The following is a 278,930-nucleotide window of genomic DNA, read 5'->3' on the forward strand; positions in this document are numbered from 1 at the left end:
ATTTTTTCCCACTCATTCCTTTTGGTTTGGGGAACATGTCAAAATCCCATGCCCAGAAAACTTCAGGTAGAGTTCGCGGAAATGCTCCGTGGACAACCCAGGTAGGGTAAGGATCAGCATTTCCACACTACTCAGAGAATTTTTATTTTCAGGGATGGATTTTTAGCCCAATTCAAGTTGAAGAAAAGTGGTTTCGTGAAAATCGCAGAAAATTTTTTTTCAGAAACTCAGGAGTGCCTGGATATCGCGGTGCACCACGCGACAGTTGTATTCCAAAACTGAGTCACTCAGATCACACGAGTACCCAAGCATGCTTGAAACTCATTCAAATGCAAGTACTTCTATCTGCTGTCTTGATTGTTTCCCACTCATTCCTTTTGGTTTGGGTGATATATCAAAATCCCATGCCCAGAGAACTTCAACTAGAGTTCTCGGAAATGCTCCGTGGACAACCCAGGCAGGGTAAGGATCAGCATTTCCACACTTCTCAGAGAATTTTTATTTTCAGGGATGGATTTTTAGCCCAATTTAAGTTGAAGAAAAGTGGTTTCGGGAAAATCGCAGAAAATTTTTTTTCAGAAACTCCGGGGTGCCTGGATGTCGCGGTGAACCACGCGACAGTTGTATTCCAAAACTGAGTCACTCAGATCACACGAGTACCAAAGCAAGCTTGAAACTCATTCAAATGCAAGTGCTTCTATCTGTTGTCTTGATTTTTTCCAACTCATTCCTTTTGGTTTGGGGAACATGTCAAAATCCCATGCCCAGAAAACTTCAGGTAGAGTTCGCGGAAATGCTCCGTGGACAACCCAGCAGGGTAAGGATCAGCATTTCCACACTACTCAGAGATTTTTTATTTTCAGGGATGGATTTTCAGCCCAATTCAAGTTGAAGAAAAGTGGTTTCGTGAAAATCGCAGAAAATTTTTTTTCAGAAACTCCGGGGTCCCTGGAGATCGCGGTGCACCACGCGACAGTTGTATTCCAAAACTGAGTCACTCAGATCACACGAGTACCCAAGCATGCTTGAAACTCATTCAAATGCAAGTGCTTCTATCTATTGTCTTGATTTTTTCCCACTCATTCCTTTTGGTTTGGTGGACATGTCAAAATCCCATGCCCAGAGAACTTCAACTAGAGTTCGCGGAAATGCTCAGTGGACACCCCAGGTAGGGTAAGAATCAGCATTTCCACACTACTCAGAGAATTTTTATTTTCAGGGATGGATTTTTAGCCCAATTCAAGTTCAAGAAAAGTGGTTTAGTGAAAATCGCAGAAAATTTTTTTTCAGAAACTCCGGGGTGCCTGGAGGTCGCGGTGCACCACGCGACAGTTGTATTCCAAAACTGAGTCACTCAGATCACACGAGTACCAAAGCAAGCTTGAAACTCATTCAAATGCAAGTGCTTCTATCTGTTGTCTTGATTTTTTCCCACTCATTCCTTTTGGTTTGGGGAACATGTCAAAATCCCATGCCCAGAAAACTTCAGGTAGAGTTCGCGGAAATGCTCCGTGGACAACCCAGGCAGGGTAAGGATCAGCATTTCCACACTACTCACAGAATTTTTATTTTCAGGGATGGATTTTCAGCCCAGTTCAAGTTGAACAAAAGTGGTTTCGTGAAAATCGCAGAAAATTTTTTTTCAGAAACTCCGGGGTCCCTGGAGGTCGCGGTGCACCACGCGACAGTTGTATTCCAAAACTGAGTCACTCAGATCACACGAGTACCCAAGCATGCTTGAAACTCATTCAAATGCAAGTGCTTCTACCTATTGTCTTGATTTTTTCCCACTCATTCCTTTTGGTTTGGGGGACATGTCAAAATCCCATGCCCAGAGAACTTCAACTAGAGTTCGCGGAAATGCTCAGTGGACACCCCAGGTAGGGTAAGGATCAGCATTTCCACACTACTCAGAGAATTTTTATTTTCAGGGATGGATTTTTAGCCCAATTCAAGTTGAAGAAAAGTGGTTTAGTGAAAATCGTAGAAAATTTTTTTTCAGAAACTCCGGGGTGCCTGGAGGTCGCGGTGCACCACGCGACAGTTGTATTCCAAAACTGAGTCACTCAGATCACACGAGTACCCAAGCATGCTTGAAACTCATTCAAATGCAAGTACTTCTATCTGTTGTCTTGATTGTTTCCCACTCATTCCTTTTGGTTTGGGGAACATGTCAAAATCCCATGCCCAGAGAACTTCAGGTAGAGTTCGCGGAAATGCTCCGTGGACAACCCAGGCAGGGTAGGGATTAGCATTTCCACACTACTCAGAGAATTTTTATTTTCAGGGATGGATTTTTAGCCGAATTCAAGTTGAAGAAAAGTGGTTTCGGGAAAATCGCAGAAAATTTTTTTTCAGAAACTCCGGGGTGCCTAGATGTCGCGGTGCACCACGCGACAGTTGTATTCCAAAACTGAGTCACTCAGATCACACGAGTACCCAAGCATGCTTGAAACTCATTCAAATGCAAGTGCTTCTACCTATTGTCTTGATTTTTTCCCACTCATTCCTTTTGGTTTGGGGGACATGTCAAAATCCCATGCCCAGAGAACTTCAACTAGAGTTCGCGGAAATGCTCAGTGGACACCCCAGGTAGGGTAAGGATCAGCATTTCCACACTACTCAGAGAATTTTTATTTTCAGGGATGGATTTTTAGCCCAATTCAAGTTGAAGAAAAGTGGTTTAGTGAAAATCGTAGAAAATTTTTTTTCAGAAACTCCGGGGTGCCTGGAGGTCGCGGTGCACCAAGCGACAGTTGTATTCCAAAACTGAGTCACTCAGATCACACGAGTACCCAAGCATGCTTGAAACTCATTCAAATGCAAGTACTTCTATCTGTTGTCTTGATTGTTTCCCACTCATTCCTTTTGGTTTGGGGAACATGTCAAAATCCCATACCCAGAGAACTTCAGGTAGAGTTCGCGGAAATGCTCCGTGGACAACCCAGGCAGGGTAAGGATTAGCATTTCCACACTACTCAGAGAATTTTTATTTTCAGGGATGGATTTTTAGCCCAATTCAAGTTGAAGAAAAGTGGTTTCGGGAAAATCGCAGAAAATTTTTTTTCAGAAACTCCGGGGTGCCTAGATGTCGCGGTGCACCACGCGACAGTTGTATTCCAAAACTGAGTCACTCAGATCACACGAGTACCCAAGAATGCTTGAAACTCATTCAAATGCAAGTGCTTCTATCTGTTGTCTTGATTGGTTCCCACTCATTCCTTTTGGTTTAGGGAACATGTCAAAATCCCATGCCCAGAGAACGTCAAGTAGAGTTTGCGGAAATGCTCCGTGGACAACCCAGGTAGGTTCAGGATCAGCATTTCCACACTACTCAGAGAATTTTTATTTTCAGGGATGGATTTTAAGCCCAATTCAAGTTGAAGAAAAGTGGTTTCGTGAAAATCGCAGAAAATTTTTTTTCAGAAACTCCGGGGTGCCTGGAGGTCGCGGTGCACCACGCGACAGTTGTATTCCAAAATTGAGTCACTCAGATCACACGAGTACCCAAGCATGCTTGAAACTCATTCAAATGCAACTGCTTCTATCTGTTGTCTTGATTGTTTCCCACTCATTCCTTTTGGTTTGGGTGATATATCAAAATCCCATGCCCAGAGAACTTCAACTAGAGTTCGCGGAAATGCTCCGTGGACAACCCAGGCAGGGTAAGGATCAGCATTTCCACACTACTCAGAGAATTTTTATTTTCAGGGATGGATTTTTAGCCGAATAAAAGTTGAAGAAAAGTGGTTTCGGGAAAATCGCAGAAAATTTTTTTTCAGAAACTCCGGGGTGCCTGGATGTCGCGGTGAACCATGCGACAGTTGTATTCCAAAACTGAGTCACTCAGATCACACGAGTACCCAAGCATGCTTGAAACTCATTCAAATGCAAGTGCTTTTATCTGTTGTCTTGATCGGTTCCCACTCATTCCTTTTGGTTTAGGGAACATGTCAAAATCCCATGCCCAGAGAACGTCAAGTAGAGTTTGCGGAAATGCTCCGTGGACAACCCAGGTAGGTTCAGGATCAGCATTTCCACACTACTCAGAGAATTTTTATTTTCAGGGATGGATTTTTAGCCGAATTCAAGTTGAAGAAAAGTGGTTTCGTGAAAATCGCAGAAAATTTTTTTTCAGAAACTCCAGGGTGCCTGGAGGTCGCGGTGCACCACGCGACAGTTTTATTCCAAAACTGAGTCACTCAGATCACACGAGTACCCAAGCATGCTTGAAACTCATTCAAATGCAAGTGCTTCTATCTGTTGTCTTGATTGTTTCCCACTCATTCCTTTTGGTTTGGGGGACATGTCAAAATCCCATGCCCAGAAAACTTCAGGTAGAGTTCGCGGAAATGCTCCGTGGACACCCCAGGTAGGATAAGGATCAGCATTTCCACACTACTCTGAGAATTTTTATTTTCAGGGATGGATTTTTAGCCCAATTTAAGTTGAAGAAAAGTGGTTTCGGGAAAATCGCAGAAAATTTTTTTTCAGACACTCCGGGGTGCCTGGATGTCGCGGTGAACCACGCGACAGTTGTATTCCAAAACTGAGTCACTCAGATCACAAGAGTACCAAAGCAAGCTTGAAAATCATTCAAATGCAAGTGCTTCTATCTGTTGTATTGATTTTTTCCCACTCATTCCTTTTGGTTTGGGGAACATGTCAAAATCCCATGCCCAGAAAACTTCAGGTAGAGTTCGCGGAAATGCTCCGTGGACAACCCAGGCAGGGTAAGGATCAGCATTTCCACACTTCTCAGAGAATTTTTATTTTCAGGGATGGATTTTTAGCCCAATTTAAGTTGAAGAAAAGTGGTTTCGGGAAAATCGCAGAAAATTTTTTTTCAGAAACTCCGGGGTGCCTGGATGTCGCGGTGAACCACGCGACAGTTGTATTCCAAAACTGAGTCACTCAGATCACACGAGTACCAAAGCAAGCTTGAAACTCATTCAAATGCAAGTGCTTCTATCTGTTGTCTTGATTTTTTCCCACTCATTCCTTTTGGTTTGGGGAACATGTCAAAATCCCATGCCCAGAAAACTTCAGGTAGAGTTCGCGGAAATGCTCCGTGGACAACCCAGGCAGGGTAAGGATTAGCATTTCCACACTACTCAGAGAATTTTTATTTTCAGGGATGGATTTTTAGCCCAATTCAAGTTGAAGAAAAGTGGTTTCGGGAAAATCGCAGAAAATTTTTTTTCAGAAACTCCGGGGTGCCTAGATGTCGCGGTGCACCACGCGACAGTTGTATTCCAAAACTGAGTCACTCAGATCACACGAGTACCCAAGAATGCTTGAAACTCATTCAAATGCAAGTGCTTCTATCTGTTGTCTTGATTGGTTCCCACTCATTCCTTTTGGTTTAGGGAACATGTCAAAATCCCATGCCCAGAGAACGTCAAGTAGAGTTTGCGGAAATGCTCCGTGGACAACCCAGGTAGGTTCAGGATCAGCATTTCCACACTACTCAGAGAATTTTTATTTTCAGGGATGGATTTTAAGCCCAATTCAAGTTGAAGAAAAGTGGTTTCGTGAAAATCGCAGAAAATTTTTTTTCAGAAACTCCGGGGTGCCTGGAGGTCGCGGTGCACCACGCGACAGTTGTATTCCAAAATTGAGTCACTCAGATCACACGAGTACCCAAGCATGCTTGAAACTCATTCAAATGCAACTGCTTCTATCTGTTGTCTTGATTGTTTCCCACTCATTCCTTTTGGTTTGGGTGATATATCAAAATCCCATGCCCAGAGAACTTCAACTAGAGTTCGCGGAAATGCTCCGTGGACAACCCAGGCAGGGTAAGGATCAGCATTTCCACACTACTCAGAGAATTTTTATTTTCAGGGATGGATTTTTAGCCGAATAAAAGTTGAAGAAAAGTGGTTTCGGGAAAATCGCAGAAAATTTTTTTTCAGAAACTCCGGGGTGCCTGGATGTCGCGGTGAACCACGCGACAGTTGTATTCCAAAACTGAGTCACTCAGATCACACGAGTACCCAAGCATGCTTGAAACTCATTCAAATGCAAGTGCTTTTATCTGTTGTCTTGATTGGTTCCCACTCATTCCTTTTGGTTTAGGGAACATGTCAAAATCCCATGCCCAGAGAACGTCAAGTAGAGTTTGCGGAAATGCTCCGTGGACAACCCAGGTAGGTTCAGGATCAGCATTTCCACACTACTCAGAGAATTTTTATTTTCAGGGATGGATTTTTAGCCGAATTCAAGTTGAAGAAAAGTGGTTTCGTGAAAATCGCAGAAAATTTTTTTTCAGAAACTCCAGGGTGCCTGGAGGTCGCGGTGCACCACGCGACAGTTTTATTCCAAAACTGAGTCACTCAGATCACACGAGTACCCAAGAATGCTTGAAACTCATTCAAATGCAAGTGCTTCTATCTGTTGTCTTGATTGGTTCCCACTCATTCCTTTTGGTTTAGGGAACGTCAAAATCCCATGCCCAGAGAACGTCAAGTAGAGTTTGCGGAAATGCTCCGTGGACAACCCAGGTAGGTTCAGGATCAGCATTTCCACACTACTCTGAGAATTTTTATTTTCAGGGATGGATTTTTAGCCCAATTTAAGTTGAAGAAAAGTGGTTTCGGGAAAATCGCAGAAAATTTTTTTTCAGACACTCCGGGGTGCCTGGATGTCGCGGTGAACCACGCGACAGTTGTATTCCAAAACTGAGTCACTCAGATCACACGAGTACCAAAGCAAGCTTGAAACTCATTCAAATGCAAGTGCTTCTATCTGTTGTATTGATTTTTTCCCACTCATTCCTTTTGGTTTGGGGAACATGTCAAAATCCCATGCCCAGAAAACTTCAGGTAGAGTTCGCGGAAATGCTCCGTGGACAACCCAGGCAGGGTAAGGATCAGCATTTCCACACTACTCAGAGAATTTTTATTTTCAGGGATGGATTTTCAGCCGAATTCAAGTTGAAGAAAAGTGGTTTCGTGAAAATCGCAGAAAATTTTTTTTTCAGAAACTCCGGGGTGCCTGGAGGTCGCGGTGAACCACGCGACAGTTGTATTCCAAAACTGAGTCACTCAGATCACACGAGTACCAAAGCAAGCTTGAAACTCATTCAAATGCAAGTGCTTCTATCTGTTGTCTTGATTGTTTCCCACTCATTCCTTTTGGTTTGGGGAACATGTCAAAATCCCATGCCCAGAGAACTTCAGGTAGAGTTCGCGGAAATGCTCCGTGGACAACCCAGGCAGGGTAGGGATTAGCATTTCCACACTACTCAGAGAATTTTTATTTTCAGGGATGGATTTTTAGCCGAATTCAAGTTGAAGAAAAGTGGTTTCGGGAAAATCGCAGAAAATTTTTTTTCAGAAACTCCGGGGTGCCTAGATGTCGAGGTGCACCACGCGACAGTTGTATTCCAAAACTGAGTCACTCAGATCACACGAGTACCCAAGCATGCTTGAAACTCATTCAAATGCAAGTGCTTCTACCTATTGTCTTGATTTTTTCCCACTCATTCCTTTTGGTTTGGGGGACATGTCAAAATCCCATGCCCAGAGAACTTCAACTAGAGTTCGCGGAAATGCTCAGTGGACACCCCAGGTAGGGTAAGGATCAGCATTTCCACACTACTCAGAGAATTTTTATTTTCAGGGATGGATTTTTAGCCCAATTCAAGTTGAAGAAAAGTGGTTTAGTGAAAATCGTAGAAAATTTTTTTTCAGAAACTCCGGGGTGCCTGGAGGTCGCGGTGCACCAAGCGACAGTTGTATTCCAAAACTGAGTCACTCAGATCACACGAGTACCCAAGAATGCTTGAAACTCATTCAAATGCAAGTGCTTCTATCTGTTGTCTTGATTGGTTCCCACTCATTCCTTTTGGTTTAGGGAACATGTCAAAATCCCATGCCCAGAGAACGTCAAGTAGAGTTTGCGGAAATGCTCCGTGGACAACCCAGGTAGGTTCAGGATCAGCATTTCCACACTACTCAGAGAATTTTTATTTTCAGGGATGGATTTTAAGCCCAATTCAAGTTGAAGAAAAGTGGTTTCGTGAAAATCGCAGAAAATTTTTTTTCAGAAACTCCGGGGTGCCTGGAGGTCGCGGTGCACCACGCGACAGTTGTATTCCAAAATTGAGTCACTCAGATCACACGAGTACCCAAGCATGCTTGAAACTCATTCAAATGCAACTGCTTCTATCTGTTGTCTTGATTGTTTCCCACTCATTCCTTTTGGTTTGGGTGATATATCAAAATCCCATGCCCAGAGAACTTCAACTAGAGTTCGCGGAAATGCTCCGTGGACAACCCAGGCAGGGTAAGGATCAGCATTTCCACACTACTCAGAGAATTTTTATTTTCAGGGATGGATTTTCAGCCGAATTCAAGTTGAAGAAAAGTGGTTTCGTGAAAATCGCAGAAAATTTTTTTTTCAGAAACTCCGGGGTGCCTGGAGGTCGCGGTGAACCACGCGACAGTTGTATTCCAAAACTGAGTCACTCAGATCACACGAGTACCAAAGCAAGCTTGAAACTCATTCAAATGCAAGTGCTTCTATCTGTTGTCTTGATTTTTTCCCACTCATTCCTTTTGGTTTGGGGAACATGTCAAAATCCCATGCCCAGAAAACTTCAGGTAGAGTTCGCGGAAATGCTCCGTGGACAACCCAGGTAGGGTAAGGATCAGCATTTCCACACTACTCAGAGAATTTTTATTTTCAGGGATGGATTTTTAGCCCAATTCAAGTTGAAGAAAAGTGGTTTCGTGAAAATCGCAGAAAATTTTTTTTCAGAAACTCAGGAGTGCCTGGATATCGCGGTGCACCACGCGACAGTTGTATTCCAAAACTGAGTCACTCAGATCACACGAGTACCCAAGCATGCTTGAAACTCATTCAAATGCAAGTACTTCTATCTGCTGTCTTGATTGTTTCCCACTCATTCCTTTTGGTTTGGGTGATATATCAAAATCCCATGCCCAGAGAACTTCAACTAGAGTTCTCGGAAATGCTCCGTGGACAACCCAGGCAGGGTAAGGATCAGCATTTCCACACTTCTCAGAGAATTTTTATTTTCAGGGATGGATTTTTAGCCCAATTTAAGTTGAAGAAAAGTGGTTTCGGGAAAATCGCAGAAAATTTTTTTTCAGAAACTCCGGGGTGCCTGGATGTCGCGGTGAACCACGCGACAGTTGTATTCCAAAACTGAGTCACTCAGATCACACGAGTACCAAAGCAAGCTTGAAACTCATTCAAATGCAAGTGCTTCTATCTGTTGTCTTGATTTTTTCCAACTCATTCCTTTTGGTTTGGGGAACATGTCAAAATCCCATGCCCAGAAAACTTCAGGTAGAGTTCGCGGAAATGCTCCGTGGACAACCCAGCAGGGTAAGGATCAGCATTTCCACACTACTCAGAGATTTTTTATTTTCAGGGATGGATTTTCAGCCCAATTCAAGTTGAAGAAAAGTGGTTTCGTGAAAATCGCAGAAAATTTTTTTTCAGAAACTCCGGGGTCCCTGGAGATCGCGGTGCACCACGCGACAGTTGTATTCCAAAACTGAGTCACTCAGATCACACGAGTACCCAAGCATGCTTGAAACTCATTCAAATGCAAGTGCTTCTATCTATTGTCTTGATTTTTTCCCACTCATTCCTTTTGGTTTGGTGGACATGTCAAAATCCCATGCCCAGAGAACTTCAACTAGAGTTCGCGGAAATGCTCAGTGGACACCCCAGGTAGGGTAAGAATCAGCATTTCCACACTACTCAGAGAATTTTTATTTTCAGGGATGGATTTTTAGCCCAATTCAAGTTCAAGAAAAGTGGTTTAGTGAAAATCGCAGAAAATTTTTTTTCAGAAACTCCGGGGTGCCTGGAGGTCGCGGTGCACCACGCGACAGTTGTATTCCAAAACTGAGTCACTCAGATCACACGAGTACCAAAGCAAGCTTGAAACTCATTCAAATGCAAGTGCTTCTATCTGTTGTCTTGATTTTTTCCCACTCATTCCTTTTGGTTTGGGGAACATGTCAAAATCCCATGCCCAGAAAACTTCAGGTAGAGTTCGCGGAAATGCTCCGTGGACAACCCAGGCAGGGTAAGGATCAGCATTTCCACACTACTCACAGAATTTTTATTTTCAGGGATGGATTTTCAGCCCAGTTCAAGTTGAACAAAAGTGGTTTCGTGAAAATCGCAGAAAATTTTTTTTCAGAAACTCCGGGGTCCCTGGAGGTCGCGGTGCACCACGCGACAGTTGTATTCCAAAACTGAGTCACTCAGATCACACGAGTACCCAAGCATGCTTGAAACTCATTCAAATGCAAGTGCTTCTACCTATTGTCTTGATTTTTTCCCACTCATTCCTTTTGGTTTGGGGGACATGTCAAAATCCCATGCCCAGAGAACTTCAACTAGAGTTCGCGGAAATGCTCAGTGGACACCCCAGGTAGGGTAAGGATCAGCATTTCCACACTACTCAGAGAATTTTTATTTTCAGGGATGGATTTTTAGCCCAATTCAAGTTGAAGAAAAGTGGTTTAGTGAAAATCGTAGAAAATTTTTTTTCAGAAACTCCGGGGTGCCTGGAGGTCGCGGTGCACCACGCGACAGTTGTATTCCAAAACTGAGTCACTCAGATCACACGAGTACCCAAGCATGCTTGAAACTCATTCAAATGCAAGTACTTCTATCTGTTGTCTTGATTGTTTCCCACTCATTCCTTTTGGTTTGGGGAACATGTCAAAATCCCATGCCCAGAGAACTTCAGGTAGAGTTCGCGGAAATGCTCCGTGGACAACCCAGGCAGGGTAGGGATTAGCATTTCCACACTACTCAGAGAATTTTTATTTTCAGGGATGGATTTTTAGCCGAATTCAAGTTGAAGAAAAGTGGTTTCGGGAAAATCGCAGAAAATTTTTTTTCAGAAACTCCGGGGTGCCTAGATGTCGCGGTGCACCACGCGACAGTTGTATTCCAAAACTGAGTCACTCAGATCACACGAGTACCCAAGCATGCTTGAAACTCATTCAAATGCAAGTGCTTCTACCTATTGTCTTGATTTTTTCCCACTCATTCCTTTTGGTTTGGGGGACATGTCAAAATCCCATGCCCAGAGAACTTCAACTAGAGTTCGCGGAAATGCTCAGTGGACACCCCAGGTAGGGTAAGGATCAGCATTTCCACACTACTCAGAGAATTTTTATTTTCAGGGATGGATTTTTAGCCCAATTCAAGTTGAAGAAAAGTGGTTTAGTGAAAATCGTAGAAAATTTTTTTTCAGAAACTCCGGGGTGCCTGGAGGTCGCGGTGCACCAAGCGACAGTTGTATTCCAAAACTGAGTCACTCAGATCACACGAGTACCCAAGCATGCTTGAAACTCATTCAAATGCAAGTACTTCTATCTGTTGTCTTGATTGTTTCCCACTCATTCCTTTTGGTTTGGGGAACATGTCAAAATCCCATACCCAGAGAACTTCAGGTAGAGTTCGCGGAAATGCTCCGTGGACAACCCAGGCAGGGTAAGGATTAGCATTTCCACACTACTCAGAGAATTTTTATTTTCAGGGATGGATTTTTAGCCCAATTCAAGTTGAAGAAAAGTGGTTTCGGGAAAATCGCAGAAAATTTTTTTTCAGAAACTCCGGGGTGCCTAGATGTCGCGGTGCACCACGCGACAGTTGTATTCCAAAACTGAGTCACTCAGATCACACGAGTACCCAAGAATGCTTGAAACTCATTCAAATGCAAGTGCTTCTATCTGTTGTCTTGATTGGTTCCCACTCATTCCTTTTGGTTTAGGGAACATGTCAAAATCCCATGCCCAGAGAACGTCAAGTAGAGTTTGCGGAAATGCTCCGTGGACAACCCAGGTAGGTTCAGGATCAGCATTTCCACACTACTCAGAGAATTTTTATTTTCAGGGATGGATTTTAAGCCCAATTCAAGTTGAAGAAAAGTGGTTTCGTGAAAATCGCAGAAAATTTTTTTTCAGAAACTCCGGGGTGCCTGGAGGTCGCGGTGCACCACGCGACAGTTGTATTCCAAAATTGAGTCACTCAGATCACACGAGTACCCAAGCATGCTTGAAACTCATTCAAATGCAACTGCTTCTATCTGTTGTCTTGATTGTTTCCCACTCATTCCTTTTGGTTTGGGTGATATATCAAAATCCCATGCCCAGAGAACTTCAACTAGAGTTCGCGGAAATGCTCCGTGGACAACCCAGGCAGGGTAAGGATCAGCATTTCCACACTACTCAGAGAATTTTTATTTTCAGGGATGGATTTTTAGCCGAATAAAAGTTGAAGAAAAGTGGTTTCGGGAAAATCGCAGAAAATTTTTTTTCAGAAACTCCGGGGTGCCTGGATGTCGCGGTGAACCATGCGACAGTTGTATTCCAAAACTGAGTCACTCAGATCACACGAGTACCCAAGCATGCTTGAAACTCATTCAAATGCAAGTGCTTTTATCTGTTGTCTTGATCGGTTCCCACTCATTCCTTTTGGTTTAGGGAACATGTCAAAATCCCATGCCCAGAGAACGTCAAGTAGAGTTTGCGGAAATGCTCCGTGGACAACCCAGGTAGGTTCAGGATCAGCATTTCCACACTACTCAGAGAATTTTTATTTTCAGGGATGGATTTTTAGCCGAATTCAAGTTGAAGAAAAGTGGTTTCGTGAAAATCGCAGAAAATTTTTTTTCAGAAACTCCAGGGTGCCTGGAGGTCGCGGTGCACCACGCGACAGTTTTATTCCAAAACTGAGTCACTCAGATCACACGAGTACCCAAGCATGCTTGAAACTCATTCAAATGCAAGTGCTTCTATCTGTTGTCTTGATTGTTTCCCACTCATTCCTTTTGGTTTGGGGGACATGTCAAAATCCCATGCCCAGAAAACTTCAGGTAGAGTTCGCGGAAATGCTCCGTGGACAACCCAGGCAGGGTAAGGATCAGCATTTCCACACTACTCTGAGAATTTTTATTTTCAGGGATGGATTTTTAGCCCAATTTAAGTTGAAGAAAAGTGGTTTCGGGAAAATCGCAGAAAATTTTTTTTCAGACACTCCGGGGTGCCTGGATGTCGCGGTGAACCACGCGACAGTTGTATTCCAAAACTGAGTCACTCAGATCACAAGAGTACCAAAGCAAGCTTGAAAATCATTCAAATGCAAGTGCTTCTATCTGTTGTATTGATTTTTTCCCACTCATTCCTTTTGGTTTGGGGAACATGTCAAAATCCCATGCCCAGAAAACTTCAGGTAGAGTTCGCGGAAATGCTCCGTGGACAACCCAGGCAGGGTAAGGATCAGCATTTCCACACTTCTCAGAGAATTTTTATTTTCAGGGATGGATTTTTAGCCCAATTTAAGTTGAAGAAAAGTGGTTTCGGGAAAATCGCAGAAAATTTTTTTTCAGAAACTCCGGGGTGCCTGGATGTCGCGGTGAACCACGCGACAGTTGTATTCCAAAACTGAGTCACTCAGATCACACGAGTACCAAAGCAAGCTTGAAACTCATTCAAATGCAAGTGCTTCTATCTGTTGTCTTGATTTTTTCCCACTCATTCCTTTTGGTTTGGGGAACATGTCAAAATCCCATGCCCAGAAAACTTCAGGTAGAGTTCGCGGAAATGCTCCGTGGACAACCCAGGCAGGGTAAGGATCAGCATTTCCACACTACTCAGAGATTTTTTATTTTCAGGGATGGATTTTCAGCCCAATTCAAGTTGAAGAAAAGTGGTTTCGTGAAAATCGCAGAAAATTTTTTTTCAGAAACTCCGGGGTCCCTGGAGATCGCGGTGCACCACGCGACAGTTGTATTCCAAAACTGAGTCACTCAGATCACACGAGTACCCAAGCATGCTTGAAACTCATTCAAATGCAAGTGCTTCTATCTATTGTCTTGATTTTTTCCCACTCATTCCTTTTGGTTTGGTGGACATGTCAAAATCCCATGCCCAGAGAACTTCAACTAGAGTTCGCGGAAATGCTCAGTGGACACCCCAGGTAGGGTAAGAATCAGCATTTCCACACTACTCAGAGAATTTTTATTTTCAGGGATGGATTTTTAGCCCAATTCAAGTTCAAGAAAAGTGGTTTAGTGAAAATCGCAGAAAATTTTTTTTCAGAAACTCCGGGGTGCCTGGATGTCGCGGTGCACCACGGGACAGCTGTATTCCAAAACTGAGTCACTCAGATCACACGAGTACCCAAGCATGCTTGAAACACATTCAAATGCAAGTGCTTCTATCTGTTGTCTTGATTGTTTCCCACTCATTCCTTTTGGTTTGGGGAACATGTCAAAATCCCATGCCCAGAAAACTTCAGGTAGAGTTCGCGGAAATGCTCCGTGGACAAACCCAGGCAGGATAAGGATCAGCCTTTCCACACTACTCAGAGAATTTTTATTTTCAGGGATGGATTTTTAGCCCAATTCATGTTGAAGAAAAGTGGTTTCGTGAAAATCGCAGAAAATTTTTTTTCCAAAACTCCGGGGTGCCTGGAGGTCGCGGTGCACCACGCGACAGTTGTATTCCAAAACTGAGTCACTCAGATCACTCGAGTACCGAAGCATGCTTGAAACTCATTCAAATGCAAGTGCTTCTATCTATTGTCTTGATTTTTTCCCACTCATTCCTTTTGGTTTGGGGGACATGTCAAAATCCCATGCCCAGAGAACTTCAACTAGAGATCGCGGCAATGCTCAGTAGACACCCCAGGTAGGGTAAGGATCAGCATTTCCACACTACTCAGAGAATTTTTATTTTCTGGGATGGATTTTTAGCCCAATTCAAGTTGAAGAAAAGTGGTTTCGTGAAAATCGCAGAAAATTTTTTTTCAGAAACTCCAGGGTCCCTGGAGGTCGCGGTGCACCACGCGACAGTTGTATTCCAATTCTGAGTCACTCAGATCACACGAGTACCCAAGCATGCTTGAAACTCATTCAAATGCAAGTGCTTCTATCTATTGTCTTGATTTTTTCCCACTCATTCCTTTTGGTTTGGGGGACATGTCAAAATCCCATGCCCAGAGAACTTCAACTAGAGTTCGCGGAAATGCTCAGTGGACACCCCAGGCAGGGTAAGGATTAGCATTTCCACACTACTCAGAGAATTTTTATTTTCAGGGATGGATTTTTAGCCGAATTCAAGTTGAAGAAAAGTGGTTTCGGGAAAATCGCAGAAAATTTTTTTTCAGAAACTCCGGGGTGCCTAGATGTCGCGGTGCACCACGCGACAGTTGTATTCCAAAACTGAGTCACTCAGATCACACGAGTACCCAAGCATGCTTGAAACTCATTCAAATGCAAGTGCTTCTATCTGTTGTCTTGATTGGTTCCCACTCATTCCTTTTGGTTTAGGGAACATGTCAAAATCCCATGCCCAGAGAACGTCAAGTAGAGTTTGCGGAAATGCTCCTTAGACAACCCAGGTAGGTTCAGGATCAGCATTTCCACACTACTCAGAGAATTTTTATTTTCAGGGATGGATTTTTAGCCCAATTCAAGTTGAAGAAAAGTAGTTTCGTGAAAATCGCAGAAAATTTTTTTTCAAAAACTCCGGGGTGCCTGGAGGTCGCGGTGCACCACGCGACAGTTGTATTCCAAAACTGAGTTACTCAGATCACACGAGTACCCAAGCATGCTTGAAACTCATTCAAATGCAAGTGCTTCTATCTGTTGTATTGATTTTTTCCCACTCATTCCTTTTGGTTTGGGGAACATGTCAAAATCCCATGCCCAGAAAACTTCAGGTAGAGTTCGCGGAAATGCTCCGTGGACAACCCAGGCAGGGTAAGGATCAGCATTTCCACACTACTCAGAGAATTTTTATTTTCAGGGATGGATTTTCAGCCGAATTCAAGTTGAAGAAAAGTGGTTTCGTGAAAATCGCAGAAAATTTTTTTTTCAGAAACTCCGGGGTGCCTGGAGGTCGCGGTGAACCACGCGACAGTTGTATTCCAAAACTGAGTCACTCAGATCACACGAGTACCCAAGCATGCTTGAAACTCATTCAAATGCAAGTGCTTCTATCTGTTGTCTTGATTGTTTCCCACTCATTCCTTTTGGTTTAGGGAACATGTCAAAATCCCATGCCCAGAGAACGTCAAGTAGAGTTTGCGGAAATGCTCCGTGGACAACCCAGGTAGGTTCAGGATCAGCATTTCCACACTACTCAGAGAATTTTTATTTTCAGGGATGGATTTTTAGCCGAATTCAAGTTGAAGAAAAGTGGTTTCGTGAAAATCGCAGAAAATTTTTTTTCAGAAACTCCAGGGTCCCTGGAGGTCGCGGTGCACCACGCGACAGTTGTATTCCAATTCTGAGTCACTCAGATCACACGAGTACCCAAGCATGCTTGAAACTCATTCAAATGCAAGTGCTTCTATCTATTGTCTTGATTTTTTCCCACTCATTCCTTTTGGTTTGGGGGACATGTCAAAATCCCATGCCCAGAGAACTTCAACTAGAGTTCGCGGAAATGCTCAGTGGACACCCCAGGCAGGGTAAGGATTAGCATTTCCACACTACTCAGAGAATTTTTATTTTCAGGGATGGATTTTTAGCCGAATTCAAGTTGAAGAAAAGTGGTTTCGGGAAAATCGCAGAAAATTTTTTTTCAGAAACTCCGGGGTGCCTAGATGTCGCGGTGCACCACGCGACAGTTGTATTCCAAAACTGAGTCACTCAGATCACACGAGTACCCAAGCATGCTTGAAACTCATTCAAATGCAAGTGCTTCTATCTGTTGTCTTGATTGGTTCCCACTCATTCCTTTTGGTTTAGGGAACATGTCAAAATCCCATGCCCAGAGAACGTCAAGTAGAGTTTGCGGAAATGCTCCTTAGACAACCCAGGTAGGTTCAGGATCAGCATTTCCACACTACTCAGAGAATTTTTATTTTCAGGGATGGATTTTTAGCCCAATTCAAGTTGAAGAAAAGTAGTTTCGTGAAAATCGCAGAAAATTTTTTTTCAAAAACTCCGGGGTGCCTGGAGGTCGCGGTGCACCACGCGACAGTTGTATTCCAAAACTGAGTTACTCAGATCACACGAGTACCCAAGCATGCTTGAAACTCATTCAAATGCAAGTGCTTCTATCTGTTGTATTGATTTTTTCCCACTCATTCCTTTTGGTTTGGGGAACATGTCAAAATCCCATGCCCAGAAAACTTCAGGTAGAGTTCGCGGAAATGCTCCGTGGACAACCCAGGCAGGGTAAGGATCAGCATTTCCACACTACTCAGAGAATTTTTATTTTCAGGGATGGATTTTCAGCCGAATTCAAGTTGAAGAAAAGTGGTTTCGTGAAAATCGCAGAAAATTTTTTTTTCAGAAACTCCGGGGTGCCTGGAGGTCGCGGTGAACCACGCGACAGTTGTATTCCAAAACTGAGTCACTCAGATCACACGAGTACCCAAGCATGCTTGAAACTCATTCAAATGCAACTGCTTCTATCTGTTGTCTTGATTGTTTCCCACTCATTCCTTTTGGTTTAGGGAACATGTCAAAATCCCATGCCCAGAGAACGTCAAGTAGAGTTTGCGGAAATGCTCCGTGGACAACCCAGGTAGGTTCAGGATCAGCATTTCCACACTACTCAGAGAATTTTTATTTTCAGGGATGGATTTTTAGCCCAATTCAAGTTGAAGAAAAGTGGTTTCGTGAAAATCGCAGAAAATTTTTTTTCCAAAACTCCGGGGTGCCTGGAGGTCGCGGTGCACCACGCGACAGTTGTATTCCAAAACTGAGTCACTCAGATCACTCGAGTACCGAAGCATGCTTGAAACTCATTCAAATGCAAGTGCTTCTATCTATTGTCTTGATTTTTTCCCACTCATTCCTTTTGGTTTGGGGGACATGTCAAAATCCCATGCCCAGAGAACTTCAACTAGAGATCGCGGCAATGCTCAGTAGACACCCCAGGTAGGGTAAGGATCAGCATTTCCACACTACTCAGAGAATTTTTATTTTCTGGGATGGATTTTTAGCCCAATTCAAGTTGAAGAAAAGTGGTTTCGTGAAAATCGCAGAAAATTTTTTTTCAGAAACTCCAGGGTCCCTGGAGGTCGCGGTGCACCACGCGACAGTTGTATTCCAATTCTGAGTCACTCAGATCACACGAGTACCCAAGCATGCTTGAAACTCATTCAAATGCAAGTGCTTCTATCTATTGTCTTGATTTTTTCCCACTCATTCCTTTTGGTTTGGGGGACATGTCAAAATCCCATGCCCAGAGAACTTCAACTAGAGTTCGCGGAAATGCTCAGTGGACACCCCAGGCAGGGTAAGGATTAGCATTTCCACACTACTCAGAGAATTTTTATTTTCAGGGATGGATTTTTAGCCGAATTCAAGTTGAAGAAAAGTGGTTTCGGGAAAATCGCAGAAAATTTTTTTTCAGAAACTCCGGGGTGCCTAGATGTCGCGGTGCACCACGCGACAGTTGTATTCCAAAACTGAGTCACTCAGATCACACGAGTACCCAAGCATGCTTGAAACTCATTCAAATGCAAGTGCTTCTATCTGTTGTCTTGATTGGTTCCCACTCATTCCTTTTGGTTTAGGGAACATGTCAAAATCCCATGCCCAGAGAACGTCAAGTAGAGTTTGCGGAAATGCTCCTTAGACAACCCAGGTAGGTTCAGGATCAGCATTTCCACACTACTCAGAGAATTTTTATTTTCAGGGATGGATTTTTAGCCCAATTCAAGTTGAAGAAAAGTAGTTTCGTGAAAATCGCAGAAAATTTTTTTTCAAAAACTCCGGGGTGCCTGGAGGTCGCGGTGCACCACGCGACAGTTGTATTCCAAAACTGAGTTACTCAGATCACACGAGTACCCAAGCATGCTTGAAACTCATTCAAATGCAAGTGCTTCTATCTGTTGTATTGATTTTTTCCCACTCATTCCTTTTGGTTTGGGGAACATGTCAAAATCCCATGCCCAGAAAACTTCAGGTAGAGTTCGCGGAAATGCTCCGTGGACAACCCAGGCAGGGTAAGGATCAGCATTTCCACACTACTCAGAGAATTTTTATTTTCAGGGATGGATTTTCAGCCGAATTCAAGTTGAAGAAAAGTGGTTTCGTGAAAATCGCAGAAAATTTTTTTTTCAGAAACTCCGGGGTGCCTGGAGGTCGCGGTGAACCACGCGACAGTTGTATTCCAAAACTGAGTCACTCAGATCACACGAGTACCCAAGCATGCTTGAAACTCATTCAAATGCAAGTGCTTCTATCTGTTGTCTTGATTGTTTCCCACTCATTCCTTTTGGTTTAGGGAACATGTCAAAATCCCATGCCCAGAGAACGTCAAGTAGAGTTTGCGGAAATGCTCCGTGGACAACCCAGGTAGGTTCAGGATCAGCATTTCCACACTACTCAGAGAATTTTTATTTTCAGGGATGGATTTTTAGCCGAATTCAAGTTGAAGAAAAGTGGTTTCGTGAAAATCGCAGAAAATTTTTTTTCAGAAACTCCAGGGTCCCTGGAGGTCGCGGTGCACCACGCGACAGTTGTATTCCAATTCTGAGTCACTCAGATCACACGAGTACCCAAGCATGCTTGAAACTCATTCAAATGCAAGTGCTTCTATCTATTGTCTTGATTTTTTCCCACTCATTCCTTTTGGTTTGGGGGACATGTCAAAATCCCATGCCCAGAGAACTTCAACTAGAGTTCGCGGAAATGCTCAGTGGACACCCCAGGCAGGGTAAGGATTAGCATTTCCACACTACTCAGAGAATTTTTATTTTCAGGGATGGATTTTTAGCCGAATTCAAGTTGAAGAAAAGTGGTTTCGGGAAAATCGCAGAAAATTTTTTTTCAGAAACTCCGGGGTGCCTAGATGTCGCGGTGCACCACGCGACAGTTGTATTCCAAAACTGAGTCACTCAGATCACACGAGTACCCAAGCATGCTTGAAACTCATTCAAATGCAAGTGCTTCTATCTGTTGTCTTGATTGGTTCCCACTCATTCCTTTTGGTTTAGGGAACATGTCAAAATCCCATGCCCAGAGAACGTCAAGTAGAGTTTGCGGAAATGCTCCTTAGACAACCCAGGTAGGTTCAGGATCAGCATTTCCACACTACTCAGAGAATTTTTATTTTCAGGGATGGATTTTTAGCCCAATTCAAGTTGAAGAAAAGTAGTTTCGTGAAAATCGCAGAAAATTTTTTTTCAAAAACTCCGGGGTGCCTGGAGGTCGCGGTGCACCACGCGACAGTTGTATTCCAAAACTGAGTTACTCAGATCACACGAGTACCCAAGCATGCTTGAAACTCATTCAAATGCAAGTGCTTCTATCTGTTGTATTGATTTTTTCCCACTCATTCCTTTTGGTTTGGGGAACATGTCAAAATCCCATGCCCAGAAAACTTCAGGTAGAGTTCGCGGAAATGCTCCGTGGACAACCCAGGCAGGGTAAGGATCAGCATTTCCACACTACTCAGAGAATTTTTATTTTCAGGGATGGATTTTCAGCCGAATTCAAGTTGAAGAAAAGTGGTTTCGTGAAAATCGCAGAAAATTTTTTTTTCAGAAACTCCGGGGTGCCTGGAGGTCGCGGTGAACCACGCGACAGTTGTATTCCAAAACTGAGTCACTCAGATCACACGAGTACCCAAGCATGCTTGAAACTCATTCAAATGCAAGTGCTTCTATCTGTTGTCTTGATTGTTTCCCACTCATTCCTTTTGGTTTAGGGAACATGTCAAAATCCCATGCCCAGAGAACGTCAAGTAGAGTTTGCGGAAATGCTCCGTGGACAACCCAGGTAGGTTCAGGATCAGCATTTCCACACTACTCAGAGAATTTTTATTTTCAGGGATGGATTTTTAGCCCAATTCAAGTTGAAGAAAAGTGGTTTCGTGAAAATCGCAGAAAATTTTTTTTCAGAAACTCCGGGGTGCCTGGAGATCGCGGTGCACCACGCGACAGTTGTATTCCAAAACTGAGACACTCAGATCACACGAGTACCAAAGCAAGCTTGAAACTCATTCAAATGCAAGTGCTTCTATCTGTTGTCTTGATTTTTTCCCACTCATTCCTTTTGGTTTGGGGAACATGTCAAAATCCCATGCCCAGAAAACTTCAGGTAGAGTTCGCGGAAATGCTCCGTGGACAACCCAGGCAGGGTAAGGATCAGCATTTCCACACTTCTCAGAGAATTTTTATTTTCAGGGATGGATTTTTAGCCGAATTCAAGTTGAAGAAAAGTGGTTTCGGGAAAATCGCAGAAAATTTTTTTTCAGAAACTCCGGGGTGCCTAGATGTCGCGGTGCACCACGCGACAGTTGTATTCCAAAACTGAGTCACTCAGATCACACGAGTACCCAAGCATGCTTGAAACTCATTCAAATGCAAGTGCTTCTATCTGTTGTCTTGATTGGTTCCCACTCATTCCTTTTGGTTTAGGGAACATGTCAAAATCCCATGCCCAGAGAACGTCAAGTAGAGTTTGCGGAAATGCTCCTTAGACAACCCAGGTAGGTTCAGGATCAGCATTTCCACACTACTCAGAGAATTTTTATTTTCAGGGATGGATTTTTAGCCCAATTCAAGTTGAAGAAAAGTAGTTTCGTGAAAATCGCAGAAAATTTTTTTTCAAAAACTCCGGGGTGCCTGGAGGTCGCGGTGCACCACGCGACAGTTTTATTCCAAAACTGAGTTACTCAGATCACACGAGTACCCAAGCATGCTTGAAACTCATTCAAATGCAAGTGCTTCTATCTGTTGTATTGATTTTTTCCCACTCATTCCTTTTGGTTTGGGGAACATGTCAAAATCCCATGCCCAGAAAACTTCAGGTAGAGTTCGCGGAAATGCTCCGTGGACAACCCAGGCAGGGTAAGGATCAGCATTTCCACACTACTCAGAGAATTTTTATTTTCAGGGATGGATTTTCAGCCGAATTCAAGTTGAAGAAAAGTGGTTTCGTGAAAATCGCAGAAAATTTTTTTTTCAGAAACTCCGGGGTGCCTGGAGGTCGCGGTGAACCACGCGACAGTTGTATTCCAAAACTGAGTCACTCAGATCACACGAGTACCCAAGCATGCTTGAAACTCATTCAAATGCAAGTGCTTCTATCTGTTGTCTTGATTGTTTCCCACTCATTCCTTTTGGTTTAGGGAACATGTCAAAATCCCATGCCCAGAGAACGTCAAGTAGAGTTTGCGGAAATGCTCCGTGGACAACCCAGGTAGGTTCAGGATCAGCATTTCCACACTACTCAGAGAATTTTTATTTTCAGGGATGGATTTTTAGCCCAATTCAAGTTGAAGAAAAGTGGTTTCGTGAAAATCGCAGAAAATTTTTTTTCAGAAACTCCGGGGTGCCTGGAGATCGCGGTGCACCACGCGACAGTTGTATTCCAAAACTGAGACACTCAGATCACACGAGTACCAAAGCAAGCTTGAAACTCATTCAAATGCAAGTGCTTCTATCTGTTGTCTTGATTTTTTCCCACTCATTCCTTTTGCTTTGGGGAACATGTCAAAATCCCATGCCCAGAAAACTTCAGGTAGAGTTCGCGGAAATGCTCCGTGGACAACCCAGGCAGGGTAAGGATCAGCATTTCCACACTACTCACAGAATTTTTATTTTCAGGGATGGATTTTCAGCCCAGTTCAAGTTGAACAAAAGTGGTTTCGTGAAAATCGCAGAAAATTTTTTTTCAGAAACTCCGGGGTCCCTGGAGGTCGCGGTGCACCACGCGACAGTTGTATTCCAAAACTGAGTCACTCAGATCACACGAGTACCCAAGCATGCTTGAAACTCATTCAAATGCAAGTGCTTCTACCTATTGTCTTGATTTTTTCAGACTCATTCCTTTTGGTTTGGGGGACATGTCAAAATCCCATGCCCAGAGAACTTCAACTAGAGTTCGCGGAAATGCTCAGTGGACACCCCAGGTAGGGTAAGGATCAGCATTTCCACACTACTCAGAGAATTTTTATTTTCAGGGATGGATTTTTAGCCCAATTCAAGTTGAAGAAAAGTGGTTTCGTGAAAATCGCAGAAAATTTTTTTTCAGAAACTCCGGGGTGCCTGGAGATCGCGGTGCACCACGCGACAGTTGTATTCCAAAACTGAGACACTCAGATCACACGAGTACCAAAGCAAGCTTGAAACTCATTCAAATGCAAGTTCTTCTATCTGTTGTCTTGATTTTTTCCCACTCATTCCTTTTGGTTTGGGGAACATGTCAAAATCCCATGCCCAGAAAACTTCAGGTAGAGTTCGCGGAAATGCTCCGTGGACAACCCAGGTAGGGTAAGGATCAGCATTTCCACACTACTCAGAGAATTTTTATTTTCAGGGATGGATTTTTAGCCGAATTCAAGTTGAAGAAAAGTGGTTTCGTGAAAATCGCAGAAAATTTTTTTTCAGAAACTCAGGAGTGCCTGGATATCGCGGTGCACCACGCGACAGTTGTATTCCAAAACTGAGTCACTCAGATCACACGAGTACCCAAGCATGCTTGAAACTCATTCAAATGCAAGTACTTCTATCTGCTGTCTTGATTGTTTCCCACTCATTCCTTTTGGTTTGGGTGATATATCAAAATCCCATGCCCAGAGAACTTCAACTAGAGTTCGCGGAAATGCTCCGTGGACAACCCAGGCAGGGTAAGGATCAGCATTTCCACACTTCTCAGAGAATTTTTATTTTCAGGGATGGATTTTTAGCCCAATTTAAGTTGAAGAAAAGTGGTTTCGGGAAAATCGCAGAAAATTTTTTTTCAGAAACTCCGGGGTGCCTGGATGTCGCGGTGAACCACGCGACAGTTGTATTCCAAAACTGAGTCACTCAGATCACACGAGTACCAAAGCAAGCTTGAAACTCATTCAAATGCAAGTGCTTCTATCTGTTGTCTTGATTTTTTCCAACTCATTCCTTTTGGTTTGGGGAACATGTCAAAATCCCATGCCCAGAAAACTTCAGGTAGAGTTCGCGGAAATGCTCCGTGGACAACCCAGCAGGGTAAGGATCAGCATTTCCACTGTAGCGGCGAGGCTTAATAATAAGGCAGAATTAAGTGTTTCTGAGCTTCCCAAATGAGGCCCCATTTCTCTGTTCATCTCTGTGGTGCAGCCACAGAGAAACTATTCATGCAAGATGATTTAAGGTTTCCTAGGACAGCTCCCAAAGGGGGATGCACTTAGCTAAGTCTGGCTATCATGATCAATGGTCATCCATTGGCGCCTATCTGTCTAGGGAGTGCCAGTTGGACATCTGGACTGCATTCCTAAGTGTCAGGAGTAAGTGACTCATATCTCACCTTGATCAACCAATCAGGGACTGGTAGGGCCGAGTAACCCACGTGGGACTCTGATGCCCATGGAACTTTCAGCCAATCAACGAGCTGAAGTTCCTCCAGGTAAAAACAGGCAACACAGAGAGCCTGAGAGATTCAACAAGTGAGATTCAACAAGTAAGATTCAACAAGTGAGATTCAACAAGATTCAGATTCGGGAGATTCAGTAAGATTCTGGAGAGGATTCTGTGGACTGTTCTAAAGGGAATTCAAAGGAGAATTCCAGGGCAGGACGGCCCAGGAGCAGAAGGCTCCCAAGGGCAGGACATTCTCGCAGCGCGCCTCCTGACCATTCCGAGACTCAGCCCGGACAACCACGGAACGGCCAGTGTGTCCGAGTGCCAGAACTTTCCTTTGTTCTAAGAGTCTAGAGTGGAGGTTGCCAGAGAGTAACCAGCAGCAGGCCTCGTGGACAGGTCAGAACTGTGGACAGCTGAATCACTATTCAGAACTAGCTCTTCATCAGGAACGAACCGGTCCTCTTCCTGACTTGCTGGGATCCACAGTCATCTTTTCTCCTGTGCACAAACTTTGCTAGTTAAAGCCAACACTAACTAGCCGGTCAGTGAGCATCAGCAGCGCACCGTCGCAAGCCGCACAGCACAGCCTGGCACGGAGCCAGAGAGCGCGGATTGGACAGCAACAAGCCTGCAGCTGATTGTTTGTGCCTGCAGGAGATCTGAATCCCCCGAAATTGGATGAGTATTCAACTTCAATGCATTACAGCTCGAGAATTCAATTGTTATCCCAACCAGTTGATATCAATTTAATTCCTAAGAGTTATGTACTTGTTTTGAGTATCTAATGTAGAAGTTATAACCAAGTTCATTTACGAAACGGTCTAAATGAATGATATACTGAACGTATGTCCTCTTGATGTGTAACACTTCGTAACTGAATGAATATATATCTTTTGTATTCTGATAACCCTCTCGATAAGATCTGTTAGGTTTACATGCATATTCTATGTATTAATAAATGTATCCTCGTGTATTAGTACCTGTGTGTGTGCGTTGTTTGAGTTATATCGCATGGTTGGATTCTAAAGCCATCAAAAGAATCAACTTTGTGATTTACTGCTACAATTGATAATTGTCTCAGTAAATGCCCAAACCCTACAGAACTGGTGCCTTCAGAGAGCCACTATGATTACATATTTGGCGTCCCTGAACGGCTATGAAACACTACATTTATTTGGCGTCCCTGGGTGGGCGTGGCAAGACTGAAATGAGTCAACCAAGCGGAATAATTCATATAAAACGCCGCGGGTTTCATACACGACAATACAGTGTGCTGAAAGCCGAAAGGAAAAAAGTTCCCCTTGCTCTTTAAGCAGTGCTTGAGTGTTTTGTGATCTTTTGCACTCTACCGGGTTGATTGCATACTTGATCTTGTGGTTTTCTGTGGTAAAACTGTGATTTCGTACTTAAAAGTAATACTCTTTAAGTTTAACGATGGTTGCTAAAAGGTCTGAATTCGAGTCGCTATTAAGCACTCTCTCTAGCAGCGACAAGTCTGACCATGATCTCTTCCATATCTCCCTCAGCGGAGAAGCTAGAAGAATAAATCTCCATTCTCTGAGAGAGCTAGCGAAGGACATAGAGAGATTTGACCCCGCAGTGTCAGAGAATAATATCGAGAGTTATATTCAAGACCTCAGGTATAACCTGCAGTTCCTGCCAAACGCCACAGAACAGGAGAAAGTGTTTCTGGTCAGGAAAACTACCAGCAGAGCTGTACATGAGTGGATGGCTAGGCAGATGAAAGAAGTCTGTAATGACTTTGAGCAGCTATGTCAAGCACTTATCGAAGAATACAGTGCGTTTATTGACCCGACTGCCGCGATAGCCGCCGCCCTTAACATTAAGCACGAGAGAGCAGAGTCCCCTCGCGAATATTACGAGAGACTTAGACGAACTTATTTTGCAGGGCGAAATTATGAGGGTTGCGAAGAGAACACACATTTCAAGGGTTTATTCATTGCGAATCTCCACCCGTCAGTCAGAAAGATGATCTTAATGCATACAGATGCACAGACCATGAAAATGACTGATATTAAGAGATTCGCGCAGAAAGCCTGGGAGTATGATGTCCAAAGTCGCTCTGAGCAAAAAGCTGCTAAAGCGACTGTGTTCGCCGTCAGAGCCAGCAGGGTTAATTCCCCCCTGCTCGAAGGAGCACAGGCTCCTGAGCTGGCTAAGCCCCGTTCCAAAGCACTCACACAGGACCGCACCCAGCGTCCTAAGTGCCATGAGAACACCGGGGAAGGGAAAGGGCTAGAAAAGGCTGAACAAAAGGATTCAGTAGCCACCCGCCTGGCCAGGCTTGAACAAGCTTTATTAGGACAGGGACAACCGCTCCCCAAGGCTGCCGGAAGCGTGAATGAGCTGATACTCTCCACTGGAGGAGGCGGAGACCCGCCCCCTCTCACTCCCTCAGTCTATCTGATTGAGCGGAAGGGTTCCTGCCAGGATGAGGTCAGCCACTCCCAAGCGAGTGCTGACTCCACCCCTGAAGTCACAGAGCAGGCAGTAAAACACGGAGGAAAAGCAGGAAGCTTTTACCTCAAGGCTGCCATGGGAGATGTCTTACCCAGTGAGACACTGATTGACACTGAGGTTGAAAGGTGTTTGATGTCACACGGCAAGCTCAAACGGGTTGAAAAAGAAAAGGGCATGCGACTCAGAGAGGAACCTTTGGTGGATCACCAGAAAGGCAAAGTGTGGAAACAGGTCAAGGCTCCTAAGCCTTCTGTACAGAAGGAAAGGGGGGCCAAGAGGCAGACTGTGCTCACACAGTGCCCACCGAACACAGAAGCCTATGCGGAGATTCCTTCTGTTCCCTCTGGACAAGAAATAAAAATATTATCTTGTTTCCCAGATATACAGGGAAGTCGTGCCCTGGCCAAGGTCACAACAGCCTCCATGCCACAGGAGCGGTGCTCCAAGCAGCCGCCTGATCCACCAGGTAAAGCACACACCTTTTACATCCCTAAAGAGGAGCAGATCTCCCCACCTGGCGATGAAAAGGAGCTTTCCCTGTGCACCCTGGCACCCAAGAGGGGTCAGGACCACCACCCTGCAGTGGTGGAAGGGATCCAGATGGCAGGAGAGCAGGTTGGTGATGTAGCCCTCGCCCTTAGCCCTGAGAGGTCCTCTATTAGTGAGGATCTGCTTGAGCAGCTGTCACAGGGCCACCGCCAGGTGCCCCTGGTGCAACATTCACAGGTTAGACAGGAGGTCCAGCTGGACGCTGAGACTACTGCGCTGTGGACACACCTGATCCCAGATGCCGATTCCCTCTGCTGTGACCCAGGGAACCTGCAGTCAGGTAACATTATTTCTCACAACTACCAGGTAGTGAGTGAGACTGACCTGATTGTTCCTGCCTCAACGGCAGGGTTGCCAACACACCCAGTCCCCCAGAAGGGACAGGGAATGAAAGCCGAGCCGGTTTTCTTACAGCCACCAGCTCAGTCTGTCAGTCTGAGTCTGACCAACAGTGGTTCAGCCAGACTGGAGCTGGATGGTCAAGTCACCCGCCTGCCAGTGCAGGACATCGCAAAGAGGGGTGTCAGAATCCCCGCCTGCACTGACATGGGCCTGGTGGGTGATAGCGAGTTCGAAGACAGTGAACTAGCTATCCCAGTGCTGGGGCAGCTCCCTGAACCCCTAGCGAGGGAAGGGGGGAGCGAGCAGGTGTCCTACACCCACGCCCAGCGAACGATTGTAAACATGCCGATAGAGGGATTCCTCAATCAGGAAGTGTGCAGGGTGGACCTGAACCGTGAGAATGGGGTAACAATCCCAGATCACTCAGGTGCTCCAGATGACCACTCAGCCGAGGTTCAGGCATGCTCCACCGCTGCACCGCCCCCTGCAGGGTTCCTAGAGCACAGGCATGAACAAATCGAAAAAGCAGATGCCCTGGAAATGGAGGAGCAGCATCAGCAGCTGTGTCAGATCTCCCCAGATTTCCAGGATGTTGGTGCCCAAGATGCCACATGGCATACTGAGAAAGACACCATGTACACGCTGCGCCAGCTTAGAAAGGCAACAGTCACTCAGAAGGAGATGACTGGGATCAGCCACCCGAAAAGACTTTTGGGAAGACTGATTGCTGCCGCCACTGTTGCACGTTTGCTTTTTCTGGTAGGTTTGTGTGCTGCTGGCACTCTCATCCTGACTGCCCCAAGAAGGCAGGTGTCAGAGATGCCAGAGGGTAGTGACAGACTGTATCGACAGCAGCAAAAGTTGGAAAGCTTAGGGAAAACCCTACAGGCAACTTCCTATGCAACAGGGTTAAACCTTATTCCCCAACCAGTGGACATGATTGTTGGTGTTATACAGTGGGTTTATGCTTGTGTGCAACAGGCCAGAATGTTGACACAAGACCTGTTAAGGGAGTTTAGTGCCACTGTAGCCAGTCTAGCCACGGCACAATTCCCAACCCACTTGATTCCACTCTTCTCAGTAGAGGAGTATGTGACATTAACCCCATCGCTCATAGCTCACCCAGAAGGCAATCCAAGATTGAATTCGGTTCCAAATCTTGAGATGGGTATGGCTACCAAAGCTATCCATTGGCTGTGTCTAAACGATTCACCAATGAAGGGTGTAAAGCTACTAACGAGCAGAGGAAGGTTAATGAACCCCATGAAGAGCAGGTGGGAAGTAAATGGCTGGTCAGCACACCACGTTTAACTGACACTGTGACTTGTGACAGGCATGATGCAGCTACCTAATAAAACAGTTCCTTTAAGTTCCTGAGGAGGCCATAGTACAGCATGGTAACTTAACACTGTACGGTCTAGAACCAGACAACATAAGACCAAACTTGAGGTCATGGATGCCTTCAGATGCCACACTAAGGAATTGGATAGAAATCCAAGAAACAGTAAGCCCTGAAGAGGTACAGGTAGTTTAGTTTGCTTTAATGGAACAAACCTCCAAACCACCCTAGCAGATACCCAACACAGGTGTTGTGGTTTATCGGGGGGCTGGGAACAGGAACTGTTGTTATTGTAACACTACTGCCAGGTAGCTGGATCATGACTGACAGTGTACTCTGAATGATGTACTCTCACATCAAGATGTACTCCGGGTAGCATGAATGAGTCAAAGGTAGCATGTCAAAAGAAAGGAAGTGACTTCTCCCCAAATATCTACCACAGAGGTATCAGATATTGACAGTGAACTTCCTGATGTGTAATTCCTAGACTTAGATAATGTCTCCTACCGTGTTTATACATACTCCAGATGTTATTCATCCTGTTTGTATCCAATGCTGGTTCTGGTATGAATTCTCGAGGAGTAATGTGGACATTTAAGATTAATGTTCTAATGGCAAGGGACATCACTTAACTCTGTTTTTGTTTTGAAGGCAACAACGCCTCAGGACCTCGTGACCTTCAAAAAGGGGGGATATGTAGCGGCGAGGCTTAATAATAAGGCAGAATTAAGTGTTTCTGAGCTTCCCAAATGAGGCCCCATTTCTCTGTTCATCTCTGTGGTGCAGCCACAGAGAAACTATTCATGCAAGATGATTTAAGGTTTCCTAGGACAGCTCCCAAAGGGGGATGCACTTAGCTAAGTCTGGCTATCATGATCAATGGTCATCCATTGGCGCCTATCTGTCTAGGGAGTGCCAGTTGGACATCTGGACTGCATTCCTAAGTGTCAGGAGTAAGTGACTCATATCTCACCTTGATCAACCAATCAGGGACTGGTAGGGCCGAGTAACCCACGTGGGACTCTGATGCCCATGGAACTTTCAGCCAATCAACGAGCTGAAGTTCCTCCAGGTAAAAACAGGCAACACAGAGAGCCTGAGAGATTCAACAAGTGAGATTCAACAAGTAAGATTCAACAAGTGAGATTCAACAAGATTCAGATTCGGGAGATTCAGTAAGATTCTGGAGAGGATTCTGTGGACTGTTCTAAAGGGAATTCAAAGGAGAATTCCAGGGCAGGACGGCCCAGGAGCAGAAGGCTCCCAAGGGCAGGACATTCTCGCAGCGCGCCTCCTGACCATTCCGAGACTCAGCCCGGACAACCACGGAACGGCCAGTGTGTCCGAGTGCCAGAACTTTCCTTTGTTCTAAGAGTCTAGAGTGGAGGTTGCCAGAGAGTAACCAGCAGCAGGCCTCGTGGACAGGTCAGAACTGTGGACAGCTGAATCACTATTCAGAACTAGCTCTTCATCAGGAACGAACCGGTCCTCTTCCTGACTTGCTGGGATCCACAGTCATCTTTTCTCCTGTGCACAAACTTTGCTAGTTAAAGCCAACACTAACTAGCCGGTCAGTGAGCATCAGCAGCGCACCGTCGCAAGCCGCACAGCACAGCCTGGCACGGAGCCAGAGAGCGCGGATTGGACAGCAACAAGCCTGCAGCTGATTGTTTGTGCCTGCAGGAGATCTGAATCCCCCGAAATTGGATGAGTATTCAACTTCAATGCATTACAGCTCGAGAATTCAATTGTTATCCCAACCAGTTGATATCAATTTAATTCCTAAGAGTTATGTACTTGTTTTGAGTATCTAATGTAGAAGTTATAACCAAGTTCATTTACGAAACGGTCTAAATGAATGATATACTGAACGTATGTCCTCTTGATGTGTAACACTTCGTAACTGAATGAATATATATCTTTTGTATTCTGATAACCCTCTCGATAAGATCTGTTAGGTTTACATGCATATTCTATGTATTAATAAATGTATCCTCGTGTATTAGTACCTGTGTGTGTGCGTTGTTTGAGTTATATCGCATGGTTGGATTCTAAAGCCATCAAAAGAATCAACTTTGTGATTTACTGCTACAATTGATAATTGTCTCAGTAAATGCCCAAACCCTACAGAACTGGTGCCTTCAGAGAGCCACTATGATTACATATTTGGCGTCCCTGAACGGCTATGAAACACTACACCACAATACTCAGAGATTTTTTATTTTCAGGGATGGATTTTCAGCCCAATTCAAGTTGAAGAAAAGTGGTTTCGTGAAAATCGCAGAAAATTTTTTTTCAGAAACTCCGGGGTCCCTGGAGATCGCGGTGCACCACGCGACAGTTGTATTCCAAAACTGAGTCACTCAGATCACACGAGTACCCAAGCATGCTTGAAACTCATTCAAATGCAAGTGCTTCTATCTGTTGTCTTGATTGTTTCCCACTCATTCCTTTTGGTTTAGGGAACATGTCAAAATCCCATGCCCAGAGAACGTCAAGTAGAGTTTGCGGAAATGCTCCGTGGACAACCCAGGTAGGTTCAGGATCAGCATTTCCACACTACTCAGAGAATTTTTATTTTCAGGGATGGATTTTTAGCCCAATTCAAGTTGAAGAAAAGTGGTTTCGTGAAAATCGCAGAAAATTTTTTTTCAGAAACTCCGGGGTGCCTGGAGATCGCGGTGCACCACGCGACAGTTGTATTCCAAAACTGAGTCACTCAGATCACACGAGTACCCAAGCATGCTTGAAACTCATTCAAATGCAAGTGCTTCTACCTATTGTCTTGATTTTTTCCCACTCATTCCTTTTGGTTTGGGGGACATGTCAAAATCCCATGCCCAGAGAACTTCAACTAGAGTTCGCGGAAATGCTCAGTGGACACCCCAGGTAGGGTAAGGATCAGCATTTCCACACTACTCAGAGAATTTTTATTTTCAGGGATGGATTTTTAGCCCAATTCAAGTTGAAGAAAAGTGGTTTCGTGAAAATCGTAGAAAATTTTTTTTCAGAAACTCCGGGGTGCCTGGAGGTCGCGGTGCACCACGCGACAGTTGTATTCCAAAACTGAGTCACTCAGATCACACGAGTACCCAAGCATGCTGGAAACTCATTCAAATGCAAGTACTTCTATCTGTTGTCTTGATTGTTTCCCACTCATTCCTTTTGGTTTGGGGAACATGTCAAAATCCCATGCCCAGAGAACTTCAGGTAGAGTTCGCGGAAATGCTCCGTGGACAACCCAGGCAGGGTAGGGATTAGCATTTCCACACTACTCAGAGAATTTTTATTTTCAGGGATGGATTTTTAGCCGAATTCAAGTTGAAGAAAAGTGGTTTCGGGAAAATCGCAGAAAATTTTTTTTCAGAAACTCCGGGGTGCCTAGATGTCGCGGTGCACCACGCGACAGTTGTATTCCAAAACTGAGTCACTCAGATCACACGAGTACCCAAGCATGCTTGAAACTCATTCAAATGCAAGTGCTTCTACCTATTGTCTTGATTTTTTCCCACTCATTCCTTTTGGTTTGGGGGACATGTCAAAATCCCATGCCCAGAGAACTTCAACTAGAGTTCGCGGAAATGCTCAGTGGACACCCCAGGTAGGGTAAGGATCAGCATTTCCACACTACTCAGAGAATTTTTATTTTCAGGGATGGATTTTTAGCCCAATTCAAGTTGAAGAAAAGTGGTTTAGTGAAAATCGTAGAAAATTTTTTTTCAGAAACTCCGGGGTGCCTGGAGGTCGCGGTGCACCAAGCGACAGTTGTATTCCAAAACTGAGTCACTCAGATCACACGAGTACCCAAGCATGCTTGAAACTCATTCAAATGCAAGTACTTCTATCTGTTGTCTTGATTGTTTCCCACTCATTCCTTTTGGTTAGGGGAACATGTCAAAATCCCATGCCCAGAGAACTTCAGGTAGAGTTCGCGGAAATGCTCCGTGGACAACCCAGGCAGGGTAAGGATTAGCATTTCCACACTACTCAGAGAATTTTTATTTTCAGGGATGGATTTTTAGCCCAATTCAAGTTGAAGAAAAGTGGTTTCGGGAAAATCGCAGAAATTTTTTTTTCAGAAACTCCGGGGTGCCTAGATGTCGCGGTGCACCACGCGACAGTTGTATTCCAAAACTGAGTCACTCAGATCACACGAGTACCCAAGAATGCTTGAAACTCATTCAAATGCAAGTGCTTCTATCTGTTGTCTTGATTGGTTCCCACTCATTCCTTTTGGTTTAGGGAACATGTCAAAATCCCATGCCCAGAGAACGTCAAGTAGAGTTTGCGGAAATGCTCCGTGGACAACCCAGGTAGGTTCAGGATCAGCATTTCCACACTACTCAGAGAATTTTTATTTTCAGGGATGGATTTTAAGCCCAATTCAAGTTGAAGAAAAGTGGTTTCGTGAAAATCGCAGAAAATTTTTTTTCAGAAACTCCGGGGTGCCTGGAGGTCGCGGTGCACCACGCGACAGTTGTATTCCAAAATTGAGTCACTCAGATCACACGAGTACCCAAGCATGCTTGAAACTCATTCAAATGCAACTGCTTCTATCTGTTGTCTTGATTGTTTCCCACTCATTCCTTTTGGTTTGGGTGATATATCAAAATCCCATGCCCAGAGAACTTCAACTAGAGTTCGCGGAAATGCTCCGTGGACAACCCAGGCAGGGTAAGGATCAGCATTTCCACACTACTCAGAGAATTTTTATTTTCAGGGATGGATTTTTAGCCGAATAAAAGTTGAAGAAAAGTGGTTTCGGGAAAATCGCAGAAAATTTTTTTTCAGAAACTCCGGGGTGCCTGGATGTCGCGGTGAACCACGCGACAGTTGTATTCCAAAACTGAGTCACTCAGATCACACGAGTACCCAAGCATGCTTGAAACTCATTCAAATGCAAGTGCTTCTATCTGTTGTCTTGATTGGTTCCCACTCATTCCTTTTGGTTTAGGGAAAATGTCAAAATCCCATGCCCAGAGAACTTCAACTAGAGTTCGCGGAAATGCTCAGTGGACACCCCAGGTAGGGTAAGGATCAGCATTTCCACACTACTCAGAGAATTTTTATTTTCAGGGATGGATTTTTAGCCCAATTCAAGTTGAAGAAAAGTGGTTTAGTGAAAATCGTAGAAAATTTTTTTTCAGAAACTCCGGGGTGCCTGGAGGTCGCGGTGCACCAAGCGACAGTTGTATTCCAAAACTGAGTCACTCAGATCACACGAGTACCCAAGCATGCTTGAAACTCATTCAAATGCAAGTACTTCTATCTGTTGTCTTGATTGTTTCCCACTCATTCCTTTTGGTTTGGGGAACATGTCAAAATCCCATGCCCAGAGAACTTCAGGTAGAGTTCGCGGAAATGCTCCGTGGACAACCCAGGCAGGGTAAGGATTAGCATTTCCACACTACTCAGAGAATTTTTATTTTCAGGGATGGATTTTTAGCCCAATTCAAGTTGAAGAAAAGTGGTTTCGGGAAAATCGCAGAAAATTTTTTCTCAGAAACTCCGGGGTGCCTAGATGTCGCGGTGCACCACGCGACAGTTGTATTCCAAAACTGAGTCACTCAGATCACACGAGTACCCAAGAATGCTTGAAACTCATTCAAATGCAAGTGCTTCTATCTGTTGTCTTGATTGGTTCCCACTCATTCCTTTTGGTTTAGGGAACATGTCAAAATCCCATGCCCAGAGAACGTCAAGTAGAGTTTGCGGAAATGCTCCGTGGACAACCCAGGTAGGTTCAGGATCAGCATTTCCACACTACTCAGAGAATTTTTATTTTCAGGGATGGATTTTAAGCCCAATTCAAGTTGAAGAAAAGTGGTTTCGTGAAAATCGCAGAAAATTTTTTTTCAGAAACTCCGGGGTGCCTGGAGGTCGCGGTGCACCACGCGACAGTTGTATTCCAAAATTGAGTCACTCAGATCACACGAGTACCCAAGCATGCTTGAAACTCATTCAAATGCAACTGCTTCTATCTGTTGTCTTGATTGTTTCCCACTCATTCCTTTTGGTTTGGGTGATATATCAAAATCCCATGCCCAGAGAACTTCAACTAGAGTTCGCGGAAATGCTCCGTGGACACCCCAGGTAGGATAAGGATCAGCATTTCCACACTACTCTGAGAATTTTTATTTTCAGGGATGGATTTTTAGCCCAATTTAAGTTGAAGAAAAGTGGTTTCGGGAAAATCGCAGAAAATTTTTTTTCAGACACTCCGGGGTGCCTGGATGTCGCGGTGAACCACGCGACAGTTGTATTCCAAAACTGAGTCACTCAGATCACACGAGTACCAAAGCAAGCTTGAAACTCATTCAAATGCAAGTGCTTCTATCTGTTGTATTGATTTTTTCCCACTCATTCCTTTTGGTTTGGGGAACATGTCAAAATCCCATGCCCAGAAAACTTCAGGTAGAGTTCGCGGAAATGCTCCGTGGACAACCCAGGCAGGGTAAGGATCAGCATTTCCACACTACTCAGAGAATTTTTATTTTCAGGGATGGATTTTCAGCCGAATTCAAGTTGAAGAAAAGTGGTTTCGTGAAAATCGCAGAAAATTTTTTTTTCAGAAACTCCGGGGTGCCTGGAGGTCGCGATGAACCACGCGACAGTTGTATTCCAAAACTGAGTCACTCAGATCACACGAGTACCCAAGCATGCTTGAAATTAATTCAAATGCAAGTGCTTCTATCTGTTGTCTTGATTGTTTCCCAGTCATTCCTTTTGGTTTAGGGAACATGTCAAAATCCCATGCCCAGAGAACGTCAAGTAGAGTTTGCGGAAATGCTCCGTGGACAACCCAGGTAGGTTCAGGATCAGCATTTCCACACTACTCAGAGAATTTTTATTTTCAGGGATGGATTTTTAGCCCAATTCAAGTTGAAGAAAAGTGGTTTCGGGAAAATCGCAGAAAATTTTTTTTCAGAAACTCCGGGGTGCCTGGAGATCGCGGTGCACCACGCGACAGTTGTATTCCAAAACTGAGACACTCAGATCACACGAGTACCAAAGCAAGCTTGAAACTCATTCAAATGCAAGTGCTTCTATCTGTTGTCTTGATTTTTTCCCACTCATTCCTTTTGGTTTGGGGAACATGTCAAAATCCCATGCCCAGAAAACTTCAGGTAGAGTTCGCGGAAATGCTCCGTGGACAACCCAGGTAGGGTAAGGATCAGCATTTCCACACTACTCAGAGAATTTTTATTTTCAGGGATGGATTTTTAGCCCAATTCAAGTTGAAGAAAAGTGGTTTCGTGAAAATCGCAGAAAATTTTTTTTCAGAAACTCAGGAGTGCCTGGATGTCGCGGTGCACCACGCGACAGTTGTATTCCAAAACTGAGTCACTCAGATCACACGAGTACCCAAGCATGCTTGAAACTCATTCAAATGCAAGTGCTTCTATCTGTTGTCTTGATTGTTTCCCACTCATTCCTTTTGGTTTGGGTGATATATCAAAATCCCATGCCCAGAGAACTTCAACTAGAGTTCGCGGAAATGCTCCGTGGACAACCCAGGCAGGGTAAGGATCAGCATTTCCACACTTCTCAGAGAATTTTTATTTTCAGGGATGGATTTTTAGCCCAATTTAAGTTGAAGAAAAGTGGTTTCGGGAAAATCGCAGAAAATTTTCTTTCAGAAACTCCGGGGTGCCTGGATGTCGCGGTGCACCACGCGACAGTTGTATTCCAAAACTGAGTCACTCAGATCACACGAGTACCCAAGCATGCTTGAAACTCATTCAAATGCAAGTGCTTCTACCTATTGTCTTGATTTTTTCCCACTCATTCCTTTTGGTTTGGGGGACATGTCAAAATCCCATGCCCAGAGAACTTCAACTAGAGTTCGCGGAAATGCTCAGTGGACACCCCAGGTAGGGTAAGGATCAGCATTTCCACACTACTCAGAGAATTTTTATTTTCAGGGATGGATTTTTAGCCCAATTCAAGTTGAAGAAAAGTGGTTTAGTGAAAATCGTAGAAAATTTTTTTTCAGAAACTCCGGGGTGCCTGGAGGTCGCGGTGCACCAAGCGACAGTTGTATTCCAAAACTGAGTCACTCAGATCACACGAGTACCCAAGCATGCTTGAAACTCATTCAAATGCAAGTACTTCTATCTGTTGTCTTGATTGTTTCCCACTCATTCCTTTTGGTTTGGGGAACATGTCAAAATCCCATGCCCAGAGAACTTCAGGTAGAGTTCGCGGAAATGCTCCGTGGACAACCCAGGCAGGGTAAGGATTAGCATTTCCACACTACTCAGAGAATTTTTATTTTCAGGGATGGATTTTTAGCCCAATTCAAGTTGAAGAAAAGTGGTTTCGGGAAAATCGCAGAAAATTTTTTCTCAGAAACTCCGGGGTGCCTAGATGTCGCGGTGCACCACGCGACAGTTGTATTCCAAAACTGAGTCACTCAGATCACACGAGTACCCAAGAATGCTTGAAACTCATTCAAATGCAAGTGCTTCTATCTGTTGTCTTGATTGGTTCCCACTCATTCCTTTTGGTTTAGGGAACATGTCAAAATCCCATGCCCAGAGAACGTCAAGTAGAGTTTGCGGAAATGCTCCGTGGACAACCCAGGTAGGTTCAGGATCAGCATTTCCACCCTACTCAGAGAATTTTTATTTTCAGGGATGGATTTTAAGCCCAATTCAAGTTGAAGAAAAGTGGTTTCGTGAAAATCGCAGAAAATTTTTTTTCAGAAACTCCGGGGTGCCTGGAGGTCGCGGTGCACCACGCGACAGTTGTATTCCAAAATTGAGTCACTCAGATCACACGAGTACCCAAGCATGCTTGAAACTCATTCAAATGCAAGTGCTTCTATCTGTTGTATTGATTTTTTCCCACTCATTCCTTTTGGTTTGGGGAACATGTCAAAATCCCATGCCCAGAAAACTTCAGGTAGAGTTCGCGGAAATGCTCCGTGGACAACCCAGGCAGGGTAAGGATCAGCATTTCCACACTACTCAGAGAATTTTTATTTTCAGGGATGGATTTTCAGCCGAATTCAAGTTGAAGAAAAGTGGTTTCGTGAAAATCACAGAAAATTTTTTTTTCAGAAACTCCGGGGTGCCTGGAGGTCGCGATGAACCACGCGACAGTTGTATTCCAAAACTGAGTCACTCAGATCACACGAGTACCCAAGCATGCTTGAAACTCATTCAAATGCAAGTGCTTCTATCTGTTGTCTTGATTGTTTCCCACTCATTCCTTTTGGTTTAGGGAACATGTCAAAATCCCATGCCCAGAGAACGTCAAGTAGAGTTTGCGGAAATGCTCCGTGGACAACCCAGGTAGGTTCAGGATCAGCATTTCCACACTACTCAGAGAATTTTTATTTTCAGGGATGGATTTTTAGCCCAATTCAAGTTGAAGAAAAGTGGTTTCGTGAAAATCGCAGAAAATTTTTTTTCAGAAACTCCGGGGTGCCTGGAGATCGCGGTGCACCACGCGACAGTTGTATTCCAAAACTGAGACACTCAGATCACACGAGTACCAAAGCAAGCTTGAAACTCATTCAAATGCAAGTGCTTCTATCTGTTGTCTTGATTTTTTCCCACTCATTCCCTTTGGTTTGGGGAACATGTCAAAATCCCATGCCCAGAAAACTTCAGGTAGAGTTCGCGGAAATGCTCCGTGGACAACCCAGGTAGGGTAAGGATCAGCATTTCCACACTACTCAGAGAATTTTTATTTTCAGGGATGGATTTTTAGCCCAATTCAAGTTGAAGAAAAGTGGTTTCGTGAAAATCGCAGAAAATTTTTTTTCAGAAACTCAGGAGTGCCTGGATGTCGCGGTGCACCACGCGACAGTTGTATTCCAAAACTGAGTCACTCAGATCACACGAGTACCCAAGCATGCTTGAAACTCATTCAAATGCAAGTGCTTCTATCTGTTGTCTTGATTGTTTCCCACTCATTCCTTTTGGTTTGGGTGATATATCAAAATCCCATGCCCAGAGAACTTCAACTAGAGTTCGCGGAAATGCTCCGTGGACAACCCAGGCAGGGTAAGGATCAGCATTTCCACACTTCTCAGAGAATTTTTATTTTCAGGGATGGATTTTTAGCCCAATTTAAGTTGAAGAAAAGTGGTTTCGGGAAAATCGCAGAAAATTTTCTTTCAGAAACTCCGGGGTGCCTGGATGTCGCGGTGCACCACGCGACAGTTGTATTCCAAAACTGAGTCACTCAGATCACACGAGTACCCAAGCATGCTTGAAACTCATTCAAATGCAAGTGCTTCTACCTATTGTCTTGATTTTTTCCCACTCATTCCTTTTGGTTTGGGGGACATGTCAAAATCCCATGCCCAGAGAACTTCAACTAGAGTTCGCGGAAATGCTCAGTGGACACCCCAGGTAGGGTAAGGATCAGCATTTCCACACTACTCAGAGAATTTTTATTTTCAGGGATGGATTTTTAGCCCAATTCAAGTTGAAGAAAAGTGGTTTAGTGAAAATCGTAGAAAATTTTTTTTCAGAAACTCCGGGGTGCCTGGAGGTCGCGGTGCACCAAGCGACAGTTGTATTCCAAAACTGAGTCACTCAGATCACACGAGTACCCAAGCATGCTTGAAACTCATTCAAATGCAAGTACTTCTATCTGTTGTCTTGATTGTTTCCCACTCATTCCTTTTGGTTTGGGGAACATGTCAAAATCCCATGCCCAGAGAACTTCAGGTAGAGTTCGCGGAAATGCTCCGTGGACAACCCAGGCAGGGTAAGGATTAGCATTTCCACACTACTCAGAGAATTTTTATTTTCAGGGATGGATTTTTAGCCCAATTCAAGTTGAAGAAAAGTGGTTTCGTGAAAATCGCAGAAAATTTTTTTTCAGAAACTCAGGAGTGCCTGGATGTCGCGGTGCACCACGCGACAGTTGTATTCCAAAACTGAGTCACTCAGATCACACGAGTACCCAAGCATGCTTGAAACTCATTCAAATGCAAGTGCTTCTATCTGTTGTCTTGATTGTTTCCCACTCATTCCTTTTGGTTTGGGTGATATATCAAAATCCCATGCCCAGAGAACTTCAACTAGAGTTCGCGGAAATCCTCCGTGGACAACCCAGGCAGGGTAAGGATCAGCATTTCCACACTTCTCAGAGAATTTTTATTTTCAGGGATGGATTTTTAGCCCAATTTAAGTTGAAGAAAAGTGGTTTCGGGAAAATCGCAGAAAATTTTCTTTCAGAAACTCCGGGGTGCCTGGATGTCGCGGTGCACCACGCGACAGTTGTATTCCAAAACTGAGTCACTCAGATCACACGAGTACCCAAGCATGCTTGAAACTCATTCAAATGCAAGTGCTTCTACCTATTGTCTTGATTTTTTCCCACTCATTCCTTTTGGTTTGGGGGACATGTCAAAATCCCATGCCCAGAGAACTTCAACTAGAGTTCGCGGAAATGCTCAGTGGACACCCCAGGTAGGGTAAGGATCAGCATTTCCACACTACTCAGAGAATTTTTATTTTCAGGGATGGATTTTTAGCCCAATTCAAGTTGAAGAAAAGTGGTTTAGTGAAAATCGTAGAAAATTTTTTTTCAGAAACTCCGGGGTGCCTGGAGGTCGCGGTGCACCAAGCGACAGTTGTATTCCAAAACTGAGTCACTCAGATCACACGAGTACCCAAGCATGCTTGAAACTCATTCAAATGCAAGTACTTCTATCTGTTGTCTTGATTGTTTCCCACTCATTCCTTTTGGTTTGGGGAACATGTCAAAATCCCATGCCCAGAGAACTTCAGGTAGAGTTCGCGGAAATGCTCCGTGGACAACCCAGGCAGGGTAAGGATTAGCATTTCCACACTACTCAGAGAATTTTTATTTTCAGGGATGGATTTTTAGCCCAATTCAAGTTGAAGAAAAGTGGTTTCGGGAAAATCGCAGAAAATTTTTTCTCAGAAACTCCGGGGTGCCTAGATGTCGCGGTGCACCACGCGACAGTTGTATTCCAAAACTGAGTCACTCAGATCACACGAGTACCCAAGAATGCTTGAAACTCATTCAAATGCAAGTGCTTCTATCTGTTGTCTTGATTGGTTCCCACTCATTCCTTTTGGTTTAGGGAACATGTCAAAATCCCATGCCCAGAGAACGTCAAGTAGAGTTTGCGGAAATGCTCCGTGGACAACCCAGGTAGGTTCAGGATCAGCATTTCCACCCTACTCAGAGAATTTTTATTTTCAGGGATGGATTTTAAGCCCAATTCAAGTTGAAGAAAAGTGGTTTCGTGAAAATCGCAGAAAATTTTTTTTCAGAAACTCCGGGGTGCCTGGAGGTCGCGGTGCACCACGCGACAGTTGTATTCCAAAATTGAGTCACTCAGATCACACGAGTACCCAAGCATGCTTGAAACTCATTCAAATGCAAGTGCTTCTATCTGTTGTATTGATTTTTTCCCACTCATTCCTTTTGGTTTGGGGAACATGTCAAAATCCCATGCCCAGAAAACTTCAGGTAGAGTTCGCGGAAATGCTCCGTGGACAACCCAGGCAGGGTAAGGATCAGCATTTCCACACTACTCAGAGAATTTTTATTTTCAGGGATGGATTTTCAGCCGAATTCAAGTTGAAGAAAAGTGGTTTCGTGAAAATCGCAGAAAATTTTTTTTTCAGAAACTCCGGGGTGCCTGGAGGTCGCGATGAACCACGCGACAGTTGTATTCCAAAACTGAGTCACTCAGATCACACGAGTACCCAAGCATGCTTGAAACTCATTCAAATGCAAGTGCTTCTATCTGTTGTCTTGATTGTTTCCCACTCATTCCTTTTGGTTTAGGGAACATGTCAAAATCCCATGCCCAGAGAACGTCAAGTAGAGTTTGCGGAAATGCTCCGTGGACAACCCAGGTAGGTTCAGGATCAGCATTTCCACACTACTCAGAGAATTTTTATTTTCAGGGATGGATTTTTAGCCCAATTCAAGTTGAAGAAAAGTGGTTTCGGGAAAATCGCAGAAAATTTTTTTTCAGAAACTCCGGGGTGCCTGGAGATCGCGGTGCACCACGCGACAGTTGTATTCCAAAACTGAGACACTCAGATCACACGAGTACCAAAGCAAGCTTGAAACTCATTCAAATGCAAGTGCTTCTATCTGTTGTCTTGATTTTTTCCCACTCATTCCTTTTGGTTTGGGGAACATGTCAAAATCCCATGCCCAGAAAACTTCAGGTAGAGTTCGCGGAAATGCTCCGTGGACAACCCAGGTAGGGTAAGGATCAGCATTTCCACACTACTCAGAGAATTTTTATTTTCAGGGATGGATTTTTAGCCCAATTCAAGTTGAAGAAAAGTGGTTTCGTGAAAATCGCAGAAAATTTTTTTTCAGAAACTCAGGAGTGCCTGGATGTCGCGGTGCACCACGCGACAGTTGTATTCCAAAACTGAGTCACTCAGATCACACGAGTACCCAAGCATGCTTGAAACTCATTCAAATGCAAGTGCTTCTATCTGTTGTCTTGATTGTTTCCCACTCATTCCTTTTGGTTTGGGTGATATATCAAAATCCCATGCCCAGAGAACTTCAACTAGAGTTCGCGGAAATCCTCCGTGGACAACCCAGGCAGGGTAAGGATCAGCATTTCCACACTTCTCAGAGAATTTTTATTTTCAGGGATGGATTTTTAGCCCAATTTAAGTTGAAGAAAAGTGGTTTCGGGAAAATCGCAGAAAATTTTCTTTCAGAAACTCCGGGGTGCCTGGATGTCGCGGTGCACCACGCGACAGTTGTATTCCAAAACTGAGTCACTCAGATCACACGAGTACCCAAGCATGCTTGAAACTCATTCAAATGCAAGTGCTTCTACCTATTGTCTTGATTTTTTCCCACTCATTCCTTTTGGTTTGGGGGACATGTCAAAATCCCATGCCCAGAGAACTTCAACTAGAGTTCGCGGAAATGCTCAGTGGACACCCCAGGTAGGGTAAGGATCAGCATTTCCACACTACTCAGAGAATTTTTATTTTCAGGGATGGATTTTTAGCCCAATTCAAGTTGAAGAAAAGTGGTTTAGTGAAAATCGTAGAAAATTTTTTTTCAGAAACTCCGGGGTGCCTGGAGGTCGCGGTGCACCAAGCGACAGTTGTATTCCAAAACTGAGTCACTCAGATCACACGAGTACCCAAGCATGCTTGAAACTCATTCAAATGCAAGTACTTCTATCTGTTGTCTTGATTGTTTCCCACTCATTCCTTTTGGTTTGGGGAACATGTCAAAATCCCATGCCCAGAGAACTTCAGGTAGAGTTCGCGGAAATGCTCCGTGGACAACCCAGGCAGGGTAAGGATTAGCATTTCCACACTACTCAGAGAATTTTTATTTTCAGGGATGGATTTTTAGCCCAATTCAAGTTGAAGAAAAGTGGTTTCGGGAAAATCGCAGAAAATTTTTTCTCAGAAACTCCGGGGTGCCTAGATGTCGCGGTGCACCACGCGACAGTTGTATTCCAAAACTGAGTCACTCAGATCACACGAGTACCCAAGAATGCTTGAAACTCATTCAAATGCAAGTGCTTCTATCTGTTGTCTTGATTGGTTCCCACTCATTCCTTTTGGTTTAGGGAACATGTCAAAATCCCATGCCCAGAGAACGTCAAGTAGAGTTTGCGGAAATGCTCCGTGGACAACCCAGGTAGGTTCAGGATCAGCATTTCCACCCTACTCAGAGAATTTTTATTTTCAGGGATGGATTTTAAGCCCAATTCAAGTTGAAGAAAAGTGGTTTCGTGAAAATCGCAGAAAATTTTTTTTCAGAAACTCCGGGGTGCCTGGAGGTCGCGGTGCACCACGCGACAGTTGTATTCCAAAATTGAGTCACTCAGATCACACGAGTACCCAAGCATGCTTGAAACTCATTCAAATGCAAGTGCTTCTATCTGTTGTATTGATTTTTTCCCACTCATTCCTTTTGGTTTGGGGAACATGTCAAAATCCCATGCCCAGAAAACTTCAGGTAGAGTTCGCGGAAATGCTCCGTGGACAACCCAGGCAGGGTAAGGATCAGCATTTCCACACTACTCAGAGAATTTTTATTTTCAGGGATGGATTTTCAGCCGAATTCAAGTTGAAGAAAAGTGGTTTCGTGAAAATCGCAGAAAATTTTTTTTTCAGAAACTCCGGGGTGCCTGGAGGTCGCGATGAACCACGCGACAGTTGTATTCCAAAACTGAGTCACTCAGATCACACGAGTACCCAAGCATGCTTGAAACTCATTCAAATGCAAGTGCTTCTATCTGTTGTCTTGATTGTTTCCCACTCATTCCTTTTGGTTTAGGGAACATGTCAAAATCCCATGCCCAGAGAACGTCAAGTAGAGTTTGCGGAAATGCTCCGTGGACAACCCAGGTAGGTTCAGGATCAGCATTTCCACACTACTCAGAGAATTTTTATTTTCAGGGATGGATTTTTAGCCCAATTCAAGTTGAAGAAAAGTGGTTTCGTGAAAATCGCAGAAAATTTTTTTTCAGAAACTCCGGGGTGCCTGGAGATCGCGGTGCACCACGCGACAGTTGTATTCCAAAACTGAGACACTCAGATCACACGAGTACCAAAGCAAGCTTGAAACTCATTCAAATGCAAGTGCTTCTATCTGTTGTCTTGATTTTTTCCCACTCATTCCTTTTGGTTTGGGGAACATGTCAAAATCCCATGCCCAGAAAACTTCAGGTAGAGTTCGCGGAAATGCTCCGTGGACAACCCAGGTAGGGTAAGGATCAGCATTTCCACACTACTCAGAGAATTTTTATTTTCAGGGATGGATTTTTAGCCCAATTCAAGTTGAAGAAAAGTGGTTTCGTGAAAATCGCAGAAAATTTTTTTTCAGAAACTCAGGAGTGCCTGGATGTCGCGGTGCACCACGCGACAGTTGTATTCCAAAACTGAGTCACTCAGATCACACGAGTACCCAAGCATGCTTGAAACTCATTCAAATGCAAGTGCTTCTATCTGTTGTCTTGATTGTTTCCCACTCATTCCTTTTGGTTTGGGTGATATATCAAAATCCCATGCCCAGAGAACTTCAACTAGAGTTCGCGGAAATGCTCCGTGGACAACCCAGGCAGGGTAAGGATCAGCATTTCCACACTTCTCAGAGAATTTTTATTTTCAGGGATGGATTTTTAGCCCAATTTAAGTTGAAGAAAAGTGGTTTCGGGAAAATCGCAGAAAATTTTCTTTCAGAAACTCCGGGGTGCCTGGATGTCGCGGTGCACCACGCGACAGTTGTATTCCAAAACTGAGTCACTCAGATCACACGAGTACCCAAGCATGCTTGAAACTCATTCAAATGCAAGTGCTTCTACCTATTGTCTTGATTTTTTCCCACTCATTCCTTTTGGTTTGGGGGACATGTCAAAATCCCATGCCCAGAGAACTTCAACTAGAGTTCGCGGAAATGCTCAGTGGACACCCCAGGTAGGGTAAGGATCAGCATTTCCACACTACTCAGAGAATTTTTATTTTCAGGGATGGATTTTTAGCCCAATTCAAGTTGAAGAAAAGTGGTTTAGTGAAAATCGTAGAAAATTTTTTTTCAGAAACTCCGGGGTGCCTGGAGGTCGCGGTGCACCAAGCGACAGTTGTATTCCAAAACTGAGTCACTCAGATCACACGAGTACCCAAGCATGCTTGAAACTCATTCAAATGCAAGTACTTCTATCTGTTGTCTTGATTGTTTCCCACTCATTCCTTTTGGTTTGGGGAACATGTCAAAATCCCATGCCCAGAGAACTTCAGGTAGAGTTCGCGGAAATGCTCCGTGGACAACCCAGGCAGGGTAAGGATTAGCATTTCCACACTACTCAGAGAATTTTTATTTTCAGGGATGGATTTTTAGCCCAATTCAAGTTGAAGAAAAGTGGTTTCGGGAAAATCGCAGAAAATTTTTTCTCAGAAACTCCGGGGTGCCTAGATGTCGCGGTGCACCACGCGACAGTTGTATTCCAAAACTGAGTCACTCAGATCACACGAGTACCCAAGAATGCTTGAAACTCATTCAAATGCAAGTGCTTCTATCTGTTGTCTTGATTGGTTCCCACTCATTCCTTTTGGTTTAGGGAACATGTCAAAATCCCATGCCCAGAGAACGTCAAGTAGAGTTTGCGGAAATGCTCCGTGGACAACCCAGGTAGGTTCAGGATCAGCATTTCCACCCTACTCAGAGAATTTTTATTATCAGGGATGGATTTTAAGCCCAATTCAAGTTGAAGAAAAGTGGTTTCGTGAAAATCGCAGAAAATTTTTTTTCAGAAACTCCGGGGTGCCTGGAGGTCGCGGTGCACCACGCGACAGTTGTATTCCAAAATTGAGTCACTCAGATCACACGAGTACCCAAGCATGCTTGAAACTCATTCAAATGCAAGTGCTTCTATCTGTTGTATTGATTTTTTCCCACTCATTCCTTTTGGTTTGGGGAACATGTCAAAATCCCATGCCCAGAAAACTTCAGGTAGAGTTCGCGGAAATGCTCCGTGGACAACCCAGGCAGGGTAAGGATCAGCATTTCCACACTACTCAGAGAATTTTTATTTTCAGGGATGGATTTTCAGCCGAATTCAAGTTGAAGAAAAGTGGTTTCGTGAAAATCGCAGAAAATTTTTTTTTCAGAAACTCCGGGGTGCCTGGAGGTCGCGATGAACCACGCGACAGTTGTATTCCAAAACTGAGTCACTCAGATCACACGAGTACCCAAGCATGCTTGAAACTCATTCAAATGCAAGTGCTTCTATCTGTTGTCTTGATTGTTTCCCACTCATTCCTTTTGGTTTAGGGAACATGTCAAAATCCCATGCCCAGAGAACGTCAAGTAGAGTTTGCGGAAATGCTCCGTGGACAACCCAGGTAGGTTCAGGATCAGCATTTCCACACTACTCAGAGAATTTTTATTTTCAGGGATGGATTTTTAGCCCAATTCAAGTTGAAGAAAAGTGGTTTCGTGAAAATCGCAGAAAATTTTTTTTCAGAAACTCCGGGGTGCCTGGAGATCGCGGTGCACCACGCGACAGTTGTATTCCAAAACTGAGACACTCAGATCACACGAGTACCAAAGCAAGCTTGAAACTCATTCAAATGCAAGTGCTTCTATCTGTTGTCTTGATTTTTTCCCACTCATTCCTTTTGGTTTGGGGAACATGTCAAAATCCCATGCCCAGAAAACTTCAGGTAGAGTTCGCGGAAATGCTCCGTGGACAACCCAGGTAGGGTAAGGATCAGCATTTCCACACTACTCAGAGAATTTTTATTTTCAGGGATGGATTTTTAGCCCAATTCAAGTTGAAGAAAAGTGGTTTCGTGAAAATCGCAGAAAATTTTTTTTCAGAAACTCAGGAGTGCCTGGATGTCGCGGTGCACCACGCGACAGTTGTATTCCAAAACTGAGTCACTCAGATCACACGAGTACCCAAGCATGCTTGAAACTCATTCAAATGCAAGTGCTTCTATCTGTTGTCTTGATTGTTTCCCACTCATTCCTTTTGGTTTGGGTGATATATCAAAATCCCATGCCCAGAGAACTTCAACTAGAGTTCGCGGAAATGCTCCGTGGACAACCCAGGCAGGGTAAGGATCAGCATTTCCACACTTCTCAGAGAATTTTTATTTTCAGGGATGGATTTTTAGCCCAATTTAAGTTGAAGAAAAGTGGTTTCGGGAAAATCGCAGAAAATTTTTTTTCAGAAACTCCGGGGTGCCTGGATGTCGCGGTGAACCACGCGACAGTTGTATTCCAAAACTGAGTCACTCAGATCACACGAGTACCAAAGCAAGCTTGAAACTCATTCAAATGCAAGTCCTTCTATCTGTTGTCTTGATTTTTTCCCACTCATTCCTTTTGGTTTGGGGAACATGTCAAAATCCCATGCCCAGAAAACTTCAGGTAGAGTTCGCGGAAATGCTCCGTGGACAACCCAGGCAGGGTAAGGATCAGCATTTCCACACTACTCAGAGATTTTTTATTTTCAGGGATGGATTTTCAGCCCAATTCAAGTTGAAGAAAAGTGGTTTCGTGAAAATCGCAGAAAATTTTTTTTCAGAAACTCCGGGGTCCCTGGAGATCGCGGTGCACCACGCGACAGTTGTATTCCAAAACTGAGTCACTCAGATCACACGAGTACCCAAGCATGCTTGAAACTCATTCAAATGCAAGTGCTTCTATCTATTGTCTTGATTTTTTCCCACTCATTCCTTTTGGTTTGGTGGACATGTCAAAATCCCATGCCCAGAGAACTTCAACTAGAGTTCGCGGAAATGCTCAGTGGACACCCCAGGTAGGGTAAGAATCAGCATTTCCACACTACTCAGAGAATTTTTATTTTCAGGGATGGATTTTTAGCCCAATTCAAGTTCAAGAAAAGTGGTTTAGTGAAAATCGCAGAAAATTTTTTTTCAGAAACTCCGGGGTGCCTGGATGTCGCGGTGCACCACGGGACAGTTGTATTCCAAAACTGAGTCACTCAGATCACTCGAGTACCGAAGCATGCTTGAAACTCATTCAAATGCAAGTGCTTCTATCTATTGTCTTGATTATTTCCCACTCATTCCTTTTGGTTTGGGGGACATGTCAAAATCCCATGCCCAGAGAACTTCAACTAGAGATCGCGGCAATGCTCAGTAGACACCCCAGGTAGGGTAAGGATCAGCATTTCCACACTACTCAGAGAATTTTTATTTTCTGGGATGGATTTTTAGCCCAATTCAAGTTGAAGAAAAGTGGTTTCGTGAAAATCGCAGAAAATTTTTTTTCAGAAACTCCAGGGTCCCTGGAGGTCGCGGTGCACCACGCGACAGTTGTATTCCAATTCTGAGTCACTCAGATCACACGAGTACCCAAGCATGCTTGAAACTCATTCAAATGCAAGTGCTTCTATCTATTGTCTTGATTTTTTCCCACTCATTCCTTTTGGTTTGGGGGACATGTCAAAATCCCATGCCCAGAGAACTTCAACTAGAGTTCGCGGAAATGCTCAGTGGACACCCCAGGCAGGGTAAGGATTAGCATTTCCACACTACTCAGAGAATTTTTATTTTCAGGGATGGATTTTTAGCCGAATTCAAGTTGAAGAAAAGTGGTTTCGGGAAAATCGCAGAAAATTTTTTTTCAGAAACTCCGGGGTGCCTAGATGTCGCGGTGCACCACGCGACAGTTGTATTCCAAAACTGAGTCACTCAGATCACACGAGTACCCAAGCATGCTTGAAACTCATTCAAATGCAAGTGCTTCTATCTGTTGTCTTGATTGGTTCCCACTCATTCCTTTTGGTTTGGGGGACATGTCAAAATCCCATGCCCAGAGAACTTCAACTAGAGATCGCGGAAATGCTCAGTAGACACCCCAGGTAGGGTAAGGATCAGCATTTCCACACTACTCAGAGAATTTTTATTTTCAGGGATGGATTTTTAGCCCAATTCAAGTTGAAGAAAAGTGGTTTCGTGAAAATCGCAGAAAATTTTTTTTCAGAAACTCAGGAGTGCCTGGATGTCGCGGTGCACCACGCGACAGTTGTATTCCAAAACTGAGTCCCTCAGATCACACGAGTACCCAAGCATGCTTGAAACTCATTCAAATGCAAGTGCTTCTATCTGTTGTCTTGATTTTTTCCCACTCATTCCTTTTGGTTTGGGTGATATATCAAAATCCCATGCCCAGAGAACTTCAACTAGAGTTCGCGGAAATGCTCCGTGGACAACCCAGGCAGGGTAAGGATCAGCATTTCCACACTACTCAGAGAATTTTTATTTTCAGGGATGGATTTTTAGCCCAATTTAAGTTGAAGAAAAGTGGTTTCGGGAAAATCGCAGAAAATTTTTTTTCAGAAACTCCGGGGTGCCTGGATGTCGCGGTGAACCACGCGACAGTTGTATTCCAAAACTGAGTCACTCAGATCACACGAGTACCAAAGCAAGCTTGAAACTCATTCAAATACAAGTGCTTCTATCTGTTGTCTTGATTTTTTCCCACTCATTCCTTTTGGTTTGGGGAACATGTCAAAATCCCATGCCCAGAAAACTTCAGGTAGAGTTCGCGGAAATGCTCCGTGGACAACCCAGGCAGGGTAAGGATCAGCATTTCCACACTACTCAGAGATTTTTTATTTTCAGGGATGGATTTTCAGCCCAATTCAAGTTGAAGAAAAGTGGTTTCGTGAAAATCGCAGAAAATTTTTTTTCAGAAACTCCGGGGTCCCTGGAGATCGTGGTGCACCACGCGACAGTTGTATTCCAAAACTGAGTCACTCAGATCACACGAGTACCCAAGCATGCTTGAAACTCATTCAAATGCAAGTGCTTCTATCTATTGTCTTGATTTTTTCCCACTCATTCCTTTTGGTTTGGTGGACATGTCAAAATCCCATGCCCAGAGAACTTCAACTAGAGTTCGCGGAAATGCTCAGTGGACACCCCAGGTAGGGTAAGGATCAGCATTTCCACACTACTCAGAGAATTTTTATTTTCAGGGATGGATTTTTAGCCCAATTCAAGTTCAAGAAAAGTGGTTTAGTGAAAATCGCAGAAAATTTTTTTTCAGAAACTCCGGGGTGCCTGGATGTCGCGGTGCACCACGGGACAGCTATATTCCAAAACTGAGTCACTCAGATCACACGAGTACCCAAGCATGCTTGAAACACATTCAAATGCAAGTGCATCTATCTGTTGTCTTGATTGTTTCCCACTCATTCCTTTTGGTTTGGGGAACATGTCAAAATCCCATGCCCAGAAAACTTCAGGTAGAGTTCGCGGAAATGCTCCGTGGACAAACCCAGGCAGGGTAAGGATCAGCCTTTCCACACTACTCAGAGAATTTTTATTTTCAGGGATGGATTTTTAGCCCAATTCAAGTTGAAGAAAAGTGGTTTCGTGAAAATCGCAGAAAATTTTTTTTCCAAAACTCCGGGGTGCCTGGAGGTCTTGGTGCACCACGCGACAGTTGTATTCCAAAACTGAGTCACTCAGATCACTCGAGTACCCAAGCATGCTTGAAACTCATTCAAATGCAAGTGCTTCTATCTATTGTCTTGATTTTTTCCCACTCATTCCTTTTGGTTTGGGGGACATGTCAAAATCCCATGCCCAGAGAACTTCAACTAGAGATCGCGGAAATGCTCAGTAGACACCCCAGGTAGGGTAAGGATCAGCATTTCCACACTACTCAGAGAATTTTTATTTTCAGGGATGGATTTTTAGCCCAATTCAAGTTGAAGAAAAGTGGTTTCGTGAAAATCGCAGAAAATTTTTTTTCAGAAACTCAGGAGTGCCTGGATGTCGCGGTGCACCACGCGACAGTTGTATTCCAAAACTGAGTCACTCAGATCACACGAGTACCCAAGCATGCTTGAAACTCATTCAAATGCAAGTGCTTCTATCTGTTGTCTTGATTGTTTCCCGCTCATTCCTTTTGGTTTGGGTGATATATCAAAATCCCATGCCCAGAGAACTTCAACTAGAGTTCGCGGAAATGCTCCGTGGACAACCCAGGCAGGGTAAGGATCAGCATTTCCACACTACTCAGAGAATTTTTATTTTCAGGGATGGATTTTTAGCCCAATTTAAGTTGAAGAAAAGTGGTTTCGGGAAAATCGCAGAAAATTTTTTTTCAGAAAATCCGGGGTGCCTGGATTTCGCGGTGAACCACGCAACAGTTGTATTCCAAAACTGAGTCACTCAGATCACACGAGTACCAAAGCAAGCTTGAAACTCATTCAAATGCAAGTGCTTCTATCTGTTGTCTTGATTTTTTCCCACTCATTCCTTTTGGTTTGGGGAACATGTCAAAATCCCATGCCCAGAAAACTTCAGGTAGAGTTCGCGGAAATGCTCCGTGGACAACCCAGGCAGGGTAAGGATCAGCATTTCCACACTACTCAGAGATTTTTTATTTTCAGGGATGGATTTTCAGCCCAATTCAAGTTGAAGAAAAGTGGTTTCGTGAAAATCGCAGAAAATTTTTTTTCAGAAACTCCGGGGTCCCTGGAGATCGCGGTGCACCACGCGACAGTTGTATTCCAAAACTGAGTCACTCAGATCACACGAGTACCCAAGCATGCTTGAAACTCATTCAAATGCAAGTGCTTCTATCTATTGTCTTGATTTTTTCCCACTCATTCCTTTTGGTTTGGTGGACATGTCAAAATCCCATGCCCAGAGAACTTCAACTAGAGTTCGCGGAAATGCTCAGTGGACACCCCAGGTAGGGTAAGAATCAGCATTTCCACACTACTCAGAGAATTTTTATTTTCAGGGATGGATTTTTAGCCCAATTCAAGTTCAAGAAAAGTGGTTTAGTGAAAATCGCAGAAAATTTTTTTTCAGAAACTCCGGGGTGCCTGGATGTCGCGGTGCACACACGGGACAGCTGTATTCCAAAACTGAGTCACTCAGATCACACGAGTACCCAAGCATGCTTGAAACACATTCAAATGCAAGTGCTTCTATCTGTTGTCTTGATTGTTTCCCACTCATTCCTTTTGGTTTGGGGAACATGTCAAAATCCCATGCCCAGAAAACTTCAGGTAGAGTTCGCGGAAATGCTCCGTGGACAAACCCAGGCAGGATAAGGATCAGCCTTTCCACACTACTCAGAGAATTTTTATTTTCAGGGATGGATTTTTAGCCCAATTCAAGTTGAAGAAAAGTGGTTTCGTGAAAATCGCAGAAAATTTTTTTTCCAAAACTCCGGGGTGCCTGGAGGTCGCGGTGCACCACGCGACAGTTGTATTCCAAAACTGAGTCACTCAGATCACTCGAGTACCGAAGCATGCTTGAAACTCATTCAAATGCAAGTGCTTCTATCTATTGTCTTGATTTTTTCCCACTCATTCCTTTTCGTTTGGGGGACATGTCAAAATCCCATGCCCAGAGAACTTCAACTAGAGATCGCGGCAATGCTCAGTAGACACCCCAGGTAGGGTAAGGATCAGCATTTCCACACTACTCACAGAATTTTTATTTTCAGGGATGGATTTTTAGCCCAATTCAAGTTGAAGAAAAGTGGTTTCGTGAAAATCGCAGAAAATTTTTTTTCAGAAACTCCGGGGTCCCTGGAGGTCGCGGTGCACCACGCGACAGTTGTATTCCAATTCTGAGTCACTCAGATCACACGAGTACCCAAGCATGCTTGAAACTCATTCAAATGCAAGTGCTTCTATCTATTGTCTTGATTTTTTCCAACTCATTCCTTTTGGTTTGGGGGACATGTCAAAATCCCATGCCCAGAGAACTTCAACTAGAGTTCGCGGAAATGCTCAGTGGACACCCCAGGTAGGGTAAGGATCAGCATTTCCACACTACTCAGAGAATTTTTATTTTCAGGGATGGATTTTTAACCAAATTCAAGTTGAAGAAAAGTGGTTTCGGGAAAATCGCAGAAAATTTTTTTTCAGAAACTCCGGGGTGCTTGGATGTCGCGGTGAACCACGCGACAGTTGTATTCCAAAACTGAGTCACTCAGATCACACGAGTACCCAAGCATGCTTGAAACTCATTCAAATGCAAGTACTTCTATCTGTTGTCTTGATTGTTTCCCATTTATTCCTTTTGGTTTGGGGAACATGTCAAAATCCCATGCCCAGAGAACTTCAGGTAGAGTTCGCGGAAATGCTCCGTGGACAACCCAGGCAGGGTAAGGATTAGCATTTCCACACTACTCAGAGAATTTTTATTTTCAGGGATGGATTTTTAGCCGAATTCAAGTTGAAGAAAAGTGGTTTCGGGAAAATCGCAGAAAAATTTTTTTCAGAAACTCCGGGGTGCCTAGATGTCGCGGTGCACCACGCGACAGTTGTATTCCAAAACTGAGTCACTCAGATCACACGAGTACCCAAGCATGCTTGAAACTCATTCAAATGCAAGAGCTTCTATCTGTTGTCTTGATTGGTTCCCACTCATTCCTTTTGGTTTAGGGAACATGTCAAAATCCCATGCCCAGAGAACGTCAAGTAGAGTTTGCGGAAATGCTCCTTAGACAACCCAGGTAGGTTCAGGATCAGCATTTCCACACTACTCAGAGAATTTTTATTTTCAGGGATGGATTTTTAGCCCAATTCAAGTTGAAGAAAAGTAGTTTCGTGAAAATCGCAGAAAATTTTTTTTCAAAAACTCCGGGGTGCCTGGAGGTCGCGGTGCACCACGCGACAGTTGTATTCCAAAACTGAGTCACTCAGATCACACGAGTACCCAAGCATGCTTGAAACTCATTCAAATGCAAGTGCTTCTATCTATTGTCTTGATTTTTTCCCACTCATTCCTTTTGGTTTGGGGGACATGTCAAAATCCCATGCCCAGAGAACTTCAACTAGAGATCGCGGAAATGCTCAGTAGACACCCCAGGTAGGGTAAGGATCAGCATTTCCACACTACTCAGAGAATTTTTATTTTCAGGGATGGATTTTTAGCCCAATTCAAGTTGAAGAAAAGTGGTTTCGTGAAAATCGCAGAAAATTTTTTTTCAGAAACTCAGGAGTGCCTGGATGTCGCGGTGCACCACGCGACAGTTGTATTCCAAAACTGAGTCACTCAGATCACACGAGTACCCAAGCATGCTTGAAACTCATTCAAATGCAAGTGCTTCTATCTATTGTCTTGATTTTTTCCCACTCATTCCTTTTGGTTTGGTGGACATGTCAAAATCCCATGCCCAGAGAACTTCAACTAGAGTTCGCGGAAATGCTCAGTGGACACCCCAGGTAGGGTAAGGATCAGCATTTCCACACTACTCAGAGAATTTTTATTTTCAGGGATGGATTTTTAGCCCAATTCAAGTTCAAGAAAAGTGGTTTAGTGAAAATCGCAGAAATTTTTTTTTCAGAAACTCCGGGGTGCCTGGATGTCGCGGTGAACCACGGGACAGCTGTATTCCAAAACTGAGTCACTCAGATCACACGAGTACCCAAGCATGCTTGAAACACATTCAAATGCAAGTGCATCTATCTGTTGTCTTGATTGTTTCCCACTCATTCCTTTTGGTTTGGGGAACATGTCAAAATCCCATGCCCAGAAAACTTCAGGTAGAGTTCGCGGAAATGCTCCGTGGACAAACCCAGGCAGGGTAAGGATCAGCCGTTCCACACTACTCAGAGAATTTTTATTTTCAGGGATGGATTTTTAGCCCAATTCAAGTTGAAGAAAAGTGGTTTCGTGAAAATCGCAGAAAATTTTTTTTCCAAAACTCCGGGGTGCCTGGAGGTCGCGGTGCACCACGCGACAGTTGTATTCCAAAACTGAGTCACTCAGAACACTCGAGTACCCAAGCATGCTTGAAACTCATTCAAATGCAAGTGCTTCTATCTATTGTCTTGATTTTTTCCCACTCATTCCTTTTGGTTTGGGGGACATGTCAAAATCCCATGCCCAGAGAACTTCAACTAGAGATCGCGGAAATGCTCAGTAGACACCCCAGGTAGGGTAAGGATCAGCATTTCCACACTACTCAGAGAATTTTTATTTTCAGGGATGGATTTTTAGCCCAATTCAAGTTGAAGAAAAGTGGTTTCGTGAAAATCGCAGAAAATTTTTTTTCAGAAACTCAGGAGTGCCTGGATGTCGCGGTGCACCACGCGACAGTTGTATTCCAAAACTGAGTCACTCAGATCACACGAGTACCCAAGCATGCTTGAAACGCATTCAAATGCAAGTGCTTCTATCTGTTGTCTTGATTGTTTCCCACTCATTCCTTTTGGTTTGGGTGATATATCAAAATCCCATGCCCAGAGAACTTCAACTAGAGTTCACGGAAATGCTCCGTGGACAACCCAGGCAGGGTAAGGATCAGCATTTCCACACTACTCAGAGAATTTTTATTTTCAGGGATGGATTTTTAGCCCAATTTAAGTTGAAGAAAAGTGGTTTCGGGAAAATCGCAGAAAATTTTTTTTCAGAAAATCCGGGGTGCCTGGATGTCGCGGTGAACCACGCAACAGTTGTATTCCAAAACTGAGTCACTCAGATCACACGAGTACCAAAGCAAGCTTGAAACTCATTCAAATGCAAGTGCTTCTATCTGTTGTCTTGATTTTTTCCCACTCATTCCTTTTGGTTTGGGGAACATGTCAAAATCCCATGCCCAGAAAACTTCAGGTAGAGTTCGCGGAAATGCTCCGTGGACAACCCAGGCAGGGTAAGGATCAGCATTTCCACACTACTCAGAGATTTTTTATTTTCAAGGATGGATTTTCAGCCCAATTCAAGTTGAAGAAAAGTGGTTTCGTGAAAATCGCAGAAAATTTTTTTTCAGAAACTCCGGGGTCCCTGGAGATCGTGGTGCACCACGCGACAGTTGTATTCCAAAACTGAGTCACTCAGATCACACGAGTACCCAAGCATGCTTGAAACTCATTCAAATGCAAGTGCTTCTATCTATTGTCTTGATTTTTTCCCACTCATTCCTTTTGGTTTGGTGGACATGTCAAAATCCCATGCCCAGAGAACTTCAACTAGAGTTCGCGGAAATGCTCAGTGGACACCCCAGGTAGGGTAAGGATCAGCATTTCCACACTACTCAGAGAATTTTTATTTTCAGGGATGGATTTTTAGCCCAATTCAAGTTCAAGAAAAGTGGTTTAGTGAAAATCGCAGAAAATTTTTTTTCAGAAACTCCGGGGTACCTGGATGTCGCGGTGCACCACGGGACAGCTGTATTCCAAAACTGAGTCACTCAGATCACACGAGTACCCAAGCATGCTTGAAACACATTCAAATGCAAGTGCACCTATCTGTTGTCTTGATTGTTTCCCACTCATTCCTTTTGGTTTGGGGAACATGTCAAAATCCCATGCCCAGAAAACTTCAGGTAGAGTTCGCGGAAATGCTCCGTGGACAAACCCAGACAGGGTAAGGATCAGCCTTTCCACACTACTCAGAGAATTTTTATTTTCAGGGATGGATTTTTAGCCCAATTCAAGTTGAAGAAAAGTGGTTTCGTGAAAATCGCAGAAAATTTTTTTTCCAAAACTCCGGGGTGCCTGGAGGTCGCGGTGCACCACGCGACAGTTGTATTCCAAAACTGAGTCACTCAGATCACTCGAGTACCCAAGCATGCTTGAAACTCATTCAAATGCAAGTGCTTCTATCTGTTGTCTTGATTGTTTCCCACTCATTCCTTTTGGTTTGGGTGATATATCAAAATCCCATGCCCAGAGAACTTCAACTAGAGTTCGCGGAAATGCTCCGTGGACAACCAAGGCAGGGTAAGGATCAGCATTTCCACACTACTCAGAGATTTTTTATTTTCAGGGATGGATTTTCAGCCCAATTCAAGTTGAAGAAAAGTGGTTTCGTGAAAATCGCAGAAAATTTTTTTTCAGAAACTCCGGGGTCCCTGGAGATCGCGGTGCACCACGTGACAGTTTTATTCCAAAACTGAGTCACTCAGATCACACGAGTACCCAAGCATGCTTGAAACTCATTCAAATGCAAGTGCTTCTATCTATTGTCTTGATTTTTTCCCACTCATTCCTTTTAGTTTGGTGGACATGTCAAAATCCCATGCCCAGAGAACTTCAACTACAGTTCGCGGAAATGCTCAGTGGACACCCCAGGTAGGGTAAGGATCAGCATTTCCACACTACTCAGAGAATTTTTATTTTCAGGGATGGATTTTTAGACCAATTCAAGTTCAAGAAAAGTGGTTTAGTGAAAATCGCAGAAAATTTTTTTTCAGAAACTCCGGGGTGCCTGGAGGTCGCGGTGCACCACGCGACAGTTGTATTCCAAAACTGAGTCACTCAGATCACACGAGTACCCAAGCATGCTTGAAACACATTCAAATGCAAGTGCTTCTATCTGTTGTCTTGATTGTTTCCCACTCATTCCTTTTGGTTTGGGGAACATGTCAAAATCCCATGCCCAGAAAACTTCAGGTAGAGTTCGCGGAAATGCTCCGTGGACACCCCAGGTAGGGTAAGGATCAGCATTTCCACACTACTCTGAGAATTTTTATTTTCAGGGATGGATTTTTAGCCCAATTTAAGTTGAAGAAAAGTGGTTTCGGGAAAATCGCAGAAAATTTTTTTTCAGAAACTCCGGGGTGCCTGGATGTCGCGGTGAACCACGCGACAGTTGTATTCCAAAACTGAGTCACTCAGATCACACGAGTACCAAAGAGAGCTTGAAACTCATTCAAATGCAAGTGCTTCTATCTGTTGTCTTGATTTTTTCCCACTCATTCCTTTTGGTTTGGGGAACATGTCAAAATCCCATGCCCAGAAAACTTCAGGTAGAGTTCGCGGAAATGCTCTGTGGACAACCCAGGCAGGGTAAGGATCAGCATTTCCACACTACTCAGAGAATTTTTATTTTCAGGGATGGATTTTCAGCCGAATTCAAGTTGAAGAAAAGTGATTTCGTGAAAATCGCAGAAAAAATTTTTTCAGAAACTCCGGGGTACCTGGAGGTCGCGGTGCACCACGCGACATTTGTATTCCAAAACTGAGTCACTCAGATCACACGAGTACCCAAGCATGCTTGAAACTCATTCAAATGCAAGTGCTTCTATCTGTTGTCTTGATTGTTTCCCACTCATTCCTTTTGGTTTGGGTAACGTCAAAATTCCATGCCCAGAGAACGTCAAGTAGAGTTTGCGGAAATGCTTCGTAGACAACCCAGGTAGGTTCAGGATCAGCATTTCCACACTACTCAGAGAATTTTTATTTTCAGGGATGGATTTTTAGCCCAATTTAAGTTGAAGAAAAGTGGTTTCGGGAAAATCGCAGAAAATTTTTTTTCAGAAACTCCGGGGTGCCTGGATGTCGCGGTGAACCACGCGACAGTTGTATTCCAAAACTGAGTCACTCAGATCACACGAGTACCAAAGCAAGCTTGAAACTCATTCAAATGCAAGTTCTTCTATCTATTGTCTTGATTTTTTCCCACTCATTCCTTTTGGTTTGGTGGACATGTCAAAATCCCATGCCCAGAGAACTTCAACTAGAGTTCGCGGAAATGCTCAGTGGACACCCCAGGTAGATTCAGGATCAGCATTTCCACACTACTCAGAGAATTTTTATTTTCAGGGATGGATTTTTAGCCCAATTCAAGTTGAAGAAAAGTGGTTTCATGAAAATCGCAGAAATTTTTTTTTCAGAAACTCCGGGGTGCCTGGAGGTCGAGGTGCACCACGCGACAGTTGTATTCCAAAACTGAGTCACTCAGATAACACGAGTACCCAAGCATGCTTGAAACTCATTCAAATGCAAGTGCTTCTATCTGTTGTCTTGATTGTTTCCCACTCATTCCTTTTCGTTTGGGGAACATGTCAAAATCCCATGCCCAGAGAACTTCAGATAGAGTTCGCGGAAATGCTCCGTGGACAACCCAGGCAGGGTAAGGATCAGCATTTCCACACTACTCAGAGAATTTTTATTTTCAGGGATGGATTTTTAGCCCAATTCAAGTTGAAGAACAGTGGTTTCGTGAAAATCGCAGAAAATTTTTTTTCCAAAACTCCGGGGTGCCTGGAGGTCGCGGTGCACCACGCGACAGTTGTATTCCAAAACTGAGTCACTCAGATCACTCGAGTACCGAAGCATGCTTGAAACTCATTCAAATGCAAGTGCTTCTATCTATTGTCTTGATTTTTTCCCACTCATTCCTTTTCGTTTGGGGGACATGTCAAAATCCCATGCCCAGAGAACTTCAACTAGAGATCGCGGCAATGCTCAGTAGACACCCCAGGTAGGGTAAGGATCAGCATTTCCACACTACTCACAGAATTTTTATTTTCAGGGATGGATTTTTAGCCCAATTCAAGTTGAAGAAAAGTGGTTTCGTGAAAATCGCAGAAAATTTTTTTTCAGAAACTCCGGGGTCCCTGGAGGTCGCGGTGCACCACGCGACAGTTGTATTCCAATTCTGAGTCACTCAGATCACACGAGTACCCAAGCATGCTTGAAACTCATTCAAATGCAAGTGCTTCTATCTATTGTCTTGATTTTTTCCAACTCATTCCTTTTGGTTTGGGGGACATGTCAAAATCCCATGCCCAGAGAACTTCAACTAGAGTTCGCGGAAATGCTCAGTGGACACCCCAGGTAGGGTAAGGATCAGCATTTCCACACTACTCAGAGAATTTTTATTTTCAGGGATGGATTTTTAACCAAATTCAAGTTGAAGAAAAGTGGTTTCGTGAAAATCGCAGAAAATTTTTTTTCAGAAACTCCGGGGTGCTTGGATGTCGCGGTGAACCACGCGACAGTTGTATTCCAAAACTGAGTCACTCAGATCACACGAGTACCCAAGCATGCTTGAAACTCATTCAAATGCAAGTACTTCTATCTGTTGTCTTGATTGTTTCCCATTTATTCCTTTTGGTTTGGAGAACATGTCAAAATCCCATGCCCAGAGAACTTCAGGTAGAGTTCGCGGAAATGCTCCGTGGACAACCCAGGCAGGGTAAGGATTAGCATTTCCACACTACTCAGAGAATTTTTATTTTCAGGGATGGATTTTTAGCCGAATTCAAGTTGAAGAAAAGTGGTTTCGGGAAAATCGCAGAAAATTTTTTTTCAGAAACTCCGGGGTGCCTAGATGTCGCGGTGCACCACGCGACAGTTGTATTCCAAAACTGAGTCACTCAGATCACACGAGTACCCAAGCATGCTTGAAACTCATTCAAATGCAAGAGCTTCTATCTGTTGTCTTGATTGGTTCCCACTCATTCCTTTTGGTTTAGGGAACATGTCAAAATCCCATGCCCAGAGAACGTCAAGTAGAGTTTGCGGAAATGCTCCTTAGACAACCCAGGTAGGTTCAGGATCAGCATTTCCACACTACTCAGAGAATTTTTATTTTCAGGGATGGATTTTTAGCCCAATTCAAGTTGAAGAAAAGTAGTTTCGTGAAAATCGCAGAAAATTTTTTTTCAAAAACTCCGGGGTGCCTGGAGGTCGCGGTGCACCACGCGACAGTTGTATTCCAAAACTGAGTCACTCAGATCACACGAGTACCCAAGCATGCTTGAAACTCATTCAAATGCAAGTGCTTCTATCTATTGTCTTGATTTTTTCCCACTCATTCCTTTTGGTTTGGGGGACATGTCAAAATCCCATGCCCAGAGAACTTCAACTAGAGATCGCGGAAATGCTCAGTAGACACCCCAGGTAGGGTAAGGATCAGCATTTCCACACTACTCAGAGAATTTTTATTTTCAGGGATGGATTTTTAGCCCAATTCAAGTTGAAGAAAAGTGGTTTCGTGAAAATCGCAGAAAAATTTTTTTCAGAAACTCAGGAGTGCCTGGATGTCGCGGTGCACCACGCGACAGTTGTATTCCAAAACTGAGTCACTCAGATCACACGAGTACCCAAGCATGCTTGAAACTCATTCAAATGCAAGTGCTTCTATCTGTTGTCTTGATTTTTTCCCACTCATTCCTTTTGGTTTGGGTGATATATCAAAATCCCATGCCCAGAGAACTTCAACTAGAGTTCGCGGAAATGCTCCGTGGACAACCCAGGCAGGGTAAGGATCAGCATTTCCACACAACTCAGAGAATTTTTATTTTCAGGGATGGATTTTTAGCCCAATTTAAGTTGAAGAAAAGTGGTTTCGGGAAAATCGCAGAAAATTTTTTTTCAGAAACTCCGGGGTGCCTGGATGTCGCGGTGAACCACGCGACAGTTGTATTCCAAAACTGAGTCACTCAGATCACACGAGTACCAAAGCAAGCTTGAAACTCATTCAAATGCAAGTGCTTCTATCTGTTGTCTTGATTTTTTCCCACTCATTCCTTTTGGTTTGGGGAACATGTCAAAATCCCATGCCCAGAAAACTTCAGGTAGAGTTCGCGGAAATGCTCCGTGGACAACCCAGGCAGGGTAAGGATCAGCATTTCCACACTACTCAGAGATTTTTTATTTTCAGGGATGGATTTTCAGCCCAATTCAAGTTGAAGAAAAATGGTTTCGTGAAAATCGCAGAAAATTTTTTTTCAGAAACTCCGGGGTCCCTGGAGATCGTGGTGCACCACGCGACAGTTGTATTCCAAAACTGAGTCACTCAGATCACACGAGTACCCAAGCATGCTTGAAACTCATTCAAATGCAAGTGCTTCTATCTATTGTCTTGATTTTTTCCCACTCATTCCTTTTGGTTTGGTGGACATGTCAAAATCCCATGCCCAGAGAACTTCAACTAGAGTTCGCGGAAATGCTCAGTGGACACCCCAGGTAGGGTAAGGATCAGCATTTCCACACTACTCAGAGAATTTTTATTTTCAGGGATGGATTTTTAGCCCAATTCAAGTTCAAGAAAAGTGGTTTAGTGAAAATCGCAGAAAATTTTTTTTCAGAAACTCCGGGGTGCCTGGATGTCGCGGTGAACCACGGGACAGCTGTATTCCAAAACTGAGTCACTCAGATCACACGAGTACCCAAGCATGCTTGAAACACATTCAAATGCAAGTGCATCTATCTGTTGTCTTGATTGTTTCCCACTCATTCCTTTTGGTTTGGGGAACATGTCAAAATCCCATGCCCAGAAAACTTCAGGTAGAGTTCGCGGAAATGCTCCGTGGACAAACCCAGGCAGGGTAAGGATCAGCCGTTCCACACTACTCAGAGAATTTTTATTTTCAGGGATGGATTTTTAGCCCAATTCAAGTTGAAGAAAAGTGGTTTCGTGAAAATCGCAGAAAATTTTTTTTCAGAAACTCAGGAGTGCCTGGATGTCGCGGTGCACCACGCGACAGTTGTATTCCAAAACTGAGTCACTCAGATCACACGAGTACCCAAGCATGCTTGAAACGCATTCAAATGCAAGTGCTTCTATCTGTTGTCTTGATTGTTTCCCACTCATTCCTTTTGGTTTGGGTGATATATCAAAATCCCATGCCCAGAGAACTTCAACTAGAGTTCACGGAAATGCTCCGTGGACAACCCAGGCAGGGTAAGGATCAGCATTTCCACACTACTCAGAGAATTTTTATTTTCAGGGATGGATTTTTAGCCCAATTTAAGTTGAAGAAAAGTGGTTTCGGGAAAATCGCAGAAAATTTTTTTTCAGAAAATCCGGGGTGCCTGGATGTCGCGGTGAACCACGCAACAGTTGTATTCCAAAACTGATTCACTCAGATCACACGAGTACCAAAGCAAGCTTGAAACTCATTCAAATGCAAGTGCTTCTATCTGTTGTCTTGATTTTTTCCCACTCATTCCTTTTGGTTTGGGGAACATGTCAAAATCCCATGCCCAGAAAACTTCAGGTAGAGTTCGCGGAAATGCTCCGTGGACAACCCAGGCAGGGTAAGGATCAGCATTTCCACACTACTCAGAGATTTTTTATTTTCAAGGATGGATTTTCAGCCCAATTCAAGTTGAAGAAAAGTGGTTTCGTGAAAATCGCAGAAAATTTTTTTTCAGAAACTCCGGGGTCCCTGGAGATCGTGGTGCACCACGCGACAGTTGTATTCCAAAACTGAGTCACTCAGATCACACGAGTACCCAAGCATGCTTGAAACTCATTCAAATGCAAGTGCTTCTATCTATTGTCTTGATTTTTTCCCACTCATTCCTTTTGGTTTGGTGGACATGTCAAAATCCCATGCCCAGAGAACTTCAACTAGAGTTCGCGGAAATGCTCAGTGGACACCCCAGGTAGGGTAAGGATCAGCATTTCCACACTACTCAGAGAATTTTTATTTTCAGGGATGGATTTTTAGCCCAATTCAAGTTCAAGAAAAGTGGTTTAGTGAAAATCGCAGAAAATTTTTTTTCAGAAACTCCGGGGTACCTGGATGTCGCGGTGCACCACGGGACAGCTGTATTCCAAAACTGAGTCACTCAGATCACACGAGTACCCAAGCATGCTTGAAACACATTCAAATGCAAGTGCATCTATCTGTTGTCTTGATTGTTTCCCACTCATTCCTTTTGGTTTGGGGAACATGTCAAAATCCCATGCCCAGAAAACTTCAGGTAGAGTTCGCGGAAATGCTCCGTGGACAAACTCAGACAGGGTAAGGATCAGCCTTTCCACACTACTCAGAGAATTTTTATTTTCAGGGATGGATTTTTAGCCCAATTCAAGTTGAAGAAAAGTGGTTTCGTGAAAATCGCAGAAAATTTTTTTTCCAAAACTCCGGGGTGCCTGGAGGTCGCCGTGCACCACGCGACAGTTGTATTCCAAAACTGAGTCACTCAGATCACTCGAGTACCCAAGCATGCTTGAAACTCATTCAAATGCAAGTGCTTCTATCTGTTGTCTTGATTGTTTCCCACTCATTCCTTTTGGTTTGGGTGATATATCAAAATCCCATGCCCAGAGAACTTCAACTAGAGTTCGCGGAAATGCTCCGTGGACAACCAAGGCAGGGTAAGGATCAGCATTTCCACACTACTCAGAGAATTTTTATTTTCAGGGATGGATTTTTAGCCCAATTTAAGTTGAAGAAAAGTGGTTTCGGGAAAATCGCAGAAAATTTTTTTTCAGAAAATCCGGGGTGCCTGGATGTCGCGGTGAACCACGCGACAGTTGTATTCCAAAACTGAGTCACTCAGATCACACGAGTACCAAAGCAAGCTTGAAACTCATTCAAATGCAAGTGCTTCTATCTGTTGTCTTGATTTTTTCCCACTCATTCCTTTTGGTTTGGGGAACATGTCAAAATCCCATGCCCAGAAAACTTCAGGTAGAGTTCGCGGAAATGCTCCGTGGACAACCCAGGCAGGGTAAGGATCAGCATTTCCACACTACTCAGAGATTTTTTATTTTCAGGGATGGATTTTCAGCCCAATTCAAGTTGAAGAAAAGTGGTTTCGTGAAAATCGCAGAAAATTTTTTTTCAGAAACTCCGGGGTCCCTGGAGATCGCGGTGCACCACGTGACAGTTTTATTCCAAAACTGAGTCACTCAGATCACACGAGTACCCAAGCATGCTTGAAACTCATTCAAATGCAAGTGCTTCTATCTATTGTCTTGATTTTTTCCCACTCATTCCTTTTGGTTTGGTGGACATGTCAAAATCCCATGCCCAGAGAACTTCAACTACAGTTCGCGGAAATGCTCAGTGGACACCCCAGGTAGGGTAAGGATCAGCATTTCCACACTACTCAGAGAATTTTTATTTTCAGGGATGGATTTTTAGACCAATTCAAGTTCAAGAAAAGTGGTTTAGTGAAAATCGCAGAAAAATTTTTTTCAGAAACTCCGGGGTGCCTGGAGGTCGCGGTGCACCACGCGACAGTTGTATTCCAAAACTGAGTCACTCAGATCACACGAGTACCCAAGCATGCTTGAAACACATTCAAATGCAAGTGCTTCTATCTGTTGTCTTGATTGTTTCCCACTCATTCCTTTTGGTTTGGGGAACATGTCAAAATCCCATGCCCAGAAAACTTCAGGTAGAGTTCGCGGAAATGCTCCGTGGACACCCCAGGTAGGGTAAGGATCAGCATTTCCACACTACTCTGAGAATTTTTATTTTCAGGGATGGATTTTTAGCCCAATTTAAGTTGAAGAAAAGTGGTTTCGGGAAAATCGCAGAAAATTTTTTTTCAGAAACTCCGGGGTGCCTGGATGTCGCGGTGAACCACGCGACAGTTGTATTCCAAAACTGAGTCACTCAGATCACACGAGTACCAAAGAGAGCTTGAAACTCATTCAAATGCAAGTGCTTCTATCTGTTGTCTTGATTTTTTCCCACTCATTCCTTTTGGTTTGGGGAACATGTCAAAATCCCATGCCCAGAAAACTTCAGGTAGAGTTCGCGGAAATGCTCTGTGGACAACCCAGGCAGGGTAAGGATCAGCATTTCCACACTACTCAGAGAATTTTTATTTTCAGGGATGGATTTTCAGCCGAATTCAAGTTGAAGAAAAGTGGTTTCGTGAAAATCGCAGAAAAATTTTTTTCAGAAACTCCGGGGTGCCTGGAGGTCGCGGTGCACCACGCGACATTTGTATTCCAAAACTGAGTCACTCAGATCACACGAGTACCCAAGCATGCTTGAAACTCATTCAAATGCAAGTGCTTCTATCTGTTGTCTTGATTGTTTCCCACTCATTCCTTTTGGTTTGGGTAACGTCAAAATTCCATGCCCAGAGAACGTCAAGTAGAGTTTGCGGAAATGCTTCGTAGACAACCCAGGTAGGTTCAGGATCAGCATTTCCACACTACTCAGAGAATTTTTATTTTCAGGGATGGATTTTTAGCCCAATTTAAGTTGAAGAAAAGTGGTTTCGGGAAAATCGCAGAAAATTTTTTTTCAGAAACTCCGGGGTGCCTGGATGTCGCGGTGAACCACGCGACAGTTGTATTCCAAAACTGAGTCACTCAGATCACACGAGTACCAAAGCAAGCTTGAAACTCATTCAAATGCAAGTGCTTCTATCTGTTGTCTTGATTGTTTCCCACTCATTCCTTTTCGTTTGGGGAACATGTCAAAATCCCATGCCCAGAGAACTTCAGGTAGAGTTCGCGAAAATGCTCCGTGGACACCCCAGGTAGGGTAAGGATCAGCATTTCCACACTACTCAGAGAATTTTTATTTTCAGGGATGGATTTTTAGCCGAATTCAAGTTGAAGAAAAGTGGTTTCGGGAAAATCGCAGAAAATTTTTTTTCAGAAACTCCGGGGTCCCTGGAGGTCGCGGTGCACCACGCGACAGTGGTATTCCAAAACTGAGTCACTCAGATCACACGAGTACCCAAGCATGCTTGAAACTCATTCAAATGCAAGTTCTTCTATCTATTGTCTTGATTTTTTCCCACTCATTCCTTTTGGTTTGGTGGACATGTCAAAATCCCATGCCCAGAGAACTTCAACTAGAGTTCGCGGAAATGCTCAGTGGACACCCCAGGTAGATTCAGGATCAGCATTTCCACACTACTCAGAGAATTTTTATTTTCAGGGATGGATTTTTAGCCCAATTCAAGTTGAAGAAAAGTGGTTTCATGAAAATCGCAGAAATTTTTTTTTCAGAAACTCCGGGGTGCCTGGAGGTCGAGGTGCACCACGCGACAGTTGTATTCCAAAACTGAGTCACTCAGATAACACGAGTACCCAAGCATGCTTGAAACTCATTCAAATGCAAGTGCTTCTATCTGTTGTCTTGATTGTTTCCCACTCATTCCTTTTCGTTTGGGGAACATGTCAAAATCCCATGCCCAGAGAACTTCAGATAGAGTTCGCGGAAATGCTCCGTGGACACCCCAGGTAGGGTAAGGATCAGCATTTCCACACTACTCAGAGAATTTTTATTTTCAGGGATGGATTTTTAGCCGAATTCAAGTTGAAGAAAAGTGGTTTCGGGAAAATCGCAGAAAATTTTTTTTCAGAAACTCCGGGGTGCCTGGATGTCGCGGTGAACCACGCGACAGTTGTATTCCAAAACTGAGTCACTCACATCACACGAGTACCCAAGCATTCTTGAAACTCATTCAAATGCAAGTGCTTCTATCTTTTGTCTTGATTTTTTCCCACTCATTCCTTTTGGTTTGGGTGATATATCAAAATCCAATGCCCAGAGAACTTCAACTAGAGTTCGCGGAAATGCTCAGTGGACAACCCAAGTACGGTAAGGATCAGCATTTCCACACTACTCAGAGAATTTTTATTTTCAGGGATGGATTTTTAGCCCAATTCAAGTTGAAGAAAAGTGGTTTCGGGAAAATTGCAGAAAATTTTTTTTCAGAAACTCTGGGGTGCCTGGATGTCGCGGTGCACCACGCGACAGTTGTATTCCAAAACTGAGCCATTCAGATCACACGAGTACCCAAGCATGCTTGAAACTCATTCAAATGCAAGTGCTTCTATCTGTTTTCTTTATTGATTCGCACTCATTCCTTTTGGTTTGGGGAAAATGTCAAAATCCCATGCCCAGAGAACTTCAGGTAGAGTTCGCTTAAATGCTCATTGGAAAACCCAGGCAGGGTAAGGATCAGCATTTCCACACTATTCAGAGAATTTTTATTTTCAGGGATTGATTTTTAGCCCAATTCAAGTTGAAGAAAAGTGGTTTCGTGAAAATCGCAGAATATTTTTTTTCAGAAACTCCGGGGTGCCTGGATGTCGCGGTGCACCTCGCGACAGTTGTATTCCAAAACTAAGTCACTCAGATCACACGAGTACCCAAGCATGCTTGAAACTCATTCAAATGCAAGTGCTTCTATCTGTTGTCTTGATTGTTTCCCACTCATTCCTTTTGGTTTGGGTGACATATCAAAATCCCATGCCCAGAGAACTTCAACTAGAGTTCGCGGAAATGCTCAGTGGACACCCCAGGTAGGGTAAGGATCAGCATTTCCACACTACTCAGAGAATTTTTATTTTCAGGGATGGATTTTTAGCCCAATTCAAGTTGAACAAAAGTGGTTTCGTGAAAATCGCAGAAAATTTTTCAGAAACTACGGGGTGCCTGGATGTCGCGGTGCACCACGCGACAGTTGTATTCCAAAACTGAGTCACTCAGATCACACGAGTACCCAAGCATGCTTGAAACTCATTCAACTGCAACTGCTTCTATCTGTTTTCTTGATTGTTTCCCACTCATTCCTTTTGGTTTGGGGAACATGTCAAAATCCCATGCCCAGAAAACTTCAGGTAGAGTTCGCGGAAATGCTCCGTGGACAACCCAGGCAGGGTAAGGATCAGCATTTCCACACTACTCTGAGAATTTTTATTTTCAGGGATGGATTTTTAGCCCAATTCAAGTTGAAGAAAAGTGGTTTCGGGAAAATCGCAGAAATTTTTTTTTCAGAAACTCCGGGGTGCCTGGATGTCGCAGTGAACCACGCGACAGTTGTATTCCAAAACTGAGTCACTCAGATCACACGAGAACCCAAGCATGCTTGAAACTCATTCAAATGCAAGTGCTTCTATCTGTTTTCTTTATTGATTCGCACTCATTCCTTTTGGTTTGGGGAAAATGTCAAAATCCCATGCCCAGAGAACTTCAAGTAGAGTTCGCGGAAATGCTCAATGGACACCCCAGGTAGGGTAAGGATCAGCATTTCCACACTACTCAGAGAATTTTTATTTTCAGGGATGGATTTTAAGCCCAATTCAAGTTGAAGAATAGTGGTTTCGTGAAAATCGCAGAAATTTTTTTTTCAGAAACTCCGGGGTGCCTGGATGTCGCGGTGCACCACGCGACAGTTGTATTCCAAAACTGAGTCACTCAGATCACACGAGTACCCAAGCATGCTTGAAACTCATTCAAATGCAACTGCTTCTATCTGTTGTCTTGATTGTTTCCCACTCATTCCTTTTGGTTTGGGTGATATATCAAAATCCAATGCCCAGAGAACTTCAACTAGAGTTCGCGGAAATGCTCAGTGGACAACCCAAGTACGGTAACGATCAGCATTTCCACACTACTCAGAGAATTTTTATTTTCAGGGATGGATTTTTAGCCCAATTCAAGTTGAAGAAAAGTGGTTTCGGGAAAATCGCAGAAAATTTTTTTTCAGAAACTCTGGGGTGCCTGGATGTCGCGGTGCACCACGCGACAGTTGTATTCCAAAACTGAGCCATTCAGATCACACGAGTACCCAAGCATGCTTGAAATTCATTCAAATGCAAGTGCTTCTATATGTTTTCTTAATTGTTTCCCACTCATTCCTTTTGGTTTGGGGAACATCCCATGCCCAGAGAACTTCAGGTAGAGTTCACGGAAATGCTCAGTGGACAACCCAGTCAGGGTAAGGATCAGCATTTCCACACTACTCAGAGAATTTTTATTTTCAGAGATGGATTTTTAGCCCAATTCAAGTTGAAGAAAAGTGGTTTCGGGAAAATCGCAGAACATTTTTTTTCAGAAACTCTGGGGTGCCTGGATGTCGCGGTGCACCACGCGACAGTTGTATTCCAAAACTGAGCCATTCAGATCACACGAGTACCCAAGCATGCTTGAATCTCATTCAAATGCAAGTGCTTCTATCTGTTTTCTTTATTGATTCCCACTCATTCCTTTTGGTTTGGGGAAAATGTTAAATCCCATGCCCAGAGAACTTCAGGTAGAGTTCAATTAAATGCTCATTGGAAAACCCAGGCAGGGTAAGGATCAGCATTTCCACACTACTCAGAGAATTTTTATTTTCAGGGATGGATTCTTAGCCCAATTCAAGTTGAAGAAAAGTGGTTTTGTGAAAATCGCATAAAATTTTTTTTCAGAAACTCCGGGGTGCCTGGAGGTCGCGGTGCACCACGCGACAGTTGTATTCCAAAACTGAGTCACTCAGATCACACGAGTACCCAAGCATGCTTGAAACTCATTCAAATGCAAGTGCATCTACCTGTTGTCTCTATTGTTTCAAACTCATTCCTTTTGGTTTGGGTAACATGTAAAAATCCCATGCTCAGAGAACGTCAAGTAGAGTTCGCGGAAATGCTCAGTGGACAACCCAAGTACGGTAAGGATCAGCATTTCCACACTACTCAGAGAATTTTTATTTTCAGGGATGGATTTTTAGCCCAATTCAAGTTGAAGAAAAGTGGTTTCGTGAAAATCGCAGAAATTTTTTTTTTCAGAAACTCCGGGGTGCCTGGATGTCGCGGTGCACCACGCGACAGTTGTATTCCAAAACTGAGTCACTCAGATCACACGAGTACCCAACCATGCTTGAAACTCATTCAAATGCAAGTGCTTCTATCTGTTTTCTTGATTGTTTCCCACTCATTCCTTTTGGTTTGGGGAAAATGTCAAAATCCCATGCCCAGAGAACTTCAGGTAGAGTTCGCGGAAATGCTCAGTATACAACCCAGGCAGGGTAATGATCAGCGTTTCCACACTACTCAGAGAATTTTTATTTTCAGGGATGGATTTTTAGCCGAATTCAAGTTGAAGAAAAGTGGTTTCGTGAAAATCGCAGAAAAATTTTTTTCAGAAACTCCGGGGTGCCTGGATGTCGCGGTGCACCACGCGACAGTTGTATTCCAAAACTGAGACACTCAGATCACACGAGTACCCAAGCATGCTTGAAACTCATTCAAATGCAAGTGCTTCTATCTGTTGTCTTGATTGTTTCCCACTCATTCCTTTTGGTTTGGGTGACATATCAAAATCCCATGCCCAGAGAACTTCAACTAGAGTTCGCGGAAATGCTCAGTGTACACCCCAGGTAGGGTAAGGATCAGCATTTCCACACTACTCAGAGAATTTTTATTTTCAGGGATGGATTTTTAGCCCAATTCAAGTTGAATAAAAGTGGTTTCGTGAAAATCGCAGAAAATTTTTCAGAAACTCTGGGGTGCCTGGGTGTCGCGGTGCACCACGCGACAGTTGTATTCCAAAACTGAGTCACTTAGATCACACGAGTACCCAAGCATGCTTGAAACTCATTCAACTGCAACTGCTTCTATCTGTTGTCTTGATTGTTTCCCACTCATTCCTTTTGGTTTTGGTAACATGTCAAAATCCCATGCCCAGAGAACTTCAAGTAGAGTTCGCGGAAATGCTCAGTGGACACCCCAGGTAGGGTAAGGATCAGCATTTCCACACTACTCAGAGAATTTTTATTTTCAGGGATGGATTTTAAGCCCAATTCAAGTAGAAGAAAAGTGGTTTCGTGAAAATCGCAGAAAATTTTTTTTCAGAAACTCCGGGGTGCCTGGATGTCGCGGTGCACCACGCGACAGTTGTATTCCAAAACTGAGTCACTCAGATCACACGAGTACCCAAGCATGCTTGAAACTCATTCAAGTGCAAGTGCTTCTAACTGTTTTCTTGATTGTTTCCCTCTCATTCCTTTTGGTTTGGGGAAAATGTCAAAATCCCATGCCCAGAGAACTTCAGGTAGAGTTCGCTTAAATGCTCATTGGAAAACCCAGGCAGGGTAAGGATCAGCATTTCCACACTATTCAGAGAATTTTTATTTTCAGGGATGGATTTTTAGCCCAATTCAAGTTGAAGAAAAGTGGTTTCGTGAAAATCGCAGAATATTTTCTTTCAGAAACTCCGGGGTGCCTGGATGTCGCGGTGCACCTCGCGACAGTTGTATTCCAAAACTAAGTCACTCAGATCACACGAGTACCCAAGCATGCTTGAAACTCATTCAAATGCAAGTGCTTCTATCTGTTGTCTTGATTGTTTCCCACTCATTCCTTTTGGTTTGGGTGACATATCAAAATCCCATGCCCAGAGAACTTCAACTAGAGTTCGCGGAAATGCTCAGTGGACACCCCAGGTAGGGTAAAGATCAGCATTTCCACACTACTCAGAGAATTTTTATTTTCAGGGATGGATTCTTAGCCCAATTCAAGTTGAAGAAAAGTGGTTTCGTGAAAATCGCAGAAAATTTTTTTTCAGAAACTCCGGGGTGCCTGGAGGTCGCGGTGCACCACGCGACAGTTGTATTCCAAAACTGAGTCACTCAGATCACACGAGTACCCAAGCATGCTTGAAACTCATTCAAATGCAAGTGCTTCTACCTGTTGTCTCTATTGTTTCAAACTCATTCCTTTTGGTTTGGGTAACATGTAAAAATCCCATGCTCAGAGAACGTCAAGTAGAGTTCGCGGAAATGCTCAGTGGACAACCCAAGTACGGTAAGGATCAGCATTTCCACACTACTCAGAGAATTTTTATTTTCAGGGATGGATTTTTAGCCCAATTCAAGTTGAAGAAAAGTGGTTTCGTGAAAATCGCAGAAATTTTTTTTTCAGAAACTCCGGGGTGCCTGGATGTCGCGGTGCACCACGCGACAGTTGTATTCCAAAACTGAGTCACTCAGATCACACGAGTACCCAACCATGCTTGAAACTCATTCAAATGCAAGTGCTTCTATCTGTTTTCTTGATTGTTTCCCACTCATTCCTTTTGGTTTGGGGAAAATGTCAAAATCCCATGCCCAGAGAACTTCAGGTAGAGTTCGCGGAAATGCTCAGTATACAACCCAGGCAGGGTAAGGATCAGCGTTTCCACACTACTCAGAGAATTTTTATTTTCAGGGATGGATTTTTAGCCGAATTCAAGTTGAAGAAAAGTGGTTTCGTGAAAATCGCAGAAAATTTTTTTTCAGAAACTCCGGGGTGCCTGGATGTCGCGGTGCACCACGCGACAGTTGTATTCCAAAACTGAGACACTCAGATCACACGAGTACCCAAGCATGCTTGAAACTCATTCAAATGCAAGTGCTTCTATCTGTTGTCTTGATTGTTTCCCACTCATTCCTTTTGGTTTGGGTGACATATCAAAATCCCATGCCCAGAGAACTTCAACTAGAGTTCGCGGAAATGCTCAGTGGACACCCCAGGTAGGGTAAGGATCAGCATTTCCACACTACTCAGAGAATTTTTATTTTCAGGGATGGATTTTTAGCCCAATTCAAGTTGAATAAAAGTGGTTTCGTGAAAATCGCAGAAAATTTTTCAGAAACTCCGGGGTGCCTGGATGTCGCGGTGCACCACGCGACAGTTGTATTCCAAAACTGAGTCACTTAGATCACACGAGTACCCAAGCATGCTTGAAACTCATTCAACTGCAACTGCTTCTATCTGTTGTCTTGATTGTTTCCCACTCATTCCTTTTGGTTTTGGTAACATGTCAAAATCCCATGCCCAGAGAACTTCAAGTAGAGTTCGCGGAAATGCTCAGTGGACACCCCAGGTAGGGTAAGGATCAGCATTTCCACACTACTCAGAGAATTTTTATTTTCAGGGATGGATTTTAAGCCCAATTCAAGTAGAAGAAAAGTGGTTTCGTGAAAATCGCAGAAATTTTTTTTTCAGAAACTCCGGGGTGCCTGGATGTCGCGGTGCACCACGCGACAGTTGTATTCCAAAACTGAGTCACTCAGATCACACGAGTACCCAAGCATGCTTGAAACCCATTCAAATGCAACTGCTTCTATCTGTTGTCTTGATTGTTTCCCACTCATTCCTTTTGGTTTGGGGAACATGTAAAAATCCCATGCCCAGAGAACTTCAACTAGAGTTCGCGGAAATGCTCCGTGGACAACCAAGGCAGGGTAAGGATCAGCATTTCCACACTACTCAGAGAATTTTTATTTTCAGGGATGGATTTTTAGCCCAATTTAAGTTGAAGAAAAGTGGTTTCGGGAAAATCGCAGAAAATTTTTTTTCAGAAAATCCGGGGTGCCTGGATGTCGCGGTGAACCACGCGACAGTTGTATTCCAAAACTGAGTCACTCAGATCACACGAGTACCAAAGCAAGCTTGAAACTCATTCAAATGCAAGTGCTTCTATCTGTTGTCTTGATTTTTTCCCACTCATTCCTTTTGGTTTGGGGAACATGTCAAAATCCCATGCCCAGAAAACTTCAGGTAGAGTTCGCGGAAATGCTCCGTGGACAACCCAGGCAGGGTAAGGATCAGCATTTCCACACTACTCAGAGATTTTTTATTTTCAGGGATGGATTTTCAGCCCAATTCAAGTTGAAGAAAAGTGGTTTCGTGAAAATCGCAGAAAATTTTTTTTCAGAAACTCCGGGGTCCCTGGAGATCGCGGTGCACCACGTGACAGTTTTATTCCAAAACTGAGTCACTCAGATCACACGAGTACCCAAGCATGCTTGAAACTCATTCAAATGCAAGTGCTTCTATCTATTGTCTTGATTTTTTCCCACTCATTCCTTTTGGTTTGGTGGACATGTCAAAATCCCATGCCCAGAGAACTTCAACTACAGTTCGCGGAAATGCTCAGTGGACACCCCAGGTAGGGTAAGGATCAGCATTTCCACACTACTCAGAGAATTTTTATTTTCAGGGATGGATTTTTAGACCAATTCAAGTTCAAGAAAAGTGGTTTAGTGAAAATCGCAGAAAATTTTTTTTCAGAAACTCCGGGGTGCCTGGAGGTCGCGGTGCACCACGCGACAGTTGTATTCCAAAACTGAGTCACTCAGATCACACGAGTACCCAAGCATGCTTGAAACACATTCAAATGCAAGTGCTTCTATCTGTTGTCTTGATTGTTTCCCACTCATTCCTTTTGGTTTGGGGAACATGTCAAAATCCCATGCCCAGAAAACTTCAGGTAGAGTTCGCGGAAATGCTCCGTGGACACCCCAGGTAGGGTAAGGATCAGCATTTCCACACTACTCTGAGAATTTTTATTTTCAGGGATGGATTTTTAGCCCAATTTAAGTTGAAGAAAAGTGGTTTCGGGAAAATCGCAGAAAATTTTTTTTCAGAAACTCCGGGGTTCCTGGATGTCGCGGTGAACCACGCGACAGTTGTATTCCAAAACTGAGTCACTCAGATCACACGAGTACCAAAGAGAGCTTGAAACTCATTCAAATGCAAGTGCTTCTATCTGTTGTCTTGATTTTTTCCCACTCATTCCTTTTGGTTTGGGGAACATGTCAAAATCCCATGCCCAGAAAACTTCAGGTAGAGTTCGCGGAAATGCTCTGTGGACAACCCAGGCAGGGTAAGGATCAGCATTTCCACACTACTCAGAGAATTTTTATTTTCAGGGATGGATTTTCAGCCGAATTCAAGTTGAAGAAAAGTGGTTTCGTGAAAATCGCAGAAAATTTTTTTTCAGAAACTCCGGGGTGCCTGGAGGTCGCGGTGCACCACGCGACATTTGTATTCCAAAACTGAGTCACTCAGATCACACGAGTACCCAAGCATGCTTGAAACTCATTCAAATGCAAGTGCTTCTATCTGTTGTCTTGATTGTTTCCCACTCATTCCTTTTGGTTTGGGTAACGTCAAAATTCCATGCCCAGAGAACGTCAAGTAGAGTTTGCGGAAATGCTTCGTAGACAACCCAGGTAGGTTCAGGATCAGCATTTCCACACTACTCAGAGAATTTTTATTTTCAGGGATGGATTTTTAGCCCAATTTAAGTTGAAGAAAAGTGGTTTCGGGAAAATCGCAGAAATTTTTTTTTCAGAAACTCCGGGGTGCCTGGATGTCGCGGTGAACCACGCGACAGTTGTATTCCAAAACTGAGTCACTCAGATCACACGAGTACCAAAGCAAGCTTGAAACTCATTCAAATGCAAGTGCTTCTATCTGTTGTCTTGATTGTTTCCCACTCATTCCTTTTCGTTTGGGGAACATGTCAAAATCCCATGCCCAGAGAACTTCAGGTAGAGTTCGCGAAAATGCTCCGTGGACACCCCAGGTAGGGTAAGGATCAGCATTTCCACACTACTCAGAGAATTTTTATTTTCAGGGATGGATTTTTAGCCGAATTCAAGTTGAAGAAAAGTGGTTTCGGGAAAATCGCAGAAAATTTTTTTTCAGAAACTCCGGGGTCCCTGGAGGTCGCGGTGCACCACGCGACAGTGGTATTCCAAAACTGAGTCACTCAGATCACACGAGTACCCAAGCATGCTTGAAACTCATTCAAATGCAAGTTCTTCTATCTATTGTCTTGATTTTTTCCCACTCATTCCTTTTGGTTTGGTGGACATGTCAAAATCCCATGCCCAGAGAACTTCAACTAGAGTTCGCGGAAATGCTCAGTGGACACCCCAGGTAGATTCAGGATCAGCATTTCCACACTACTCAGAGAATTTTTATTTTCAGGGATGGATTTTTAGCCCAATTCAAGTTGAAGAAAAGTGGTTTCATGAAAATCGCAGAAATTTTTTTTTCAGAAACTCCGGGGTGCCTGGAGGTCGAGGTGCACCACGCGACAGTTGTATTCCAAAACTGAGTCACTCAGATAACACGAGTACCCAAGCATGCTTGAAACTCATTCAAATGCAAGTGCTTCTATCTGTTGTCTTGATTGTTTCCCACTCATTCCTTTTCGTTTGGGGAACATGTCAAAATCCCATGCCCAGAGAACTTCAGATAGAGTTCGCGGAAATGCTCCGTGGACACCCCAGGTAGGGTAAGGATCAGCATTTCCACACTACTCAGAGAATTTTTATTTTCAGGGATGGATTTTTAGCCGAATTCAAGTTGAAGAAAAGTGGTTTCGGGAAAATCGCAGAAAATTTTTTTTCAGAAACTCCGGGGTGCCTGGATGTCGCGGTGAACCACGCGACAGTTGTATTCCAAAACTGAGTCACTCACATCACACGAGTACCCAAGCATTCTTGAAACTCATTCAAATGCAAGTGCTTCTATCTGTTGTCTTGATTTTTTCCCACTCATTCCTTTTGGTTTGGGGAACGTCAAAATCCCATGCCCAGAAAACATCAGGTAGAGTTCGCGGAAATGCTCCGTGGACAACCCAGGCAGGGTAAGGATCAGCATTTCCACACTACTCAGAGAATTTTTATTTTCAGGGATGGATTTTTAGCCCAATTCAAGTTGAAGAACAGTGGTTTCGTGAAAATCGCAGAAAATTTTTTTTCCAAAACTCCGGGGTGCCTGGAGGTCGCGGTGCACCACGCGACAGTTGTATTCCAAAACTGAGTTACTCAGATCACTCGAGTACCCAAGCATACTTGAAACTCATTCAAATGCAAGTGCTTCTATCTATTGTCTTGATTTTTTCCCACTCATTCCTTTTGGTTTGGGGGACATGTCAAAATCCCATGCCCAGAGAACTTCAACTAGAGTTCGCGGAAATGCTCAGTGGACACCCCAGGTAGGGTAAGGATCAGCATTTCCACACTACTCAGAGAATTTTTATTTTCAGGGATGGATTTTTAGCCCAATTCAAGTTGAAGAAAAGTGGTTTCGTGAAAATCGCAGAAAATTTTTTTTCAGAAACTCCGGGGTGCCTGGATGTCGCGGTGCACCACGCGACAGTTGTATTCCAAAACTGAGTCACTCAGATCACACGAGTACCCAAGCATGCTTGAAACTCATTCAAATGCAAGTGCTTCTATCTGTTCTCTTGATTGTTTCCCACTCATTCCTTTTGGTTTGGGTGATATATCAAAATCCCATGCCCAGAGCACTTCAACTAGAGTTCGCGGAAATGCTCCGTGGACAACCCAGGCAGGGTAAGGATCAGCATTTCCACACTACTCAGAGAATTTTTATTTTCAGGGATGGATTTTTAGCCCAATTCAAGTTGAAGAAAAGTGGTTTCGTGAAAATCACAGAAAATTTTTTTTCAGAAACTCCGTGGTGCCTGGAGGTCGCGGTGCACCACGCGACAGTTGTATTCCAAAACTGAGTCACTGAGATCACACGAGTACCCAAGCATGCTTGAAACTCATTCAAATGCAAGTGCTTCTATCTGTTGTCTTGATTGTTTCCCACTCATTCCTTTTGGTTTGGGGAACATGTCAAAATCCCATGCCCAGAGAACTTCAGGTAGAGTTCACGGAAATGCTCCGTGGACAACCCAGGCAGGGTAAGGATCAGCATTTCCACACTACTCAGAGAATTTTTATTTTCAGGGATGGATTTTCAGCCCAATTCAAGTTGAAGAAAAGTGGTTTCGTGAAAATCGCAGAAATTTTTTTTCAGAAACTCAGGGGTTCCTAGAGGTCGCGGTGCACCACGCGACAGTTGTATTCCAAAACTGAGTCAATCAGATCACACGAGTACCCAAGCATGCTTGAAACTCATTCAAATGCAAGTGCTTCTATCTGTTTTCTTGATTGTTTCCCACTCATTCCTTTTGGTTTGGGTAACGTCAAAATCCCATGCCCAGAGAAGTTCAAGTAGAGTTTGCGGAAATGCTCTGTGGACACCCCAGGTAGGGTAAGGATCAGCATTTCCACACTACTCAGAGAATTTTTATTTTCAGTGATGGATATTTAGCCCAATTTAAGTTGAAGAAAAGTGGTTTTGGGAAAATCGCAGAAATGTTTTTTTCAGAAACTCCGGGGTGCCTGGATGTCGCAGAGAACCACGCGACAGTTGTATTCCAAAACTGAGTCACTCAGATCACACAAGAACCCAAGCATGCTTGAAACTCATTCAAATGCAAGTGCTTCTATCTGTTGTCTTGATTGTTTCCCACTCATTCCTTTTGGTTTGAGGAACATGTCAAAATCCCATGCCCAGAGGACTTCAGGTAGAGTTCGCGGAAATGCTCCGTGGACAACCCAGGCAGGGTAAGGATCAGCATTTCCACACTACTCAGAGAATTTTTATTTTCAGGGATGGATTTTTAGCCCAATTCAAGTTGAAGAAAAGTGGTTTCGGGAAAATCGCAGAAAACTTTTTTCAGAAACTCCGGGGTGCCTGGATGTCGCGGTGCACCACGCGACAGTTGTATTCCAAAACTGAGACACTCAGATCACACGAGTACCCAAGCATGCTTCAAACTCATTCAAATGCAAGTGCTTCTATCTATTGTCTTGATTGTTTCTCACTCATTCCTTTTAGTTTGGGTGACATATCAAAATCCCATGCCCAGAGAACTTCAACTAGAGTTCGCGGAAATGCTCAGTGGACACCCCTGGTAGGGTAAGGATCAACATTTCCACACTACTCAGAGAATTTTTATTTTCAGGGATGGATTTTTAGCCCAATTCAAGTTGAAGAAAAGTGGTTCCGTGAAAATCGCAGAAATTTTTTTTTCAGAAACTCCAGGGTGCCTGGAGGTCGCGGTGCACCACGCGACAGTTGTATTCCAAAACTGAGTCACTCAGATCACACAAGAACCCAAGCATGCTTGAAACTCATTCAAATGCAAGTGCTTCTATCTGTTTTCTTTATTGATTCGCACTCATTCCTTTTGGTTTGGGGAAAATGTCAAAATCCCATGCCCAGAGAACTTCAGGTAGAGTTCGCTTAAATGCTCATTGGAAAACCCAGGAACGGTAAGGATCAGCATTTCCACAGTATTCAGAGAATTTTTATTTTCAGGGATGGATTTTTAGCCCAATTCAAGTTGAAGAAAAGTGGTTTCGTGAAAATCGCAGAATATTTTTTTTCAGAAACTCCGGGGTGCCTGGATGTCGCGGTGCACCACTCGACAGTTCTATTCCAAAACTAAATCACTCAGATCACACGAGTACCCAAGCATGCTTGAAACTCATTCAAATGCAAGTGCTTCTATCTGTTGTCTTGATTGTTTCCCACTCATTACTTTTGGTTTGGGTGACATATCAAAATCCCATGCCCAGAGAACTTCAACTAGAGTTCGCGGAAATGCTCAGTGGACACCCCAGGTAGGGTAAGGATCAGCATTTCCACACTATTCAGAGAATTTTTATTTTCAGGGATGGATTTTTAGCCCTATTCAAGTTGAAGAAAAGTGGTTTCGTGAAAATCGCAGAATATTGTTTTTCAGAAACTCCGGGGTGCCTGGATGTCGCGGTGCACCACGAGACAGTTGTATTCCAAAACTAAGTCACTCAGATCACACGAGTACCCAAGCATGCTTGAAACTCATTGAAATGCAAGTGCTTCTATCTGTTGTCTTGATTGTTTCCCACTCATTCCTTTTGGTTTGGGTGACATATCAAAATCCCATGCCCAGAGAACTTAAACTAGAGTTCGCGGAAATGCTCAGTGGACACCCCAGGTAGGGTAAGGATCAGCATTTCCACACTACTCAGAGAATTTTTATTTTCAGGGATGGATTTTTAGCCCAATTCAAGTTGAATAAAAGTGGTTTCGTGAGAAATCGCAGAAAATTTTTCAGAAACTCCGGGGTGCCTGGATGTCGCGGTGCACCACGCGACAGTTGTATTCCAAAACTGAGTCACTCAGATCACACGAGTACCCAAGCATGCTTGAAACTCATTCAACTGCAACTGCTTCTATCTGTTGTCTTGATTTTTTCCCACTCATTCCTTTTGGTTTTGGTAACATGTCAAAATCCCATGCCCAGAGAACTTCAAGTAGAGTTCACGGAAATGCTCAGTGGACACCCCAGGTAGGGTAAGGATCAGCATTTCCACACTACTCAGAGAATTTTTATTTTCAGGGATGGATTTTAAGCCCAATTCAAGTTGAAGAAAAGTGGTTTCGTGAAAATCGCAGAATTTTTTTTTTCAGAAACTCCGGGGTGCCTAGATGTCGCGGTGCACCACGCGACAGTTGTATTCCAAAACTGAGTCACTCAGATCACACGAGTACCCAAGCATGCTTGAAACTCAATCAAATGCAAGTGCTTCTATCTGTTGTCTTGATTGTTTCCCACTCATTCCTTTTGGTTTGGGTGATATATCAAAATCCAATGCCCAGAGAACTTCAACTAGAGTTCGCGGAAATGCTCAGTGGACAACCCAAGTACGGTAAGGATCAGCATTTCCACACTACTCAGAGAATTTTTATTTTCAGGGATGGATTTTTAGCCCAATTCAAGTTGAAGAAAAGTGGTTTCGGGAAAATTGCAGAAAATTTTTTTTCAGAAACTCTGGGGTGCCTGGATGTCGCGGTGCACCACGCGACAGTTGTATTCCAAAACTGAGCCATTCAGATCACACGAGTACCCAAGCATGCTTGAAACTCATTCAAATGCAAGTGCTTCTATCTGTTGTCTTGATTGTTTCCCACTCATTCCTTTTGGTTTGGGTGATATATCAAAATCCAATGCCCAGAGAACTTCAACTAGAGTTCGCGGAAATACTCAGTGGACAACCCAAGTACGGTAAGGATCAGCATTTCCACACTACTCAGAGAATTTTTATTTTCAGGGATGGATTTTTAGCCCAATTCAAGTTGAAGAAAAGTGGTTTCGGGAAAATTGCAGAAAATTTTTTTTCAGAAACTCTGGGGTGCCTGGATGTCGCGGTGCACCACGCGACAGTTGTATTCCAAAACTGAGCCATTCAGATCACACGAGTACCCAAGCATGCTTGAAACTCATTCAAATGCAAGTGCTTCTATCTGTTTTCTTTATTGATTCGCACTCATTCCTTTTGGTTTGGGGAAAATGTCAAAATCCCATGCCCAGAGAACTTCAGGTAGAGTTCGCTTAAATGCTCATTGGAAAACCCAGGCAGGGTAAGGATCAGCATTTCCACACTATTCAGAGAATTTTTATTTTCAGGGATTGATTTTTAGCCCAATTCAAGTTGAAGAAAAGTGGTTTCGTGAAAATCGCAGAATATTTTTTTTCAGAAACTCCGGGGTGCCTGGATGTCGCGGTGCACCTCGCGACAGTTGTATTCCAAAACTAAGTCACTCAGATCACACGAGTACCCAAGCATGCTTGAAACTCATTCAAATGCAAGTGCTTCTATCTGTTGTCTTGATTGTTTCCCACTCATTCCTTTTGGTTTGGGTGACATATCAAAATCCCATGCCCAGAGAACTTCAACTAGAGTTCGCGGAAATGCTCAGTGGACACCCCAGGTAGGGTAAGGATCAGCATTTCCACACTACTCAGAGAATTTTTATTTTCAGGGATGGATTTTTAGCCCAATTCAAGTTGAACAAAAGTGGTTTCGTGAAAATCGCAGAAAATTTTTCAGAAACTACGGGGTGCCTGGATGTCGCGGTGCACCACGCGACAGTTGTATTCCAAAACTGAGTCACTCAGATCACACGAGTACCCAAGCATGCTTGAAACTCATTCAACTGCAACTGCTTCTATCTGTTTTCTTGATTGTTTCCCACTCATTCCTTTTGGTTTGGGGAACATGTCAAAATCCCATGCCCAGAAAACTTCAGGTAGAGTTCGCGGAAATGCTCCGTGGACAACCCAGGCAGGGTAAGGATCAGCATTTCCACACTACTCTGAGAATTTTTATTTTCAGGGATGGATTTTTAGCCCAATTCAAGTTGAAGAAAAGTGGTTTCGGGAAAATCGCAGAAATTTTTTTTTCAGAAACTCCGGGGTGCCTGGATGTCGCAGTGAACCACGCGACAGTTGTATTCCAAAACTGAGTCACTCAGATCACACGAGAACCCAAGCATGCTTGAAACTCATTCAAATGCAAGTGCTTCTATCTGTTTTCTTTATTGATTCGCACTCATTCCTTTTGGTTTGGGGAAAATGTCAAAATCCCATGCCCAGAGAACTTCAAGTAGAGTTCGCGGAAATGCTCAATGGACACCCCAGGTAGGGTAAGGATCAGCATTTCCACACTACTCAGAGAATTTTTATTTTCAGGGATGGATTTTAAGCCCAATTCAAGTTGAAGAATAGTGGTTTCGTGAAAATCGCAGAAATTTTTTTTTCAGAAACTCCGGGGTGCCTGGATGTCGCGGTGCACCACGCGACAGTTGTATTCCAAAACTGAGTCACTCAGATCACACGAGTACCCAAGCATGCTTGAAACTCATTCAAATGCAACTGCTTCTATCTGTTGTCTTGATTGTTTCCCACTCATTCCTTTTGGTTTGGGTGATATATCAAAATCCAATGCCCAGAGAACTTCAACTAGAGTTCGCGGAAATGCTCAGTGGACAACCCAAGTACGGTAACGATCAGCATTTCCACACTACTCAGAGAATTTTTATTTTCAGGGATGGATTTTTAGCCCAATTCAAGTTGAAGAAAAGTGGTTTCGGGAAAATCGCAGAAAATTTTTTTTCAGAAACTCTGGGGTGCCTGGATGTCGCGGTGCACCACGCGACAGTTGTATTCCAAAACTGAGCCATTCAGATCACACGAGTACCCAAGCATGCTTGAAATTCATTCAAATGCAAGTGCTTCTATATGTTTTCTTAATTGTTTCCCACTCATTCCTTTTGGTTTGGGGAACATCCCATGCCCAGAGAACTTCAGGTAGAGTTCACGGAAATGCTCAGTGGACAACCCAGTCAGGGTAAGGATCAGCATTTCCACACTACTCAGAGAATTTTTATTTTCAGGGATGGATTTTTAGCCCAATTCAAGTTGAAGAAAAGTGGTTTCGGGAAAATCGCAGAAAATTTTTTTTCAGAAACTCTGGGGTGCCTGGATGTCGCGGTGCACCACGCGACAGTTGTATTCCAAAACTGAGCCATTCAGATCACACGAGTACCCAAGCATGCTTGAATCTCATTCAAATGCAAGTGCTTCTATCTGTTTTCTTTATTGATTCCCACTCATTCCTTTTGGTTTGGGGAAAATGTTAAATCCCATGCCCAGAGAACTTCAGGTAGAGTTCAATTAAATGCTCATTGGAAAACCCAGGCAGGGTAAGGATCAGCATTTCCACACTATTCAGAGAATTTTTATTTTCAGGGATGGATTTTTAGCCGAATTCAAGTTGAAGAAAAGTGGTTTCGTGAAAATCGCAGAAAAATTTTTTTCAGAAACTCCGGGGTGCCTGGATGTCGCGGTGCACCTCGCGACAGTTGTATTCCAAAACTAAGTCACTCAGATCACACGAGTACCCAAGCATGCTTGAAACTCATTCAAATGCAAGTGCTTCTATCTGTTGTCTTGATTGTTTCCCACTCATTCCTTTTGGTTTGGGTGACATATCAAAATCCCATGCCCAGAGAACTTCAACTAGAGTTCGCGGAAATGCTCAGTGGACACCCCAGGTAGGGTAAGGATCAGCATTTCCACACTACTCAGAGAATTTTTATTTTCAGGGATGGATTTTTAGCCCAATTCAAGTTGAATAAAAGTGGTTTCGTGAAAATCGCAGAAAATTTTTCAGAAACTCCGGGGTGCCTGGATGTCGCGGTGCACCACGCGACAGTTGTATTCCAAAACTGAGTCACTTAGATCACACGAGTACCCAAGCATGCTTGAAACTCATTCAACTGCAACTGCTTCTATCTGTTGTCTTGATTGTTTCCCACTCATTCCTTTTGGTTTTGGTAACATGTCAAAATCCCATGCCCAGAGAACTTCAAGTAGAGTTCGCGGAAATGCTCAGTGGACACCCCAGGTAGGGTAAGGATCAGCATTTCCACACTACTCAGAGAATTTTTATTTTCAGGGATGGATTTTAAGCCCAATTCAAGTAGAAGAAAAGTGGTTTCGTGAAAATCGCAGAAATTTTTTTTTCAGAAACTCCGGGGTGCCTGGATGTCGCGGTGCACCACGCGACAGTTGTATTCCAAAACTGAGTCACTCAGATCACACGAGTACCCAAGCATGCTTGAAACCCATTCAAATGCAACTGCTTCTATCTGTTGTCTTGATTGTTTCCCACTCATTCCTTTTGGTTTGGGGAACATGTAAAAATCCCATGCCCAGAGAACTTCAGGTAGAGTTCACGGAAATGCTCAGTGGACAACCCAGGCAGGGTAAGGATCAGCATTTCCACACTACTCAGAGAATTTTTATTTTCAGGGATGGATTTTTAGCCCAATTCAAGTTGAAGAAAAGTGGTTTCGTGAAAATCGCAGAATATTTTTTTTCAGAAACTCCGGGGTGCCTGGATGTCGCGGTGCACCTCGCGACAGTTGTATTCCAAAACTAAGTCACTCAGATCACACGAGTACCCAAGCATGCTTGAAACTCATTCAAATGCAAGTGCTTCTATCTGTTGTCTTGATTGTTTCCCACTCATTCCTTTTGGTTTGGGTGACATATCAAAATCCCATGCCCAGAAAACTTCAACTAGAGTTCGCGGAAATGCTCAGTGGACACCCCAGGTAGGGTAAAGATCAGCATTTCCACACTACTCAGAGAATTTTTATTTTCAGGGATGGATTCTTAGCCCAATTCAAGTTGAAGAAAAGTGGTTTCGTGAAAATCGCAGAAAATTTTTTTTCAGAAACTCCGGGGAGCCTGGAGGTCGCGGTGCACCACGCGACAGTTGTATTCCAAAACTGAGTCACTCAGATCACACGAGTACCCAAGCATGCTTGAAACTCATTCAAATGCAAGTGCTTCTATCTGTTGTCTTTATTGTTTCAAACTCATTCCTTTTGGTTTGGGTAACATGTAAAAATCCCATGCTCAGAGAACGTCAAGTAGAGTTCGCGGAAATGCTCAGTGGACAACCCAGGCAGGGTTAGGATCAGCATTTCCACACTACTCAGAGAATTTTTATTTTCAGGGATGGATTTTTAGCCCAATTCAAGTTGAAGAAAAGTTGTTTCTTGAAAATCGCAGAAATTTTTTTTTCAGAAACTCCGGGGTGCCTGGATGTCGCGGTGCACCACGCGACACTTGTATTCCAAAACTGAGTCACTCAGATCACACGAGTACCCAACCATGCTTGAAACTCATTCAAATGCAAGTGCTTCTATCTGTTTTCTTGATTGTTTCCCACTCATTCCTTTTGGTTTGGGGATAATGTCAAAATCCCATGCCCAGAGATCTTCAGGTAGAGTTCGCGGAAATGCTCAGTATACAACCCAGGCAGGGTAAGGATCAGAGTTTCCACACTACTCAGAGAATTTTTATTTTCAGGGATGGATTTTTAGCCGAATTCAAGTTGAAGAAAAGTGGTTTCGTGAAAATCGCAGAAAAATGTTTTTCAGAAACTCCGGGGTGCCTGGATGTCGCGGTGCACCACGCGACAGTTGTATTCCAAAACTGAGTCACTCAGATCACACGAGTACCCAAGCATGCTTGAAACTCATTCAAGTGCAAGTGCTTCTATCTGTTTTCTTGATTGTTTCCCACTCATTCCTTTTGGTTTGGGGAAAATGTCAAAATCCCATGCCCAGAGAACTTCAGGTAGAGTTCGCGGAAATGCTCAGTGGACAACCCAGGCAGGGTAAGGATCAGCGTTTCCACACTACTCAGAGAATTTTTATTTTCAGGGATGGATTTTTAACCCAATTCAAGTTGAAGAAAAGTGGTTTCGTGAAAATCGCAGAAAATTTTTTTTCAGAAACTCCGGGGGTGCCTGGATGTCGCGGTGCACCACGCGACAGTTGTATTCCAAAACTGAGTCACTCAGATCACACGAGTACCCAAGCATGCTTGAAACTCATTCAAATGCAACTGCTTCTATCTGTTGTCTTGATTGTTTCCCACTCATTCCTTTTGGTTTGGGTGACATATCAAAATCCCATGCGCAGTGAATTTCAACTAGAGTTCGCGGAAATGCTCAGTGGACACCCCAGGTAGGGTAAGGATCAGCATTTCCACACTACTCAGAGAATTTTTATTTTCAGGGATGGATTTTTAGCCCAATTCAAGTTGAAGAAAAGTGGTTTCGGGAAAATCGCAGAAAATTTTTTTCAAAAACTCCGGCGTGCCTGGAGGTCGCGGTGCACCACGCGACAGTTGTATTCCAAAACTGAGTCTCTCAGATCACACGAGTACCCAACCATGCTTGAAAATCATTCAAATGCAAGTGCTTCTATCTGTTTTCTTGATTGTTTCCCACTCATTCCTTTTGGTTTGGGGAAAATGTCAAAATCCCATGCCCAAACAACTTCAAGTAGAGTTCGCGGAAATGCTCAGTGGACAACCCAGGTAGGGTAAGGATCAGAATTTCCACACTACTCAGAGAATTTTTATTTTCAGGGATGGATTTTTAGCCAATTCAAGTTGAAGAAAAGTGGTTTCGGGAAAATCGCAGAATTTTTTTTTTCAGAAACTCCGGGGTGCCTGGATGTCGCGGTGCACCACGCGACAGTTGTATTCCAAAACTGAGTCACTCAGATCACACGAGTTCCCAAGCATGCTTGAAACTCATTCAAATGCAAGTGCGTCTATCCGATGTCTTGATTGTTTCCCATTCATTCCTTTTGGTTTGGGTAACGTACAAATCCCATGCTCAGAGAACGTCAAGTAGAGTTCGCGGAAATGCTCAGTGGACAACCCAGGCAGGGTTAGGATCAGCATTTCCACACTACTCAGAGAATTTTTATTTTCAGGGATGGATTTTTAGCCCAATTCAAGTTGAAGAAAAGTTGTTTCGTGAAAATCGCAGAAAATTTTTTTTCAGAAACTCCGGGGTGCCTGGATGTCGCGGTGCACCACGCGACACTTGTATTCCAAAACTGAGTCACTCAGATCACACGAGTACCCAACCATGCTTGAAACTCATTCAAATGCAAGTGCTTCTATCTGTTTTCTTGATTGTTTCCCACTCATTCCTTTTGGTTTGGGGATAATGTCAAATACCCATGCCCAGAGATCTTCAGGTAGAGTTCGCGGAAATGCTCAGTATACAACCCAGGCAGGGTAAGGATCAGAGTTTCCACACTACTCAGAGAATTTTTATTTTCAGGGATGGATTTTTAGCCGAATTCAAGTTGAAGAAAAGTGGTTTCGTGAAAATCGCAGAAAAATGTTTTTCAGAAACTCCGGGGTGCCTGGATGTCGCGGTGCACCACGCGACAGTTGTATTCCAAAACTGAGTCACTCAGATCACACGAGTACCCAAGCATGCTTGAAACTCATTCAAGTGCAAGTGCTTCTATCTGTTTTCTTGATTGTTTCCCACTCATTCCTTTTGGTTTGGGGAAAATGTCAAAATCCCATGCCCAGAGAACTTCAGGTAGAGTTCGCGGAAATGCTCAGTGGACAACCCAGGCAGGGTAAGGATCAGCGTTTCCACACTACTCAGAGAATTTTTATTTTCAGGGATGGATTTTTAACCCAATTCAAGTTGAAGAAAAGTGGTTTCGTGAAAATCGCAGAAAATTTTTTTTCAGAAACTCCGGGGGTGCCTGGATGTCGCGGTGCACCACGCGACAGTTGTATTCCAAAACTGAGTCACTCAGATCACACGAGTACCCAAGCATGCTTGAAACTCATTCAAATGCAACTGCTTCTATCTGTTGTCTTGATTGTTTCCCACTCATTCCTTTTGGTTTGGGTGACATATCAAAATCCCATACGCAGTGAATTTCAACTAGAGTTCGCGGAAATGCTCAGTGGACACCCCAGGTAGGGTAAGGATCAGCATTTCCACACTACTCAGAGAATTTTTATTTTCAGGGATGGATTTTTAGCCCAATTCAAGTTGAAGAAAAGTGGTTTCGGGAAAATCGCAGAAAATTTTTTTCAAAAACTCCGGCGTGCCTGGAGGTCGCGGTGCACCACGCGACAGTTGTATTCCAAAACTGAGTCTCTCAGATCACACGAGTACCCAACCATGCTTGAAAATCATTCAAATGCAAGTGCTTCTATCTGTTTTCTTGATTGTTTCCCACTCATTCCTTTTGGTTTGGGGAAAATGTCAAAATCCCATGCCCAAACAACTTCAAGTAGAGTTCGCGGAAATGCTCAGTGGACAACCCAGGTAGGGTAAGGATCAGCATTTCCACACTACTCAGAGAATTTTTATTTTCAGGGATGGATTTTTAGCCAATTCAAGTTGAAGAAAAGTGGTTTCGGGAAAATCGCAGAATTTTTTTTTTCAGAAACTCCGGGGTGCCTGGATGTCGCGGTGCACCACGCGACAGTTGTATTCCAAAACTGAGTCACTCAGATCACACGAGTACCCAAGCATGCTTGAATCTCATTCAAATGCAAGTGCTTCTATCTGTTGTCTTGATTTTTTCCCACTCATTCCTTTTGGTTTGGGCAACATGTGAAAATCCCATGCCCAGAGAACTTCAACTAGAGTTCGCGGAAATGCTCAGTGGACACCCCAGGCAGGGTAAGGATCAGCATTTACACACTACTCAGAGAATTTTTATTTTCAGGGATGGATTTTTAGCCCAATTCAAGTTGAAGAAAAGTGGTTTCGTGAAATTGGCTGAAAATTTTTTTTCAATATCTCCGGGGTGCCTGGATATCGCGGTACACCACGCGACAGTTGTATTCCAAAACTGAGTCACACAGATCACACAAGTACCCAAGCATGCTTGAAACTCATTCAAATGCAAGTGCGTCTATCCGTTGTCTTGATTGTTTCCCATTCATTCCTTTTGGTTTGGGTAACATGTCAAAATCCCATGCCCAGAGAACTTCAACTAGAGTTCGCGGAAATGCTCTGTGGACACCCCAGGTAGGGTAAGGACCAGCATTTACACACCACTCAGAGAATTTTTATTTTCAGGGATGGATTTTTAGCCCAATTCAAGTTGAAGAAAAGTGGTTTCGTGAAAATCGCAGAAAATTTTTTTTCAGAAACTCCAGGGTGCCTGGATGTCGCGGTGCAACACGCGACAGTTGTATTCCAAAACTGAGTCACTCAGATCACACGAGTACCCAAGCATGCTTGAAACTCATTCAAATGCAACTGCTTCTATCTGTTGTCTTGATTGTTTCCCACTCATTCCTTTTGGTTTGGGTGACATATCAAAATCCCATGCCCAGAGAACTTCAACTAGAGTTCGCGGAAATGCTCAGTGGACACCCCAGGTAGGGTAAGGATCAGCATTTCCACACTACTCAGAGAATTTTTATTTTCAGGGATGGATTTTTAGCCGAATTCAAGTTGAAGAAAAGTGGTTTCGTGAAAATCGCAGAAATTTTTTTTTCAGAAACTCCGGGGTGCCTGGAGGTCGCGGTGCACCACGCGACAGTTGTATTACAAAACTGAGTCACTCAGATCACACGAGTACCCAAGCATGCTTGAATCTCATTCAAATGCAAGTGCTTCTATCTGTTTTCTTGATTGTTTCCCACTCATTCCTTTTGGTTTGGGGAAAATGTCAAGATCCCATGCCCAGAGAACTTCAGGTAGAGTTCGCGGAAATGCTCAGTGGACAACCCAGGCAGGGTAAGGATCAGCATTTCCACACTACTCAGAGAATTTTTATTTTCAGAGTTGGATTTTTAGCCCAATTCAAGTTGAAGAAAAGTGGTTTCGTGAAAATCGCTGAAAATTTTTTTTCAGAAACTCTGGGGTGCCAGGATGTCGCGGTGCACCACGCGACGGTTGTATTCCAAAACTGAGTCACTCAGATCACACGACTACCCAAGCATGCTTGAAACTCATTCAAATACAAGTGCTTCTGTCCGTTGTCTTGATTGTTTCCCACTCATTCCTTTTGGTTTCGATAACATGTCAAAATCCCATTCCCAGGAACTTCAACTAGAGTTCGCGGAAATGCTCAGTGGACACCCCAGGTAGGGTAAGGATCAGCATTTACACACCATTCAGAGAATTTTTATTTTCAGGGATGGATTTTTAGCCCAATTCAAGTTGAAGAAAAGTGGTTTCGGGAAAATCACAGAAAATTTTTTTTCAGAAACTCCAGGGTGCCTGGATGTCGCGGTGCAACACGCGACAGTTATATTCCAAAACTGAGTCTCTCAGATCACACGAGTACCCAAGCATGCTTGAAACTCATTCAAATGCAAGTGCTTCTATCTGTTGTCTTGATTTTTTCCCACTCATTCCTTTTGGTTTGGGGGAAATGTCAAAATCCCATGCCCAGAGAACTTCAACTGGAGTTCGCGGAAATGCGCAGTGGACACCCCAGGTAGGGTAAGGATCAGCATTTCCACACTACTCTGAGAATTTTTATTTTCAGGGATGGATTTTTAGCCCAATTCAAGTTGAAGAAAAGTGGTTTCGTGAAAATCGCAGAAAATTTTTTTTCAGAAACTCCGGGGTGCCTGGATGTCGCGGTGCACCACGCGACAGTTGTATTCCAAAACTGAGTCACTCAGATCACACGAGTACCCAAGCATGCTTGAAACTCATTCAAATGCATGTGCTTCTATCTGTTGTCTGGATTGTTTCAATCTCATTCCTTTTGGTTTGGGTAACATGTAAAAATCCCATGCCCAAAGAACTTCAAGTAGAGTTCGCGGAAATGCTCAGTGGACAACCCAGGTAGGGTAAGGATCAGCATTTCCACACTACTCAGAGAATTTTTATTTTCAGAGATGGATTTTTAGCCCAATTCAAGTTGAAGAAAAGTGGTTTCGTGAAAATCGCAGAAATTTTTTTTTCAGAAACTCCGGGGTGCCTGGATGTTGCGGTGCATCACGCGACAGTTGTATTCCAAAACTGAGTCACTCAGATCACACGAGTTCCCAAGCATGCTTGAAATTCATTCAAATGCAAGTGCTTCTATCCGTTTTCTTGATTGTTTCCCACTCATTCCTTTTGGTTTGGGTAACGTGAAAATCCCATGCCCAGAGAACTTCAACTAGAGTTCGCGGAAATGCTCAGTGGACACCCCAGGCAGGGTAAGGATCAGCATTTACACACTACTCAGAGAATTTTTATTTTCAGGGATGGATTTTAGCCCAATTCAAGTTGAAGAAATTGGTTTTGTGAAAATCACTGAAAATTTTTTTTCGGAGACTCCGGGGTGCCTGGATGTCGCGGTGCACCACGCGACAGTTGTATTCCAAAACTGAGTCACACAGATCACACAAGGACCCAAGCATGCTTGAAACTCATTCAAATGCAAGTGCGTCTATCCGTTGTCTTGATTGTTTCCCATTCATTCCTTTTGGTTTGGGTAATATGTCAAAATCCCATGCCCAGAGAACTTCAACTAGAGTTCGCGGAAATGCTCTGTGGACACCCCAGGTAGGGTAAGGACCAACATTTACACACCACTCAGAGAATTTTTATTTTCAGGGATGGATTTTTAGCCCAATTCAAGTTGAAGAAAACTGATTTCGTGAAAATCGCAGAAATTTTTTTTTCAGAAACTCCGGGGTGCCTGGATGTCGCGGTGCACCACGCGACAGTTGTATTCCAAAACTGAGTCACTCAGATCACACGAGTACCCAAGCATGCTTGAAAATCATTCAAATGCAACTGCTTCTATCTGTTGTCTTGATTGTTTCCCACTCATTCCTTTTGGTTTGGGTGACATATCAAAATCCCATGCGCAGAGAACTTCAACTAGAGATCGCGGAAATGCTCAGTGGACACCCCAGGTAGGGTAAGGATCAGCATTTCCACACTACTCAGAGAATTTTTATTTTCAGAGATGGATTTTTAGCCCAATTCAAGTTGAAGAAAAGTGGTTTCGTGAAAACCGCAGAAATTTTTTTTTCAGAAACTCCGGGGTGCCTGGAGGTCGCGGTGCACCACGCGACAGTTGTATTCCAACACTGAGTCACTCAGATCACACGAGTACCCAACCATGTTTGAAAATCATTGAAATGCAAGTGCTTCTATCTCTTTTCTTGATTGTTTCCCACTCATTCCTTTTGGTTTGGGGAAAATGTCAAAATCCCATGCCCAGAGAACTTCAGGTAGAGTTCGCTGAAATTCTCAGTGGACAACCCAGGCAGGGTAAGGATCAGCATTTCCACACTACTCAGAGAATTTTTATTTTCAGAGATGGATTTTTAGCCCAATTCAAGTTGAAGAAAAGTGGTTTCGGGAAAATCGCAGAATTTTTTTTTTCAGAAACTCCGGGGTGCCTGGATGTCGCGGTGCACCACGCGACAGTTGTATTCCAAAACTGAGTCACTCAGATCACACGAGTACCCAAGCATGCTTGAAACTCATTCAAATGCAAGTGCTTCTATCTGTTTTCTTGATTGTTTCCCACTCATTCCTTTTGGTTTTTGTGACATATCAAAATCCCATGCGCAGAGAACTTCAACTAGAGTTCGCGGAAATGCGCAGTGGACACCCCAGGTAGGGTAAGGATCAGCATTTCCACACTACTCAGAGAATTTTTATTTTCAGGGATGGATTTTTAGCCCAATTCAAGTTGAAGAAAAGTGGTTTCGGGAAAATCGCAGAAAATTTTTTTCAGAAACTCCGGGGTGCCTGGATGTCGCGGTGCACCACGCGACAGTTGTATTCCAAAACTGAGTCACTCAGATCACACGAGTACCCAAGCATGCTTGAAACTCATTCAAATGCACCTGCTTCTATCTGTTGTCTTGATTGTTTCCCACTCATTCCTTTTGGTTTGGGTGACATATCAAAATCCCATACACAGTAAACATCAACTAGAGTTCGTGGAAATGCTCAGTGGACACCCCAGGTAGGGTAAGGATCAGCATTTACACACTACTCAGAGAATTTTTATTTTCAGGGATGGATTTTTAGCCGAATTCAAGTTGAAGAAAAGTGGTTTAGTGAAAAACGCAAAAAAATTTTTTTCAGAAACTCCGGGATGCCTGGATGTCGCGGTGCACCACGCGACAGTTGTATTCCAAAACTGAGTCACTCAGATCACACGAGTACCCAAGCATGCTTGAAACTCATTCAAATGCAAGTGCTTCTATCTGTTGTCTTGATTGTTTCAATCTCATTCCTTTTGGTTTGGGTAACATGTGAAAATCCCATGCCCAGAGAATTTCAACTCGAGTTCGCGGAAATGCTCAGTGGACACCCCAGGCAGGGTAAGGATCAGCATTTACACACTACTCAGAGAATTTTTATTTTCAGGGATGGATTTTTAGCCCAATTCAAGTTGAAGAAAAGTGGTTTCGGGAAAATCGCTGAGAATTTTTTTTCAAAATCTCCGGGGTGCCTGGATGTCGCGGTGCACCACGCGACATTTGTATTCCAAAACTGAGTCACTCAGATCACACGAGTACCCAAGCATGCTTGAAACTCATTCAAATGCAGCTGCTTCTATCCATTGTCTTGATTGTTTCCCATTCATTCCTTTTGGTTTGGGTAACATGTCAAAATCCCATGCCCAGAGAACTTCAACTAGAGTTCGCGGAAATGCTCAGTGGACACCTCAGGTAGGGTAAGGATCAGCATTTACACACCACACAGAGAATTTTTACTTTCAGGGATGGATTTTTAGCCCAATTCAAGTTGAAGAAAAGTGGTTTCGGGAAAATCGCTGAAAATTTTTTTTCAGAAACTCTGGGGTGCCAGGATGTCGCGGTGCACCACGCGACGGTTGTATTCCAAAACTGAGTCACTCAGATCACACGACTACCCAAGCATGCTTGAAACTCATTCAAATGCAAGTGCTTTTATCTGTTGTCTTGATTGTTTCCCACTCATTCCTTTTGGTTTGGGTAACGTGAAAATCCCAAGCCCAGAGAACTTCAACTAGCGTTCGCGGAAATGCTCAGTGGACACCCCAGGTAGGGCAAGGATCAGCATTTACACACCACTCAGAGAATTTTTATTTTCAGGGATGGATTTTTAGCACAATTCAAGTTGAAGAAATGTGGTTTCGTGAAAATTGCTGAAAATTTTTTTTTAGAAACTCCGAGGTGCCTGTATGTCGCGGTGCACCACGCGACAGTTTTATTTCAAAACTGAGTCACTCAGATCACACGAGTACCCAAGCATGCTTGAAACTCATTCAAATGCCAGTGCTTCTATCCGTTGTCTTGATTGTTTCCTACTCATTCCTTTTGGTTTGGGTAACATGTGAAAATCCCATGCCCAGAGAACTTCAACTAGAGTTCGCGGAAATGCTCAGTGGACACCCCAGGAAGGGTAAGGATCAGCATTTACACACCACTCAGAGAATTTTTATTTTCAGGGATGGATTTTCAGCCCAATTCAAGTTGAAGAAATTGGTTTCGTGAAAATCGCTGAAAATTTTTTTTCGGAAACTCCGGCGTTCCTGGATGTCGCGGTGCACCACGCAACAGTTGTATTCCAAAACTGAGTCAGTCAGATCACACGAGTACCCAAGCATGCTTGAAACTCATTCAAATGCAAGTGCTTCTATCCGTTGTCTTGATTGTTTCCCACTCATTCCTTTTGGTTTGGGTAACATGTCAAAATCCCATGCCCAGAGGACTTCAACTAGAGTTCGCTGAAATGCTCTATGGACACCCCAGGTAGGGTAAGGATCAGCATTTACACACCACTCAGAGAATTTTTATTTTCAGGGATGGATTTTTACCCCAATTCAAGTTGAATAAAAGTTGTTTCGTGAAAATCACTGAAAATTTTTTTTCAGAAACTCCGGTGTGCCTGGATGTCGTGGTGCACCACGCGACAGTTGTTTTCCAAAACTGAGTCACTCAGATCACACGAGTCCCCAAGCATGCTTGAAACTCATTCAAATGCCAGTGCTTTTATCCGTTGTCTTGATTGTTTCCCACTCATTCCTTTTGGTTTGAGTAACATGTCAAAATCCCATGCCCAGAGAACTTCAACTAGAGTTCGCGGACATGCTCTGTGGACACCCCAGGTAGGGTAAGGATCAGCATTTACACACCACTCAGAGAATTTTTATTTTCAGGGATGGATGTTTAGCCCAATTCAAGTTGAAGAAAAGTGGTTTCGTGAAAATCGCTGAAAATTTTTTTTCAGAAACTCCGGGGTGCCTGGATGGTGCGGTGCACCACGCGACAGTGGTATTCCAAGAAAATTACACCATTTCCAATACATTGCATTACAATTTAAAAATAAACTTTGAAATTCTGATTTCTTCACTTTAGCTCATTTGAAAAATGAAAACAAATTCTCACAAAGCTGAAAATACAGTACAGCTTAAAACAATGGCTGCCTAACAAACATCTTTTGTCATCATTACAAATCTCAAAGAGCACACAAACTTTGTGCTCAAATTACAATACTAAACTACATCATAAAAATTGGCTGCATAACATTCAGTGAGCATTAAACTATTTCCAATACATTAAACATTAAAAACAGTTTACGGTTAGGGAGATTATCCTTAACAATACAAAAGGATTTGCAAACCTTTTCTCCATTGTAATCAAATTCTTTACAATCAAAGAAAACACCACACTACATGCTATAATGATCCAACATTCACTTACTCAAAACAATACACAGAACATGGTGATATTGTTCTAAGGTTAGAAGCAAAGTTAACCCATAACCAGGTAACAATAACAAGCCAGATCTACTGAGCTAAAACCTATCCCTAACCCCCCACACACACAAAATTAGGTACTTACCACCTCCCTCTTCAAGCTATGAAAGAGTGTTAATCATTACAATTTACATCATTTCAAAAACATCTAAACAAACACTGCTCTTTACAAAAATTAACTTGCATTCTAGCTCATTTGAAAAAAACATACAAAGGATAATTGCTCAAATCACTAAAAATACAGTACAGCTTAAAACAAGATTGTATAACATACCCACATTTTTTTCTATCAATACAAATCCTCAAAGAGCACTCCCAGAAACTTCATTGTGCTCACATTACAATACTAAACCACATCATGAAGATTGACAATATAACATGCACAGTGAACATTAAACCATTTCAAATACATTGCATTAAAGAGTAAAAACGTTTTCAGTAGGGGAGATTATCTTTCACAATACAAAACAATTTATCATCCATTTGTTTCCATCACAATTAAGCTCTTTACAGTCCAAGAACAGACAGCATTCCATGCTAAAATTATCCCACATTCACTTACTCAAAACAATACAGACCATATTCACTTAACATACCACAACTATTTACTTCTTTTAAAAGTCCATTACTACTTCAGACAGGCTCCTCAACTCCATCCAGACACTTAACTTGGTTGTAGAAAAAGTCAAAAGTTGAAACACTGGCAAATGAAAAATGTCCACTCAAACGCTGCTCCTGATGAGGGAACTTCAAGATACACTCCATTTTCATCTTCAGTTCCAATTAGTCAGGAAATAAAAAAAATAAAATTATACAGGAGTGACTGTAAAGTCAAAACAGGGAATCCAACACAAAAGCAAGAGTCCTTAACCAGGCGATCCATCCATGGGTTAAAACCATGAACCGGGCCGGGACCGGCAAAGGGAGGGGAATCAGGAACTGAAGGTTAAAAACATAACGGGGCCAGACTCAGCAGGACCCGGACTCTCACGATGCGGAGATCAATGAGGAACCCCGGATGACATCTGCATCTGGCTTATAAGGTGGAACAGAAGAGGGGCTGGAATAAGGAACAGGTGTGGGTAATGGGACAGAACGAGGAAGGGCTGGAGCGCCCTTAAGAGGAGGAGTAACGATCATGACACATACAGGTACCCAATGAAACAGATCTGGCCACCACTTTCAACCAAATGACCCAAGTAGAAAAAAAAAAATCAGATTAGTTTACATTTATATTAAAAATCAAAAAAAATACTTCAATACAAAAACCCTCCTCCAAAACCAAGACCTCCCATCCCACAGAACACCCCTTGCAAAAAAAAGGTAATTGTAAAGTCTCCCACTAAGAAAAACTAAACTACCCCCAATCAGAGAAAAAATGTTCCAACTTCAGTTGTATCTTGTATTGGATGACAAAATCAATACAAAACAAAGAATTTCAAAGCATTACAAATACAAATTCCCAAAGTAACATTGCAACACAAAACCTAACCAGACTATTCACACTTAAACATGGCCAAATACATACAAGGCTCTACTTACAATTACTCGTAACTTAACAACTACCCAAAGTTAACTTAGTGAAACAAGAAACACACACCTGCAATCTACAAATGAATGTAAACCCCAACTACAAGCACCCCCCAAAAAAAACTTACTCACCTGCTGCCTCTTCAATCCCAGAAAGGTAGATGGAAACACCTACATACTTAATTTTACAAAATACTAAAATAAACCCCAAAAATTAAAAATAAAATACAACTTCAAACAAATTACATGGTACAAGAACAGCCACATCTCTTCAATCATCAATTCAAACCTTGAAAGAGCACACCCAAAAACCTTGTGCTCAAATTACAATACTATATTACAAAACAATGTCAGAATTATTTCATTACAAATATATAACATGAAAAACATGGCCCATTACACTACAAAACAATTTACACAACACTTTTGGAATAATTAAGTTCTTTACAATCCAAAAGATTTTAACAGAAAAACTGATGTTTCTCACATTAACTTACTCAAAACAATTAACACATTTACTTAATCTACCACAATTTACTGACTTTAGCTTCAAACAACTCAAAATTAAACCTCTAGCACACAAAAAAGATCAACTCAAACAACTACCAACACCTCATGAACATGCACACAAATAGCAGATTCCATTCCAATTTTACAGTCCACAGCAATGACCAAAAACATCCCTCTTGGAAGTTGGACACCACCTCACATCTGCACGGGACCCCATGAGAACTTACAGAACATGAAAGAAACAAGCCATCTCCAAACAACCCAGGTAAAAAACAAAGACAAAGCATTCAGATTAATTTAAATTTATATTGAGCGTCAAAACAAAACTACAATTCAAAACAAACCCACCCCAAACCTCCCTTCCCACTGCAGGTCAAGAGCCAGAAACAGAATGACTACTGCTCCCAAGGCTGCATTTTTAAAACCCTCAGAATTAATTCAGAACTGTTCCTAATTAACCCAGACCCTATCACAACATGTCCTCAAAATGGACAATATGCAAAGCCCTATTGTTTATAACACATCCCTGTTTCTGACGGCTAAACAAGAATTACCCAACCCATCTACAGATACAACCACTCAACTCAAGGAATAATTACAAAATCAGAAACTGCTACCTGCCACAGCTTTTGTAAAATACAACAATCTGGGGCATCACTACAGTGTTGAACATTTAAAATGTCACCAAAAAATGCATAAATTTGACTCAGTCACCATAAAATGCCCAATTACGAATCAGTCAAAAGTGAAGGACAATCTTTTACCAGTAAAAAAAATCTAAACATCAGATTGTATATGACAGCATATTATTAAAGTACTTAAAAGGTAGATATTGAATAAACACATTTGTCAATTGGAGATATAAAAATAGTTAATTATTATACTGTAGCTTGTGAACATGAAGTACCTCTTTCAGGTTTACATTCAAACAAAAATGTGAATTTACAAACAGCTACTCACCACCTGCCTCTTCAATCCCTGAAAGGATGTTAGACATTGCAATTTATCAAACTTAATCAATTTCAATCAAACTAACTTGGATAAACATCCTATATTATTTAACAAAATGAAACCACATCACCAAACACTACAACATTATAAAATATATTGTACAACAAAACATACACACACATCTTTTCAATCATTAATACCCTGAAAGAGCACACCCAGCAACTTTGTGCTCAAATTACAATGCTAAAACTACAACAAAGTGACAAAACATTGACAGTGAGCGTTAAACAATTTAAAAAATATTGCAGTACAAATTTTTGAAAATAAAATTTACAATTGAGAATATTGTCCATCACACTACAAAACAATTTTGCAAACCATTTTTTTCTAGCACAATCAAGTTCTTTAAACTTAAAAAAAGTTAAATGTAATTCCACACATTAACTTACTCAAAGCAATAAAAGATCACATTTAGTTGATCTACCACAACTTTTTACTTGCTTTAAAACTTTAAAACTCCTGCTTCAAACACTCCTCCACTCCATCAAGACACATTCTAAAATTAAAACACTGGCAAAAAAAAAATCAAAATTTAGTCCTAATGAGGCCTCTTCAACATGCACAAATTCATATGCTGTCTCAATTTTAGAAATCACACATGAAAACATTCCACAACAACTACAAACATCCCTCTTGGAATTTGGACACCACCTCTCACATCTGCACTGCACTCCATGCAGGCATACAGGAACACAGAGAAACAGACATCTGGCCTCCACCTCCAAACAACCTAAGTAGAAAACAAAAAGACACAGCATTCAGATTACCTTAAATTTATATTGAACATCAAAATAAAACACATCTACAAATGCAGCCTTTCAAAATGCACATTACAAACCCATACCACACACAACTAAGCACAAGCCACTGCACCGTACCGCAGTACGTGATGGGCTGGCCAAAATGACCAACAGGAGCACTCGTGGTGCATTGGTTGGTAGTGAATATAAAATTAATCTTTAAAAGTAGGCTGGGCAAACAATTTTTAAAAAGTAAATTAAAAAATGAGATATAATGATGTGTTCCTGCTTAGACATTGCAGGACTTTAAAAGCTCTAAAAACAGGTTTCAATGGTTAATAACTATTTTATGCACGAAAAACAGGCGATTACCTCCCCCATTACCTCCTTGACCCGCAAGGGCTCCAGGCATGGCAAGTGGACTCCTGAAGTGCCTTTCATCACCTTCACCACCTTTTCACCTCTGCTCCACTCCTCCACCACCCTGACCCCTCTCTGCCTTTTGTCCTGGTAGTTGATGCCTCCGCTCACAGAGTCAGCACAATCCTGTCCCAGCGTCATGGGGACAGGGGCGCCCTTCACTCCTGTGCCTCTTTCTCCCAAAGATTGTCTCCTGCTGAAATTAATTATGACGTTGGTGACAGGGAGCTACTCTCCATTAAACTTGCTCTCGAAGAGTGGAGACACTGGCTGGAGGTTGGCCCTGCATCCCTTCACCATCCTCACCGATTACAAGTATCTGACCTACCTCCAATCGGCAAGGCGACTCAATTCCCGACAAGCCTGGTGGTCCCTATTCTTTGCCCGATTTTAATCTCTCATCACTTACACCCCTGGCTCTAAGAATGTCAAGGCTGATGCCCTTTCCTGCCTGCATGATCCTCCTGACTCTGAAACCCCTTGAACCCATTATCCCTCCCCATAAGATTATTGCCGGCACCCGTTAAGTCAAGGCAAATCTCTCACTTTGGTCGTTGTTGATCGATTTTCCAAAGCCACCAATTTTGTTCCCCTTACCTTGTTACCCACTGCCCAGGAGATGGCTGACATTTTCATTCATCATGTCTTCAGACTCCACGGCATACCAACCGATACAGTCTCTGGCAGAGGCCCTCAGTTTACATCCCACTTTTGGAAAGCTTTCTGCAAGGCTCTAGGGACCTCCGACTCCCTCACTACTAGCTACCATCCCGAAGCCAACAGCCAGACCGAACGTCTGAACCAGGACCTTTTAACCTACCTGCAAGCTTACATTTCCGCATCCCAGGATGACTGGACCTATCTGCTACCTTGGGCCAAATACGCCCATAACTCCCTCTACTCCTCCTTCACCGGCGTCTCACCCTTCCTCTGCTCCTTGGGGTATCAACCCTCACTCCTCCTGAATACCAGCCCCAACGGCCTCAGATATTCCCGCTGTCCGTCAATATGCGTCTTCTCTCTTAAAACTCTGGAAAACGGTCAGGGCCTCACTTTTGAAAACCTCACATCACTATAAGAGGGCAGCCGACAAGCACAGAAGACCCTTTCCCAGGCTCCAAAGGGGACAGTTTGTCTGGTTATCAACAAAGAACATTCCATTACGTCAACCCTCTGTCAAGTTGGGACCCCGTTTTGTCGGCCCTTTCCGGGTTGTTTCCAGGATCACCCCGGTTAGCTTTTGTCTTGCTCTCCCCCCTACCCTTCAAATCCACCCAACCTTCCACGTTTCTCTTAAGCCTTATCACCGTTCTCCCCTCTCTAGACCCCAACCTCGGCCGTCTCATCGATGGCACTTCCACCTTTACCGTGATAAGATTCTGGATTCTCGCTGGCACAGGGGGCAGTGCCAGTACCTAGTAGACTGGGAAGGATATGGTCCAGAGGACAGATCATGGATTCCAGAACAGGACATCCTGGATAAGTCCCTCATCAGGATCTTCCATCAGTCTACGGCATCCAGAGCCACCCGTGAGCGGGGTACTGTCACGAACCGCACTCCCGCGTGCACCTCTCGGCATCAACACCTGCGCCCTAGTTAAGCAATTAGCACTGCTCACACCCTCTTTCCCATTTAAACCCTCGCTCACTGTTGAGACCATCTTAGCCTTTCTCTTGTGCGCATACCTTACTGAACTGACTTCTGGATACCGACCCCATTTTGTCTTCAGCAACGTCTTCATTTTTGTCTCACAGCTTTTGGATTTGGATACCTCACAGACCTGACTACTGGATACCTGACTGCTCTGTCCCCAGCTTTGTCTTTGTTTCTGTCTCGCAGCTTTTCGATTTGGACACCATACCGACCCGACTACTGGAAACCCGACCTAGCCTGCCCATTCAACCTCATATTCTGTCTTCTGTCCTTTGGATTTCTGGACACCTATTCTCTCAGCACCAGATAGGGTCCTAACGCCACCCCCCCCCCCCCCCACAAGTCCCTTGTGACTTCAGTGACATTTAGCCAGTTGTGGGTCAACTTCAACATCTGTCCAACTGTTTTTGATCATTTACATTGGGCTTCTTTAAAAAAAACAGGAAAAGGTCCTCAGATTAATATTAAGTATTACATTAGCTAGATTGAGTGAATGGCCTCCTGTTGTTCATAACTCTTTTAATGGTTTTAGATTCCAAGCACTATTGATAAGTAAACAGCTACCCCATACTGCACAGCATAGCATAATAGCTATATATGAAAACTGTAATGAAAAGTACGTCTTTTCTCAGGATAACTCCCCTCACAAAGAAAGCCAAGTAACAGTTTCAATACTCCCAAAAAGCAGTATGTCTTACAAAACTGTTAACTTTCAGAACCAATGTGAAACTGAAATAAAACACAGGAAACCCAGAAATTACTGGAAACACCCCCCATCCCAGTGTATTACCTGCAGTGTTATCTTAAAAAAATAAAGATAAGTTTCACAACCCAAAGCAAGGTTGTATAAGGTGAGGGAGGCTGTCTGGTGTGTAAATGCTATTGAGTCATGAAGAAGACCCCCTATTCCAGTATTACCTGTAGTGTCATCTTCAAAAAAAGTTTAACACAAAGCAAGACTTGGAAAGGTCAGAGGATCTGCTTAATATGTAAAACACTTACTTGCAGCATTATGCAGCTGCTAATAAGCTGCCGAGTAAAAATTTGAATTTTCCTGCTGTCAGCAGTATTGTGTATATAGTTGACCCTTACCTGAATGGAAACAGGACATAAATAAAGGGTTTCAGAAATCAAACAAAGCTTAATTCCAGTGCTTACAGTCTGGGTAATTGGAGGCTGCGCTGTTCTGCTTCCTATGGAGATATAGGAGTTTTTCCACACAAAGCCGTACTGAGCAGTATTTCTCGCGTTGTGAACGTGTGTACACAGCGGTCTCCCCGGGGTCCAGTTAGTGCATAATTATGCATTGATGAAAAACCAGAGGTATTAAAAAAAGAATTAGCTCACCGATAGTTTTATGTGGAGGCTGTGAACACTTTCACAAGTCGTGGTCTTTAAAATACATTTGGTTTGAAGGCTTTCTGCATTTCCCTTCCAAAGAGATGAACAGAAGAATAATCGAGCATGGTAAAAACAATGGCTTAAAAATGCCAGTGAAGGCTGTGAAAACAGTCACAATGTACTTTGTACACACAGCAAGTGTTTTCGTAACTCAAGGAGGTTTTGTGAAAAAGCTACAGGCATGCCAATGTAATCATTTTTATTTAATTAACTTTTAGAAAAGTGTCATTTATACAAAAAAAGTCGCAATTAATACTACTCGATAGTTATATTAGAGAAGTTCTGTATTAAAGCTCAGATCAAAGATGAAGCACAGATCAAAATGGCAGTATCTCACACACTGGGTGTCACGATGTCAGAAGGGACGAACCATGGAATGGCAGGAGAGCGGAAAAAGACCCCTTGTGAAGCTGCGGAACAGGGAATTAGCCCGGGCTCAGCAGTGCAAAGAGCTCTGGAGTGCCATATAGAAACCCATTGTCACGATGTCGGAAGGGACGAACTGTGGACTGGCAGGAGAGCGGAAATAGACCCTATGCATAGCGGTGAGATGGGGGTTAGCCTGGGCTCAGCTGTTCAGGGAATGCAGTATAGAAACCTATGCCCTCAGGTAGCGGACGTGGGGAGACCTGGTGCTAGGCAGGTTTCAGGACATCCAAATGTCAATGCTGAGCGAGTAGCAGAGCAGAAGCAGAAAATAAATAGGTTACACAAGACAAGAATAATCACAGAGAACTAGGAACAGGAGGAAAGTAGAGCGCCCTCTAGGTGTACTGGGCGTGACAGTACCCCCCCCCCCTTCAAGGGTGGCTCCTAACGCCCGAAAAAGAGCTGCACAGCACTGGGGGGAGGAAAAACCTCATTTAACTGAAAGGAAACCTCCGGGAGTCCACGGCTGAGAGCTACCCCCTCCTCCGGGGTATAAAACTTTATTGAGTAGAGGAAGGGGGGGGCGCCCTGGGCTCTTGAGGAGCAACACAAAAGACAGAACAGACAAAAAATCACAAACAACAAAAATAAACCCTGACGGAACAGGGGAACAATTAACACATAAGGGCATGGAAGCCCAGACCAGAGGTTGTGGGAGCCCGGAGCCAGTGAGACCAGAGGGCATGGGAGCCCGGGACAAAGGCAAAACATGCAACAGGTGGGGCAACCTGGTGCTAGGCAGATTGTAGGACATCCAAACGTCAATGCTGAGTGAGTAGCAGAGCAGAAGCAGGAAATAAATAGGTTACACAACAAGACAAGAATAATCACAGGGAACTAGGAACATGAGGAAAGAAGCGCACCCTGTAGGTGTACTAGGCATGACACCTATGCCCTCAGGCCACGGACAGAGCAGCGACCTGGTGCTAGGCAGGTCTCAAGACATCTGAACGTCAATGCTGAGGGAAGGAGAATAAGTGACCCAGAAATATATAGCCCCAGAGAGAGAGAGACACCGGAAGGAGAGCAAAGCACAGGAAACTAGGCACAAGACAGTAGTAGTGTAAGACAGTACACCCCCCTTCGTGGGTGGCTCCTAATGCCCATACAAATAAGTGAGCTGCACAGCACTTGGGGGAGGGAAAAACCTAATTTAACTGAAAGGAAACCTCCAGGAGTCCACAGCTGAGAGCTGCCCCCTCCTCCAGGGTATTAAAACTTTATTGGGTAGAGGAAGTGGGGGGGTCAGGTAGAGCTCCGGAGACTTACCCCAAAAAAAAAGGCAACACAAGCACAAACCACAACAGAAATAAATCTGGGAGACTATAAAGAAGGGGAAACCAGGAAGTGAAAAATCAACACCAAGAAAAAAAAACACAGACTGGGTAAAACATGTTCAACATTCTATCACTGATATCGGAATGAACAACCCAAGGAGAGCCAGGCAAGAAGCCTGCTCACAGACACGGATGTCCGGAGTGATATCCGGCAATAAGAATAGGAAAGTCAGCTCAACATTCAATCACTGATGGCAGGTGAGACTACCCGGGGAAAGCCAGGTATTCAGAAGTGTATGTCGGGACGGCATAACACAGAATGACCCGCTCACAGGCACGGAAGTCAGGAGTAGCATGCCGCGAATAGAATAGAACTGGAAAAAAAGGCCCAGCGAAAAAAGAAAAAACTGCATTCATTAATAATACTATCTTCAGTAAAGACTGATGCATAAAATATTTATGATAAAGGTAGGTTGTGTGCTTTTGTCCAACTGAGCAATCTTGCTTTCATCAAATATACCCTTTTTAATGTTGTATGATTAACATGCTGTAAAACAGTTTAAATTTAAAAGTCTAAAGAGTATACAACTTAAATTCTTAATTGAATAAAGATTGTCCCTCAGCAGTGATCGGGATTCAAAACTGGAGATTTCTGGTGACAGCTCAAATGCTGGACATGCAAGGTTAAGGTTGCAAAAGCAAAAACACAGTGCAGAGCTCCTACCACAGGGGAGAAATTCAGTTCTATTATCTTGTTTGTTTAAAACACTATTTCAACATAAGTACACAAGTTACAAATTACAGGTTCATCCTTCTCAAAACAGCCAGCTAACCAACTTATCCCTTCCCTCAACCCCGACAAACCCAAACAAATTAACCCAAAATGTTCTTGACTGCTTACCCAGCACATAGATCCACTTGCTTCTCTTCCAATGCCTTATAAGCTTGGACGCGGAGAGAAGAAATTAGAACTGTTAAAATGACAAAATCAAAGATATTCAAATATTCAATTCTAAAGATAATGCAAGGCTTTCAGATTGTCCCACATTCCTCCGATAACAGGGTCTTTCAAGTCCATTTTAAGTGCAAAAAAAATGATAAAAGCCAAGAGTAACATATTGAGTTTTTAGATGTACTACACTGTATGCTGCAATTCCCATGCACATGCCAAAAGCTGCCTGCCCAATATACTCAATGTATCCCATGTAACATGATATGCAATCTACACAAATGTACCCAAATAAGCCAACATATACCCATAGTACCCAAATTTACCCGATTAAAACCCCATGCACCCAGTGTGCTCATTATACTGAAAATGCCCCATCTCTCTTCCTGGATGGAAAGGGACTCACCTGACCCACTCACCTGACTAGATCCTTTGATGTTACCATTGACTTTGTCTTGGAACAAGCATCCCACTCCTCCAACAGATCTTCATGGATCCAGATCCCAGAGACCAGCACCATCTGTTTCTCCACTCCTGGTGATAAAAGATCCTCCCCTCTGGAGCAAAGGCTTGGTCAACTCTTCTGGTAGCAGAGAGCCTGAAAAGGAGAGAAATTTAGACCAAGTCCTCTGCACTTGTTAGAAACGGTCAAGCCAGCATTTCCACTTCCAACATGGACAAAGTGCAGCATCTATCCCAGACAAACCAACTGTAAAACACCCTGCAGAGAGCAAAGAGAAAACCCCTAGTCCAGTGCTTGTGCTACAAGGGGTGCAATCCATTGCAGTTCCTCCCCTGTGAGAATGTCAGTTTCTGTGCCAACACCAATCAAAAGAACCTGGTTGACATGCTGTCTCCTCAAAGCTTTAACCAGCAAGGAGTCTGCAGTGGAGGAGGCTGCTGGTGCGCCGTCACTGTTGTACTGCAGTGTATCCAAAGTGATTTATTTACATGTGTGCAACCATGAAATAAATCAGATACAAAAGTAATTCAGTCTTTGAGCCAGAATGACAACCAGTCAAGTGCACATCAGTGTGGGTGTGCTTCAACCAAGCAGGGAACAAAACACAGAAAAAAAGCCAAAAAGAAAAAAGTTTAGCACATTACAGCATGATGGTATCCATCTGAAGATGCCCAAGAGCTTAACATCACCTACTCCAAAAGTACCTTTTCATCCTTCAGAAAAAAATTCTACACATTAAGGGGTCACAGAACTATTTGGAGTAGGTTAAGGAAAAATTAAAAGATGGGAAAAGAGTGAAACCCACCGCTGGTCCAGGGACCGTGTCCTCCTAGACACTACCTTGCTCCAAGATCCATAGGCATCCAGGAATTTCAAGAAGGACAGTTTGCAGCATCTCTTCGCTTTCCACTCTTCAAAGTGGAAGACTTCAATACTCAGATGGACATCAACAGGTCACACAGCTGGTATCCTTTTAGCCAGCCAGCGAGCTTCCCCTAAACAGGATTCTCCACGCCTGTCACTCCACACTGTGCTTTCAGATGGCCAGGGACTGGGAAACACTGATCATTGCACTAGTCTAATATACAAACACAATCAACACCACTACTGACCAGTCTCACAAAAAAAGCTTGATTTGCACCTCCCTTCTACTTACCCTCAAACTCACCTTTACCTTGGCCACAAAGTTGCACTGATTGGGTTAAGAGCATTAAGCAGATCAGCATTGAAGATGCAGGTCATGGCCCAAGAACTTCAGGCAGAAGGATTATTGAGCACCAGTATTCCCACCTTACGCAGAGGCTCGACAGTTGTAGTGGATCACCTCGCCTTTCTTAGGACAGAACTCAACTCCTTTTCTCAGAGCTGGGCCCCCCATCATGCAGAATAGCATCATGGACTCCTGCAGTGGACAGTCACTCCTGCAAACTGTCCATCACAGAGCAGCCAAGGTCAGTGATTCAGGAAACAGCTGAAAAATAGGTACAGCCTTCCACTTCCTTATAGTTCCATTGACACGTCAGATTTCCAGGGAAACTCCGGATCCTGTTGCAATATTCCATTATGACAGTTGTCACCAGCTTGCTGGAATTCACATGCAATGCAAAACAAAAAGGATTTAAGTTCAGATTCAAATTCAGTGCATCCATCTCAAAACATACAGATCAACTCAACTCCACCCCCAATCCTGACTGATCACTGATCCTAACCTTAAACACCGGCCTCTTACTGGCCCAAACAGACAAACAATAACCCAAGTCCTTGCCCTGCTCACCCAGGACATAGATGCTCTTTCTTCCTTTGACAGCAGCTTGGAAGCTTCCTAAGACAAGAGACTAGAATTCAACTTTGCTTCCCCCTCCCCACAATACTCAGATCTTTAGGTTAATTTACAGAAGTTTAACATTTTCCACATTCCTAAAACCAAGGAAAAATATGTTTCTCAAATCCATTTACAGTATTCCATCTGGACCTAGGGTACATACAAGCTCAATTAATGTACACCTAAAAACTACCAGTACTTCCACAAAAAAGTAGTAAAAAGTTTACAGTACAGCGAATTGACATGAGAATTTTGTAAAGTTGTATATCCCATCAAAAAGTGGTGGACATTCAGACTTTAAGAAGTCAACACACCTAAGGCTGCAGTAAGTTTACAGTTGGTTTTACATAAAGAACATTTCAAGTCCCCCCCCAATGTAGGTTCCACAGCAGTACAAGACCAAAAACACTAACCTTGACTGGAACACCATACGAAGGGAAAGGTTTTAGAGCTTCAGCATTTTAAACAATTGAAATACAAAAGCACAAACAGCACTAAAACCCTATTGCTGGGCCACTGTATATACTGTAGATTTAAACCTTCCAGCCACATCATGTTTTCTACTATCAGAGATATTACAGCTTGTACATATACAAACTTTTGGTAAAACCAAGCTTCACATTCACTACTCAGTTTCTTCAAATGTGTTCTAAAAGGTGTACCAAATAGAAATGGTTTACTTACACAGTATCCTATACAGTCACAAGTCAATACACAGGAACCAAAGGCAAAGTATGCAGGACTAAACAAAGCACAATTTCACATCCAGAACAAGGAAGTCCTCCAGAAAAAGCACATGTTTTCATACTGCTCTCTCCATTCTCACAAGGCACAGTACACAACCACTTCCAGTCAGCATTGCTTTTAGTGCAGAAAAGCAGAAAAATACCACCTCACTGGGTTAAATCAGGAAGTCTGCCTTACACTAGACAGGAGCATAGGTTTCCCCATTTTATAATTTACTTAATTCCATTCTAAATTTCAGTCAATGTAAGATTTAGTTACATGTGTGCACCCATGAAATAAATCTTACATACTGCTGATTCTTTTGCAGTGGTACCATAAAACAATTTAGCCAAACATTTTCCCGGTGCTTGCACAACACTTTCAGTATTTGGCACTCATTCCTTGATTAACCAGGGAACACTGCCATTAAGGCTAAAAAAACCTACAAAGAACTCCAGCAGCTGCAGGCTAAACAAAGGCTTCAAAATCAGGATCCCCTCCTACCTAGAACCGTCAGCTTTGGCTCAACCAGACAGCTGGCTCAGGTGCTCCTGGAAACAGTCATCGCAACACTGGTGTAAAGACCGTCAGTAAGAACAGGAAGCTGTTCCTACCTTTGAAAGAGGGTCATGTGATGTCAAGCCCAGAGCTGCCCCACACGATCTCCCCTGGTCCCTTTGCCTGGGTGGCAGAGAACTCGCTCAGCAACTGACTGGGTCCCCTGGCTGTTGTATTGGTTTAGAAACACTTAACTCCTTAAGCAGATCTCCATAGAAGAGAAAGCACCCAGTCTACAGTGTGCCACATCTGCATGTTATTCCTGGCAAATAAAGGTCATCCCTCTGGGAGCAAAGGCCTGGTCAACCCTTCCAACAGCAGAGAACCTGAAGTGGAGAAAGATTTAGATTTTGAGCCTCTTCACTTAGAAACAAACAAACAATTTACTTCCAGCTCCAGTTTTGTACTAAACTGGAAAAATGTTCACAGTGCAGCACCTATCCAGGACAAACCACCAGGAAAAAAAACTATGCGGAAAGCAAAGAGAAAACCCCCACTCCATGGTTGTTGCCACAGGGGAGGGATCCAGTGCGGTTCCTCCTGTGAGGAGAGCAGTTCCTGTGTCAACACCCATCAAGAGAACCTGGCTGTCATGCTGTCTCCACAGAGCCTTAACCAGCAAGGAGTCTGCAGTGTATCAAAAGTGATTTACTTACATGTGTGCACCCATGAAATAAATCAGATACAAAGCAGTAATTCACTTTTTCAGAGCCAGAATAACAGCCAGTCAAATGCATGTCAGTGTAGAAGTGCCGCACCCAGAAGAGAGTCAGGAGAAAAACTAAGAAAGACCTCCACCTAAAATTTAATACTCAAGCACGATAGAAAAATCACCAAAAGCTTCCAAAACCTAACACTAGGCCTAAAGGGTAAAAAAAAGCACTTAATACTCATTTACTGGTTATAAAAAGTCACATATGGAAAATTAATTAACCTACTCCAAATGAAACATGATACAAGAGTGAAATTCACCTCTGCTCCAGGGACAGTGCCCTACCTTTACAACTGCTCCAAGAACCATGGGCATCCAGGAAATTCAAGGACTGTTTGCAGGACTGCTTCACTTTCAACTGTTGAAACCACAAGACTTCAATACTTACAGGTGGGCATCAACAGGTCTCACAGTGGGTACCCTTTTAGCCAGCCATTGAGCTTCCTCTGAACAATTCTCCAAGCCTGTCACTCCACACTGTGCATTCAGATGGCCAGGGACTGGGGAGCTCTGATCATTGCACTGTAGTTTAACTCACTACAATCAGCACCGCTACTCCAGCCTTATAAAAATAACGGTTCTGTGCACAGAAGCCCAAGGTTTCCACAAACTGTTCTGACAAGATCTCAGCTGAAAACTCCACCAGCATAGTCTCTCCAGTGACTGTGCTCTTTGTCACGATCTTCTCAGAACAGCACCTGAAGGAGACAAGGGAAGCAAAACAGTGCTGACCACCCCACTCCCACAGAGAGGGGACCAGGACAAGTGCTGTGCAGACTGCTCCCAGCCTTAAAAGCCTTACACTGACCCTGACCTGTATCCCCCCCTCTACTTACCTTCAGCTCACCGTGTTCACTGAGGGAAGCCCAAGAAAACAAGCAGCATCACAGCTTTCTACAGCCCAGCAGAGACAGAAGCACCAGCATGTTGGAGAGAGTAGGAGAGGGAGTAGGGTCTTCCCTATCATCCTGGTGAAACTGCTCAGTCAGGATCTTAAGCCTCTTTCTTGTTGCTGGGTTGAGCCCTAGAAAAGAAATTACAGTATTTAGTAACAAGAGTTTAGTTCACTAAAATCAGAACCCAGCTGTCAAAGCTGTGATCATCTGTTTCACAACGCTTCAGAAGCCTACAAGTAGAGGAAGAGACTTATTTCTATAGATGTTATAAAATTTAAAATTGTCTAAACCAAAAGCAAATAGGAATTCACACTAACCTTAACTTCATCCCATGCTTTAAAAAACTTTAATTTCTTAAAGTTATTAAAAAAAACTTTGAAAACCTTTCCAAACTTCTCTTGATTAAAAAAATACATATCAAAACCACTCGCCTTGCACAGAAACACCAAAAACTAACAACCACCAGTTCAATATTCAAGAGCTCTTTCTCTTGCTATAGTCAGAAACAAACAGAGCCCAGGTTCCTAAGCTGCCTTGTTATAAGCCTCACAATGACCTCAGGGAAATAGCTAATTCACCAGGAGCCAATCCCAACACCTCCTCAAAGGGCCACCACCAAACCCCCACCACTTCTAATGCAACACACACCTGCTTCCTATGACCAAACAAGTATTAGCCAGCTAACCTATAGATCTCTCCATCCCAAAGACAAATTAATTTCCAAATTACTAACAAGAACACTCATTAAATAGCAATATGCTCCTATTATTCAAATAGTTGCAGTTTATTAGTGATTAAACCATCTTTTTAGCCCTTCAACTTAACCCATAAATGGCAAAAAGTGACTTGAAGTCAAACTCCAAATTATTCAAGATCCTAAAAAGTGTCCTCTACATAACTCCAATGTTCAAAGTATATGTATCCATACTGTATATCACATATATAAAGTCAACACCATAAAAAAACTTCACTGATTACATGATGTCTAACCAAACATAACTGCAACTTTGACAGTAGCTCTGTTTTATTTGGTCAAAATAATCACAAATCACAAAAAAAAATAAATTACACTCCTGAAAAAAGTAAAAAGTTAATGTTAAGTACTCCAAGGGAAAAAAAGTAGGGAAAAGACCCTGTGCGGAGAGTGAGAGAGAAAACTGATTTCCTAGATAAACGTAATCCAAGTCGTGAGGCTAGAGGGAGGTCAGAGATCAGAAGCAGTAGGTCAGAAATCCAGGGGGTCACAAGAACAAACAATAAGTCAGGGAAAATAGCTAACTAGATACGCAGCTCAGGCTGAGAAAACCTCAATAGTGAGCGAAAACAAGTTGCAGAGTGGAAGTTTAAATAGACAAAGTGCGTGAAGTTAATTAGTGGGTGCTCCTGGGAACGTGAAAGTGTCTGCGTGCCTACTTGAGGTTTGTGACAGTATCCCCCCCTTCACGGGCGGCTCCCAATGCCGTAGACTGATGAGTAGGGAGGGTGCGGTGGAAAGTCTCGATGAGCTTCTTGTCCATAATGTGTCTCTCAGGAACCCAAGACCTCTCCGCAGGTCCATAACCTTCCCAGTCAACCAAATATTGCCATGAACCTCTAAAGTAGCGGGCATCCAGGATCTTATTAACCATGAACGCAGGTGATTGTCTGATGATGTGTGGAGGGGGAGGACTGAGTTGAGCACTAGAAAGTGGAGATCTATGGTAGGGTTTAAGGAGTGAAACATGAAAAGTGGGGTGAATACAGAGCGTGGCCGGAAGGGCGAGGTGATAGGAGACAGGGGTGATTTGGGAGACAACCCAGAAGGGACCAATGAACTGGGGCCCCAGCTTATGGGACGGTTGTCGCAACAGGATGTTTGGAGTTGACAACCAGACAAACTGTCCCCGTCTGAGTCTGGGAAAAGGTCTCCTGTGGCTGAGCCCTTCTTGTTCAACCTAGACAGTTTGTATATAAACATAGCAGCATGCAGGGGCATTAAGACAGTTACAAAATAGCTGGAAAAATACCCAGTCAGAAACAGACTAGACGTTTTTCAATTAGTTAATGATCAAGAATTCAAGAAATTAATTATTAAGACAAAGTCAACCACCTGTCTGCTAGATCCCATCCCCACTCAGCTAGTCAAAGATTCCCTTGAAGTACTGGCAGGACCTTTATAATTATGATGAACTCACCTTGCATCAGGCGTTGTACCTGATCAATTTAAGGTTGCACTTGTCACACCGCTCCTTAAGAAGCCAAATTTGGATCCACAAGTTCTTAAAAACTACAGGCCTGTCTCAAACGTCCCATTTCTATCTAAAATTCTTAAGAGAATAGTTGTGGCCCAACTTCAATCGTATCCGGACTCAAATAATATACTTGAGAAATTCCAGCCTGGTTTCCGCCCAGGCCACTGCGCTGAAACTGCATTAACTGTCACAATTGTAATTCCTCCCCCTTAAGGGCGCTCCGGCTCATTTACATTTTAGTTGATTTTGTGCACCTGCTCCCTGTTCCAGCCTCCCTACAAAAGCCAGATGCTCACTCTTTTCCGGGCTCTGCATTGGAACAAGGATGCCTTGAGGCCCGCCTACCACAGAGTCTCCCTACGCCCGTGGCTAGGGGGGCATTCGCCTCCTATTGGCGTCCTGAACCAGCCGAGTCCGGGACTTGGAGTGCCTGGTTCCGTTCCTCCTTTTTTTCCCCGACCCTTCGCCAGATCCTGCTCCGGTTTTTAACTTTGTCTTATCTGTCTACGTCCCCTCGCCGGATCCCGCCCCAGCTTTTAACTTTGTCTTGTTCGTCTTGGATGGATCACTTGCCTCTGGACTTTGCCTGCACTGGATTTTCCCTTCGGACTCCGTTTTGGACTGTTTGCCTGGACCACACCCCCCCGAGCACCTACGTCACACCCCCATTTTCGTCTACCAACCCAGTTCCTTGTCTCCTCCCCATGTGTTTTCACTCCCTTCCAGATTGTGCTGTCCGCATAGAGTCCTGAAAGAGACATCATAAGATTAACAAGAGTCATAAATGATATTCAGTTAGCTACTGATGCAGGGAATGCAACAGTGCTTGTGCTTCTAGATCTTATTGCTGCCTTTGACACGGTTGACCACTCTGTTTTGTTACACAAGCTTGAGTTTGAGATTGGCTTATGTGGAAACGTCCTTAAGTGATTTACTTCATTTTTAAGTAATCATTTTCATTAAGTTCAAATATCTAATAATTGTACTGCTTCGTCAATGTCTCCAGTTTAATTTGGGGTACCACAGGGATCGATGCTGGGACCAATATTTATTCTCTCTCTACATGCTGCCGCTAGGTAGGATAATACTAAAATATAAGATTAACTTTCATTCGAATGCTGATGACACTCAAATATACATTTCATTTACACCCAACGACAGCTCTTCTATTATCACTTTATCATTAATTAAATTTTCAATTATCATTAATTGCATTAATGAAGTAAAGACTTGGATGTGTGAAAACGTTTTGTTACTCAACTCTGATAAAACTGAGGTTCTGTTTGGAGGCAACAATACTGACAGGACTACTATAACTTCAGAGGATTTAAAAATTTTCCTCCAAAACTCAGCACGTAACTTAGGCATCATATTAGACACAAGGCTCTCATTTATCTCTCATGTTAAAACAGTATCGAAAACATGCTTCCTACAGTAAAGAAATATTGCAAACCTAAGGCAGTTTCTCTCCACTCAAGACACAGAGAAATTAATACATGCTCTTGTATACAGCAGGTTAGACTACTGCAATGCCCTACTATCAGGGAGCACCCACCACTCTTTCAACACCTTACAGCGAATTCAGAATGCAGCAGCTAGACTTGTTACTAGGAGCAGAAAGTACGACCACATAACCCCCATACTTAGCTCTCTTCATTGGCTTTCTTTCAGGTACAGGGCAGACTTCAAAATCCTTCTACTTACAAGGCTCTCAGAGGTCCGGCACCTGTCTATCTAATGGAACTTATTAATGTTTACCATCCAATGTTTACCGCCCCATATTCAGGATGCTGAGTCAATCTCAGTATTCAAATCCAGACTGAAGACCTATTACTTCAGCCTAGCCTACCCACACCTTACAATATAGCCTGCTGCAACTATGGCTGCTGGTGCTGCTGTACATGCCATTGTGTGTCTCTATGCTGGCCCACCAAGTAGATACATCTGTTCTGACCAAACTATCCTATTCTCCTCCCCACATGTCCAGAGTTGGATGCTGCATCACTGCCATGGATCCAAGAGGGACATCGTGCATATAGCTTTTGTTTAGGAGGATTTAGCTGGTCTACAAAGATCTGCATGGAGTACTGATATACAGAAGACATGATAAATGGATGGATTAATACCTTCATTCATTTATTTCCTTTTTTTAAGTATATAATGTTAGCATGCCCAAAGGGGTTGGGCAGCCAGTTGAACTTGGACACCTAGAGTTTTTTTTTCTCCTTACTAAGGAGTTTTTGGTTCCTCTCTTCTGCTGTCTTCTGGTCTTTTCTGTTCTGTATTGACAAAATGTATGGTTACCTGCATTGTTAAGCACCTTGGGGCAACCTTGTTGTGTAAGGCGCTATATAAAAATAATATTGAATTGAATGGAATGGAATTGAATCAAATTGAATTGAATGTTGAACTACTGCAACTGCTGGAAGTCAGTCGCAGACACTTTCTACTGGCATAAGGAACAGCCAAGGGCAAGACATTTGCTCCATCCTATGCAAAAATCAACAAGACAGACAGGAAAACCATTTCTTTCCAGAAATGTCCAAACTAGCCCACGCACTATTTCAGATACCTGGAAAAGTTAAAAACCTTTATAGAGACACTGAACACACATCACCCCTCAATAACAGTTAAATACACCACACACAATGAAAGCATAGATTTCTTAGATACCACAACCTTCAATGTACCCAAATTCCCCCAGTCAACAACTCAACACTAAAGTCTTCTTCAAGGAAATAGACACACACTACATAAAACAGCTACCACTCTAAATGCTTAATAAAATCACAACTGCTCAGATTCTGGAATCTGAATTTGTATGATGGAATAGACACATAGAAGTCAGATTTTTAAGAAAGCAAAAAACATTTTGAAGCACTCAAACACAGAGGATACATGTACAGTTTCCTCAGGACAGTACTGAGAAACGTTCTGGACCATAAGCCAAGAGACAATAAACAGATCATACATGTAGATGTAGATCACTACATACTAACATTTTAATACAGCAGCAAATATCCTTCTTAGATTTTTAACAATGCCAACATACTTTAAAATCACAAACTAATATCTGCATACAGGAAAAACAAAAGCTTAAAACAGTATCTAGTCTCTAGCAAATTACCTCCAACTTGAACCCTAATAATAATAACACTTATATAGTTCTTTTCTGAACACTCCATTCAAAGTGTTTTACAGGTCATGGGGATCCCTTCCAGCACCACCAGTGTGCAGCCCCACCTGGATGAGGTGCCGGCAGCCAGAGTGCACCAGTATGCTCTCCACACACCAGCTCTCAGTGGGGAGGAGAGCAGAGTGATGAAGCCAGTTCAGAGATGGGGATTATTAGGAGGCCATGATTGGTAAAGGCCAATGGGAAATGTACCCAGGACACCTGGGTAACATCCCTTCTCTTTTTAAAAAAAACACCCTGAGATTTTTAATGACCACAGAGAGTCAGGACCTTGGTTTTACGTTTCATCCGAATGACAGCACCTTACAGTATAGTGTCCCCGTCACTATACTGGGGCATTAGGACCCACATAGACCGCAGGGTGAGCGTCCCCTGCTGGCCCCATTAACACCTCTTCCAGCGGCAACCTTTGCTTTTCCCAGGAGTCTCCCATCCAGGTACTGTCTAGGCTCACACCTGCTGAGCTTCAGGGGGCTGCCAGTGCTCCCAAATGTTCCCAAATCTGAGGTGTACTGTATCACAGTGTGCTGTGGTTTGACACACTGAGGTGTGCAGTGTTGCAGAGTGCTGTGGCTTGGCACACCGCACACATCAATGCAAATCAAACCTGACAACCAGACACAAATGGAAGCAACATGGAAGTTCTTATAACACTAAGAACAGGATACTCTTTTTCACAAGGGTTTGTGGGAGTTTGGAACAAGATACCCAATTGCATAGTTGAAGAACTCTGGCTTCTTTCAAGAAACGGTTGAAGAGATCATCGGGGCAATGAGGTACTCGCTGCCAAATGGCCTTCTCTTGTTTATTACCTTCATTCTTTATTCTAATTGCTTACACAATTTCCATGTAGTAAGTCAGATCTGTTGCTGAATAATGATTAAGTTCATTTTTAGGCTTTGTAAAAATGGACTCTACATTAGAAAGTGTTTATTTCATGTTTGAGTGACTGTTGAAAGCCTTAAAACAGCATCTGTTTCCTTTATACGAACTGATAGAATAGCATCTTACCTGTGAGATATGCTTAAGTGCCTCTGTGACCTGTCACACTTCTGCTTCATCTATAAAAATACTATTTAATACAGCACGTTGCCTTTCCACTACCTGTTGTGTGTTGTTGTCCTCTTTGGCAAACCCCTGCATGAAATGCGTATTTGGTACATCAGCTGTTTCCTTTTCATGGTGTAGAACTTTCCCCTTGTAATCATAGATGCATTTTATTTTATTCTGTTGCATAAGTGAAAGCACATTGTACTATTTTAGTATGCAGTGCAATATTCCTTCAAATCTTTTAGTTTTTTTAATGCTGTTTTCTTTACAATTGTATTCCTTTCTTGGATCATTGTTAGGATTGTTTATTTATTAATTTCTCCAACCACTTAATTTGGCCTTTTGATCTCTCTCTTGAGGTAAATCTGTCCTACTCAAGCAGAATGTTTAAACTTGCTGTACCTGCCACTTAAATTTCATATCCTGTTTCATTCTTTCTTTAAGCACTTTTTTATCGAAATTGGTTTTCCTGAAATTTATTTTTTTATGTCCATTCAGTCTGTGTAGTTTCAAAGATCACCATATAATTATACCTCCATTATTCCACAACGTAAACTGTAAAGAGCATTGTTGTTGTTGCTAATCCATTACATGTATCAAATGCAGTTATTTCATAGTTTGGTACTCTTCATCATTACCATCCTACATTCCTTTTAACAAACCCATAAAGCTAAAGTACTATATGTACTACAAAATACAGGCACAAAGCACAAGACACCATGGGCAGGACGCCAGTCAATCACAGGAAAGACACAGACTCATTCTCACTAACTTGGGAACCAGTTTACCCAGAAGATCATTAACCCACCAGCATGTTTTTGGACTGTGTGAGGAAACCAGAACACCTGGAGGAAATTCACATGAAAACTGAGAGATCATACAAACAAAAACATAACCAGGAGCCCAGCACTGTATGATACCAATGCTCACCACTGCCTGCCTTGCGTTAGTTCAAGTAATATGAGAAAATAATTAAACAAAAATGTTGGATCAACAAATTGTTTGTATGAGCAAGGAAAAGCATGAAAGCAGAACAATTTCCAATGTCAAAAACTGTCAATGGTTTTAATATCATACTAGATTACTAAATCACATTCTGTTTCATTGTTTTTTTATTACTTGTAGACTAAGTTAGTGCAGGTGGTACTGAAGACCCTCTCAGACAAGTTGCGGCATGTGGCTCCTGGCCTGGGGCAGCAGCTGGGCAGCTGTGGCAGAGGTCCTCTCTCTGTAATGGGTCTCAGTGTTTGGAATCAGCTTCTGGCGTGTCTCCAAGCAACGTCTATCCAGAGCAAGAGCCTCAGTCTTGTAGGACAGATCTTTCTCAATCTGGGAGAGCTGCTCTTGTAGTGTTTGGAGGGAGTGTCTGATGGGCAGAGAAGAAGTCATTTTCTCAGGCTGCATTGGAGGTTAAAACATTTCTGTCACTGACACACCTGTTCACTAACAATGGTGTAAAATGTCTGGTAGTAATATACAGTAATACAGCTGTAAATACAGGAGAATGTGTGTTTAACTCTTTATCGCCTCTAGAAAGAGAGTCAATTTCCCTCTGGTATGATGTCCCCTCAAACATTTTGTAATATCTCTGGAATATCTGGATACAGTAGGAGCTTGGTTTATGGTTAAAATTCAAACTAACCCCTTGGGCATTAAGTAAAAACATCAGATTTCTTATATGTCTAAATGTGCCCACTCACCAGACAGAAATATCCAGGAAACAAAACACAAGAAACTGAATTTTTTGTCCCATCGTCAAAGATAAATTTTTCAAGTTGTGGCCCTGGTAATTAGCTGAAAATGTAGAATTGTAGAATGTGCTTACTTGCTTGGATAAAAATTTGAGACAAATTTAATACATATAAAAAAAATCTACATAATGTTTTAGACAGGACCTGGAATGATAATGTTTGCATACCCTGAAAATTTATTTAAAAATATTAAAAGCTATAATACCAATTGAAATTATTATATAAGCCTGTAGGCAGTGCTAGAGGATTGTTCATTGCTAGGCTAATGTGCAGCATCTTAACCTTTAACAGCAGTCAAGAATACAAACAATAAGAGAGTGTATTTATAATTTCAGAAGGAAATGAATCTTATTTCATCACTGTACAATACAATGTTAAAGACTAATGAGAAAAAGGGTAGTACGACCTCATTTGTAATATGTTACACAGTTCTCGGCAGGATGAAAATTGTATTGCTGCTCTTGAATCAGTGTACAAAAGAGCAACCAGATACATTCCCAAAATGTTTAAGGTGCTTAAAATGTCCTATGCTGGCAGGCTAATATAGCTGAATCTTTTTACTCATGAACAAAAGTCAGCTCCATGGTCTTTAGAATCAGCAGTGACACATAAAAACACAAGTGGAAACTATGTGAAAGTACATTTACAACAGAGAACAGGAGGCCCTCCACACAGAGTGAGGTCTAGAACAAGCTGCCTCTATTGAAGCTTATGCCATAGCTACTTTCAGGAAACAGCTGGATAAGATCTCGGTCAATTAGCTACCAGCAACCAAAAGCCCTACGTGGGACAGAACGGCAGGTAGCTCAGACAAGAAAGGGAGAAAGGACACATTGTTAATGAGGCAGAGGAGAGGGACTCACTGAGACTGGGCCAGTTTCTGCTTCAAGGCCGTAATGGTGGCTTCCAGCTGTGTGACCTCATCCACCAGCCCATACTGGACCTGGGGACACAGCACTCGGTCAGTCTGAAGCCCCTGGGCGACCCTCAAGCACGTCTGGCGAAACTGGATGGGCATGTTTTCAGTAATATATTGCCTTAATGTCATCATTACAAATAGTTAATGGGTTAAAACTGAGAGATAAAAATTAACCTCAGTACATACAGTAAATGAATGTCATGTTCGAAGTGATGCCCACCTGTCTGCCACCAGTGGCACACTGTAGCAGAAATAAACCAGAATACTAATTAATATCCATCTTTACAAATGTCCATATCCCAAGAATATAGTGTAAGATGCCTTAATTACACATCTTGTATGTCTGAAGAGTGCACTAAAGTTTTTTTTTATTTGAACTTTGGTCGATTCAAACCTTCTTATGGGAGCATCATCTTAATAGCATCCACAGCACTCATAATTGTGTTATCACAGGAAAGTTTCGCAGCCAGTACAAGTGCAGTATTTCTGTGTTCACAGATCGTGCAGTGCCTGGTCTCTGTTCTTCATTTGACTCAACACATTTGTAATCATAAGATTTCTCAACTGAATCTCATATAGTTTGACTGTTTACCCTTTTACCGTGTCTTCACTGTGCTGGACTACTCTGAGCCATGGGAATACCAAGACATATGTTTCTGAAGAGTGTTTACACTGTGGTATCCCTGTTATGTACACTAAAATAATGGCAAAACCATCATGAAACTCTTATAAGCTACCTCATTAGTAAAACAACTAATTAACTGTTAAAAAACTAATAGATATTACATTTGCCTTACAGCAGCAAGGTATAGCCTAAATAAGCCAGCTTTCCTCTTTTGAGCAATTTTCTGCTTGCAAAAGCAGGTACCATTAGTTTTCAGTGAGAATTGTGCCACTGTGAAGCAGAAGGCTTCACATGCTCTGGTCTAAACCACAAAAAAACACATTTACAGATATAGGAAGAAAGATATACTTGGTCCCGGCACAGGTCCACTCCAGGACGCGTGGTTCTGGTTTCCAGTCTGGTGTGGGCCAGTTTCAGGGGTGCAGTTTTGGCTTTGAGATCTCTCTCCAGCCCACGGATGTCCTGTTCCAGCTCCTGAGCCTCCTTCTGGGTCTAGACAGGAGCAGGAGAGAGCACACAGTCACCCTCCCCAGCTCAGCTCACACTGGGTTGTATTCACTACATATGGCCAAGAAGACAGAGACTAGGAATAGATCTATCGAAAATCTAAGTATATGCATTGTATGAATGATGAAACCTTGAGAAAAAGGGAATTAAATGTATTAATGTTCTTGAGTTACAGCCACCAGCGTGCAGCTCAGGTTCTCTTACTGCAAGACTAAGAGGGGAGCTGCAGTCTAAGTTTTTCAGAGCGGTTATTAAATCTTGGCAACAAAATACATCAATTGACATTCTAGAAAAACAATTACAAATTTGAAATGAAGCACAAAATCAGGAACTTTGTGAAAGTACTGCAAGTAGCCATGTCGTCACAAACTCACATTCGAGTTCCCAAGAATTGCAACATGAAACAGCTCTTCCTGCTCACTAGTCACTGTAACGTGATGTAAGAGTGAGTAAGTACAGGTTGTGCAGCAGACATTTCACCACACAAATGTTCCAATGTGATCTGCATGCAGTTAACAAGTAGTGTCTGTCGGAAAGACCATCTTGAAATTAAGAGCTATTTATTCTATTGGTCTAAAGGAGTATTCACAAGCCTGCTTCTTTACAATGCAGTCACAGGGCCACATCACCTCACCAGAACTATTGTTGACTCATTCTGAATCTCGGAATATGGCACTGAACATATCTGGACATTTCATCTATTTTGTTTCATACATTTTACTGTTATTGTGGTTTGAAATGCACTCATCAATGCTGGTTCCTTCTAACCCTGAAATATAAAAATAGCCTTGCAGTTCTCCTCTCAATAAGAACAGCCAATAGCCAACTCAGAGTAGCCCTAAAACACGCTCCTCTGTACTAAGAAAAAAAGACATTATAGGTGATGTAAATATTTTTAAAATCTTCTAAAAAGATAAAAGTACATTTTAAACTAAATGCAAAGCAGGTATGCTGGACTGTAACAAATTCAAATACAAATTTTAATGTGCGCAGATATTTTTCCCTATTATATTCTGGATGAGGCCCTGTGCCCAGCTGTCTGTCTGGAGAGCAGAAGACACCCCACTCACAAGCCTCTGCTGCCAAAGCAGCTCCTCTCTGGCTCGTTCCAGCTCATGGCTGCGTTTCCGGAGGGCAAAATCTGTGGCAACGCGCTGGGCTTCCAACTCATTCTGAGTCTGTGAGAAAGGAGACACAGGGAAAGGAAATACTATGGCCAACAGACAAGAGGAGATCATTCTGTCTGGGGCACCAACAAGCTGCACAACATTCAGGGTTCCCAAGTGCTACACCAGTAAAAAGGTGCACAGAGCACAGTGCTGGTTCAATATGCTGGTAGTTCAAACGTGGTGTCACGCCCTCAGTAGCCAGAGGGCGCTCCTTCTCTGTCCTGTCTCTCATTTCCGGTTCTCTGCTTTCCTTCCGGTGTTTCTCTCTCTCTGGGGCTATATATTTCCGGGTCTTTCATTCTGCCTTCGCTCAGCATTGACGTTCGGATGTCCTGAAACCCGCCTAGCACCAGGTCGCCCCACGTCCGCTACCTGAGGGCACTGGTTTCTATACAGCATTCCCTGAACAGCTGAGCCCGGGCTAACCCCCGTCTCGCCGCTACGCACAGGGTCTTTTTGCTCTCCTGCCATTCTACGGTTCGTCCCTTCCAACATCCGTGACACCTGGGTTTTGTCACTAACTGGGATCAATTGGTTGGGAGCCACTGAGGCTCCTTTGACCTCCTAGGCGCTGGTGTCATTGTCAGAAGTATGAATAAGTGTTAGAGTCATCGACAGAAAAGAGGTTGCAGTGATGCTCTCATGAATGGAGACCAGGTCAATGTTTCAGCTGACATTTTTTCAAACAGTTGACCCAGTAGAGGTGAGTGTGGGTTTAAAGCTTCTCCGTATTTTAAAAACACTGAAGCTCTGGACTGCTGCACTCCTGGGGTCAGCCTCACCCAGGCAATCGTACACAGGAATATCCTGACACATGCCTTCCTCCTGGCTAAGGTGTGACACACAAACACGAGATCCTTGTCTGCATCCCAGACACCCCCTGACCTGAGAAATGGTGACCCGCATAGCCTCCCGCAGCTGCAGAGAGGCCTTCATCTCCTCCTGGGCGCGACTCCGATTGTATTGGCTGAACTGCTCCCACTGCTGGGGCGATGTGGAACTGCAACAGAGAACAAATGTCAACTTCCATGCAACCACCTCATACAGGTCTTAATACAGTATGTCAGGGTCAAACCAGTCATTTGGTGACACTGTTGACATAGCTGTGCAATACCTCTCAAATCAGTCTCACAAACTATCCAATACTTGGCACTACACATGTCTGCTTTTATTTTTCTTCATTGAAATGGCTCAGGAAGCTGTCAGAACACTGATTGTGAGCACAGGCAGGGCTGTGTGGTGAATGTGCACAGCAGTAGGACAGGAGCAACTGTGGGCCTGTATGCTGGGGCTTACCCATTGGGAACACGTGAGGGGTTAGGCTTCAGAGAGATGAGTGGTGACGTCACAGTGAGTGACAGGCAGGTCTGGTCCACCCCCAAGGCCTCGGATTTGTTCTGTAAGTCAAAGACCAGCTGCTGCCGCGCTTCCTGCAGTAAACTGCACAGAGAAACCTTATACCTGTTATTGAATTGTAACAGTAACATTATAACAGTGAATTCAACATGAAATGTCAATTAAACTATGTAAACTTATTAGACAATATAAATTATATTTGTGACTCCTTTCTCTAATTCAGTCTCTTGTCTTCCTAACACATCACGCCTTCACCCTTCCCCTTCTCTCACCAGAGCTGCTCAAAGGCTTGACTGACACGCTGCTGCAGGGCACGCTGGACTCCATCAATCACCTCCACCTCCTTCTTCAGCTCCACATCCACCGTGTCCCTCACCAGGTCATCGCCACAGCGACCCTCTCTCAGGGTCAGGCACTCCACTGCAGCATCAAGAGGAAGGGTCATCGCAGCCAGCAAGCTCTCAGTGTCACCTTTCACCTGGGGAGAACATTGTGATCGGCACACAGCCAGTGAGCCATCATTGACTCTAACAGTGATCACACTGATGCTGCTGCTCTGATGTGCACAAAGCAAGTAGAGGGGAATGTTTCTGCTCTGGGCTGCACTGAGATTCCTCAGACATCTACATACAGCACCCTCCAAAAGTAATGGGGCAGCAAGGTAATAATAATTTATCATGAAAAAACTGACAGGTAAGTCCTAAGTATTTTATTTTTAATCAAATAATCAATTCTATCCTAGTCAAATAAACAAACCCCCCGTTTGCACACATTGTAAACCTTTTCGGCACCATGAACAGAAAAGATAGGAATGCTCAGAAGAACAGACATGAGAGTTATGAAACTGATCTATGGACAGATGAGAAGAAGGTCAGATAGTGTCACGGCCTGGGCAGCCACGTTATTGATGTAATTAATAATGGCAGCAGCGGAATGACTTCAGAAGTTTACAGAAACATTTTGTCTACTTATGAAAAAGAAAGTGATTTAATAATTATTCGATGACAATTCCCCCATTCAACACAAGAATGACTCTACTATATTGCCTTAGATATCTTAGTTTGGCCAACTCAAAAGTACTAATGTGAGTGAAAAATACAGCTGGCATTTTTATGATGTTTTAATGAAAAAAAGAGAACATACATATCCCACCTTAATAAAATAATTTACTTCTCAGAATAAAATTGACCTGTCTGACAACTCATTCATGAAAAATAACTCTCTTGGTAAAGAGACTCTGTTTCTTATGTAAAATTGCAAAGAGATCTGGATAGCTCACTGCAGAAAGCGTCTCTATCTCTGCGTCTGCGTCCTGAAGACAGAGCTCCAGCGCCTCCTTCAAGCGTGACACATCCTGAACCCTCTCTGTCAGGCGTCGCTGGCTGTCCTGCTCATCCCAGTGCGTCTGAGAGACAGTGAAGGAGCAGGTTAGGGAGAAGAAGCCAGAGCCGCACACAGTTCACTTCAGTTTACTGTTGTGTGCATGAGTGCAATGAAATGCTTTTTAGCATGTGTGCTCCAACACAAAGACATCAAGGAAACACCAACAACATAAACACAGAACAGCGGCAGCAACAACAACAAGTTAAATAACAGACATCTTAAAAAAAAACACACTGGTATCAAGAGTCAAATACATTCGGCTATTTGCCACTGCAGGACCTTTGGTCGGTTGAGTGCACTTGGGAATAACAGCCCCCCAGGGTACACTGAGCATCCTGACACCAGCTGGCCCTCTTTACAAACCACACTGTGGGGTACAGATCTCAGCCTGGAAGAGCCACCCCACAGCCACCAAAAAAACATTTCTGTTACTCAGGAGTTATGTTTATTTTGTATTTTATCTTCTCTAATATCCTCACTTAGCATCTTGTACAAATTCTAAATGATAGTCCAAATCCATATGCAATTTTAGTGAATTTTATTAACATTATATACTGTAGGTAAAAGATTAATTTTTTTAAAAAAAATCAAGGGATGTTATGTTAAAATTGTATAATGCACTAGTAAGGCCTCGTTTAGAATATTGTCTCCATTTTATAAAAAAAGAGATTGCTGCTCTGCAATCAGTCTGGGAAAGAGCAAGCAGATACTTTCGAGGCATTAAGTAATTTCCTACACTGACAGGCTGGAGGAACTAAATCTTTGAAAGAGTATAATATAAGAACCAAAAGGATTTTTCACATTTTCAAAGGGTTCAACAAAGTGAACCCAGCCAACTTCTTCAGACTGTAAAACAAAAGCAGAGTTGCATTCAAAACCAAGACTCTGAGGCATTTCTTTACCCAAAGAGTAGCTGGAGTCTGGAACAGCCTGATCTGCAGCAGTTCAGAATATGGAATAATCTTACCAGTAGCCAGCCCCTGTTCTAAGATAACTAAATGGATTTTCACACCAGGAAACATTATTCACTGAGCACAGCAGTAGCCTCTCAGTACCTGAACAGTGGTCTCGTTGCGCAGTGCTCGTCCTTCCTGGCGGATCTGCTGTGACTGGAGTCGGAGGTGTTCAGCTGTGCTGGAGAGCAGCTGGCTCCCACTCTGCCAGTCAGACACACTGAGCCGCTGGCCGGGCTTCGTACTCAGGGTGGCCATCTCTGCCCAGAACACAAGACAGGCGACAAAGGTGATGGCGCAGCCTTGTCCCCGTCTCCAGCGCCAGTGTACCCCACTCTCTGGTTTGCTAAGGTTCCTACCTGCTGCGTCTTCAAAATGAGGCTTTTTCAGCCCTGATTGGAGAATGAATCACATGTGCGCATGTAGCGGAGCTAGTTCGCCCCCTAAGCCTGCCAGGGACCTTAGCCGACGGCTCACGCGGCTGGTTCCCTGTAGTGTTACGCCGGAGACCCGGGTTCGAGCCCCAGGTGTTGCGGGATGAAACGGCCTGGGTGGAGCGGCGGAAGGCATGAGCCCGCGCGGAACCGCGACATTTATGCGCAGAAACAACGAAGTCTACGCTGATGAATATTGTAAAATTCTCATCAGTGCGGGTGACCCATTCTGAGGCATGTCAGTGTCTTTCTGTTCACTAGGAAGGCTGTAGTAAAACCAAGTAACTAAAAATTGCTTTTGAACCTCATAATTTGTTAGGTCATGAAAAAACTGATTAAGTTTAGCAGAACATGTGAAGGTGAGTCACAGCATATTAACACAACTCTGTGTGCACTGAAAAAGCAAGTTCAGCACCAGCTGAAACACTATTTCTGTTATAAGCTGAAAATGTTTACTCATCTCTCGTCTCCGACCACGAGCACAATCAGACAATGCCAGATCCTCCTGCTGTTGTTCCCGAGAGTTTGGGATACAGAGGCTGCAGGTCCAGGGGTCCTGCGAGGACACGACCGCAGTGCAGCGGGACTCTGTTCAGGGCTGAAACCCCTGCGAAGAGCTTCCACTAGCTGCGGGACATGAGACTTGCACCTTGCGTAGTAATGTCTGAGACGCGACATACGTCATCTTGAAAGTATTTTATTAATAATGACAAGTCAGGGAAACGAAACATTCCCTCTTTCAAATACTAAAAAAACATGACATGTCCCTTTTCGGAGGTGAAATTGGTGTTTCTTCTATGTTCAATCGTTGATTTTTGTTTTGTTTTACCCTGTCAAGTTCTCCAAACTGTTTGTACACATGGACACGGAAATAAATCCATGTCACTGTATTCTGTCGGGAGTGTACCTACAGTATATGATTCCATTAGTAAGCGACTGGGGCACCTGTCGGCACCACCTCACACATTAAAAAGATGTTGCCTTGTACAGATCATCCTACGGTCCTCCTTACTTTCTCGTCGCCTGATGGTGCATTTCGACTTTTTTCAGGGCTTTCTTCTGGCGAGTTTGAGAAGTGAGCAGTTTTCTCTCATTCCTTTTGTTATTCGCCGGTAGCCATCAACTTCACACAAAAAAATCTCCACCTCCGCATCTTGCCTGCGCGTCAGTGTTGCTAGTAGGGAGTCCTGTGTCCACTGCCAAAGTGTCTCCTGGGCGTAGCGCACCGAGTGGAGTACCCTAGGTGCCTATGCGCCTCTCCGCAGGCTTCTACTCTAAAACCCTTGAAGTCATGAACTGTATTGCATTTTCTTTCCCGCTATAATAGTTATATTAATAAAATAAATTACTTAGAGAAATTAGAGCTGCGTACATATGTAACTGCTGTACACATTTATTACAGCTCTCAGTCAGTACAATACCGGAATCCAAGAACACAGACAAACTAAACGCGCTCAAGACGCGCCAGGTGCTGCTGAATTCGCGCAGGAAAAACTTACCTGAAGTTCTACAATCCCTGCGTCCGCGTTCGACTCGCTGCTGCGGTTTCTAGAGTCGCCGAGCAAGCGGTCTGTCTCCAGGTAACACAGAGGACGGGAGCCGACCAGCAAGGCCGGCTGCTTAATAATTACAACTCCATAGCAACCGCTAACACAACAGTGCAACGCGACGCCGACGGGCCTGACTCGGTAGGGCTGGGCCGGTGTTGAGTGTCCTACGCTGCTACCTGACTCTCTCTTCAAAACCGTTTGTCCATTGTTTTCGACAAACTGTACAGTAAGTGTAAAGCACACAAAAAAGTCTTGGCATTGAGAGTCAGAATTCAATGTATAAAAGTACATTAAGCAAAGATCCTTTATGCAGAGCTATTTCATAGAATATCCACTGCGTAGTGAAACTTTCATTGCTATGAACAATAAGAACGCCGATAAGACTAGAATTACCTTTAGGAGCTTTGTGGTGTTGTCCAGCTTGCTCAGTGAGAGCCTGTATTCACTAAGGATTTCCACCTTAAAGTTGTCTGCTTTGAGAATAATGAATTTTAATTCTTTGTGTCTTGCTGTGGGCTCCAGTTTTAACAAAAAGCATTTAGCTGCGTGTCCTCAGAATCTCCCGACGCCTATCGATGTTTCTGAAGCAATCAGTAACAACAAAGATATTAAAGCAAAGCTTTTTATTGCAAGTATTAGTGAAAGTTACACTTCAAACTGAAGCAAAGCAACACTAAAGGCAATAAAACTAAAATATTACAATAAAATAAAGACATTAAAAAAGACCTGTTGGTACAACAGAGAATCCTTGCAATGTACAGAGTAAGAAGGGGTACAGAGCCCTGTGGCTCCAAGGCAAGAAATGTGTTGCTCAAACTCCCACTGGGCAGCAGTGCAGTTTCCAGAGAGAGCAGTAGCTGTATAACTCATTACTCTGAGACACAGAGGGGACCGCGGGTCAGCTCTGTCCAGAGATGCTGAGCTGTTAAGCAGACAGGCCCTGCTGACATCTCTGACATGGATGCACAGAGCAAAGTGCGAGTCAGCCTGCTCTCCTGAAAGAAGCCCTGCCACTCCAAGATCTCAGAAAAAACTGAGGCTTTACTCATCCCTGTCGGCTTCATCACTGGCATTTTTTTAGCAAAAGCACATTTGTAAACCTTCAAACCAAAGGGAGACACAAAACCTGTTTTTTATTAAGTTATTTTGTTATTTCAGTTATTGTAAAGGTTTGTCAAGGATGATACCCTGGCTTCTCTCAAGAAACAGCTGGATGAGATCCTTGGATGAACTGGCTGTCAAACAGGCTGGAGGTGCCGAATGGCCTCTTATCCCTTGTTACCTTCCTTACATTCTTACTTCAGCTTCTAAGGAAATTCCGGTGTGATGCACCACAGTAATGGGAGCCCTGTGATGAAAATGAACACTTCCCCGAGTTCAGACCAATGGCAGATACAGAGGAATGCCAATCTGACACTGCAAGCTCCCATGATGCCCCTGGGCCTGACCAGAGGTGTCCTGAGAGCGCCCCAGTCCCCATGAGAGAGGGCATCGACTCCAGGACACCTGCGATGAGCATGTCACCACTGAGACAGCAATGTTTGTACATCTCAATCAAATGCAACTTTAAATACTAATTTCAGAAACATATCGTTAGTGTAGTCCACAAAGTAAGGAAACAAAAGGGATAAAGCACACTACAAACTAATTTAGAGATGAACATCCTCAGAGGGATTTAGGGCCCAACAAAAACTACCTGAAATTTTGAATGTTAATAAGCTAATTAAACTAAGATTATAATTGGTACCAGACAGATTTCACTCAAAGATTAATTTCACAATTCCCTGTATAGCAAGGCTTGTAAGAGCGAGTAGTCATCGTGAACGAAACTACAGAGAGGCACAGGGCTGCCGGAGGGCCCCAGTACTGCAGTGGGACCTGGGGGACTAGGAGCGTGATTGAGAAGCAGCAGTGAGCTCACAGGAGCTGCAGCCACTGCCAACAGGCCATCAGTGCCACCTGAACCACGTGCAGGGAATGGTCATTCACACCACTACGGCAGCTATTCACTGTCTGAAAGTGGCAACTCTATGATTAACAGGGAGCTTTAAACTAAAGAGGCTGTGTTCAGAGTAATCCCTTGATTCAGTTCTGCACATCCCAGACCACTCTCCACTTCCAAACCACAAAACCATTTGACTCACATCTATTTCTCTCCACTGTCATGAGCTTCAGCAGTTACAAGCTCTGCTGGCTGCTTGTAAGCTCACTCTCAGCCTCACACATTGCACCCAGAGCCCAACAGTAAGACCCATCTGAGCCTGGCAGCTGGGACACAGACCTGCACCTACGGGAGTCTGTCCGTCTTCAGGAAGGAGTTAGTTTCTCCACCAGAGGCTGATGGAGCACACTTTAAGAAGCCCAGGGAGGGGTCTCACCACCAGAAATCACTTCTTATTGCAATGCTGTTAGACTGTGCCTAACAATCTTATTCAAAATTAATGAGAATAACCTAAAATAACACTGATTAAAAAAAAAGTTTATATGATGAGATCTGCTAAGAAAAGAATAACTCCATACCCCATGCAATTCTTTCACTCTCAAGACATAAAAGAGCAACTCAATAACAGAAGGACTATAAGATTAGCATAGTAGGACAGGGTTCAAGACAATACTATCCTCATAATACAGGCACAGGTCTCTCTAATATATAAACCCTAATAATCTGACTTTTATTAGTGATGAAAAGATGTCAGTCTGGCACTCCAGAACTGGAGCAGGCGTGACTGTTAACAGGTTAAGTATTTACACATCTGTAGTCTAACTAGCTGGATTAGTGGTTAAAGAAAAGCCAGCGAGTCAGTGAAGACTGACCCACTAGCACCTCGAGTGTAAAACACAAATACACACATAAAACCATTAAGGCTGAGGCTCATGTCTGAGCGGAATGAGTTTTGCTGAAGGCGCTAGTGTACACAGAGTGTGTGGACTGGGCGGTGCAGTGATGCTGTATCTTCGCATCTATGACAGGCAGCAGGCAAGAGGGCTCACCGATCACTGCCAGCGCCCCCAGATCCGCTCTCCGAGCACAGCCATCCAGCAGTCACAGACTTGCGCTCTCCGCCTGTCAACCAGATTGCTGTTTTACAAAGAGACCATGTGACAAGGCTATCTGGGAAATTATCTACATCACCTCCTGCCCCTCTCTAGTGTGTATGTCCTCACAGACAGCACGTTGCCAGCTCTCCAACAGCACAAGTGCCCACCTTCAAGCCAACACAGGCATGTGAAAAGAAAGCAGCTGTATCTCCAGCTAGCGCCGCCCTGCTGACAGAGTACTGCACAGCACTCACACACCCTTGGCAGCTCACAGCCAGCGACACCTTCCAGTTCTTGTGCTTGTACGTGGGGAAGCGTCCTGTTCCTCCAGGCCCCTCACTGAGCCTGCAAGGGCGCAGCAGGCCCAGCCCAGCATGAAGGGCGCCCCCTGCTGGACAGGTGCCTCACAGGAGACCAGCCCCTCCACCACAACTGAACTCACAGAAACTCCAGCACACAGACGTGTGCAATAAATACACTAAGAAAACAATAATGCAAAAATAAAATGACAAAAAAATAAAGGCTCATCTTAGGACAAGTTTCGAAGTCAGATAAGTGTTATTAAGACAATATTTATTATTATACTTAATCTAAAATAATGATATTCATCAGGCATTATCAAGCGCATTATACTTTAACCAAAGCAATATTTACTGTTCTTTTTTTAGTACAATATGCAGCATACCAAGGTTACTGAGGTGCAGTGTTTAATTATCTATACCATCCCTCGTGGGCGAAGGGCACTCACCCAACACAGCACAGCTTGTGGGCGGACCCACAGGCAGTACCGTGGGACCGGTCCCAGAAAGACCGGCCTTGGCGTTAAAAAATATTCTAAAGACAGCTTTTTAATACAGGGGAGCTAAGAGTTTTATTAGAGAGAAAACCAATCTTCCTGGACATTTTCAGATCCAAGGCCAAGCAGTCCTAACCTAACCCAAGTGTGGAGCACTTTCTGGAAGCTGCTGCTACATTCTGCCTGTGTCGTGCACGCAGTCAGAGTGCACCAGACACCCGCAGTCCTTTCCCCACACGCACGCGTCACTCGCTACAAGCGCCTAGCTTTCCTTCAGCCCCTCCTGCTCTGGTCTCTCTCTCGCTCGGAGCCCAGCTGCCCACTGCTCTGGGCCAGACTGTGTCAGGTGAGCTGCCATGCTCTCCGCCCCGTCCCCCACAGCTCTTGGTCCAAACTCCTGCAAACCCGCCGCAGCACAGCTCAGCGATACTGTCGCGTTCTTGGAATTTACAAATGCTAATCTACAGAAAATATGTTTTGTGTGTGTGTTAGTGTATTTCTGTAAATGTGTTTGCATCGTGTCTTTCAGCCTCTTGACATTTGGAAAATAAGATTAATATCGGATGTCTACAGCACCATCTTCTGGAAAGGCACTTTCTGTGGACTGCTCTGCCAAAGGAAAACCCCTGGATGCCAGAAGAAAAAAAAGACATGTGTCACCTTTAGCTCACAAAGCACTCAAATCTGAAGTCATCCTAAAGGAGCCCAGTTCCTCCAGTCAGTTCTCAACAGTTTTTGGGTCTCAGCTGGGGATGAAACTGCATTGCTGTGTCACCCATGCTGGCTCGACGCCTCCGTAGTGCCGAGAGATACAATCGCATCACCTCTTCCGTCACACCCGCGTCGAGCACAAGCCTCAAGCAGCACGGGGAGCCTGAAAAGTGTGTGCTGGGCACAGAGACTGTAGCGGGCCGTTCACCGAAAAGCTTCATCCCTCACAGCGTCACGCGAGGTGACATTGTAAGGAGAGAGCTATTGGTAGAACATGAGCTAACAGTGCAGAAATTTGTTGAACTGAAAATGTCAGAGACGCATCCCCTAATAAGCAACAGATGGGACCAGCACTCAAAGCTCAGCCTGTCCATCTCTTCAGTTTCTGTTCTGGCTCTGAACTGCCCAGCACTGGAGAAGCAACAACAGTTTGACTGGTTCTGCTTAAGGAAATGCCTTCTTACGACCTGATCAGCACTCCAGCAGTGCGGCTGGGGCCTGGAGGGGAACGCAGAGCGAGAGACGTCCACAAGGCGCACGACAGAGCCGGACTCCCAGCCCTGCGGTAACAGTCTGGACTCAGCAGCAGTGACTGCAAACGCCTCCCTCTCCCACATGCAATTCCAAAACAGAAATTTTACTTCCACAAAATACATCAAAACAGTCTATTGCATTATTTATATCTTGATTTCTTTAAATTTGTTAGCAAAAATAAGTGGTGTGCATTACATCATGTAAAATATACAAATATATTCCACTCTGGTTAAACAATTGACTAAAATGAAACTGCTTCATTTTAACGCATTGCACTTGAGGCAGCAGCGCACAGGGCTCTCAGCACATTTCTAACAGCTCCTGGCCATCGGTCCTGTCACCCGCGCCACACTACACCCTGCTGCGCAGTGGCACCGTGCCACAAATACGAGCCTCTTCTTGTTGGCCGTTCTGCCACTGGAGTGGAGTGCGTTACGGTACCTTAGTAAAGATTCTCACTGGCATTTTAATCTTTGAATGTAATGTAAACCCGCCCACCCACCCACAGTACCCCATGAGGTCTGTCATGTCTGTCTGTCTAACGGAGGAGGAGCAGAGTTCCTGCGAACAGCGGGGTTCTGTCCACCTCTCTCCCGGCTCCCACCTCCTGCAGGGCGGGTCTGCCCCACCTCCTAGCACCAGTCCTGTGTTCGGTCTGACATTTGCATCTTTTAGTGCAGTAAATTGTCTCACTCTTATTTTCTTAATTTATACGTGCACATACAAATATATAAATAAAATAGCAGCTAAGTCAGTTTTACGTGGCTGTGAAAAATGCCTCAGACTCCACACTCTACATGCTGCCACTATGCAAAGGCATGAAGAAGCACTTTCTCACAGAGGCAGCAATGAAGGCACCTGACACTGCTGGCTAGCTCTGCTGTCCAGACCCGCACTGTGCCAGGGGGCCCAGCTAGCACAGCCTGTGTGCCACTGTGAGCCAGGACACAGCAGGGCTGGAAAGAAGCAAAACCTTTCTGCGATCGGCACACAAACCGCAGCAGGGCGTCTGACTCAGTGCAGGATGAAAATGGTAAAGAAAAATAAGTTACAAATCTCTGCTTTCCCTTCACCAGTTATAGCCAAGGCTCTGTTCTGAGTGTTGTCTCTCAACATTAAATGAAGACAAGTCACCCCAGCCTTTCACTCGGGTTTCAATATCTCAGAATATCAATGAAAAATCTCCACCGCGCCCCAGCTGTTTGTTACACTCTACAAAGCAGGCACTTGAATTCCTCCATCATGGAGAGGTACAGAGGTCTGAGCATCATGTCTCCACAGGGAGAGGAAGCCCCTGAACTCTCTTCAGCTCATGAAGAAGGCTCCAAAAGTGCTGTGAAATTCTACTGTGGCTTCCTACGACTTAGTGCCTTGAAACAGAATGGGCAACATTTCAAACTGAGTGCTCGCTTTCCTGTAAGAAGAGAAATCCTGCCACTGCACTAGTGAAAAACAAAAACAGTGTTGACCAGTCAGGGCTCTGCCCTGGACAGAGATGTCCAACCAAGGCCCTTCCTGGATAAAGCCTGTTCTTGCAAAATGCCTTATTGCACTATAGAAACAACATCATGTCAGTTTACAGCCAGAAACACTGGACAGCCATACCCACACTCTGACAAACAAACAGAAAAAAGAATGCTGCTCTATTGACTCCACTAATATTAAATTAATTAGGCTTAATTATTCTAATAAATACGAAGAGGAAAAACAAAACAATCATCTAAATGACAAACATTAAAAAAACAATCACATTGCAAAGTTCTGAATGAAAGCTTACAGACCAAGGGGACCCAGACTATGGCCCCAGGCTGCTATTATTACTGAAAGACTGTGCACTCCTCCTCATGCGGATGACCTGCTGATCACCACCAACCTGCTGAAGCTTCTTCGGCCTCGATTCCCTAAGCAGGGAGGCTTCAGCGGCTCTCCTCAGGAGCACTGACGCCTTGTCGCCTGTGGGTGGCACTGTGCTCACAATAACATCTAAAATTATTTGGTGGAAATGAAAGAGTGCAGAACTGACCGTCTGACACTCTCACTTCTAGTAAGTCACCATTGGCTACAAAACAAGAAGAGAAGAGAAAAAGGAAACTTGTGCTCTGGGCTGATCCTACGGAGCAGACAGCGTTGTGAAAATCCATGGGCACAGGCGGTGCTCGACGCCGGGTTTGGCAGGTCCGTGTTTGTATCTGGCAGCGGCGAACATGGCTGAACACCAGTCAGCTCCTGCAGCCGGAGCCGGACACAGCTCCTCTCGGCCAGCTTGGAGGAGAGCACCAGCTTCCTTTTCCTTCTGAACTTAAACCAAAAAAAGTGCTGCCATAAAAGTTGAGGTAAAAACATGATGAAAACAGGGACTAAAAACAAATTAAACAGACGAGAGAAGCGCCTCCCACTGCAGACAGACAGACAGAGGGGCAGGGGAGGGCTGAAAGCGGTTGGCTGGCTTCATATTGCATAAGAGTGCCGGGTTCCTTTTTAAAAAGCAGCAACGCATCCTCCGGCCAGCCCAGGGGCTCCTCCGTCTGCACAGTGTTCGGGTACGGTTCCACTGGAAGGTGCGCCCCGTAAACTGACCCCCCTGGAAACACAGGCTGTGTGGCTCGGCTCGGGGCGCGGCTCAGGCGAAGTACATGGTGCGTAAGGTGTCATGGTGAATCTGCACGGCCTTGGCCAGGGCCTGGGGGTCCCGGCCGTTGCTCTGCCCAGACACGTGGCTGCCCTCCGCACTGCAGGGGGGGGGAGAGCGGTTAGGAAACAGAGCGCTACACTGAGACCGAAGGACACATCGCCGGGCTGCTCCCCGCTCTCACCTGTCGTGCTCCTTGTCCACCAGGTGGTACCGGGCGCGGAACGCCACCAGATGCGCGTAGTAGGCGGGCGCAGGGATGGAGACGGAGCGCGTGCAGCGCACATAGGTGTGGCACAGCTGGTAGGTGAGCAGCTGGAACTCGTCGGCGGTGAAGCAGTTGTCATCCCACAGGACGTGGTAGTGGGAGGGGCGGCTGGTGCCCTGCGGAGAGGAGGCACATTATCCGGCTGTGACACAGCTCAGAATACTATCAGCAGGGCGTGCAGAGCAACCCCCAGTATTGCAGGCGAGGCAGCGCAACACTTCCTCAAAGCAGCTCTGTAAGGACGCGGCGGAACGGCGGCACCCAGGGCTGAGCGGTCCGTTTCCAGCCGCGCAGCCGCGGAGAGGTACCTGTATTCCAGCATGGCTGCAGAGGTAAAAGTCGAACTCGTAGGGATGCGTGATGTCCGTGTCCACAGTCGTTCCAGCAGGAATGTTTCCGCTTCGCCCCACCTGTCAGACACAAGGACAGCGTCACTCACCCCAACCTGACTGTCACCGGCTGCTCCTGCAAAACTGTATTCCACACACTAACCCCAACCTGACTGTCACCGGCTGCTCCTGCAAAACTGTATTCCACACACTAACCCCAACCTGACTGTCACCGGCTGCTTCTGCAAAACTGTATTCCACACTCGCAAACAACATTCCTAATGAAAAAACTCAAAATGGAGAGACAGGCAACATGGCCTGCATACAATAACCAGCCTTACTGGACACAAACCATCATCGAAAATTTAAAAAACTAGTTACTACAACACAGCAAGTGTTTCAAAAGGTAGCATAAAAGTATTGCTAAAAATGTAACTATACTGCTTCAGCACTTGCAAAGCAACAAGACTGACCCTCTCGTTGCGGTCAGCGCAGAAGAGCCGGGTGTGGTGTCTCTTCTGCACCACGATGTAGGTGATGCCAGGCTGGTACTCCTTCTCCAGGCTGATGCAGGCCTCTCTGATAGCCAGCAGCTCGTAGTACAGCACCTGCCAGTGACCGGGCAAGACACAGGGAGAGAGAGGGAGAAGTAATGTGGAGCCTTGATGGAAGTGCCAGGATCACCACACAGAGAGACAAACCGCCCCTGAATGGAGCCCTGATCTTGCCAGAGTTTAAGATAGATAGATCCTTTATTGACCCGTGAGGGAAATTACAGAAGAATGTGGAAGACAGAGCTGGAAACGTGATCCCAGACTGACCTGTCTAAACTGTCCCTCTGACACACCATCCCGATAGAAGATGATCCGGGTGGGTTTGTAGCGAGTCGACTTGTAGAACTGGATCAGCAGCTCCCGAACCATGGAGGCCAGGTCCTGAATAATCTCCTGTCGAGGCCGCTGAACTCGCACTGTGGCACAGTACCGGCTGGGGTGGGCGTCCATACTGCCCACCACCTGCGAGACAAGAAAGACCAGAGTCAGCAACCAAGGCTGCACCCTGGATCAGTCCTCTACTGCCGTGCTTTAGGGCACTGCAGTCCCCCTCTCCACTTCCTGCCTCCGCACAGACCACAAGCCAGGAAGCGAGGAGGGATGGGGGACTCAACTTACTGCTGCGATGGAGGGCTTCTTCCCATCCCCTGCGGGGGGGTGCGTCACATCCGCCCCCAGGAAGATCACCGGCTGCTGGAACACGGAGGGCCTGAGGGAGAGAGCAGGTTGGGTAGAGAGAGAAAGAGTCCGTCAAGAACGAGACAAAACAGCCTCCCCCCAAGACACCGACCTGACCTCGACACAGGGAAACACATTTAGTTTACCAAAGCCCTGCGGCTTTCAAACGAAGCCTGACTACAGAGAGATTAGTCAGCTCAAACACAGGACCTGCTGTCAAAACGCACTGCCCTACAGATTCCGTTCACACAGCAGGAAGAGGAGTCATCACACTCTCGTTCCCAGGTCTCCTCCTCAATCTGCTCCAGTTTTCCAGAGTCACTGACTGAGATAAGCATACAAGGCTGCTCACAGTGAGGAACTACAGACTACTGCAGACTGCACTGATCTCATATCAATAACTGTGCAAGCACACCTCTGGATCTTCTGAAGCACACACCAGACCAAGAGACTCCCTGAGCCCTTCAACCCCTCCCCTGGGGGGGTTCTGTCCAGGCACTTGAGGACGGGAGACCCCCCAGGCCTCTCGTGCACACCCACGACCCCACAGGGCCTGTTACACACCCGTGACCCCATGACCCCCCGGGTCTCTCACCGCTGATGGGGCACCAGGATGTTGTTGATGCCGCCCAGCTTGACGTTGATTTTGAGGCAGAGGTTGGAGAGGGTCTGAGGGGAGGTCTTCACCACGTTCTTCACCTGGACACACTGGGTGGCCATTCCCAGCAGAGTGTCTCCCACCCGCTTCACCTCCGCTGGAGACAGACAGCGAGGGGCAGAGAGTGAGGGGAGAGGCAGCGGCCAGCAGGAGCACGAGCAGCACAGAGGGGAACAGAGACCGAGCTGGGCAGCGAGACGGAGAAACAGACACATGGCTCCAGGCAGTCGTACCGTAGACTGGAGTCTTTCCTGGGAGAATGACGATGATGAGCTGCAGGCCTGAATAGGTGTTCTTCAAGTGGCGGAACATGGGCTCCACGCTGTCGGCGCCCTGCGCGTATTTACAGAAGCACGGCTGGCCCTGGATGGGCATCCCCGCGTCCTTCGAGATCTTGCGCAGCTGGTCTGTGAAACCCCTGCACACACACAGAGAAAGAATGAATAACTCAGGGAAAAGTATAAAGAAAATGATGATAATGATGATGATGTTTGTCCATTGTGCACTTTGATTTTAAATCAGACAACAAGCAGAATTCTTCAGAATTAATAGCAAAACACAAACCTGAGGACACAAGCAGAAAGTGGAACTGGAAGTGCGTTTAAAACAGACAGCAGGGGGGCACTTAGTTACACAAAAGGTTGTGGGGGTATGGAACAAACTAACCACCCACGTGGTTAAAGCCAATATCCTGCCTTCTTTTAAGAAACAGCTGGATGAGATCAGGGATCAGTTAACTACTAACTACCAAACTAGAGGGGCAGATGGCTCCTCTCCTTTGCATCCTAATGTTCAGCAAACCAAGACGTATTGAGCTCAAAATCCCGGAGACAGAACTAGCTGTTGATTATTTAAGAAAAATGTTAATTTGTCATTTCAGTTCCAATTAAAGCGAAAAGGAATCTTACTTGAGAATCTCCTCACGGCACTGTCTCTGCGTGGCGAAGCAGGCGATGGCCCACATCTTGATCTCCACCCCCGTGTGGAACTGCTTTCCCCGCATGTCCCACACGCCGTGGCTGGGCGTCGCCACCGTGCGGTTCTGAAACAGCAGCTCGGGGTTGATGTGCTGCCGCACAGGAAACACACAAGCCCACACAAACCCAACAAGCAAGACTCGCAGAGACACATACCTGGGGTCACACACAAACCCAACAACTAAGACATGCAGAGACGCACACCTGGGGTCACACACAAACCCAACAACTAAGACATGCAGAGACGCACACCTGGGGTCACACACAAACCCAACAAGCAAGACACGCAGAGACGCACACCTGGGGTCACACACAAACCCAACAAGCAAGACACGCAGAGACACACACCTGGGGTCACACACAAACCCAACAAGCAAGACACGCAGAGACACACACCTGGGGTCACACACAAACCCAACAAGCAAGACTCGCAGAGACACACACCTGGGGTCACACACAAACCCAACAACTAAGACATGCAGAGACGCACACCTGGGGTCACACACAAACCCAACAAGCAAGACTCGCAGAGACACACACAAACCCAACAAGCAAGACTCGCAGAGACACACACCTGGGGTCACACACAAACCCAACAAGCAAGACACGCAGAGACGCACACCTGGGGTCACACACAAACCCAACAAGCAAGACTCGCAGAGACGCACACCTGGGGTCACACACAAACCCAACAAGCAAGACACACAGAGACGCACACCTGGGGTCACACACAAACCCAACAAGCAAGACTCGCAGAGACGCACACCTGGGGTCACACACAAACCCAACAAGCAAGACATGCAGAGACGCACACCTGGGGTCACACACAAACCCAACAAGCAAGACTCGCAGAGACGCACACCTGGGGTCACACACAAACCCAACAACTAAGACATGCAGAGACGCACACCTGGGGTCACACACAAACCCAACAAGCAAGACACGCAGAGACACACACCTGGGGTCACACACAAACCCAACAACTAAGACTTGCAGAGACGCACACCTGGGGTCACACACAAACCCAACAAACAAGACTCGCAGAGACACACACCTGGGGTCACACACAAACCCAACAAGCAAGACTCGCAGAGACACACACCTGGGGTCACACACAAACCCAACAACTAAGACACGCAGAGACGCACACCTGGGGTCACACACAAACCCAACAAGCAAGACACGCAGAGACACACACCTGGGGTCACACACAAACCCAACAAGCAAGACTCGCAGAGACACACACCTGGGGTCACACACAAACCCAATATCTAAGACATGCAGAGACGCACACCTGGGGTCACACACAAACCCAACAACTAAGACACGCAGAGACGCACACCTGGGGTCACACACAAACCCAACAAGCAAGACTCGCAGAGACACACACCTGGGGTCACACACAAACCCAACAAGCAAGACTCACAGAGACCAACACCTGGGGTCACACACAAACCCAACAACTAAGACATGCAGAGACGCACACCTGGGGTCACACACAAACCCAACAACTAAGACATGCAGAGACGCACACCTGGGGTCACACACAAACCCAACAACTAAGACATGCAGAGACGCACACCTGGGGTCACACACAAACCCAACAACTAAGACATGCAGAGACGCACACCTGGGGTCACACACAAACCCAACAACTAAGACATGCAGAGACGCACACCTGGGGTCACACACAAACCCAACAAGCAAGACACGCAGAGACGCACACCTGGGGTCACACACAAACCCAACAAGCAAGACACGCAGAGACACACACCTGGGGTCACACACAAACCCAACAAGCAAGACACGCAGAGACACACACCTGGGGTCACACACAAACCCAACAAGCAAGACTCGCAGAGACACACACCTGCGTTCACACACAAACCCAACAACTAAGACTCGCAGAGACACACACCTGGGGTCACACACAAGCCCTGGACACGCAGACACACACAATACCCTGGACAAACACCTCTTTCTGTTTGCGAGAACCTCCACTGCATATTCACACATACTGACATAAAACGAACAGACTGATCATACAGATAACACACTGCAAACAACAAACAATAATAATGAAACCAATGAGACCATAAACACAAAACAATCAAAGCATCAGCCAAGAACAAGATCAGCAGGATGAGAAGGAAGAGTACCATAAAGAGCTCTGTGCTCACCCTGCCCCCGTACTGCAGCATGGGCGCAGGCAACACACGCCCCGTCACATGGGCCATCTCGTCCCGCACCTTGAACTGGAACTCCTGCACGAAGGGGTCCGAGTCGTAATTGGCACTGCGCACCTGCGGGCACAGACACTCATCAGCACAGAACCAACAGAACCAACAGAACCGCTCGCAAGCAAGGAGGACACCAGAGAGGAAGGAGAGAGAGATAATAATAACAACAACAACAACAACACACGTTATGCTTCAAAACTCTTAAAGCACTGTGCAGTAGTACATGAGCAACACAATGAATGAACAAAAAAACAGAAAAGCAGGGTCGCCCAATAAAACCAAGAGTAAACTAAGTTACACAACAGAAGCGTTAGAGAAAGGAGAAGCCTCCAAGTGTATTTTATAATAATAATAATAAATAATTGCTTACACTTATATAGCGCTTTTCTGGACACTTCACTCAAAGCACTTTACAGGTAATGGGGATCCCCTCCACCCCCACCAGTGTGCAGCCCCACCTGGATGATGCGACGGCAGCCATAGTGCGCCAGTCTGCCCCCCACACACCAGCTCTCAGTGGGGAGGAGAGCAGAGTAGGAAAGGCAATGGTCATGGAGTGTCGACTTGGGCAGCGAGTTTCACAGACGTGGTGCTTGAGCACAGTCTGAATCACCAGATCGCACATTAAGAGCTGGATTGTTCTCTTGTAATAAGTCCTTAAGATATCCATTGCACAGCCCTGGCACTGAACAGGCAGCCCGTTTCCAGAGAACTGGAGTGCTGAAGCAGAGTGGTTTTAGTCACAGCAGAATTCAGGACAAACTGAAGCCAGTATAGTAAATTAGAAGATTTAATGCCAGTACTCTGAAATAAAGACATACATCAATATGTCTGCATCAAAAGGACAAAGCAAGGGTCGTAACTAAGCAAGGTTAAATAGGTGGACAAAACATGAGCTTCAAATGACAACACAGGGTGAAAAGTAACTGCCATTACTGGTCTGATCTTAGAACTGTCAACCACGCTGAAGTGGCCAACTGTGTGATGATGCTGGGAGCCTATATGAGGACAACCTCCACTGATTCCAAAAGTTAATGTCAGAGAGAAACCAGTGTAGAAACCACAAAGGCCCACTGAGGCGCAGGACACACAACAACGTTACAGTGCTCTGGTTCAGGAAGTGTCGGCTCTCGTGTGCGTCTATGAGCCCTCAGTCTCCGGGTTTCATCTTGCGGCCTGACGCAGAGCTCCATCCCCACATTCCACACACAGGCTCTAAGTGCACTGTCGCCACCCCAGCTGTAGCTCCAAGCTATTCTTCCATCCTAAAAATGCTGCTTGAATTATTCCTCGTCAGATACCAATCTTTATTCCAGGCATGTCACTCTTCAGCTTTCACACGAACCCATAATGCTCTCTTAATTTTTGACAAACTATCTGTTGATGGTTTTTTTTCTCCCTCTGCATCTTCCTTCCCCTTTTGCACACAATACAGACAGGTCTCCCCTCCTTACAGAGGAAGTACAACAGTCACTTTCTCGCCTCCTGCACTGAAAGAAGTGGCTGCTTGTCATTTCCTCTGAATGCCAGTCGGCGCACGTGTGCCACTGTCTAAGGAGCATCAAGACAAGAAGCAGAGTGCATGATAGGACGACACACCCTCCGCAGACCGCGGCACAGAAGCCTCTTGCGTTTTTTAACATCCACTCAAAGCACTGAAACACAATTCACTAGCAAAAAAGTCCAGACGCCAGAGATAAACTCACCAGCCGGCTGATCTCCTCCTGCCTGTCGGGCGCAGAGCGCGCTGTGGCTTTGATCATGGTGGAGGTCTGGTTATCCGTCAGTTTCTTGATGCAGCGCTGCCCCGCCACGATGTTACACACCTGTGGGGCACAAGAGGGTCACTGCCCGTCCCCAGAGGGCGCAGCACTCAGAGCCAGGCCCCACTGAAAGACCTGGGCCCGGCCTGGGCCCATCTCAGAGACTGATCACTTGTTCTGGTCTGTTCCAACACAGTGAGGTGACAGCTGAACCAGACTCATCTTCTAAACATCACTCAGAGACGATATTTGGGGACAAATATTTCATATTTGTCTGAATGTGTCACATTTGTCTTCCTCTTGTCTGCTTTCTCTGCCTGTCTCTCACTCTGCTTGGCCAAAGTGCCACAGTCTCACAGCACAGTCTTGTGAAAAAGCCGACAGTGAGGCTCAGTCACCAGTCTTACCTCCAGGGGCAGATAGGTGTGTTTCTGCTCCTGCCCCACCTGCAGGCAGGGCAGGTGAGGGTACTTCAGCTGCAGGTTGTACTTCTCTCTGAAGTACTGGGCCACCGTGCGCTCCACCGTCTGGCCATTCTCCAGCTGCAGGGGGAACCTGAAAGTGAGACACAGGAGCTTGAGGACCTACAGGATGGCCTTCTGTGTGTCTGGAGTTCAGCAGAAACACCTCCTCCCTCACAGGCTCTGGCCATTCCCCACATTTCACGGCAGAGTTTCCAATCTGCGTGAAGGAAACTGAAACTTCCCCCACATTATTCTCAGCAGCAGTGGCGTTATCCCTGTCGAAAGCACGCGGGACTCCCCGGACTCACGTCTGGTGGCTGGCAGGACGGCGCGTCACGTTGCACACACGGTACTTCCGCCGCATGGTCCCACAGTGCGTCACCTCCACCTTCAGGCCTGCGGGTTGCAAGGGCAGAGCAGTGAGACACAGGCGGGGACAGCGGACAGGAGAGGAAGACCGCGGCCCAGCCGCGAGGCCGCACACACCTTTAATCTCTTTGGTGAATTTGACCCGGTGAGAGTCAGTCAGAGGGCGTGGCTGCTCGTCGATATTGTGAATGTCCAGAACCTCGCACATGAACTGGATCACGGGCTGTGCTTTGTAGAAGGCAGTGGCCGACACTGGAGAGACAAGAGAGCCCATCAGCAGCGACCATCTCAGGCAGCGCATTATCACAAGACCGGGAGCAGTGCGTAAAGACTTCATAGGAAGCACAGGGGTTCTGAAGGGAACTATTTAATAAAAACTTAAATAGTTTTTTTCAACAGATAATTTAGGTTTTTGTACAATTTTCAGGCTGAGAGGTTCAGGACAGGAAAACGTATTATTTCAAGTGGCAAACCAGTTTTCTGTTTGTAGGCAAAAACTTAAGACAAAAAACTTGTCTTTTTGTCTTAAAACATAAGAGGAAAAAATGGTTAAAAACGTCAGCTTGACGCCCCGTCTCTTCAGATTGAGACAATCAGGAACGTATAAATCTCTTCTCCCGTAGCGTGTGGGACTGTGGAAACACTAGACTCACAGAAAGCGCTGAATGGCCATCAGGCACTCAAAGCTCTGCCATTCAGGGATCAAACAAAGACTGCCGCCTCGCTGAGAGAGGAGGATCCAAGTCTGGCACCCAGCACCTCTGTCACTCTGCCACACACACAAATCCTCCCTCACATCTTTCGGCACTAAAGACCCTGTCCCACAGGCCCCTCTTGGTCACCATGGCAACCACCCATGCACGGCAACAGCTGCCTTCCAGCTCAGGCCCTCTCCAGCGCCCTCTACTGAAAGTCTCCGGTACTACACCTCACCATCAATGTTGAGCATCATCTTCCACATGGCCGGCCTCACAGACTGGTGGAACCCGAACCACACCTCGCGCCCCCCGCCCAGGGGGTGGTCGTAGCCCTCGGGAGCAGAGAAGAAAGAGCGCCCCACCGGGGTGTACCTGCCCAGGGTGGAGGGAGACAGGGAAGGGGCTGGTTATCTCACAAAAAAACAGACTACATTTCTCTTTCACAAACAGAACTGAGGCTTTCCTGGCATGAATTAGAACCGTAATTGTGAAAGTACAATCATTCCAGAGAGGCCCTCTGTACTATGAAGAGGGAGATCCCATCCACTAGATTTTAAAAAAGACCCCGAGTGATGTCTTTCCAGGCTGGCAGGCAGAAGCTCACTTCATGGAGGGCAGGTGACGGAGCACCACGTCAACGGCGTGCACAGGGTTGGTGCTGATGGGCTTGTCCAGCTCCAGGGGCTCAGGCATGCTGCGCCCCGTCAGGACCTCGTGCAGCAGGTGCCAGCTGACCAGGGACACGAACTTGATGGTGACTTTGAAGGGCCGGTCCTTTCCTCCCTCCCCAGGCAGCGTCACGTCCAGGTCCACCTACAACAAGCACATCAGGCGGTCAACACTCAGCCCCGGGGTCAGCTGGACCCAGCGCCCAGGTGACAGTCAACACTCAGCCCCGGGGTCAGCTGGACCCAGCGCCCAGGTGACGGTCAACACTCAGCCCAGGGGTCAGCTGGACCCAGCGCCCAGGTGACGGTCAACACTCAGCCCCGGGGTCAGCTGGACTGGAAACTACATAAATTTTGTAACCATGCAAAATATAAATAAATAAAATAAAATAAACCCTTAATGTCAAATTGCTTTAACTTATCCAAAAATTATCCTAGCTAAAGGATATTTATAATTAATGGCTTTTAGTTTTACTCAAACAAACAAATAAATATTTATTTTATATTAGTATCCCACCTTCCAGGAAGACCTGGACTGTAACAGACACGTGCCAGGCTGTTTAAACAGAACAACACACATTAAAAGCCGTGGCTGTACAACACTCTTTATAACCGCGTCTGCGATAGGAAAGAACGATGTGCACTAGCAGGCGGCGAAGGCAGGCCAGCCTGGCAAGACTCTCACCCCAGCGGGGGCCACAGGGAGCGGGTTGGCTGTGTAGAGGCTCCTCTTGCCATCGTAGACAGGCCGGCGGTCCCCGAAGATCGTCACCTTGAAGTGCTGCACCATGGAGTCCACCACCTCCCTTCAGGACAGACAGACACTGGCGATCAGGGCCTGGCTGAGCCGCTGATCCAGCCAGCAGCACACAGGCGCCTCCGACTCCGGGGTCTGGATAACTACACCTGCACCTACCTATATTTTCACCCTCATCTAGCTTCGTCTGCAGCTGCCTGCTGGAGGGCTGGGTGGCACTGTCTCCACGGCTAACCCTACCGTGCGCGTGGCGCGGGGGACATGCTGCCCATACCTGTTGACACGCCGCGGACACTTCTCAGGCTTGATGTCGACCTCGTAGAGGTACACGTCCATCTTGGGGATCTCCACCTGGAAGCAGTTGGCCAGCAGCTTGATGGGCTTCCCCATGGTGCCATAGCCGGGGCGCCGGGGCACAGAGAACAGGGACTGGGCCCCAACGGCTCCTGGAGAGAGGAGAGCAGCATGAGGGCAGGCCAGTCCACGCCCACACAGACCACACAAGGAACAGGAGAGTCCGCGAGGAGGTCGGGGTGTACAGGATTGGGGGGAACCCGCAAGGAGGACAGGGTGTCCAGGATTAGGGGGGACAGCCCACAAGGACGGGGTGTCCAGGATTGCGGGGACCCCACGAGGAGGTTGGGGTGTCCAGGATCAGGTGGGGGGGACCATGGGAATGTTGCCCAGGGTGTGAATGTGCTTTCCTCCACATGCTCACTCAGAGCAAGTTAGGAAAGAAACAAAAAAAGGCCAGGAAATGTCACCCTGGACCAGAAGTCGGGAGTTCTGTTCCGAGAGTTATGATTAGATTAATAGCTCTTAACTGGACTAAACACCACAGGCACAGCCAAGAGCCACACAAACACAAAGCCTGTATCGAAGCAAACCTTCAGTTTCCCAACACAGGACAGAGACTCTTCTTCAAATCATACCACCAACTCACAGGTCTCTTCTTGTCGATCACAGCACCAGTCACACGTACTGTAGCTCTGTTCGACCAGTCCACACTGAGGAACAGCACCCTGTCTCCAGCCGCACAGAGACATCACCCTCACATCCTCCACCCCAGCACACACCTCGCCGATCACTTCCCAGCTCTCCCTGTGTTCCTCCGGGACACCCCTGCAGAGGCAGACCTTTCATCAGAGCCAGCACAATCCCTTACTCAACCGGACAAACTCTCATTTTCCTCGACAGCCAACAGGCTTCAGCCACTGCTCCACAGAAGACAGAGAGCTGCAATGAACTAAGACAGGAAGTAACTGAACGATTCTTTTCAATTAGAGTCTTTTTTCAATTAGAGATCCGTGAATTAATTTAAACCAGTGAAGCAGTTGTGCAGAATGCGGAGGGCTGATCAATCCAAGAGTAAAGACTGCAATGATGAGAAAGACAGGGACAGCAGGTGATTAGTCTTATTGCAGGACGGGAAGAGATCAAGTTTCACAAAAGGCTGATCTGCAAACTGTGGACATTACTGCAGTCCAGGACAGGGTTGCGGGCATGTGAACTGGCATGCACACTGAGGAACACGTCAAACATGTCAAACAGCTCTCACTGCAGTAAACAAAGCACCTGGAGAAAGACGAAAAGAATCGTTCAGTTACTCACCGAGTCTCAAGTTGTTTAAATTTATATTTATTTGCTTAAAATATTACTTTTTAGCCTGACTGCCTAACTGCAAAGGCCAATAATATACAAGAAAATCCTTTCCTAACTTATTTAAGAATTTTCGATCCTGAGTGTAGCTGAAACAGACAAGTAAACAGCTCTCCTTGACAGAGCCTCCAGTCCTCAGACCACAGGCTGTGGCCTAACAGTCAAAACAGAGCCGTGTCTGTGAGCTGGCACACATCATAAGTCTGTGTTACAGCACAGCGCAGCGAGGTGGAGAAATCATCCTTATCTCGTCTTCAACTACAATCCTGGCAGATGAAACCAGGGACACTGTGTTTTGAAGGGTCCAGTCCAAGCTGTGGTTTCTCTGCTATGCTGTCACCTTGACCTCGCTCATCAGAGATCGTGTCTAAAATCCTACAGTACCTAAAATCAGCCCTTCTGTGTTTCATATGGGAACAAAATAAAAAGACTTTTGACCTGGAGAAAGAAACTGTACTGGGGGTCTTTGCTGTGCATGTCTCTACTGACATCGGCTCCGTGCCGCCAAGCCAGCAGAAGCACAGCAGCCTCAGTTCTGGCAGAGAGCTGATCCACTCTGGATTCTCACACCCACCTCTGCCACCTGCCTACCACTGCCCTCTGGAAAACCCAAAATGCACTTGGGATATTTTGATTATTGACCTCCCTTTCCGGCTTCAGACTCAAATAAGCATCTTATTAACAAGCTCAGTGCCGCGTCTGACACAGGCAGAGCTGCCCTCCAGAGCTACTCCAGGCTTGGCTCTTGGGCCTGCAAGTTCACTCTGCTCAGTGAAGACAAAGGCTTCAGTCAGAGCAAGTCCTGCCCAGACAGGTAAGAGGGGAGAAGCAGGGCGACACACAGTCATCGCTCAGTGGAGAGGTGTTGTTCCAGCGAGGTGATTTCCCTTGGTACGTACAGCCTCCTCCCGTCAACGGCAATGTCAACGGCTTGCTCTGTCTCCGTGCCAACGGCACCCACAGGCCTCCACGTCACCATGGCAACCGGGTGCTCTGCAAGGGGGGGTGAAACAGGTGTGCAGGAGGAGCTCAGCTCCACGGCACCACTGGGCTCCACAGCGGCTCTGCGCACCTCCGACCGGCAGGGACTTTGCTGCTCTTTACCACACAACCCACAGACTGGAGCACTGCGCGTGTTGTACAGCATTGCCGGTATACAAGACGAGCTTGGGGTTCTGGGGTTTCAGCCAAGAGAGAGGCAGGCCAGGCTCACAGGGAGAGGGACTGCAGCCCCATGAATGAGCTCCGCTTGGCTCTACTGGATTGCTACACACAGGCCTGAATGGAGCCCTCTGTTCCCACAGCACCGCTTAGCCAGTGCGCCGTGACTGCAGGGAAGGGCTGCACAATAAACCATGCTTAGTAGCCGGCGCTGACCCCCGCATCTTACAGCTGCAGGCCGCACACCCCACCAGCAGCGTGGCCTCTGGGCCGGACAGCCAATCGCTGCGCTGAAAAGCCTGAGGCGCGAAAGCCTCTTTCCTGCAGGACTGCCCTTTCCCCTAGTCCCCAGTTCCACCCCGGCCTCTCTCTCCCCTGATCCCCCACTGGGCCCCCGCTCCGATCTTCTCTGGGAGGCCCAGCTCCGCACACAGGACGGAGAGCCCCTCCTCCCTCGCCTCACTGCACAGGCCCAGCCTGCCTTGCTGAGCCGGGCCTGACCCCCACACCCCCACACAGAGCCTGCTCTTCTGCGCCCTGCTGTCCCTGTGCAGGAACAGGTAATGGGCACTGGCCCTGCTACCAGCTTCCCAGCCCGCCGACGTGAAGTCATGATCTCTGAACTCAGCCACCTGTTCTCAGCTGGAAAGGCCATATTTCACCACATGACCCTGCAGCCCCCACCACGGGGACTGAAGAGCATTAATCACACGGGGTTGGCTTGAAAGATATAGCCCAGGACTAACACAGTGGCACACAGAGAGCCCTGCTCTATCTGCAGAAGGGGAACCGGTCCCCTCATGAATAAAGACGGGCCGATCAGACCAGCCCTCCTTCAGCGCAGCTCAACAATAGCCCTGACCCAGAGCAGGCACACTGCACTCTCCATAGAAACACACCGCAATCCGCGGCTCAATACGGGGGCTGACAGGCCGCTATTGTTGCTGCTGTGTGAATGGGCTGGGAAGAGCCTCTCCATTCAAAGCCCTGGGCTGCTCACAGCTCTGGGGAGGCTCTCTCCCAGCCAGAGCCACAGAGGCAGACAGATGGAAAGAGAGAAGGAAGAGAAAGGCCAGCCTGGGAGGCCGAGAGAGGAGCTACAGCTTGTCGCAGTGCCCCAGACTGACTGGCCCAGGTGCTGGGACTCTTCACCTACATCAGGGCTCCAGAACACAGCCAGCCCTCCACAAACACTGCAGGAAACAGCAGGACTGCAGCCTCGGATCGCCAGGCTGGAGGGGCTGAACAGCCTCCTGTCTTCTCTGAACTTTCTTCCACTCGTCTTCTGGTAATAGCCTTGGCTCTCCTGCTCAACACCCACCTTGCTGGTTAACCACTGTCTGCTGCAGACGCAGGAAACACCCAGAACATCCTGCTCACTGGAGACTCCTGACCTTTCACTGTCTCACTGAAGCTGCCCTCCGATTCACAGCGCTAACCATTCCAGAAACTCCCTGGTACACACACCAGCCCAGGAAGCTGCTGAGCATTTCACTTCAGCAAATATTAAGATCACTAGCCAACCACAAATATAAAAACAAAAGTTCCAGTCAGATACAAAAACATTTCACTGAACCAACCAGCACAGAGCTGTGAGGCAGTGTCAGGACAGCTCTGGCAATCCTCACCACTGCAGAGTAACCGGGGGCCAGAGGGCATATTCCCTCACGTTTTTCTCCCTGCAAGGCAGATTAGTATCACCAGAGGGTCAGTGTGCTGGACATCCGTGTCCAGGTGCCTGCAGGTCAGAGTGTGTGGACACGGGCTGTGATCTAAGAGCAGGACAGGGACAGGTGCCCTGCAGCCAGCACAGGAGCAGCTGGCGCCCAGAGAAACAGCACCACGTCAGAGGACAGGGCTGAGTCAAACCTGCACAGGCTGGAAGCAAGCTACTATCCTGCATGAGGTTACAATTACTGCTACCCTTAATGGCAACTCATGCATTTCTTGTACACTTTAAATCATTCTATACTAATGACTAGAGACTACACGCCATTATTCTCACCCTGCTGCAGTTGCATCTGGGCTCATCACTGCCCTGAGACTACTGTTGGTACAGCCACAGGCAGTGCTGGTTGGACAGAAAGTGACCTGTCAGAGTGATCCAACAGCAACTGCCCTGAGCTCAGCCCCAGCAATGACTCACCCAGAATGGCAAGTGACTCAGCGCCCGATTCTTCAGCCCCACAACAGGCACCACACTGGGCCAGGAGATCACTGTCCAAGCTCTCCAGCCCCACAACAGGCACCACACTGGGCCAGGAGATCACTGTCCGAGCTCTCCAGCCCCACAACAGGCACCACACTGGGCCAGGAGATCACTGTCCGAGCTCTCCAGCCCCACAACAGGCACCACACTGGGCCAGGAGATCACTGCCCGAGCTCTCCAGCCCCACAACAGGCACCACACTGGGCCAGGAGATCACTGCCCGAGCTCTCCAGCCCCACAACAGGCACCACACTGGGCCAGGAGATCACTGCCCGAGCTCTCCAGCCCCACAACAGGCAGCACACTGGGCCAGGAGATCACTGCCCGAGCTCTCCAGCCCCACAACAGGCACCACACTGGGCCAGGAGATCACTGCCCGAGCTCTCCAGCCCCACAACAGGCACCACACTGGGCCAGGAGATCACTGCCCGAGCTCTCCAGCCCCACAACAGGCACCACACTGGGCCAGGAGATCACTGCCCGAGCTCACCAGCCCCACAACAGGCACCACACTGGGCCAGGAGATCACTGCCCGAGCTCTCCAGCCCCACAACAGGCACCACACTGGGCCAGGAGATCACTGCCCGAGCTCTCCAGCCCCACAACAGGCACCACACTGGGCCAGGAGATCACTGCCCGAGCTCTCCAGCCCCACAACAGGCACCACACTGGGCCAGGAGATCACTGCCCGAGCTCACCAGCCCCACAACAGGCACCACACTGGGCCAGGAGATCACTGCCCGAGCTCTCCAGCCCCACAACAGGCACCACACTGGGCCAGGAGATCACTGCCCGAGCTCACCAGCCCCACAACAGGCACCACACTGGGCCAGGAGATCACTGCCCGAGCTCTCCAGCCCCACAACAGGCACCACACTGGGCCAGGAGATCACTGTCCGAGCTCTCCAGCCCCACAACAGGCACCACACTGGGCCAGGAGATCACTGCCCGAGCTCTCCAGCCCCACAACAGGCAGCACACTGGGCCAGGAGATCACTGCCCGAGCTCTCCAGCCCCACAACAGGCACCACACTGGGCCAGGAGATCACTGTCCGAGCTCTCCAGCCCCACAACAGGCACCACACTGGGCCAGGAGTTCACTGTCCCAGATCTCCAGACCCCAAGATCTCCAGCAGGCCCCCAGACAAATCCCTGCAGCCACAGCCTGAGCCTGTATGACTGCAAAGAGTCAAGAGTCTCCTCTCTGACAGCAGCTTACCCCTGTGACAGCTCTCCACTGCTGGCCTCGCGCCCACAGCAACCCAGGAGAGAGGTTCCTGCACGTTCATGTAGCAAACCGACAACCAAAACCAGAGCCAAGGCATAGCTGACAGAACCACCCGGACTCAGAGAGAGGCTCCAGGGACAGCGATCGCCCTCCCCAACGGGACAGCAGGCTGCTCAAGAGGATGAGGCCAGCAGGAGTCACCCCAGCTACAGGCTCCCACACCACAGCAGGCAACAGCCACGTCCACTCATGGCAGGAGCCACTCTGGGCCACAGACAGGACACCCCACTCCCACTCTGCCCTGAGCCCTGAGCCACAAACAGGACACCACACTCCCACTCCTGACAGCCCAGCGCTGCCCTGAGCCACAGACAGGACACCCCACTCCCACTCCTGACAGCCCAGCGCTGCCCTGAGCCACAGACAGGACACCCCACTCCCACTCCCACTCCTGACAGCCCAGCGCTGCCCTGAGCCACAGACAGGACACCCCACTCCCACTCCAACTCCTGACAGCCCAGCGCTGCCCTGAGCCACAGACAGGACACCCCACTCCCACTCCCACTCCTGACAGCCCAGCGCTGCCCTGAGCCACAGACAGGACACCCCACTCCCACTCCTGACAGCCCAGCGCTGCCCTGAGCCACAGACAGGACACCCCACTCCCACTCCCACTCCCACTCCTGACAGCCCAGCGCTGCCCTGAGCCACAGACAGGACACCCCACTCCCACTCCCACTCCTGACAGCCCAGCGCTGCCCTGAGCCACAGACAGGACACCCCACTCCCACTCCTGACAGCCCAGCGCTGCCCTGAGCCACAGACAGGACACCCCACTCCCACTCCAACTCCTGACAGCCCAGCGCTGCCCTGAGCCACAGACAGGACACCCCACTCCCACTCCCACTCCTGACAGCCCAGCGCTGCCCTGAGCCACAGACAGGACACCCCACTCCCACTCCTGACAGCCCAGCGCTGCCCTGAGCCACAGACAGGACACCCCACTCCCACTCCCACTCCCACTCCTGACAGCCCAGCGCTGCCCTGAGCCACAGACAGGACACCCCACTCCCACTCCCACTCCTGACAGCCCAGTGCTGCCCTGAGCCACAGACAGGACACCCCGCTCCCACTCCCACTCCTGACAGCCCAGCGCTGCCCTGAGCCACAGACAGGTCACCCCACTCCCACTCCTGACAGAACCAGCGCTGCCCTGAGCCACAGACAGGACACCCCACTCCCGGCTCAGCCCGGTTCTGATCCAAACTCCCTCCCCCCGACGGGAGCCCGAAAAGCCGAGGACAGGACCGCACCGCCCCGCCGGTCAGGCACACCTGGGGGCGACACCTGTCCGTGACAGTGGGCGGGCAGGTCAGCACGGCTCCGCTGCAGCCACGCCACTCGAACCCCCGCCGCGCCACACTCCCACGGCGCCCTGCCTACACTCGGTGGCACACTTACCTGTAGTTCCGATTTCCATTCATGAGGTCTCTGTCCGGTTCCTCGCCGGCTCCTAAATGTCAGGTCCAGGGTCTGAGCTCCAACAGCTCGGTTCCGCTCGGTCCGGTCCGGTCCGGCCCGGCCCGGCCCGATCCGCGCTGATGAGGCCGAGTCCTCCGCGGAGACTCTCCGCCCGGAACACGGGCCCGCTCCCCCGCGGCTCGGTCCGCTGATGGCGACTGCTTCGCGGCCGGGGACCCCTGCGCCGGCCGCTGTGGACGGGCTCTGCGCCGCTGCTCGCCCGGGGCCCTGCCCTCGGGTCCCGCTGGGTCTCCGCGGCTTCGCCGGGCGGGAGGAGGTCTCCTCGGGGTATTTACCTCTCTCACGTCCCCGACGGGCGGCTCGATTGTCTCCCCGATAGTCCGTCAGCGTCTGAGCCGAAAGGCGCAGTTTCTCTCGGCTCCGCGTCCGCGCTGCCCCCGCCGACAGAGCCCGGCTGCCCCGCCGGTGTTTCCCTGCCCCTGCGGCCGCAGTAGCCCTGCTCCTCACCCGGCAGACCGAGGCGTCGCTCCCCGACGTGCTGCTGGTCCGCTGCCCGGTCTCAGTGATCCTCGCTCGGGGAAATCCTGACAGGAAATACCGTCTCTCTCACTAACTGCAGGAAACACCGTCACTTCCGAGCAAACCATATTATTCATGAGCCGAGGTCTGCATTATTCATGAGAGGTATTAATAATGCACACCCGTGTTCCCCGGCTCCCCGCACGGTGTTCCTGCCGGAGCCTGCAGGGGGAGCTCGCCTGCCGTCCGCTGAACTCAGGGCCGCTGTTAACCCCTCCTGCCCCCGGACACCAGTCTGAGGGGTCACTCCTGCCCCTGGACACTGGTCTGAGTGGCCACTCCTGCCCTTGGACACTGGTCTCAGTGGCCACTCCTGCCCCTGGACACTGGTCTGAGTGGCCACTCCTACCCCTGGACACTGGTCTGAGTGGCCACTCCTGCCCCTGGACACTGGTTTGAGGGGTTGCTCCTGCCCCTGGACAGCGGGCTGAGTGGCCACTGGGTGTCTCTGGTGCTGTTTTTACTGCACTGTCTCTCCTGGCTGAGGCCCCCTGTTTTCATGACTGTACTGTTAATACGGCCTGGATCGACTGCAAGTAAACAGGGACTTGTTTTTTTACCACAATCAATTCTTTCATGTTGTCAGCGCCACAGGAAAAAGTCAAATAACTGATAGAGCTATGTCTTTATTAACGTCTCTAGGGCCTTCTGTAGTTGTGCAAGTTGAGGTCCACAGGCTTTGAATTCTAAATTCTGCATGTTTTAGTTCATCATCATCATCCCTAAATATGCTTTTAATACCATAATTAGGTATTTTGAATTGATTTCCTGCCTTTTGAAAATTTGTTCTGTTAATAATTTATTCCAATTAGAAGTATTACTTTATCCTTCTTACCAGAGTCGCAGGGGAGCCAGTCTATCCCAGCAAGCACTGGGCACAGGGTAGGACACACCCTGGATGGGACACCAGTCCACCCAGGGCAGTAACACACACTCTCACCAGGGCCAGCCCATCACAGGACACACACATTCTCACCAGGGCCAGCCCATCACAGGACACACACACTCACATTCACACACACACACCAGGGCCAGCCCATCACAGGACACACAGACACACACCAAGGCCAGCCCATCACAGGACACACAGACACACACCAAGGCCAGCCCATCACAGGACACACAGACACACACCAGGGCCAGCCCATCACAGGACACACACACTCACACTCACACCAGGGCCAGCCCATCACAGGACACACACACTCACATTCACACACACACACACACACACACACACACACACACCAGGGCCAGCCCATCATAGGACACATAGACACACACCAGGGCCAGCCCATCACAGGACACACAGACACACACCAGGGCCAGTCCAGCACAGGACACACACACACCAGGGTCCGCCCATCACAGGACACACACAGACACACACACTCACACCAGGGCCAGTTTTCCATGTCTCCCACAGGAATGTAGGAGGAAACCCTCATGTACACAGTGAGAACATGCAAACTCCACACAGACAGCACCCTGGGTCTGCCCTGTGCAATTTATTTGATTTACTCTTTCCTTTTCCAAGCAGGCCTGATGGATGTGTCCACACTGCCCCTTCAATAGGCTGTGCAATAACATAAGACCCTTTTCTACACTCAACTCAGGCTGCATGCCTTTCCAGAGGGGACAACCGCGCTGGAATCAAGCTTCAGGTCAAAACAATGTTAAAACAATTTTATACTAGTCCATATAATTAAGCAGGTATATAAAAAGGTGTTTCAGAATGCAATTGGTCATTTGCTACTTGTCAGGTCAAGAGTCATGGCAATGGACACCCAGCACTCAGACGCAAACCAGTGTGGAGGAGTCCACCTGGCCCACAGGAGACACACCTGCTACCACTGTGCTTCATAGTCCACTATTCTGAAGCAGTTTGGCCAGTTAATACAGCGATTACCAACAAGTTATTTTCATCAGCTTTGTTTAGGTTAGAACTGTGTAAAATAATTAAAACTATAGCCGAAACTACATTGTATTAATCTGGAAATGAAGCAGCCGTCACAATCAGAAGCCCCAGGAATTTTGGGGCTTTCACCCTCTCCCCTCTCTAGGGCAGCATCTGCGCCAGTGAGGGATGCCCCTAATGCTCTCAACCACAGAGCTACCAGGCAGTTCCCAGAAACCCCGTGTGGGTGGACAGTGACAGTGCCCGTCTGCCACTGTGTGCGCCTGTTAATAATAAACACGAAAAACAATACCTTGCACTCGTATAGAGCTTTTCAGCAGGAGGCCCTCCACAGCCTTGGCCTTGGGTTCAAACACAGATGAACTCACGGCACAGAAAAGGCCTGATATCACTCCCTTTAAACTAAGTGATCACAGTCTTTCAGGATGCATAAAAAATAAAAGCAGAAGTGTCTAAAAATAATGCTAAAGAAAAATTATACAAACACAAGCATAATAAAAACACACATTTTATTCAAAAAATAACCAGAACATTTCACACTATTTAATACTGACCCATGAGAACTAGTTTCCATATTCCCTATCGGTTCTGTTCGGAAGTGCTATATCTGGACTACAGTCCGCAGTGGCATATTGCTGATTCAGCCTGGACTCTGCGCTCGCACACATCCTGGCACCGGTCTGCGACACGGCTCTCGTCTCTCCCCTTCGGCCACTCCCCCGTCCCGCGCTGACCCCGAGCAGCTGGGGCCTGAGCTGAGGGAACAGCGAGAGATGTCCAGGCTGTGGGCGAAGGAGTGCACAGTGCATCTCTGCATAGCTGGGTAAGAGATCAGGGGCTCCCCCAGAGGAGACCAGGTGATACTGCAGGCAGGGCGTCTGTCGCTATTCACCAGTGGGGCAGCGAACCGTCTACCTTAGTAATAAGTCAGTTATTGCCCGATGTTCAAACTTAGCAAATTATGCCGTCAGACTAAGAACCACATCTGTGCATTCTGAGAAGTTTTGACAATATTTTAAATCTAAACAGAGGCAGGCAGGGTCCTATATTTCATTATTTACATAGTAATTGATGCTACTGAACAAAATAAGCACCTGGGGCTTCAGTGAGACACAGGGACCAGTAACAGGGATGGAATTTGTCAAAACTGCTTGGAAAACACGAGTCCTTGTCTGAGGGTCTATACTGGGCCCAGAACACTGTAATTATGAGTCAAGCTGCCCTGGGTCAACATCGTGCACTGCAGCACACCTCCAGCTGCTGGACAACAGACAGACGCTCCCCCTCTCTAGGGGGCAGCTGCAGCCAGGAGCAAGAGCCTGGCTCTCTCTCCCCCTACAGCGCACAACAGAGCTGCCGCAGAGAGAAGAGAGTGTCGCTGTGCCAGGGGTCTGGCAGGGCACGCAGAGCCCACGACAGGCGAGACCAGCGTGCGAGGAAGAACAGAGGACTGTGCGCCGTCAGCGTTGTTGTAACCCGTGTGCCCTGTGGACATGCATAGAAGTGTTGCTCAGCTGTCTTCAGAAGCCAAGCTGCTGTTCGAGAGGACGCTGTCACGTGGCCTGCGTCTGTGTACAGTCCCACAGACACCGTGCTCCCGGCTGGTGAATCGGTGCACAAAGCTGATTGACGACAGAGAACGAGACTGTGAATGTGGACAGATGAAATGATGGACTTGCTGAAGATGCAGGCCCTGCGAGGTCTCGAACCCACAGCTCAGTTCACACTGGGCATTCCTCCACAGCTCCACAGAGCTAGCGAGTGCACAGAGCTCGTCCAGGTCTCTGCTGACCTCTCCCTCCTGTGCAGACCGGTTTGTTTGCTCCGGAGCAGCAGGGACAGGCAAATCAGAGGGAGAGTCAGGAGTCCCAGCACCCCAGGTGGGCCCTGGCACCAGTGTGTCCATACGGGCAGCTGCTTCTCCTCGTCCCAGCACTGTGGTAAGGCACTCTCCAATCGACAGCACGCTGACCTACGGCCCTCCCTCCTCTCCCTGCGAACACACAGCCTAGCAGGCCTAAGACAAGCCAGTGCTATTGTACCTTACCTTGGTTAAAAATAAACATTTTAAAACAATAACAAAAGGATAAAAACATAAGGAAAGTTTTTTTCAGTAAAAAAACCTCCTTAACACGTTGCAGAACTAACTCTACGGGCTGTCTGTGGGAGGCGAGTCCACAGACAGAGGCAGCATGTGTGGGCAGTCAAGGACCTCAGCTCCTTTCCTCAGTATTGCATACATACTCGGAAGTGTAAATATATATACTTCTATATATAATATATATAAAAAAAATAAAATCCCGGAGTCTTAGAAACAGTTTCCTGGTGAATGCGGAGCCGCGTCCAGTTGCTCGCAGCAGTCTGTGCTTCAGGAGGACGGCCCTGAGTTCGGGCCGCTCTGGCTCAGTGAGGTCCATGAGGTGTGCTGGGAGGGCGCGGCTCAGGCGAAGTACATGGTCCGCAGGGTGTCCTGGTGAACCTGCACGGCTTTGGCCAGGGCCTGGGGGTCCCGACCGTTACTCTGGCCGGAGATGTGGCTTCCTTCCCCACTGCAAGAGAGAGGCAGACCCTGGATCACTGGAGAGCAGAGCACGGCAGAGACAACAGCCTCCAGCTCACTGGAGAAGAGTGCACCATGGCAAGAACAACACCATCACAAAGTGCCGGGCTGCTCCCCCCTCTCACCTGTCGTGCTCCTTGTCCACCAGGTGGTACCGGGCGCGGAACGCCACCAGCCGCGCGTAGTAGGCGGGCGCAGGGATGGAGACGGAGCGAGTGCAGCGCACATAGGTGTGGCACAGCTGGTAGGTGAGAATCTGCAGTTCATCCGCTGTGAAGCGATTATCGTCCCAGAGGACGTAGTAGTGTGAGGGGCGGCTGGTACCCTACAAGGGAGGCAGGAGGGAGACTGCAAGTCAGGCCTGGGCACCGTCAGCCTGGACAAGCCCAGGGCTTGCTGGTCTGCCGCAGAGGAGCCAGATCTCAAGGAAACAAGTACAGCTTTCACTCCAGAGCTCTGCTCAAGCTACACATACCCTGGCTGTGAGTACGCTTAAGAGCCAGGGCTTGGAGGATTGTGCTGGCAGGTCACCATTTGTGATCTCTTAAGTATATTAATTGAGAGCCAATGGCATCTTAATTCTGCACTGCAGGCTTGTTTTGAGGCAGGTGAAGAGTGATTTTCTGAGCTCTGTGAGCTGAGCCTCTACAGGCTGTGCGTCTGCTGAAGCTCCTCACACTTTGCTGTCGACGGAGCGCGCTGCACTTGTATCCCACCTGAATGCCAGCGTGGCTGCACAGATAGAAGTCGAACTCGAAGGGGTGGGTGATGCTGGTGTCCACAGTGGTGCCCGCAGGAATGTTCCCACTCTTCCCGATCTGAGCGGAGAGAGACAAGCAGCACTCAGACACCAGGAGGACGACAGACCTGACCCACAGTCAAGAGCGAGCAGCGAAGGAAGAGGGGCTGAGGCACTCCCTCACCCGCTCAGCCTTGTCGGCGCAGAAGAGCCGGGTGTGGTGTCTCTTCTGCACCACGATGTAGGTGATGCCGGGCTGGTAGTCCTTCTCCAGCTTGATGCAGGCATCCCGGATGGCCAGCAGCTCGTAGTGGAGGATCTGGGGACAGAAAGCCGAGGGACAGTGAGGGCCTGAGCTTCTTGGCACAACAAGACATCCTGGGCTACACTGTGACCAGCCGACCCAACCCGGTCCAGTCTAGAGCTGTACCTGGGGCAGCTGTCCTTCTGGCACCCCGTCCCGATAGAAGATGATCCGGGTGGGCTTGAAGCGAGTCGACTTGTAGAACTGGATCAGCAGCTCCCGAACCATATAGGAGAGGTCCTCTATGATCTCCTGCCGGGGGCGCTGCACTCGCACTGTGGCACAGTACCGGCTGGGGTGGGCGTCCATACTGCCCACCACCTAGAGGGGCCGGAAAGACAAACGAAGAAACGGGCATTCAGACCACCAGGACCTGCTGCTCTTCCCCACATCGCTTATGTCCCGGGGTCTCAGGCTCCACAGCCCAGGCCAACTGTCTGCTGAATTCAGACAGAGCTGCAGCGATCAGATGGTATCAACTGTGGAGAGGACTGAGCGAGACGGTGGCAGAGGAACACACCAGGAGTGAGAGAATAAAGAAAAGGCAAATAACAGAAAGAACCAGTGAACAGGAGAGGCCATCAGAAACCGAAAGAGTACAGCGCTGAGTCAGTGTGGCTTCTCTCCCCAGCTTCCTGCAGGGGAAGTAAGACACCAGCCCACATACCAGCACACCCACCCGCAGCACCCGTTTCTTCTTAGTTCCTCCACACCCTGCGCAGTGCGAGCCGCACATCCTCTCCTCACTGCCCACCCTGTCTCAGCGCAAAGCAGCTGCCGGCCTCTGTGAACAATGCCGCGGCTCAGTCACTGTGTGAGTCAGGCACTCGTCAGCGTTGCTAGACAACGGCTTTGTTGGCAGAGCAGTGGAGTGAATCAGAAGGAGCCCAGTGCAGCGTGGGATAGCAGCAACGTCAGAGATGGGGGGGCTGATGTCACTCAACCAGGGCCGGCGAGGGAGGAGGAGGGGGAGGGGTGAGTCATCATGGAGCAATTCTCCTCCTCTTACTCTGCGCGTCCAGGATTCCCCACTGGGTGTGTCTAACACAGAGGGAACACACTGTCCCACAGCACAGAGCTCCCACTACCACCCAGGGACACGTTCACCCCCCTTTTCCAAAACACTGCAGTCGTCACCCTCAGACCCACGCAGCCTGCCTCCGCCTTCACGCTCCTGTTTGATTCTGGACAGGGCTGGGGACTCTGTGTTGTTACAGCTTCAGCATGAGGCCAGGGAAGTGTGAGGGCGCGACAGGCAGGCAGGGACGATAGCTCACAGCAGTAATGGAGGGCTTCTTCCCATCGCCTGCTGGAGGGTGCGTCACATCGGCGCCCAGGAAGATCACCGGCTGCTGGAAGACAGCGGAGCTGCAACAGCAGAGCCGAGAGCAGCGTCAGGGACACCACGGCCTGTGAGGCTCTCACACACACCCAAGAACCCCCTGCCCTCTCACACACACCCATCAACCCCCTGCCCCTCACACACACCCATCAACCCCCTGCCCTCTCAACACACACACCCATCAACCCCCTGCCCCTCACACACACACGTGACCCCACGACCCCCCGGGTCTCTCACCGCTGATGGGGCACCAGGATATTGTTGATGCCGCCCAGCTTGACGTTGATTTTGAGGCAGAGGTTGGAGAGGGTCTGAGGGGAGGTCTTCACCACGTTCTTCACCTGGACACACTGGGTGGCCATTCCCAGCAGAGTGTCTCCCACCCGCTTCACCTCCGCTGGAGACAGACAGCGAGGGGCAGAGAGTGAGGGGAGAGGCAGCGGCCAACGAGAGCACGAGCAGCACAGAGGGGAACAGAGACCGAGCTGGGCAGCGAGACGGAGAAACAGACACGTGGCTCCAGGCAGTCGTACCGTAGACTGGAGTCTTTCCTGGGAGAATGACGATGATGAGCTGCAGGCCTGAATAGGTGTTCTTCAAGTGGCGGAACATGGGCTCCACGCTGTCGGCGCCCTGCGCGTATTTACAGAAGCACGGCTGGCCCTGGATGGGCATCCCCGCGTCCTTCGAGATCTTGCGCAGCTGGTCTGTGAAATTTCTGCAAAGACAGAAGCAAAGGAGCCACTTCTAACCCTATCCCAGACCACCTGACGCCTGTCTGTTCAAGACAGCAGCGACAACCCGGAGCTCCCAGTCCTGTCTCACTCAGCCCACCGGCCCAGCTGCAAGAACAGTGAATGTAACAAAACACACTGGGGGCTTTAATCATGGCCAGTATCTTCAACCTGCTCTACCCCACTGACCTCACCCTCCCCACCAACCCCACCCCCAACACTCCCTCATTCCACTGACCTCACCCCCCAACACTGACCCCACCCCAACTGACCTTACCCCCCACACTGCTCTGCCTCCCCTCCTGATTAAGCAGCAGCGCACTCACTTCAGCACCTCCTCCCGACACTGTTTCTGGGGCGCGAAGCAGGCGATCGCCCACACCTTGATCTCGATCCCGTTGTAGAACTGCTTCCCCCTCATGTCCCACACGCCCTGGTTCGGCGTGGCGATGGCCCGGTTCTGTTGGAGCAGCACAGACGCCTGTCAGCACAGAGCCGCTGCAGAGTGAAGAGTTTATCCGCTCTGGTGCCTCTCGGTCCTCCGCAGGTGCTCTGCTCCCCCGACTCAGCCAGCTGGAGCCCCAGACCCCAGCCCCCGGCCCCTCTCTCACCCGGCCTCCGTACTGCAGGATTGGAGCCGGCAGCACCCTGCCCGTCACCTCTGCCATGTCGTCCTTCACCTTGATCCCAAACTCCTGGATATAGGGGTCCAAATTGTAACTGGCATTCTTCATCTGGACAGGAAGAGAGAAAGAGGAGATGAAAACAACTGCGGCTCCCCAGTGGCCCCCCCAGTGGGCCCCAGCTGCCACACTCACCAGCCGGCTGATCTCCTCCTGCCTGTCGGGCGCAGAGCGCGCTGTGGCTTTGATCATGGTGGAGGTCTGGTTATCCGTCAGTTTCTTGATGCAGCGCTGCCCCGCCACGATGTTACACACCTGTGGGGCACAAGAGGGTCACTGCCCGTCCCCAGAGGGCGCAGCACTCAGAGCCAGGCCCCACTGAAAGACCTGGGCCCGGCCTGGGCCCATCTCAGAGACTGATCACTTGTTCTGGTCTGTTCCAACACAGTGAGGTGACAGCTGAACCAGACTCATCTTCTAAACATCACTCAGAGACGATATTTGGGGACAAATATTTCATATTTGTCTGAATGTGTCACATTTGTCTTCCTCTTGTCTGCTTTCTCTGCCTGTCTCTCACTCTGCTTGGCCAAAGTGCCACAGTCTCACAGCACAGTCTTGTGAAAAAGCCGACAGTGAGGCTCAGTCACCAGTCTTACCTCAAGGGGCAGATAGGTGTGTTTCTGCTCCTGCCCCACCTGCAGGCAGGGCAGGTGAGGGTACTTCAGCTGCAGGCTGTACTTCTGCTTGAAGTACTGGGCCACAGTGCACTCCACCGTCTGGCCACTCTCCAGCTGCAGGGGGAACCTGCAGAGAGAGGAGGCTACAGATTAGGGTTAATTGTGCTTTTACAGCGATCCAAGCCCAGTCTGGAGCACAGAACTACAGTCGGTACCAACGGCTTCTCACAGACGAATCCTCTTCTGCAGGCTCTAACGGCCTGTTCACTTTCACACGCCTGAGCTGACCCAGGCCCTCACAGTGCAGATCACTAATCCCAGCCGAGAGACAGCCCCACAGTCTCTCTGGTCCCAGCCTGAGGTTGTCGTGCACAGCTCATGCCATTACACCACGTTGGCCCAGACATTAGATACAGGGATTTTCCAAGCAGAATAAGGGTTTTTCTGAAAATAACACTGTAACAATGATCCTTTAACCGTGAAATACATTATCTTTTAAATTCTGTGAAAAAACAGCTTATTTCAGGCTCAGATTTCAAGATGTATCTCAGAATAACAGGAGGTGGTTATTTAATCCTGACTCTACATCAGTACACTCATGGGATTTAAGTTCAACCCAGCGAGAGTCGCAGGTGCAAGAAAGACGACTGCTGAGACATCAGCTGAACCTGTACCTGGACAGATTTGTTTCAGGATATCGGCTTCCCTTTGCCTCCCTCCAGCCTTTGCACAAAGAAGTGCCTCCAGTTCTGAGCTTTCTGTGTACAAAGGATTTTTTATACCAAGGAAAAAATCAGCCCAGGGATTAGAACTGGTTTTGATTTTAGTGGCTGTGTGAGGGGTTTGGCCGCAGGTGTCACGATGGCACAAACCCAGCGTTCCCAAGGTGTGTGAATGGAATCGGGACAAAGGGAAACATCAATGTCCACACTCTGGCGAGATCTGGCTCTGCAGTGCCAGCCAGAGAAGAGCAGGACATCTAGCAGAACCGCTCCACAGCACAATCAGGCTTTCAGATAGGATTACCAAAACACAGTGAGTAAGAGAAGGTAAGAAGCACGGCAACAAAACGGCCAACCCCTCACCCCTGAGGGACTCACGTTTGGTGGCTGGCAGGGCGGCGTGTGACATTGCAGACGCGATATTTCCTCTTCATCTGACCGCAGTGCGTCACCTCCACCTTCAGCCCTGTGCACAGACAGAGAGGGGGCCGTCAGAAGTCACGGTGGGTTGCAGTTATCGGAGGTGTTAAATTTCCCCACAGCCACGTCAGACAGCTGTAAGCTCCGAGAACCACAGACTAGCTCACTGCTGCCCACTGCTGTCCGTGCTGAGCAAGTACTTGGCTTGCTATGGATCTCGCCAATTGTCTTTTGAGGAATATACTCATGATTAATTTTAATATGAAACAAAATTCTCCCGGGACATATAAGGACCTCAATTTATTTTGGACAGACACTTCAGCTGCGGGCGACTGATGCTTATTCCAAACAGACACCTTCCCCTGCAGCCCAACGCCCCAACGCCCCAGCGCCCCAGAGCCCCAGAGCCCCAGCGCCCCAGCGCCCCTTCAGCCCAACACCCCAGCGCCCCAGAGCCCCAGAGCCCCAGAGCCCCAGAGCCCCAGAGCCCCTGCAGCACAGTGCCCCAGAGCCCCAGAGCTCCTCTCCAGGAGCCCCCCGGCGGGTGGCTGTCCCTCTCACCTTTGATCTCCTTGGTGAAGCGCACCCTCTGCGAGTCGGTCAGCGACTTGGGCTGCTCGTCGATGTTGCGGATGTCCAGGACCTCACACATGAAGTCAATGACCGGCTGGGCCTTGTAGAACGCTGTGGCCGACACTGAGAGAGACAAGAGCGTTGGCCCCACCCTGCAGCTGACTGCGCTCTCCAACACACAGGCACAGACAGACACAGCTCAGGGCAGAGCCCCAGGACCCCAGCTCACTGTGGGAGACTCACCGTCAATGTTGAGCATCATCTTCCACATGGCCGGCCTCACAGACTGGTGGAACCCGAACCACACCTCGCGCCCCCCGCCCAGGGGGTGGTAGTACCCCTCGGGGGGAGAGAAGAAAGAGCGCCCCACCGGGGTGTACCTGCGCAGGGGAGGGGGAGAGAAGAGAGGCAGACAGGCTGAGAGAATGAGCACAGCTCAGCTGTACACCACCACTCCATCGAGTTTTTGCTCACTGCAAACGCCTTAACACAGTCACATGAGCCCTCCCAGCCCACAACAGTACTTTAAACCCCATTCATACTGTGACCTGGGTCCACTCATCGTTTGAGTACAGCACTGGTGCAAGAACCCTTAGATACTGTACAGCCATTTGCCAAACTGGTTCTTGGCAATTCCAGTCCCGAGTGAAGCTGGGAAAGAGGACAGAACCGTCAGGGCAGACACATTTGCCCTGCATATGACCCCGCTAGACCTTAACGCACAGCCCTGCCATTACGCAGGAGTGTGTGTGTGACTCACTGCAAGTGTCTCAGCAGACACTGCTCAGACATGACAGCCCTATTGCTATGCAGGAGTGTGTGTGACTGTGCTCAGACATGACGGCCCTGCTCCTATGCAAACCCACAGCCAGCCAGGCCAGGAAGTACCTCATGGAGGCCAGATGCCTCATGGCGACGTCCAGCGCCTGCACCGAGTCCAGCGGCACCTGCAGCCGCCCGCTCACCAGCGCCTCCTGCAGGAGCCGCCAGCTCACGATGGCCAACCAGCGGATCGACACCTTGAAGATCCGGTCCTTCCCCTCGCCCGGGATCGTCACCTCAAAATCCACCTGCGGGGCCGGAGAGCGAGACGATGGGGGAGAGAGCGAAGTCTCACACAAACCCACCGATATCTTTCATTCTTACAGTGTTCTATCAGAATATCACACCTGCTCATTTTTGTTTTTAAAAACTGGCTGCAATTGTTTGTGGCTGCCGTCTGTGAAACGAATCGTGTTTTTGCCGGCGGTCGTGGGCGGGCAGAGTGACCGGCGGGCAGCCCACATACCCGCTCGTTGCCGATGGGCAGCGCCATGACAGTGTAGATGTTCTTCTTGCCGTCGTACACCGGCTTCCTGTCGCCAAAGATCTGCGGCTTGAAATGCTGGACCATGTACTCCACGACTTCCCTGCAGGGGGCAACAGAGAGACAGCTTACTGCGATGCACACAGCACCCCAGAGGGGGAAGAACCACCCCAGCATTTCTCACGGGTCCCCGTATCCGCCGGCCTTCTGCTCAAGGCAAGGCTGTGTCTCAGGCTGTGCTGGCACCTGCAGTCGCACTGTTCCCTCTCACTCAACTTCCTGTTGCTGTTGACCCCTGACCCCTCCAGGGCGCCGAGCAGCGAGAGTCTGATTCGCATGGCGGGCCGTACCTGTTGACTCGGCGCGGACACTTGTCAGGCTTGATGTCGACCTCGTAGTGATACACGTCCATCTTGGGGATGTCCACCTCAAAGTAGTTGGCCAGCAGCTTGATGGGCTTCCCCACCGTGCCCACGCCTGGGCGCCGCGGAGCCTGGAACACCTGCTGCAGGGGCGGGGGGAAGGGCCCCGCGGGCACTGGGAGGCAGGGGGAGAGAGAGGAGAGGCAGGGGGGGAGAGAGGAGAGGCAGGGGGAGAGGGAGAGGAGAGGCAGGGGGAGAGGGAGAGGAGAGGCAGGGGGAGAGAGAGAGGAGAGGCAGGGGGAGAGGGAGAGGAAGGGAGAGGCAGGGGGAGAGGGAGAGGAGAGGCAGGGGGGGAGAGAGGAGAGGCAGGGGGGGAGGGAGAAGAGAGGCAGGGGGAGAGGGAGAGGAGAGGCAGGGGGAGAGGAAGGGAGAGGCAGGGGGAGAGAGAGAGGAGAGGGAGGGAGGGGAGAAAGGAGCAGGTGAAGGAGTGAGGAGAAGCAGAGAGAAGGAGAATCTGTTAAAACCACATCGACAGCTGCGCCCGAAAAGACGGCATTAAATCCATCGGTTTCTCCTTTTACAAGAGCCGAGGCTGACAATAGGAATAATTTAACTGGGAATGATTTTCACGTGGTTCCCTGAGTGGACTCAGTCACTCTCTGGGGATGAGCCAAGCTCTCAGCCTGTCAGGCAGGACTCGCGCGACGTGTGGGGCTGGAGATGAAACCGTCAGGGTGTGCCTGAAGGAGGCTGAGGAAGATCTCCGCCTGGAGGGGCTGGCACACTGCCGTCGGGCAGCGCAATGCCATCTCTGTGCCTGAGAGAGAGCTGCCCGGGTCAGCCGGCCGGCCCCCCGCCACATTCCTGGCCGCTCCATGGAGACGCATGGAGACGCCCATTGTCATGGAGATTCGGGGGCCCGGGGAGGGGGCAGAGCCTGCCAGAGCACACACATAGGTCCTGTCCCTCACACCTCCTTTCAGCAATTAGCCACGCAGCCAGCTGGCAGAGGGACGCGGGAGACACAGCAGCCACAGACCCGACAGACAGCGCCAGCGTGCGAGACAGCGGCTCTGTCCTGACAACCTGCTCTCCCCCAACCAGGACCCCCCTGTCGCCAGGGAGCTGGGACCGCAGGGACTCCACCAAAGCCCAGATCAGTGACTCACACTGGCAAACACAACAGCACAGACCTGCAGCTTTCTGGGGACCTGGGGTTCCCCTATGACTGCAGACCAGGTCGCAGTGGCCGTTCGGGGGGACCAGAGCAGCGAGCGGGACCACCGGCTCAGGCCTCTCCTGTCTCACAGGGACAAAACAGCAGTGTCCAGCAGTTCCCAGCACCAGCAGAACTGGGCTCATCTGGACCAGTCTAACCCAGCCAATCAAACCGCTTAAGTACTGAACAGGCCAGGAGGAATGAAAATCGACAAGGACAAGAGAGGGAAACTGGCACAGAAACAGAACTGTGCTTCAGCTGTGACCAGAAATAAGATGTTTCGTTTCTCTGTAGCGTTCTGTCAAACATCACCCTGGGAACAGCCAGCGAGAGAGCAATAAGGACAGAAACACGGGCTCTGCAACAACCTCAGACACCATGTAGCATGTTTCAGCAGCCAGAAACACCAGGTGGAGTGCAAGACTCAGAGCAAATGTAGGGAAGCAGCGAGCTCTGGGGTGAACCCCCAGATCTGCTTGACCTAAGCTGCAGAACACATTTTAACAGCTGAAGCAGCGAGGCAGGTGTGTTTGACATCACTCCCACGGCACCTGAGCCTGAGCCCGTCTACCCCACACAGAGGAGCAGACCTGTGTCCACTAGCACCCATCATCACTTACACTGTTCTACAGGCCACAGAGCCAGAGCCCTGGTGAGGCTCAGGCTGGCTACACTGGGCAGCCTGCAGCACACATCCCTGTGGGCACAGGACACGCCACACTGCCCAGCCGGACAGAAGCCAGGGCAGAGAACGACAAGCCACGAAATGGAAAAACATCACTGATAAGCAGGAACAGAGAAACCGCTTCCTATTCTCAGACGAAAGGTGTGACCCAGTGGAAGTTAGATTTGAGCTCTCCCAGTGCTACCCTGGGAGGCATCGGCTCTGTCATCCGATTTGAGCTGCCGACGAGCCTGATTCCCGCAGTTAACCAGCTCTCCACGGACCTGACCTGCCTCACCGCGGCGCCCAGACCCTCTGCCCACAGCGCTGGAGAAGTTGTCAGGTCTGCTGCTCCAGCGTGCGAACATCGCCACACGCCCCTCTCACCTGACTCGCATGTGCAGAGCGCGGGTCGGACCCGAGTCTCCTCGGCTGCATGACCCCAGCCCAGCCCCCACATGTGACCCCGGCCTTCCTGCCCCCGAATTAGCATTCCCATTGTCACCCTGCCCGGACCAGCAACCTCCCCCCAGTCTGGGGCACAGGGACCAGTCTGGCCGCTTCCTCGGCCCGTCAGGGTCGGGGGCTCCGTCTGCAGGTCCAGTCTCTACCGCCGATCCCGGAGCCGCCCGCACGGTCCCGCTGGACCCCGTCTAAGCGGCTCACCTGCTCCAGATGGCCCCGGTTCCATCCCATCCACTCTGCGGAGCCGATCCTAGGAAAGTCCCGGTCTTCCTCACAGAACCCCCGGCTGCACCGCCGACGGCTCTGTATCCTTGTTCCCAACCTGCCGGTGGGCTCCCCGGACCCCGGTCCCCGATCGGACCCCCAGCCGAGACGGGCGCCTGGAGGTGCCGATACCCCGCCGGCTGGGCGATGCGCGTCCGCAGATCTCGGGATGCTCCGAGGAGGCTGGCGCTGCCGTCCCGGCCTCCCTGCTCAGCTGCGTCCCGGCTGGGCTCTGCGGGCTGACCGCTCTCCGCTCGCTCCGGACTCCACAGCGGAACAAAGACACGCAAACCCGCAGCACAGCTTACTCCTGAAAGACAGGCGGCAGGGGCGTTTGACACGCTGCTGTCGGCGCCCTCTGGCGGCGGGGAGGACCGACCCGCTCGCTTCACGAGGTTGGTCCTTTTTATCCCCTCAAAAGCTTCTGGGAAAGACGCACCAGACGCTTAGCACTGCTCACGCCGTACTTCCTGTGTAATAAGTGGTCACTATTCGAGTCTGTACAAAAAGTGACACGGTTTTTATTGCCTGAAATAATTAGAAGTATTTTATTCCAGCAATGCCAGTTAAGATCAACTTCTCCGTCACAACAGAGACCTTGAGACTGTACTTCTGCTGGAGTAGATTGCTGAACTGGGAGGAAACTAGTCTAAGAGCTAAACTTGGAAGCCACCTCTCAGATTTGTTCTGTGTCCTTCTGGGCTCCAGCATAACGCGGGAAGTAATCAACTCTTTGTGTATGTGTATTTATCACTGAGTATTCAAGGTGAAACACAGAGAAACATCTCTCTCTGGAAGTAGCCAAATGCTCCAGAAAGACAAAGTGGCAGTAGCACAGTGTAGACGTGTATAACTAAGTGTTTTCAATTATTTTAGGTTTTAAAAGGGATGGTATTTACTGTAGAAGCAGAGCTCAGGCAGACTGACTCATTTTTAAAATTGAACAAGTTTTGAAAAACTAGTGCATGAAAGCAGGGTTGAAAGTTTGTGCGTTTGCTGGGTAAGTTTCATGTTTAAATTTGAGCATTAAGCCCTTTGCCCCCTGTCAGAAAGTGTTTGCGCATAGGGACACCCACTGATGTGTCATCATGGATAAATTCACACCCAGTTTATTTACGACTTTCACATAAAGCAAATATTCTCACCTGGCGGCATGGTGGCAAGTTAACTGTCTTCTGGGAAAACTGGCCCTGGAGAGACTGTGTCCGTCCGTAATGTGATGGACTGGCCCTGGTGTGACTGTGTCCTCTGATGGACTGGCCCTGTTGCGAGTGCGTCCTCTGATGGACTGGCCCTGGTGTGTGTGCGTGTGCGAGTGTGTGTCCTGTCCAGGCTGTACCCTGCCCTGTGCTTGCAGGTTAGGCTCTAGCTCCCCTGTAACCCTGAATTTGGAGAATTGTTAGAAAAGGGAAGGATAGAAATCTTCTCACCAACATAGCTATACAGCTCCCTTCCCGAAAGGACTTGAAAAGCTTTTTTTATGCATCTAAGTTTTTTAAAATACACAAAACAGAAAAAGAATTTCTTCCCCACTTACAGCTAGTCTAACTGCTGCACAGTCACACAGTAACAGGAGAGCTGATGGTACAGCTTCCTCCTCCAGCAGTGCTGCAGAGCACAGGCCCGGGCCACAGGACAGCCCTGTCATGTCATGGCCTGGCCAACAGCACTTCTGACCCACATCGACCTCCTGCCTGTGCAGAGACTTGCAGCGACACTGTCGCTCCCTTTGATGCTGGGTGTTGTCAGCTGTATCGCTACTCTGTAGTGAAAGATGCTCACTTCAATAAGGAAGGGTCCTGCAGCAGTCTCTCAATCCAGCAAGCTAAAGCTAGGAGATGGACACAGGGCCCCCCGTATCATAACAGTTTGGTACGAAACACTGCATAAACTGACAGTCTTTCACATCTCCATTAACAGCTTTGACACCACCCCGGTCATTCGTTCATGGCATAAGGAGCACTGGAGATCCGAAGCATGTTGCTGGAGTTTGAGCACATGGATCTCGGAGCAACATGCTGCACACAGGGAAGAACAGGGTCTGATCCACTTCAAGCGAGGGCACATTAAAAAAACAAAAGCTCATCAAGAGAATTAGGCATAAAATACCAATTTATTACTTTCCACATAAACACAAATATTCCCTGCAGGCTAAAAAAAAAACAAAATCAAAGAAAAGTCACATAGCAATGCAGCAATTATGTGGGCACCCTAGCGGAAGTGGGCAGGGCTGACCCTGGCCCCTCCCCCAGCAGGTCAGACAGAGTACCTCGTATTGCTATCGGACAGCCACCGTCACAGCTCGGAACACTACGGAACAGTACAGAGCTAAACATCAGGATAAGAACAACTTAAATTACAATGAAACATTTCATAAGTTGTAGCAAACAAATCTTTAGATCAAAGAGGAAATTCTCAAACCCGCTCTCTTAAAATCTGGGGTGCAATGGTGGGGGGGAGGGGGAGAAAAAAAATACAGCTTTAAAAAAACCTGTAAGCTGTATCCCCAGCAGCAGACCCAGGAGGAGCCAGTTCAGTTCCAGGAGGGCCTGCAGGGGGCACCACTGAGCCCAGCTGCTGTGGAAGCACAAGCCAGAGGGTGTGAAGAGCAGTGGCTCCGTCCTCGGGGCAGAGCAGCCTTTCTGAAGGCCGCAGCCTGTTCCACTGTGTGAAGTACCTCGTTTTAATGTGGATTCTGGGGCCGAGGCTGACTGCTCTGCAACCACTGGCTGGGCTCCCACTTCTGACGGGCGTGGGAGTCTGGCAGTCATGTATTGCTATCCTAAAACAGTCTGACTATAATTAACATTTACAAAACTGATTCATTTTATTAAAAATTCTCTAAACAATTTTACAACAAGATTCTGGCATGCATGCGAGCGAGTCAAGATTGTTCTTAGAAAAGCTTAACAGCTACTCCTACAAATGCACATTTCCCCACTGATTGATACAAGCAAAAACAAGTACTTAAAACACAAACATCTAGAGGGATCAGATCAACAGCCACATCTCCAGAGGGAAACGTTGGATCTTTAATTTCTCAAATATTGACTTTATGGTATTGCTTTGCAATGATAGTCTGTAAAACTGGAGTTACTGTCGCATTGCCCTTAAGAGCCCCCCCTCCCACCCAGTAACCCGGCGCTCGAATCCACACCGCTAACCCACTCAAGGCAGCGAAGCCGAAACCCCCCCCGAGCTGCTGAACGTCCACCTGGAGAGAAAGAGCTTTGCAGAGACACTTGCCCAGCATCGGGGTCGGCAATCTCTTCTTGGAGCTTCGCCCACCTGCCCATCACAGGGACCCCAGAGGGGCTCAGCGGCCCAGTCCAATTCCCATCCTGTGGGTGACTTTTTATTGCATATGTACCCCGCTCACCCCCCCCCCCCCCCAACACACGCACACACCCCCGGCAGGTGCAAGCCCAAACACATTCATAGCAAACCTGCTGCTTCAAAGGTGGTTTAATACAAAATGGTCTGACCTGGGCTCGCACCTGGCGAGCCGTGTGCGCCCGCGTCGCCCGCTCCCTCATGGGCTCGGAGGCAGTGCTTTAGCTTTATCACTGGATGCTATGATTTAATAAAATCTTAATAGCCACCTTAAGTATACGTTTTATTTTATACACAAACATTTATATAAATACTTCTGTAATTCTATTGTCACCCCCTACACTCGCCCCCTGTTCTACAGCTCCGATTGTCCTTATCCTCGGGGTCCAGCCCAGACAGACATCCCTGCTCCCCGCCGGGTCCCCTGTGACCCCGCAGCTCAGCCACAGCCAGCCGCCAACACAGCTCCTTACAGGCAGCCCGGTTCAGCACTGCAGCAGACATCTCGGACCAAAGGTGAGAGGAGGCGGTGTGAAGGTACTGGTCAGTGTCGGACTTCAATCGGGTCATGGAGAGAATAGCTGGCAGAGAAAACTGCTCCCCCAAACAGCCGCACTCCACCTGGCCTGCCCAGCTGCACCCCCTCCCTTTGCCACCCTGAGCTGCTACTTTGGCTGGGCTGGTGAGTCTTTAAGGGTGGGAAAGTTCCTCCAGTAGCTCCGCTCTCTAAGGGAAGCCGCCTGTAAGGGTCAGGAGTCAACAGCTGGCTGGGGCTGCTGAGAGTGTAGAGGAGCTGGCACCAGGTGAACCCCCAATCCAACAGGACACCCCCTTCGACAACACTGCATTGCGGGACAACACAAATGGAGCTTTGCATCCACAACGAGTTCAGACAGGCGGCTTAAAGCAAATTACCCACTGCACGACAAACAGAGCTCTAAAATACCCCCTACTACTCTGAACCACCTCATCAGCCACTTTAGCCAAATACTCCTACACTCTCAGTGTCAGAGGGGAAGCTGACAGGATTAGGAAAAAAACACTACCAAAAACCTAAACTAACAGTTAGAATACTCACAAAACTTTTATATTAAACTCTTACAAATGTATTTGTCTTTATAAATGCATAAACATCCGAAGCACGAGCGCCCTGGTCAGTCCAGGGAGCTGCTCTGGAATGAGCTGTAAGCTAAGAGAACCCTGCGCAGGTGGAGCCCCTGAAGCCCAGCACATGCAGAGCAGGCCATGGCAGAGCACCCCCTGGTGGCAGAGCGCGTGGTTCTTGCAGGTTCTTCAAACAGCAGCTGGCAGGGCAGTGTGTCCAGGCTGGTATACAAACCTGCCTTGTTTGGCCGGCCTGAGAGCTAAGACATAGGACACCCCCCTCCCCCAACCCAACCCCCATTAAACTCTCCACCCTCCCACACTAAACACGGGCCAGAACACGGACACTGCTACACACAACAACTGGCTTCAAAAAAGCCTGTAAAATCGTCTATTTATATCTCTTTATATATATGTATATATAAAAAAAATCTGAGGCATTTACAGCAGTTAACTCCTTAATTTCCCTTTACAATTCTGTGGCCTGCCATGGAAATTTTAATCAAATGCGTCCGTTTTGAAATACACACATACAGACACTCGCGCAGACACACACTCAGACGAACAGCACAGCACAGGAAAAGAGTTTTGACACCGAAGTCACCTCGTTTAAAAATCAAGACAAAAAAAGGAAAGAGCTAAAACATGATAAAAATAATTCAGCGTTTTAAAATCTGCAATTAACACAAACCACCCATGCAAAACCCTTGCTTAAAAACTCGGGACTGTGGCTTCTGCGCCTTTGAGGTAAAAATACACAAACTCCTTGTTAGCGGTGAAGTAAAAGATCAGTTCTCTCTAGTGCTTCTGACCTGACCAAGATCAGTATATATATAAAAAAAATATATTTAAGAAAAAAATGGCTCAATGTGTTTCTGTGCATCAGAACCTGGTGTCTCAGTGCGTCTGGGAATCCTGGATTGCTGGTGAGAGCGGTCCGAATTGGCCCGGCCCTTTCGACTCGACAGACAGCCGGGCCCCTTGGCTTCAGAACCGCTTTGGTGCTGAGAAAGAGGAAGAGGAGAGAGACGGAGAGAGAGCGCGTGCCGCCGGGCGGGGCGCGGCTCAGGCGAAGTACATGGTGTGCTGGGTGTCATAGTGGATCTGCACGGCCTTGGCCAGGGCCTGGGGGTCCCGGCCGTTGCTCTGCCCAGACACGTGGCTGCCCTCCGCACTGCAGGGGGGAGAGAGGAGATCGGTTAGCAGCACCAGCTCACAGGACCCTCGTCAGACCACCGCTAGCAGACCCACCTCCTGACTCATGAACCACTATTTAACAAAACAACGTGCTGGGTGTGGATGTGCAGCTGGTTTCCACTTATCCCCCGTGACGCCCACGTCAGACAGAAGGCGGGATACGATGGTCAGGGAACCTTCACAGATCAGGGTTTTTTTATCAGATAAATTGACCCCAATTGAAAGGAGACATCAGATCCAACTTTCAAGTCTTGACCTTTATGCATCACAGCAACCAACCCTACTACTTAAAATGACTGACCACAAATGAGAGGCATATGAGTGATCGGACGCTGGTGAGAGCACATTTCAGCTCTTCATCTGTTCTGTGAAGAACACTGTATCCCCCTATAAAGGAGGCAGCCACTCAGCTCTATATTTGCAGGAATGAGCAGTATGTTTGTGTTCCCTCATCAGCTTGTCACTTTTTACATCGTGATGCATTCTTGTAAAGGGTTCAAAGGCAGCAGCTGTTTATGAGGAGGCCGAAGTATGGAGCATTACTTTATGAAAGCAGTGTTTCTTCTGAATGTAACTGCGTTTGTCAATTTGAGTTACTGAGCTTGAGGGTTGGAAACTGTGGTTCAAGCCCAGGAAGTCGATCCCAACTCACAAATATCTGTATTATCATCATGTGTGTTAGCTTAATATGCACTTGTTAAACTTTGACCCATTTCTCAACTCCCAGTATTGCTCGGTTTTAAGTAGTTCTAAGTATTACCCGGCTTATTTACTGCAAGTTAAAAAATCCACAATTTCCTTGTTCTCAAGCTGGTGTCAGCAGGGACTTATCGGATTTAAAGGGGAGCTGCAGTCCCAGTTTCTCAGACCGATTATTAAATCTTGGTAACAAAATACATTAAATGACAGTACCGCAAAATTTTCCCAATTCCAAATTAAAAACAAAATTATGAACTTTGTACTGTACTGTAAGTACTGTAAGTCGCCATGTTGCCACAAACCGCTGCTCTCATAAGGAGCGAGAGCTCCCACAAACCGCAAGATGGAAGCAGCCCTTCCTGCTCACTAGTTACTGTAATGACGAACGCAACATGATGTACGAGCGAATAAGTACAGATTGTGCAGCAGACATTTCACCGCACAAATGTTCCAGTGCGATCTGCATGCAGAGTTAAGTTGTACTTGTCAGCAAAACCATTTCAAAATCAAGAGCAACGTCTCTATTGAATTAAAAGCGATGTATTCACGAGACTGCTTGCTCACAGTGTCTTAGGGTCACACATGTCACTGGGAGTTTGGTTGCCTCGTTCTGAATCGCAGAACATGGTGCTGAACCTACATGGAAATTGTCTATTTTGTAATGTAAATTGGAGGTTTTACATGTTACTGTGTACATTTTACTTCCATTGTGATTTCAAACGCACTCAATGTCAATTCTTTCTAACTCTGAAATATAAAAATAGTGCTACAGTCCCCCTTTAACACTGAACTTCCCAACTACAAACACAAACCCTTGAGCATTACAGTCTAATGTGCAATGTTGCCAAACCAAGGGAGATCAGATTAAATATTCCCACAATCATTGGCTGTCCTGCACTCCAGAAGCCCAACCCTCCACCTGCTCTCACCTGTCATGGTCCTTGTCCACCAGGTGGTACCGGGCGCGGAACGCCACCAGCCGCGCGTAGTAGGCGGGCGCAGGGATGGAGACGGAGCGCGTGCAGCGCACATAGGTGTGGCACAGCTGGTAGGTGAGCAGCTGGAGCTCGTCGGCGGTGAAGCAGTTGTCATCCCACAGGACGTGGTAGTGGGAGGGGCGGCTGGTGCCCTGCGGGGAAAAGAGAGGAGAGGCTAGCACACCAGTCGCCACCGAGAGGGAAAACACCGCCCAGCCCGAGCCCATCCAGGCTTTCCGAGTTCTGAAAACAGCCAATTCTAACATACAGTTGCCTTTTTGCCCCATGAGGACAGTTTGTACAACAGTGTGAAGGGCCCAAACTGCTCAGCACAGCGAGTCCCAAACCCAAGGTACTGCTATTCCAACACTGGGACAGAGCAGGACACCTGCCGCTCTGGAGAGTGCAGCATCCGTGGCTCACCTGAATACCGGCGTGGCTGCACAGGTAGAAGTCAAACTCGGATGGATGGGTGATCGTGCTGTCCACCGTGGTGCCTGCTGGGACATTCCCACTCTTCCCCACCTACCAGAAGAGCCAGAGAAAACACAAAGCAGGAGCTGAGATCTTTCTTATTTAAGAATATAAAAGCAAGAAGTTGTAAATTGGGGTTCTCAGACTCCCAGAATCTTTCAAGGATTGCCCACTTTGTATTCCTTGATATGACCTCAAATAATTACTTGCTCATTATTCTTTGACATTTTAAAATATACTGCCAATTTCATTAGAAGTCTTTACAGAACACTGACAGGACCTGGAGAAAAAGGTCTAGAGTCTAGTTGGATTATTTTAAGAAACTCAGAATACAGAGACAGGACCAGTGTTGGGGCCCTCAGAGAGTGACATCACAACCTCAGAGTGACAAGGGACACTCACGCGCTCTGCCTTGTCAGCACAGAAGAGTCTGGTATGGTGGCGTTTCTGCACCACGATGTAGGTGATGCCAGGCCGGTAGTCCTCCTCCAGGCTGATGCAGGCTTTTCGAATGGCGATGAGCTCTGGCCACGCCACCTGTCCACAGAGCAGAAGCCGATATTAGTCTGGCAGCGCTCAGCTTTTGAAGAGCTGCAGTCCAGAAGATTTTACAGGTCACCCTAAATCAATCTGTAAAGAGTCTGAACCTGTGACTCGATCAATTTTGTAAGTTAATTACATCAATTAAATAGGGAAGTTGGCCATTGTCCTTAGAGACACACATACTGGTGTTTTGTATTAAAAGAATTTCCAAAATTTGAAATTTTCCAAATTTGAATCCTCTGCTTTAGTGGTCAAGGCTACATTGTTTCAGGTTTTCAGAAACGGCTGGGAGATCCTCCCGGACTGTGGCGCTCCAGAACCAGAGTCTCCCAAGTGTTTGCCACTTTCAAGAAGGAGCACCTCCCCCAGCAGGAACCTGCCAGATCCTTGAAACTCCGTTAATACGGACATTCGCCTTTTCCAATTTTTCTTACTGTTGCTCGGTTTTCATGGCCAAATCCAACTGCACTGCTGCATAAGAGACAGGAATAATTAAGGGCTAATTAAGAAAACAACTCTTTCCAGTAAGAGACCCACTAAGCAATCGTTATCCCCATCACAAAGAATCGGAAGACAGTGGGGAGTCTGAATTTGTTTCTACACGGACGAATCCAGGATGGACCAATCCCGAGTTCAGGGGGAAGAGCATGTTTGTTTATGAGCACGGGCAAGCACACTCCACCCACCTGCTTCATCTGCCCCTCGGAGACGCCGCCGCGGTAGTAGATGATCCGGGTGGGCTTGAAGCGCGTGGACTTGTAGAACTGGATGAGCAGCTCGCGCACCATGTTGGTGAGATCCTGGATGACCTCCTGGCTGAAGAGCTGCTCCTGCGCCAGGTCCTGCCGCGAGGTCTGCACACGCACCGTGGCGCAGTAGCGGCTGGGGTGCCCGTCCATGCTGCCCACCACTGCCGCGATGGAGGGCTTCTTCCCGTCTCCCGCGGGGGGGTGCGTCACGTCCGCCCCCAGGAAGATCACCGGCTGCTGGAACACGGAGGGGCTGAGGAAGAGGAGGAAAGAAAGCCCAGGTCAGTACAGACTGACTGACTGCTCAGAGCTGAGGACAGGCCGGGTTCAGTTTATCAACGCTCAAAGCACCCACATTCTGAAGTGAGCAAAGTGTTCACGTAGTTGATTTGCTGCAGAGCTGTAGCCTGGCAGCTGGGAGGGTCTAGACTGATCTGTAGTCTGTAGAGCAGAGTTCGTATGTTGAGCATCCTCACAAAGTCTGCCAAGAACTGCAAGGCTCTACAGAAAACACCTCTCCCTCTCCCTCCCCTTGAACCATGAACCCCCACCACTCACCGCTGATGGGGCACGAGCACATTGTTGATGCCGCCCAGCTTGGCGTTGATTTTGAGGCAGAGGTTGGAAAGGGTCTGAGGGGAGGTCTTCACCACGTTCTTCACCTGGACACACTGGGTGGCCATTCCCAGCAGAGTGTCTCCCACCCGCTTCACCTCCGCTGGAGACAGAGACAGCAAATAGTCACGGACACTGCACCAGACGCAAACACCTTGAAGCAGCCTCTGTGAAGCAGGCTTGGTATTCTTTCCAATTTCAAAGTTGCTTTCAGCCCTGTTTTCCTCGGCATCTCCAGCTTTCTTTCCTCCACAATCATATTCACACTTCCTTTACTTTCCGACAGCTGCACCGCCTTCCTTTTGCACATAAAATTGGGATTGGAGGTCAAGTAGTGCCATGTGGATAAATGCTCAGGGAGGATATGCGATGGATTACTGTTTACCAAGCACCTCCTACCTGCTGATCCCCTGATCCTATCAGGTAGTTATTACTTCAAATTTTAAAGGCCTGAAATAGTTGTTTAACAATTTGGAAATTAAGTGTTAAGAAGCAAATGTTACCAATTTTTAAAAAGAAGCAATTTAGAACAACCTACAAATTGTAATGGATTGGGACAGTCCAAGCTTGGGACCAACCACTTGTAAAGCCATACTGACCATGCCCTGGATTCCTATCACCATGTAGGTTATGTCTAGTTCCAATTATTGTTTCCATGCATGTTAAATAACTAATTTACTGGTCCATAATAACTTTAGAATTTGTTACCACTTGAGCGAGAGAGGGACTGTGAAACAGACTGCCTTCTTGCTCACCGTAGACTGGCGTCTTTCCTGGCAGGATGACAACAATTAGCTGCAGCCCCACATAGGACATCTTCAAGTGCTTAAACATGGGCTCCACGCTGTCGGCGCCCTGCGCGTATTTACAGAAGCACGGCTGGCCCTGGATGGGCATCCCCGCGTCCTTCGAGATCTTGCGCAGCTGGTCTGTGAAACTCCTAACCGGCATGAAGGAATGTTTTAGCTTTGACAAAACATGGAACAGGCATCTTTACAATACTAGACCTCTGCTTGCTCTATGCAACATTGTAACTGTAATCTATAGCTTGGCTGAGTCATAAAGCGTTTTGCATACTTCCGTTTTAATAAAACGTGGTCAGCCTCCCTTGCTACTCCCCCATGAGAAAAAACAATCATGAGAGGTAAAGATCTGAGATCCATTTAAGTGCTCAGGAACATTCAAACGGATAAATATGGTTCTGCAAGTCTGCAAGCACCCCGAAGACCTGCTTGCTGTGAAAGCAGTCTGCGGAACGAGGCCACGGAGTCGGCGAGGAGGGGAGGGGTGCTGGTCGGTCCGCAGGCACTCACTTCAGCAGGTCCTCCCGACACTGTTTCTGGGGTGCGAAGCAGGCGACAGCCCACACCTTGATCTCGATCCCGGCATAGAACTGCTTCCCCCTCATGTCCCACACGCCCTGGTTCGGCGTGGCCACGGTTTTATTCTGAGGAAAAAGTCACTCCTCTTTTAGTGGCCCTTTTTAGGGCAAAGAAGGGAAAGAGACTGTCCTCCATTGCACTGCAACCCGACAGCACCTCATGTTCTGCTTCAAGGGCAGCATCACAGTTCCCAGCACACAGCACTGTGAGCCACTCCAGGTCTGTCAGCTGCAGGCTTCTCGTTTATAAACCAGCTCAAGTTTCTGGTTATTAAATGCTTATTATTCTTCGTAAGGAACAATAATGGAGCGTAGAGTTCTACTGTGCTTTTAAATACCTTGCTTAACCGCAGCCTGCAATTTCTGTAAAAACCTGAAATGTATCGGATGTTTGCAAAGTATGGGTTTCCTTTCTGAATCGCTGTGGTGCTGGGACAGCCCGGACTAGACAGGCCTGACCTCTAGCTCAGGCTGCAACTGAACAAGAGCCCCAGTCACTCACTTCATGAAGAAACACCCCCACAAGACAAGACCCCATGCACATTTCACATCTGCACTTGCTACCCCCCCCCCAACACCAGCATGCCCCCCCCCCATCCCCTGGAGAAACAACCCCCCCCACCCCCCACCAGCAGCACACAGTCTCACAAGCGCAGCAGGACTCTGAGCACAGTCCCCTCAACTCCAGCTGTACGAGGAGCAGGGAGGCCCCCAGCTCCCACTCCAAAACCAGCCTTCATACATTTCAGCTGTGGAGCCAACAGCAGAGTCTCAGGGTCCCGGCGCCGTGTCCCACTCACTCAGCCTCTCCAGCGAAGGGAGTCAGACTCTAGCGAACAGCAGTCGGAGCCAATTCAGGTCTGACTAGCTGCTGCCTCCTGTTTACAGCTCAACCCCTTGCTTGCTGCCTCATTACACATTATCCGACCTGGAGTTATATAACGAATAGTTTGCTTGCTTCAAGTCGACACTGTTCCTCACATCCTGCAGCTTGTAACACCTGAAACGCTCTGGGTCTAACTTCCGTCTCTGTATGAGGCAATCACTCCCCCCGCGGCCGCCCGGCCCGTACTCACCCTGCCCTGTGCCCCAGTACTCACCCTGCCACAGTCCCTCCCAGTGTCTGTACTCACCCGGCCCCCATACTGCAGCATGGGCGCTGGGAGGACCCGCCCAGTCACCTCCGTCATGTCATTGTGGACCACGATGCCAAACTCCTTCAGGTAGGGGTCAGGACCGCCCACCATGCTGTTGCTTTTGACCTGCGAAAGGGAGAAGGCCACACTAGAGAGAGACACACGTGTCCCTGACAGTCCAGGGTCATCTCACTCACCACTCACCTCCATGCTCATCTGAGGCAACTGAAGCCTCGCAAAGAACATACTAAGAATGACATCTAAATTTCTCTTTTCCACTAGTCACATTATAAAAGGCAGTGCTCTTCAAGAACAGCGAGGAGTCACGTCCATGAGATGTTTGGAGTTGCTCCATGAGCGCCCATCTCCTGCTACAGAGAGCCACTCACCAGCCGGCTGATCTCCTCCTGCCTGTCGGGCGCAGAGCGCGCTGTGGCTTTGATCATGGTGGAGGTCTGGTTATCCGTCAGTTTCTTGATGCAGCGCTGCCCCGCCACGATGTTACACACCTGGGGGGCACAAGAGGGTCACTGCCCGTCCCCAGAGGGTGCAGCACTCAGAGCAAGACTCTGTTGATAGTTCCAGGATAAATTCACATTTTCTAGTCCAGTACAGCAAGTACACAGGAGACTTGGAATAACCTCCTTCCCTAAACCGGGTTCATCACATGAATATCACGACTGCACACTATCAAGTCAGATCATATCTCCTGATTGGAGGAGGCAGTAATCACAATGTGCATCAGCATGGAAGCCCTGAAGCCATGGCTTGTGAACAAAAAAAGAGTGGAATGTGGGACTCCAGCCAAAGTCTTACCTCCAGGGGCAGATAAGTGTGTTTCTGCTCCTGCCCCACCTGCAGGCAGGGCAGGTGAGGGTACTTTAGCTGCAGGCTGTACTTCTGCTTGAAGTACTGGGCCACAGTGCACTCCATGGCCTGGCCATTCTCCAGCTGCAGGGGGAACCTGGAGAGGACACAGTGCCATGAATGAAATGTACCGAGAACCTGAAATTGCACCAGTCCAAGAGGCGCCACTAGCAAGTCATGTGCACGGCGTGTACGAGCTCCCAGTATCTACCGAGAGACCAGAAACACCTTCTCAAAGTATATTATAGCGACTGCACATCACTCTCCACGACAATGGAAAAAAACAACACACTGATTGTGCTCCAGCTATATTTTGGCCTCTTAGACATCTGTGAAAACGAAAGCTACAAGTTCCCAGGTTTCAAAGCACATTGTGCATGACTTATTTGATCAATTAGAGACACGTTTACTGTTACTGACCTTTTGAATTTCGGATGGTAAAGGCAAAACTTTTAAACAAAATCATGTTTAAACACTATTTCAATTCAAAACATCCTTCATCCAAGGAGTACCAATCACCTTTACTCCACCCCAAGTTTTTTTTAAATGGTATACAAAAAAGGGCAGAAACTCTGGGTCAGTGGCAATAAAAGCTGAACTGCATGATTATCAACTTTAAATCAATTGCATTATTTACTATTCAAGTGCTGCGTGCCCAGAAACTTGACTTTTTTTTTTTACAAACTCAAATTAGGACACAACCCCAAGGTTGGAAATTGCACATGAATGAATGAATTTCACAATCCAAACCCCACCACAGCAAGCCAGTGGAGTCCAACAGCCTGGGAGGCCTGGACTAGCTGAACATCTGGACCTGGATGCAGCTCAGTGCTACTTTATCATCTTAGGAGTTGCTCTCAAAAAAAAAATTCAGATCAACTATCTCCTGCCCCCTACAAGTCAAGAGCACAAATACATCCTCCAGAACTAGTACTGTGCTGACCTGTCTTGTTCACTATCTCCCTGGAGTATTAAACCCTGAAGACTAGGGGACAGAGATACCACCAACACCCAGAAAAACACGCTCTTACGTTTGGTGGCTGGCAGGGCGGCGTGTGACATTGCAGACGCGATATTTCCTCTTCATCTGACCGCAGTGCGTCACCTCCACCTTCAGCCCTACGCACAGACAGAGGACCCATCAAGATCTAAATTACAGCCGACAATCGAGAACTACAGTAGACTCACATTTTACACTGGCATAGCACGTATACCCAAAATCATGTATAATCAAAACATCAGTTGTAAGTGTATTAATATGTGCATGTAGCTTAAAGTATTATGAAAACAGTAACAGCTGTACAATCTACAAAACAGATTAAATAAAACGTAATAATAAAATGCTGGGAACAAAGCAGATGCAAAGCTCTCATGAACAGCCTTCTCTCCGTCTCTGATTGCACGAAGCGAAGATTCGCTCTTCCAACCAGGGGCAGAGCGGTGGCTCTGTGGCTCAGGATCTGCGCCTGTGGCTGGAAGGTTACCGATTTGTATCCCGCGGCCAGCAGAGGAATCCTTCTCAGGGCCCCTGAGAAAGGCCCTTCACCCCAGCTGCTCCAGGGGCGCCGTATAAATGCCTGACCCTGCGCTCTGACCCCAGGCTTCTCTCCCTGTCTGTCTCATGGAGAGCAAGTTGGGGTATGCGAAAAAAGAAATTCTTAATACAAGAAATTGTATATGGCCAATAAAGTGATCTCATCTCCGTCTCCCCACCCCTTCACTTGTTCAAAATTCCCATTTTTAACTCCCAATCAGGCAACTCAAGAAAAGTGCCTTTCCACTTCGTACTGGTCTGCAGCCTACGGGCCACGTTGAGGGAGATGCCTCGCAGTAGAGGCGTGGGCTCTGCACCTGGTCCCCAGGGCGGAGCTCAGATGTGTGCCACCCGGTCTGAATGTGAAAAATCTCCTGCATTGTTTGATTCTTCACGCATTATTTTATTTTTTCGTCGCCAACCACATATACACAAATAAAAATATTCTGCATAAAGCTCAAGTCTACTGTATTCACATTTTGGAGTCGTCCAGCCAAATCTGAAGCAGGTTCAAGGGACGGCATTTCTCGATTTGAAGAGTTCAAAGTTCAGAGTTCAGCTTACTAACAATATCACATTCAGTGGAAACTGTTTCTAGTATGTGATGTTTTGTAAACATAGATTAAATTCTGCACTGAAGATCTATTTTTGCTTTAGGGTGAACAGATTTCTTCTTTCTTTAGATCACTTCTCGATATCCAATACACAGATTCTCACCTACATTCTCTATTAACTCTCAAATCTGACAGGGACACAGAACACAACCCAGCATTATGTACCTGAGGCACAATGTCAAGGTGCTTGATTCAGTGGATTGTCATCCGCAAGCAGACATTGATGTCAAGTACAAAACATGTCTATTTCTACTACTAAATTAATACTCCTTAGTATTTACCATTTGTAAAACTGTTTAGAACCCAGCCAAAACATATTTTGACATATATTGCAAAACACATATTAAAAAAAATCTAGGGACTCAAATTGTATCAGTGCAACTATTTTTGACACTACAATGATTACCGTAGTGACACCCCATGAAACGGTAAATCTACTGTGCAGACTTCACTGCAATTGGGAAACTGTAACCTGACGATCAGAAAAGGCTTTCGATGCTGCTGGTCGTGGCGGTGTACAGGGACCGAAGAGGCTGGCCTCCCCCCCAGCTCACCGCGGATCTCCTTGGTGAACTTGACACGCTGAGAGTCGGTCAGCGGCTTGGTCTGCTCATTGATGTTCTGGATGTCCAGCACTTCACACATGAATTCGATGACTGGCTGAGCGCGATAGAATGCCGTCGCAGACACTAGAAGACGAGAGAGGAGAAAGCTTTAGCCTCTTCCAACCAGTCTTGGAATTGTCGAAGGCTAATGTGTGTAAAGACCGACATTCGGACAGACAAGTTCATCCCATCAATCTGCCTGCAGCCGTCCCGTGAGTGACATTACACCTGGCTGTCCAGAGGCATCTCACTTTCATCAACTACGCTTACAATCATCTTCTGTCACTGACTGAAAATAACTAGAGAACCAAACAAGCTGTATTAAATGCGTCTAATTCCAGTCTTAGAGATAATGCCACCTCACGTGAGCTCAAGTGGTCAGGTAAGGTGCTTGCAGCACTCAGCCTGACAGCGTCACCAGCCCCCTGCTTCGCCTGCTTGCGATCTGGCCTGAGAGTAACAGACCCATCCCACAGGCTCACACAGGGCCACGATAAAACCATCCTTGTAATTAAATACCTTTAGAATCTGGAGCTACTTCAGTTAAGGAGAGTTTCTACAACCTTCTAGCGGTGACACTACAAGTACTGACAGAATGTACTGCACTGCTTTACCAGAGAGCCTCAGAAGCACAAGGGCTACAGAGGACAGGTGGACATGTGCAGAAGTGCTGCCATGCATATCAGCCCCTCACCGTCAATGTTGAGCATCATATTCCACATGGCCGGCCTCACAGACTGGTGGAACCCGAACCACACCTCGCGCCCCCCGCCCAGGGGGTGGTAGTACCCCTCGGGGGGAGAGAAGAAAGAGCGCCCCACCGGGGTGTACCTGCGCAGGGGAGAGGAGAGGAAGGTACCAAGTGTTGTAAACCGCACTGTTGCAGGATCAGAAACAGCTGAGCAAGGTGCAGGACTGTGGTGTGCACATAGAGGACTTGGGGGGGGGGGGGCTTTACCTCATGGAGGGCAGGTGCCGGGTGATGACGTCAAGCGCCTGGACAGAGTCCTCAGGCACCTCATTGAGGTGGCCCGACAGCGCCTCCAGCAGCATCTGCAGGCTGACCACCGACACCCACTGCAGGGACACCTTGAAAGTCTGGTCCTTCCCCTCGCCGGGCAGCGTCACCTCCAGGTCCACCTGCAGGCGGAGAGACGGGCAGACGCCAGGGTAAGAGCCAGCCTCCGCGGTGCTGCAGGACACGGAGGCTGAAGCCGGCAAAGTTCAGGAGCACAGACTCACCCGGTCTCTGCCAATGGGCAGAGGGTGGGCCGTGTACATGTTCCTCTTGCCATCGTAGCCAGGCTGGCGGTCCCCAAAGATCTGCATCTTGAAGTGCCGCACCATTGTGTCCACCACCTCCCTGCGCACACACAGCCAGGAGAGGTGAGGAACAGCGACCAGAGCAAGACAGACCACCACCGAGAGACAGACGGGCCTCACAAACTTCCACACGAACAATCAGATCATTTCCTTCTACTGCTAAAACAAATTTGCCCAGCAAAGGTGTGTCCAATACAGAAATGGGCAGGTGAACGTGCAGATCTCTCCGTACCTGTTGACACGGCGAGGTCGTTTCTCTGGCTTGATCTCCACCTCGTAGTGGTAGACATCGATTTTGGGGATCTGCACCTGGAAGTGGTTGGCCAGCAGGCGGATGGGCTTCCCCACCGTGCCCAGACCGGGCCGCCGAGGAGGCTGGAACAGGGAGGTTGGAGGTGGGCCTGAAAAAATGCAAACATTCTGGTATTAAAACTGAACATCTTTCTTTGCAAACGTTCTTGAAAGAAACAAGCAGAGGACATCCAGCCTTTAACATGCATCTATATGCGAGATCCAGCAGTGCACAAAACTTCATAAGACTCAAACCATCATACAATGAGAGCCCGACACTCTGAAACATGGGCCTGCAGTTCAGCACTGCTGCCACCTCATAGCCAGACCTCAAAAGCCAAGCAAAGCCGGGCCTGGTCACACCTGCTGCTTAGCTGCACCAGTAGGGACAAGTAGGTGGCACTCTTCCCTCTAGAACCAAAACCTCTGTTTAATTCCCTTCAGATGCTTTGCTCAATCTTGACTATCATTAAAGATGCTATAGTAGTACTGTTGATAAGGGCAGGGGAGTTAACCCCTTACCCTAACTAAATTCCAATCTGAGATTTACAGCTGGCCTCACTGAAGTTCCCCTGTGTGCTGTCACCCAGGTGGGGCTGCACTTCAGTGATGGATGAAGTGGATCCCCTTCTATACATCAGGCGCTTTGAGAGCCACTGGAATGAAAGGCATAACATAAACACAAATAAACTGGTACGCTAAAGCCACACTGTACTAACTCCACCTGCATCAGAAAGTCAATTCTGGAACAAGCAGTAAGACAGCGGACCCGAAGAGTGAGTGGACCACACTAGTGATCTCCATAATGTTCAGAAGCTAAGGGTGCTAAACACAGAGACTCCATCTGTATAACAGGAAGCGGGTCCCCCAGTATTGAAAACAAAGAGAGAGACTGCTCTCCAGACCAAGCGAAGGACTGGCCTAATTACTGAACAATAGCGCCCAATTACTGAACAATAATTCCCACAGCACACACCACTAGCCCACCCCCTGCAAGACAACCCAGACAAAGGGCCTGGCGCATCGTGGGGCGAGGAACAGCCCGAGCAGATGGGCCTGGACTCACACTCTGGATTACTGCACCGCACACAGGGAGGGAGACCCAGCCCGAGAGGAGAGACAGCACCGACTGACTGTTTGCACAAAGACTCCAGACTAAGATCACTTGAAATGTTACAAACAAGAGGAGGCCATTCCACCCATCTAGTAGACAGGAAACAGGTCAGCATCTTCGTTCGAAAAGGAGTCCAATGGGCAGTTTGCCAAAGTAGAAAAAAATGGGTTCTTTACCCTTAACTAAGGCAGACGAACACTGGAAGAAGCCACATTGTTAACCTGCGGTCCTGGTCTTACTGTAACAATCTGCAGGTCAAAGGCCACCTGGCCTGTTAATACTCTGGGCCCCAGCTGCCCTGAAGGATCCAGGGTCTGGTTTCCCTGAACGGACGGGCAGAGAGGCAGCTCCTCTGCCTCCTGGCTCTTCCACACTTCCACCTCTCTTACAGCAGCATCTCCCTGCTCTCGGGTGGTAGTTGAGCAGCACTTTGTCATTTACAATGCTGGTTTATAATCTTCAGAAGGTTACAGTACAGAAAACTCTAGACGTGATAACATTCAAATGGCAATTCTGTGGATGCAGGACTCAAACTGGGCTAAAGGGCCAAACGTATTCCCATCCCTTATTATCCAACTCAATACTTGGCCAGTTTGGGATGTGCAAATCAAGAGGTGGAAGAATCAATCAAGAACAGAGAGCTAGCAAAGCAGAACAGAAGCAAGACACTTCAGACTGTGTTCATGAAGGGTTAGAACACTCCATCCTAAACTTTCAAAAGCATTCTATTCATAAATACAGCACCAACCTAATGTTATCACAGTTCATGAGTGTAAAACATCGTTTATGGATTTTTAACAACATATCCATCAAAGCACATGAATGTACCTGTGTGAAGGTACTGATGGGAACAGGGGTGACATTGAGCTTTGCACTGAGGAGTCAATGTCTTGGCAGTGATCAGTCAATAATCAGATTGGAAAGAGGGGTTTAAGAGCACCTGCAAGGCAGATGGGATTAATGACGAATTTGCGACAGGACAGAGGCCCTGCCTGCCACAAGGAAAAGAACACAGAGAGTGAAAGAGCTACAGGACGTGTGAGGATATCAACAGCTCGGCAGCAACACTGCACAGGTCACAGAATAAGGCTACACAGAGCAGCCTAGCCCAGTCCTATGAACCTGTAAATCAAGGCATGGCCAGGCGGTTCAGAGAGCTCCCTGCGGATCCGTGGGGATCTACAGCCCTGGCAGGACTCGCTCTGTCCACCGGTGCGCTCCCTGCGGGTCCCGGGATTCTGTCCTGGGTCTCCACTCTCCTCTCTACACTCATTCCCCAGGTCCTCATCTCCTGCCATGATCTTTCACACTCAATGCGAAGGACGCAGAGTTACTCTGTACAGTATTTATATGCCTTTCATCTCCTCCTGGACTCGTAGCTCTTCTTCCAGCTGACCCCCTGCATCTCCTCTCTACCAGATCCCAGTCGCCAGCCTCCCTTTCCCCTCAGACCCTCATCACCTTTGCATGAGGTGCCGTCCCTTCAGCAAGAGTTAAGCCAAAAGACAACCTAACCTCCCCACTGGTTCCCAGTTTCTCTCTGCCCCTGCTCTGCTGCGTAAGGTGGCTGCTGCTGTCCTGTGTCTCCGGGGTGATGCAGAACCCCAGCTCTCCGAGACCCATTGTGATGAAGCATGCTATACAAACATGGGGACTGAACTACAAGGGCTTAATTCTCAAAATAGTAATGCAACGTACCAACTGCATTTAATCACTGCAGACAAGCTGTAAGCACCCAGTAGGTGCATAAGTTACCACCCTGCATCCCCAGAGCCAGTGCAATTTCACCCCTACGGCTGCCTTCGTCTGTCAGGAGAGGAGCAGACTGGACACGCAGCTGCACGACTGTTCCTCGTATTTACAAGTAAACTTTCCAGTTTGCCATTCACACTGAATGAAGGGATCTGCTATATACAGAAATAATAATAATACTTCCATTGCTTGGCCCAGGAAAGAATCTTTACACTCCAGAAGACAAGGGGTTACTAGTCCACAGATAGTGCCCTTCTTATTAATTACAAGCAAATCCTGAAAAAACACCAACTGTATACATTTGCAGGACACCAGAATCCCAGCCACTGCCCTTTTATGTGCCACAATTCCAATGTGGGAAGCATTTTAACCCCGGAAAACTACTATTTTAAAAGGTACAATAGCGTGGAGTTAAACAACATTTTAAAACACTTAAGCTATTAAATCACTTTCGTACTTGTTGATACATGTATTAAATAAACTACTTTTAAACTTCTTCCTCACATTATCAGGGATTTCTACATATATCAATAAGAAGATTATTCCACGCAGAGGCACATAAACCGCACTTTCTCGTAGTTTAAAACCCAGTCGGGCTTCGGTGAGGCTGCACATACCGATACAGTCACCGCAAAGACGCCATAAACGTGCTGGTCAGCGAGCAGAGAGACCGGACTGTGCCACCGCTCCGGCCGGCAGCGAGCGACAGACACCCGACAGCTGGATCACGCAGAGCTCCGGGACAGCTGCGAGCACAGGGACCGAGGCTCCGGGCTCCACCGTGGTGGACGAAACCAGACGGACAGAGGAGCTGAAATCCGCTCTCGCAGACCGACACGAAGCTCCTCCGCCTTCGCTCTCGGACCCGCCGCAGCCCGCAGGCTGAGCACGACAACAACAACAACAGACGCGGAAGACGCGGAAAGGCGCTCTTGACGTTTCGCTCCGAGCGCGACCCGGGGCTGCGGCACACGGCCACACCGGACACCAGCCCTCCGTGAGGGACAGACCCCTGCAGGCAACACCCCGTGCCGTGTGGTTAACCTCCCGACCTCGCTCTTCCTCCCGTCTTCCCGATCGCCCGCGGAGGCCTCGCAATCCCCGGCCCCCAGTGAGCGAGCGACCCGGGCCCCCCGCTCCTGCCCTGCCGGGCCTGCCAGCGCCTCTTCTCACCGGGTCCGAGCGCTTCCATGGCCGAGGGCTCTCTCTCCGTCTCTGTCCCGGCCTGGCGGCTCCGTACCGACACTGAGATTGGGGGCGGTATCGCGAAGCTGAGAGGGTCCACTCTGAGAAACTGAGGTCCGCTGTCGCCGCTCGGTTTAAAGCGGATCCGGGGAGTGCGGCAGTGCGCCTGCGCGCCGAGCGCTGCCCCTGCTGTGCGCCTGCGCCGTCCGGGGATTTAAACTGAGCGCCCGGAGACGGGCAGGACAGGCGGCTGTGGACTCTCGGGGGTCTGGTTATCGACATCCATTTGGGAAGCATAGTACATGGAGAATTCGTCTCCCGTTGGATGAGGCTTTGGTTAGCCTGTCAGTGGTTTACCCGCGGTTTTTATAAATAATTCTACCAGGGAGGAAGCAGGAAGTTATCATACCGGCCGCTAGAGGGGGCAGTGCAGTTAATTGAAAGGTCTGACATAAACTGGCAGCATTTCAGCTCCGTTTTTACCAACACCGTTGAAAAGCCTTGTCCCGCGCTCACAGCAGCTCTTGTGCGGAGCTCTGTCAGAGCTGGGGGCCGAGGAGTCTGCCTTGTTCTGCCAGGATATTTACACTCACAGAGGAGAAAAAACGCGTTTACATTGACATGCATCTGGGGAGCACAGGGAGAAAACGGAGTGTATCATGCTACAGTTTAAACTTTTCATTCAGGTGCAAATATGTGTGGGTGTCTGTGAAATTGCCACATTCGTCAGTGATCTGTGTTGTTTTACTCCTGTTAACGTGGCTGTTCTTTGCTCTGCTCTGCAACAGCCGTCCAGCGCTGTAGCCCTGTCCCACAGCAGCTCAGGTGAAACCAGCAGGCTGTCACCGTCTCTTTAATCCCCCGGCTTCTCGAGAGCAGGGAAAGGCTTCGCCTTGTCCGATTAAGAGCTGCGCCGGAAAGAAAGGAGGAAAACTACCAGCCGCCAGTGATCAAAGTATAATTTGCAGTTCTTACTTATTTAATCCTCATTGTAATGTACAAACTAAGGGTGTCTGCAAGAAAATGTTTTTAAATTACATTGAAAAAAATATTACATTCTTTTTATTCTTATAAATTACTTTAAAACCACCGTATTGTCACGCAGTCGGTGGTCATTTAGTACAAATAGTTAAAAGTTTGAGCGCTGTTTACATTTTAATGAGGTTCAGTTTCAGGGCAATGTTGAAATCCTGTTTTGTCTCAGAGTATCCGGAATTAAAGGGGCTGAGTATTGTTTTAACAACACTGCAATAAATATTGTGAGCTACCGTTAAGCTTACCCAATACAAAGTGAGGGGGGAAAATAAAATTCACATCTATATTTTTATTTAAAATAAGGTGATTGGTTATTTTTGCTTTATTTTAGAGAGAGAATATTTTTATTTCATTCACAGTTCTTTAGCATTACTTGCTGTATTTGTGATTCCAATATAAAATACGAACAGTATTTGGTTGGAAAAACCACACCAAACCAAGCTTTCCAATCAGACACTCCGCTCGCTATTGGTCCCTGCTGCTGTCCATCACTTGCGTGAGGCGTGGCTGGGAGCGTCGGCAGCCCCAGAGGTGGAATAAGTCTGCCGAGGTGGGCGGGTGCGAGGCGGGATTGACGTCCGAAAGCCCAATCAGGAGGGAGAGGAGAGGGCGAGGGGCGGGATGGCGCCTTGGGCGCGCGAGCGGTTGATAGTCCTTTCTGAGAGAGCGCGCGGGAGGGAGCGGCAGGCGGGCAGCTGCGAGTTGTTACCGCTGTGGATTTTATCTCATCTCTTTATCTGTTTTATTTTAACCGTTTAAATAGTTTGTCAAGGAGGGCGAGAAAGTGAACGTGGCCTTGTGTGCGTTTTCATGAGTCCGTGTTGTCGAGTGTAAGCGGAAACCAGCCCGCCGCCATGAGTGCTGCCGTGTCCCAGCAGGTTGGTGCTGTTTCAGTCATGGTGGTGAAGTGTTTGTAAAGACCCGCGTTTCGTGCTCCTGGGGGGACTGTGTGCTGCTGTGTGGCTGTCCGCCCTCCGAGAGGCCGCGGTGAGAGGGCTGGGTCCGGGCCAGCGGAACCGAGCCGTCTGACCCGGGATGTGTCCCTCGGGCCTCGGGAGCAGTCTGCGGTTTGTTTTGGTTGCCGAGCGTGTCGTGGCACAGGCTCTCTGCCGCCTCGGCTGGCTCCCGGCCCGGCCGCTGGGGGGCGCGCTTCTGCCCATTGTCCGGTGGTTCAACATGCAAGCGGGGGCTCCTGCTTCGCCACTCGGCCTGTCTCCGGCTGGTGCGCTGCCGCTTCAGTCCGGGGTCTCCAGGGGGGTCAGACTGTACAGGGCCCGACGGGAGTTTCTTCCGAGCAGTCGGGACCTCGGGCCTGATCATGGGCCCGGTCGCTGGGTGTTGTTAGCCCGCCGCGCTGTTGCTGCAGATCTGAGCTGCTCCTTCTCAGGAGTGTCGCACTGCCGGCTGGAGGCACTGCCCTGCACTCGCAGAGAAGCTCAGAGCAGACCCCCAGGGCAGGGGGCTTCCTCAGAATAAGCCGTGCAGACGCGCAGTTTCCATGAGATCACAGGAGTCAGATGGGAGGAATGGCTCTGCTCGCTTGTAACATTTTTCTGTTGCCAAAACCGGCTGTATCACCGCCAGCCGGTCAGTGTTCAGGTTTCTCCAGCTGTGCGGTGTTGTAACTGATGCAACGATAAGCCAGCCTGTTGATGTATTATTTCAGTGAAGTAAATCTGCAGTACATCATGTCTAGCTATAGCGATGCTCGATACAGATGCTACCCCTCGTCCTGGGGACTCTTGTGGCTGGAGCTGTAGGCCCGTCTGTGGTGACACTGCGCTGTACCGTCATGCCCATCGGTAACGGCCACCCCCGTTTTCTCTCCAGGCGCCGGACGTGCTTCCTGCGGGCGAGCGCGCGGCCGTGGAGGAGAGCGACTCCGACAGCGGAAAGGGCAGCTGCGACCTGAGCTCCCCTGTGCCCACGGGGGGAGCCCCTGCGATGGCTGAGAGCAGCGAGGACCAAGGTCAGGGGGGCCAGGGGGTATAACGCTACAGAGCTCTGAGGGCTCTGCAGTGGGGTCACTCTGAACCTCCTGAGGCGCTGCGGGCCCGAGCGGCTCTGCCTGCTCCGCAAGGGGAATTTGTAGTTACCCTGCGTCTCATAACTGAGCAGTTTGACGATGATCCGGACCATTCGGAAGAGAGTGTCTCGTGTGCATCGCCTTGGAAGGTCCGTGTCAAACGCGTCTTGTGTTCCAGATTCGGACGGCGAGGTCGCAGTGAAGAGGAAGCCGCGCGGCAGGACGGCCCTGAGCGACAGCGAGGGCGAGGAGGGAGCGGGGCCGGCCGAGGCTCTTGCCCTGTCGGAGTCCAGTGAGGAGGAGAGGCAGGAGGGGGGGGGCGGGAAGGCAGGACAGCGGACGAGGAGGGTGGCGCAGGCCGCCTGGGACAGTGAGGACAGCGAGGCGGATACGGACAGGCAGGCCGGCGAAGCACAGGGAGAGTCCCCTGCTGGGGAGATGGTGAAGCGGAAGGAGAGGTCCGAGCATCGCCGGGAGAAGGACAAGAGGACGGCAGAGGCTGCGCAGAGAGCGAAGAGGAGCAGGAGGAAAGAGGTACGTGCAGGGCGCAGCTGTGAAGATGCAGCCCTGGGCCTGGAAGGGCGGCGAGCGCAGGTGTGCCTGCATCAGACAGGTAGCGCTCCAGCTAGCTTTGTCCTGCTTGCCCGGTTGGCTATCAGTGCTGTGTCAGGGGAGAGCTGCTCAGCAGACTTCATAGTTAACAAAACTATTGAATGTCTTTGGCTGTCCTGCAGTCTTAAGTTATCCTGGTCCACAGAAACATTTTAAATTATACACTGCATGTTCTTAAATTGTCTAGTCACTGATTGTTGGACAGTTTTTTTGTTAACTTTTTGTGCTTATTTTAAAATACTTTTGAATGAGTGTCATGTGATGTGTAAGCTTATATTGGTTCTGTGACTGCACGGTTTGAATGTGGATTTAACTGGATGGGGCATCAGTGAGGTTTGGGTGTGGCTGTTTTGCTGAACAAGGCCAACATTAGGACAGCAACCACTTCCCTCTCTCCCTAATTTAGGAGCCCACTGCTCCCCCCTCCTTTAATGACAGTGGCTGCCTCCTCAGAGACAGTGACCTGTTTGACACAGGTGTGGGGGAGGAAGAAGAGGAGTCCCTGGAGGCCATCAGAGCAGTGATGAAAAACAAGGTGAAGAAGCATAAGGTGAGCAGAGGTCATGACATGGCGACTGCAGGACTCTTGTCTGCACTGCTGTGTTGGGGGAAACGAGGGGTTAAACCTCTTTTCACTTCTGCATGTTTGACTTCAGTCACAGAGTCCTTTAGTGCTGGCGAGAGTGTCTAATGCTCTTCTGTAAAGCAGGGTCCAGTGTTTTATTGTCCCAGAGGGTCTCGAGCACTTTGTCTTGGCAGATTGAGGTTTGTGTACAGACGTGTTTTTCCTGTCCCCAGGAGAGAGCCGGGAGGGAAAAGGAGGAGGCCGAGGGGGTGTGTCAGCCAGAGCGGAAGGTGAGGTGACCATTGAACTTTGCGTTCTTGTTGTAGAACGCTGCTTCTGTTGCTCGGTGTCTGATTTCTCCGCGTTTCTGTCCTCTCCTCTCTGTCAGGAGAGGAAAGCAGCCCGGGCCAGCAAAGAGGCCATGAAACAGCTGCACAGCGAAAGCCAGAGACTCATACGAGGTAAGAGCCTGTCTCTCCCTATTGCTGAGTTTCTAGCAGTGCTTCTTCACCTGGGGTGCAGCCTTCCCTCCTGGGGGTGTGAGATGTGCCAGATATTTTTCTAGAAGGTAAATCAAGAAAACAAATTAAGCACAGACACAAAAGTATACTGACTTTGTTTAATCAGTCCTAGGTATTTTAATGTAAACAGGAAAAGGTCAATGCCAGGCTGAAAGGAAAAGAAGAGATGCAATGTTTTGGCTATGGAGCCTTCAGGTGTGGACACCTGAAGAAGTGTCCACAGCCAAAACGTTCTCTGTTCTTTTCCTTTCAGCCTGGAATAAATCTTTACCTGGTATTTTGCTGCGTAAGCATGCTGACACAATGACCTACTTTGACGTAGTGTGTACTTTTTCATGTAGTCTTTACTTCTAAAGTAAAAGAAATGTATTATTCTGACTCATTCACATATATATATATATTATGCTATAGATACATGATAGATCTCGGTTTTAAAAACTGATTTCCTTCAGCGATATTGGGTAATGGGTACAAGCACAGATTCTGAGAACCAGAGGGATGCAGGCTGAATGTTAAGAGGTTAAGAAGAGCCTTAAAGACTAAGAACCACTGGTGTATAGCTTTCTGTCGGCTGTGAGATATCTGTGCTCCTGGCTGTTTCAGAATCTTCCCTGGGGCTTCCCTACCACCTGCCTGAACCCAAGAGCATTGACCAGTTCTTTCGGAGGAAAGCCAGGCCCACGGGCCCAGCCATGGCACTGCTCAAGTAAGGACCCCTGCAGTTCGCTCTTGTACAAATATTGTGCACGCTCGTACTGATCCAGACCTAATCTATTGTTAAAACCGTTTCTTTCAGGTCTGCAAACTACCAGCCCCGCATTTCAGAAGGTCCTACTACACCTCATCCAGCCCAGAACCAGCTGAAACCAGACCAGCCACCTGTTGTACAAGACCTGACTTCTTCACAGGTGATCCCAGCACAAGCCGAGTCGGACCCAGCTGCAGCAGCAGAGCATCACACTGAAGTGGTGCCAGATCCAAAGGAGAGCCAAGCCAGTGTGGACCCGCCATCAGCTGCGCTGAACCGGAACAAAGACTCCCCCGACTCTGGGCTTGCTGACAATCCAGGCCTCACTCTGTTGGAGTGCAGTCATGGTGAAGCCCTGCCCTCAGTAGCACAGGGAAAGCAAGCAGTGCTGGAACAGGACCAGAACCCAGATGCCCCAGCCCACGCCGCGCAGCCCGGCGCCGAGCGAGGGGAACAGCAGGAAGAGGCCGGGGAGCAGCCGCGAGGGGCCTCCCTCGTTCCCAGCAGCAGCCCGGTCCCTGTCGAAGAGCAGGAGGGCAGGGGGCTCCGCAAGGACAAGCTGGCCAGGCTTCGAGAGCTGGGCCTCGACCCACCGCCAAAACCCAGACTGTGCGCCGACGAGGGGGCCTTCGTCTGCCTGGAGCCCCCCACTGTCAACACAGGTAAGAACGTCTGTCCTCTCAGTTTGTCAGTAGCTCTGCTGCTGTCGCTCGGTGTCTGTCCTCTATCACAGTCCACACCCCCGTCTCCCTCTCCCCAGCACCCCACAGCTGCTGGGAGGCAAAGGAGAGAGTCCTGTAAATCCCACTAATTTTCTATCTTACCAGTTATTTCGTTATACAGTAGGCAAACCCACTGAACTCTCGTAATTTCAGAAACCTGTCCTTGAGAAAAGACAGGAGTGTGATGTGTTCTTCAGGAACGTGAATTGTATTTCTGGCTCTGGCCGGTCAGTCTCGGCTTGTCTGTCCCTCTCGTCAGCCCTGGAGGCCCTGAAGGAGCGTTTCCTACGCCACGCTCAGCCCGTGTCCCGGCCGCGCGGCGAGCACGCGCTGCAGCTCGGCATCCTGCGCAAGGACAGGGCACCCTCCGGCTGCGAGGAGCTGGTGACTGACACCCTGACCGTCACCGTGACGGAGGGGGAGGAGGAGGTCGTGCACACCAAGCCAGGTAATGTCCTGCAGTCGCTGCCTGGCCTGCGCGTTCGAGCCAGGGATTCGCAAATTCATAGCGCGCGTTCGGCACCACATCACGAGCTGGCCTCTCTCCCCGTCCACCCCAGGGGAGAAGCTGGTGCTGCTGAAGTCTCGCCTCCAGCAGGCCATGGCGCAGCGCAGGCTGGAGGAGCGACAGAGGCGGGCGGCCCTGCAGAAGCTCGACAACGAGGACTGCGAGGAGGAGGAGGAGGAGGAGGAGGAGATGACCGACGAGTCCGAAGGAGAAGGAGAGGTAATGGGTTGTGTGTGATGACCGTGCTGCGCTGGATTCACGTCCAGCACCGAAACGTGGCGTTTTGTTGCCCTGACGTTCTCAGGTGTCGATTAACAGGCAGCTACTAAAAACACAACCCTTTCTCTATATGGGTTAGGATTTCCAAATATCTGCAGAGAGCATGTGTCCCTGGACCCACCCTTTCATAGACCAGAGACAACTCTGCCTAAGGCTGTCTGTGACAAATTATAGCCAGCAGCCATATCACCCTGCAGCTCACCACTGGCAGCCCCCCTGAAGCTCAGCAGGTGTGAGCCTGGTCAGTACCCGGATGGCAGATCTCCTGGGGAAAAGGCTGCTGCTGGAAGAGGTGTCAGTGGGGCCAGCAGGGGGCGCTTATCCTGGGGTCTGTGTGGGTCCTAATGCCCCAGTATAGTGATGGGGACACTATACTGTAAAAATAGGCACCATCCTTCAGATGAGACGTAAAACCGAGATCCTGACTCTGTGGTCATTAAAAATCCCAGGGCATTTCTCGAAAAGAGTAGGGATGTAACCCTGGTGTCCTGGCCATATTTCCCACTGGCCCTTACCAATCATGGCCTCCTAATAATCCCCATCTCTGAACTGGCTTCATGTCTCTGCTCTCCTCCCCACTGAGAGCTGGTGTGTGGGGAGAGTACTGGTGCACTATGGCTGCCGTCGCATCATCCAGGTGGGGCTGCACTCTGAGGGTGGTGGTTCACACAACGGACACGACGTCTCTTGTAAAGAGAGAGGGCAGCGCTGAGTGGAGAGTGGAGTGCACCTGCTGAGTTCTTCAGGCATTTTCGTGAACTTTCTAAAACCTTAAAGCAACACAATGACAGTAGGAGGTTGTCTGTGAAAATCATTTGTTTTGCCTACACTGAGGTCAAAAAAATATGCTGTCAGGTGCTCCAAGCTTTCCAGGGCTGTGCTTCTATAAGAATATTGCTTTGTATGTGAGTTGTCCACTCTAAAAGTATTTTGATTTAGAAATGTAAATATGAAGTCTATATTTTAATTAAATTATGCGGTTTCTCATTATTTTTGAAAGTGTATATATAAATACATATTAACTTTTAATATGGCCAGATAAATTATGGTTTACCTCACACTGGTGTTTAGTCTCCTCTCTCACCTTACTACAGGTGTCATGTCCACTGTGAGAACCTGTTTCGGTTTTGAACACATTTGGATTTGTGCAGTCTGTTTCGTTTTTATGTTTTGCTCTTCTGGGAGACCAGAGTCACCTGGTAAGTTTGTCTTTCAAGGAGAAGGCGCAGAGCAGTGAGTGTCTGTAGAAGGTGTGCCCACTGACAAGGTGAAGCTGCTTTGTCACGAGTCGCCAGTGAAATTTCTGGCTGATTGTTTGATATGCTTGGTTGTTGCGTCTACACCACCATTCGCCTCTTCTCAAGTTCATTGCCCTCTTAGTGCTGTCTTATGAGTTTCCCCCTCTTGTACACAAGTCTCCTCCCCAGGTTAGGCTGGGTGTAGGAGGCCAAGTTTTCCACCACTTTGCAGCTGTCTTCTGTATTGACCCGAGTGCTGGTCAGAAAGCTTGATGACTGGATAGTAATCCTAAGGTATCAATATGATGTTTTGTAAGTTTTAAACTAAACTAGGCTTGACAAGCATATTTTATTATTTAAGTATTGGCTCAAGAATAGATAGAAACAGAGTAGGTATTAAAGCACAGTGAAGACAGCCAATCATAGGTATGTCATTCTATTTAAAAAGTGATGTCTCATAAGATGGCCTCACAGCAGAACCAATTAACCTACTTGTGTGTTACTAATGCAACAGCCTGACGCAGGGTGGCACTGCCCTCAAAGGGGGCTATAACAGCAGCTGACTCTTTCAGTGAATGAGGCCTAGCGTGAGAGGAGCCTGCAGTTTAAGGGTCTGTATTGTTTTTTGATCTCTAATGGCATCTCTCTGCTCTCCTTGTCTGCAGGGTGTGGAGTCCTTGCTGGGCCGTGAAGAGGAAGGGGAGGAGGGAGTTGAAGGCGGTGATGCTCCAGCCCAGAGGAGCTGCTCGCCACCGCCAGACCCCCTGGCCACTGATGGCACTCTGCTGCTGTTCGCGGGGAGCTCCTGCTCACGCACTGGGTGAGGAGGGGGACAGGCAGGGGCAGCTCCCCTCTCTCAGGCCCCTCTTGCTTGTTTGGTTCCTGGTCACCGAGAAGCCTTTCTGGAGGGATGCAGATGAACCCACTCTTCCAGCAGGCTCATGCTTTTTTTAAGAAGGGGGAATATGGCTGTGTAGTTTGTCAGGGACAGAGCTTATGCTGTGCAGATCTTGGGAGTAACAAGCCCTTTAAGGTAACTAAATATAGCGGAGAGGATTTTAGGGTAGTTGTTAATACTTGCTTGTGAGCTGGGGGGAAGGTGACCTGTTTGTTTGGGTCCAGCTGCTGCCAGGGTGATTTGAGAACCACGCAGAGCAACCTGACTGAAACTCGGGGAGACTAGTCTGGGTTTTAAAGCTGTTTCCTCTTCAGTAGATCCTTCAGAAGATTGTGGATGCTTATCTGTGGCGTAATTGGTCCTCCCAGGCAGGGGATCCTGAAGCTGCTCGGAAGCGCTTGGTTGTATTTGTGTGCTGTAGCTGGAATGAGCTCTCTCCCTCTCTCACTCACAGGGAGCAGACCGTGGATGGGCTGAGAAGAGCTGGACCAGCTGGGCTGGAGGGAGACTCCAAACTGGGTGAGTGATCTGTGCTGTGTGTTGGCCTGTGGACTGATTCAGGGGTCAAGCAAGGAAGGAGTGTCAGTAAGTCAATATAACCTGACTCTCCACGGGGCTTTGAGAAGCCACTTCATTATCGCTGTTAGTATTAACATAAACCCATTTTAGCTAAATCTTAGCCCGTAATTGACAGTTTCACCTCTGTCCTTGTTTATACCTTTTCTCTGGGGTTTTACCTTTTCTGTAGTTGTATCCTTGGACTGCAAGCTATCCACCGCCTGTGCTGTTTACAGCCTGTCTTGTAGTACAATTTGTTATTCAGACAGTTCTGCATCTTGATTATATACCACTGTTGAAAATACTAGTTGTAAAAGTCTTGTAAGTCACTAAGGAATAATCAACTAAATCATTTAATCATGAAACAGTGCTTGACCATCCCGGAAAGGAGTCAGGCTGCCGCAGGCAGTGGAGGGCTTGTGCTGTTCAGTGGTCATTGATATGATGGGCAGGAGTGGCCTGGGCTGCGGGTCGGAGCGCAGAGCGGTAATGGCACCCTGTGTGTTGCAGAAGACGACGACTCTCTCTCGCTGCCCAAGGACAGCAGCCACAACAGCAGCTTCGAGCTGGTTGGCTCCATGATCCCGTCGTACCAGCCAGTCAGCCGGGCTGCAGCGAGGGGCGTGACAGCAGGGGCGTTCCGCTCCCCGTCTCCAGGCCTGTACAGGCCCGGCTGCCTTAGCTCCACCTCCAAGGTGAGTGTTCCCGAGCTCCGGCCTCCCAAGCTTCTTCCTGAATCCATCTCTTTGTACTGAAGCCAATGGGAGGTCCATCTCACACTTGAATCTGCACTCTCTCGCACCTTAAACCCACTCCCTCAGCCTTTCCCAGTCTCTGTACCACCCATGCACTGTGCACTCTCTTCTTTATCTCTCGCCGTTATTCTCACATAACTGTCGCTTTCTTTCAGAGCTCAGGCAACCCTTCCTTCTCCCTGTCTCTGCCCGTGGAGGACTCCCAGGACCTGTACGCTGAGCCCGGGCCCTGTGCCCTGGGAACTGGGGACTCTCAGGGGCGCTTCTCTCTGGAAGAGGATACTCACAGCCAGCTGCTGGATGCTGATGGCTTCCTTAACGTAGGGCCACGGGGGGCCGGGCAGGGCCAGTACCAGAACCAGAATCACAAGCGCCAGCTGCTCTTGGATAGCCTGGACGAAAATGCCATGGATGCCAACATGGGGGAGCTGCTGGGGCTGTGCTCGGGCACGTTCAAACTGCAGCCTGTCACCAATGAAGGCAGCCTCAGGGGGGCGCCGGAGGCCCAGGGCCCGTCTTCTCAGGACGAGAACATGGGGGAGCTGCTGGGGCTGTGCTCAGGCAGCTTCGCCACACAGGACTCTGCCACTCGGGGAGGAAGTGCGGCGGAGCAGCAGTCTATACCAGTGCAGGCGCGGTGTGGGGGCGCCAGCTCGGAGCAGGACGTGGATGAGCTGCTGGCTCTGTGCTCTGGAAAATTCACCTCTCCAGGTGAGGACTCTGTGCCGTGTGGCGTGAGGACTGTACGTGCTCATAGCTGTGCATGTACTGCAAGGGATGTTGAAGGTGTACATGAATCATGTTCCTGTCCTTTTCCCTGCAGACCCCTCGCCCGCCGAGAAGTCGCCTGGTCCCGCTCCACACACAGTCGCCGAGCCTGGAGTCAGGTACGACAGGCAGCAGGGGGTTTCAGGCACAAGACAGCTGGCAGTTCCCTGTATGAGTGTGACAAGTCGCTCAGCTGACCACCTCACTGCACTTTCAGGGGTGTCCAGTCCTGCACCTTTTCCAGGCGCCTTTTGATCGTCGATGGTAAAAGACCTGTAGAGGTGTTGACACACCTAAGCTTTTCTTCAGGTTTGAAATTGTGGGTGGTTTATAGAGAACTAGAAAACCGCCTCGATGACCGTTTGGCTAAGGCATGCTAGAGAGAACAATGTGCTCTGCACGAGAGAGGTCACACTGTACCTGGGGCTGTTTTTGATCATTGTGCTGTTTCAGAGGGGACCAGCAGCAGCAGGAGGAGGAGGAGGAAGATCGGGAAGAGGAAGACAACGAGTTCCACCTGCTGTCAGATGTGGGGAGTCTGAGTAGTGACAAGGTGAGCCCGGGTCTGATCAACCACCATAAGCGCGATTGACCCCAAGGAAAAATCAATCAATCGCACCTCGATTCCTGGGCAGGCCCAGATTGAGCTGAAGCAGCACTGCGACAGGCTCCTACTCACTGAAGGGCAGTCTTATAGGAGCTTAGGGAGGCCTCAAGCGACTATCATTCCTTTGTAGGAGGAGAGCGAGAGGGAGGAGGAGTGCGAGGAGGAGGAGGATGAAGAAGCTTTAGTCCACCGGGGATCAAAGCGCAAGCTGTAAGTAGAGCTGTATCGCATTGCGGCATGTAGGAAGTCTGAATTGGTCCACTGTCTATTATAATTTTCTGTGGTCTTGCCGGTGCTCAAGATTCTCTTAGGATTTCTTCAACGTTTGCATTTTTTGGGTCCCTCGGGGTCTGTACTGTGTGGGTACCAACCCCTCTCACTTTCTGTCAGGCGTCTGGCGGAGTTTCTAGAGGAGGAAGCTGAACTGTCTGGCAGCGAGGTGGACAGTGAGGATGAGTACGAGGAGGCTGAGGGCAGCGAGTACGAGGAAGACGAGCTGCAGGAGGAGCTTCCATCTGATGAAGAGTTGCAGGACCAGGTCAACAGGATCCACATGTGAGTGTCCTTGACGTGGGCAGGAGTGGATCTGGCTGACCTACAGCAATCCGGCGACTTCTGCTTTATTCGGTTATTTCAAGGTTCAGTAATGGCTTCCTTGGTTTGGACAGTTTATCTTCTTTCAGTCTGGAAGAGACCGATGTCATGTTGCTATAGTAATAATTATTTTGAGTTAAATTTGTAACTGAAACATCTTTTCTCACGAGTCTGTCATATTTAAATGGTGTCCTGCTTTGCTGCGCTATCGTGCTGCCTTGCTCTGAGCTTGAAGGGGCTCTCTTTTGAAGATGGGTCGATGGGCTGATTGATCGATTGATTGCCTGTGCTCTGCCTGCAGGAAACAGGTGCTGGACGATGACAAGCGGCGGCTGCGCCTCTATCAGGAGCGCTACCTGGCCGACGGTGACCTGCACTCCGACGGGCCGGGCCGGATCAGGCGGTTCCGCTGGAGGAATATTGGTTAGTCTCCGAGAGTCTGGGAGGGAGTGAGGGTGAAGGGAGGGAGAAACTTTTCTTTACTGTAACACCTGCCTTGCAAGATTGCAATCAAATCGCCGTTCAACAACAGGGACTTCCAAATTGCCAAATTGAGTAAAATGTGCCGTGTAATAAATACAATCTCCCTATTTGTAGCCCATGATCCATGGTTTGCATTTCTGTCCCCGCAGATGAGACAATCGCGGCTGGGCTGATGGGTGGAGAGGATGAGGGAGAGGAGGAGGAAGAGGAGCTCGATGAGGCCGAGATGCAGAGAAGGAAGGACAGGCTGGAGAGGGAGCTGTGGCTCCAGGAGCAGGTCTGTGTTTCTGTCACGCCGAGCATGTTGAACATCGTGGGGGAAACTGCTGGCCAAATGTGTGGCTTGGGCTGCCTGCCTGCCTCAGTGTCCCTTTCCTTGCACAGGCAAAGAGCAGCAGCAGAGCAGGGGAGGAGGAGGAGGAGGAGGATATAGGAGAGGGCAGCCAGTTCATGAGGCTAGCCAAGAAACTGACTGCCAAGAAGCTGCAGCAGAAAGGTGAGCAGCTACCAGTGTTTCCTGTACAGCTGAGCACTGGTTTTCTCCAGTTTAAGAATGAAACTGCGTCGGACACTGACCGGCACCGAACTTTGTGCTGCTCTTCCTCTCACGCGGCTCCTGTGCTGCTTCTCTGTTCTCAGAAGCCCCTGTGGTCCCAGCAAAGGAGAAGCAGGTCTCAGTGGAAACGCCCTTCCAGAGGCCTGCCCCACCCAGCCTGGTCAGTCCGTCCTCCGTCTGTCTCTCAGACACTCCTCCTTGACCAGTTACTTTCTCGCAGCTCTTTCTGCTCTCTCCCTTGTTCGCTCTGTCTCTGAACCCTGCCTGTGTCCCTCCACCTAGATGAAGAGGGGCTCTCTTCTTAACCAGCCCAAGGCGGTGCTCCAGAAACTGGCCTCCATCTCGGACTTGAACCCCAATGCACCCCGGAACTCCCGTGGCTTCCTGTTCCAGACTCTGTCTCCGGAGAAGGCGGCGGGGGACAGAGGGCGCCCCTTGACAAAGGTACGATACGGGGGCAGGTTGGATTTTAATGATCACCGTTGAGGTTCTCAAGCAATTTGGAAAAATCTGGGATTTTATAAAAAGGTACAAGGAGGTAACATGATCAAGGAACTTTTCTTGTTCAGACTCAGCCAGGTTGAAGTGCCCTGTGCGGTATCTTCAGTTTTCTCCTGGTTCCTGAGGAGATGTTGAATGTTGGAGGATCACACCACTAGAATGCAAAATCCATCCTGTATCAATTTCTGGCCCTATGTTTTTGCCGTTTTCAACGAACCTACTTATTTGACATGAGATGAGTTTCTTTTCCACCATAATTAACCGCAGGCGTTAAATTTGAAAAGAAAAAAGGTGTTTTATAAAGTTTTTTTTACTTGCACCTGACGTCTGTGACACTGCAGTCTACACTGCACAGCTAATCCCCCAACTCCGTGTCCTGTTCTCTTCTTTCCCTCTTATTTATAAAATACTTTATTTTGTGTCACAAGGAGGTGTCGTGCTGTGCTTGCAGGACCCAGAGCACAATCTCAGACAGCGGTGCCAGAGTTGAGCTCCGGCTCAGAGAAAGCACAGGCTCGGGTTCTTTCTGCGAATGGGCATCGCCTTCCATTTCTATGCTGATTTCCAAGTTCTCATTCTCTGAAAGTTAGAAATCGCTTTTGAGCAGCGGAAGGCTATTCAGTGCCTGGTGTCCCCCCAGGTTAAGAGAGGCCAGGCAGAAGCTGCGCTCCCAGACGCGAAGCGGCCCTGCAGAGATTCCCCAGCCAGACCCCAGAGGAGCATCTTCCGCTACCTGGAGAGCTGAGGGCTGGACCGGCACCAATGGAGGGCTCGGGGCAGTTGCCCAGTTCACTTTTACTCAACATTGCGGCTGTGCAGGGCAGTGACCACACTGCCCCCCCTCCTCACCCTGTGACTCACACAGAGCCCACCTTGCCGGGGCAGAGCTGTTCCTACAGATGCTGGAGGACTAGCGATGATGATGATGGTGTCCTGACCACCATTATCATAACAGACCACAGATGTAGACGTACCTTAGTGATGCCCAACATGTAGAAACTGGTTTCACCAGCTCAAGCAACGTTTTCTACAACCGGTAGGGATGGAAACCCTGTGTTTTTCAGGGCTCCCTGGGAGGACTGGTCTCTGCTGTGATATAGCAGCGACCCCTCAGGAGCACGTGGTGTTCCTCATACCAGACTGGAGAGCTCGGGCCTCAGAGAACGCCCCAAGCCCCGCAGCCCTTCCCCCTGCCGATCACACGTCCATTAATTGTTTTTATGTTGTAAATTATTTTTTAAGTCTTTTTTTCAGATGTTTTTAGGCTGTATATTAAAGAGATTATAAGAATTGTAGGTGTGCCATTGCCTTGCTCTGTGTTGAAGATGCAGGATTCAGGTTAACCTGCAGTATGGATTTTAAAATAATTCTGAAAACTTGGAATATTTTTAACGCTTGGGAATGATGGAAATCGCAGTTCTCTCCGTAAAATACACAATAAGGCAGACGGAGCTGGAGCAAGGTGTGTGCTCACTGAGGCAGGCTGTTGCTATTGATGACCAGAGTGCTGTGTGTGTGGGCCTCAGGCCTTTCGTTCTAGCTGCTGAAACAATTGTTGAGCACAGCCATGCTGAAAGTACTGATGTGTCCGCAGGGCTGGGGAAGGCAGTCCAGCCAGGGGTGGTACCGGTCTTATTCTCGGACTGTACGGGGAATTCATCCGCCCCACTAATTAATTTTCTGTAGCAAGCCTGCCTGCGGTGGTGGCAATTTTAGTTTGTTAGTGAATTAATTGCTGTGTTTGATGGGGCTTGTGGGAGCCACACCACACTCGCTGCACTTAATGAGCGACAGTCACTTAACATCTCGTTAATTAGTGGTGATTTGCAGGGCTATTGACAAGCCCAATGGTGTCGTGTGTTGATGTTGGGGTGGGGGGCTAATTATTGAAATGGTTGTTGGGAATGAGATGTCCTGCTCTGGCGACAGGAGGCTCCGTGTGGAACGTGCTCTTGCGACAGTCAAAGCACAGCTGGAAGCTCAGGTAACGATACTTCAGTCCCATTCAGGCTTGCAGTACTGTACTCTAGTGTCCTAAACTTGGGTAAGAAATGTTTTTTCAGTCTTGCTGGATGCTGGCCATGCTGCTGTTTCTTTAGGTTTTTGGGGATAAAGGCACAAGTCAAGAGGCCTTGTGGCCAGTGAGCTCTTAAAGAACCTGAGGGACCTAACCACCTGAAAAAAGGGCCCCCTCTTTTTCCCAGACTTTATTAATGCCATGAGTCCTGATCCGGCTGCAGGCCAAGAGGAGTTGGACGTCAGAATTCCCATTGCGTTCTGGCAGACTCTTGGTGCGGTCTGCTTCCACTGATGATTTTCATTCCTGAATTATCAATCGGTTACCAAGCAGGTGATTGCCGTTTCTTACACTACTGGTTGTGCAAAACTCTACCAGTGCAAGAGATAAATTGACTCACCACTGCCCCCCACGCTGAGCTGCATGATCAATGTCCCCCCTCTCTCCCTGCACTGCCAGCCAACACCGTCTCAAGAGTCCGTTTTCCTCCCTCTCTGTCTTCTTTCCTTTATCTTCCATCTTCTTTATGGCCTCTGTCCCTCTCACCCTCTTCTGTTTTTTTTCTCTGTCCTTTTCCCAATCTCATTTTTTTCAGTCTTGCCTTCCTCTCCCATCTTTTTCCCTCTGAGTTTCTCTCCTTGGCCAGCAGGGGGCAGCAGTGCAGAGTACAAACATCACTGAAGAAGCTACAGTAGCAGGGAGCAGCACTGAGTTCCTCTGTGCTGACCTTCCCTGCCTGTTCCAGCAGTACCCTTCAGTCGTGCTGTAGGAATACCTCCCTTGGGAAGTTACAGTGGGGGTTCCCCTATTGCCTGGTGTTCCCCCCTAGTGTGTGTGGGGTATGAAAGTTATGAGCCGGATATGGGCTGTTTGCTCCTCTGCGCGTGAGGGAGGAGGAGGGGCAGCTGCCTGCTTTGTTGCCCCTGTGTGCCCACTGCCCTGCAGCTGTGGGGAGTCGCAGTCAGGGCTCTGCGGTGGCCTGGAGCTGGAAGGCGAGGGGTTCACCTGTCAGATACCCCACTTGGCTGAGGTGAGCACTCAGGTTGCCAGCTCTGCTTATGGACTCAAAGGTATGTCACCTGCTAAAAGCTTCTGCCAGAAATCATGATTGCTGCAGCAGAGGACGGCCAGTTCCTGATCCGAGAGTTGAAATGAGGATTGTGTGGTGCACACCCTCAGGCCTGGGGTTACAGGAACTGTAGGGCCCCCTGGGGCAGTTCACTCCCCTAATAGTGACCATGAGCTGGGGAGTGAGGGGTGTTGCTCTGTTGTACTCTGGCCAGCTGAAGAGAGAGCCCCGTGTTCGTGGTCTCCATAGCCCTGCTAAGAAACAAATACAGGAGCAGCACATGGCCCGTCACACATAGTGGTTTCAGCTGCTCAGGACATCGGCTCCGAGGCGAGCCCCTCAGCCTGAGACGCACCCCTAGATGTGACCGAGGGGTGCCCCTTTGGTGTGCCTTGCGCCCCGTGAATGTCGCCTCCTGTTTGGCTCTCTCTAGAGTTTATTGCGCTGAGGCGGTTCTCTCAGTGTGATTTAAAATACACGCCGTACGAGACAAAGCACAGGATGAGCTCGAGTGTCTTGCTGAGTGCGGCCGGCGGCTGGTTCAGTTTCAAGCGCAGTTTGTTGGGTTCGCGGGGACGGTATCACTCTTATCCGCCTCTCGTGTCCGCCACCCCCTCCCCCCGGCAGCTGTTTCGGGGTCTCCGGATGACTCTTCATGTGACGCAGGCCTGCAGGCAGGCAGCGCTTTTGATGTATTTTTGATGTGCTGGAGCTGCTGCCGAGGCGAGGGGAGCAGGCGAGGGACCGGGAGCCTGTGAATGGGTCCGTTGTTGACGAGAGGCGGGTGATCGAGGTCTCGCTGCGCCGGCAGCACTGACGCGTCATGGGATCCGTGCGGGGAGCGGGGTGCCTCTGTCTGTCCCCCAACCCCCCCCCCCCCCCCCCCTGAGTCCTGTATCTCTCTCTCTCTCCCCGAGTCCTGCACTCAGTATCACGCTCCCCATTGCAGGAGTATTTCTTCCCGTCTCTCCCTGTGGGAGCGCGTCAGAGCAGCCCGCTTATCTGCTGCCGTTTCCCCGGCTGAGCCGGGCCACAGCGAGGGAAACAAGCTCCTGTCCTCTTAAAAGCAGTATTTTCGTTTTCTGGCTATTCGATCAATGATACACCGTTCATAACGCAATACTGTTTACGAAAATAAAAACAAAAGAAGCGTGAGGGAGCGGGACGCGTGCTGCCGTGCTGTGCGCTCAGCCGTCCGGCAGTCGGGGAGACCCTGCCTGCGCGCGGGGAGGGGCGGAGGCGGGTCGGCGGAGGGGGCAGTCCGGCACAGCGCGGTGCTCGGCTCTCGGTGTCGCAAACCACGGCTGCAGGTGGACGGAACGGTAAGAACGAGCCTTTCAGTAACCAAAGCTGTACCGATGATGATGATGACAGTCAGTCCTGCAGTGAGAAGGAATCAGGACTCATCCGGGCTCTGCCGTCTGCCGAGCAGAGCGGGGAGGTGCGGACTGGAACAGCTGCACCTCTGTCTCAGATAACCCCGCTGCTCACCGAGAGCGATTCTCTTCTAGCTAGCATTATTATTGCACTTTGAAATCGGGGCCTATGCGAACACTGCCGTTGTGTTGCTATTTCAATTGATTCACTCTGCTGTAGGTTGGAGCCTGTTTCGCGGCCGAGAGGTCGGGTGTCTTATTTAGTTAAATTCACGAAGACGAAGCCCTGAGGTCATCATCGCCAAGGAAAGATTCAGATCTGAAGGGAAGACGCGGATAAACACTGGCACACAGCGCTGATAGTTTTCGTTGGTCTCGCCTAGCCTTGAAGCAGCGTATTTAATGTATTGTACGTGATGTAGTCGGAACCAGGAGATTATTAGCATTGCGGTGTTGTTCGTAGACAGTGTAATAGTAACAGTGCCGTTAAAGTGTAAGTACTAGTGCCATAGTGACTAGATTATTATCGCTTTCCTGTTTGTGCTGTTGTGCTGCGGAGAGCGAGAGCGCGCAGCGCGCGGAGTCGCTGTCCTTCAGGACCACGGGGGCGCGCCGGTATCAGACGTCAGCAGCAGTCTGAGCTCTGGTGTTGTATCCGTGGCGAGGACGTATTTTAAACTCTATTACTCTTTATATTTGTGCTGATTTACAGTGGAACAAGAACTCTGGTCCTGGAGCAGCTGGAGACTTGAGAAGGTCGTCCAGAGAATCTGGCTTTTCAAGCGCCGAGGGGCAGCAGCATCTGTGCACTCAGCCCTCTGTCTCCCTCTCCCTCTCTCTCAGTCTGGACAGACCACAGCATGTTTGCGGTTCGTCAGGATCAGCCTTTGAGCCCTGCGTTTGGGGATGTTGGAGATCCGCAAGGAGGAGGGGGGGCTGTGTCCCCCTCATCACATCTCCTCAGCAACCAGCAGCCTGACAGGAAGTGCCACCCAGCAGCGGAGAAGGACAGGAACTTCAACTTCCTGTCCCAGGAAGGCACAGGCGGGGAAGAGCAGCGAGGAGAGATGTCTGTGGGGCCGACTCTGGGCCCTCTCACCCGCGACGAGAACAGGAACAGGCTGGGCCCACGGCTTCAGAACCAGTGCAACCAGCAGGCCCGTTTCAGCCTGAGCCCGCCTTCCTCCCGCCTGCCTTGCTGGAGCAGCCTGGCGCCGGTGCTGGAGACCAGGGAGGAGGGCAGGAGGGTCCCGCCGGATGGGGCAGAGGGCCGGGATAAGCCTGAGACAGAGAGAGGGGCAGCAGGGGAGGAGGAGGAGGGAGAGGAGGACGAAGAGGAGGAGGAGGGGGAGGAGAGTGGCTCAGAGTTTAGCTGTAGGTCCAGCAGCTCCTCCTCCCTGAGCACGGAGAGTGGGGGCGAGGGGGAGGGCAAGGGGCACGCTGGGGACCTGGGGTGTGTTTGGGAAAGGATCTGTGGGCGGCAGCCGAAGACAGACGGCCCGCCGTCTGGCCCAGGGGACCCTGCGGCAGCACTGCCAAGGGACGGGGAGGGGGAGAGCGGCAGCGAGGCGGAGACAGAGAAAGACAAGGAGACGGGGTCACTGTTGCAGGGGGAGGGCTCGGCTCCGGCGGTCTCAGCCTCCGATTCAGACTCGGACCCCAGCCAGGTTCTTCCCGGTTTGCTCCAAGCTGTCTGGACCCTGCGGGATCAGGAGAGGTTCAAGGCCAAGGAGAAGGAACGGCACCAAGTGCAGCTGACCATGTACCGGCGCCTGGCTCTGATCCGCTGGGTGCGCAGCCTGCTGGGACGGGTCCAGGACCAGCAGAACCGCCTGCAGGCCAGCTACGACATCATCCTCACGCACAGGAAGGAGCTGCTGCGCTGCGGAGGGGCGGCTGCTGGCCAGCCGTGAGGCCGAGGGGCAAGACAACACCCCAGGGGACAGCTGGGCGGGGGCGCCGAGAGCATCATGGTCCTTGTTCTGAGGGAAACACAAGCAGTGTTGTACTCTTCCGCCTTAAAGCAGAGCTTCAGGTGTGTCTGTGTGAATATTTCACTATTTTACAAGCTACTGTACCTTCAGAGAGAAGGGCTGGGTACTATGAACTGGGTATAAATACAGACAGAGGGGTGATATTTGAACTGGGTATTATTACAGAGAGGGGTGATATATGAACTGGGTATTAATACAGAGAGGAGTGATATATGAACTGGGTATTAATACAGAGGGGTGATATATGAACTAGGTATTATTACAGAGAGGGGTGATATATGAACTGGGTATTAATACAGAGAGGGGTGATATATGAACTGGGTATTAATACAGAGGGGTGATATATGAACTAGGTATTATTACAGAGGGGGGTGATATATGAACTGGGTATTAATACAGAGGAGGTGATATATGAACTGGGTATTAATACAGAGAGAGGGGTGATATATGAACTAGGTATTATTACAGAGAGGGGTGATATATGAACTGGGTATTAATACAGAGGGGGTGATATATGAACTGGGTATTAATACAGAGAGAGGGGTGATATATGAACTAGGTATTATTACAGAGAGGGGTGATATATGAACTGGGTATTAATACAGATAGAGGGGGTGATATATGAACTGGGTATTAATACAGAGAGAGGGGTGATATATGAACTAGGTATTATTACAGAGAGGGGTGATATATGAACTGGGTATTAATACAGAGGGGGTGATATATGAACTGGGTATTAATACAGAGAGGAGTGATATATGAACTAGGTATTATTACAGAGAGAGGAGATATATATGAACTGAGTATTAGTACAGACAGGTGATATATGAACTGAGTATTAGTACAGACGGGTGATATATGAACTGGGTGTTAATACAGACTGAGGGGTGATATATGAACTGGGTATTAATACAGAGAGAGGGGTGATATATGAACTAGGTATTAATACAGAGAGGGGTGATATATGAACTGGGTATTAATACAGAGAGAGGGGTGATATATGAACTGGGTATTAATACAGAGAGAGGGGTGATATATGAACTGGGTATTAATACAGAGAGGGGTGATATATGAACTGGGTAATATTACAGCCAGAGAGGTGATGTATGAATTGGATATTAATACAGAGAGGGGGGGTTTATATTAACTGAGTATAAATACAGAGAGGGGGTGTCTGATTGTGCAATATGATATATTAAAGAATTATGTATATTTGTACAATTTTGTGTGTATAAGCTGGCAGTGACTGTACTGTTCTGCCTCATCCTGTGCTTGCTTGTGTAATAAACTCTGGTTATTGGGATTGAGAGTGAACTGTACCTGTAATAATTTCTTATGAACTGACGAACCCTTAAATACAAATTATTATTAAGTTAATAAATGCATCACAAATAAAACTATACATAGCAATACAATATTGTTCATTTAACTTTGTCAAGAAAACTGTCTTGACACAGAAATGTGGCTTGTGGCTGCAGCAGAAAATGAGTGAAACCCTCTGCCCTCCCAGCTGGTCAATGGACAGTCATCACCCTGCTGCTTCGCTGTGGAGGAGGGGGCTTCTGGAGTGCCGATGCTGCCACAACCCTCCTCCAGCCCCCCAGAGCACGGCTGGGGTATCCAGCCTGCCACCGGCACCCCTGCCTGGGCAGGAGTGCCAGGGCCTGAGGACGACCCTGGGATAGACTCCTGATCCTGGCACACTCCAGGAGCTCTGTCACTTGTAGATCAGTGCTTCTGACTGTGAAAGGCACTTTTAAAAATTTCGGACCGAGCTGATAACATTTTGGTCCCTCAGCAGCAAAGTCATTGTGGCCACTTGTGGAATTAGCAGCAGAAGCAGAATCAGGGATGGATCTGATCTGCAAGAGAATTTCCTGCGTTTCCACAGCACCGGAAGAAGGTTCGATCCTGATTTCACACGCTTCTGCTCACCTACAAGAATACATCTCGCACCCAGGACGTCCCTTGTGTACCTCTCTTGCAACGCCCCCACTGTCTGCCCGTCTACACCCCTGCGGAGCTCCCCAGCTCTCCCCTTGCTGTAGTGAGGGGGTCACAGCCTCAGGCCCCACTGATCGTCCTGTATCGTGTTTATCAGGATCCTAACAATCTACTGATGAATCATTCATGGGAACATCCGACAAAAAAGAAGGGATGAGGTCATCTGGCCCATTTAGCTCATTTAAATCCAGGCGTTTCTTGAAAGAACCAGGGTATCAGTCTCAATGTCATGGCTAGGTGGCTTGTTCTTGGGCCCCACCACCACTTGCAGATATGAAAGATGTGTCAGCATGACCACTCAGTCCTCTCTCAGTTCAATTCAAGGAGCTTTAATGGCATGACCAATGAATACATCCGTGTTGGCAAAGCAAAACAAATAGAATTAACACAACATCTACAGACATTTACAGAACTTTTACAACACAGACACATCATAATACATTTACATACAAACAAATGGAGCATTATTGAGAGACAGGGTCACTGTTTCTCAGGCTGGGACAGGAGGTCACACACTGTGCTGCCAGTTCAAATGATATCCCTCCTTCCTCTCCCGGTAGGATTGGGAGCTGTTCTGATTCTGCTAGGTTTGGTAATGCTGGGATTAGATTTCCTAATTTGGGGAAGAATGTTTCTCTAATCCCAGAATATGTGTCACAGCGCAGTAGGAAGTGCACCTCTGTCTCTATTTCTCCCCACTGGCAGTGGGGGCACAGCCTGTCCTCTCTGGGCAGCCAGGTCTGCCTGTGTCGCCCAGTTTCTCTGGCCAGGCTGTGGTCACTGAGCCTGTACTTCGCCAGGGTCTGTTTCTCTTTGCTGTTATTTAGCTTGGTTAGATATTCGGCTAGTGTGTATTGTCTGTCTAGGATTTTGTAGCATTCCAGTTTATGATGTGTGTGTGTGTGTCCCAGTGTGTGAGATATTGGTGTTTTATCTGTGCTGTGATGTGGTTGACTCTGAGTTGTGGTGCTCTAGCAGTGCTGTCCTGAGGCTGGCTGGTGTCGGTGTGGCTCGGATCAGTGAGCCTCAGGACCAGCTGGCTCAGAGGGCTCTTTGTTGGGCTCAGCTCTTGGCTCAGCAATTTTCACTGCATATTTGTTCTCTGAGTACATTGATTTAATTATGTTGTACACTTTACCCCCTATGCCACTTTATAATGTGAAGAACTTTATAAAACAGCCCTTTGTGCCAAATCGAGTCAAATGCTTTCTTGAAATCAATAAAGGAGGCAAATTTTTTTCGTTGTCTTTATAGTGGACGTGTTTGTCTATCAGTGTGTGTATAGGGTGTAAATGTGATCAGACGTGCAGAGATCTGGTAAGAAGCCAATCTGACTCTTACTCAGGACATTGTGTTCAATAAGGAATGTCAGTATTTGCATGTTCAAGATACTGCAGAATACCTTCCCCAGATCAGTGTTCACACAGTCTCTCCCAGTCTCTCCCAGTCCTGTCTCCCTCGGTCACCACTGACAGTAGAGCCCAGACTGGCTGTGAGCTTCTAGCACCAGTGAGTGAGCCAGGCTTCCGTGTGACTGAGTGGCTGTGCGCCTGCGTCTGAGATTGTAGCAGCTGAACAAGTGTTTGATTTTAATGGATCCTGCAGTCGCTAATGGGCTCTGTATTAGTCCTGGCAGTGGGCCGAGCTGTGAATGTGTCACTGCGTGCCGACGGAATGTGACGGGAGACCCCGCTGGGCGCGACGCTCGGAGCCGGAGCTCACAGCCTCGCCGCCCCGGGACACGCACTCGCGCCCGGGCGCTGCTGGGCGCTGCCGGGCCGCCCCCTGAGCCGGGCTGCTAATGCGCTCGCTGTATCTGTTAATCACAGGCAGAGGAAACGACTGGTGCACAATTTGCAGCGTCGCTGTGAATTCTCACTGAATCGCAGGGGAGGGAGCTGTCTGCTCTCACAGCTGAGGCTCAGAATAGCTGCGGCAGACGCTGTGATACTGGGGCCGACCGACAGGGATCCGGGACCCAGTCTGGATCACGCACTCAGCTGGAATCTCTGACTGGCCCCTTCCTGCCACTGGCTCTGGACTCCGCAGGACTCTGGACAAGCGGACCCAGAGAGACCTTCCATCTCTGAGCTGGGAATTGAACAGGCTGGACTGTGGCACAGGGGTTAGAGCTGGGGTCCCCCTGCCTGGAGTCTGTACATCTCCCTGGGTCTCCTCCCACATTCCAAACCATGCTGGTGGGTTAACTGGCTTCTGGGAAAACTGGCCCTGGTATGAGAGTGTGTGTGTGTGTGTCCTGTGATGGGCTGGCCCTGGTGTGATTGTCTGTGTCCTGTGATGGGCTGGCCCTGGTGTGTGTGTGTGTGTGTGTGTGTGTGTGTGTGTGTGTGTGTGTGTGTGTGTGTGTGTGTGTCTGTGTCCTGTGATGGACTGGCCCTGGTGTGAGTGTGTGTGTCGTGTGATGGACTGGCCCTGGTGTGTGTGTCCTGTGGTTGGCTGGCGTCCTGTCCAGGCTGTACCCTGCCTTGTGCCCGGTGCTTGCTGGGATAGATTCTGGCTCCCCAGCAGCCCTGACTTGGATGAAGAGGTCAGAGTGGGTGGGTGGGTGGATGGATGGGTAAAGTGACTTTGTATGTGTTAGGTTAGTAGCAGAATCTTTATTTTTAAAAGAATTATATTTTCCTTCCTTTAAAGTCAAGGAAAAATTTCTCTCTCTGAATTTCCATGGCTGAGAAGTGTGTTCGGGTCCAGGACTGGGCTGGGGGAGAGGGGGTTAGGTTAAAGGACGTCAGTGAATTGACTCTAAAACTTTCTTCAGTGCTTAGGATCTGTAGCATTGAGCCCCATCTCTTTCAGTCCCTCTGCCTTTGTCTCTCTCCTGCACAGAAACAAGCAGTCAGCGGCAGGGGGCGCTGCAGGGCCACGGTTGGCGATGGAGAGGACACGGAGCTGTGCAAGGCACTGTGGGATTGACAGTAAGCAGTACAGGCATTGCACACTAGAGGGCAGCAGGGGGTCGAGTTGAGGGAACCTGATCTGGGATTTTCAGAGTAAAATTGTAGTATTTTTTGACTGCAGTCGTCAAGGCTCTCAGTGGTAAATAGGACAACAGAGGAAGAGGAAATACATTGGAAACCAGAAATTGGTTTTTCACTTACCATTTTTTGAAAATGGTTTTTCTCTTTTTGAGTGCCTCTTTTGCTCTCTCTCCTCAATCTGTTCCCCCATCTTGCTGCCTCTGCTCCTCGGTGCTGATGCGCAGCGACACTGTGCAGTGTTTGCTAGCCAGGGGGGCTGTGTTGGCGTGGAAACAATCATTCCTGACAGAGAGGGGGAATCGACGTGGGGGGGTCATTGTTGGCCTGGGGCCTCACTGTAGAGACAGAGACAGCAAGAGAGAAAATGGAGGCAGAGAGAAGGATATAGAGAGGAGGAGAAGGAGGGAGAGAGAGAGAGGAGGCACAACCGAACAGATGACTTTGCCAAACGTTCATAAGGTGTTCGCCATGAAATACGATATGGCTAATCAAGTGATTGATCATTTGAACGAGTGCGATAGATTCTTTGCTGTCACTCTGATGTGAGGGCCGTGACAGGGGAAGAGTTTCAGTGACGCACCAGAGTGAGTGTATTCACTCAAGGGCTTCAGAGCCATGTGTCACATTCTGTCAGGGAACCAATACGTGGAATAGGAGGATCCTTATGCGTGACCGGAATCCCACAGGACACAGAGTAGCAAAGGGACAATCCAAAAGACAAAATCCAAAGGCTGGGTCGATAAGGGAGGCAGAGGGTCCGGTAACGAGAGATATTCAAAACAATTCAAAGGCAAAATCCAGAAGGCGAGGTCAAGAGGCGGAAGCAGAAGATTCGTAACGGGAGATCAGTCAAAAGGTTTGGAAACGCGCACTGGAGAATACTAAGATAGGCTTCTCAATAGTGAGCATGGGAAGGTGTGCGAAGGGGGTTTAAATACTGAAAGGAAAGGGGTGTGATTGGATGATTGGTTAGGGAGTGAGAATTTGAGGAATCTGATGCATGTGAGAATGTGCTGGGTTCAATCAGGGATGAGATTGGGAAGCAGAGGTTCCGGGAATGTAACGTCGTTTGTGAGGGAGAGTGTGGGGCGTGACACATTCAATGTCTTCTTAACTTTCTGCTGGTGGTTGGGGCAGTGAAGTGGGCAGAGACACAAGAACGAGTCACCACAAAACACAAGCAGCCAGCAGCGAAACCACAGAGCAGAACCAGTAACTGGTCAGACACGTCTCCTGCCTGCTCTGTCCTGATCACCAAGATCTCTTCTCTTCTCCTTTGCTTTCCTTCCTTGGGATCCTCCCAGGAGCAGCCATGGGAAAATGGGATTGATGAGCTCCTAGTGACCGAATAGGTGGGCTGGGTCTCCTCTGTAGCCGTTCTGGTGGAGAGGCCATGTCTGCATGAGGCCAGAGGTTTCACCAGCTGGAAGAGTGCAGGTCTGCTGGCTTGTAGCACATCTCACACACTCTCAGCCAGGACTCCTCAGGAGGATATCAAGCAGATCCAGATCTGTGGACAGACCAGGCCGTTTCTGCGGACAGAGACACTCCGATCTGTCTCAGAGTTGTGGACTTTTTGTTTTTCCTGCACCATTGCTACTTGTGTTGGTTTGTGGACTGTTTGTTCCCCCTTAAGATGATTACATGTTCTTGATTAGTTTAATTTCTTTTTACAGTTAGATAGATAGATCACTTCATTAGCCAGATACAATTTCTTTCACTAGGGATTTGTCTTTTTGCAGACCCCAGCTTGCTCTCCATGAGACACACAGACAGGGAGAGAAGCTGGGGGTCAGAGCGCAGGGTCAGACATTTGTACAGCACCCCTGGAGCAGCTGGGGTTCAGGGCCTTGCTCAGGGGCCCAACGGAGTAGGATTCCTCTGCCGGCTGCTAGATTTGAACCAGCAACCTTCCAGCCACAAGTGCAGATCCTGAGCCTCAGAGCCACCACACCACCCCTAAACATGTGTTGGCCAGGAATCGAACCCGGGTCAACAGCTGGGAAGGCAGCTATGCTCACCACTATACCACCAACACACACAGTTCTACTACTTTCTAGTACTATACTCAACAGAATACTTCACTCTTTAAAATAAATTGTTCCAGGCCGTTAGAAATCTTTCGTCTTTCAGTGACGTTCAAGCCTATATGTGATCAGGTGTCTGCAGGACCAGGACTGGAGAGCTCAGGTCTCTTCATATACTAGCCGCCTGTCTGTCCGTTAACTGCCACCCTGTGTCTGTCAGTACGTCCGTCTTTATTAGTTATACAGGCTCTGTGTCGGGGCGGGTCGCTGTCGCACAGCTCGTTGGCTGTGTACCCGGGTGACAATGGCTCCTGTCCGGGGCGGCCGGCTCAGCTGCCTCGGCCGGTTTAACCAGCTAATAAATATGAAAACAGCAGGTTTCAACTTTTATTCCGCTCGCTGGCTGAAAGGATTAAGCCGCTCTATAGAGTCCCATGGAAATCCCGAAACCTCATAATGCCCAATGTTGTCTCATAAAACTGTGTCGGACAAAGGCGGGAGAAAGGGGCTTTTTCACGGATAAAGGGTTTTCACAAGAGCCCATTGAGGGCGGGATGGGCGCGTCACGCCCGCCGGATAATCCGCCTCCCTCGTGCCAGCGCCGCTCCGGGCGGCAGGTGCGTGCGCCGGCGCGAGCCGGGCGGGGCGCGGCCGCAGCTGCCGGCAGGAGTTCGTGCAGCGACTGTCACGTCGAGCTGGGCCCCCCTCTCCTCTCCTCGCCTTTCACGGTCCTCAGATGAAGTGATCTCGCTTGTCTTCGCCCCGCCAGCAGTTTAGAGGAGCAAAGCGCCGCTAAACGGCGGCACCCGGGGAACAATACTCGCGGGGCGAGCGCAGCGCCCCCCGCCTCGGACCCGTGAAATCGCGCATTAACCCCGGGACCCCGGCGCCAGCACCGGGCTGGAGCCCTGCACGGCCCCGGAGCGGCACAACGCGCCCATTCAGCGCGCCGACAGCCTGCGCTGCGGCTTCATTCAGACACTGTTTCAGTTTTCTCTTTGTTGCCTGGTTCAGAAGTGGGGAGAGAGATGAGCAGTGTCGATCTCCCCCTGTTTCTGCAGGACCGTGTACTTCTGTGCAGCTGTATTTCTGCTGTTTCCGAAGACGTTCAATAAAATCAAACGGGACAAACACAAGGGAAAATAAAGAGCTTCAGAAAGCGCTTTAAAACAGCAGGATCCCGATGTGGAAAAAGAGTTACCTGTAAGAGACCAAGAGAGACACCACAGGAAGCAAAAATAAAGACAAGGGTCTTTCCGTGATATAACATCAAAAGAACCATTAAGAATGATGTAGAATGTGTCCAGGACACATGTTTTTGACAAAACTCCTACAACAGTCGCTGAAGACAGGGGTTCTGCTCGGAACTGGAGAACTGCTAATGTAGAGCCAGTCCACAACAGGAGAGACAAAACCGAACACGTACTACACCAACAAGTCTGATTTACATGTGAGGTTATAGTGTTAATTACAACAAACCACAGGCTCACCTACAGTATATGACATAGGATCCTTGTCAGTAGGGATTTAGAAGAGATACCATAGATCTCACCTAAACAACCAGTTAGATACAGTAATGGAGACACAGAGAGAATACGATGTAGTGTGTTTAGATTTTCAGAAGGCTTTTGATAAAATTCCTCAAATTAGAGATTATAAGTATTTCGGGAAAAGTGAGTGTTTGGATTTAGAATTGCTTTAAAAAGTAGAAAACAGAAAATATGGACAGGGGCCACAAACTCAGATTGTTTCAGTGAGAAACTGATTGTTATCAGTGGAGTACCACAGGGGTCTGTACTAGGACCTCTGTTCTTCCAGATTAGTGTCAGCGATCTAGATTCTGGTGTAGATAGCAAGTTGGTCAAATATAAGATAAGATAAGGAACAAGTAATAGGTTTATTCCATGCTGAAAAAAGAAGAAGAAAGAAAACACAACGTTTCGGCCGTGGAGCCTTCTTCAAGTGCTCACACCTACGCATGCTGACACAGCTACCCACCTGAACTAAGATAAAATAAGATCACTTTATTGGCCACATACAATTTCTTGCATTAGGAATTCGTCTTTTCGCATACCCCAACTCTCTCTCTATGAGACACACAGACAGAAAGAGAAGCTGGGGGTCAGAGTGCAGGGTCAGCCATTGTACAGCGCCCCTGGAGCAGTTGGGAATATGCAGACATGATTAGCGAACACTGTAGAAGCAACCAAGGAAATTCAAAAAGATTTAAACAAAATTCACGAGTGGGCAAATAGCTGACAGATGATGCAGATGTGGACAGGGTGTCAGATGGGAAATGCTGAGCCAGAAGTGGCCACTTCGTGAGGTGCCCCTGTTTATGTCTTCTGCACAATGTGGGAAAACAATAAAATACAAACAAAACAGGAGACATTTTAGATCATAACATAATCCAATATAATAATAAAATCAGGGAGTAGAAGGTTGTGGCAGAATTGTAGAATTTAAATGAAGAGATGTTGTGCTAAAATTGTATAATGGAATAGTAAGACCTCGTTAAAATAGTGTATATAATTTTGGTCACAACACTCTAGAAGAGATTTTGCTGCTCTGGAATCAGTCCAGAGAAGATCAACCAGATTCATTCTGGGGCTCAAGGGAATGAGATACAGCGACAGGCTGAAGGAACTGAACCTTTTCAGTCTTGGACAGAGAAGACAATGAGGAGAACTAAGACAATATTCTCAAAAGCCTCAACAAAGCTTAACATCTGGCCATCTTCAAAATCTACCGCAAATCATGAGCCACAGGACACAAGTGGAAGAACATTTAAAGCTGAGATCATGAAGCTCTTCTTCATACAAAGGATGCTCCAGTCAGTCAGCATGTCAGTGTGTCAGTCAGTGTGTCAGTCCGCATGTCAGTGTGTCAGTCTGCCTGTTGGCATGTCAGTGTGTCAGGAAGCTGATATTAATTCCACTGGGTAAGAAAGTGCTCGGTTATCACAGATGCCTGGACTGGCCCAGGGTGCAGAGGTGAGGAGCTGTTTAACTCCAGTCCCAGCTGTGCTGCCGGCTGGGGGCAGGGCGAAGCTGGGGAAGGTTAACACAGCCCTGGGACCCCCGCCCCCACACTCACCTCTGTCCCTCTCCTTAATCTCTGTGGTTAAGTGAAGCCCCCCTACACCAGCCCCTCAGCCGCAGGGAGATGGGCACTAATCCCCCCCAACTCAGACACGTGCTCATCGCCGGGGGGACCCCAGATTTCAGCAGCGCTGAGTCAGAGTGGCCCTGACAGCCGGCATCTCTGATCTGCAGAGATATAGAGAAAGAGAGAGATTAGAAAGAAAGATACAGTGGCTTCATTGTGCTTTGTGTGACTGCTGCACATGTGTGTGCGTGTGTATGTGTGCACCTGTGTGTGTCTGTGTGTGAGCTTCTATGTGTGTATGTGAATGTATCTGTGTTTATATGTAAAAGTTAGTAGGTGCGTGTGTGTGCTTGAGTGAATGGGTGCATGTGTGTTAAGTGAAGTTAAGTGCTTGTGTGTGCGCGAGTGTGTGTGTCCGTGCATGAGTGTATGTGCCTGTGTGTGCGAGTATGTGTGTGTGAGTGTGTGTGTCTGTGTGTGCGTCTCTGTGTGAGTGTGTGTGTCTGTGTGTGAGTGTGTGTCTGTACAAGTGTGTGTGTGTCAGTGTGTGAGTGTGTGTCTGTGTGTGCGAGTGTGTGTGTGAGTCAGTGTGTCTGTGTGCGAGTGTGTGTGTCAGTGTGTGTGTCTCTGTGCGAGTTTGTGTGTCAGTGTGTGTGTCTGTGTGCGCGAGTGTGTGTGTGTCAGTGTGTCTCTGTGCGAGTGTGTGTGTCTGTGTGTGAGTCTCAGTGTGGGAGCTGTGAGTGCGCTGAGCCCAGGGCGATTCCTGTGTGTGCTGGTGATAAAGGGAACTGAGAGGAAGCAGAGGGGAGAGAGACAGGAGAGGCAGGGAGGAGGGGAGAAAGCAGGGAAGCGTCTGAGCCAGGAGAGGAAGGAACCTCTTTCCAGAACTGAGCTTCTCCAGACTCACTGTCAGTGTCCCAGTCTCTCCCGGCCTCGGCTCTGGCCACAGGGAGCTCCAGCTCCTTCTCCGTCCTCCCAGCACCCGAATCGCTCACTCTTTAAAACGATCCAGATTCAGGGTCCCGTACAGCCTGCACAGCGCCCACTGGCCCGGGTTCTGTCACTGGGCTGGCCAGGCCTGCCACACAGAGAGGCACTGAGGGGTTAACAGCACGGCTCCCCTGCGCACACACATCCTCCAGCAGGAATACACAGCACTGGGGAGAAGAAGAATCTCGGAATAATAATTAAGAATCGCCTCTAAACATCACCATACTGCAGGAATTTTACAGATGAAAGTAAATGATTAAAATAATTAAATTCTTCAAGATGACGAGCCGGAGTGCAGTCTGGCCGGCGGACATTTGTCAGTAATTAGTTAATTAATCCGAATGCAAATGATGAGTTCTAACGAAGCAGTCAGGCTGAACAGGGATGGCAGACACGAGAGGTGGGGAGTGAGAAAAGGAGAAACGATGATACTGCCCTCTTTCCCCTCTCATTTCCACATTAATATGTATTTTTTCATTTTTACAGTATAAACAGAGAGACGGTCCTTGTTCAAGCTGTTGGCTCAGGAAGAAGCAGGGGCTGTGATTTTGAACCAGCAAGAAACTGGGCCCTTCAGAGGGCAGGAGTCGAGGTGCCAGCAGCGGAGCTGGAGCAGCAGGAGAGGGGAGGAAAGGAGGCAGTGAGAACTGAGGTACCAGAGAGAGGAGGAGGATAGGAGGCAATGAGAGCTGATGTACCAGAGAGAGGAGGAGGAGGGAGAAAGGAGGCAGTTAGAGCTGAGGCAGCAGAGAGAGGAGGAGAAGGGAGAAAGGAGGCAGTGAGAGCTGAGGCAGCAGAGAGAGGAGGAAGAGGGAGAAAGGAGTGCGTGTGCTGGAGTAAGTCAGGTTGCCAGTACTGCTGGAGCCCTGGTTGATGACGGTCAGACAGTGATAATGGAGCTTCGATTGGCTTTCAGTGTAGAGTCCCCTCCTCTCCACGCTCCACACTCAGGCCTGTTCTGCTTATCCAACACTTTCCGCCTCAGCGTGCCCACACTGCCTCTGTCGTTTCCTGCTTGATTGCAGGCATAGCCCACACGGCATGACAGTCCCATTGGCTTCCTGTCAGACAGATTCACTCCACACCGGCCTGCCAGGCAGGCAAAACACTTGTGTAACACAGCAGCCCTGCTGGCTGCACTGTCACTCTTACAGCCAAACAGCAGCTCCTTATCTCCTGAATATCTCCTCAGACTTCATCGAAGGCCTCTGCATGAACTGTTTGGTAATTTATTCAGAGTTTATACTGCTTCAGCTCTTGATCTTATGTTTCAATAATTTTGTAAATAATAACTACAAACACAAAATGGGACATTTTCTTTGATATAACAGTACCTGTCTGAACTATTATTGCCCTACTCCCCACCTCGCAACCTTCACTCTTCTAATTCTGGTCTCCTTACTGTCCCCCAAGCCCGTCTACACTCTAGGGGTGACAGGGTGTCTTCTGCTGTGCCCCCAAGCTCTGGAACTCTCTGCCCAAGGATATCAGAGACTCACCTTCTCTAAACTCCTTCAAATCCAGACTCAAAACCTTCTTCTTTAGAAGAGCCTTTACTTAGTACCACCATCCACAGTCTCCTCTGTGTATTGTAATTGTGTTCTATCTTGTGTATTCATTTTATTTATTGTTGTTCTCATTCTGTAAAGCACTTTGAGAAGCCACCTTTAAAGGCGCTGTATAAAATAAAGTTTATTATTATTATTATCCAAAGTAAAGTCTCAATGGCAGGAGACACATGCTTTCCCTGTGTGTGAAAGGCTGAAAGGTGCCATTTTTACACAAAAATACCTGATTCCACAGGTTGCCTGTCTGGTTGACACTGGACCACACTGAACTGGACTGAGGAGCACTGGACCGGCTTGGTTCAGTGAACCAGGTGAAATTGGATTAATAACATGTAACAGGTGTTTGCATTTATACAGCACATTCTTCTCCAAAAGGACCTCGAAGGTCTTTGCACATGCCGGGGAGCTCAGTGAGGTGCGACACGCAGCAGCCCCACTGCACAGCACGCAGGGCAGGAGAGAGGAGCCTCTTCGTCACTCGAATTGAGGGGGAGCTTAACAGCCACAGATTGTTCACCCCGCTGCTCTCTGGAGCAGTGTCATGAGGGGGCAGAACCTCCAGCAGCACAAAGCCCCAGTCACCATACCGGGGCAGTGGAGTAGGGAACACCACTAACACCCCTCACTGACCAGGCCCAGCCTTGCCCAGCATGTGAGATCTGACCGGACCAGGCTACTAGCTAGTACAGCTGCAGACAAGCTGACTACACTAGGATTCAGGTGGGCACAGTAGCTGCGTCAGCATGCGTAGGCTGCAAAGGAACAAGTACAGGTTGAAAATCCTTTATCCGAAATTCCAAAATCCGAAACTTTCCAGCTCACAGTGATGTCATCTATGACGTACCTGTACCCTCTCCCTCAAGTTTCTCGGACCTGATGTAGTTGTAATGTCTGGGGCTGCATTTATCTTCAAGTTTGTAAGCAGTGATCATCATGTTTTGTTTCGTTTTTTTTGTACAGTAAGTACAAAATGTTATGTTTACGTGATATCTGAATTTCACCTCCATGTATGAGTGTAACTTGACTAGCGTCATTACTTGTACATTACTTTAAAAAATAAAATGCTGACTTTTTTCAGTTTTCATTTTATTTACCTGTAATCATATTCAATGCTTTGTTTTTATACCTTACATAAAACTTAATACCTGTATAGTAAAAAATAAAATACAAATGGCGTACGTGTACTGTAACCTTTTAATCAAAACAACATCGTAGGTGGAGACTGATATCTTACCTTTCTGATGGTATTATGTTTAAAAGATTATTAAAAATTTATATAAAACTACATTCAGGGTATATGTATAAGCTATACTATGAAATGTAAATGGATATCTTGTTTAGACTTGGGTCCCATCCCCAAGCTGTCTCATTTTATAGATGCAAGTATAACAATATTCCGAAATCCGAAATCCACAACACTTTCGGTCCCAGGAATTTCGAATAAGGGATTCTCAACCTGTAATAGGTTTATTCCCTGCTGAAAAGAGAAGAAAGAAAACACAACGTTTCGGCCGTGGAGCCTTCTTCAGGAGTGAGCTGTGTGACCTGACACCTGAAGAAGGCTCCACGGCCGAAACGTTGTGTTTTCTTTCTTCTCTTTTCAGCAGGGAATAAACCCATTATTTGTTCCTTTACACTAGAATGGTCCTGACTGCGTCAAAGTCTAATCAGTCACAGCCAAAATAAATATTTTAAGTCATTACTTAGCCTTTGATAGGGGGAAACAAGAATACTGAGCATTATTCTCCCACATTTCCCAACATTACGTCTTTCATACAGCTGCTCTCCCGTCACAGACGCGCATAGGGAAACGGCGCTGGAAACAGCTACTCTGTTCATTGGCTGTTTTGGGTCACGTGTTTGGAAGGCGAAACTCAGGTCGCATGCCAGTGACGCAATTACATCGCGCTGGGGTCTATATTTGCTGTGTAATATTAGAGTTAGGCCGGTTCTGACAGACGCCGGGAAGAGAGAAATTGTTAAATACCGAGGGCTGTTTAGGGACAGAAAGCGGAGCCTGAGGTATCAGCATGGAATATCTGATCGGAATCCAGGGACCCGATTTCGTCCTGGTGGCCGCTGACACCGTAGCGGCCAGCAGCATCATTCAGATGAAACACGGTGAGGGCGGCCCGTGTGCCGGCGATTTCGGGTTTCTGCAGGTCTGTCTCTCAGAGGTCTGCGACGTGCCCTCAGGGGCTAGACCAAAACTGAGGTGCTTTTAGATGAATGGGTTTTCGTACTCAGCTTTCGAATAAGCCTTTGAAGTTGTGAGTCTCTAGATACAAAATAAATCTGTTTGTGCTTTACTGTTCGTGCTTCAGTTTCGGGTTCACTGCAACTAGTCTCTAATCTACAGTCCTGTCAGGATGTGGTGTCTCTGGCTTTCCTGGAGTCCCTGAACCGCCTTCTGGACTCGGAACAGCAGCAGTAGGTTCGGGGGGTCCAGGATACGTTTGTGTTAAATGGCGCGGCGGGTTCCGCACAAGGCTGAGACAAACTGAGCACGTCTCCTGTTTCTGAGCAGGACAGGGCCGGCAGGGTAGCGGTGCAGCTAGGTGCCTGCCTGCGAGGCGTCACTCAGCAGCGAAGTGAAAGCGGACAGATCGCTTCCACAGCGACTCTCACTGCTCCTGAAAGATGAAGGAGCAGCTGTAGTAAGACAACGCGTGGCTGTGTGCGTGTTTCTGGCGGGCAGCCTGTCCGTCTGGGTCTACCTGTAATTTATTTTTTTCCCGCGAAACAGTTTCTGGACTTTGAGAGAGTTAGCTGGAGGTTCTGGACACGGAAGAATACGCAGTGGTGGGTGAATACAGGGCTCAGCGGAGAGGGGCGCTGCTGAGCATCCCGACACATGGAGACAGTCCAGCCCCGCGCAGACAGGTGGAGGGGAATATCTCCCTGAGTGGATGACACGCCTCATGGCAACATGGGGATGTATTTATACACGTAAGGCGTGCGAGACTGACGTCTGTGTGTTCTCCTCCAGACTACGACAAAATGTTCAAGCTGAGTGAGAAGATCCTGCTGCTGTGTGTGGGTGAGGCAGGCGACACAGTGCAGTTTGCCGAGTACATCCAGAAGAATGTGCAGCTGTACAAGATGAGAAATGGTGAGACACGGCTCCCCCTGTCTGCAGGACCGCAGCCTCCTCTCTTACCCCCCAGCCTTCAGTGTCGTCTCATAGCCACATCAATACAGAACAGTGTTCCGTGGCTGTGATAGACTGTTTCATCGCCGAGCAGTTCTACAAGTGCAGCCCCTCTCTCTTTGACATATAATCTGCTTCCTGCATTGTCTAGAGGTTATGGTCCAATCTGTAAAAAGTATATCGTACAATGTTTACGACCCATATTTATTGCCTGTTCAGCAGGTATTGTACCAAATGAAATGATTTGTACTTTGCATTACACCAGAAGCAGTGTGATGTACTGTACAGCTCAGTTTCTACTTTAAATATGTAGTCTGTTTGTGTGTTTAAATACTCCATGTGTTATTTCTAACATTTTGTAGACGGCAAGCTAAATGCTAAAAACTATATTCACAAAGCCCAAAACCAGTTATAAAACATGCAGTTATAGATTATATTATTTGTGCAAAAGCAGGCTTCTGTAAAAGCTTTGGTGTGACCCTGTGTTCTTAAAAAAGAATGTGTTGATACTTTCTTCCTGGTTCCCCAGATAACAATGATGGATTCTGTTAGAATCCACTGCAGCACCTTGTCACAGTGCAGTGGTCATGTTCCATGGGGTATACAAGTTGAGTGCACCAGATCTTAGGGCAAGTAATTGCTTTGATCGTAACTGGGTGTTGATTCCCTCCGTCTCTCTGTCCCAGGTTATGAGCTCAGTCCGGCAGCTGCAGCAAACTTCACCCGGAAGAACCTGGCGGATTACCTGCGGAGCCGGGTCAGTTTCTGCGGGGGGCCCTGTGTCTGCTGGCCGTGAGGTGTTGTAGTAGCTGGTGCATCACATTAACCAGTCAGATCCAGTTGACTTGTAGTCCATAGTTCCTCACAAGTGACACCATGCATCTGCTTCCTTCTGCAGATCCATCTAGTCAAGAGAATGAGTCTTGTACTGCAAAACACAGATATTTCTGGATTAACCGTCATCTTAAAATCACTAAAATGTTGGAGGTCAACTTAGAACTGTATTTTTAAGTTAAGTTCTAACTAAAAACAATGGAGAGCAATGTACATTGTCTAAGTCTTAGGTACACAGCTGTGTAAGAGTCAGTAGTGCTTTGCCAGCGTTGAGCTGTTCAGGGCTGCCTGCTGTAGAAAATTGCAAATATGGGATCAGTGAATACTACAGGGATCTGTATTTGGAACACTGCAATTTTTAATTTATGTAACTTGTCTAGATAATGGAATAGTTAGTAGTTTTATAGATTACCTGCAAATAACAGGATTAGCAACCACTATGTTTATACTTGGCCAACTAAATTCAGAAAGACTTTCTGAAAAATTCTGGACTGGCAGCAACACCAGACAGGTCGCATTTAATGTAAGCATGTGCAGTGTGTTGCATGCAAGTAGCTACACAAAGGTGCCTAATGGAGAAGACCTGTGTGTTTGTTTACAGATCTTGTGCATCTTCAAGACACTGTGGGGAAGAAACAAACTTTAGCTGAAAGTGTAGAATTTGTGTCTAGGAATGTTATGTTCAAATTGTACAGTTTTGGTCGCACTGTTTCTGCTCTGGAATCGGTCCAGGGAAGGGCAACTGGGGACGTTCCTGGGCTCAGAGGAACCGAATAACTGAACCTTTATTATCTCAACAGAGAAGATTTCAAAGGGATCTGATCCCAATATTCATTCCCATACATTGACAAAGTCAACCCTGGGGTTTCTTAAGAACCAGCAGTGCAGCACGTACAGAGGACTCAAGTGAAAGCTACAGCAATGTGCATTTCAGACTGAGAACAAGAGGCTTTCGTTACACACAGAATTGAGGGTGTCTGGAACAAGCTGCCCAGTCATGTTCAAGAACTGGCTGGATGAGTCATGACTGGGGTCAGTCAGATATAACTACCGAATGGGCTTGACGGTCCCAATGTCTCTACTTATTTGTGGGTGTGAGGGTTGTGTTGGAATTGGTGACAGACAGAAGTGTCTGAGCGTTACTTTGTCACTGTGTTGGTGTCTCGGTGTGCTTCTATGTCAGGCCCTGCCCAGTGTTGAGTGTGTGAGGCTGTGTTGGTGTGCACCTCTGTGTAGATACTCTGTGTGCGGGGTTGAGTGTGTGCATCAGTGTTTGTTGGTGCTCTGTCTGCACACACAGGTACAGCACACCTGCGCCCCCGGTCACATGACCCAGCGCTGCCTGCTGGCTCTCCCAGGGGTGCGGTGTGATCGCATGTTGTTTTTTCTTTTTTTTCTTTTCTCAACACCTCCAGTTAATTTGTTAGGAAGCGCGTCACCGGCGCCTGTCACAATAGCAGAAGGGGAAAATAATTACAAAAAATAATTAAGGTAGATAATTAAGGAGTGCTGTGAGTGTACAGCTAGCGCGTCTCCCCTGGGCCCAGCCTGTGTCTTGGGGGCAGATCGTAGGCTGTAGTCTCTGCAGCCGCGCCCCAACCTCTCTCGTTGTTGCAGAGGTCACTGTCAGACTGGGGGCTCCCCTGGTCCAGCGCGTGTGTGGAAGAGCTGCCCTGTGTCTGTGCTAACAAGGCCAGGCAGCTCCTGTGACATTGCTGCTTCTCATCTCTGCACCGCGGCTGTTCGTGTCAGTGTGGCAGGGCATCGCCGAGGACCAGGGCTCATGGTTATCGGGCAGGAAGAGCTCCAGTCAGCCCATCCTGCTTGTTTGGATTGATGAAACGTGCAGATGGGAGGCCCTGGCATTTCTTCAGGCTTTGACAGCACAGCTGGACAGCTTTTTTGAGACCTTTTCAATCTTTTGTATACAGATGTGCCTCCTCTTTTCTTATTCTTAAATATACAGTTCCACATATTTTTTTGTATAGTCCTTGATCCTCTTTGGTTGGTTCTGAAGAAGTCCAGTTGGTTGTTTTTGGGTTGCCAGCAGTTTTTCTGGATGTTGAATAATTATTTCAAGTCCTCTCATCAGGCCCACCTGAGGAGCTGTGTTTTACGTGCCGCAGGCTCCACAGCGCCTCCTGGAGGACTGGTGCTGTTCCTCCTAACGTTGCTGCAGCTGCTGTTTGCGCCCACTGCTCCGCCCTGCCACCCTGGTGACACTTGAAAGGTTGCGCATAGTCTCTTGAAAAGTCCCGGCCAGCCAGGTTGGCAGTTGTGGTGTCCCGGCCAGCAGCTTCTTAATTTACACAGTTTGAGTTATTGTCGGTGTGTTGATGAGGCTGAACACCGTGTAGCCCCAGGCAGTGGCATGTGGCATTCTGTTAGTGCCAGCGGAGTCGTGTCTGGTGCTGTGGGTCAGGGGTCAGTGTGTTAGTAGGGCACTGCTGGTCAGTGCGCTGTTGGTGAATGTTGCTGTGTCGCTTGGCTGTAAGTGTCTTATTGTGGACTCAGCTTTGCACACCAGCAGTGCCCAGGCGCAGCACATATGTGTATAAGTGTCGGTGTGGACTGCGCTGAGTACAGCAGAGCCGAGACGCTGAGTGTGGAGCTCAGGTGCAGTGTGGGGGCTGTGGAGGGGTGAGGGAGGTGCTGTCAGGTCTCCAGTGAGCCGCGGTGAAATTAGCCGGAATTGATGGTTTGGTAGTGACAGTGAAACTGTAACCACACAGGCAGGTGTGGGGGGTTGGGAGGATGAGCTCAGGCGTTGTCACCTCTCCAGGGAGGAAGGAGCTCCCTCAGTGCTCTGTTGAGGGGGAGGTGAGGGGGTCGTGGCTTGGATAGAGAGGTGTGAGGCGCCCCGAGTCGGCCTGTCATCACACCCCCACCCATCCCTCCTGTGCACACAGCCCCCGCGTGCTCCCTCCCGCTCGCTGCAGTCTGCGCGGCCGTGCCCACAAGCGCCTGCGTCCTTGTCCGTCCGGGGCTCGCTGCCGACGCCGCAGGTCGCTGTGCTCCTCAGGGTACCGCAGCCTCGAGCCGCCTGTTTAACCTGCGGCCCCAGAGCCCGGAGGAGCGGAACACGAAGAACAGGCTTTGTCACCAGACCCCCGCAGCGGGCACGGGCAGCTGGGTGGGACCAGGGCAGGCGGAGGGAACGAGAGCTGTGTGCGATTCGGGAAGTTTTAATGAGGGGGCTGGCAGGGCTGGGGGGGCGGCATCACCACGGAGACCTTCCGGCAGATGTCACACTGCTGCGCGACCCCCCTGCCCGCCGGCGCTGCGACGCGTCTGAACCCAGAGCTGCGCTCCTGCGGAATGTCACACCTCCGGCGCTCCGCCTGGCTCCGCCACGCGCCTGTTTTTGTTTTCCTGTTTTTCTTTTTTTTCTTGCCGTTTCAAACCCAGCTAGGTAAGACAGAGCTGCTAATGGGAAACAGTGTTACTTTTCAAAACTTTACTTTTTTTTTTTGCTTGTTTTCTTGATTTTTTTTTTCTGAGCTCAGTTTTTTTTATCCAGGATCTCGTGATCTGCAGTCTCTCCCTCTGGCAGCGTGGGTCTGCTGGTGCATCTGTCTCTGCAGCAGCCATGACACCAGGAGGCGTTCTGATGCCCTTCATTCTCTCCCAGTGTTTTCACTTCCGCCGTAGAAGCGCGCTGCGTCTCGTCCAGCTGCGCTCTGGGCAGGGGGAGTGTGTGTTTGAGGTGGGCCAGGCGGCCTTGTGCTGACGGCATGTCGCTGTGTGTCCCTATGCAGACACCGTACCATGTGAACCTGCTGCTGGCAGGCTTTGACGATGCAGATGGTCCGGCGCTGTACTTCATGGACTACCTGTCGTCGCTGGCCAAGGCTCCCTTCGCTGCCCATGGATACGGAGCTTTCCTCACGCTCTCCATCCTGGACCGCTACTACAGGCCAGGTCAGCCCCCCGCCCCGCGCACCCCTCGGCACAGTATCTCGCCCGTGCTCTTACAATAACTCTGTCTCTCCCTGTAGACCTGACGCGGGAGGAGGCTGTGGACCTTCTGAAAAAGTGTTTGGATGAGGTGAGAACTGTCTCGCAGCCTCGTTGCATTACTGACTTCCTGCCGGTCTGTCTCTGTCTCGCTGGACTCTGTCCCGCGGTCCGGATGTGTTGGTCTCTCTGGACCCGGTCAATACCATACAAACGAGCTTCAGTGGCATGGCGTTGAAATAGAAAAGCATTACGGAATATTGTACAACATTCTGCTGTACGGTGCACTGCAGTGCTTGTCAGGGGAGGAGTATCTCACACTAGTCTCTTTCTCTCTCTCCAGCTTAATAAACGGTTCATCCTGAACCTGCACTCGTTCAACGTACGGCTCATCGACAAGGATGGCATCCACGACATGGAGAAACTGCCGCTGGCTGGGGAGCCCTGACCCCCGACCCTTGACCCCCCACCTGCTTTTTGTACCAGAGCCTTTTAAATCTTTCCGTCTCCAATAAAATCAGTGAATCACTGAAACTGTCTGACACTCTGCTGCTGTCTGAAAGTCGCTGGGGCGTGACTGATGAAGGGACTCTGGCCTGTCTGCTTTTGCCTGTGGAGTTGTGTTCGTTTGTCTCATCCGTCTGTCGGGATAGAAGAGTCTCTACACTGGGGTTCTTCACCGTGCTGGATTGAGAGCTGGGCGTGAGGGAGCAGGGGAGGTAGGGAGGAGTTGGAAGGTGGGTTTCTTGGCTGTTGGTTGTTCTGTGCCAGTACGCAGTCTGCTAGTGCTCTCTAAGCCGCCCGTGCCGATGCAGTATGTGAGGAGCTTGTTAACCCTCTGTGCTGAGGAGGGCACTTTGCTGTACGCCTGCCCCCAGCCCCCAGAGACGGGGGGGCAGAGCCGTCTCCTCGCTGCTCTGCAGGCAGGTGATTAATAAACATTAAACAATCCGTCGGAGCTGCGCGTCGGGGGGAACATGTGTTGTGCCTGGAGGCAGCGAGACTTGGAGAGCAGCATCCCTACCAAGCGAGAGAGAGGAAGGGGGAGGGGGCGCGAGGTCACGGAGCGAGAGTGGGAGCGAGAGCGAGGGGGACACTGGGGTGAGAGGTGGATGGGGGTGTGGGGACATGGCATGGGAGAGAAGCACAGCTTCACAGCTCTGCCAGCGTCTGCGGCTCTCCCTGGGCAGTGTGGCAGGATTCTTAACGAGCTGTCAGCGACTGTTAGGACTGGCAAGAAAGAGTGTCCATAAAAGGGGTTTTGAAGGGTTTTTTTTGCTGAGATACCGAGACATCTCTCATGTTAGTAGTAGTGATGAACATTAACAGTCACTGCAGCACAGCAAACACCAGGCACTGAACTTGGTACGCTGACCCCTGCGTATCACTCAGAATACCGGAGACCGGAGCAGAGAGGCTGGAGTATTTGTGATCATGTTGGAGTGTTTCCCCCACACTGGGCTTCTGCAGATCGGGTCACCATACTGAGTAATTAAACACGCTGGGCTGAACGACGCAAGCTTCACTGCCATCCCAGAGCAGGGGCGGTTTCAGCTTGGAGATCTGATCAGCTGCAGCAGAGTGGAGGTTTTACTGATCAGGACGATATCCTGATGATGATTGGGCAGTCCTGACAGTCAGCACTCCTGCAACACATCACTGTACAGCGATCGTCAGCGGAGCAGGTTGGGGAGCTGAAAATCTGTTCAGTGAGGCCAAGTTGGTCTACAGTGGCCAGTTAATGCAACACAGCTGAGCAGGATCAAGCATTCAAAAATATCTGATCCCACTCGAACCAGGCAGTGTAAACGTACCTAAACGCTCTGAGTCTTGACATTAAATTCTGGAAACGTCTGACTTGAGGAGGGCAGGTATCTCCCTCTCTCTACCTGTCTGCACACCCTGCTCTCAGCTGCCTCTCGCACTGCAGGCTGAACAGTCCCATGAAGCAGATTCTCCAGGATACTTCAACCAACAGCTGGAATAGGCTCTCAGATTAGCTACTGGGTTACCTTTCTGATGTGAGTGGGGTTTCAGCAGTGTGAGGAAACAGTTTGTAATGGTTCTGTATGATCTGGACAGTGACTGGATCAGGCAACACAGGTGTCTCATAACACGTGGTCACAAGTAGCTTTTGCCACTGAACAAAACCCCCAGAACCCCAGGACTGAGTCTGACACTGACGAGTCACTAAACACAGCCCTCTGTACCCACTATTGATGCAGTACTGAGTCTGGCTCTGAAGAATCACTGAACACAGCCCCCTGAACCCCAGGACTGCTCTAGCAATGGAGGAGACCCTCCACAAACACTGACCCCTATTGTAGCCATCAGGCACAGGACCAGTATCAAGGAAATTCTTTAATAATATATTACATTTACAGTCTAATATGATGATGATAATATTAATAATTATTAAAATTCAACATTGGATACAAAATGGTTTGCACTTTTTTTACAGATCGACACCCCCCCCTCGCCCACACACATCCCACTCACACAGCTGCCTTGAACCCCCCCCACCCAGCCCCTCCATCCCGAGAACGTCCCAGAGTCCCCACTCGCCACAGACAACCCCAGGACAGGTTTCCCCAGACCACCAACAGGGATCTGACCCTGTGGAGCAGACCACTGTGTAGGAGCTGTATAGTACTGAACATGCAGTTGTGTAGTAGTTGTATAGTTTTGTCAATACAGTTGTGTAGCAGGGGCGTGTGTTGATGTAGCTGTGCGGTGGGTGGGTGTGTGTGTTGATGTAGTTGTGCGGTGGGGGTGTGTGTTGATGCAGTTGTGCGGTGAGTGTGTTGATGTAGCTGTGCAGTGGGGATGTGTGTGTGTTGCAGTTGTCCGGTGAGTGTGTGTGTGTGTTGATGCAGTTGTGTGGTGAGTGTGTGTGTTGCTGCAGTTGTGCGGTGAGTGTGTTGATGTAGCTGTGCAGTGGGGATGTGTGTGTGTTGCAGTTGTCCGGTGAGTGTGTGTGTGTGTTGATGCAGTTGTGTGGTGAGTGTGTGTGTTGCTGCAGTTGTGCGGTGAGTGTGTGTTTGTTGATGTAGCTGTGCAGTGGGTGGGTGTGTGTTGATGTAGTTGTGTGTGTGTTGATGTAGCTCTGCGGTGGGTGTGTGTGTATTGGTGCAGTTGTGCGGTGGGTGTGTGTTTTGATGCAGTTGTGCAGTGAGTGTGTGTGTTGATGCAGTTGTGCGGTGAGTGTGTGTGTTGATGTAGCTGTGCAGTGGGTGTGTGTGTATTGGTGCAGTTGTGCGGTGGGTGTGTGTTTTGATGCAGTTGTGCGGTGTGTGTGTGTTGATGTGGGTGTGTGTGTGTTGATGCAGTTTTGTGTGTGTGTTGATATAGCTGTGCGGTGGGTGTGTGCATTGGTGCAGTTGTGCGGTGGGTGTGTGTTTTGATGCAGTTGTGCGGTGAGTGTGTGTGTTGATGCAGTTGTGCTGTGAGTGTGTGTGTATTGGTGCAGTTGTGTGGTGAGTGTGTGTGTGTGTTGATGCAGTTGTGCAGTGGGTGTGTGTGTATTGGTGCAGTTGTGCAGTGGGTGTATGTTTTGATGCACTTGTGCGGTGAGTGTGTGTGTATTGGTGCAGTTGTGCGGTGGGTGTGTGTTGATGTAGCTGTGCAGTGTGTGTGTGTGTGTGTGTGTGTGTGTGTTGATGCAGTTGTGCACTGAGTGTGTGTGTGTGCTGATGCAGTTGTGCGGTGGGTGTGTGTGTGTTGATGCAGTTGTGCAGTGGGACTGCGCTGTACTGTTGATGCAGTTGTGTAGCTGGGATGTTGCGCCACAGTGAGTTTCTCCACCCTGTGTGCAGCCTGCCTCGTCTCCTCCTCTGCTCTCAGTCCTGCGCTCCTTGCTCTGGGGACGGGAGCAGGCCGGTGTCCCTGCGTCTCCTCCTGCTCGGCCTGCTGGCTGTCCGGAGACAGGAGCAGACCAGCTGCAGTGAGTGGAGGGGGGGTGGGACTCGAGTCCCTATTTGCGATGCTTATGGTCTTTGTCCGAGCCCTTTCCCAGCCCTTCGCCAGCTCTGGGTGCGAAGCCCTTGTCCAGCAGCTTGAGGGCCTCCAGCAGGTAACTCTGGAAGGCAGAGAGAGCCGCCACGATGGCAGGCGTGCCGAACCCGTGCGTCAGGAGGCTGAAGTGCGTCAGGCAGCTCTGCACCCCCGGGTCCAGCACTGCACAGGGCCGGCCCGAACCCAGAGGCGAGCGGTCCTGGGACATCAGGTCAACAAACTCCTTACAGATCTGTCTGCAGAGAGAGGGACAGAGGGTGAGGGCGGGCGTGGGACACAGATGGAGCCAACAGGCCAGTCATCGGCCTGCACAGCCGCGGGCGCCAGGGGCCCTGCGCAACTCTGGCCGGCTCATGGGACTTACTTGGTGGCCAGCAGCATGCTCTTGCGCGTGTGCAGGTCAGCCGGGTCGGTGTTCTGTCGGCACAGATACTCTGCTGCTGCCTTCGCAGGAAACTCCGTCTCACACACGTACCCAAAATCACGGGCCAGATGCACAGCCTCGCCTTAAGGAGAGAGAGAGGGGTTAATGTGCTCTGAGCTGGGAGAGAGAGGGGTTGATGTGCTCTGAGCTGGGAGAGCGGCTCGGTCAGTGTCTCACCCTCCACCAGCGCGGTCAGCAGGGTGACGTTGGCAGCTTTGCGCCTGCCAGCCGGGAGGTTCAGCCCGATCTTCTCCAGTCGCTCTCTCAGACACCGGCCTCCGTTCTTGGACTTTGCCCTGGGTGGAAAGGAGGGGGGTACCGTGAGGAAGAGAGACCCACAAGTCCAAGAATACTCCATCGCCTGCCCCCCTCTCCCTCGGCCCGGGACCCTCACCTGCGCAGGACACCCCCCAGGAGGGACGCATTGAGACACTCTGGGGGAGACAGGCGCCGCTGCACCTCCCCCACTGTCACCTTGTACTTGGAGGTGGAGCTGAGCAGAGACAGGCGTCCTGGGACAGAGCAGAACACCTCACTGGGGTTCGACACCCCCCCCAGCACCCCCTCTTTACTGAAGGCCAGTGTGGACAGACAGCTGCTGCTCATCTTGGAGGGCACAGGCACTGTGGAGAGAGGGAGACGGCTGGGTACAGTGGAGTAGTGGCCTGGATTAACCTCATCTGCACCTTTTAGGATCCTGTAGGCTTGAAGAAAATCTTGTCCTGCTACGTTCTAGACTGAAGGTATTAAGTTCCCTTCATCTTGTCTATATATGACAATCTTTTTGAGGCCAGGAATCACCCCTGCTGACACCTGTCCACTCCGTCACACCCCTGCTGACACCTGTCCACTGAGACCTACCCCTGCTAACACATGTCCACTGAGACACACCCCTGCTGACACCTCTCCACTGAGACACACCCCTGCTGACACCTCTTCACTCAGTCACACCCCTGCTGACACCTGTACACTCAGACCACTACTGAAACCAGTCCCATCAGAAAGAAAGATGATGCACTGTTCCTGTTCCGTTATCCACCCATTGGCCTCATTAACTTGGATTCCTATGGCTTTTAATCTGAAAATGAACCTTTTACAAGGGACATTATCAGAAGCTGTCTGGACGTGATTTAAAGTAACACATCATATTATGGTCATGATATCCCTGCTGTTCCATCACTATTTTCCACAGAGATAGGAGAAGGAGAAGAGTGAGAGAGGGGAGCCAGGTGAGGGCACGATTATTATTATTGTCTAACAAGTTACATTTTAAACAAGTCGCTGGCTTGTTATTAGCCCTCCTGCACCGAGGGAGCGGTGCTCCGAGCTGTGGGTGTGTGGAGTCCACAGGGAGGGGAGGAGGAGGGGCTGTGTGGAGCAGCTCTCGCCTCAGCCCTGTCCCCTGGGCTGCTCAGAGCTCCTGCTCCCGGCTGCCATGAGAACCGGCCTGCTGCCCTGCTTCACCCCTCCTGCCAAATACACTGGGGCTTCTTCTCCACCTCGGCTCCTCGTCTGGACCTGAAGGAATGGCCGTTTCAGATGTACCCCTTCAGACCCTCACAGCCTGCTGAAACCTTGGCCGTATTTCAGCATGATTAATTAGAAAGGCTTAACGACGTTAAATTAGCAAAAGGCCACCTAGTTGTGGAACATGAGGAACTGAAAATGAAGGGATTCAGCCAGACAGGCGTTTCTGGTGCGTCACAGCCAGGCGCTGTCTGCCACGGCTGGGCTGGACAGTGGCCAGACCGCCTCCTGCCCGCACTGGAAGATTAGCTTTATTCATTTATCTGTGCTATTATTTCTCCTTTTTACATGTGGATTTACATATTAATCTACTGCTCTGTAGGCGCAGTAATGCAGCCGGGGGCAGGAATCTGAGAGAACACTTTCTGGGAAGAGGAGCTGGCCGAATTCAGGGGCGTCTGGCTAGTCTTCCTCTCCTCACGCAGGGCCCTGATGATGATGAGGATGACTGGCTGCTGTGCTGCTGCACGGTGCAGCTCTGAGAGGGCGTGGCCATGCACAGTGGGCAGCCCGCCTCGCTGCTGCCCCCTGCTGAGACGCCTGGGCTCCTGCACAGAGCCAGGACCGCTAATCCCAGAGGCAGAGCCAGGATCCCCACGGAACTGTGGGCTTTAACTGCCAAGTCAGCCAGCTTCTCTGCTCACGAATCACTGCTTATCTGTTAGTGTGTGTGGCTTGTACATGTATACTGATACCTTGTGATTGAAAGGGTCTAATCTTTGTTGTTGATATGCGGCCAACATTTTTACAAGATATGCAAAATGAAAAAATGAGGTCTCTTTGTTACATAGGAACCCTTTAACAATAAAAAGAGGACTACAGTCCCACTGCAGTAGACCAGTCCTGTTACAATAGGAGCTACAGTCCCAGTGCAGTAGAACAGTCTGTTACAATAGGAGCTACAGTCCCAGTACAGTAGAACAGTCTGTTACAATAGGAGCTACAGTCCCAGTACAGTAGAACGTTCCTGTTACAATAGGAGCTACAGTCCCAGTGCAGTAGAACAGTCTGTTAAAATAGGAGCTACAGTCCCAGTGCAGTAGAACGTTCCTGTTACAATAAGAGCTACAGTCCCAGTACAGTAGAACAGTCTGTTACAATAGGGGCTACAGTCCCAGTACAGTAGAACAGTCCTGTTACAATAGGAGCTACAGTCCCAGTGCAGTAGAACAGTCTGTTACAATAGGAGCTACAGTCCCAGTACAGTAGAACAATCCTGTTACACTAGGGGCTACAGTCCCAGTGCAGTAGAACAGTCTGTTAAAATAGGAGCTACAGTCCCAGTGCAGTAGAACAGTCTGTTACAATAGGAGCTCCAGTCCCACTGCAGTAAAACAGTCTGTTACAATAGGAGCTACAGTCCCAGTACAGTAGAACAATCCTGTTACACTAGGGGCTACAGTCCCAGTGGACATATGTGTTTCAATGAATCGTTCTGCCTCTGTCCCTCATTTCTATTCTCTCTCCTCTACTCCAGAATCCATTATTAGTGATTGATGTATCCGATGCCAGTGAGGCTGTGTGAGTAGCCTCAGGCAGCCTGGCACTGCAGGGGTTAATCCATCAAGCCAACGGAGGCACCTCACTGACATGGCCTGCCCTAGCCCTGAGTAACCCCAGTAACCCCACAGTGACAGGCTGAAGACAGCAGAGTGTGGAGAAGGACAGGCGTCCCTCCTGTTGCTGATGTATTGCTTTGGCAACACTGAACGACACCCATCTTGCCAATAGCAAGATATAGCTCATTTGGAGAGAGAAGGGACTGGAGAGAGGAGGAGAGACAGGTGAGAGGAGAAAGGAGAAGGGACTGGAGAGAGGAGAGAAAACAAAGGACAGGAGAGACTCTCACCTTTCTTGATGACAGAGTGATCCAGTAACCCCAGTGCTGAGCTCTCCTCTGCCCCCTGTGACAACACAATGGCATTAATAAGAGTAAGAATACCATTATAATACTAATAATATTATTACTAATAATGCTCATGATCATAGCCAGCTGACATGGCAGTTGATACTGTACACAGTGCACAGTCACCACCTAATCGACACCCTGACGTTTTCCTTTGCAAGTCATTTCTCTGTCTGTCTGCAAATTGGTTGATTGATTAACCAGTTTGCTTTTGCAAGTTGCAGAGTGATTACTGATCCCTGCTCCTGTGTATGTGAAGCTCAAAAAGACCAGGAGGTGTACAGCACAGGGTTTGAACTCAGAGACACTGATGTGGAGCAAAGTGTAGGTTGTGGGAGAGGAGTGTTCAGGGTTCTAGCTGAGAGGGGGATGTGGGAGAGGAGTGTTAAGAGTTCGAGCTGAAAGAGGTGTGGAGGAACAGTGTTCAGGGTTCGAGCTGAGAGGTGTGGAGGAAGTGTTCAGGGTTTGAGCAGAGGGAGGGATGTGGGAGAAGAGCGTTCAGGGTTCGAGCTGAGAGACAGAGACGTGGGGGAATTGTGACTCGTCCTGACTCTCTCCGGCAGCAGGGAGAGTGAACACACCGCGCTGTGTGCAGGGCCGGGCCGAGGGGCGACAGCGGTCTGCTTGTGTCTCAGCATGTGAGTGTCGAGCCCGCAGGCCGAGCGCTTCTGCGTCAGAGCCGCCTGCTCCCTCGTTCAGAGCTGCACCGCAGTCTGGCTCGCAGGGTCCGCTGCGCCGAGCGCTGATCAGTGCGAGTGTGTGTGTGCGCGCATCTGAGTGTGAAAGGCTGTGTGTGAGAGCGTGGCACAGCAGAGCTCGTGTGTCCTAAGGCAAAGCAGGCGATGAGAGAGTGAAGAGATGTTCCCCTGACAGAAAATGACAACATAAAATCAAATGTATATTTAACCATCTCTTTACAAAGCTGTGGGGTGTCCCTCCTCCGTGCCGCGTAGCAAGAGTCGTCATCAGAAGGAACAATTTCTCGCTCCGAGCGGAGGCTGGCGGGCACGAGCACAGATCGCCGGGTCACGCGGGTCACCGGCGGGCACCGGGCCGGTCCGCGCGCCCCTCGCACGCCGCTGGCGCGAGATCAGCGGTCGCCATACCGAAGGGAACATTTCAGCAGCGCTCATCGATTTTAACTGGCTCTAAATCACTCTGAATTAAATAGATTCATATTATTAACGGTATTCCGTTAAGTGAACTTATTAAACATTATTATTATTTATTATATATAATAATATTTATTATTATTATTATTATAATGACGCCGGCTATATAGAATAACTGAATAAATCCCGTCTTTCCATCGCAAAACTCAGAGCGTAGCACTTGAGCGATTAATGAACACGGGTATCTGATATTGCGCGTCTGAATCCACCCGAGCTGTCGTGTCGCCCGTTTCTGAATTGTCTTTCTACACGTTGGAAACGACGTCTGGAACAGAGACAATTAACAAAACACATTTCGGGTCTCATGGCGCTACAATGCTGTGGCTTCCTGCCGGTGTCTCGCTGGGACAGTGTCCACTGCGCTGGTATTAAAATGTTAGGATGTGCGTTAGACATTTTCAAATAAAATAATATTTGTACTTCATTTATTTTTGTTCGGCCGGGATGCTTACAGCAGCGAAGTATAAAAATATCGACTCGAATGAACTGAATTCAGAAAAGTCCAAGAGAGAGGCCCGAGCTGGTGCTGAAATTAAAATACCCTGCAGGACATTTCCTCATTTAAAAATACCAGCGCGTAAAGTGTAGTTAAAAAACAACATAAACGAAATGACGCCAAGCAGGATTCGCGGACGTTTGCCGTTCGGTGTTTTTAACCACATTTAAACGAATTTAGATTTGATTTTAATCCACGACTTCAAGTGAAGCCGACAACTGCTCTGACCCCACTCCATACATCAAAAATGTGTGCTTTTATCTCTATCCTTTTGTGATATGTTAAAATATAATTGTTATACCTATATTTGTTAATTGAGAAGATTGTATAGTTTTCTAATCATCGAATTTCAACAGAAAAAAATTGAAACAACTTTGGAAAAAAGTAAAAATATTTTTATGAAAATAATTATTGTAACCTTTTATTATAAAACAAGAAACGCGTTTAAATATCGAAGGCGAGGAAATTTAGTTTTGCTCCGATCGTCCTTATGTGCAGTTAAAATCCTGCGCTGACCTTCCGCGTCAAACTGCAGCTCTTCTGCCAGTAATTTAACCGCGAGCTGGGAAGCCGGTCAGAACTAATTCTGACATGAACCGCTAACAGGAGCCGAAGACAAGGTGAAATGGCGATGAGGGATGAAATTTAAAGTCTGAAAGGTCTTTGAGCGGGTTTAAAAAATGTTGTCAGTCGCCGAGCCATTGGGACGGCGAGATCAATGTGGACAGGCGTGAACCCGTCACCGTGGCCGTGGGAGAGCTCGCCATGCGTGTTCCCTCAGCGTGGACCCGTGCAGCCCCGCAAGTGCGGGTCAGCGGAGACGCGGAACATTTCACGCCAAGTGTAACCCGCGGCCGGGAAAGCGACCGGCTTTCCAAAAACACCACTGCGGACGTCGGAACCTAACACAAGATTTCGTTTTTCTGTTCTTCATAATAACGTTATTTTACACTGTAATGTCATTTCAAAGCGCTATCGGTCGTTTCTGCCATTAAATCACGGTGTGTTTGAGAATCAGACAGGCTGGGCTCGGTCCAGCCTGCACGTCTCTGCGTTTGGTGAAGATCAGGGATCCTCATAGTTCTATAGCAGAAATTATTTACGTTTTGCATTGGATGTGGTTGCGTTTAAGTTTAAACACTAAACACATTTTAAATGAACATAAAGCCTTTATTTACATTAAATGTGCCTCTATTGTTAGTAAAACGTAAAACGTTGAACTTGTCGTGTTTTGAAGCCGCGGTCGAGCTTCTGTCGGGTTGATACCCCGGAAATGTGTTCAAGGATCTGTGGGATCTGTCCCGAGAGGACTCGGGTCAAGATCAACCAGTCTGTCAGTGACTGGGATAGCCCGCCAGCTCGTTCATCATTCCTTTGAATACCCGCCCTGCCCTGGCACTAACGGACATTGCCCGCTGCAGGACGGAACCAGAACCGGGGCAGAGCCGGACTCACCTGGATGTCCTCCAGCCCGTGCTGGTTCACCCCGTGCAGCCCCAGCGGGACCTCCCCCTCCCCGAGCCCGTGCAGCAGGCGCGGCACCCCGGGGTACTCCCTGCGGGGGTCCAGCCCCAGCGCCCGGTGCGCCGGGGGCAGCAGCCCGGCGTCCTCCGGCCGCGCCCGCTGCGAGTGCCAAGCCGGCTGCTGGTGCAGGGGGTTGATGGAGGCGTAGGGGTCCGGGAGGTGCGGGTAGCCCGGCTCCTGGCCCTGGGGGTAGGACAGCGGGGGCTGCGGGTACGGCGGCGGGAAGTAGGGCGGCTGGAAGTCGGAGGCCGGGGTGTGGCAGAGCGGCGGGGCCGTCGAGTAGGCGGCCTGGTTCAGGGAGGAGAGCTGCGACAGGCGCCCGCCCGGGGAGGAGCCGCTCAGTCCGTCCGTGCGGTCCTGCGAACCGGGAGACACACCGTGAGACACACCGGACCGGTTTAATCGCTGCAGACCGTGACATTCACATTGGCTTCTGCATTTCGACCGTGAATTTCGTTCAGTGTTTTAAGTCATATTGACGTTTTGTAAACAGTGAAAAAGAAAGCGTGTTTCACAAAACTGTTTTAATTTTGCACATATTACCGTGTGCCAGTTTGGTATATAAAAGGTCTCAGCGGTAAATAAAAGTCGTTCACATTGTTACGGTTTGGACCGGACTCGAGTAAAACAGGTTTTTCTGTGAGCAGATCGAGTCTCGGGATCCTTCTGCGTGCGGGGGGCTGTTTCCCACTCGGGTCGCACGAGACTGATGGCCCGGCTGGAGTATTTTTTCCACGGTCACGCTGAGTGACCAAAGCGGTCCAGGGGCTACAGGTGCCCACGGGCCCGTGCGGCGCGCGCGAGCTGTCCGTGGACCGGACACCGGGACGGGACGGAGCGGGAGACGGGGGTCAGCGCTGAGACCCGAGTCCGGGGGCAGTAAGAGCTTCGGGGGCTTTCCAGCTGCACGAACCCGGGGAGGTTTCTGACACCCCAGTGCGTGTAGCTTCCCAGACTTCAATTCGCACGCAGTGCAGTGGAAACACTTCGGGAACACCTGGGGTTGGAGCCCGGCCGCTGTAATAAACTGTTTCAGCTGATATGATAAACGAGCTTCGCCCATTAAACACAATCGGGGTCACCTCGCCAGCCCCGAAACAGCCGGCAGCTCGCAGGCTGAGAGGGGCTGGACTCGCACAGCGCCCAGCGCCCGGGCGACCCGCGGGCAGTCCGCACAGATCCAGCACTGGTCTCATTACTGTGCCAACGTCTCGACGGGGACAGATCGAGCTCGGAAACGTCTGTGAGCACTAGGTCGCCGGAGCCCGGCCGGGAGAATCGGAGCGAATGACACGGGCGGCCGAAGCGCCAGCAACCCGGGCAGAACCGCAGCCGTGTGGAACTGGACCGGGCCGGCGGGACCGGGACTCACCATGGCAGAGTAGGCGTGAACTAACATCTGGACGGGAAAGTAATCCGAACGGGGATCCCAGGGCCGGTTCGTCAGGAGCTGCGCGCAGACACTACGGAAAAAAGTTACCGTCCAAAACTCATCTGCGCCGGGGGTCCATGGAGTCGGGAGAGCTGAGAGCCGGACTCTTCCCTCGCCGCTGCCCGGAGCGTCACGGTGAGATTTCTCGCTGGTGGCGCCCTGCGTGGCGTGGGGCTGCACAGTCCCTGTGGCCTCGAGCGAGCGTCCCCCTTCTCGTGCCGAGAGTGCTGTGTGCGCGACAGGAGGGACAGTGACCACGCGCTCCTCCATGCGAGCTAGTTATAGCGTCGGGAGCGCGCACGGCGTGGAGGGGGGGAAGAGGGGAGGGATGCGTCCTTAAAGAGACAAGCTATTCAATTCAATTGATCCATTGATTAACTGATTGATCAATTGGTTGGCTGACATGTTTATACTTCTTCTGTCTAAAGCCCCTGTACCGCTCCTGGGCGGCGACCAGTCGCTGCAGCAGGCTGTGTAAGTGGCCTCACTGTGGTGGAGTTCTGTCAACGCCATGTCTCCGAGCCCCAGACTCACGCTGGAGATGAAACGCTTTGGCACAACTCTGTGATTCTTCCCAGAGGCGCGGACCATGGGCGACAGAATCACAAGGCGACTTATCTGATAGATCTGTGTGTTAGTGTTGATATTTTGAACTATATTTAGCCCGACCGCCACTGTAGACACAAATACACACACGGACTGGTACGTGCAGAGAAACGTCCTTCTCCCGCTGGGAATCTGGTACAAAAAGAAAGATGAAGAAGTCAGGCAAAGGGTGTGCTGCTCACCGAGGGACAGGGCTGCTCTGCTTGGTGCTGGTCTGCTCTCCCCAGCTCTGCAGGCACCCTCGCTCCCGGTCCTGCTCCACACCTGGGGAGGCTGTTCTCACTCCAGCAGGCGACTCCGAAAGTGTTGATTCAATATAAGACATCATGGTGGCACAGTGGTGGACAATGCTGCCTCGCAGAGCAGGGGCCCTGGGTTCAATTTTGGGGTGCTGTCCGTGGGGAGTTTGCATGTTCTTCCCGTGTTTGTGTGGGTCTCCTCCCACAGTCCAGAGACATGCTGGTAGGTTTAGCTTCAGGGAAAACTGGCCCTGGTGTGAGTGTGTGTGTCTTGTGATGGACTGGCCCTGGTGTGAGTACCTTGCCTTGTGCCTCTTGCTTGCTGGTATAGGCTCTTGAACTTGAATTGGATGAAGAAGTTAGAAAAATAGATGGATGGACATCTTGTTTGAACTTGGTCAGCAACCAATCTGCTAGTCTGTCATGTAGAAGCTACCATCACTGTGGCTACTTGAAGGGAGGGGCTCAGTCATGTCCTCAGCGCTTGGCCAGCCAGGGCTGGGTGTGGGCAGAGGGGTGTATCTCCTGGGTGGGGATCAGTGTGGGAGGAGGTGGGTGTGTCTCATGTGGCGGGGCTGAGTGTGGGGACCTGGGTGTGCAGCACACAGCTCTTTAACACAGAGCTCTCCAGCACACAGAGCTCCCCAGCACAGAGCTCTCCGGCACAGAGCTCAACAACACAGAGCTCCCCAGCACAGAGCTCAACAACACAGAGCTCTCCAGCACACAGCTCTTCAACACAGAGCTCTCCAGCACAGACTTCCCCAGCATACAGCTCAACAACACAGAGCTCTCCAGCACACAGCTCTTCAGCACGCAGCTCACCAACACAGAGCTCTCCAGCACAGAGCTCTCCAACACAGAGCTCAACAGCACACAGCTCTCCAGCACACAGCTCCCCAGCACACAGCTCTCCAGCCCACAGAGCTCCCCAGCATAGAGCTCAACAACACAGAGCTCTCTGGCACAGAGCTCTCCAGCACACAGCTCTCCAGCACACAGCTCTCCAGCACAGAGCTCCCCAGCACATAGCTCAACAACCAGAGCTCTCCAGCACACAGCTCCCCCAGCATAGAGCTCAACAACACAGAGCTCTTCAGCACACAGCTCTCCAACACAGAGCTCTCCAGCATACAGCTCTTCAGCACGCAGCTCAACAACATAGAGCTCTCCAGCACACAGCACAACAACACAGAGCTCTCCAGCACACAGCTCCCCACCACAGAGCTCTCCAACACAGAGCTCAACAATACAGAGCTCTCCGGCACAGAGCTCTCCAGCACACAGCTCTTCAACACAGAGCTCTCCAGCACAGAGCTCTCCAGCTCAGAGCTCTCCGGCACACAGCTCCCCAGCACACAGCTCTCCCCCATTTTAATAATAGAGCTAATACTTTTTTTCTACTTTTAATTTCAGCTTAATTTATTTTGTTTCCAAATATTTCCCAAATATATTGTAGAGCAACAGAGCAGCTGACTGTATCTCTGAGCGCAGCACAGCAATGGAGCAGCTGACTGTCTCTCTGAGCGCAGCACAGCAATGGAGCAGCTGACTGTCTCTGAGCGCAGCACAGCAATGGAGCAGCTGACTGTCTCTGAGCGCAGCACAGCAATGGAGCAGCTGACTGTCTCTCTGAGCTCAGCACAGCAATGGAGCAGCTGACTGTCTCTCTGAGAGTAGCACAGCAATGGAGCAGCTGACTGTCTCTGAGCGCAGCACAGCAATGGAGCAGCTGACTGTCTCTCTGAGAGTAGCACAGCAATAGAGCAGCTGACTGTGTCTCTGAGCGCAGCACAGCAATGGAGCAGCTGACTGTCTCTCTGAGCTCAGCACAGCAATAGAGCAGCTGACTGTCTCTCTGAGAGTAGCACAGCAATGGAGCAGCTGACTGTCTCTCTGAGCGCAGCACAGCAATGGAGCAGCTGACTGTCTCTCTGAGCGCAGCACAGCAATGGAGCAGCTGACTGTCTCTCTGAGCGCAGCACAGCAATGGAGCAGCTGACTGTCTCTCTGAGCTCAGCACAGCAATGGAGCAGCTGACTGTCTCTCTGAGAGTAGCACAGCAATAGAGCAGCTGACTGTGTCTCTGAGCGCAGCACAGCAATAGAGCAGCTGACTGTCTCTCTAAGTGCAGCACAGCAACAGAGCAGCTGACTGTCTCTCTAAGTGCAGCACAGCAACAGAGCATCTGACTGTCTCTCTGAGAGTAGCACAGCAATAGAGCAGCTGACTGTCTCTCTGAGAGTAGCACAGCAATAGAGCAGCTGACTGTCTCTCTGAGAGTAGCACAGCAATAGAGCAGCTGACTGTCTCTCTGAGTGCAGCACAGCAATGGAGCAGCTGACTGTCTCTCTGAGCGCAGCACAGCAATGGAGCAGCTGACTGTCTCTCTGAGAGCAGCACAGCAATGGAGCAGCTGACTGTCTCTCTGAGCGCAGCACAGCAATGGAGCAGCTGACTGTCTCTCTGAGCGCAGCACAGCAACAGAGCAGCTGACTGTCTCTCTGAGAGTAGCACAGCAATGGAGCAGCTGACTGTCTCTCTGAGCGCAGCACAGCAACGGAGCAGCTGACTGTCTCTCTGAGCGCAGCACAGCAACAGAGCAGCTGACTGTCTCTCTGAGCGCAGCACAGCAACAGAGCTGCTGACTGTCTCTCTGAGCGCAGCACAGCAACAGAGCAGCTGACTGTGTCTCTGAGCGCAGCACAGCAATGGAGCAGCTGACTGTCTCTCTGAGAGTAGCACAGCAATGGAGCAGCTGACTGTCTCTGAGCTCAGCACAGCAACAGATCAGCTGACTGTATCTCTGAGCGCAGCACAGCAATGGAGCAGCTGACTGTCTCTCTGAGCGCAGCACAGCAATGGAGCAGCTGACTGTGTCTCTGAGCGCAGCACAGCAATGGAGCAGCTGACTGTCTCTCTGAGAGTAGCACAGCAATGGAGCAGCTGACTGTCTCTCTGAGAGCAGCACAGCAATGGAGCAGCTGACTGTGTCTCTGAGCGCAGCACAGCAATGGAGCAGCTGACTGTGTCTCTGAGCGCAGCACAGCAATGGAGCAGCTGACTGTCTCTCTGAGCTCAGCACAGCAATGGAGCAGCTGACTGTCTCTAAGCGCAGCACAGCAACAGAGCTGCTGACTGTCTCTCTGATCGCAGCACAGCAACAGAGCTGCTGACTGTCTCTCTGAGCGCAGCACAGCAATGGAGCAGCTGACTGTGTCTCTGAGAGCAGCACAGCAATGGAGCAGCTGACTGTCTCTGAGCTCAGCACAGCAACAGATCAGCTGACTGTCTCTCTGAGAGCTGCACAGCAATGGAGCAGCTGACTGTGTCTCTGAGCGCAGCACAGCAATGGAGCAGCTGACTGTGTCTCTGAGCGCAGCACAGCAATGGAGCAGCTGACTGTCTCTCTGAGAGTAGCACAGCAATGGAGCAGCTGACTGTCTCTGAGCTCAGCACAGCAACAGATCAGCTGACTGTATCTCTGAGCGCAGCACAGCAATGGAGCAGCTGACTGTCTCTCTGAGCGCAGCACAGCAATGGAGCAGCTGACTGTGTCTCTGAGCGCAGCACAGCAATGGAGCAGCTGACTGTCTCTCTGAGAGTAGCACAGCAATGGAGCAGCTGACTGTCTCTCTGAGAGCAGCACAGCAATGGAGCAGCTGACTGTGTCTCTGAGCGCAGCACAGCAATGGAGCAGCTGACTGTGTCTCTGAGCGCAGCACAGCAATGGAGCAGCTGACTGTCTCTCTGAGCTCAGCACAGCAATGGAGCAGCTGACTGTCTCTAAGCGCAGCACAGCAACAGAGCTGCTGACTGTCTCTCTGAGCACAGCACAGCAATGGAGCAGCTGACTGTCTCTCTGAGCGCAGCACAGCAATGGAGCAGCTGACTGTCTCTGAGCGCAGCACAGCAATGGAGCAGCTGACTGTCTCTCTGAGAGTAGCACAGCAATGGAGCAGCTGACTGTCTCTCTGAGCGCAGCACAGCAATGGAGCAGCTGACTGTCTCTCTGAGCGCAGCACAGCAATAGAGCAGCTGACTGTCTCTCTGAGCGCAGCACAGCAATGGAGCAGCTGACTGTCTCTCTGAGAGCAGCATAGCAATGGAGCAGCTGACTGTCTCTCTGAGCGCAGCACAGCAATGGAGCAGCTGACTGTCTCTCTGAGCGCAGCATAGCGATGAAGCAGCTGACTGTCTCAATACAGGACGAGAGGAGTCAATACACACAGTACAGATGTAGTAGGGCTGGTCTAGATGGCAAATTAATGAATGTTTTCAGTCATGAGCAGAGAAAACTATGAGGGGACCTGACTGAATCTTCATGCTCCCTGACAAAGTCAACCCAGCAGACATCTGCAGAGGGAACAGTGACATGTGCTGTAGCTGTCTCTATTCTCTGTAATTGCATCTCTGACATAAAAATATGGATGACTCCAAATTTCCCTCATCTAACAAGACTGAAGTCATGCTTACTGGCACCCCCCACCATCAACTCTGTAGAGCCAGTGCTGTAGCCCTCTCTGTGGATGGTTCTGTACTTGAGCTTCAGTCTAAATTGAAAAACATGGGGGTGATATTTGATTCAGACTTGACATTCCACCCACATGTGCAGCATATTGTCAAAACATCATTCTTTCACCTCAGAAATATCACCAGACTGTGTCCTATGATATCACTAACTGTTGCTGAAAGGCTGATCACATTTGTTTTCTCCCAAATTGATCACTGTAATGCTCTACTCACTGGAGTTTCTAAATCCACACTGAACAAACTCCAGTATGTCCAAAATTCAGCAGCCAGAATCTCGACCAGGTCTAGTGCAAGTGATCACATTAATCCTATCCTGGAGTCCCTGCACTGGCTTTCCGTCAAGTTTCGTGTCGATTTCAAAATCCTCCTGCTCACCTATAAGGCTCTGCACAGCTCAGCACCTCAGTACCTTCATCTCCTACTGCTCCTTGTCATCGTGTATTATTATTATTATTATTATTATTATTATTATATGAACCATGAACATGAAGGACATTACAGACACGAGGAGACTATATAGAAGTTCTTTTTAATTCCAGAAGAGGGGTATCGTGTTCAAGGGCTGCCTGGTCATGTTGCAGAAGCTGATACAGGAAACAGCTGGATGAAATTCCGGGATAAATTAGCAACTGACTGCCAAACAGGCCAAACTGACTGAACGGCTGCTCTAGTCTGTAAGCAATGTTACTGTGCATTCGTACCTAGAGAGGAAGATAAAATAATGTCACATTACACACAGAGAGAAAAACTGTTCTTTTAAATACCTGTGACCTGCACATGAATACAAATATTGGAAATTTGGAGTGCAGTTTTATTTTGAGCAAGTTCTCAGACTGTTTTGTTAAATATGGAAATACTGGTCTTGCTTGTGTTGTTTTTGCAAATATTTGCCAATTGATTGCAGTTCCATCAATCAGCAGACAAGAGTTAAAGAGAGAGAGAATAATTTTTTCACAATGTCGACACGTTATAAGAAAGATTAGCAAGGGATGTTGGATTGTGTCTCTGTCCAGATCTCACCTGACAAGACTGTCCGTGAGATGGAGGTCGAGAGACCTGTTCTGGAACGAGGTAGTTTTCTCACAGAAGCCAGTTCAGTTAGCGCCACAGTGCATGACAGTCAACATCTCCCTTTATATACACTGGGGGGCAGCCGGACTGAGATGAGTCAGGGGACAGACGTTAAGAGACTTTTCCAATAAAGCTCTTTGAATTTAGATCTCAGACTGAGAGGTGTGAAAGAAGTATACATAGGGAGAAAGAATCATATCGGCTGAACATCTAAATAGTTTTGTCACAATAAACAGTTGCATGCATTTTTTCGAACTTCCAGGCGAGTGTTTTTTTCACACAAAGGACGGTGGGCTAGCTCCATCTATCGGTCATCGGGGGAAACGCAGGACAATCTCGATCAGTGACAAACGCGTTTAGAGCGACCTCTGGTGACACTGGAGGTGCTGCATGTATGGTAAAGATCTTATCACGAGTTTGCAGGAGTGACTAACCGTGGCCCAGGGAAGACTGTTCATAAACAGGAACTAGACCTAGAGCCCAATATTGACTTCTTTCCTTCCTTCTTCTTTAAGTTTTTATGTCACTGGTTCTGTCTGCCTCTTTGCTTTCCTCGTGTACTCCAAACCCTTATTGTAATTGTGCAATTCTGTCCGCACTGTGTACTTCTATTACTGTAAACTGCTTTGAGAAGTCACTTTTAAAAGGCACCTTACAAAACTGAATAAAAAAATATTGCTCTTATATTCAGATACATTAACAGTAATGCATGTAGCTGTTGTATGTAAGCATGGTGTTTTAAAACAGTGTAAAGAGAAAAAATCAAGTTTGCAAGGAGCAGACTAAAAACATAAAGAGCAGAAAATCAGCACCTGTGAGACAAAACTCACAGAGGTTTCCTGGAACTGTACTGTCCTTGCACAATCGGTAACACATCGATCACTCCCATCTAAAGTCTCTAGTCATCCATGTCATTTTGACCACCTCTTTAATTTTATCTTTGTGCAGATTAATAATACATTCTCTTTGTAGGCAGATGTTCTCAGGCTGCCCTGATGCAAGTTCAGTGTTCCCTTTTCCCTGAGCTGACAGCTGATGTAGCTCATCTCATGTTACACAATTCCCTGTGTCCGAAATTTTTAAATGAAAAATATTTTAACTTTTTTGGTTGGCGGAATTCACCCTGCAGAAAGCGACTCACTGGTTCCAGGACCGTGGCCTCCTTGCTGGTAAACTTGTCCATTCAGCTGTTTTTACATTCAGCTACTGCCTGCGAGGACAGGACTCTGCAGGGCCCTGCTGTCTCTCGGAGGCCCCGAGCTCCCCCTCCTCTCTCCGCAGGGTCAGACAGACGCTCAGGAGCTCGGATGCTTTCGTACAAATCAGTCCTCGGCTTTGGAGAACCCCAGGGGTCCGGCCATCAGGGCCCTCTGCAGCTCCGCCATGCTGGGCAGGACGCCCCCTGTCCCAGTCCGTGTCACTGCCAGGATCTCCTGTCTGCACAGGGGGCAGCGAAGGGCGAGGGCTGTGAGTGCCACCTGCAGCGCCCCCTGCGTGTCGGGGTCAGGCAGCGCGGTGCAGCTGCCCAGGAGAGCCAACACGTCTCCCAGCCAGCCGCCGTCTCGGGCCAGGCCGGGTAACCACGGCAACACGTCCACACAGCCGGCCAGCGCCTGCAGGCCCAGCCGCCACAGCTCACACACCTCATCCCAGCGCTCCGAGAAGCCCGGGCTGAGCTGGGCCGGGCCAAGCCCCGCCGGGTCAGCACACAGAGCGCGGCCCAGGAAACACAGAGCAGCCGAGAAGAAGCGCCGCTGACCCGACTCCCCGTCCGGACCTGGAACACAGGCAGAACTGAGAGGAGTCTGGGGGACGGACAGACAGGCAGAACTGAGAGGAGTCTGGGGGACACAGACAGGCAGATGGGCAGGAGTCTGGGGGACACAGACAGGCAGACGGGCAGGAGTATAGAGGACAGACAGACAGGCAGACGGGCAGGAGTATAGAGGACAGACAGACAGGCAGACGGGCAGGAGTATAGAGGACAGGCAGACAAACGTGAAGGCAGACTTCTCCATGGTTACCTGCTGGGCCAGGTCTCAGTCGGCCAATCAGGAGCCCCAGAGTGCAGAAATTGGCAGCCAGCACCAGCAGGTGGGGTTTGTGCAGGAGGGCGCAGAGCGCGTCCGTCAGCAGGGACAGCAGAGAGGAGAAACAGGCGTCTGTCCTGCCAGGCGAGGTGTGGGACAGAGCAACCAGTCAGTGTCTCTCTCGGTGTGACAGCGTCTCACGCGCATCTCTCGGCACGACCGTGCCTCACCTGACAGCGCTGGGCTCCGTCACAGCGATGTTCAGAAGGGCAGAGCAGGCCGTCTCCATGCCGGGATCCCCCAGCGCCCCCCGAGCACCCCGGCCGCCCTGCAGCCTCCTCCAGCCACGGAACAGGAAGTCTGTGAGCAGGACAGGCGTCCCGAGGGACAGCAGCACCCCCCTTGGCCTGTCCTCTGCGGTCAGGTGACACAGCGCGGGAAGAAGGAACCTGGGGCACAGAGACAAGGGTCAGACATTCTGACCCAGCCAGAGCACTGTCACCCGTCTCCCAGCATGCACTTCTTAGGGCCTCACCTCAGGGCGTCCTCTCCTGGCCAGCCGCTGCCCTGCGCGGAGTCACTCGCGGGCCGGTCAGCCTGGCCCTGGTCCCCTCTCGCTCCCTGCAGCTGCTCCCTGGCGTAGCCAATCAGGAAGGGCAGCAATGCGGTCACTTCCTCTCTCAGGCAGGACGTCTCCTCCGCCAGCCAGGCGCACAGCACACGGACGGTGGCGAAGACGAAGGGGTCTCCATAGCGACTCGGGGTCACCTGGGTGGGGCGAGGAGGCTGTCAGTTCGCCCTTCCCTTCCTGCAGACGATCAAACTGCGTCGCAGGTACAGAAGAGAGCGGCCGCAGGGTATCAGCAGCGCCTAGAGGAAGTGGTGCTTACGCCCTCCCAACACGCTCTCCCACAGGCAGTGCAGGGTGTCCACCCGCTGTCCGGCCACTGTCGTGCAGGCTACGGTCAGCAGACACTGCTGTACAGACCCCTCTGCTCTCCAGGAGGTGTGAGAACGGCACAAGACCCCAGTTTTGGGAGAAGCAGTTTTTTTTTAGTTTTATGTGTTTAGTTAGCAGAAGTGCATCTCTGTCCTGGCTTGTCCCAGCAAACCCTTCCTGTCTGGCACTGCCTCTCTCCTCCCAGCCTCCCTCCCTCCCTCCCTCCTCCTCCTCCTCCTCCTCCTCTCACCTGCTGCAGGTAGTACACAATGGCAGAAAAGGCCTCTTCCAGGACTCCGAACAGCTGCCTGCTCTGCTGCCGACTCAGCCCAGCGTCGGAGCGCTGCGGCTGGGCAGGGTCCTGGGAGAGCCCCAGGCTGCAGGCCTGCTCCAGGGCTGCCTCCAGGATGCGGTAGCAGGCGGTGAGTGTCTGTTGCTGTGCTTCTGCAAGGACAGTGCCAGGAGGCTCCTCCAGGCCCATGCGGATCTCAACACAGGCTCGGTTGACCAGCAGGCAGCTGATCTGGGTGGAGCCCAGTGGGGCCCAGCCACACAGGTCCAACATGCAAGCGGACAGAACCAGGACAGAGCCTAGCTGGGCTGGGCTGATGCGGGCCTGGATCAAAGGCCGCAGGCCCCCCCAGAGTGCAGTCACACTCTCCTTGAGGCCGTCGCTCAGTGGCGCCCCCCCAGGTGGGGGAAGGAACTGCAACAGCCCGGCACACAGTTCGATCCTGTGCAGATCCGGAGCCAGGCAGAACTCCTGGACCCGCCGAGCCAGCAGGTCTGACAGCAGCGCTGTGTGTCTCTGCCAGGCTGCGGTTCTGGTTGGGCCCGAAAGCAGCTGTCCCAGCAGAGGCAGAGCTCTCTCACGGCTCAGGGCCCGGTTCTGGACGTAGGCCTGACACAGCGCTGGCACCGCTCCCCGGGACAGCAGGACTGCCGGGCCCCCAGCCGAGCCACACACCCCCCACAGCGCCTCGTAGCAGTCCAGAACCAAAGCCTGCTCTGGGTCAGTCTGGCTCTCCCGGGTCTCCTCCACATCCCGGCCTGGCTCAGTTCTCTTGCTGCTCTTCTGGGCCGGCTCTGCGGGCCTGGCGTGTTCCTCTCTCTGCTGGCTCTGATCCACATGACGCTGTCCACACTGGGCCTGGGCTTCAGAACTCTGTCGTGCATCTTGGTCCGGTCTTCCCAGGTTCTGGCCAGACACTGCAGAGCTCTCTGGCTCCCGGGCCGAACTGAGCTCACTCTCGCAGGAGCCCTGGTTCTGCCAGGCTGGGTCCAGGCCCTCCGACCTGAGCTCCTCTGCCCCCTGGCCTTCACGGGCCTGGTTCTGGGAGCTTTGGCTCGCCTGGGTCCAGTCGCACCTGCCGGCCAGCAGGTCCAGCAGCAGCGAGACTTTGTTGATGAGCTGTGGGTGAGCAGCCAGTTCCGGGTCGGTACTGAACCCAGCCAGCAGAGACACGCCTAGCGACAGCAGGACTCCTGGGGGGCACTGCCCACCCCCGGTTGCCGCGGAAACCAGCAGCCGGTTGGGCAGAGAGAATCCCACCGCCTCGAACACGCGGCGCAGGGTGGCCCGGTCCATCCGACCAGCTGGGCAGAACCGGGTTATCTGCAGAGACAGAGAGAGGAGTGAGTACAGCTCCCGGAGGACAGGGCTGTGATCGGACCCAGGCTCCATCAGCTGTCCACCACGTATGACACCGCCCGCTCAACACGTCCGTACTGCTCACTGCAATGTGTGTGTGTGTGTGTGTGTGTGTGTGTGTTACCAGCAGCAGGGTGTGTGTGTGTGTGTGTCTGTGTTACCAGCAGCAGGGTGTGTGTGTGTGTGTGTCTGTGTTACCAGCAGCAGGGTGTGTGTGTGTGTGTGTGTGTTACCAGCAGCAGGGTGTGTGTGTGTGTGTGTGTGTGTGTTACCAGCAGCAGGTGTGTGTGTGTGTGTGTGTTACCAGCAGCAGGGCGGCCAGGGTCTCGCTGTCACTGCCGGCATCCCTCAGCGCGCGCAAGCAGCGCTCCAGTACCGCGCGCTGCGTCTCCGACATCCCAGCATCCCCCGCCTCCTCGCGCACAGCCTCTTCCGCCGACATGGTCACCCGGCCCTGAGGACGGACAGGCGGTCAGTCGAGCAGTCCTGGAGCCCGGACGCGTTACTGCTCAGCGAGCGGACCGGCAGGAGTCATTTGTTCACAGCGCTTCTGCAACGATGAGAAATACACCCAGCTACACAAAACACAAACTGCGTCACCTCGAGTGGAGAAAACTCGCAAACTCTAAAATACTAAGTATTAGTGACCACACGATAAGGTTTGAGGTTTGAAGTCCGAACTGGCTTTCTGCTACAGCTAATTCAAAATAACTCATGCAAAAATACCTGGTTCAAACACTTAGCCGCTTTCTCACGTGGAGTCCAAGAACAACTAGCCATACACAGCTGCCCACGTTCCTGTGTTCTCCAATCAGCGCTCGCTACACTCCACCCCTAAACCAATCACAATCAAGCTTGTACTGTATGTTCAGGCGCCATCTTTATTCGGTCTGGATCGATAGAGCCGACATTATTGTGAGGGGCAGAAGGACTTGTGGGTGTTTATTTGCAGGAAAAAGAAGCCCTTGTACTTGAGTTCCGGGTCTCTTGTAATTGATTTAATTGTTGTACTCGCACGTTGTTACATACATAAAGTGAAATGGATTGGGAAGAGATCTATGTCTGAACAGTTTAAAATAGATGTAAAGGCGTATTTACAGACTATATCGAAAGGTAAGAACATGAAAGATGTGTGGACCTTATCTTTATCTTGTTTAATCTGTTTTCACAAAGTATATTGTATTGTTATTGTTATAAATGTTATTGACATGATATATATACTCTTGTTTGTATTGCATGTATTTCGTTATAATAAAAAAAGTCTAAAAAACTTGAGTTCTGGGTTTCTGTAGTATTGCTGAAAAATACTGTTCTTTATAGAGTCTTCGGTGAATTCTCAGAGAATTCTAGGCTTTAGCAAGGCCAGGTTGTGTAAATCCAGACTGGAATTTAAACAAGGACCCTGGGGTTAACAACTACTCCTTCAAACAGCGCCCTTGGAATTTCAGTTCAGAATACTTCATTCACCCCCAAGTGAAGTGGCAATTTAAGAACTAGCAGTGCAACATAGAGCACAATCAAAAAACTAGTAAAGAAGTTACCAGTTGACAAATTCATCCAGAATTGACCTCTGTGTTTGTCCAGGCTTTGAGAGAAGAGAGACTAATCCTTGGTTTAACATCTCATCTGAAGAAAAGCTACGGTACAGTTTCCCTGGAATTAGACTGGAAATTCTGCTCCTAAGGGCTGAGCACCACCTACACAGCCCCAGCCTGCTTGTCAGGATGCCTCACTCTGCGGTCCAGACCTCATCAGGCTTCGGGTCTGTACCAGCTGGTACCACTGTTGTGTTGCAGTAGCCGTCTCTCAAATAACAAGAACTGTTGACTGTAGCACTGTAGCTATTATTATTATTATTATTATTATTATTATTATTATTATTATTATTATTATTATTATTATTATTAATCCGTCACATTGCCAAGAGAAACCGGGAGCCTGTGTTTCCGTCCTTGCCTTAATTCTCGGCGGACTGAGGGGCAGACGGGGAGAGAGGGGCGGATGTGTCTCTCGGTCTCTGCGTGTGTTTGTTTCCGGGAGTAGGTGCACGTCGTGCTGATTGTGACCCAGATACCCAGTCCGACGAGGTAGTAAGAACCTGAGAAGGGACCCAGCCAAACCGGGTCAGCGACAGAGCACTGAGCCCGGGCAGGTCAGTACAGATTGCAGCAGGGCAGGCTGCCTGGGTGCGAGGGGATCAGAGGTGCGGTGTGTTGATGCTGAGGGATACAGAAGGTGCAGGAAGGGTAACAGCTGTTCGGGAAAGAGGAGTTGAAACAGCCTGATCTCTGCCACAGCTGTGCGCTTGTGTGCGGCTGTGCCGTCTGCCCATAGCCGCCTGCTCACACGCGTGTGCTCGGGTGCCCGAGTGTGCGAGTGCACGCACACAGGGTGCTCATCTGTCCACGCGTGACAATGGTCTCGCCGGTGTTGCTGTTGCCAGGGCCGGTAGCTGCAGGAAGAGCAGCGGTTGGTGGTGCGGGTGGCTGTCGCGACGCACAGACACGGTGACAAAGTGCGCTTGTGCGGTTTTTAATGGGCTTTATTTTGTAGATTGTGGCGGCGATAAGACTTCAGAAGAAGGGCGGCGAGAAAAGTGACACTGGAGGGAAGGAAGGAAGAAGGAGTGGCCGTATTGACAAGAGAGTCGCACGCACAGGACACGCGGCTGTGGCAGCTCCGGCGGAGATCGACCCGGAGGTACAGGGGGACACCCCGCATGGCTCACCTGTGTCCCCGCTGAAGGCGACACTGCCGCCCGGTCCCACGGACAGCCAGGGGCTGCGCGGCGCCCACGGACACGCTCCACTCGCGCCTTCCTTCCTGTTTCCGACAGCAGCGGGGTTTTAACGGAGAATGCTTGATCGCCAAAGGAGTGTTAACGTGGAAACTGGAAGCCGCAGCTGAGAGGATTATCGCTGCTCTGCCTGCCGCAGGTCTGTCGTCAGCAGCGCAGGGCCTGGCGCCGGGCGCTGACCGGTTGTTCAGGTCTCTCCTGTCCCACACAGGTTCAGAAGCAGCCTTTGAACATTTTTTTTCACGATTTAATCTTCTCTTTCTCTCGTGGAAGTGCTGCTTGAAATCCTCACTGATCATGTTTGGAGTCTCCAGCTGCCACCCCTGTATCTCACTGGGCAGAGGACTGTGCATATATTCTTGTAGCCCCTGCTGATACCCCAGGGGTGCACTGCGCCCCTTCACACTGCCAGCCCCACAGCACAGTCTCAGCACTATGGGTTCACTGTGTGACGCAGACTGGACAGTGACCTCTGGACTGTAGGGGTACAGTGTGACCCAGACTAGACAGTGACCTCTGGACTGTAGGGGTACAGTGTGACCCAGACTAGACAGTGACCTCTGGACTGTAGGGGTACAGTGTGACCCAGCCTGGACCAGTGACCTCTGGACTGTAGGGGTACAGTGTGACCCAGACTGGACCAGTGACCTCTGGACTGTAGGGGTACAGTGTGACCCAGACTGGACCAGTGACCTCTGGACTGTAGGGTTACAGTGTGACCCAGACTAGACAGTGACCTCTGGACTGTAGGGGTACAGTGTGACCCAGACTGGACCAGTGACCTCTGGACTGTAGGGTTACAGTGTGACCCAGACTAGACAGTGACCTCTGGACTGTAGGGGTACAGTGTGACCCAGACTGGACCAGTGACCTCTAGACTGTAGGGGTACAGTGTGACCCAGACTGGACCAGTGATCTCTGGACTGTAGGGTTACAGTGTGACCCAGACTGGACCAGTGACCTCTGGACTGTAGGGTTACAGTGTGACCCAGACTGGACAAGTGACCTCTGGACTGTAGGGGTACAGTGTGATCCAGACTGGACCAGTGACCTCTGGACTGTAGGGGTACACTGTGACCCAGACTGGACCAGTGACCTCTAGACTGTAGGGGTACAGCGTGACCCAGACTGGACAGTGACTTCTGGACTGTAGGGGTACAGTGTTGCCCAGACTGGACAGCAACCTCTGGACTGTAGGGTTACAGTGTGACCCAGACTGGACAGCGAGCTATGGACTGTAGGGGTACAGTGTGACCCAGACTGGACCGGTGATCTGTGCACTGTAGTGTGACCCAGCCCAAAGAAGTTCATACAAACTTGTATTTCCTCAGTAGACTACTGTGATACTTTATTCACTATTTATTTTTTAATTCTTACCATTTTTACCATCTGTGCCAAATAAACCTTTTTAATGCTCATTCTCTAATCTCTGCTCAGCGCCTGCTTTGTGCTGAAAATGGCTGCTGTTCCGAGGACACGTCTTTCAAGTCCAGGGCGCACCAGGACGGGCCCGAATAGCACCAGGACGGGCCTGAGCACCGCCGGCCGGCAGGGACCTCGAAGGTTCTTCCTCCTGTCTCTGAGCTGTCTGGTGTTCTTGTTCCCCACCACAGGTAAGACTCACCTGCTGCCCCAGCAGACTGCCCCTATCCCTCCTCCTGCCCCACCACGCTGCTCCTGCCCCCATCCCTCCTCCTGCTCCACCACGCTGCTCCTGCCCCCATCCCTCCTCCTGCCCCACCACGCTGCTCCTGCCCCCATCCCTCCTCCTGCCCCACCACGCTGCTCCTGCCCCATCCCTCCTCCTGCCCCACCACGCTGCTCCTGCCCCATCCCTCATCCTGCCCCACCACGCTGCTCCTGCCCCCATCCCTCCTCCTGCCCCACCACGCTGCTCCTGCCCCCATCCCTCCTCCTGCTCCACCACGCTGCTCCTGCCCCCATCCCTCCTCCTGCTCCACCACGCTGCTCCTGCCCCCATCCCTCCTCCTGCCCCACCACACTGCTCCTGCCCCCATCCCTCCTCCTGCCCCACCACACTGCTCCTGCCCCCATCCCTCCTCCTGCCCCACCACGCTGCTCCTGCCCCATCCCTCCTCCTGCCCCACCACGCTGCTCCTGCCCCATCCCTCATCCTGCCCCACCACGCTGCTCCTGCCCCCATCCCTCCTCCTGCCCCACCACGCTGCTCCTGCCCCATCCCTCCTCCTGCCCCACCACGCTGCTCCTGCCCCCATCCCTCCTCCTGCCCCACCACACTGCTCCTGCCCCCATCCCTCCTCCTGCCCCACCACACTGCTCCTGCCCCCATCTCTCCTCCTGTCCCATCACACTGCTCCTGCCCCCATCTCTCCTCCTGTCCCACCACACTGCTCCTGCCTCCATCCCTCCTCCTGCCCCAGCAGACTGCCCCCACCCCTCCTCCTGCCCCAGGAGACTGCCCCATCCCTCTCCCTGCCCCACCAGACTGCCCCGATCCCTCTCCCTGCCCTGATCCCTCCTCCTGCCTCACCAGACTGCCCCGAACTGTCTTCCTGCTCCTTCAGACTGCCCCATCACTGCTCCTGCCCCTCCAGACTGCCCCATCACTGCTCCTCCCCCTCCAGACTGCCCCAACAGACTGCCCCATCACTGCTCCTGCCCCCATCTCTCCTCCAGCCCCACCAGACTGCCCCATCACTGCTCCTGCCCCGATCCCTCGTCCTCCTGTGGGTGTGAGTGAAGGCCTGACCCGCTTCAGGCAGGACAGCCGGGTCTGTGCCCAGTGGGGCTGCTGTGTCGGGGGCCGGGGGCGGTGCTGAGACACAGGGCCTGTTCTCGGCAGGAGGGAGCGCAGTGGCTGCTGTGCATTGTTCCCGGACAAAGATAGTGTTTCAGCACAGACCTTAATAACTTCCACCGAGATGTGAGTAGCCATGGGAACTGTATCCCAGAGGAACTAGGGCATGAGAGGGATGAGGGTGTTATAATCCAGATAATCCAGACAGGCCGGATGTTTGCATCCTGTTCCTGTGGGGGTAAAACTGGGAAGAGTTTTCATTGTTTTCTCTTGCTCCAGCCTTTCTCTCAAACTCTGCCTTGATTGGCAAGGCTGATGAATCCCAGTGTTGCCGAAGTAAAACATTTACAGACGTGGAGAACAATAATATCTGAATACTCCACTCCGGAGCACTCAGCGGGAAGGACAGCAGTTCAGAGATCTTTACTGGCGATCTTGAGTCAGTGTTGACACAGCAGACAGACGTTTACAGTGCAAACAATGAGCCATATACAGTTTCTTGTATTAGGAATTTGTCTTTTCACATACCCCAGCTTGCTCTCCATGAGACACAGACAGGGAGAGAAGCTGGGGGTCAGAGCGCAGGGTCAGCCATTTATACGGCGCCCCTGGAGCAGTTGGAGTTAAGGGCCTTGCTCAGGGGCCCAACGGAGTAGGATTCCTCTGCTGGCCGCAGGATTTGAACCGGCAACCCTCCAGCCACAGGCGCAGATCCTGAGCCACAGAGCCACTGCTCCTCCGGACCTTGACGGACAGCTCATGCCTCTGCCCCGCTGTCTGCCCCAGTGTGAGATGGGCTCCAGTATCGCTGCAGAGCCATGTTGACTCCGCCGCCTGCTCTCGCTCTCTCCACGCCTCTCCCAGGCTGCAGTGAGGCGGAAGCGTGCGGCGTGCCGGGGGCAGCCAGGGTCGTGCCGTGGGCCAGTGTGAGAGGGGCAGGGTGGCGCCCCCTGTCGACAGGGCAGACCTGGGAGGCAGTGCAGTGTGTGAGAGCCTGCTGTGTGCGGCCGGACTGCAGCGCCGCCTGGAGCCAGGGGGGGCGCTGTGTTCTGCTGAGCTGCCCTGTGCCGGGGCGATGTCACCTGTCTCCAACACGCCTCGCCTCACCTCTCGCCCGCGGGCAGCTCTGGCAGCTTGGGCAGCAGGACAGGGGCGAGAGGAGGATGAAGAGGAGCGAGGAAGGAGATGTAGGGAAGATGGAAGAGGCACAGCCTTATGGGAACCAGGAGGACCCTACCTCTGACACTGTGAGTCTCAGCCTGACTGCTCTCTGGCCTGTGGCTGTATTTATGTCTGCTTGTCCTTCACTCTGCCCTTTCTTTGTCCTCAGCATGCAGCTCCAGACCCGTCAGCCTCAGGCCCCACCCCCCCAGTGACTGTGGCCAATCCTCTTGCACTGTCCCTCACGGCAAATAGGAAGGGGAGCCTGTCAACCAGTGGCAGCACAGAGTTGTTGGACCCCAAGCTTGCAGCACAAAACCCCACCCCTTCTACAGGAATGGTCACCACGGTAACGTCCAATAGCAGCTGGAGTTCTACAAGAACACTGGAGCCCACCACCCCTACAAGCCACACCCCCTCTGTGCCCACCCAGGCCGGTGAGAGACTTACTCAAAATAGTGCTATTGCTTTGTTCAGAGACTTCAAGCCCCTCTCTCTGTCTCAGTGCAGTGTGTTAACTAACTCTGCTCTCAGTTCAAATCAATGAGCTTTATTGGCATGACTGATGAATTACAGTGTTCCCAAAGCGCATACAGTCAACACAATATCTACAGACATTTACGGAAAAACACATCACAGGACATTTACATACAATGTTTAACTCCTAGAACGTTGAGAGACTTACTGTTTCTCAGGTTGGTCACTTCGTCAGGGTCTGTTTCTCTTTGCTGTTCCTGACCCTAGTTAGATACTCAGCTAGTGTGTATTGTTTGGTTAGGTCCTGTAGCATTCCAGTGTGTGTTGTGCTCGTGTGTGTCCCAGTATTGGCTTGTGTTGTGGTTCGGTGGACTCTGATCTGTGCTGGAGCAGCTGGCGGCTGGCTTTCTCACGCTGCTCTGCTGTCTCTGTCCAGTGCGGGAGCTGGTGGTGTCTGCAGGGAACAGTGTGGAGATCACCCTGCCGCGCAGCGAGGTGCAGCTCAATGCGTTTGTCCTGCCGGAGCCCCCCAAAGGTAGGGTGGAGAGCCGGGGACTGGGGCAGCCCTGACACACACACCAGCCATCTTCAAGTGTGTGTCCATGACCTGTCTTGGTCTCCTTCTCAGGGACTGAGTACGTGTTTGACTGGAGATTGATCACTCACCCCCATGACTACAGTGGAGAGATGGAGGGGAAACACAGCAGGATCCTCAAGCTCAGTAAGGTCAGGATCCCCAAATACTGCACTTAGCAGAAACTGTCCCCCCAGATTCTGCGCACTTGAACTGCTGTCCTGCTGGAACTTTGTTCCTGAAGCAGTTAATGCTAAAGAGCAGCAGCACACCCCACCTCTGAGTAATACCCCAGTGGGCAGACCCTGGGGCACCATAACCCTGGGGTGTCCTGACCCTGTGCTCTGTTTCGACCCCCAGCTGACGTTGGGGCTGTACGAGTTCAAGGTCCTGGTGGACGGCGAAGGGGCTCATGGGGAGGGTTACGTCAACGTCACCGTCAAGCCAGGTGAGAGACAGACAGACGCAGACCCACAGGCCAGTTCTGACAGACAGGCACAGACCCATGGGCCGGTTCTGACAGATGCAAACCCACGGGCCGGTTCTGAAGGATGCTTACACCAAGTCTCTCCCCTCTCCCCAGAGCCTCGTGTCAATAAGCCTCCCGTTGCCGTGGTGTCACCCAGGTTCCAGGAGATCTCCTTGCCAACCAGCTCCACGGTGATCGATGGCAGCCGTGAGTACAGGGGTCCTGGTGTCCGGTGTCCAGTGCCTGGTTTCCAGTGTCCAGTGTCCGGTATCTGCTGTCCAGTGCCCTGGTGTCCAGGTCCTGGTGTCCCGTGTCCCGTGTCCCGTGCCTGGTGTCCGGTGCCTGGTGTCAGGTCCTGGTGTCCTGTGTCCAGTGCCTGGTGTCCAGTGCCTGGTGTCCAGGTCCTGGTGTCCTGTGTCCCATGTCCAGGTCCTGGTGTCCGGTGCCTGGTGTCAGGTCCTGGTGTCCTGTGTCCAGGTCCTGGTGTCCAGGTCCTGGTGTCCTGTGTCCAGTGCCCTGGTGCCCTGTGCCCCTCTCACGGCCTGCCTGCCTCTCTCCAGAGAGCACAGACGACGATGCCATCGTGGCTTGGCACTGGGAGGAGGTGAAGGGACCCCTGCGGGAGGAGAAGGTGTCGGCCGACACGCCCATCCTGACGCTCACCAACCTGGTGCCTGGAAATTACACCTTCAGGTACGTCTCTGTCTCCCGGCAACGGCACCCGGCTCCGTCTCCGACTCCAAGCTCCGGCGGCGTGCACTGACCCCCCCTCCCCCACCAGCCTGACGGTGACGGACTCCGACGGGGCCCAGAGCTCGACCTTGGCGACGCTGGCAGTGAACAAGGCGGTAGATTACCCGCCGGTGGCCAACGCCGGGCCCAACCAGGTGATCACGCTGCCGCGCAACTACATCACACTGTACGGCAACCAGAGCACCGACGACCACGGGCCGCTGGGCTACGAGTGGACGCTGAGCCCCAACAGCAAGGGCAAGGTGATGGAGGTGCAGGTACGGCCGGCGAATGGCAGGGCTCTGGCGTTTCCTCCCGGCTCTCAGCGCACTGTCACAGCCGCTCTCTGTCGCCCCCGTCTCAGGGCGTGATGACCTCCACCCTCCAGCTGTCTGCGCTGCAGGAGGGCGACTACACCTTCCAGCTGACCGTCACCGACTCCGCTGGCCAGCAGGACACCGCAGAGGTCACTGTCATCGTCCAGCCAGGTGTGCCTGTCCAGCCACATGTCTGCAGGCCTGTTTGCCGGTCCTTCCTGCGGTCTGTGTGTGACGGCTCTGTCCCCCCCCCTCAGAGAACAACAAGCCCCCGGTGGCAGACGCAGGGCCGGAGAAGGAGCTGACCCTGCCGGTGGACAGGACTTCTCTGGATGCCAGCAAGAGCCAGGATGACCAGGGCATCAGCAAGTACCACTGGGCACAGAGCAAGTCAGTGTTCACAGTGCCTACAGACCCCACCCCCTCCCCCCGACAGACCCCACCCCTCCCGTCCCCCCGACAGACCACCCCCTGACACCCTGTACACCAGCTGGACAGACCCCTGGACAGACTGGTCCTTGTGCCCTAATGCCCGTGTCGGTGTGTCAGGGGTCCAGAGGGGGTGAAGCTGGAGAACGCCGACAGCGCCGTTGCCACGGTGACAGGCCTGCAGGTGGGCGAGTACGAGTTCACCCTCACCGTGACGGACGAGAGAGGCCTGGAGAGCAGAGACAGCGTCCGAGTCGTCGTCCGAGAGGGTGTGTCCTTCCCGCCGCCGCGGCCGAGTCTCGCCACTCTCTCCTGCGCGGCGTGCTGACCCCACGTCTGTCTTCCTCAGAGGTGGACCAGCCCCCACAGGCCCGGGTGCAGTCAGGGGTCCGGGTCACCCTGCCCGTCTGCACCGCAGCCCTCGATGGGTCCCACTCCACTGATGACAAGGGGGTGACCAGCTTCCTCTGGACCCGCGATGAGAACAGCCCGGCCGCTGGGGTCCGTCCGCCCGCCTGCCCGCCCGCCTGTCTGTCCACCTGCCCGCCTTTCCATCCGCCGCCCGCCTGTCTGTCCACCTGTCCACCTTTCCATCTGCCTGCCCGCCTGCCTACCTTTCCATGCACCTGTCCACCTGCCCACCTGTCCACCCACCTGCCTGCCCACCTGCCCGCCTGTCCACCTTTCCATCCGCCTGTACACCTGTCCATCCGCCCGCCTGTCCGCCCGCCCGCGGTGACCTTTCTGCTCCCTGCAGGGCCGCAGCGGTCGGCCCGTTTTGATGGTGCTGTGGGCTGTCTGTGTTGCAGGAGGTGTTGAACAACTCCGACCACCAGGCGGTGCTGCTGCTGGGAAACCTGGTGGAGGGCAAGTACAGCTTCACCCTGACCGTGACGGACAGCAAGGGCCAGAGCAGCACGGACCACGGCACCGTGGAGGTGCGGCCAGGTCAGTCCCCCGCTGACCGACTGACCGCCCCGCCGGGCTCCGCTGGGCCCCGCCCTGACCTGGCGCCACTCTCCCCAGACCCCTGGGCCCGTGACCTGGTTGAGCTGGTCCTGGACGTGCCGGTGGCCCAGCTGACGCAGCGGCAGCGCGGGATGCTCCTGCGACAGGTCGGAGTGCTGCTGGGAGTGCTGGACAGCGACATCATCGTCCGAGAGGTCACCGCCTTCAATGAGCGCAGGTCAGGGGTCAGGGAGGAAGCGGTTGGATTGGAGATCTAGGGGTCATGACTAGGGGTCATGCTAGTGTCAAAAGGCTCTTTCAGCATTTAGAGGTCACAGCCCCTCTCCTGTGTGGATCTCTGCCTCATTAGTCCCTTCTCCCCTCTCTCTCTTCTCCATCCCCATCCTCATCCCTGTCTTCCTCAGTGATCAGCCTTTCACTTCCAGGTGACACATGGGTCAAGGGTCAAAGTGCAGCAAAGGGTTTTCTGTGTAGCGTGAGAGGCCCTGTCAGAATGTGGTCAGCATGAGGTCAAGGGTTACAGGCAAGGAGCTGGGCCTGAAAGTGCTGGTGGACAGGAGCAGTAATGACCTCTCCCTCTTGCTCCCAGTACCCGGCTGGTGTTCCTGGTGCTGGGAGGTCCAGGCCGCCCCCCCCTCTCCGGCCGGGATGTTGCCGAGACGCTCCGCAGCAAACTGCACAAGCAGAGGAATGACTTCCTGATCTTCAGAGCCCGACAGGTGGACACAGTCAGTAAGTAGAGTAAAGAGTGGGTGGACAGTCAGTCAGTGTAGAGTGGGTGGACAGTCAGTCAGTGTAGAGGGGTGGTAGGAGCTACATCCAGCCCTGTGGTGATGTGACAGGGGCAGCTCGCGTCTCTGAGCTCTTCTCTCTGTCCCAGTCTGCCAGCTGAACTGCTCGAACCACGGGGAGTGCGACTCCTTCACCAAGCGCTGCATCTGCCACCCCTTCTGGATGGAGAACTTCTTCCGAACGCAGCTGGGAGACAGCGAGAGCAACTGTGGTGAGACCTGGACACAGACACGCTGGACAGATGGGCACGCTGACACTCTGGACAGACACTCAGACACACTGGCCGGCACACTGGCTGGACAGACAGGCGAATGCCCTGACAGTGTGATGTGCAGACGCACAGATCAGACAGACTTGACCGGGGCACTTGCCCACCGACATGCTGCTCGGACATGGTGATGGATGTCAGCATCTCCTGTCTCCCTGTCTGAGCCAGAGTGGAGTGTTCTCTATGTCACCATCGCATCCTTCCTCATCCTGGTCGCCATGGGAGCCCTGTCCTGGGGAGTGGCGTGCTGCTGCCGCAGGTGAGGGGCCGGACTGTGTGTGTGTGTGTGTGTGTGTGTGTGTGTGTGTGAAGTCTGTGGTCTAGTGTGCTGCACACTGAGATAGTGCTGAGGTGTGTATGTGTGCAGTCTGTGCTCTGGTGCGCTGAGGAGTAGAGTATTACATAAAAATGTTGTCACAATTCAGTGTTTTTTAACTGCCATATTGAGAAGTCTTGTGTAACTATGTGTTGTGTAACTTCTGTGCTGTGCAGTATGGGAAGTGTTGTATAACTGTGCTGTGTTGCTTTGTGTTGTGTTGCATTGTGTAAGTGTGTTTTGTAACTGTGTTGCATTGTGTTACTGTTTGTTGCATTGTGTAGCTGTGTTGCATAACTGTGGTGTTGTGCTGTCTTGCAGTGTGTAGCTGTGCTGTATAACTATGTTGCATTGTGTTGTGTAGTTCTGCTGTGTAACTGTGTTGCGTTGCATTGTGTAGCTGTGCTGTTTAACTGTGTTGCATTGTGTAACTGTGTTGTGTAACTGTTGCATTGCAGTGTGTAGCTATGTTGTATAGCTGTGCTGTGTAACTGTTGTGTTGTGTAACTCTGCTGTGTACCTGTGTTGCTTTGTGGTGTGTAGCTGTGTTGTATCATGTTGTGTAACTGCTGTGTTGTGGTGTGTTGCAGGCGCCGAGGACGGGCACGCAGGAAGAGCCGCTATAAGATCCTGGAGGCTGAGGACCAGGACAGCCTGGAGCTGCAGCCGCCGCGAGGTGAGCACAGGGGGGGCTGTACCTGACCCCCAGGTGTGTGAGCTGTACCTGACCCCCCAGGTGTTTGAGCTGTACCTGACCCCCCAGGTGTGTGAGCTGTACCTGACCCCCAGGTGTGTGTGAGCTGTACCTGACCCCCAGGTGTGTGTGAGCTGTACCTGACCCCCAGGTGTGTGAGCTGTACCTGACCCCCAGGTGTGTGTGAGCTGTACCTGACCCCCAGGTGTGTGAGCTGTACCTGACCCCCAGGTGTGTGAGCACAGGGGGGGCTGTACCTGACCCCCAGGTGTGTGTGAGCTGTACCTGACCCCCAGGTGTGTGAGCTGTACCTGACCCCCAGGTGTGTGTGAGCTGTACCTGACCCCAGGTGTGTGAGCTGTACCTGACCCCAGGTGTGTGTGAGCACAGGGGGGGCTGTACCTGACCCCCAGGTGTGTGTGAGCTGTACCTGACCCCAGGTGTGTGAGCTGTACCTGACCCCAGGTGTGTGAGCACAGGGGGGGCTGTACCTGACCCCCAGGTGTGTGTGAGCTGTACCTGACCCCCAGGTGTGTGAGCTGTACCTGACCCCCAGGTGTGTGTGAGCTGTACCTGACCCCCAGGTGTGTGAGCTCCTGAACCCCCAGGTGTGTGAGCTGTACCTGACCCCCAGGTGTGTGTGAGCTGTACCTGACCCCAGGTGTGTGTGAGCTGTACCTGACCCCCAGGTGTGTGTGAGCTGTACCTGACCCCCAGGTGTGTGTGAGCTGTACCTGACCCCCAGGTGTGTGAGCTCCTGAACCCCCAGGTGTGTGAGCTGTACCTGACCCCAGGTGTGTGAGCTGTACCTGACCCCCAGGTGTGTGTGAGCTGTACCTGACCCCCAGGTGTGTGAGCTCCTGAACCCCCAGGTGTGTGAGCTGTACCTGACCCCAGGTGTGTGAGCTGTACCTGACCCCCAGGTGTGTGTGAGCTGTACCTGACCCCCAGGTGTGTGAGCTCCTGAACCCCCAGGTGTGTGAGCTGTACCTGACCCCAGGTGTGTGAGCTGTACCTGACCCCAGGTGTGTGAGCACAGGGGGGGCTGTACCTGACCCCCAGGTGTGTGTGAGCTGTACCTGACCCCCAGGTGTGTGAGCTGTACCTGACCCCAGGTGTGTGTGAGCTGTACCTGACCCCCAGGTGTGTGAGCTGTACCTGACCCCCAGGTGTGTGAGCACAAGATCATTAAAATTGTTAAAGGGAATAAGGATCATTAGGATAATTAAACCGCTTCTATAACACGCTGCTCATCTCCAAGGATCCCAAAGCTCTTCACATACCTGTACAGGAGGGGAAACCTGTCCAGGTGTCCACCCCAGTGCTGCCCAGAGATCGAGCCGGAAAGCATCAGTTCACGGTTGACACGGCCACTGACCCGCTGTCGGTGTACTGACCACGGGCTGAGCTCAGAGGTCTGTGTTCAGTGATCTCCTTATGCACCTGCCTGCAGGCTGTAGGTGTTCTTGGAAGATCACTGATGGTTGTTGGTACGTTATGGATCAGCTGGTGGCGTGTTGACAGTATTGGCAGATCGATTGATTATTGAAAGCCTGATACACTGTCGGACTGCTGGCAGGCTGCTGACGTCTCCCCCTCTCTGTGTCCCGCCACAGGCCGGCCCAAGCCCCCCGCGCCCCCCTCCTCGCTGATGCGCTCGGACTCCGAGCTGGACAGCGATGAGGCCGGGACACCCTGGCCCGAGCACGAGAGGGGCCAGCTGCTGCGCTCCCAGAACGGCTCCGTCCGGAACGGCCTGCCGCCCCACAGGCTGAAGAAACAGAGGGACGAGCTTCTATAGCACTGGGGGACCCCAGGGGCCAACGAGAGACACCGTACCCCAAAACACTAACACACTGTAACCAAAAACACTCGGGGGACAGGGAAACTTCACCCCAAGGGCTGAAGACAACCACTGGGGTACCCCAATCCTGTACCCCTAGACTTAATCTGAGCCAAGAGAGGAGAACTGGGTGCCAGGAAACAGCTTGTACCCAGTAATTGCACAGAGGAGCTGCTGTAGCACTGAAGGACCCTAAATCACAGACTGTACCCCAAAAATAAACTCCTGTGGACCTGTAACTGAAAACACCCAATCAACTAAACCCACAGAAACACTGAGCACCCAAGAGCACAGACCAGAGGCACAGAATGGACTTCATCACTGGGGGGCCACAGTTTGTGTGGCCCTGCACCCTAAAACACAGCTTGTACAGAGAGCCCCGAGCCTCCACAATACCTCAGAGGCTAAGGACACTGTACTGGGGGTGGGGCGGGAAGCTCTGTGCCCCAAAATACTGGAGCTCGTGTTCTTGGGACACCCCAGGCAGAGCGAAGTGAGAGCACAGCTGCAGGTCATGATGAGCACTCCTGTGCGTCCCTGTCCGTCCCTGTCCGTCCCTGTGCGTTCCTGTCCGTCCCTGTGCGTCCCTGTTGTCCCTGTCCGTCCCTGTCCGTCCCTGTTGTCCCTGTCTGTCCCTGTTGTCCCTCTGTCTGAGCCCCTCCAGCCCCTGCGGTTCCCCTCGCTCTGTGACTCGCCTGCCTCACTCCTCCTTCCCACTGTTCTTTCTCTTTCGGGTGTCTCACTGCTGCTGTTGCCATGGGCGATGTCACCTAGTGACCCTCTGTACTGAACACCACCAACTGATGCTGATTGGCTGTGGATCCTGTCCATCACTCTGACAGCTCCTGGAGGTGGAGCTGGAGAACTGGTGTGAATTGTTGAATCGTGACTGAGGGTTGTGGGCAGAATTCGTGTTAAAGGCACCGCTGGGGTCAGTGGGTCACACTGGAATGCTTGTTGAATCACTGGATGCCCACGTCCCCAGATCGCGCTGTCCCACCTGCGAGCGAGGCGGAGAGCTCAGTGAGGACGCGCGGGACTGGGGTGGGGCTTTGATCTCGCTACCTGTTTGCTTCGTACAGATAAAACTGTCGTTTTTATTTTGATTTAATTTAATGTCAGATTTGATTTCTCTGAACCTCTATGTCTCATTTGTCCTTGTTCTTCTAATTTTGGCTCAGATTCTCACTGCTGATTGACTGCAAGGAAGGTGACTGTAGAGTGACACACGCTGAACACCTCTGTCACTGTGTGTAGAGTGACACACGCTGAACACCTCTGTCACTGTGTGTAGAGTGACACTGAACACCTCTGTCACTGTGTGTAGAGTGACACACACTGAACACCTCTGTCACTGTATGTAGAGGGACACTGGACACCTCTGTCACTGTGTGTAGAGTGACACATACTGGACACCTCTGTCACTGTGTGTAGAGTGACATACGCTGAACACCTCTGTCACTCTGTGTAGAGGGACACTGGACACCTCTGTCACTGTGTGTAGAGTGACACATACTGGACACCTCTGTCACTGTGTGTAGAGTGACACGCTGAACACCTCTGTCACTGTGTGTAGAGTGACACACACTGAACACCTCTGTCACTGTATGTAGAGGGACACTGGACACCTCTGTCACTGTGTGTAGAGTGACACACGCTGAACACCTCTGTCACTCTGTGTAGAGGGACACTGGACACCTCTGTCACTGTGTGTAGAGTGACACATACTGGACACCTCTGTCACTGTGTGTAGAGTGACACACACTGAACACCTCTGTCACTGTGTGTAGAGTGACACACGCTGAACACCTCTGTCACTCTGTGTAGAGGGACACTGGACACCTGTCACTGTGTGTAGAGTGACACACTGAACATCTCTGTCACTGTGTGTAGAGTGACACACGCTGAACACCTCTGTCACTGTGTGTAGAGGGACACTGGACACCTCTGTCACACTGTGTAGAGTGACACATACTGAACACCTCCATCACACTGTGTAGAGGGACACTGGACACCTCCATCACACTGTGTGTAGAGTGACACACACTGAACACCTCTGTCACACTGTGTAGAGTGACACACACTGAACACCTCTGTCACTCTGTGTAGAGGGACACTGGACACCTGTCACTGTGTGTAGACTGACACACGCTGAACACCTCTGTCACTGTGCAGAGGGACACTGAACACCTCTGTCACACTGTGTAGAGTGACACACACTGAACACCTCTGTCACACTGTGTAGACTGACACACGCTGAACACCTCTGTCAAACTGTGTAGAGGGACACTGGACACCTCCGTCACACTGTGTGTAGAGTGACACACACTGAACACCTCTGTCACTCTGTGTAGAGGGACACTGGACACCTCCGTCACACTGTGTGTAGAGTGACACACACTGAACACCTATGTCACTCTGTGTAGAGGGACACTGGACACCTCCGTCACACTGTGTGTAGAGTGACACACACTGAACACCTCTGTCACTCTGTGTAGAGGGACACTGGACACCTCCGTCACACTGTGTGTAGAGTGACACACACTGAACACCTCTGTCACACTGTGTAGAGGGACACATGCTGGACACCTGTCAGACTGGGTTGTTTTGAGACCGGAGTGAGAGACACACCTCACCACCAGTTGCCCTCCTGTCCATCGGTCCACACGTTAGCAGAATAAACCCGGCTTCCAGAACCCGCCGGCTCAGCACACCGGAACATCGGCAGCCCGAATTTACCCGAGTCGGCTCTCGGTGCTCTCGGTGTGGCAGCGGCCGGTGCCCGCGCTGCTGGTCTCGCTGTGTCCGCCAGGCGGCGACAAAGCTTTAACTGTAATACTCGTGCCGTATAATCCTGTATAGAGGTGCAAACCCTTGACCTCGGCGGAACTTGTAATGTCCGTCTTAAGTTTCAAGAAGACATAAAGGAATACCTGTCTTTTTAAATCTGTTATTGGTATAATAACAACAATAATAATAATAATTACACTTATATAGCACTTTTCTGGACACTCCACTCAAAGCGCTTTACAGGTAATGGGGATCCCCTCCAGCACCACCAGTGTGCAGCCCCAGCTGGATTGCAATGCATTTGATTGTTAAAATGAGTTGACGGCTCACGTGTTAAACAGGTCACGATAAAGAAGCAAAATGTTTTTCGCTCTCATGTGTTGAAATTCAAACTGGAGCAGTCTGCCAGCGGCGCGGCGGTCAGCGGGAGGTTCGGCCCACACGGAACTCGAGGTCCGAACCGTGAGCCGGGCTTCGCCACGACTCCCTGTGACCTCGTCCAGGGTGACGACACGTCGAGCGAAGGGAAGGACTCGTATACTCGGTGCTTTACGGTAACGAGTCGGGTCAGGCTGTGACGCGGCGGGACCGGAAGAGAAACAGACTCGGGCGGACAGTACAGCGCCGCCTGTCCTGCCAGAGCCAAAGTCCGAACCGAGCTCGGCCCGGACGCGGGAAGGGATGACTGCAGCGGCGGCAGGAGCGGTCGGACGGATGGCGGCGGGCCCGACCTCGCTGGCCCGGTTCCGGGGCGCCCTGGTCGGGGCGGTGCTGGGCGACTGCATCGGCGGGGAGTTCGAGGGCGCCGAGGAGGTTCCGCTGGATCGGGTCCTGCAGCACCTGAACTCTCTGGACCAGGAGAACCGGGGAGACGGTGCGGTCTTTGTGAGGTTGATTTTGATCGGGATGTCGTGCGGTGTTCGTGAGGGTTGGAGCTGTCGCAGCGCCTCTCCCGGAGCCCGGGGAGCCGGTACCGGTCGACCCGGAGCCGCACAGTCATGGCTCCGGTACTGCCGAGCCCGCCAACTCGGGCAGTGAGACCCAAGCGCGGAACAGGCGTGTCCAACAGCTGGTCTGCGTCCCTGTCTCAGGGGATCACACAGCCCGTGACAGACAGGATGGAACTGTCCTAACCCGAACCTCACCGGCCGGTCCTGGGTCCGGGGAGCACAGGGGCGCGCTGCACCCAGGTGAAGTGACCCCTGACCTCTGGGCAGGCCCAGCTCATCCTACAGCAGGGTCCTGGTTTATACATGCTGGTCCGGGAGAGCACCACCTGCTGGCCGGGCAACAGTACTTACAGCAGCAGCCTGATCTTGCAGGTCTCTGGCTCTTAGCTGAGCGCAGGGCCCTTCCGGAGGTTTCCGCCAGTGGAGCATGAACCGGCCGGCCCACTGGTCTGGAGCTGCTCTCAGCGTCGTGCGGTTTGTCGTTACAGCTGTCCTGCAGTACTCTGACGACACGGCCATGACGCGCTGCGTGGTGCAGTCACTGCTGACCCGGGGCGAGTTCGACCAGGTGGACCTGGCGCACAGGTGAGAGGCAGCCCCCTCCCTCCCGGAGTGACCCCTCTCTCTCTCAGAGCGACCCCTCCCTCTCTCAGAGTGACCCCTCTCCCTCTCAGAGCGACCCCTCTCTCTCTCTCTCAGAGTGACCCCTCCCTCTCTCAGTGTGACCCCTGTCTCTCTCAGATTTGCGGAGGAGTACCGACAGGCTCCAGCCAGGGGGTACGGTGCCGGCGTGGTCTCAGTGTTGAAGCGCCTGTCCAGCCCGCGGCTCGGCGATGTCTTCCAGCCAGCGCGCCAGCAGTTCGGGGGGCGGGGCTCCTTCGGCAACGGGGGGGCGATGAGGGCGGCGCCCTTCGGCCTGGTCTTTCCCGACCCTGAGGCCGTGAAGAGGGTGAGTCCGGGGGGGGCGGGACCGGCGGCGGCGGCGGCGGCGCGTACTAACCCCTGCTGTCCTCTCTCAGTTCTCCCGGCTGGGCGCCATGCTGACTCACTCCTGCTCCCTGGGCTACAATGGCGCTGTGCTGCAGGCGCTGGCTGTGCACCTGGCCCTGCGGGGGGCGCTCTCGCACACGCACGCCTTCCTCAGCGCGCTCATCGCAGAGATGGAGGGAGTGGAAGGGGACGAGCGCTCCCGCAGAGACGCCCGCGAGTGAGCGACGGAGGGCCCGGGGAGGGGAGAGCGCTGTCTGTGCGCTGGGGTTCGAGCCGCTGCGTAATGAAACCCTCTCCCCGCAGGCTGAACGAGCCCGAGCTGCCCTTCTGCGCCCGGCTGCACAGAGTGAGGGACCTGCTGGAGAGGGGCAGTGTGAGTGTGGAGGAGGTCATTGCTGATCTGGGTGAGTGCAGGCAGATCGACAGTGTTCGGCACACAGCACACACAGCACACAGCACACAGCACACACTCACAGCGCACAGCGCACAGCAGCAACAGCAGCAGCACAGCAGCACAGAAGCACAGAAGCACAGCACACACTCACAGCGCACAGCACACACTCACAGCGCACAGCGCACAGCGCACAGCGCACAGCAGCAACAGCAGCAGCACAGCAGCACAGAAGCACAGCACACACTCACAGCGCACAGCGCACAGCAGCAACAGCAGCAGCACAGCAGCACAGCAGCACAGAAGCACAGAAGCACAGCACACACTCACAGCGCACAGCACACACTCACAGCGCACAGCGCACAGCAGCAACAGCAGCAACAGCAGCAGCACAGCAGCACAGCAGCACAGCAGCACAGCGCACAGCACACACTCACAGCGCACAGCAGCAGCAGCAGCACAGCAGCACAGCAGACAGCAGCACAGGACAGGACACAGCAGCACACCACACAACAGCACAGAACATGACCAGCAGGTGTTGTCTTTGCCGTGAGCAGGGAACGGCATCGCGGCGCTCCAGTCGGTGCCCACGGCGATCTTCTGTGTGCTGCGCTGCCTGCAGCCCGTGCCAGAGCTGCCCGCGCGCTACGGCGGCCTGGAGAGGACCCTGGCCTTCTGCCTGGCGCTGGGGGGCGACACCGACACCATTGCCAGCATGGCTGGCGCCATCGCTGGGGCGCACTACGGCATCGCCGCCATCCCGGCGGCCTGGAAATGCTGCTGCGAGGGGGCCGAGGAGGCGGAGCTCTGGGCCGAGCGGCTGCACCAGCTGTACCAGCAGCGGGCACAGGGGGGCGCCACTGAGGCACAGCCCGAGCCGCCCCTGGAGTGACGCCGTGACCGAGGCTGAATCGGAGGCTGGCGGCCTGGTGGACGCTGAGCCCCAGCGGGTTCGATGCTCACAGACGCGGGCTCTGGGCTCCAGCCCGCTGGACCTGGGGCTTTTACACCTTCTGTGCTTTCTTTGCTTTCACTGGGGTCCTAATAAAACTCATTTAAAATTAATTAGTTCTTTCCCGCTGATTGGTTGACCGGTGTAGCTCGCCCGCCTGTGCCAGTGTGAGGGGTGTGTGTGAGCTCCCCGGGACCAGCCCGGAGAAGGGTTCGAGAGAAAGGCTGAGCTGAAGCCCTGTCCCCGCAGGGGAGCCGGTCCAGTCAGGGCATCCATTATTATTATTATTATTATTATTATTATTATTATTATTACTTTTTACATTGTGAAGGAACAAATGAATAGTATTGAATTACTGCAGTTTCTCTGGTTGCAGTTTTGAACTTGTCCGCCAGGTGGAGCCGCTGTACCGTGCACAGAGGCGCGGAGCCACGCCCAGTCAAAGTCTAGTTTCAGCAGGGCGCTGGCTGAGTAAGACGGCGAGATCGGGTAGGGTGAGGGCCGGAACTGATTCCAGAGCTGCGAATAATGAGAGAGTTTTGTCACAAAACAGCAGATCTGTACAGAGAGACGGTAACAGACTGCACACAGGTTTGTAAAACTGTACAAAGACACTGTAACAGACTGCACACAGGACTGTAAAACTGTACAGAGACACGGTACCAGACTGACTGCACACATGACTGGGCTGTTGGGTGTTGTTCAGGTCTAGAGAGACTTCAGCACTGCTAAAAAACAGAGGTCCCCTGAGCAACCAGCAGGTGCAGAGATCAAATTAAAATTGTCTCTGGGAAACTGTAATTAATAACGGGAAACATAACTCTCCCTGTCCGACATGATGGATTAAAGCTATGAGTACAAGAAAGCTTGCAGACGAGCCATTCGAACCTCCTCTCAGCTGGCTGCCAGTGTACGAATCTGTGGATCCTGTCCAGACGCCTCTTGGGGAATCTCAGGGTTGCAGCTTTAACAGCTCAGCTGGGAAACTGCTCCAGACCCCCACCACCCTTCGTGTAAAGAAAAACTGCGATTTCTGTCCTAAATACCCTGCAGAAATATTGAGAGACTGGCACAGCTTTCACTTTCTGTTGCTTTGAGGATTGTAGTCATGACACTTTGCTGCACACACTCAAAGAAAAAAACAGAAGCAAACAGATAATTAATCGGAAAAGAAAATGGAAAGTCAGCACTGCAGTTCGTAAGGGATCCCCAGGGGACATGAGAGAGCCCGACCAGTGTTCCAGGAAGAGTGGGCAGACAGAGCTGGTGGACACTGACCCAGAGAGACTCGCGGCTCTATCTGCTGCACAGGCTGCCTCCATGTGCGAGGAACACGTTTCAGTTCTTTCTGTGTAGCTCCTGTTGACATTTACTGTAAGCAATCTTCCCCTTACAACTCTTCAGTCTGATTCCAGAGCACCAACATCCTGTGTGTAATTTTGTGACCAAAGCATTTCACAGTAAGTCTCAACATGCTGCACAATCAAAACACATTTCCCTTGACTTCAGTTCTGTACTTGTCTCAGTATTTCCGAGCGACTTGCTGGATTTCGTTTGCCTTCAGCTTGTTGTGTGGACGAGGAGATTTGGGAGTGTTTCCGCTGGTATTTTTTCTATAGCCTCAGGCTCTGTTCCACCCATCTCGTATTTCTAATGTATAACACACTTCCCTCTCATGGGACAGGTCTCTGCTACAGGCACCTGGGCAGATCGCTGAGATCTACCCGGAGATCCCAGGATCACTGTTCCTGATGCACAGACGTCAGTAATCAGGGTGTTGATGTAGAGGTAAACAGTCTCCCTCCCTCTGTGCTGCCGTTTCCACGCTGAGTCACGGCTCCTAAAGTTAGAGCACAGCAGCCGCCTCCAGACCCCGACAGACAGAGGAGGAGAGAGGGCAGCTGAGCCAGGCTAACGAGACACATGTGTTTAACGAGGGAGAGCAGGAGTCCCAGGCCAGCCTGTCCCAGGGGTGCAGCCAGCAGCTCTAATATTGAGACGGCTGGGGCGGGGTCAGTAGCTCAGCTTGTGCGAAGAGGAGGCCACCGTGGCAACAGCAGAGTCCAGGACAGAGCAGCACAATCGGCAGCCATGTGCTCACTGGAGCGAGGCTGTGACGGGTTCAGGCAGGCCGATCGGAAGGAAGAGGAATTTGTTCTGGGGGGGCTCTGGACTCCCTCTGTAGCACTGTCTGAGCTGGACAGAGACAGGTCTCCCCTGGTCAGTCTGCTGTGGTCAGAGACAAGTCTCCCCTGGTCAGTCTGCTGTGGTCAGAGACAGGTCTCCCCTGGTCAGTCTGCTGTA

The 278,930-nt window shown here is 48.7% G+C and overlaps 11 protein-coding genes and 1 non-coding gene across 22 annotated transcripts; 5 read left to right on the forward strand and 7 right to left on the reverse strand.

The window, feature by feature from the left end:
• Positions 1-118,871: 118,871 nt before the first annotated feature.
• tekt2 (tektin 2) lies at positions 118,872-126,739 on the reverse strand. Its single transcript, XM_088932476.1, has 10 exons — positions 126,584-126,739; positions 125,425-125,550; positions 124,418-124,623; positions 124,086-124,229; positions 123,675-123,789; positions 122,691-122,798; positions 121,443-121,605; positions 120,709-120,746; positions 120,433-120,512; positions 118,872-119,184 (listed from the first exon to the last, which is right to left on the reverse strand). The coding sequence occupies exons 1-10, from the start codon at positions 126,737-126,739 to the stop codon at positions 118,977-118,979; spliced, it is 1,344 nt and encodes a 447-aa protein (XP_088788602.1). The 3' UTR covers positions 118,872-118,976.
• A 2,334-nt stretch (positions 126,740-129,073) lies between these two features.
• LOC148820312 (protein argonaute-3) lies at positions 129,074-154,914 on the reverse strand. Of its 5 annotated transcripts, none has more exons than XM_088932021.1 (19): positions 154,316-154,914; positions 146,872-147,043; positions 146,526-146,646; positions 145,777-145,985; positions 145,408-145,544; positions 144,592-144,726; positions 144,414-144,501; positions 144,049-144,196; positions 143,585-143,704; positions 141,819-141,941; positions 139,570-139,703; positions 138,895-139,079; positions 138,599-138,758; positions 137,944-138,034; positions 137,593-137,787; positions 137,245-137,379; positions 136,751-136,852; positions 136,359-136,558; positions 129,074-136,274 (listed from the first exon to the last, which is right to left on the reverse strand). In XM_088932021.1, exons 1-19 carry the CDS (start codon positions 154,332-154,334, stop codon positions 136,166-136,168), a joined length of 2,583 nt encoding a protein of 860 aa, XP_088788147.1. In that variant the 5' UTR covers positions 154,335-154,914; the 3' UTR covers positions 129,074-136,165. The 5 variants fall into 5 exon arrangements, with proteins under 5 accessions (XP_088788147.1, XP_088788146.1, XP_088788144.1 ...); XM_088932020.1 differs by having other exon boundaries at positions 141,798-141,941; XM_088932022.1 differs by having other exon boundaries at positions 129,082-136,274; positions 139,570-139,730; positions 141,798-141,941.
• Positions 154,915-157,328: 2,414 nt separating this feature from the next.
• ago1 (argonaute RISC component 1) lies at positions 157,329-170,096 on the reverse strand. Its single transcript, XM_088932023.1, has 19 exons — positions 169,748-170,096; positions 167,187-167,373; positions 166,819-166,939; positions 166,419-166,600; positions 165,774-165,910; positions 165,519-165,653; positions 164,916-165,003; positions 163,795-163,942; positions 163,331-163,450; positions 163,124-163,246; positions 162,839-162,972; positions 162,312-162,496; positions 162,016-162,175; positions 161,714-161,804; positions 160,563-160,757; positions 160,317-160,451; positions 160,110-160,211; positions 159,519-159,718; positions 157,329-159,382 (listed from the first exon to the last, which is right to left on the reverse strand). Exons 1-19 carry the CDS (start codon positions 169,770-169,772, stop codon positions 159,274-159,276), a joined length of 2,577 nt encoding a protein of 858 aa, XP_088788149.1. The 5' UTR covers positions 169,773-170,096; the 3' UTR covers positions 157,329-159,273.
• A 1,811-nt stretch (positions 170,097-171,907) lies between these two features.
• ago4 (argonaute RISC component 4) lies at positions 171,908-191,451 on the reverse strand. 2 transcript variants are annotated; one of them, XM_088932883.1, is made up of 18 exons: positions 191,292-191,451; positions 187,194-187,362; positions 186,881-187,001; positions 186,597-186,778; positions 186,333-186,469; positions 185,588-185,722; positions 183,917-184,004; positions 182,835-182,982; positions 182,408-182,527; positions 182,016-182,144; positions 180,815-180,948; positions 180,257-180,441; positions 179,445-179,604; positions 178,824-179,139; positions 177,997-178,131; positions 177,544-177,645; positions 177,073-177,272; positions 171,908-175,421 (listed from the first exon to the last, which is right to left on the reverse strand). In XM_088932883.1, the coding sequence occupies exons 1-18, from the start codon at positions 191,308-191,310 to the stop codon at positions 175,313-175,315; spliced, it is 2,589 nt and encodes an 862-aa protein (XP_088789009.1). In that variant the 5' UTR covers positions 191,311-191,451; the 3' UTR covers positions 171,908-175,312. The 2 variants fall into 2 exon arrangements, with proteins under 2 accessions (XP_088789009.1, XP_088789008.1); XM_088932882.1 differs by having other exon boundaries at positions 181,983-182,144.
• Positions 191,452-193,048: 1,597 nt separating this feature from the next.
• Positions 193,049-206,567, forward strand: clspn (claspin). The gene is made up of 24 exons (XM_088932881.1): positions 193,049-193,216; positions 194,169-194,307; positions 194,543-194,898; positions 195,383-195,526; positions 195,775-195,831; positions 195,930-196,002; positions 196,666-196,768; positions 196,859-197,472; positions 197,792-197,980; positions 198,093-198,259; positions 200,223-200,377; positions 200,910-200,974; positions 201,524-201,708; positions 201,924-202,479; positions 202,592-202,655; positions 202,990-203,089; positions 203,274-203,353; positions 203,534-203,698; positions 204,039-204,160; positions 204,370-204,497; positions 204,605-204,716; positions 204,860-204,936; positions 205,059-205,220; positions 205,918-206,567. The coding sequence occupies exons 1-24, from the start codon at positions 193,193-193,195 to the stop codon at positions 206,020-206,022; spliced, it is 3,942 nt and encodes a 1,313-aa protein (XP_088789007.1). The 5' UTR covers positions 193,049-193,192; the 3' UTR covers positions 206,023-206,567.
• A 2,760-nt stretch (positions 206,568-209,327) lies between these two features.
• c19h1orf216 (chromosome 19 C1orf216 homolog) lies at positions 209,328-213,036 on the forward strand. 2 transcript variants are annotated; one of them, XM_088932812.1, is made up of 2 exons: positions 209,328-209,685; positions 210,452-213,036. In XM_088932812.1, exon 2 carries the CDS (start codon positions 210,600-210,602, stop codon positions 211,650-211,652), a length of 1,053 nt encoding a protein of 350 aa, XP_088788938.1. In that variant the 5' UTR covers positions 209,328-209,685; positions 210,452-210,599; the 3' UTR covers positions 211,653-213,036. The 2 variants fall into 2 exon arrangements, with proteins under 2 accessions (XP_088788938.1, XP_088788939.1); XM_088932813.1 differs by having other exon boundaries at positions 209,554-209,685; positions 210,583-213,036.
• Positions 213,037-218,702: 5,666 nt separating this feature from the next.
• On the reverse strand, positions 218,703-218,774 carry trnag-ucc (transfer RNA glycine (anticodon UCC)). The gene has a single exon. It is a non-coding gene; the product is annotated as a tRNA-Gly (tRNA).
• A 7,531-nt stretch (positions 218,775-226,305) lies between these two features.
• psmb2 (proteasome 20S subunit beta 2) lies at positions 226,306-232,905 on the forward strand. Its single transcript, XM_088932792.1, has 6 exons — positions 226,306-226,550; positions 227,419-227,541; positions 228,267-228,337; positions 232,173-232,335; positions 232,413-232,462; positions 232,715-232,905. Exons 1-6 carry the CDS (start codon positions 226,460-226,462, stop codon positions 232,817-232,819), a joined length of 603 nt encoding a protein of 200 aa, XP_088788918.1. The 5' UTR covers positions 226,306-226,459; the 3' UTR covers positions 232,820-232,905.
• Positions 232,906-236,192: 3,287 nt separating this feature from the next.
• tfap2e (transcription factor AP-2 epsilon) lies at positions 236,193-244,985 on the reverse strand. The gene is made up of 7 exons (XM_088932658.1): positions 244,807-244,985; positions 243,366-243,791; positions 240,186-240,240; positions 237,204-237,432; positions 236,987-237,105; positions 236,750-236,891; positions 236,193-236,621 (listed from the first exon to the last, which is right to left on the reverse strand). Exons 1-7 carry the CDS (start codon positions 244,831-244,833, stop codon positions 236,345-236,347), a joined length of 1,275 nt encoding a protein of 424 aa, XP_088788784.1. The 5' UTR covers positions 244,834-244,985; the 3' UTR covers positions 236,193-236,344.
• Positions 244,986-252,216: 7,231 nt separating this feature from the next.
• ncdn (neurochondrin) lies at positions 252,217-256,745 on the reverse strand. 4 transcript variants are annotated; one of them, XM_088933362.1, is made up of 7 exons: positions 256,663-256,745; positions 256,241-256,486; positions 254,536-255,900; positions 253,881-254,113; positions 253,576-253,794; positions 253,340-253,482; positions 252,217-253,092 (listed from the first exon to the last, which is right to left on the reverse strand). In XM_088933362.1, exons 2-7 carry the CDS (start codon positions 256,376-256,378, stop codon positions 252,638-252,640), a joined length of 2,553 nt encoding a protein of 850 aa, XP_088789488.1. In that variant the 5' UTR covers positions 256,379-256,486; positions 256,663-256,745; the 3' UTR covers positions 252,217-252,637. The 4 variants fall into 4 exon arrangements, with proteins under 4 accessions (XP_088789488.1, XP_088789486.1, XP_088789485.1 ...); XM_088933360.1 differs by having other exon boundaries at positions 256,241-256,390; positions 256,663-256,729; XM_088933359.1 differs by having other exon boundaries at positions 254,536-255,930; positions 256,241-256,390; positions 256,663-256,724.
• A 1,225-nt stretch (positions 256,746-257,970) lies between these two features.
• On the forward strand, positions 257,971-271,687 carry kiaa0319l (KIAA0319-like ortholog). Of its 2 annotated transcripts, XM_088932701.1 has the most exons (22): positions 257,971-258,088; positions 258,490-258,872; positions 260,171-260,346; positions 262,377-262,759; positions 262,843-263,110; positions 263,587-263,685; positions 263,779-263,876; positions 264,085-264,172; positions 264,308-264,400; positions 264,754-264,886; positions 264,975-265,203; positions 265,290-265,413; positions 265,500-265,632; positions 265,792-265,940; positions 266,021-266,172; positions 266,481-266,619; positions 266,698-266,857; positions 267,230-267,372; positions 267,521-267,643; positions 267,869-267,959; positions 268,607-268,692; positions 270,327-271,687. In XM_088932701.1, exons 3-22 carry the CDS (start codon positions 260,190-260,192, stop codon positions 270,509-270,511), a joined length of 3,033 nt encoding a protein of 1,010 aa, XP_088788827.1. In that variant the 5' UTR covers positions 257,971-258,088; positions 258,490-258,872; positions 260,171-260,189; the 3' UTR covers positions 270,512-271,687. The 2 variants fall into 2 exon arrangements, with proteins under 2 accessions (XP_088788827.1, XP_088788828.1); XM_088932702.1 differs by lacking the exon at positions 257,971-258,088 and having other exon boundaries at positions 258,515-258,636.
• Positions 271,688-273,905: 2,218 nt separating this feature from the next.
• On the forward strand, positions 273,906-276,739 carry adprs (ADP-ribosylserine hydrolase). The gene is made up of 6 exons (XM_088932884.1): positions 273,906-274,217; positions 274,782-274,878; positions 275,035-275,242; positions 275,313-275,500; positions 275,587-275,687; positions 276,232-276,739. Exons 1-6 carry the CDS (start codon positions 274,025-274,027, stop codon positions 276,564-276,566), a joined length of 1,122 nt encoding a protein of 373 aa, XP_088789010.1. The 5' UTR covers positions 273,906-274,024; the 3' UTR covers positions 276,567-276,739.
• Positions 276,740-278,930: the final 2,191 nt, after the last annotated feature.

The sequence above is a fragment of the Atractosteus spatula genome, chromosome 14 (assembly GCF_055471065.1).
Source record: "Atractosteus spatula isolate fAtrSpa1 chromosome 14, fAtrSpa1.hap1, whole genome shotgun sequence".
NCBI lineage: Eukaryota > Metazoa > Chordata > Actinopteri > Semionotiformes > Lepisosteidae > Atractosteus > Atractosteus spatula.

Excerpts from the sequence above, each read along its gene's own strand:
- tekt2 (XM_088932476.1), bottom strand. The coding sequence starts at position 126,739 with ATGGCCACCCTGAGTACGAAGCCCGGCCAGCGGCTCAGTGTGTCTGAC. Across the intron at positions 123,790-124,085 it reads CCCTCACGTGTTCCCAATGG|TTCCACATCGCCCCAGCAGT; the intron begins GTAAGCCCCAGC and ends TCTCTGTTGCAG. Across the intron at positions 119,185-120,432 it reads CAGAAACTGGCCCAGTCTCA|ACACTCCCTCCAAACACTAC; the intron begins GTGAGTCCCTCT and ends TCTGCCCATCAG.
- LOC148820312 (XM_088932017.1), bottom strand. Across the intron at positions 146,647-146,871 it reads TGTCCGCGGCGTGTCAACAG|GGAGGTGGTGGACTCCATGG; the intron begins GTATGGGCAGCA and ends TCTGTCCTGAAG. Across the intron at positions 137,788-137,943 it reads AGAAGCCCTCCATCGCAGCA|GTGGTGGGCAGTATGGACGC; the intron begins GTAAGTTGAGTC and ends CTTGTCTCGCAG.
- ago1 (XM_088932023.1), bottom strand. The coding sequence starts at position 169,772 with ATGGAACCGGGGCCATCTGGAGCAG. Across the intron at positions 162,176-162,311 it reads AGGAAAGACTCCAGTCTACG|CGGAGGTGAAGCGGGTGGGA; the intron begins GTACGACTGCCT and ends GTCTGTCTCCAG. Across the intron at positions 161,805-162,015 it reads ATCCTGGTGCCCCATCAGCG|CTCCGCTGTCTTCCAGCAGC; the intron begins GTGAGAGACCCG and ends CTGCTGTTGCAG.
- ago4 (XM_088932882.1), bottom strand. Across the intron at positions 186,779-186,880 it reads TGCCCATTGGCAGAGACCGG|GTGGACCTGGAGGTGACGCT; the intron begins GTGAGTCTGTGC and ends CTCCGCCTGCAG. Across the intron at positions 180,949-181,982 it reads CTGGGAGGGACTGTGGCAGG|AATAAAACCGTGGCCACGCC; the intron begins GTGAGTACTGGG and ends CTTTTTCCTCAG.
- clspn (XM_088932881.1), top strand. The coding sequence starts at position 193,193 with ATGAGTGCTGCCGTGTCCCAGCAG. Across the intron at positions 204,717-204,859 it reads CAAGAAGCTGCAGCAGAAAG|AAGCCCCTGTGGTCCCAGCA; the intron begins GTGAGCAGCTAC and ends CTCTGTTCTCAG. Across the intron at positions 204,937-205,058 it reads GGCCTGCCCCACCCAGCCTG|ATGAAGAGGGGCTCTCTTCT; the intron begins GTCAGTCCGTCC and ends CCCTCCACCTAG.
- c19h1orf216 (XM_088932812.1), top strand. The coding sequence starts at position 210,600 with ATGTTTGCGGTTCGTCAGGATCAGCCTTTGAGCCCTGCGTTTGGGGAT.
- psmb2 (XM_088932792.1), top strand. The coding sequence starts at position 226,460 with ATGGAATATCTGATCGGAATCCAGGGACCCGATTTCGTCCTGGTGGCC. Across the intron at positions 227,542-228,266 it reads GCTGTACAAGATGAGAAATG|GTTATGAGCTCAGTCCGGCA; the intron begins GTGAGACACGGC and ends TCTCTGTCCCAG. Across the intron at positions 232,463-232,714 it reads TGAAAAAGTGTTTGGATGAG|CTTAATAAACGGTTCATCCT; the intron begins GTGAGAACTGTC and ends CTCTCTCTCCAG.
- tfap2e (XM_088932658.1), bottom strand. The coding sequence starts at position 244,833 with ATGTTAGTTCACGCCTACTCTGCCATG. Across the intron at positions 236,892-236,986 it reads GCTGACCGCGCTGGTGGAGG|GCGAGGCTGTGCATCTGGCC; the intron begins GTGAGACACTGA and ends TCTCTCCTTAAG. Across the intron at positions 236,622-236,749 it reads AGCATGCTGCTGGCCACCAA|ACAGATCTGTAAGGAGTTTG; the intron begins GTAAGTCCCATG and ends CTCTCTCTGCAG.
- ncdn (XM_088933359.1), bottom strand. The coding sequence starts at position 256,716 with ATGGCTAGTTGTTCTTGGACTCCACGTGAGAAAGCGGCTAAGTGTTTG. Across the intron at positions 253,795-253,880 it reads CCAGGAGAGGACGCCCTGAG|GTTCCTTCTTCCCGCGCTGT; the intron begins GTGAGGCCCTAA and ends TCTGTGCCCCAG. Across the intron at positions 253,093-253,339 it reads ACTGAGACCTGGCCCAGCAG|GTCCGGACGGGGAGTCGGGT; the intron begins GTAACCATGGAG and ends CCTGTGTTCCAG.
- kiaa0319l (XM_088932701.1), top strand. The coding sequence starts at position 260,190 with ATGGCTGCTGTTCCGAGGACACGTCTTTCAAGTCCAGGGCGCACCAGG. Across the intron at positions 263,686-263,778 it reads CCTGCCGGAGCCCCCCAAAG|GGACTGAGTACGTGTTTGAC; the intron begins GTAGGGTGGAGA and ends TCTCCTTCTCAG. Across the intron at positions 263,877-264,084 it reads GGATCCTCAAGCTCAGTAAG|CTGACGTTGGGGCTGTACGA; the intron begins GTCAGGATCCCC and ends TTCGACCCCCAG.
- adprs (XM_088932884.1), top strand. The coding sequence starts at position 274,025 with ATGACTGCAGCGGCGGCAGGAGCGGTCGGACGGATGGCGGCGGGCCCG. Across the intron at positions 274,218-274,781 it reads CCAGGAGAACCGGGGAGACG|CTGTCCTGCAGTACTCTGAC; the intron begins GTGCGGTCTTTG and ends TTGTCGTTACAG. Across the intron at positions 275,688-276,231 it reads GGAGGTCATTGCTGATCTGG|GGAACGGCATCGCGGCGCTC; the intron begins GTGAGTGCAGGC and ends TGCCGTGAGCAG.